Source organism: Cydia amplana, chromosome Z (assembly GCF_948474715.1).
Source record: "Cydia amplana chromosome Z, ilCydAmpl1.1, whole genome shotgun sequence".
NCBI lineage: Eukaryota > Metazoa > Arthropoda > Insecta > Lepidoptera > Tortricidae > Cydia > Cydia amplana.
This window is the reverse complement of record NC_086096.1, coordinates 33,770,798-34,014,590: the sequence shown is the minus strand read 5'-3', so window position 1 is coordinate 34,014,590 and position 243,793 is coordinate 33,770,798. Positions and strand designations below refer to the sequence as shown.

General features: G+C 40.3%; 10 protein-coding genes across 14 annotated transcripts; 2 read left to right on the top strand and 8 right to left on the bottom strand.

The window, feature by feature from the left end:
• Nucleotides 1-2,191: 2,191 nt before the first annotated feature.
• Nucleotides 2,192-19,318, bottom strand: LOC134660686 (uncharacterized). The gene is made up of 20 exons (XM_063516466.1): nucleotides 19,163-19,318; nucleotides 18,250-18,445; nucleotides 17,433-17,554; nucleotides 16,182-16,306; nucleotides 15,688-15,763; nucleotides 14,942-15,162; nucleotides 14,473-14,651; nucleotides 13,370-13,523; nucleotides 8,272-8,369; nucleotides 7,652-7,761; nucleotides 7,215-7,431; nucleotides 7,031-7,146; nucleotides 6,843-6,992; nucleotides 6,466-6,615; nucleotides 6,278-6,427; nucleotides 6,090-6,239; nucleotides 5,902-6,051; nucleotides 4,367-4,509; nucleotides 2,893-3,082; nucleotides 2,192-2,584 (listed from the first exon to the last, which is right to left on the bottom strand). Exons 1-20 carry the CDS (start codon nucleotides 19,203-19,205, stop codon nucleotides 2,196-2,198), a joined length of 3,129 nt encoding a protein of 1,042 aa, XP_063372536.1. The 5' UTR covers nucleotides 19,206-19,318; the 3' UTR covers nucleotides 2,192-2,195.
• A 1,265-nt stretch (nucleotides 19,319-20,583) lies between these two features.
• LOC134661242 (probable E3 ubiquitin-protein ligase HERC2) lies at nucleotides 20,584-103,918 on the top strand. The gene is made up of 90 exons (XM_063517229.1): nucleotides 20,584-21,024; nucleotides 26,116-26,290; nucleotides 27,491-27,635; nucleotides 37,407-37,553; nucleotides 38,685-38,948; nucleotides 39,726-39,881; nucleotides 40,113-40,241; nucleotides 40,705-40,825; nucleotides 41,132-41,300; nucleotides 41,792-42,002; nucleotides 42,968-43,116; nucleotides 44,349-44,508; nucleotides 46,428-46,525; nucleotides 47,009-47,164; nucleotides 47,921-48,026; nucleotides 48,621-48,738; nucleotides 49,424-49,643; nucleotides 50,842-50,986; nucleotides 51,606-51,688; nucleotides 51,804-51,874; nucleotides 51,976-52,109; nucleotides 52,827-53,023; nucleotides 53,427-53,643; nucleotides 53,739-53,976; nucleotides 55,560-55,730; nucleotides 55,905-56,093; nucleotides 56,581-56,743; nucleotides 57,107-57,225; nucleotides 57,844-58,016; nucleotides 58,603-59,162; nucleotides 59,472-59,596; nucleotides 59,669-60,036; nucleotides 60,285-60,451; nucleotides 60,568-60,710; nucleotides 61,049-61,232; nucleotides 61,460-61,687; nucleotides 61,796-61,914; nucleotides 61,991-62,174; nucleotides 62,526-62,677; nucleotides 65,584-65,677; nucleotides 66,091-66,242; nucleotides 67,201-67,342; nucleotides 67,838-67,960; nucleotides 68,589-68,753; nucleotides 69,559-69,669; nucleotides 69,750-69,851; nucleotides 69,990-70,222; nucleotides 70,364-70,432; nucleotides 70,987-71,158; nucleotides 71,698-71,793; nucleotides 72,135-72,289; nucleotides 72,658-72,879; nucleotides 73,357-73,476; nucleotides 73,744-73,845; nucleotides 74,246-74,401; nucleotides 74,963-75,124; nucleotides 75,557-75,787; nucleotides 75,910-76,033; nucleotides 78,126-78,244; nucleotides 78,650-78,805; nucleotides 79,443-79,671; nucleotides 80,692-80,831; nucleotides 81,339-81,491; nucleotides 82,083-82,202; nucleotides 82,450-82,585; nucleotides 82,829-82,981; nucleotides 83,425-83,592; nucleotides 83,840-83,937; nucleotides 84,152-84,308; nucleotides 85,057-85,238; nucleotides 85,574-85,863; nucleotides 86,656-86,805; nucleotides 87,329-87,549; nucleotides 88,086-88,180; nucleotides 88,894-89,000; nucleotides 89,468-89,645; nucleotides 90,740-90,863; nucleotides 91,797-91,926; nucleotides 92,451-92,557; nucleotides 92,728-92,855; nucleotides 94,040-94,189; nucleotides 94,865-94,987; nucleotides 95,414-95,621; nucleotides 97,065-97,259; nucleotides 98,499-98,671; nucleotides 99,915-100,045; nucleotides 101,138-101,301; nucleotides 101,753-101,907; nucleotides 102,896-103,008; nucleotides 103,441-103,918. Exons 1-90 carry the CDS (start codon nucleotides 20,788-20,790, stop codon nucleotides 103,607-103,609), a joined length of 14,544 nt encoding a protein of 4,847 aa, XP_063373299.1. The 5' UTR covers nucleotides 20,584-20,787; the 3' UTR covers nucleotides 103,610-103,918.
• Nucleotides 103,919-108,058: 4,140 nt separating this feature from the next.
• Nucleotides 108,059-109,613, bottom strand: LOC134660734 (uncharacterized). The gene is made up of 3 exons (XM_063516519.1): nucleotides 109,475-109,613; nucleotides 109,293-109,377; nucleotides 108,059-108,234 (listed from the first exon to the last, which is right to left on the bottom strand). Exons 2-3 carry the CDS (start codon nucleotides 109,374-109,376, stop codon nucleotides 108,163-108,165), a joined length of 156 nt encoding a protein of 51 aa, XP_063372589.1. The 5' UTR covers nucleotide 109,377; nucleotides 109,475-109,613; the 3' UTR covers nucleotides 108,059-108,162.
• Nucleotides 109,614-116,274: 6,661 nt separating this feature from the next.
• Nucleotides 116,275-128,439, bottom strand: LOC134661907 (leucine-rich repeat-containing protein 57). 2 transcript variants are annotated; one of them, XM_063518152.1, is made up of 4 exons: nucleotides 120,054-120,197; nucleotides 119,362-119,505; nucleotides 117,001-117,168; nucleotides 116,275-116,519 (listed from the first exon to the last, which is right to left on the bottom strand). In XM_063518152.1, exons 1-4 carry the CDS (start codon nucleotides 120,115-120,117, stop codon nucleotides 116,353-116,355), a joined length of 543 nt encoding a protein of 180 aa, XP_063374222.1. In that variant the 5' UTR covers nucleotides 120,118-120,197; the 3' UTR covers nucleotides 116,275-116,352. The 2 variants fall into 2 exon arrangements, with proteins under 2 accessions (XP_063374222.1, XP_063374221.1); XM_063518151.1 differs by lacking the exon at nucleotides 120,054-120,197 and adding an exon at nucleotides 128,138-128,439 and having other exon boundaries at nucleotides 116,278-116,519.
• A 3,673-nt stretch (nucleotides 128,440-132,112) lies between these two features.
• LOC134660685 (uncharacterized) lies at nucleotides 132,113-133,921 on the bottom strand. Its single transcript, XM_063516465.1, has one exon. It carries the CDS (start codon nucleotides 133,919-133,921, stop codon nucleotides 132,488-132,490), a length of 1,434 nt encoding a protein of 477 aa, XP_063372535.1. The 3' UTR covers nucleotides 132,113-132,487.
• Nucleotides 133,922-150,261: 16,340 nt separating this feature from the next.
• Nucleotides 150,262-187,252, bottom strand: LOC134661719 (PDZ domain-containing protein 8). 4 transcript variants are annotated; one of them, XM_063517892.1, is made up of 16 exons: nucleotides 186,834-186,872; nucleotides 186,668-186,691; nucleotides 180,012-180,182; nucleotides 170,903-171,085; nucleotides 168,469-168,661; nucleotides 167,889-168,099; nucleotides 167,437-167,602; nucleotides 166,531-166,731; nucleotides 164,798-165,004; nucleotides 163,112-163,701; nucleotides 161,091-161,307; nucleotides 159,362-159,470; nucleotides 155,343-155,465; nucleotides 152,837-152,960; nucleotides 150,706-150,898; nucleotides 150,262-150,425 (listed from the first exon to the last, which is right to left on the bottom strand). In XM_063517892.1, exons 3-16 carry the CDS (start codon nucleotides 180,162-180,164, stop codon nucleotides 150,285-150,287), a joined length of 2,811 nt encoding a protein of 936 aa, XP_063373962.1. In that variant the 5' UTR covers nucleotides 180,165-180,182; nucleotides 186,668-186,691; nucleotides 186,834-186,872; the 3' UTR covers nucleotides 150,262-150,284. The 4 variants fall into 4 exon arrangements, with proteins under 4 accessions (XP_063373962.1, XP_063373963.1, XP_063373964.1 ...); XM_063517893.1 differs by having other exon boundaries at nucleotides 150,706-150,911; nucleotides 186,668-187,252; XM_063517894.1 differs by lacking the exons at nucleotides 150,262-150,425; nucleotides 150,706-150,898 and adding an exon at nucleotides 151,157-151,324 and having other exon boundaries at nucleotides 186,668-187,252.
• A 2,342-nt stretch (nucleotides 187,253-189,594) lies between these two features.
• On the bottom strand, nucleotides 189,595-202,828 carry LOC134661551 (phosphoglycerate kinase). Its single transcript, XM_063517680.1, has 10 exons — nucleotides 202,653-202,828; nucleotides 202,374-202,577; nucleotides 202,016-202,242; nucleotides 201,551-201,668; nucleotides 200,446-200,584; nucleotides 199,364-199,498; nucleotides 198,386-198,507; nucleotides 197,626-197,726; nucleotides 190,811-190,909; nucleotides 189,595-189,814 (listed from the first exon to the last, which is right to left on the bottom strand). Exons 1-10 carry the CDS (start codon nucleotides 202,712-202,714, stop codon nucleotides 189,774-189,776), a joined length of 1,248 nt encoding a protein of 415 aa, XP_063373750.1. The 5' UTR covers nucleotides 202,715-202,828; the 3' UTR covers nucleotides 189,595-189,773.
• Nucleotides 202,829-203,198: 370 nt separating this feature from the next.
• LOC134661682 (WD repeat-containing protein 5) lies at nucleotides 203,199-212,913 on the top strand. Its single transcript, XM_063517839.1, has 8 exons — nucleotides 203,199-203,565; nucleotides 203,694-203,790; nucleotides 205,089-205,234; nucleotides 207,492-207,636; nucleotides 209,061-209,163; nucleotides 210,826-211,057; nucleotides 211,781-211,984; nucleotides 212,580-212,913. Exons 1-7 carry the CDS (start codon nucleotides 203,437-203,439, stop codon nucleotides 211,967-211,969), a joined length of 1,041 nt encoding a protein of 346 aa, XP_063373909.1. The 5' UTR covers nucleotides 203,199-203,436; the 3' UTR covers nucleotides 211,970-211,984; nucleotides 212,580-212,913.
• A 6,112-nt stretch (nucleotides 212,914-219,025) lies between these two features.
• Nucleotides 219,026-220,865, bottom strand: LOC134660761 (sodium-dependent noradrenaline transporter-like). The gene has a single exon (XM_063516549.1). The coding sequence runs from the start codon at nucleotides 220,826-220,828 to the stop codon at nucleotides 219,041-219,043; it is 1,788 nt and encodes a 595-aa protein (XP_063372619.1). The 5' UTR covers nucleotides 220,829-220,865; the 3' UTR covers nucleotides 219,026-219,040.
• An 11,896-nt stretch (nucleotides 220,866-232,761) lies between these two features.
• LOC134660684 (potassium voltage-gated channel subfamily H member 2-like) lies at nucleotides 232,762-239,625 on the bottom strand. Its single transcript, XM_063516464.1, has 10 exons — nucleotides 239,407-239,625; nucleotides 238,819-239,049; nucleotides 238,126-238,300; nucleotides 236,851-237,004; nucleotides 236,311-236,384; nucleotides 235,392-235,563; nucleotides 233,765-233,883; nucleotides 233,344-233,448; nucleotides 233,027-233,154; nucleotides 232,762-232,888 (listed from the first exon to the last, which is right to left on the bottom strand). Exons 1-10 carry the CDS (start codon nucleotides 239,592-239,594, stop codon nucleotides 232,762-232,764), a joined length of 1,473 nt encoding a protein of 490 aa, XP_063372534.1. The 5' UTR covers nucleotides 239,595-239,625.
• Between the last annotated feature and the right edge of the window lie 4,168 nt (nucleotides 239,626-243,793).

Below are 243,793 nucleotides of genomic sequence, written 5' to 3'. Positions count from 1 at the left end.
GAGAGCCAAGAACGCTTAGAAGTGTTAAGGTTACGCTATTAAAGTCTATTTTTTTATTCGGTAGACTAAAATGACATTTCATAGTATGAAATGACATTTTATGTTCATACTATGAAATGTCATTTTAGTCTATCGAATAAAAAAATAGACTTTAGGTACAATATAGGTAATCCACATTGGCTCGCCTGTGCCATCGACGTTGGAGTGTCTATTCCATTTTTGCATTTAACCAAATATCAAAGGTTCAAATATTACTTATACTTTATCTTTACACCGACTTGGCTGCGACAGTGTGACAGCACCATTATAAAGGCCTGTGCACACCGGATGCGTGTGCGTAGACGTGCACTTGCAGGTACGCGTTGTAATATACAAATCCTTATAAGAGACGGCACACAGCTTGCGTGACCTGTGCTTTTACCTACAGCTTCAAAATTTTAGCGTCTACGTACACCTACGTCATATTTGCAGGTCCCTTCATGTCTACAATACACACAAATTGTAATTATTGTCTAACTGCTAACAGTGCAAGTATCAGTTGCCATTTTGCATTAGTCAGTATACATAAAAACTTATACACATTAAACATACTATGCTGAGATCGGTAATATATCCTACAAGGTTATGGGATCAATACTGCTAGCAAGCTAGCATGTAATGAGAGGGTGTTTTAAAGTTTGTTACATAAGAAGTAAGTTAACCTAGCCGGTTTTAAAGTAAACTCTTTTCGTACGTTCACTAATTTCACTATTGAACCAAAAACAGCAAACTGGAGACGCCATATAAAAAAGATTCAGCCATTTAATGTTAACCGATTATCTAATCTATGACTCTAGCCCAGTGGTTCCTAACCTTTTCAGTCCGGTCACCCCTATGACTAACTAGGGAACCTGATTTTACCCCTCCTCCCAATGGTAATAAAAAATAAAACGTGTACGTTTGTTGTATTGTTATATGTATTAGGTTAGCTTATTACCCCCGTAAAATACCAGTTTTACCCCCACGGGGGTAATTACCCCCAGGTTAGGAACCACTGCTCTAGCCAGTAGATTCAAACTGCACACGCCACGGGTGCTATAAATATATTTTCTCTGCAGTTTTTTTGCCTCTGGTTTGCGAATTGCAATACAACAATGAAGGAACAGAGTTTGGAAAGAAACTTTCTCAGTATACCTCATGCCATCCTCCGTGATATCGCCTTAGCTGAAATGCTGTTTCATAAATTTATTGATATTTATAATAACTATATGTGCATCTAAATAATATACATACATGATGAAATGAACCCATCAATTTTTCAATTTTAGTAAATTTTGTCGATTTTCCTAAGAACTAGGTTTATAAGTCTTGTACAGTATCATTCCAAATAGTAAATGTATCGCCTTCTAAACCGCAAATAAGGTGTACACTTAAGTCGATTAATTCGGTAAACCAATAATCATACAATAATACGCCTGTGTTAAACTGATATTGATCATAATTATATACGTATATAAAAACCCAACACGATACACCCATGGAAGTATTTCAAACCACAGTATAATATTAAGATTGGTGGCCGTGTAAAATACTAGTCAATTGTAAATAACATAATTATTTTAAGACCAAAAAATAGGTATTGCAACAATCACAACATGGTAATAGCAGTACCGTAAACCTGGGTGAATAGGGACAAACCTTAAAATGCATCATTCGATTGAAAATAATAGTAGATTTTGTATGGTATAATTTGTGTGGGTATTTTTTAATAAATTGTCAGGTCAATCACGTCTTAACTTTTGTCATTATTCACCCCTGCCGTCTCTATTCACCCCGTTTGACGGTATATATTAATTAACAAATAACTATTGATAACAAAGAAAGGAAGGTATCCGGAAGAATTATATACTCTTATTATCGTGACACTACTAAATGTACAAAACTAAATAAGTACCTACCGTGGATTTGGACTTGTCAACATGTGAAAGCTTTACAGCCTTATTACTCTTATTAGTTATTTAATGTCCTTATTATCTGGACAGATATTAAAACATGTTAATTAGGGCAGTGTTAACGAATAAATAGTACATTTTGCAACGAGGGGGGTAATGACAATTTTGCTAACGAGGTCTATACGGTATATGCACGACAGCCGCAGACTGGCGTAGAAGAGAGAGAGAACAACGTTTTTCTGTCACTACGACCCTTAAAAAAAATCAGACAGCACCTGTCTTCTGTGTTTCATCTTTCTCTGTTCTACTACTATTGGTCTGTTTCGTATCACCTTTAGTTTCTTCGTATTTTGATAATAAATATTGGGCGAAGAAATCGTCCTTGCTTAAATCTAAGTTTTTATCACGGTCCTGGTTTACTGGGTAGTTGGATACATTATTGCTTATGTTGTGGAGTGCATCGACATTATCCGGCATTCTCTTGTTGTATAAAAGTTTCTTGTCAGGCTTGGAAGGGTAGACGGCGGGTTTTACCTGATCGTTTTTCGCTCTTATGCTCTTGGGTAGGGCTTCGGACTTTAGTTGGACGAGGGTAGTGTTCACAACGGAGCAATCGATCTGCATTAGTGTTACGTGGTCGGTCATCGTGGAATCTGGAAAAGATGAATGAAGTATTTAGTCATTAATGTTTAGAAAGTACAGGCAGAGTGTTTTTTGATGTTTGCTCGGATTTTATCGTTCTTCGCATCGTGTCTCTGAAAAGTGAAATTTCATACGGCAGATGTTCTCTCTAGGCTACGTAGTACAGCTGTGGGTCTACACTAACGGCCTGGCGGATTCGGCTAAGGCGACAACCATAGATGGGAAGAAAAGGTCCGACCGCTGTGTCTCGCTCCAACCTATGGCGACTTAGCCGAAGCCAGTCGCGCAATGTCATGGCTAAGGCGCAATGTGGACTCACCGTTCCCGGTCTTAGCGGGCAGTATGAGCGCCATCTTGGGCGGCGTGGTGACGTTGTGCGAGACGGCGGGCAACAGCAGGTGTTCTCCCTTGCCCACGCCGACCACGTAGAACGTGTCGTCGCGGCGGTGTAGCGCGCGGAGCAACGCGTTCCACTCGCCGAACTCACCGTATTCGTAGTCGGGCGTCACCTTTGAACGATATTAGAAATGTGTTATTCATATTCAGATACCCATACCCACTGTGTTCCAACTTACAAGTATTAACTGTTATTGGCCATCTGTTATGTGAGCATTCATATGTAAAACTTTTATTTACGGCTGTTGTTGTCCTAAATATCAATTAAACAGTGTAAATAACTGGTTTAGTTTGACGTAAATAAATGTATTTTCTTTCTAAATCGATGATGTCATAACCATAGAGAAATATAATAAGACAAAAGAGTGCTCACTCCATACATCAGTTTTGGTACCAAAAAGACTATTATTTTCACAGTCTATACAATACATCTAGCATATATAATGCTCAACAACATAAGACTTTCCGGTCGGTGCTACATCTATTGTCAAGTAGCAGTACTGGTAATTCCGCTACTCGATGCTAGATGTAGACTGTGAAAATAATAGTCTTTTTGGCACCAAAACTGATGTGTGGAGTGAGCAATCTATGTATTTTTTCCTCTATGCCATAACTATTTTCAGTTTTCATAACGTGGAAAAAAAATTAAGAGTAAAACGAAGAAAGAAAAAAACGTAAAGAAAGAAAATCAAATACGTCTTGTTCGAATGTTATCTCATTAACCGTCATCCGCCACCGTCAGGATATCGCGTCGTCAGAGACGTTGCCTTGGTCCCAAGTCACAATATATGATAAAGTTAGCATTAGAGGTTTTTAACATTTCGATGGGAGTGGAAGGGTTAATCAACTAATATAGATTCAATTACCGACAAAATCAACAATTGGCTACATTCCTACTAGTAATCAGGTTCTTTTTTAGAACTGTCAAAACGATTTGCTAATCTAATCTAATACCTTTAAACGAGCAATTCTTGTTTATTTATTTATTTATATATATATATATATTTCGGGGATCTCGAAAACGGCTCTAACGATTTCGATGAAATTTGCTATACGGGGGTTTTTGGGGGCGAAAAATCGATCTAGCTAGGTCTTATCTCTGGGAAAACGCACATTTTCGAGTTTTTATATATTTTCCGAGCGAAGCTCGGTCACCCAGATATTATGGAATGGAATTTATATGAAAACGTGTGTAGTGACGTCACAGTCAACTCACCTACTTTTTATATTTCCATCCGATTTATTAAATAGAAATCGTGTTTAAAAATAACTGGTATCTATGTTTTTCTAATAATTCTCTGGTGCTTTATTTCGTGCATGGTGTGAAATAATTTATTTTAAGTATAGGAAAGTACCCAATTGGTAGGATATTACAAACGTTTCTAAAATAAATTCACCTTCGGGTAAATAGTTTCGTAGTCCATCATAGCTGTTCCGAACTCGAGCTCCTTCCCCCGCCTCACGCGGCGGAGGCGCGGCTTCTCGTAGAAATTACCTTCTAGGTTCAACTTGTTGTAAAGCTTGTATGACCCGAAGAGACCTGAAATACATTAAGAAATCATAAAGGCATGGGCCTTATTCAATTAAAGCCATCATCATCTTGTCTGCGAGTTATGATTTTCTTCTGAATGATAGGCCCATGACTTTCAAAAAGTATACACAGACCATATTTAGGCTCCACTATCGATTTTATTATCAGTAAAATACTGACAAGGCCCCTTCTTATATTTTTTCAGACGTCAAATGATACCCATGAATAAGTTTTATAATATACTTAAAAGCTTTTTTAATACAATTGCTCAAAAAGTTTAGTTTATGTAGCTGCAAATCGTGCGTAAAGTTTGTTTTTTCACACTAGTGCTAAAAAGTAATCTAATTGATACTTTTTAAATAAATGAGTATTATTCGAGACCCGCTTATAAATGACCCACCTGAACAAGGCGCGATTGGGCATAAAGGAGTATTATTCGAGACCCAATAGTATTACTTGAACAATGCGCGATTGAATGAAGCTGTCTTTCGTACACTGCACTTAAGAATATAAATGTAATTAATTAGATATATATATATAAATATAAAGAAATAAAAATAGATTCATGTTTTTTTACATAATTTTATGTTCTGAAATAATAATACAATTTCTCTTTAATTGGCATAATGCTGACAACAGAATCCACATTGAAAAAAAAATGGCAATTAAAACTTTTTTATTCCCTTCCCGCCATTTTTATTCAACATTTAAGTGATTTATGTTTGTAATTGCCACGAACGTATCATAAGTTATAAAATAAAAATGAGTGATTCAGACGATTTTGGAGTTAATTTAACGGCACCAGATATCAAAGCAAAGGCATCCGTTGCAAGTGACAGTATAATATATTACCGGAAAAATCGAAAGCATTATACATTGCTGCCTATGAACATTTCGTCAACTGGAAACGAGAAAAGCAAACTGTATCATTCTCGGAAAACGTATTGTTGGCGTACTTTCTTGAATTATCTGAAAAATATCAGGCACCAACTATGTGGTCAAAATACTCAATGTTAAAAACAATGGTAAAAAATAAATAAAACTGTGTTTTTTATTTCATTGTAGTTTTTTCGCAATTGTATTAAAAAACGTTGTTCGACACACGTGCGGAAGTGTCATTTTCACTCGTCCCAAACCTCGGTACTCGTGCAAAATGACATACTTCTCGCACTTGTATCGAAAACTACTATTATTCATTGCAGTTACATTTACGTACTTATTTATATGATCCAAAAGTTGTCTACTTTCGTTTTAGTACGGTCCTTAATGTTCCCCTGCACCCTGTCTTTCAACCAGTGTTCGCTGTATATTTAGACCTCACCATTATTTTATTATAAGAAAAGTACCGACTGGGCCTCTTCTTCAGTTAATTGTTGGTCCAGTTGAAGTCTTACAACTTACCAGTAACTTTATTATCAGCGAAGTACCGGCTAGTCCTCCTCTTCGCCTTGGCTTCATTGTTCGTCCAGTTGAGCGTGGTGCCGCGTCCGATCCACCGCTTCAGCTCGACTGCGAGTCTAATGCTCTCGTTCTGATTGATGTGCCCCGTGTCTTTCGACAAGTGTTCACGATGTATACTTATAACTCACCGGTAACTTTATTATCAGCGAAGTACCGACTAGTCCTCCTCTTTTCCTTGGCTTCATTGTTCGTCCAGTTGAGCGTGGTGCCGCGTCCGATCCACCGCTTCAGCTCACCAGCGAGTCTAATGCTCTCGTTCTGATTGATGTGCCCCGTGTCTTTCGACAAGTGTTCACGATGTATACTTATAACTCACCGGTAACTTTATTATCAGCGAAGTACCGACTAGTCCTCCTCTTTTCCTTGGCTTCATTGTTCGTCCAGTTGAGCGTGGTGCCGCGTCCGATCCACCGCTTCAGCTCGCCAGCGAGTCTAATGCTCTCGTTCTGATTGATGTGCCCCGTGTCTTTCGACAAGTGTTCACGATGTATACTTATAACTCACCGGTAACTTTATTATCAGCGAAGTACCGACTAGTCCTCCTCTTTGCCCTGGCTTCATTGTTCGTCCAGTTGAGCGTGGTGCCGCGTCCGATCCACCGCTTCAGCTCGCCAGCGAGTCTAATGCTCTCGTTCTGATTGATGTGCCCCGTGTCTTTCGACAAGTGTTCACGATGTATACTTATAACTCACCGGTAACTTTATTATCAGCGAAGTACCGACTAGTCCTCCTCTTTGCCTTGGCTTCATTGTTCGTCCAGTTGAGCGTGGTGCCGCGTCCGATCCACCGCTTCAGCTCGCCAGCGAGTCTAAATGCTCTCGTTCTGATTGACGCGTCCTATGCCTTTCAACAAGAGTTCACGGTGTATACTTATAACTTACCGGTAACTTTATTATCAGCGAAGTACCGACTAGTCCTCCTCTTTGCCTTGGCTTCATTGTTCGTCCAGTTGAGCGTGGTGCCGCGTCCGATCCACCGCTTCAGCTCGACTGCGAGTCTAATGCTCTCATTCTGATTGATGTGCCCCGTGTCTTTCAACAAGTGTTCACGGTGTATACTTATAACTCACCGGTAACTTTATTATCAGCGAAGTACCGACTAGTCCTCCTCTTTGCCTTGGCTTCATTGTTCGTCCAGTTGAGCGTGGTGCCGCGTCCGATCGACCGCTTCAGCTCGCCAGCGAGTCTAATGCTCTCGTTCTGATTGACGAGTCCTATGCCTTTCAACAAGAGTTCACGGTGTATACTTATAACTTACCGGTAACTTTATTATCAGCGAAGTACCGACTAGTCCTCCTCTTTGCCTTGGCTTCATTGTTCGTCCAGTTGAGCGTGGTGCCGCGTCCGATCCACCGCTTCAGCTCGCCAGCGAGTCTAATGCTCTCATTCTGATTTATGTGACCCGCGTCTTTCACTGTTACGTTCTGACAGTCGGCGCTGTACGCGCTCTGGTTTGAGGCGTCTTGGAATTCTGAAATGTTGATTGAAATTGAATTGTGTAATGTGTTACTGGTTGATTGTAGACCGGAACCGAGTAATAGAGACTTTACTGCCTCGTGTGCTATTCGGTAACTCTGGTTGCCACTATACGCAAGTATCAAGTAGCAAATGCATGAACTCTCAATAAAAACTAATCAACATATAAACAAGTCCCAATGTAAAGAGCAGTCACACCCGTTTCCCACACTTACCTCTATCGACTTGACTTGGCTCGGGGACCTCTTTGATACCCTCTGACCACAATAAGTGTCTGGTGCCGACGTGAGTGCCAGAAGGCCCCACCAGTGGTTTAGAACCCCACCTGAGACCAAACATTTAGATTTTTAGTAAGTCGAAAATAGGAGCAAAATAGCATAAAACGGCAATAATTTCCGAGAAACTAAACCTATTTACACCGTGGTTACCTTTTACTTTGTGATTGATAAGTACATGATTTTTATGTATTGGATTTTAGATGTCGATTGTAAGTATTCCGCCCGATGTGTACAAAGTATTGATTTTATTATATTTGTGTTAAGGAAGTAAACCAAATGTATACAATCCATATCTAAACAGATTTTTTTCCGTAAGACCAAACGCAGGAAGGAGAAAGTGCCACGAAATGGTTTCATCTCATCATGATGCTATCGACTCCCAGTGCTGATCTTCCGATGAGACCATCTGGTGAAGTGCTCACGGAAGGAAAAAAATATAATCAAACGAAAAAGAAAAAAAAACTTAGAATAGACGGTTTTTTTTTACAAATAATGAATCTTAAACCAGTAAACATACCCGGTCTAAACGAAATAAGGAATATATAAAAGCTACTCACCCTAAAATGTTGAAGTTGACCGACACCATGAACACCATAGCGCACAACACGGCGATGTTCTTCTTAGGTATCAACACCCTCCCGTCCAAACGCGGGATCTGTGGTGATAAATATTATATTGCTCAAAAATCGTTTGAATTTGTCGCTGGTGATAAATCCGTGAAAGAATGAGGTAACATCGATAATCTAATTTGTACAGCAAGTCGGGAGTCGTGCCCGGCCTGAGTTGATTGAAAAACTGGGTTGATTCCTAATGGCAAAATACGAGTTTTTGCGAACAGTGCAGTATACTACTACTTATTGTATGAGTGCCTGGCGGCTTCGGCCTCGGTGTCCCTACCTGGGACAGGGAGCTGGCTCCGTAGCTCGGTGTTCTCTGTGCTATACTGCTGCGAGCATCAGACAGAGCCACTGTGCTAGATGACACACAGACTGAATGGTGAAGTGGTGGGCTGGATTGTTCTGTCTAGTGGTTGAGATGGTCTGTGAGATACCGGTTCAGTATGCGTACCTTGCGGCCCCTCGGGGGGCAGAGAGCTAGCTGGCTCCGGAGCTCGGTGTTCTCTGTGCTATACTGCTGTGAGCATCAGACAGAGCCACTGTGCTCGTGTAGATGATACACAGACTGAATGGTGAAGTGGTGGGCTGGATTGTTCTGTCTAGTGGTTGAGGTGGTCAGTGAGATACCGGTTCAGTATGTACCTTGCGGCCCCTCGGGGGGCAGAGAGCTAGCTGGCTCCGGAGCTCGGTGTTCTCTGTGCTATACTGCTGTGAGCATCAGACAGAGCCACTGTGCTAGATGACACACAGACTGAATGGTGAAGTGGTGGGCTGGATTGTTCTGTCTAGTGGTTGAGATGGTCTGTGAGATACCGGTTCAGTATGCGTACCTTGCGGCCCCTCGGGGGGCAGAGAGCTAGCTGGCTCCGGAGCTCGGTGTTCTCTGTGCTATACTGCTGTGAGCATCAGACAGAGCCACTGTGCTCGTGTAGATGATACACAGACTGAATGGTGAAGTGGTGGGCTGGATTGTTCTGTCTAGTGGTTGAGGTGGTCAGTGAGATACCGGTTCAGTATGCGTACCTTGCAGCCCCTCGGGGGGCAGAGAGCTAGCTGGCTCCGCAGCTCGGTGTTCTCTGTGCTATACTGCTGTGAGCATCAGACAGAGCCACTGTGCTAGATGACACACAGACTGAATGGTGAAGTGGTGGGCTGGATTGTTCTGTCTAGTGGTTGAGATGGTCTGTGAGATACCGGTTCAGTATGCGTACCTTGCGGCCCCTCGGGGGGCAGAGAGCTAGCTGGCTCCGGAGCTCGGTGTTCTCTGTGCTATACTGCTGTGAGCATCAGACAGAGCCACTGTGCTCGTGTAGATGATACACAGACTGAATGGTGAAGTGGTGGGCTGGATTGTTCTGTCTAGTGGTTGAGGTGGTCAGTGAGATACCGGTTCAGTATGCGTACCTTGCGGCCCCTCGGGGGGCAGAGAGCTAGCTGGCTCCGCAGCTCGGTGTTCTCTGTGCTATACTGCTGTGAGCATCAGACAGAGCCACTGAGCTCATGTAGATGACACACAGACTGAATGGTGAAGTGGTGGGCTGGATTGTTCTGTCTAGTGGTTGAGGTGGTCAGTGAGATACCGGTTCAGTATGTACCTTGCGGCCCCTCGGGGGGCAAAGAGCTAGCTGGCTCCGGAGCTCGGTGTTCTCTGTGCTATACTGCTGTGAGCATCAGACAGAGCCACTGTGCTAGATGACACACAGACTGAATGGTGAAGTGGTGGGCTGGATTGTTCTGTCTAGTGGTTGAGATGGTCTGTGAGATACCGGTTCAGTATGCGTACCTTGCGGCCCCTAGGGGGGCAGAGAGCTAGCTGGCTCCGGAGCTCGGTGTTCTCTGTGCTATACTGCTGTGAGCATCAGACAGAGCCACTGTGCTCGTGTAGATGATACACAGACTGAATGGTGAAGTGGTGGGCTGGATTGTTCTGTCTAGTGGTTGAGGTGGTCAGTGAGATACCGGTTCAGTATGCGTACCTTGCGGCCCCTCGGGGGGCAGAGAGCTAGCTGGCTCCGGAGCTCGGTGTTCTCTGTGCTATACTGCTGCGAGCATTAGACAGAGCCACTGTGCTCGTGTAGATGACACACAGACTGAATGGTGAAGTGGTGGGCTGGATTGTTCTGTCTAGTGGTTGAGGTGGTCAGTGAGATACCGGTTCAGTATGCGTACCTTGCGGCCCCTCGGGGGGCAGAGAGCTAGCTGGCTCCGGAGCTCGGTGTTCTCTGTGCTATACTGCTGCGAGCATTAGACAGAGCCACTGTGCTCGTGTAGATGACACACAGACTGAATGGTGAAGTGGTGGGCTGGATTGTTCTGTCTAGTGGTTGAGATGGTCTGTGAGATACCGGTTCAGTATGCGTACCTTGCGGCCCCTCGGGGGGCAGAGAGCTAGCTGGCTCCGGAGCTCGGTGTTCTCTGTGCTATACTGCTGTGAGCATCAGACAGAGCCACTGTGCTCGTGTAGATGATACACAGACTGAATGGTGAAGTGGTGGGCTGGATTGTTCTGTCTAGTGGTTGAGGTGGTCAGTGAGATACCGGTTCAGTATGCGTACCTTGCGGCCCCTCGGGGGGCAGAGAGCTAGCTGGCTCCGCAGCTCGGTGTTCTCTGTGCTATACTGCTGTGAGCATCAGACAGAGCCACTGAGCTCATGTAGATGACACACAGACTGAATGGTGAAGTGGTGGGCTGGATTGTTCTGTCTAGTGGTTGAGGTGGTCAGTGAGATACCGGTTCAGTATGTACCTTGCGGCCCCTCGGGGGGCAAAGAGCTAGCTGGCTCCGGAGCTCGGTGTTCTCTGTGCTATACTGCTGTGAGCATCAGACAGAGCCACTGTGCTAGATGACACACAGACTGAATGGTGAAGTGGTGGGCTGGATTGTTCTGTCTAGTGGTTGAGATGGTCTGTGAGATACCGGTTCAGTATGCGTACCTTGCGGCCCCTAGGGGGGCAGAGAGCTAGCTGGCTCCGGAGCTCGGTGTTCTCTGTGCTATACTGCTGTGAGCATCAGACAGAGCCACTGTGCTCGTGTAGATGATACACAGACTGAATGGTGAAGTGGTGGGCTGGATTGTTCTGTCTAGTGGTTGAGGTGGTCAGTGAGATACCGGTTCAGTATGCGTACCTTGCGGCCCCTCGGGGGGCAGAGAGCTAGCTGGCTCCGGAGCTCGGTGTTCTCTGTGCTATACTGCTGCGAGCATTAGACAGAGCCACTGTGCTCGTGTAGATGACACACAGACTGAATGGTGAAGTGGTGAGCTGGATTGTTCTGTCTAGTGGTTGAGGTGGTCAGTGAGATACCGGTTCAGTATGCGTACCTTGCGGCCCCTCGGGGGGCAGAGAGCTAGCTGGCTCCGGAGCTCGGTGTTCTCTGTGCTATACTGCTGCGAGCATTAGACAGAGCCACTGTGCTCGTGTAGATGACACACAGACTGAATGGTGAAGTGGTGGGCTGGATTGTTGTGTCTAGTGGTTGAGGTGGTCTGTGTGATACCGGTTCAGTATGTACCTTGCGGCCCCTCGGGGGGCAGAGAGCTAGCTGGCTCCGGAGCTCGGTGTTCTCTGTGCTATACTGCTGTGAGCATCAGACAGAGCCACTGTGCTAAATGACACCCAGACTGAATGGTGAAGTGGTGGGCTGGATTGTTGTGTCTAGTGGTTGAGGTGGTCAGTGAGATACCGGTTCAGTATGCGTACCTTGCGGCCCCTCGGGGGGCAGAGAGCTAGCTGGCTCCGGAGCTCGGTGTTCTCTGTGCTATACTGCTGTGAGCATCAGACAGAGCCACTGTGCTCGTGTAGATGATACACAGACTGAATGGTGAAGTGGTGGGCTGGATTGTTCTGTCTAGTGGTTGAGGTGGTCAGTGAGATACCGGTTCAGTATGCGTACCTTGCAGCCCCTCGGGGGGCAGAGAGCTAGCTGGCTCCGCAGCTCGGTGTTCTCTGTGCTATACTGCTGTGAGCATCAGACAGAGCCACTGTGCTAGATGACACACAGACTGAATGGTGAAGTGGTGGGCTGGATTGTTCTGTCTAGTGGTTGAGATGGTCTGTGAGATACCGGTTCAGTATGCGTACCTTGCGGCCCCTCGGGGGGCAGAGAGCTAGCTGGCTCCGGAGCTCGGTGTTCTCTGTGCTATACTGCTGTGAGCATCAGACAGAGCCACTGTGCTCGTGTAGATGATACACAGACTGAATGGTGAAGTGGTGGGCTGGATTGTTCTGTCTAGTGGTTGAGGTGGTCAGTGAGATACCGGTTCAGTATGCGTACCTTGCGGCCCCTCGGGGGGCAGAGAGCTAGCTGGCTCCGCAGCTCGGTGTTCTCTGTGCTATACTGCTGTGAGCATCAGACAGAGCCACTGAGCTCATGTAGATGACACACAGACTGAATGGTGAAGTGGTGGGCTGGATTGTTCTGTCTAGTGGTTGAGGTGGTCAGTGAGATACCGGTTCAGTATGTACCTTGCGGCCCCTCGGGGGGCAAAGAGCTAGCTGGCTCCGGAGCTCGGTGTTCTCTGTGCTATACTGCTGTGAGCATCAGACAGAGCCACTGTGCTAGATGACACACAGACTGAATGGTGAAGTGGTGGGCTGGATTGTTCTGTCTAGTGGTTGAGATGGTCTGTGAGATACCGGTTCAGTATGCGTACCTTGCGGCCCCTCGGGGGGCAGAGAGCTAGCTGGCTCCGGAGCTCGGTGTTCTCTGTGCTATACTGCTGTGAGCATCAGACAGAGCCACTGTGCTCGTGTAGATGACACACAGACTGAATGGTGACGTGGTGGGCTGGATTGTTATGTCTAGTGGTTGAGGTGGTCAGTGAGATACCGGTTCAGTATGCGTACCTTGCGGCCCCTCGGGGGGCAGAGAGCTAGCTGGCTCCGGAGCTCGGTGTTCTCTGTGCTATACTGCTGTGAGCATCAGACAGAGCCACTGTGCTCGTGTAGATGACACACAGACTGAATGGTGACGTGGTGGGCTGGATTGTTATGTCTAGTGGTTGAGGTGGTCAGTGAGATACCGGTTCAGTATGCGTACCTTGCGGCCCCTCGGGGGGCAGAGAGCTAGCTGGCTCCGGAGCTCGGTGTTCTCTCGTCTCAGCTGCGCGATCTCGTTATGAGCTTCCATCAGTTGGTGCTGGAGGGAGAGTACATAGTCTTTCTTCTTCTGACGCGATTGGCACGCTGATTCACTGTTATATTAGAAAAAGACATGCTTCTAAATTAGACGTCGTGATTGTAAAGTCTATTTTTTTATTCGGTAGACTAAAATGACATTTCATAGTATGGAATGACACATGATGTTCATACTATGAAATGTCATTTTAGTCTACCGAATAAAAAAATAGACTATAAGTCCGCGTAAAATTGAAATAGTAGTTTGTGTTACAAGGGATCAAAATTATATATTTCCGTCAAGGGCGTACATTGAATCCTGAATGAAGCGATGGATCCTCACTACGTTCGGGATTCTAAGGTAGAATTCTGAGCGTAATGAGGGATTCAAGTGTTAACGCCCAAGACGAAATAATTTTGATACCGTGTGACACACACTTACTACTTTTCACATCAACTATGAGGAAAAAAAAATTAGTGTTGACGCAATCTGATGCTTAAACAGATTATTTAAGGCTTAAATAAATAATTATTTTTTTAGCTTAAATTTTAAGCTAAAAAAATAATGTGGAAATAAAATGTAAAAATAGTGTGCAGAACAGAAAAGTGCCACTTTGATCCCTCCTAGCAGGGAAGAAAAGTTCTTTTCTGAATAGGTGTGAAAACTACATTCATATGTAATGGCGGCAAGTAAATGCTGAACTGTGACTATCGACATGTGCGAAGTACGTCAAAGTTAAGTGAACAATTGTCACAGACGAGAGAAATATCGAAGCAATATTTGGTTTTATTTCTGTTGGGGCGGCGTTTCTATCGGCGTTCTGATTGATGGATATATTCCTCGCACCCACCTCCACTTCATTTCTCGTGAACGTTTACCCTAAGAGTCCTCTTTATCTTTTTACCATGTTACAGTGTGTGATCCTTATAGACACTTATGATTCACTATTGCTTTAGAAACCTAAATGCATTGGCATAAGGTGCAAGTTAGCTTGATACCGGAATGGTACTTTTTTTAATACTTACCGATTCTTTATCATCCTTTGTTGTTTCTTCAACGCTTTGATTTCTTCTTCAGTTAAATTAGATAAGTCTACAGAGCTTAGGGAGTTATCGTCTGTGGTGATTGGTTTTTGTACTCCTCCATTTGAACTGGCGTTCGGTACCGCGGGCAACAATACTATATTGTTTCGAGGCGGCGACACCTGAAATATGTAACATTCATGATTAACCTTTTAACCGCCGTAGTCTGATATATAAGACATACAATATCCAGCTCATTTCGCCAATAAGCAAGACAAAACTACGTGTAACTTCGTACGGACGGGGAACACGCTCGATGAATAATTCTAAGCGGAAAGAAATATAGATAGTTTTTTTTTCCTAGACATCTAGGGGCGCCCTGATTGCACCCCTAGACTCGGTGCACGGCGTTGCACACACCCGCTTTCTCAGCTCAAAAATGCACGGAGCTAGAACTTTAAATTTCACTTACCTTTCTTTGGTAGTTGACTTTATGAGGTAAAGGAGATATGGCGATCTTGCCCCCTATCGTGCTTTCCGGAATGTTAGCTTGATCCAACAGCAAACTGGGCACTTTTTTCTGATCGACCACCAGCTTAATTTGTTTGTTCACAACTTGGTCTTTGACTGTGGGTGAGCTGTGCTCATTGACTACTTTGAAATAATTTGGTCTGTTTGGTAGGCGGCCATTGACTACAAGTAGAAAAGAGAGATTATTCACAATAATAATGTTTATTTAAGCAGCAAATATTTTGTATTATTTAGTTTTTGTTGCTAGTAATTAATTATACACATGATAGATAGTTTTCAGTGACCTCTAATAATATAATAAAATAAGGGTGACAGCTGGCAACTAGAGTTGCCAAAAGCTTGTGAGTGGATAATACAAAGAAAGAGTGAGAAAAAGTTTTATATGCAAAACTTCTACTCACTCAATTTTCAGAATTTTAGCAACAATAACTAGTACCAGACATAAATATACTCGTATGTTACGTAAATATTCATGACAAGTTTCATGTCATTTATGCAAGTCGTTTTAAAATGAGAGCGTAACTTCGATATGGGAGCGGCTTTTAGGCAACAGGTTCGTGTGACCCTTTAAATTTTAAAAAAAATTCCATGCTGACTTTTTTACATTGCAAAAGTAGCAGCTTCACACAGCTGGAATGCCAATATTTGTTATAGAATAATGGAGATTTTCTGCCATTAGCTACATACCTTGACAAGCATCCTTATCCACGGGTTGGGTTTTCGTGAAGTTTTGATTTATGGTTGTACTTTCATATTTGATTCCCTGAAACAATTTTTTTTAAGGAGAATCCCTTCAATTGGAGGAAGTAAATACATATACATATAATCACGCGGTAGGCAGAGGCCACGGATTTCCACTTGCTATGATCCAGACATACCTCTTTCGCTTCCTTCACTTTCATAACATTCCTCATACACGCTCGCCGGTTTAGCTGACCGGCAGGCTCAGCACGGTTCCATTTTTATCAACTATCACTATGCCTGTCACTTTCGCACTTACATACTTGTTAGAACGTGACAGGCATGGTGATAAACTATAAAAATGCGACCGTGCTACTAGGGCTGGCCTTTCTTCAGGATTTCCCCGACCTGATCAGAGAAAGTCCGCCAAGGTCTACCTCTTCCAACTCCCTCTTCTTTTTCTTCTTATGGAGAAAGTAGATATAGCAAAGGTCATTCACCTCTATTTTGATGACTCCATTCTCGATGGCGACCACCGGCCTGTGGTGCGGCCGGGCCTGTGTATGTTCCGGCGGCCTGACATTTGGCGGCTGTACAGTCAACGATGGAACGGCGTTGGAGGAATCTGTTACACGTGAAAGGGATGAAAATATCTGTTCTGTGCTAACTATGTGATATTTTATCTTCACACACCAACCGCTTCAATATCAACAATTTATTTTGGAATTTGGATCATGCCCTTTATAGCTTGAGCACAGGATAATAGGGATGATGACACATGTTGAATTTTATAACAAAATCTAGTAAAATAGATAGCAAACGAGCAATTTATCACAATAATGTGGATATTAAAATAAAATATTGAAAAATTACAAAATTGCAGGACCTGAAAGTTTCAAAATTTAAGTTTTTTTTAACTTCCAAAAACGATAAAAGTAAGGGTACCATTCGATTCCTTACGTTTCATCCAAAAAAATATTGTATAGCAACTATATACATAAACGCAATATTTCACCGACAAAAACGCAATTTTCTTGTTTTGTCCATACTACAAGATGGGCGATGACGTCACGGCCTCTGGCCGTTTTGTATAGGGCGTTTCGCGAGTGAAGTGCGACTGTCGGACTTTGACTACAATTTCTGACATTTGTGTTACTTTAGTGCAATGGGTCCCATATAGACATTTGATCCTAAAAACAAACCCGATCGATTGATACCATAAAAAAAAAAATAGTCATGTAGCCTATTGAACGAGTTTTCTTTTTAGGCTGCGGACTGCATGCACACAGCGCGCGTCTAGGTGAGCACGTCGGGGTGCGGTGACCGCCGCGGCCGCCGCTGTCGCCCAAAACAGATTCATTCAAGTCTATACATATATAGCTGGTCAAGCAGATCTTGTCAGTAGAAAAAGGCGGCAAATTTGAAAAATGTAGGCGCGAAGGTATATCAACCCATAGAAAATTTTAAATTCGCGTTTTGATCGTTTTTGTGTGGTTGCAGTCTGCGGCCTTACAGACATATATTATTTATTGCTTTATTAATCAATATCTGGGTGACCGAGCTTCGCTCGGAAAACATATAATGACTCGGAAATGCGCGTTTTCCCAGAGATAAGACCTAGCTAGATCGATTTTTAGCCCCCGAAAACCCCTATATACCAAATTTCATCGAAATCGTTAGAGAAGATAAATAAATAAACAAGAATTGCTCGTTTAAAGGTATTAGATAATATGACAAAATTTTAAGCATACCACATTTCTGTAGGAACTGTTCTATATCTTCTAAATTCAAATTATTTGCAGGTTCATCTTCAAAACTGGAGATCCAATCAAATGGTGACACAGAAGAATCTCTGGGGGTATTTGAGGAGCTGCTGCAATTACAAATAAATGTATTAATGATGCTTCAAATGAATAAACTCTATAGGTGGGATTGGCGTTGGCGAGATGACCTTGACGCCTTTGACAGGAACTGGTGGGAGATGGGTCAAGACCGGGATACGTGGAAAGGGAGGTCTTTGCCCAGCAGTGGGGCACTCTAGGCTCATATAAATATAAATAAAATAATAGGTGGGATTGGTTAAGTTAGGTGTGTTTTATGGTTAGTAGTTATACCAACGAGATTCATCAGTAATTTGCTCAATTCCTTTCTTTTTTACAGAATAAATCTAGGGGACAACTGCTTTCACCTTGTAATTAAGGCACACATTCCTACCCATATTACTAATTACTTCAATGTAATTTAAATTAGACCATTATAAATCAAATTGGAACAGAGTTGCACTTCTTTCATTTAGTTTTATTAATAAAAAAGATATTCAACCATATATTTCCTTCACTATTGATTACAATTTTAAATTGCATTTTTTTTGTATAGTGTGCCTTAGGAGGATAAAACAACAAAATAAAATGCAGAAATCAAGAGGATAAACAACAGGTCTTATCACTTGAAAGCGATCTCTTCCAGACAACCTTTAGGTAGCAGAATTTAATAAATTCATGTCATGCATACAAAATATAACAAGAAGAAGAAATATATAAGAAGTTTCCTATGCTAAAATGTACATACTTTTTGGAGTCATCATCACTGCTCGAGTCTGAATTGCTACTATCATTGGAAGACGATTTGATGCTCTGTATTGGTGAAACTGGCGGAATAAGGAATGAAGCGGCATCTGCTAATATCTCACTTGGAGATGCATTAGTTGCATCCAACACTGAGGACCATTGGTAGTCTTTTGTTAACTGCTCAAGAAAATCATCACCTGAAATTTAAAAGGTCTATTGAGATTTTGAAAGTATAAATAAAGTAAAATCAATAAAATTAGGTAAGTTTGAAGCACCTTATTCTAGGTGGAAAAAAACACCAAATCTCAATTTGGCACAAATGTAATTTTCTGTTGAGTTACAAAAACTCCATGTTTTCATTAAAATAGAATCACAAAACAATTGTGGGAAATATATTGCCACTGCCTTATAATGGTTTAAATCAGAGTAATGCAATAAAGTTAGGGAGGGACTAATGTACAAGGCTTAATTTGCTTAAACTTGAGGCCCTGAGTCATAGATTAGTATAATAACCACTTCAAGTATTTACTACGAATTTAATAAAGAGAGAACCAACAATATTCAGTAACGCCGCATTTATATTACTACAAAAATAAAGATAGTAATGATGATAAGGCAATCAGAAGGTTTCACTTATATACTGTTTATAAATACAATTTCAGCAGGTGCAGGCATGCGTGTAAAAAGAGTGTTCAAGGTCAAATAACGCGTAAAAACCACGTATGTAGCGGATATTGTATTTAAAGTATGTATTGCGATAGTTTGTTGGTAATAACGTTACACATTAAAATGTTGTGCAGTCAGCACAGAAAACAATAGAGCGTGAGAAGACATAACAATATAAGCGCATTGTTATTATAGTAAACGAAACAAAGCCGGAAAAACGATGGGTGTAATAATAAGATTATATTTACCATACAAGTATTCTTTATTGTCAAGCAAAATATCAACATCCATTAGGCTGTCCTAAATTTGCTTGGCTGTAAACACAAATAATTATTTCTATATCATTAGCTTATTTTTATAATTCAACAATTCCAGTGATAAATAATGGAAAATAATGAGAAACACGCTAAATATGATCTATGAATGATCGGTACACGAAATGTCATAAAGACCCACAGAACCATCACAGCAGACTCCACAGAGTATATAATAATATATAGCTGGTCAAGCATATCTTGTCAGTAAAAAAGGCGCAAAATTCAAAGTTTCTAGTATGGGACGATATTCCTTCGCGCCTACATTTTTCAAATTTGCCGCCTATTTCTATTGAAAAGATTTGCTTGACCAGCAATGTGATATTGACAATCAAAGAGTAAGTATATTAGAGATCTGTTTCTCGCTCTCAAGCCATTACACACTACCGCACCGCACCAAGGTCACGGTGCGCCGCACCTATAAGTGAGAGCGAGAAAGAGATATCTGTTTCTGCGGTGCGTGGGTTACCATATAAAGTTCGCATCATATATACTTGGTCAACCAGATCTTGACAGTAGAAAAAGGCGGCAAAATTGAAAAATGTAGGCGCGAAGGGATATCGTCCCATACAAAATTTGAATTTTGCGCCTTTTTTTACTGACAAGATTTGGTTGACCAGCTATAATACAAGGCCCCAACGTGTTTGTTCTCTTTGACGGCGCAGGAACTAGTATCACTTCTCTCTCCTCCCTCTTGTGAAAATGCCACTTGTCAAAAAAGGACAACTATATTGTTGACAAGACGAACTTCAAATCCAGTTGTTGCCGTTTTGGTGGTTACAAAGCTGTGTATTTGTGCGTAAAAATGTCTATGTGTGCATTTTTACGGACGTGAAAAGTCGATTTTAATCATGTTGTATATCGATAAACGCTACACAGCGGAACGGAAAAGCGATTAATAAAGCTTCAATTTCTTCGTTAAAAATAAACAAAATTGAAATTCTAATGGATTATGAATATATTATAATTTAATAAAATGATTCAATTATTGCGGAACACATATTTTAGTACGTATTTATGTATTGTAATTAAAAATCTGAACTTTCCCTTCGTTCCTGCTGTGGCGTGACGATAAAATCGTGATGGTCAAGCAATCTTGTCAGTAGAAAAAGGTGCGAAATTCAAATTTTCTATGGGACGATATCCCTTCGCCCCTACATTTTTCAAATTTACCGCAATTTTCTACTGACAAGATCTGCTTGACCAGCTATATATTAACCAAACTATTAACGCATGAACAATGCATGAACATGAATATAACATGTGTGACAACCCTACAAGTATGACATGACAGCCATTTAGGTTTTATCGATTACCTAGGTACTATACTACTGTACAAACCACTGTACTACCCAGATTTTCACAAGAGTAGTTAAAGTACATACCTACTCAATCTGCTAAAAATTTACAATCTAGTTCGAGTAATGTGAGCAATTGAGCAAGTTTCGCGAGTGAAGAGTGGGAGTGATCAAGTATCCATTGTGGATAGCGCATTCTCGACCCGGTTGCGATGCAATCATAATAATATGTGTTTCGGGTAGCAAGTACCGGTTGCGATAATGTCTGGCGCCGAGGACACGGACGAGTTCATCTTTCGTCCGCAGCAGCATTTCGACGCTAAATGGCTGAATCCGGACCTGCAAGGAGCGGTACAATGTCCGCAAATACTGGCCAACCATTACAACACCATTATTCAGGATAGTGAAGTGATTCTAGATGCCACTGCAGGGTTGCTCAACAAAGCTGGTATCACTGCCAAGCTCGGAGACAATGGCAAATACTATTGTGGATTGAGGGTGAGTGCAAAATACAAATAATTTTTTAATGTTTTTTTTTGACCTACTTAGGCTTTGGAGTGTACCAAGGTCGTTTATTAGAAACTGTTTTAATAGATAGAGTGAATCATTGATAACTGCAAGCCAACTTCTATTATGAGTGAAGTTAGGATATCAAATATCAATATTATATGTAAGGTCACAGATATGCAACAGTTGGTATTTGGATCAAACCATTATAATATGTTTAGGTACATTTACAATCTATTAATTACACAATTCACTCAGATATTATTGCGAGTGAGTCATTGTATAAATAATGGAGTTGATTGTAACAAAACAGCTTTTATTTAAGAGAAGATGCATCATGGTGTATCTTGGTGAAGAATGGAAGAGAATTGAAATAATATAATTCCAAATTTGGTAACACAATGCCTGAACTGAACACGGATCTACACTAGTAGGAGGAATTTAGCTCACATTAATAATTACATTCAATAATTACCACACGGAATCATGTGAGTGTATGTGTGCGGCTGAGAGGTAAAATTGTATAATGACTTCTACTCAGATTATAATTATATCTTTCATGTTTCTAATATACTCTTACATTATAAGGACAGGTGAATGGAACAAATGAATGCATTTAAGTAATTCCATTCAAATAAATGTATTTGTGTAGTTTTAAATTCTCATAATAATTAATCGTTAAAAAAAACAAGTGCAGTGATATACACGCATCAGCTTTCAGCTGCTAGTGTATTAAACAATATAATAATAATAATAAGTCAGTCAGTCGTGTTTTTGTAAAATCTCTTAAGATATTTTCTAGATTTTGTATTTACATGTTGCTTTCTACATTAATTTTGCAAAAAATATAGCCCCAGACTGCTACATACTATTATGTATATATACGGGTTATAATCGACCATGGAAAATAATGTTCAACATGTATGACAAAACTCCCTAAACGAAAATGCAAACGAGAAGCAAAACACGAGCTCAACTAGCGTCTCCACGAAACGCACGCCCACCACCCTCGTCCGCATCATCATCCGTCTCCTCGCAATCGGGCGATGATTTCGCCACTGCGCCCGATACCAGCACCAGCGAGTCGAGCGACGAGTGCGGGCCGCCGCCGCCGCCGCCACGACCACCTGCGCGACGAGGGCGGCCACCGCTGCCGGCACGCTTGGGGCCTGCGGGACATCCTGCCCCGCCCACGGCTCCCGCTGCCGGTGGTATAGTGCGACGCATGAGATGGACTCGACAAATGAACGAGAACGTCATGCGCGCCTATTATGGGGCTACAGAGGGGGGAACACAACTATCCGCCTATCGTTCAAGAATACTGCCTCTGTTTCAGGCTCTTGAACCCACCATCACCGTGTCGGAGCAGCGACTATCGGATCAGGTGCGCGTCATTCAGCGGCTAAAGCGGCTGGATGACACGACACTTGATCGGCTTCGCCTGGAGGCTCTCTCTGCTTGCGCGGCCTCCACCTCGGCGCGGGACCCGCCCGCGACGTCGCCGAATCCGGTGCCCGCACCCGACCGGGCACCGAGGGTACCGCGGGTGGATCTCAACGCCGACGAGGAGGAGATCGCGCAGAGTGTGAGTAGTACAGCCAATGAGCAACTGAGGAGGACTCTGGATGAGGCGATTACGCAGTATCGCTCCACTCCCAACACTAGGCCACGATTACCACGTTTGCCTATGAATAGACGCAATCTAGCGCTAATGGGAGCCCTAAATGCTTTACTAGAGCCATATCTACGGACTAGTAAAGATTTAGATGATACGCACGCGATCATGTATTGCGGAGCCATCGCGGCGTGCCGTGTTGCACGAGTCAAGTTTCCGGACTCTGAACGTGCACCTAGGACTGCCGGAGGTGCCCCCGCATGGCAAATACGGATCGAGCGACGTATCAGCTCCTTTAGGACTCTTATCGCAAAGCTGATCTGCTTCAGGGGGGGCAACAATCGCCCCCGAATAATGCGCTTTGTAAACCAGGCGTTCGCGGGGACGGATATCAGGCCCCGCGACTACATGGCCAACGTTATGGAGCGCATCGACTTTCTAAAGCAGAAAGTCTATGCATGGGCAAACCGTATTCGCCGCTACAGAGAGCGTGTGGATCGATTCCAGCAGAATCGTCTTTTCCAGAGTGACCAAAGGAAGGTGTACCGAAAGTGGGAGGAAACCAACCTTCGTGAGCCCGACACGCAGCCGCCGGATCCTACTGTCATGACTGACTTCTGGCGTAGCATCTGGTCGGTGCCTGTCGGACACACCGAGGGGGGTTGGATGAATGTTGTCGAGCGTGAGTGCGAGTCCATCGAACCTATGGGGGTAGTCACTATCACCCCCGATGACGTAAGTTGTGCCATCCGCACGGCCCAGAACTGGAAAAGTCCTGGGCCGGATGGATTGCACAACTTTTGGCTAAAATGGTTCCGATGCTCGCACTCGTGCTTGGCAGCACAATTTCAACAAGCCCTCGAGCTTGGTTCTCTCCCACCTTCCTTAACAACTGGTGTCACCTTCCTGCTCTATAAGTCCGGTAGTACCACGGAAGCGAAGAATTACAGACCCATCACGTGCTTACCTACACTCTATAAGCTCCTTACATCCATTTTGAGAACAAAAATCAACGCGCATATTGTCGCTAACAATATTTTGGCCCCTGCTCAAAATGGATGTAGGGTTGGGTCCCGTGGTACTAAAGAGCTCCTCCTCATAGACATGACCATCTGCCAACAAATCCGGCGGAACAGAGGTGCCCTCTCAGCCGCTTGGATTGACTATAAGAAGGCCTATGATTCGGTGCCTCATTCATGGCTGGGGAGGGTCTTAGAGCTGTATAAAGTTGATGCAGCTTTGAGAGCCTTCCTAAGCGCGTGTATGAGGCAGTGGACCACAGTCCTTCGTCAACCAGGAGGCGGGGATGACCGGCCTGGCCCGCAGGATTTTATAAGGATTGAGCGAGGAATATTTCAGGGTGATAGTCTGAGTCCCCTATGGTTCTGCCTAGCTCTGAATCCCCTCAGCACCCTGCTGAAGGATTTGGGACTAGGTTGTCGGCTTCGGAGAGAGGGTGAAGTCATTTCTCACCTTCTGTACATGGATGACCTCAAATTATTTGCACCAAATAACCAAGACTTGAAGGAGCTACTGAAAACCACCGAAGTCTTCAGTAGTGCCATCAACATGGAGTTTGGTGTCGATAAATGTGCGGTTATGCATGTACAGCGGGGGAGGGTTGTAAATTCAACAAATTTACAACCTTCTGAGACAATGTCTTTCAGATCTATCTCTGAATCAGAAACCTATAAATACCTTGGTATGTCACAGTCGTTGGGTATTGAGGACGAGGGTATTAGACGGTCGGTGAAGGAGCGCTTTTTCGGTCGGCTCACAAAAGTTCTTAACAGTCTTTTGTCAGGAGGCAACAAAGTGCGCGCCTTCAACGCCTGGGTAATGCCCCTACTCACATACTCCTTTGGCATACTAAGGTGGACTCAGACCGAGCTGGACGCCCTGGATCGGAGGGTCCGATCACTGCTCACCGCACATCGCATGCTACACCCACGCTCGTCAGTTATGAGATTGTACATCCCACGGAAATGTGGAGGCCGAGGCTTCCTAAACGCCAAGGATCTCCACAACCGCGAGGTGTACAATCTCAGGAATTATTTCCTTAACAACGAGTGTGGGATGCATCGTGATGTGGTGGCAGTAGACAGGAACCTCACGCCGCTCTCCTTGGCAAACGAGAACTGGCGCAAACCTGTGGTACTAAGTACTGCGGATCGCAAGGCGGCATGGGAGAGTAAGGTGCTACACGGGCGGTTCTACAAGGCCCTCACGGGACCCGATGTGGACCTGATCGCGTCGGTGAACTGGTTACGATTCGGGGACCTCTTCGGAGAAACCGATGGTTTTGCCTGTGCAATTGCGGACGAAGTAATGATGACGAACAACTATCGGAAATATATCCTGAAGGACGGTACGGTCGACATTTGTCGGGCATGCCGCCGTCCCGGAGAGTCACTCAGGCATATTATTTCCGGTTGCTCTCATCTTGCTAACGGCGAGTACTTGCACAGACATAATCTCGTAGCCAGGATTATTCACCAGCAGCTTGCTCTTCTATACGGCCTTGTGGACCGCGAAGTACCGTACTATAAGTATTCACCTGCGCCAGTTCTCGAGAATGGTCGTGCCACGCTCTATTGGGATCGATCTATCATCACTGACAGGACTATTGTAGCCAATAAGCCTGACATTGTGATAATAGATCGATCGCAACGCCGGGCCGTGCTCGTTGACATCACCATCCCCCATGATGAGAATCTCGTGAAAGCCGAGAAGGACAAGTCCAGTAAGTACCTAGACTTGGCTCACGAGATAACCGCCATGTGGGATGTTGATTCGACGATCATTGTCCCGATAGTTGTTTCAGCGAACGGTCTAATAGCGAAGAGTCTCGACCAACATCTTGAGAGACTCTCGCTAGGTGGTTGGGTCAAGGGCCAGATGCAGAAGGCGGTCATCTTGGACACGGCGCGGATAGTCCGCCGGTTCCTCTCTCTGCAGCCCTGACCACCGGCAGCTTGGGTCTTGCCCCGCTGCTGGCGGCACCCTAGGTTAGGTTTTTTATAATATGTTTATAAGTATTTTGTATTGTTTTTGTAAGTGTTTTTGTATTTTATTTTTATATCCATATTGTAAAAAACCAACCTAAGAAGAGAAATAAATAAAAGAATAATAATAATAAGTGAAGTGTCAAATTCTTAATGAGAATAAAGAATCTTAAACCTAAAGGTTACAAAAGTATCAAAATGTGAATTTTACATTTAAGATAGCAGATATTCATATTTTATAGGTACATATTGTTGTATCAAGAGTAAAAAATCAGACAAACCCGTTTACAATGACAAATCTGGCACAACAACAAAATTTGCCTTGGCGGAACATGCATATAAGGCTGGATATAGCCGATATAGGGAATTTATCAGTCCCTTCAATTCTATTATAAACTGCTTTGACTGCATAAGAATTACAGTTGTAACTTTTGAAGTGGCTTCATTAATGAATGATTGTAGATATTAACATGCACCTGTTGCGATGGACTCTGTGGGCCACACTCGGGCTGCGCTTGCGGACCCTGCTCGACACTCTCCGCAGAAGAAGAACTCCGCATTGCCATGCTTACGAAGTTTCCCATCCCGCAGCCCTCTGTCCAGGTCATGGATGAGCTCAAGTGGAAATTAGATCCAGGTACCTAGTTTTTTTTTTTCAAATTTATTATTTGATAATTGTGCATCTTTTGTTTATAGTTTTTTATTATAGTTTAGTATATAGTTATCCTATAGTTTATAGTTAGCCTAGTTTTATATTTTTATGGGTATAAGTATAACTTTGTAAAGCTTATGATCCTACCTACAAGTACTTATTAATTTTAATAAAATCTAAATTATTTTTAATCTGAATTGAGCTGCAATTTCTTTTTTTTTCGTAAATTTATTAAATAAAGCTAAATCCTACATCTTTTTAGGGTTCCGTAGCCAAATGGCAAAAAACGGAAACCTTATGGATTCGTCATGTCTGTCTGTCTGTCTGTCCGTCCGTATGTCACATCCACTTTTTTCCGAAACTATAAGAACTATACTGTTGAACCTTGGTAAGTAGATGTATTCTGTAAACCGCATTAAGATTTTCATACAAATGTAGAAAAAAAAAACAATAAGTTTTGGGGGTTCCCATACTTAGAAACTGAATTTTTTTTTTCATCAAACCCATACGTGTGGGGTATCTATGGATAGGTCTTCAAAAATGATATTGAGGTTTCTAATATCATTTTTTTCTAAACTGAACAGTTTGCGCGAGAGACACTTCCAAAGTGGTAAAATGTGCCCCCCCCCCCCCCCTGTAACTTCTAAAATAAGAGAATGATAAAACTAAAAAAAATATATGATGTACAGTGGATGTACATTACCATGCAAACTTCCACCGAAAATTTGGTTGAACGAGATCTAGTAATTAGTTTTTTTTTAAATACATACGTCATAAATCCCCTAAATACGGAACCCTTCATGGGCGAGTCCGACTCGCACTTGGCCAGTTTTTTTTATTTGGTGGCCCTAGGATGTTAGGAATTGGATTGGCATCCAAATAGTCATGTGAATGGTGACTTTTCATAGCATCTGTCATCCTGATACATTTTTTTTTCGTTTGGTGACATGTCTATGCACAATTATCACTTTTCTAGGCCCCTGTTCATCTTAAACCAGGTAGGTAATGCATAGCTCATTATATGCATGCTTAATCAGAAAATACAGACAAGTACTTACAGTATAACACAGTTCATACATCCCAGATGCTAAGGTAAAGTAATATTACAGAAATAAATATTGGTTAAAAATTCAGAGCAAATCTATGATAAGGCACCTCACTCAAGCCAAACAATTTAAATTCCAGGTCCAGAATGCCTCAAAAGTCTATTAGAGGCCTTGATATGGGAGCAGCGGCAACGGGCCATGCACACGGCAGTGACTGTCCCCTACGTCTCACAAATACGACGGCTGATAGTACTCTGCAAGAGACACCTCGTGGCTGTAATAAGGTAACATACGGTATGCCGATTGACTTAGTAAGCTTGCCCAGAGCTATACAGAATTAGCCATATCATCAAGGGTAGTTGAAGACCGGATGCCGAAAAATATGATTCATAAACGCCAATTAGCGCTAATCAGTGAAACAAGTATTTTGCAAAAGCTTGAAAAGTTAGCGAACCTAGAGTTTACCAAGTCAGTGATGCTGTAGTTAAGTGTGCCAGAACAAGCATTTAGTCTAATTTGTGATGCCATAGATATTGGTTGGTATTGAGTATATTAGACCAAAGTTTTTGCCTAGTTGCCCGGGCAACTATATATAGTTATCATCAGGCATCGGAGTTTTTGTCGCATGGTAAGACTAATAGCAAGCTATGGAGTCGACATTTGCCATAAATGTAAACTCTTATTCATACTCATACTCATGATTAATTTTATTTAATATGAGAACAGATTACGTTATTATTTCGTTTGATGAAGAATACTGTTGATATATTTTAAAATACATGTATGTATGTTTCAATTGGGTGAGTTGTACTTCACAACTCAAGCACACTATAGCAGATTTTTCATAGTCATATTGTAAATCGTTGTATGGCTCTATCCATGCCAAATTTGCAGCTATTTCTGGGTTAGGCATAATAATGAATTATGGAATATTCCACAACGTATTTACCACTTACAGATATAAATAACTACTATGTTTTAATCACCAGTGATTGACACATGACAAATACTAATCAATTTTATCAGCGGTCAATACCTACATGACATTAGGTCTTTCGCAGCGATGTAGTTTGTATAGTTGTATGTTAAAATAGTTGAAGTTATGAATTCATAATGTAATAGAAAAATATTTTTTTATATAATTCGACTAAGATAATATACACGACCGACCGCTCGAAAGGCATTTTAAGATAAATTAAATAAATGAGTATGAGTATGAATAAGAGTTTACATTTGTGGCAAATGTCGACTCCATAGCTTGCTATTAGTCTTACCATGCGACAAAAACTCCGATGCCTGGTTATCATCGATTTTAATAGAGATCACTGCCGCTGAGTTTGATACTCTCCAGTAAGTATAAGATAAGATAAAATTACTTAAAGAACCTGTGTTCTTGTGCTCCTGTGAGCATCGTTTGTATGATTTTAAAATGCCGAATTATTGTTTGTATGTATGTATGAATATAAAATCATCTCAGCCAATGGATGAGTATTGAGTTTTAAGCCAAAGTAGGCTGGAGTTCACAAACATGAGTCAGAAATATTGGTCATAAATTATTGATTGAATGAGGTAAAAATCGAAGCATGATTTTACATCATTTCTTATCTCTTTTTCATCATGTGACGACCTGAATCCCTTCTTACGAATAAATCAATTTATTATGTTATTAAACGAATCTTCGTAGAAGGAATGCTAATTTAATAGTTAAAAATATCTATATCTAAACAACTCTCTAACAGCGCTTAAAGGCAAAATCACAGAAGAAATATTTGAATTTTTTACAATATTTACCCAATGTAGATCAGGAACAACATAGGTAACCTTAGATCCTATTTTTTGCCCCATCAGAATCATTAGGGTTCAAGGAGGGGTAAACCCACTACTTTGGCTATTTTATGCTAGATAAAGGGTCAAGTTAATTTGTATGTATGTATGTATTTAAGGGCTTATATTACCACAATATTCCAACTCCTAAATAGTAGTTAAGTGCTGATCATGAAGTGGTGCATGAGCGGACTCCTTATGAGTATCAGTGAACAGTAAATACTTTAGTTGAATTTAATATTGTGTACAGAGGTGAAAACTAATCTGTCTCTAGGAATGGATATACATATGCGCCCGTCTTAGGTGATTTCACCATGTCTGTCTGTCTGACCGTCTGCATCTTAGCTTAGTAATAATTTTATTACATTGCCTTAATTTGACATGGATAAAAAAAAATATGACGACGGATCGGTAAAATGAGTTCGTTCAGGTGGTATCCTAGATTTATGTACAATTATTATACCATATTTTTTACAACTACTAGCTTGATATTTATCAATGAACTCTATTTCCTAGGTAATAAGGGTGACGGCTGATAACTACAACAGTAGTCTAGTGTTTTCCTCCCTTTTCAATACCAACTAAATTGTAGTTACTGGATATGTAATAGTACATATAAGCCACATAACAAAAGGAAAACTCTCAGTAAGTATGTCATGTACTCATGTATGTATACTGCATTCGATCTCGAGTCATATGAGATCAACACGTTTACACCTACTGAAAATTGTCATCTATAAATCGCTTACGAGGGGTGAGTGATATCCAATATAGAAAGACGTGAACTGACCCGCGCGGCTACAGTTCAGTATCAATCTTTGTGTATGCCGACTAAGTTCACGATGATGCACCTAACGCTATGGGCGTGGCGTTCAAAGGGTTAATACATATTTTAGGGGTATTCCAAATACCATACCGCAGAATACCCTCTGACTCGTTTTGCTTCTAAACGGCTTGACAGATTTTAACGTATGTGTTAGATGTTGTTTGAATCGTTTCGGTCGTAAAGGTGTATGGGAGACTTAAATATTACAAAACCCTTGTAATTTTAGCAGTCCATGTAGATACCTACATCATACGATTAGGTCATGTTTTTCACCGTTGCGTCGTATGACGATATTTGATGAATAAGTGGTGGCTCGGGATACATACTACTCGTAATTTAGGTTAAATTTTTACAAGGAAGAGATGTAATCGTAGGTATGTGATGACATATTTTTAACTTATGAAAACCATGTCGTGTCGAAGAAAAAGTAGTATGAATTACTTGATTCTGAACCATGCCTAGAATGATAAATACAAATTGTTTGGACATCATCCTATATTTGATTGTTGCATAGGTGTTATACTCAGTACGCTTTGGTTAAACCAAGTATAACAATTGACATAAATTATTTATTTAAATAATAAATAATTGTAAAAATATTACAAAATAAAATAAGAATTAAAACGTTTGATCTTATACAGAATTTGCATAACATTACATTCAGGTGTAAGTATAAAAAAATCTACTCAGAGGCCTTTTAGAAAACATAAAAATAAACACTATTAGAAGTTCTATATTGAAGACGAAAGTCTAAAAGTACTTATTTTATTTACACACACACAAACATTCAGTGCAAGTAAATAACACAAAGTAGAATATAAGCTACCTAATTTCATAGACAAGTGACACTAAACATTTAATAAATTCTTAATTGAGACACTTTGAGAAAATATAAGACAACCTACTATTATCGTTAACAAAACTATATTGCTTTGCGAAATATTTGCAGATGCAAATGCAGTGCTTAATGCGCTTTGGGAGCTAACCTAACGGTGCCAACAACCCAGGGCGGATTGCTATTGTCATGCGAAATTATAATCCAATGTGCTAGTTTTAAGAAGTGCAGTGCTATGGACTCTAAGATGAAGCGCTGTGCTGTGGGGGTAACTTAGTGTTGTGATTATTTTATGAATAATACAACAATACGGTGTCCTAACGGTGTCAACAACTCACAGTACAGGTGCCCAGTGTGCTAGTTTTAAGAAGTGCAGTGCTAGAGACTAAGGTCACGCACTGGACTGTGGGAGTAACTTAATGTTGTGTTATACTTAATTATGGCACAACATTACAGTATCCTAACGGTGTCAACAACTCACTTTGCAGTTGCGTCGAGTGTTGTGCAGTGCGAAGGACTTTAACGCGCCCTGTGCTTTGGTCGGTGTCTGTCAATCAAAGTACTGGGTTTTGCGATGTGCTAGTGCCGCGTGTGACTACGCACCGCGCTGTCGGAGTAACCTAGCGTTGTATTTATCCCGTGATAAATGCAACACTATGTATCCTCACGGTGTCAACGACTTACAGCTGCGGGTTGCGTACAGTGCAGTGCTATTGACTTTGCTGTGCACTGTGCTGTGGGGGTAACCTAGTGTTGTGTTGTTCGCAAGAGCGGCACAACACTACGGTGTCCTAACGGTGTCAACAACTCACAGTGCAGGTTGCGTCAGTGTTAGTGCAGTGTTAGTCTAAGACCGCAGAACCTTTGCTTTGGTCGGTGGCTGCCAATCAAAGTAATGAGTTTTGCGTAGTGCCAGAGACTCTAAGACGGTACAAACGGCTATGCGAATTCTTACCAAAATAAGAAATAAAAGCCTTTTTTGGCTGATTATGAACAGCAAACACGCATTAAGAACACGAAACATACAACATGATTTTATGTAGGCACATTTTACATATAAACATAAATACTTACATAGAGTGAGGTTCAAAAACAGTATTACTATATACTTCCATATTAATTAAAAAATCATACACATGCATGTCATATGCAAACTAGTAACTAAGTACACTAAAAAGTTTGACTAAGAAGTTTGAGTTATTAAATATTTTTGACAAAAAAGAAAGGGGTATAGGAGTTGTGTGCAACTATTAAACTTATGATAAACTTTTGACTATTCTAACACGTTATTTATCGATCACTATTGGCATGGTTTACAATCAAGTAAGATATGCTTATTATAGGATTTATACGTCATTTGATTTATGTGGGTTTCTCATTGTGAATCTCAACTCTGTCCGTCTGTCAGTCACCTCTTCAAGTTTCAACCGCTGCACCGATTTAGATATTTTTGTTAAGGAGATAGTTTGAGTCAGGTTATGGCGGGGGAAAAGCTTCCCTAATTATTTTTGTTACTAACTAACGATGACACAAATTGAAGTCAGTTATTAGAATTCTTACGCACTGGATTATAATGATATCTGATATAATGGTGAACCTAAAAATAAATTATAAAAGAAGTGAAATTAAAGATTTATAAAATATGTAATTCTGAATCTAACGACTGTACAACACACATGTTAAAATCTGTTAGGCTTTAAGGTTCAGAGCCGGTTCGAAATAAACAGCGGCATATATATTTACGATAGTATATCAAAAACCATTATTCTTTTTTCCCGGCTGTGTTCTAGTGCTACGTACACTAATTCGCTCTTTCAATGATACTGGTAACATGTGAAGATTTATGCTTAGGCTTAGATGTTATGTTGACAGTCACCCTTTCAAGTAAGGTCTATATTTGCTAGCTTTTACTAATAAGTTGACTTGTACGTGATGTTTTTTAATGTAGCTAATGACGGTCAAATGGTTCAGGACATTAGTTTGACCATATTCTAGTGGTAAAATCGTTGGAAAGTTTTACATTTGTCGCTAACGGTCCCATATGTGTATGTAAACACATATTACTTTTTTTCATATTTAGTGTTCCGTAGACAAAATAACAAAAACGGCACCCTCATAGTTTCATAAAGTCCGTCTGTCAATACGTTATTCTGTCCATCTGTCTATCTATGAAATATATGTCACAGTAATTTTTCTCAAACTATGTGATGCAGGTATATAAATGGAATTTAGATCATTGATGTATAAGTTTGTAAACCACTACATTAGTTTTGTAGTTAAAATAATAAAAAGGTACTTTAGGGGGACATGTCCTACAGGTAACTTCATATCATAATTAGACTAAGTTTTTCAACTGTCAGAACTTTAAAAATAACATAAAGGGTTTTAAAAACGTTTTCGATGCTCTTAATGCGTAATTTTTTTTAATTAGGTGCGGAGAATTGCGGAGTGGTACGTAAGACAGAGACATCGTAGACAAGACAAGTTTCAATAAATGTACTTACTGATACAAAAATTGCTTACCAACTCTAGCACCTTGTCACGTCACGTTTTGTGATTGTATCAGTTTATATTGTGGTAGTACCACAGTGGTACATTTGGAAATAGTTCTATAATCAAACAACATATTTTGTAAAATATTGGCATTCCTTCTACTTAGTGATTTGCTTTTTTTGGTGGCAACTGATGAGATTTTCTGGTTTGCATATTAAGTTTTATAAAGTATTAATTTGACTACTCCTCTATTTAATATGGCTATGGTATCTTATTTTATAAATTTAAGTAAAGTCACTGAGAACCTGAGTCAACCGTCTGTCTGTCTATCAAAAGTCCCCTTTCATAGTGATTGGAGCAATAAGTCAGAAATACCAACTAACTTATACATTTTAGGTCGCATATATACTGTACTGGTTCTATCTCACTTTATATATGGCATTTATTATGGGTTCTATTGTAGGAATGTTTAGGTATCATTTGAAATATCATATGACCGGCTGTGGCAAGTAAGTTTGGGTTCGAATCCCAGCTAATTTGGCAAGTGGCATTTATTTTATAAGTTACAAAAGGGTTGGTTAATTATATTGCTGCCCCGCCGATGATAATAGCGGTCTACTGTGCGAACGAGATAGGAAAATGGTGTTTATGTACGACATTTTTCGTGCTTAGCGTCTACTTTAGCTAACTAGATTGGTATTGATTACGCTTATTTGGCAAGTACTATCGATTTATCGGGTTCCATTCCTGTCACATGTATAGTAATACAACCTGGAAAATGTGACACTATCAGGGATCGGAACCGGTTTTTTGCAAAAACTTAGAAATAACCATATTTTTCGAATTATTTTATACTCGAAATGTAGGACACAGTTGTGGTATTAGGTTACGACTTCGTATTATTAGATTGCTCAATTACAAATGAAGTAATTAGCAAAGAACGAAAGAATACCGTTTCCGTTCCCATACAAAAAATACCGGTATCCGATCCCTGGACACTATATTATTGGACTCAATTACTTTTTATTTCTGTTTATTTGGCAAGAACTGTCGATTTGTCGGGTTCGAATCCCGGCTAGTTTACTAAGTTATGTCGTGTCTGCTTCCTGTCTAATATGGCTAGGTAAAATGATATCGATTCCTTGCTTGTTTGGCAAGTGCTATCGATTTGTCGGGTTCCAATCCTGGCTAGTTTTACAAGTTATATCGTATTCGATTCCTAACTTACTTGGCAACCTACATAGAAGATCGACTTGTTTGGCAAGTACTATCGATTTGTCGGGTTTGATCCCCGGCTAGTTTTACAAATTATAAAGTGTTTGGTTCCGGTCTTTGGGCAAGCTAGATTAGTATCGAATACCGGCTTATTTAGCAAGTAATATCGATTTGTGGGGTTGGAATCACGACTAATTTTATAAGTTATGTCGTGTCTGCTTCCTGGCTAACTTGGCTAACTGTATTGGTATCGATTCCTTGCTTGTTTGGCAAGTGCTATCGATTTTCGGGTTCGAATCCTGGCTAGTTTTACAAATTATATCGTATTCGATTCCTAACTTATTTGGCAAGCTACATAGAAGACCGGCTTGTTTGGCAAGTGCTATCGATTTGTTGGGTTCGAATCCCGGGTAGTTTTCCAAATTATTATCGTGTTTGCGTCCTGGCTAACTTGGCAAGCTATTGGTATCGGCTCCTAGTTTATTAGGCAAGTACTATCGATTTGTCGGGTTCGAATCCCGCCTTGTTTTCTAAGTAATATCGTTACTCCTTCCTGGCCTACTTGACTAGCTAGATTGATATTGATTCCTAGCTTGTTTGGCAAGTGCTATCGATTGGTCGGGTTCGAATCCCGCCTAGTTTTCTAAATTATCTCGTGATTGCTACCTGGCTAACTTAGCAAGCTGGATTAGTATTTATTCCTAGTTTATTTGGCAAGACTATCGATTTGTCGGGTTCGAATCCCGGCTAGTTTTCTAAGTAATATCGTTACTCCTTCCTGGCCTAATTGACCAGCTAGATTGGTATCGATTGCTAACTTGTTTGGCAAGTGCTATCGATTGGTTGGGTTCGAATCCCGTCTAGTTTTCTAAATTATCTCGTGATTGCTTCCTGGCTAACTTAGCAAGCTGGATTCGTATTTATTCCTAGTTTATTTGGCAAGAACGATCGATTTGTCGGGTTCGAATCCCGGTTAGTTTTCCCAGTTATGTCGTGTTAAGTTCCCGGCTTATTGGGCAAGCTACTTTAGTATCTAAGACCGGTTTGTTTGGCAAGCAATATCGATTTGTCGGGTTCGAATCCTGGCTATAAGTAATATCGTTACTCCTTCCTGGTCTACTTGACTAGCTAGATTGGTATCGATTGCTAACTTGTTTGGCAAGTGCTATCGATTGATCGGGTTCGAATCCCGCCTAGTTTTCTAAATTATTTCGTGATTGCTTCCTGGCTAACTTAGCAAGCTGGATTAGTATTTATTCCTAGTTTATTTGGCAAGAACTATCGATTTGTCGGGTTCGAATCCCGGCTAGTTTTCTAAGTAACATCGCTACTCCTTCCTGGCCTACTTGACTAGCTAGATTGGTATCGATTGCTAGCTTGTTTGGCAAGTGCTATCGATTGATTGGGTTCGAATCCCGTCTACTTTTCTAAATTATCTCGTGATTGGTTCCTGGCTAACTTAGCAAGCTGGATTAGTATTTATTCCTAGTTTATTTAGCAAAAAACTATCAATTTGTCGGGTTCGAATCCCGGCTAGTTTTCCCAGTTATATCGTGTTAAGTTCTCGGCTTATTGGGCAAGCTACTTTAGTATCGAAGACCGGTTTGTTTGGCAAGCAATATGGATTTGTCGGGTTCGAATCCTGGCTAGTGTTATATCGTATTCGATTCCTAATTGGGCAAGTTAAATTGGTACCGATTTCTAGCTTGTTTGGCAAGCAATATCGATTTGTCGGGTTCAAATCCTGGCTAGTGTTATATAGTATTCGATTCCTAACTTATTTGGCAAGTTAGATTGGTACCGATTTCTAGCTTGTTTGGCAAGTTCTATCGATTTGTCGGGTTCGATTCCCAACTAGTTAGTTCTATTCCTGTCTTATTAAGCATTTGGGATTTCAATTTAGACTTATTATACAAATGATATTGAGCTCAATCCCCTGTTTGCCGAATAAGATTTGTCAGGTTCGAATCCTGGCATGTTTTCTTTGTCGTCAGGTTAAATTTCTGGCTTTGTTGGCAAGCTAGTTTGGGTTCGATTCCCAGCTTGTTTAAAGAGTAATATCGGAATATGATTTCCGAATGATTACTATCTAAGATTATATTTAATTCCCGGCTTATAAGGTAAGTAAAAGCGGTTTTCCCGATTTACTTGACAAGTACTATCGGGTAAATTCTTGGTTGCTTTAGAAAGCGATATTGGGTTCGATTCCCGATTTATTCGGTATCATTATTGGTATGTTATGACCCTTCCAGGGCACTATGTCCAAAGGTCAAAACTTCCAAGGAGTCAGATAGGTGACAAGTGTAATAAACACCTATTGTCGCGAAGAAAATAATTAACCCTTCGTATGTATTCGTGCGCACTGATCAGTGCTTAGACATACGAAGGGTTAAGAATTATTTGTAAATCAAAAATAACTGCAATGAATTAAGATTTTCATGTGCTAAATTAACTTTTTATCTGTTCATTTGGAAGAAATTCAAGATACGACTGCAAACACGACGACATTCGTTTCTGCTTCTAGCCCTGCTTTAGCTAAAGCTTAACCACGTAAGACATAATTATCAAGTTTTGTGTGTCTGTCTGTTTTCACTTGGTACAGACCACTGTGTGTTTGACGGGTGGTTAACAAGAATTGGCGTTTGTTGTGTATTGTCAAGACCAATACGAACTAGACACGCAGCACGGTGTCGGCTCCCTGCGTTGGAACGACCAGCGGGGCGTGCGGCGCGGCGTCCATGTTAAACCAATGTAAACGAGGGGCTGAGGCCCCTACGCCGCGCTTCACGCCCCGCTGGACGGTGCCACTGAGGCCGCACAGAGGCCACAAACACTGTATCATTAAGAGTTCCATGTTTTCAGAGAGTACTATTTCAGTGGAAGAACGAACGGTATCAAGTTAGACAAAAAGACGGCCGCTGCCGACGACAGGCCAGTTGGCCTGTTGAATAAAACTTATGACCTTGATACCCATGACGATCGCGAAGAGCAAGGCGCCGATTCTGAGAGGTATTTCTTTTTGAAGTAGCTAGTTCAGCTGCTATGCGAATTTCAATCTTAAATGCACGTGAGTAAGGTTGACTTTCCAATGGAATGTATTTTTACCCCATCGATGGTATTGTTAAAATTAATGATTGAAATTTGTCCAAATATCCAATTATTTGATGATAAATTATAAGATATTTGGACACATTTTATTTGGCGTTAAAAGGAGAAATTATGTAGGGTGGAGATTCATAAAATCAAACTTTCAGAAAAAAAATCAAGGGGTTAGTTAGTTTATCAACTGAAATAACATCGAAATAAACACGCAACTGCCTCATATAGGCTCCTTTCTGACTTTTCGGTGCGAAATAAGTATGGCGTGCCACCTGCATCCGCGCCGATTAGTAGGTAATACTGTTGTAGTGTTGGCGTATTGATTCCTTGATTCTAAACAAAACACGAAGGGCCTTAGTTTAGGAGGTAGAGTTGAGTCAAGTTATGCATATACATTGTATAAAAAAATGCAAGATGAACCGTGTAAGTATTAAATTATTAGAATGATGTCTACGCATCTGCTACAGAATGGCTTTGCATATTCATGCGGTCCTCATGCAAGCCTAAAGTTTTTACCGACGAAGAAGGATATTGTCTGTTAAGTTTGTACTGTAATGTAATGTTCATCAGAGTGCTTAAGGTATAATGGAACTGATTATGGAACTGAAATTTCTGCTAGTCATCGAACAGGAAACATTTGGACCCGTCATCATCAATTCAATCATCGCAAACGGTGTGAGAACCTATCATAGTCGACCTGGGACCTGGGGCAGTTGCATAACAATGGAGCGGGCATTAATGTCAATTTAATTGTCGAATTCCCCACAAAATATACCATCGTCGAAAGCGCCATCTACAGTTCGTCCGGCTGTCAAAAAAAACCTTCGTCGAGAGTATCACCGACGATAAGCTTTTACCGGCTTTCCATATTTATTACTTATATTACGATCGATAGGTAGGCCTTTTCTTTCCTGTCATTAGAAAGCTAGTTTGTAATTGGTTGTGAATCGTTATGCAACTGGCCCCCTATCTTCGAGATGCAATGCGAATTGTACTTTACTACCAAGGAACTATTTATTTGACACTTTTATCAACTCGCAGCGCGCTAGGGCTTGCCCGAGTCGGCGCGCGCGCCGCGCTCCGTCTCGCTCTCTCCTTAGTCCGTCGCGCGTGGCGTTGCGGCGAGGACGCCGATGTGTGTTCGGCGCTGTTGCGTGACGCGCTCGAAGCCGTTCGGGCGCTGCCCGATGCAGCCCTGTTCGCGGGAGCGGGCGCCGACCCCGCGCAGCAGGTGCCGCGCTCGCAGAAAATATGGGCCGAGGTTGTTGGCAGCGCCGCCGAGTTTCTACACCAGGTGGTTACCAAGTGAGTATTTAAGGTCTCTGCCCACTACACCGTATCATATAATCATACCATGGCCGTGCTATGAACGTATCAGGCACGGAATGTAACGCGACACGGACTACTATGCACACTACTATACTATCCACATTGTTTCATATCCGTACATAACGGGTTTAGTACCCGTAGTAACTGCGTATCATCCCCATAGCATCCGCCTATAATCCCCGTAGCATCCGCGTTTCATCCCCTTAGTACCCGCGTTTTATTCGCGAGAGCCAGACTCGTCAGAAAGAGCCAGCGAATGGTTATCATACTGGCAAGAGCGAGCAACAGATACGGCAACGCGTTTATAACGGGCTTAGAACGGTCACCATAGGCTGTTATAACCCGTATGCTCACCGTTTCGCCGCCTGCACGCACCGTTCTGGCAACGTTGCGTGCCATGCGCGGAACGTTTCGGCACCGGCAAAATATCCTCGCCGACAATTTTTGACGGTCCGTGCATGTGGCACGCTACGGGTATGGTCGGTGACGGAACGGGCTAGTGGGCATAGTCTCATACTTTTTAATACAAAGATATATTTTTTGCCTGACACGTTCATAGCACGGTCATGGTATGATACGGTGTAGTGGGCAGAGACCTTTATGCTACAATCCCAAACACTGTGTCGATATGACGTCTCTCGGATGTCTATATAGTAGGTAAGGTCTAAGATAGCTGAGCGTCAACACAGTGTTTTACGTTTAAAGTCATCGAAAACGCTTTGCTTACACCTAATAATATGTATGTGTTTGTAGCGAGGTGGGCTGCAACGCGCCACTCGGCGACTGGCGCACGTCTCTCTGCGTGTGGGTGGAGCTGTGCGCGCGGCGCGCGGAGCTCCCGGCGCTGCTGAAGGCCGCCGACGTGCTGGTCACACTGCCGCCGCAACATAAGCGTCAGCCGGACAACAGGTACGTCAATGTAGCGAGGAATGCGACCGGCGCACGTCTCTCCGTGTGCGTGAAGCTGTGTGCGCGGCGCGTGGAGTGTACAACAGTTATTTTTTCTTCATCATAATTCCTTTCGAAACTGGTCTAATTCAGAATTAGACTGCTTGCTTACATGGCCACATAAAGATTTTATCTTAATCTGAAAATTGTGTAGATGCAAAAATTATTTGAAATAAAACACTGTTATTTCAGCACCACACCAGAGGAATGTACGGCTCCTCTCGGGCCCTTCCTACGGCGCATGGCGAAAGTTGCTGCGCCGAACCCTGTGGTTATAACCGAGCCGAACACCGAAGCCAACCCTACTGTAACGTACCTGAGGTAAGTAAAGATAAACATGTATCAAATGACAATAGGGAATATTACGCGAAAGTAGGGGGCGCCATTCCAACAACAAGTAAACAATCTAAGAGTCTACCGCAAACGAGAGAGTCGACATTTTGTTATCTAACCTATAACACTTGCATATTCGAGCGATAAAGAGGCAGATAGCTGAGTTTAGATTTCGAGTTTCCCGGTAGGCTCTTTGTAAGCAAACCGCCTTGATGTATCAGTGTCATATTTGATTGTCTATGAAAACTTGTTAAAACACAGTTTAAGGTACAGTATGTATAAGTTACTCTATGGTATACTTAAGTCACTAGTGCTGCACTCTGGCGGAAAAACATTGCAGTAATACTCCCTATTGACAACTGTCGGACAGATGCCTAACAATTTCCTAGTAGCGAGTATCGTCACGAGCCTCTTCGCTTTGAGACCGATTTGACGTTTTCTTGTATTACAGGGACCTCAGTATACCCAACGGAGATGGTCTGATGGGGGTCCGGAAGGCTGGTATAGCTCTGATGTGCCACTTAAACAGGCTCGGTGAACCGCTACTGCCACCAATAAAAGGATTCGTTACTGTAAGTTATTACTGATTAGTGATCAAATTAAAAAAAAATCTCAACTGTTACCATAACAACTATATTAAAGGAGAATTGAAGTTTCGTACACGAAAATGCACACACAAAAACACGCATGGATACACCCATCCAGCAAACCTTACGGGGAAAAAATAAAGTTTAAGATTAGTCAGTTAAGTCGCTCTATACACGACCAAGCATCACTGTTAAAAGTTATCCTCCTACTAAAAACCATTGTTTTCCACTAGGAGACATATTGATTCGTTCACTATTATTTTGACAATAATCTTTTTTTAATTATTACAGTGCACAGAGTCGGCTCAAGAGCTATATTCCGTTGGCTACGGTCCGCTCTGCTTCAGCGGTCTGCGATTCAGACAGATCGCGTGTGCGGAGAAGCTAGCACTAATGCTGACGTGCGACGGCGATGTGTACACTATGTACTACGATACCATGGCGCCTCATTTAGTACAAGGTGAGTGATCGTACTAACTGCCCTATTTAAGATTTTTGCAGGCATTTTTTAAGTCCGTGAATGAGGTGGACGCGGAAATAACGCTCCATTGTAGCCATGCATCTCTGTGAACAAATGTATCACAGTTGGCGTCGGACGATCGAATCGCTCGGAGCGTTTTTTGAGGTCGTGATATAATACTGACTTGCGACGTTAATATCTGATTTCACATACAAAATAGATAGTAATTACGACGGGCGGCTGAAAAGTTCGCGGCCTTAGATTAAAGTAAAATGTTTCTTATTAATCGTTAATAATCGTTAGTAATGGCGGCAATATTTAAACTACCAAAGAGGCGAGGAAAAAAGTAGCATACTTTTTTTTTCTAGCTTAGGCCGCGAAATTTTCAGCCTCTCGTATTGTAATTAAATATCAATGCATTTACGTTCGTTCGTCGTCAGCTCTGCTGGATGTAAAGAAACGTTGAACATATTAATATTATCCTTTCTCAGGATTCGAAAACAAAATAATCGTCCAAGTGGCGTGCCACCCGGCCGGGCGGCACTACCTCTGCGTGTCAGCCGACGGCGGCGTCTGGTCGTGGGGCTCCGGAGAGGACGGCCGGCTCGGGCACGGCGACACGGCGCCGCGGGAGGTGCCCGCGCAGATCAACCACCTCGCGCACCACGAGGTCGTGCGGGCTGTAGCGGGGCCCACTAGCAGGTCAGTGTATACAGGGTGGCGCATTCAGATCGGTCAGTATGGGAAAATCTGAAACTATAAGACATACAACGATCTCTTCTTAGGAACCATGTCATCGATTTTAGTAACAAGAAAAACTGCATTCATACATTTAAAAAAAATGTGTACTCAGCTCGGGAATCGAACCCGGACGTTTTGAAAAAAAAAATCTAAAATTATTTCTATTTAGATATCGATTGTGTAGGTCTTAAGCAGTAAATGTTACTATGAAACATGATGTCTGAAATGAATAAAATGCATTGTTTTCATATCCTTTAATTTATTTTAGTATGTTTTCGAAATGGCCACCATTTTTTTCAATACATTTTACATAAAAAAAATTTAAATGTATGAATGCAGTTTTTCTTGTTACTAAAATCGATGACATGGTTCCTAAGAAGAGATCGTCGTATGTCTTATAGTTTCAGATTTTCCCATACTGACCGATCTAAATGCGCCACCCTGTATATTACGGTAAATTTAGGATATCTAATTCCGGCTGCACGCACTCGTCGAGACACCACGAGACAGGGCAAGAACGAGTGTGAACAGTCGCCATTAGATATATCGGAGTGGCCAAAGTGTTCCCAAATGTCGGAACACGCAATCTAAGGCATTGACAATACAGGCGTGTGTAGATATTTGTGACCACCTTGGCCGGTCCGATATATCCGATGGCGACTGTACATACTGCTCCCTGCTCGTCTCGCCCTTCTCCGATTGGGTCGGATTTTTGCCGAGACTCGACGAGTGTGTAGAGCATAATGTCGCTTTTGCAATGCATTAAATTGTTGTCAAATAAAGAATTGTTTTTTTTTTGACACTCATTGTTGAGGTTAACGTGCAAATTAATCACCCAAGCTTCTACCGATCTCTTTAAGCGAAGTATGTTTTTAAACAAAACATGTTGCAAAAATTAACTTTGTTGTATGTTCAATTGTTTACAGTGCTGTGATAACGTCCCGTGGTGCCCTCTACACGTGGGGGCGTGCGAACCACGGTCGCCTCTGCCACGGCACGCTCGAGGCCTACCTCACGCCGATGGCCGTCACCTTCCACGTGCACAGCATGGAGCGCATCGTCGACATCGCCTTCGGTGAGTGACACTTCTAAGTAAGGCCTGAGGGGACGCTCGAGTTGGGTGTGCAGCGGGGCAGGGCGTGCATGTTAAACAAATGCAATCGTATAGGAGTGGCAAACAAACAAAATTGGAGCATCCTGTACTCAGGCGAGTGCAGTCCGGTCCGGCCAGAGCGGCCGGTCGGCAGAATAATAGGATAAGGAAAAATGTTATTTATTTAGCGCTCAGTGCGGTGGTGTCGGTTGTTGTAATTTAAATGATTAAATTGAGCATGTTATTAATGTAAGTAGTTTCTTAAGTCGTTAAAGGGGTCAATCAACTATTTCTTGTTGTTATTCTGTCCCATCAGCGAGGAGACAATAGGAGCATAGATTGTTAGAAGAACTGCTTTACCATGTTCTACTAACATGCTCAGTAGATGTCCAATTATGGAAAGGTCTTATAAGTACCATAAAATGCAAGTTTGGATCATTTAAATACGAAAAACCTAGAATTTTAAGAGCGACTCAGGAGACCATAACCATAGCAACGTGTGACAAGAAAAAGTTGATTAACCCAAAGATATTCTATTGTTGTATAAAATCTACCGCGGATGAAGTATCGAAACAAACCTTACTGGTTTACCGATACTTTTGTAATTAAGTTTAGATATTGTGTTGTAATTACCTGAATAATAAATAATAAATAAAATTGCACGCTGCTCAGATCACTTGTGAATCAGAATTTGACCCCGAAAACTATACATAAGATTGACACGTTTGTCGGTCGTGCGCAGGCAGGGGGGTGTCACTCCGCAGTTTAGGTACATTTGGCCGGCGCGCCCATCAGACAGGCGTATAGCAGTGGGCTGCCGCTCGGCGTGCACGATAGTCGTGTCACGTGGCGCTCGCGCAAAATTGAAAATACACAATGGCTTCGAAACTTACTCCGCGAGAATCAGACATGCTATTTTCGGATAAAACATGTATGTTTACATAATCAACGTTTGTAATTCCTACATATTTATCTTAAAAACCATAAATCAGTGGGTATAGGTATAAAAACTTGTCAAGTGATAACCCCGTGCCGACACTCACAGCTCGGTCATAAAACTGCGGCGCGCAAAGGAGATTCACGGTTCGTGCGCGGTTATAAGTTTCAATTTTGCTTGCAGGCGGCGATATAGGTGTAATTTTATACCTAAACCTGACTTTTGTGAAGGGGTGAATTTTCTGTACGGTAGTACTATTAGTTATTCTGTGGCGCAGGTTGGGGAGAGAGCTACACGCTATGCTGCACCGTGGAGGGCACCGTGTACACGTTCGGCGAGACCGACGGCGGGCAGCCGCGCGCCGTCGCCGCGCTCGCCACCATCAAGATTGTGCGCGTGTACACCGGCGAGAACTACTCCGCCGTGCTCACTGAACAGTTAGTTTTACATATAATAAGAAAAAAACCGGCCAAGTGCGAGTCGGACTCGCGCACGGAGGGTTCCGCACCATCAACAAAAAATAGAGCGAAACAAGCAAAAAAACGGTCACCCATCCAAGTACTGACCCCGCCCGACGTTGCTTAACTTCGGTCAAAAATCACGTTTGTTGTATGGGAGCCCCACTTAAATCTTTATTTTATTGTTTTTAGTATTTGTTGTTATAGCGGCAACAGAAATGCATCATCTGTGAAAATTTCAACTGTCTAGCTATCACGGTTCGTGAGATACAGCCTGGTGACAGACGGACGGACGGACGGACAGCGGAGTCTTAGTAATAGGGTCCCGTTTTTACCCTTTGGGTACGGAACCCTAACAAGAGTGCTCACTCCATACATCATCCAAACTATTAATTTCAGTGTCTACATCTAGCATCAAGTAGCGGAACTATCAGTACTGCTACTTGACAATAGATGTAGCACCGACCGGAAAGTCTTATCTCAACAGCATAAGACTTTCCGGTCGGTGCTACATCTATTGTCAAGTAGCAGTACTGATAGTTCCGCTACTCGATGCTAGATGCTAATAGTCTTCTTTATTCTATTCTATTCTTAGTACCAAAACTGATGTATGGAGTAAGCAATCTATGTATTTTTTTCTCTATGATTTTACTGAAAATTTAAACTTTTATTAACATCTAAAGTTATAGCTAAGCACAAAGAATTTCGCACATTAACACGCCTGTGTAATCTTATTGCTGTCCCGCCCGCACAGTGGCATTGACCGCCGGCATTATCGGCAGTACAGCAATGTCACAAATTTTCGCACTTAAGCTTTGGATTCCTCCGAAAACGGTGCCGTCTATGACGGCCGTCATATAGCGGCAGCAAAAGACGGCCGTCTTTACGGTGGCGACATGTGGAAAGTACCATGGCGTCATAACACACCGTCATCCACCAAGGTCAAAGCGGCAAATTTGAAAAATGTAGGCGCGATGGGATAACGTCCCATAGAAAATTTGAATTTCGCGCCTTTTCCTACTGACAAGATTTGCTTGATCATCTATAATTTACTTGGAGGATGAAATATCATCAGAAGAGGAAAATAATCGTAGTACGGAATTATTTATTCAAATCTCGTGTCATTTATTCCAAAATGGCGTCACCGCTATCTAATAAAACGTTCACGAAACTATCGACAAGGTCATGACGGCCGTCATCTTACGTTACGTTGACAATCAACGTAACGTAACGCCGTCTAGGAAACCGCGCCATCTTGTTTACATAGACAACGTTCTAGTGACGTCAGTCAACGCTATATAGCGGCCGTAATATGACGGCACCGTTTTCGGAGGAATCCAAAGCTTTAGCGTCCTTACTTTACCCAGAATTAGCTACTTTCCTACTAGTCAAATCAGCTTCTTTTTTTGAACTGTCAAAACGATTTTCTAATATGGAATTTATAGAAACGTTTGAAAACGTGTATAGTGACGTCACGGTCAACTCACCTACTTTTTATGTTGAATCCAATTTATTAAATAGAAATAGTATCTAAAATTACTGTTATCTATATTTTTCTAATAATTATCTGGTGCTTTATTTCGTGCACGGTATGAAATAATTTATTGTAAGTAGAGGAAAGTACCCAATTGTGCACAGGATAGGTAGAATAGACATAATGTAAACGCCCCCTTGCTCTTGGTTCTGCAGCTGCCCGAGGTAAGTAACGACGTAAGTCATATCTCCCCCAGCCCGGCTAGCACATGATTGGCACGACTGTATCTCGCGGCGACAGCTATATAGAAAAAGTCGGGTAGTCTATCTCGCCGCGAGATACTGTCGCGCCAATCATGTGCAAGGCCTACAAGTTATATTTTTTGCAATTTCAAATTATTTTAGCAAATGTTATCGTGTTTCAGAGGTGTTCTGTACACCTGGGGCAAAGGGGAAGGCTACCGTCTCGGCCACGGCAACGCCGAGAACGTGAATTTCCCGAAACCAATCGAAGCTCTCAAAGGTAATTTTCGAACGAAATTATAAATTTATTTTATACAATTCCACGACAGGCTCCGCCTGGCAAGAAGGACTCAGTGCGTCATTTTCTTGACCCCGCGGTGATGTGACTCAGCCCGACTTTGCCTATTCTTAGTAAACTAGTGTGTCTTTACAATTATTAAGTAACAATGATTTTGACATCAATATTTTCACAAACGCAGATTACCTCCTAGAGAAGACCTAGAGAAGCTCCGCTCGGCAATTGTTAATCTTCTAAGGCCAAATGTGCATTACAATGTACAACTCCGTTTCAATCTAATAAGAACCTTTCATGAACCAAATAAAGTAGCATTTCTTATGTGTTATTCCTTTCTTAAACAAATGATCATTCATCCCAATTTACTATTCAACCAGGTGGAAATTAAAAATAGGAAAATTTTGTATGGGAACCCACATTTTGTTCAAAATGAAACCATTTATAATCAACACAATGTGTTTATTCCAGGCAAACGGGTGATCGACGTGTCGCTGGGCACGTCGTGTGGCGTCGCGTTGCTCGCCGACGGCCAGCTATACTCGTGGGGTACACACGAGAGAGCACATCTGTTCTCTTCGACGCCAGTCAAAGTTAACGTTCTGACGTCGCCTTTTAGAGCTAATGGTAAGTCAGAGAAAATGTAAAAGGGTGATCGGTCTTTTAGGCCTTGGTTTCCAGTTGACGCCGTACGCTGCGTATAGCGTCACATTGTAAACAATTTAAGGCAGTAAGTACGTGACACTACGCAGCCCGGACACCAAGGCCTTACCAAAGAGAATTTGAAATAGAGCCGGATTGTCAAAGTAAATTATGAAGCCACTGTAAATTTACTGCCATCTTTCGACAGAAGATTAAAACTGTTAGAATGCCATTTAACAAATTGACACATATCAGTGAAAGAATAAGGATCAAAGTCAAATGGCGTTCTAACAGTTTAAATCTTCTGTCGAAAGATGGTAGTGAATGTACTGTGGCTACTTACATAATTTACCATGACAGTAACTCTCTATACACTCTTTGGCCTTACTAGGATTCGTCAAATAGTCAGTGAAACCATTGAGAAATATAGTAAGACAAGAGTGCTCACTCCATACATCAGTTCAGACTATTAATTTCAGTGTCTACCTCTAGCATCGAGTAGCGGAACTATCAGTACTGCTACTTGACAATAGATGTAGCACCGAACGGAAAGTCTTATCTCAACAACATAAGACTTTCCGGTCGGTGTTACATCTATTGTCAAGTAGCAGTACTGATAGTTCCGCTACTCGATGCTAGATGCTAATAGTCTTTTTGGTACTAAAACTGATGTATGGAGTGAGCACTCTATGTATTTTTTTCTCTATGGTGAAACTACTTATAGTTGTTTATTGTTTTCAGGCGTCACAGTGGGACTCATCAAGATGTTTGTGTGGAGCGAGGAGACGGCCCGCGATCTACCCGCTTCTCTGCCGTTCGTCATCGACCTTTCCGACAGTACATTCGAGTAAGTGAAATATATAAAGCGGAGTCCAGACAGGATGATCAGATCGACCGATTTGATAAGAAAAGAAATTGGCGTCGATCTCCAATTTAATGGTCGTAGAAAAATATTGTATACAACGTTGTTTAACTGAGTCAAAAAATACTCGTGCCGTCTTTATTAAAAATTTTCGGCTTCGCCTCAAATTATTACGCCACTCGCCTTTTTTGACCTCTCTTAAACAACGGTTGCATAATGTACTATTAACATTCTAACATTTTATGCTTAACGTATTTTACATCATAGTTCAATAAAACATTTTGGCTATTACTCTCCGGACTTTTAACTACCACCGTAAGCTCGCATCCTCGATACCAATATTACCGATATAATTAAATTGAAATGATTATGAAATCGGCGATCGAAATCAGCGAGCCAAATTGGCGTTTGCGTGCACGGCTTGATTTGATCGGACAATTTCATCAGATTGGCGAAAAATTGTCGTTGTCTGGACAGGCCTTAACATTACAGGTGGAATATCACCCTAATCTATGAGTTGTAATGTCACCCTAATCCTTTGTTAATTCAACAATATTTCATAATAATGTATATTTTCAGATTACTAGAGAAACTGCTCAGGCTAGTAGTGGAGCATAGCAATGGCGCAGCGAGCAAAGAGATTATGCATGAAGATGAATGTCTCGCCGTTTCGTGTCTCAATCTGTTGAGGCTTCAGGTAACTTTTCTATTGATAAAGATTCATTCGTTGCTTTGATTCTGCTTGATATTTTACAGTTGTTTAACTTGGCACGAGCCTTGGAACCCTCGCCACACTCAAGATTTCACTTTTCGAATCGCTCGCTACGCTTGTGGTCCAATTACGGAATTGGTTCTTACTCGGGTATCAATATCAATATTGGCACGAGCGGCTAAACAACAACTTAGCCCCCTTGTAAAACAAATGATTATATTGTCAGTTTTAATGATCCGGGTGTCATATTTAACTGGATACCAAAAAGAAAAATGTTTCTTGAAAAAAATCCGTAGTCCTTACATTGTTTTTATCAAAAGTTTTACTTGTTACCAAGTTAACCCTTGTCATAGAGAAATATAGTAAGACAAGAGTGCTCACTCCATACATCAGTTCAGACTATTAATTTCAGTGTCTTGCAACATCTTGCATCGAGTAGCGCAACTATCAGTACTACTACTTGACAATAGATGTAGCACCGACCGGAAAGTCTTATCTCAACAGCATAAGACTTTCCGGTCGGTGCTACATCTATTGTCAAGTAGTAGTACTGATAGTTCCGCTACTCGATGCTAGATGCTAATAGTCTTTTTGGTACTAAAACTGATGTATGGAGTGAGCACTCTATGTATTTTTTTCTCTATGCCCTTGTACAATGGTATGCCCTTAGGTCCAAGCTTGGCAATGTACCCGCGGCCCCATCTGCGAGGACGCCAACGAAGTCCGGCCCTGGTGCGCCGGGCTGCACAGCGCACTAGTGGCGCTGGTGGAGGGCCGAGCGGGCCCCGCGGCCGCGGCGGCGGCGCGGCGCGCGCTCGCCGCCGCGTGGCCGCTGCTGCTGCCGACGCCGCAGGTGCGGGCGCAGCACCTTATAGAGTTGCTGCCGCAAGGTTGGTCATTTATGTACAGTCACATGTTTCAATTTCTGACCCATTTTTAGGGTTCCGTAGCCAAATGACAAAAAACGGAACCCTTATAGATTCGTCATGTCTGTCTGTCTGTCCGTCTGTCCGTGTATGTCACAGTCACTTTTCTCCGAAACTATAAGAACTATACTGTTGAAACTTGGTAAGTAGATGTATTCTGTGAACCGCATTAAGATTTTCACACAAAAATAGACAAAAAAAACAATAAATTTTTGGGGTTCCCTATACTTAGAACTGAAACTCAATTTTTTTTTTCATCAAACCTATACGTGTGGGGTATCTATGGATAGGTCTTCAAAAATGATATTGAGGTTTCTAATATCATTTTTTTCTAAACTGAATAGTTTGCGCGAGAGACACTTCCAAAGTGGTAAAATGTGTGCCCCCCCCCCCCCCCCCCTGTAACTTCTAAAATAACAGAATGATAAAACAAAAAAAAATATATGATGTACATTACCGTATAAACTTCCACCGAAAATTGGTTTGAACGAGATCTAGTAAGTAGTTTTTTTTTAATACGTCATAAATCGCCTAAATACGGAACCCTTCATGGGCGAGTCCGACTCGCACTTGGCCGCTTTTTTGTACCTTGTCACAGTGACAATAGCATGAAGTCTCTAGCTACTTTCATATTGATTATCACTGTGACAAGGTACGAAAATGGGTCATAAATTAAAACATGTGACTGTACAATTTACGTTAAATAGCTGGAATTAAGAAATTGATGGTATTATGGAACGTGGCCACTCGGGTTTGCGAGCTTGTGTAATAATGTGTAAGGCCTAATCAAGGCCCGAATGGGTCCCGCTACTGTGACTGATAATTTATATCTAAAGTGAAATGATATCTAGGATACCGATTTACTTTTCGTAGCCTTGAGGCTAGAAGATCCCCATTTCTTTCCCTCATAATTAGGTCTCACACTACTTTAATATAATTCACACAGACTATGTCACCAGAATAGGACATTGTAAGACATTAGGACAAAGATGCAAAATACACACTTTCACTCTATATAATACCCGCAAGTCATAAAGGGGTTATTACATTAAACCTGTCGCTGGACTCATTTTAGGACTATTTTTTGTTAATTCACGCAATATTGGAATGTGATCTGTTAAGACGATGCTTTTACTTTACATAACTTTTCTTATTTTTGCAGGCACAAGTTCGATCAGCGCCGGTGCGCACTTTATGACGGAGCTACTGGTCTGGTCTCTGCTCGGCGGCGGCGGGCTTAGCGACGCCCTACAAAGCGTCCTTCAAGAGCACACTGCTGATGAATACGCGCATCTCACACTATACGAGTAAGCATATTACAGCTACTGTCAGACAGTTACTCTCTAGTGGACTCCATGACACAATCGAGGAAATATCAATATCTCATTATGAACGTCATATTTTCCACACTTTATCATTGCAAATGCCATGCAGAGTTAGTTTGGTTCGACTCTAGGTTGCATATTGTCAAAGTGACTCGTCATCTCCACAAATATGTACTTATGCCTTTAGCCATTCCTTCCAGCAATCAGTGAGATAAATTGTGTTCGTAAATTTGACAACTGAGGTATAGGCACCGTGCGCATTGGTGGGTCTGCCATCTTGTGGCCTGTATCAGAAACGTAAACATGTACATTGCCAAAGCAAGTATACCATTCTTGTAAGTGTTCTTGTGCACATTAGGTTCTGCCATCTTGTGGGCTACGTCGGAAGCATAAACTTCACATTTACGCCTCGCGCCAAAAAAACTGACGGCTCCTGTGCTGCCCCTATGCACGCATGGCTATAACTTTATGCGGTAATAAGGTTGTCAAGCTCTGGCATTTGTTATCCAGCTACCACAAAATGCTTCTTAGTATTAATTTGTCTATCTTTTAAGTCCAGACACTGTTATTGATGTCCATAAATGTTATCTAATGTTTACAGAGGTTACGATCAAATCGACATCACAACCGGGCACCGTGGGAATGGGGTCTCGCCTTGCTGCACCGAAACCGAATGTTGCGTAGGTGCGTTTAAAAATACGTATGTATGTAACTCACTACAATCGAGTTTTCAAACCACTGTTATGCGTCGTGAGACAGCATAGAGGAAGAAATGTAACATGATGAGTTTTTGTTTCAGTATCCGAGCAGTTTCAGCCCAATAAGAAATCAGCTTCAGAAAAGGCTGCAGCAGTCCCATTGATGCATTTAGTAAGTATCGAAATGCCTACATTCTTTTCGATCTTGTTTTTAATCGGTCTCTAGATATGTGTGTGGTCATCATTCTAAATGATTTATGTTATCTATCATAGGTAAAACATCTCGTCCACAACACGAGCGCTCAGACGCAGATATATTTTAAAGCCGTGCTCAGCGGGGACCCTGTCGACTCAAACCGGCAGGATACAGTCAGCCCTAGCTGCGAACTGCTTATTAGGTTCCAAAGGTACGTAGGTCCATTCGACAAATGGCAAATATATATATCATAAGTGTTACTTGAACGCGTCAAAATTCGATGATTTTGAGTCCTTATCAACACTGCCAATACGTGCAGTAAGTTGCTACGGTTGATGACGAAGCGCCTCGATGTCCTTATGGCCTATTTTCGGAATATTAAACTGACTTACGGCCATAATCGAACTTTAAGATACGTCAAATACTAGAGATTGAAACGATATTGTTTTGCTATTTTGTTTTTATGTAAATTTATAAAAATTATAGAATAGATTTGTTGATAGGTATGTAATTTTTTAAATGATGAATTTTGCGGATTATTTTTATTTATAAGTTTTTATCCAGATTACTATACAAATACGATGTTTTAAATATGGCATTTTTAAGATTGTGCGTAATTATATAATATGCTAGTGTAAATATACTATGTACATACATCCTTGCTTTGCCCTAACAGGGCCCATGTGAAACTGTTTATAATAATATTGTGTAACATCTATATTACCATGGTCGCAATAAAGTATTATGATTATGATTATGATATGGAATGAATATGACAGTGTCAAACAAGTGTCAAAAGTGACGTTTCTTCAAACAAACGCGTCACTTTTGACACTTGTTTGGCACTGACATATCCAATCCATATCGTTTCAATCTCTAGTATTTGACGTATCTTAAAGTTCGAATATGGCCGTTACTGTCCTTCCAGACTTCTTTTCTGCGAAGCGATGTGGCTACGCGGCGGGCGGAGCAACCGCGGTGGCGTCCGCGCAATCGTCACCGAATACATAGAGATGCTGGCCGACCAGGTGCAAGTGACGCTCGGCGAGTTCACTCGAGCCGTGTACAAGGCTGACAGCGCGCAGTTGGAGAAGCTCACGGAGATTCTGGCTTCTGACATCGTTGGTAAGTTTGGCAGCAATCACAACCAATCAAAGCAAAGGAAGTACTTGAGCTTATACTCGGTTATGTCTTACAAACGGCGCTCGCTCGTTAAATATGTTTCCAAATAACACCTTTAGGGCCACCCCACATCTAGCGTCTTTCGAGCGTCGGCGTCTGGTCAGCGCTATGGAAAATGACGTTGCGTCGACGTTCGGCCATAGAATTGTAAACGCCGACGCTCGAAAGACGCTAGATGTGGGGTGGCCCTTAGGCGTACATATACAGGGCGCCGGAGAATCAGTGAGGAGAGGTGGCCAGATTGCCTTTATACAAGGTTCCATTTGTAGTTAAACTTGACTTTGTTTATTTAGAAGGATACTGATTCTAGTTAGCTTTATTTCAGAATCGCATTTTTATTTATCAGGGCGAGTTGTAAGCGAGCTATCAACATGGGTGGCGACATGCGTGGGCCGCTCGCCGAACATCCTCGCGCACGCCGCCGACGCGCTCATTCGCATAGCGCGCGCCTGTGACGACGCGGCACAAATACTACCATCCGCCGCCAGCTTGGAGATGGACCAGCTCGGCTGGCCTGGGCTCGTCACCAAGCTGAACCAGCATAACAACAATGTTATACGAAAGTAAGTACTTAGGTATTGCTAAAGCCTAGGGAAGTGGCTACTTACCACTTTTAAAGGCTATAAAAATTCCATCTACATATTTTTTATCTTTACAGGTGTGATCTTTTAAACCATACGAAGGAAGGCGGCTCCTGGATAATAGTCCGAGGCCACGTGTACGACGTGGAAAACTTCGAGTGCGACAACCCCAGTACGAACGAGTTGGTGCGCAAACTGCGCGGCTGCGACGCTACGGCGGCGCTCAGCGTCGAGCCGCATGCGTTGTATTTGTCGCTGATCACGGACAAATGCGTGGGCATGGATGCCGATCAGATACACACGCACAAAATCGAGGTTAGTTGAGTATCTTATCATCAGCCCCTAAACTGAATGTGATGATCACTGAGTTGGTGCGCAAATTGCGCGGCTGCGACGCTACGGCGGCGCTCAGCGTCAAGCTGCATGCGTTGTACCTGTCGTTGATCACGGACAAATGCGTAGGCATGGATGCCGGATCAGATACACACACACAAACTCGAGGTTAGTTGAATATCTTATCATCAGCAAACTAAGTGTCGGTTGCACCAAACTGTTTGTCATCGTTAAAGAGTTCGCTAAATTTTATTGTATGGAAAGTTTCATAATATAGTACGGCTCTTCTGAGGTGAACTTTTCGCTTCAGACCGTAATCTTTCAAACAAAGGCCATTGTCTCTATTATCGCAAAAGCGCTTGCTCCCGACTTGGCACGTGCCAGTACAACATTCATATTGAAAAACAACCGGTATCGTCATAGTATTAAGGTTCAAATTTAATGTCACTGATATTCTAGATATTACGTTTTGGTAGTGTAGGACGATAAACCGCCCCGAAGCGATACGGCGCTCATATTATTTTAATACTTAGTGTGGTGTTAAAAATGAAACGCGGTTATTTATTATATTGTTTTATTTAAATTATTAGCTTGCGGTGGTAAATGTAATAATTTACAAAGGTGCAGCTGCAAGCATTGTTATTTTTTCTTATCTTTAAAATAACGATACTGTGAAATTAGCACCTCTGATGTGATGCCGACGCATAGTAACAATAAAAACACTGATAAGGCAAACGTGGAGCTTTGAAGCGTACAGCTTTTCTAACAAAACGTCACGTGTCAACGGTCAGAAGAAAGGTCGGTTATAATATAAGAAAGAAATTGATTATATCTGATTTTTTATGACACGATTTTATCTAGTAGTACGTATAACTGTTTATATACCTATACGGAAAAATTTTGATTATACCTATGTTAAACTTATTAATCTTAAATTTACATTGTTACCTTAGATTTTGTTATATAAGATTTTGTTGTATATTACAACGCTTTATCATAAAATAACCGTGTTTCATTTTTAACACCACACTAAGTATCAAAATAATATGAGTGCCGTATCGCTTCGGGGCGGTCTATCGTCCTACACTACCAAAACGTAATATATAGAATATCAGTGACATTAAATTTGAACCTTAATACTATGACGATACCGGTTGTTTTTCAATATGAATGTTGTACTGGCACGTGCCAAGTCGGGAGCAAGCGCTTTTGCGATAATAGAGACAATGGCCTTTGTTTGAAAGATTACGGTTTGAAGCGAAAAGTTCACCTCAGAAGAGCCGTACTATAAACCGCCGCGGCTCGCCGGCTGATTTTGATTCTGTCAGGTGTGGAGGGTGGGTGTTTTGCTCTTGCATCTGGCCGATTAGAAGCCATTCTATATTTTGATGTCTATTATCTTGCTTACCCAGTAGCAAACGAGGATGAATCAATGGTCTAAAATTCAATAGATTATATTAATCACTATTTTGTTTTTGCTTAGTAGAAAATGAGGGTGAACTAATGATCTAAACACAGTTAGTAGATTCTTATCATAATTCATCACTATTCTGCTATTCTTCCAGGAAAGCACGTCATCCCTCCGAGTTCACCACCTGATGACGTCAGCAGCGTTCCACATAGCGCTCAGCGTGTCGCAGTGCGGGGTGCAGCTGGCGCGCTCGCTGCCGCAGCAGCGCGCCGAGCGCGAGGCGGGGAGCTTCGCCGCGCAAGTGATACTGCGGGGCGGACTGCAAGTTAGTCACTTATCTTACTTTAATCCATTACATTACACTTTTTACCTGACTACAGCTAATCAAAAGGAGGCTTATGGTTATGACCGTTCGTTGACCGTTTATGTAGGTAGTTTGATAGGTACTTATTATCTTAGCATACCGTCATCATTAATAAAGGGTCCATTATAATTCTAGGATGCCAACCCGCCGAACCCGTTCGAAGAAGAAAAGGCCGAGGCTCGAAGCGGCTCATCTACTGGTGGCAACAGTCCCGCGGGCGACACCCCGCCCCCCGCGTATACCCCGCGCGTGCCGCGCTCCGGGCCTGGCGCGGGGACTAAAGCCGATGCGTTGCTACTTGCTCTTGGAGAGCCTAAACTACATGTAAGTTTTCTGATGCTTGCCATCCTGGTTAAACCTATTTGAAGAAATGTACTTATCTGATCTGGCATTAGCGCCGCTCGCGGGCTATTTACGAATTTATCCCTTAGCACGCGTCGTACTATCACCAAAGAATTTCCGAGTGGTAAAACTTTTTAATTTTTTTATTAGCCTATATGAGTGTCCCACTGCTGGGCAAAGGCCTCTCCCCTTGATTTCCACGACTCCCGATTTGGTGTTTCCTCCGGCCAGTTGTTCAGGAAGTTGTCCAGGTCATCCCGCCATCTCCGTTTGGGCCTGCCCCGTCCACGTCCCTCTACCGGCATCCACTTGGTGGCTAAGCTAGCCCACCTCTCCGGATGCATGCGGTAGACGTGACCTGCCTAGTCCCATTTGAGCCTAGCGGTTTCCCCGCCTACGTCAGCAATGCGGGTTTTAGAGAGCAGCGTGGTGTTTCTATGTGGTAAAACATGTGTGTGTTATTTTTCAGGACCCCCTAGCCCTCCACCTCTGGTGGGCGTGCGAGCGTCGCGAGGGCGCCACCCCCCACTTCCCCCCGGACCACCCGCTGGAGGAGTTCAGGCGGACGCTGCTCGCCGCGCTGCTGTACCACGCCGGGCTGAGTGAACACGCCCTCGCCATCGCTAGCGCCGGTCAGTTGTCACAGAGTATAGTTGACACGAGGAATGATCTCCTTCCCTGATTCTCCTTCCGGTCTTTACACCTTCGGTAGGTGAGGGGAGGAGACACTTCTCATTATTCGATTGAGCTGAAACTTCACATTTCACATACATATGTAAGTTGGATGACAATTCAATATTATGGTACGATCGAGCTGATGTGATAAAGGAGGTGGCCATTGGAACTCTGTGATAAAACAACGCAACCTAGTTATGATTGGGTTCGTTCGAATTGTCCCGATGACTGTTTAGCTGCTGAAAGAAGAATATCAGTCAAAAAAATTGTCCTAATTTGATTTGATTCATGTTTATTAAAATGTCTTATTTGGCGTACAGAAATGGACAAGGGTGAAGTGAAACTGTCTCCGGCGATGTCAGAAATAGTTAAGGTTGTACAACAGAGCAAGTGGACGCTCATGAGGACCAAGCAGCAGCAGTCACGTGGGTACAAAGAGGTAAGGCAACAGTGGTGAGGTGTGTTGAATAGAATAATAACAATTATTGGAACGAAATAATTAAAAACAGTTAAACACAGGTAAACCTAAGATATTCAGACACTAAAGAATAGGCATTGCTATTCAGACGTAATTAGATAGTTGGAGGGCCTCACAAAGACTAGTGATTCCACTATAGAAATTTGGACCTTATATTATGTAATTGTTTCAATTTTTAAAGACAGCTGCGATGGTGGACACGCTTCCACTTTAATGCGAACTATGGTAGTATCAGAAGAAACGAAAGTAGAAAGATCACATAATTATGCGACTGCGATAGTGCGTAACCTTAGTATAGTACCTATTTGTTTAGTATCATGTCACTATCTGTGAGTTCCTATAATTAATTGGCTTCCTGTATCTACTATAATCTTTATCTTAATGTCACACCTGTTGGATCTCCAAATAAAACAAAATAAATAAGGAATAAACTTTTCTTCAGAGCGAAAATCGAATTTAAACTCTTGTGAGACATACTAACATTGAATAATTTTACGGTTTAGACTCACTTGTTTTAAGTCACTCGCGCGACATGTTCTCTTATGAGGCTTACATTACGGTCGTGTTTCCCTTGCCCAGGTGTGCGCTGTGCCCCTGGAGCGCGCTCGTTTCCTCCTCCACGAGGTCCGAGCAGCGATATCGCCCGCCGTGGCCGCGCTGGAAAAGCGGCCCCCGTCCCGCCGCGAGCCCAGCGCCAAGAGGATATTCCAGAAGGTCATGAGGCTCGTCAAGTCTGGCTGCTTCAACAAATGGTAACAAGACATCTGTGTGAAGTATGATAGTTGTTAACTCGCATTTACATACTTATACTCGATACTCGTTCACACCTGAGGATACCGAAGACCGGGCGAAGTGGAGAAGACTGAGCAGGAAAGCGGACCCTGGCGCTAGGCCGGGAAAACGCTAGGTTGAAGAAGATACTCGTGAATCGTATATAAATAAGTAACTTGCTCGAGTTACTGGGCTGCTCGCTTCCTTTTAGGCGAAAGCTACATGCTCCTTGTTCAAGCACCACAAGTGATGTCATAATTTAGGTTGTATATTTTCCATAGAATTAAGTTATATGCAAACATGGGTCTTATAGCTTGAATCGAAACAAAATAAGATAATAATTCTTCTAATCGAAACAAAATAAAATAATCCTTATTTTTCACGGCTTGGTCACCTGCAAAACTCGTTCATGCAAGGGAGCGCAGATATTAAAATTTAAGTTTTGTAGCTTTCTTTTACTTACCTCACAACCATTTTACAGTCTTCGGTAATATGGAATAGATTTATTGAATCATCATTACTTGCCATCTCCAACACCCAAATTATAATGATATTGTTTTGTTTTAGTTTCGAAACAACGAAAGACCTGCGTAACAGGCAGAACAGCCTCAGCAAGAGCATGCTCAAAGCCACCGGCAGCCTACTACAAGGCGATGCCTTACTAATAAAATCATCCATAGCTGCTAACGCCACCAGCAAAACCCCAGACGATCTCACTCCTAGTATACTAGAGAATTCCAAATCTTCAGAAAAAGTTGAAAGCGCCAGCGACCCTAGCTCGAAAGAACTGGCCAATCAGCAAACCAAGACTAAAACTAAGAAAGTCTCCGATAAAGATGTGAAAAACGCCTCTAATTTCGACGGCCAACGCACGCAAAGTGACTGCAAGCTTTCAGAAAGAGAGGATGACGATAAAACGCCTACGAACGAGATCTCGATTAGTTCTATAAATGATACGGACAACTCGATCTTAAAGGAGTCGATGGAGAGCGGCAAGCAAGTGTTGTTGCTGGCTGACGATTTGAAGAATGATTTGATCATGGCCGACGAGGAGAAGGATGATGATACGTCGGAGAGGAACAAGTTTGTCAATGCTTGGGTGGCGAAGTTGGCTTGCGAAGAAAAAGGTACACTTACAAAACGCTATTATCCTTTTTAGGTTAAATTTATGCACATGCGTTGTGCTTGGTATTTGCCGCTAAGTATTGCTTATGAGATAAGGTCCTTGTGCAGTCAGCTATAGAACAAAAAATTGCATGGGAGTTTTTATGCAGAATGGATTATGTATCTCTGTAGCTGACTGTACATGACCTTCCTATGTTTAAATACGGCCTGGGTTACACAAAGCGATCATGTGGATAAACGCGGCCTTTTATCTCGTCTTATTTTTCGAAATGCTCAGAAAAAGACATGATAAAATCAATGACTTTCCACAGACTTATCATGGATGCTTGAAGAAGTGTCTGCAGAACAACAAAACATAACTGCAGCTATCGTTGACTTCGTTCTCTCAGAGACCCCTTGTGATATCGACACTCTAAAGAGGGCGCTGTATTGCCAGGTAATACTTAAACTTTGAATTTGTGTTTAAAAATATACCTCATTTCTATTCTAATACGGTTGTTTTTTCCAGATCAAGCGGGCCGACATAAGGCTAAGTGGCTACGTGATGATTAACAAGCTTCTATGCGCCGCTCAAACCATGTCAGAGACCGTCAAATACGCCAGTCTGACAGGCTTACTCGGGGGTTCAGTATCCGAAACTCCACCGTACTGTCCCCTCAGACCGCACCATCCCCTAAAGCCTCCTTTAGAAGGCATTGAATCTGTGATACCTTATACTAAATACATGGTGTTGTTTGAGAAATCGAAGCTGCTAGATTATATTTTGATAGAGTTAAAAGCGAAAGTGTTAGACGGTGAGCAGAATCAGCCGCTGCCGTTGAAAATGAGCGCAAATTATGGAGCGCATGCGTTACTGAACAGGCCGGCTAGAGCAAGGTGAGATATAAATAATAATTAATCGGAAACCTTTTTTATTATTATTTATTTTATCAGACGAATGATACCGCGATCTACCTTGGCTCGCTCTCCTCGGAGAGCGACAGATTTAATGATATAAGCACTTGCGCGATACAACACACAGATTTAAATGACGCTCGCTCGCTGTGGCGGATCGTGGCGCGATGTCAGCATGTGTATCACATAATATGTACTCGTGTACACCCAGAATAACTGTTATTTTTCAGATTCCTTCTAGCCTTCTTAACGTTACTCGTGGAGGGTTGCCAAGGCTCTGAAATGGAGCAACTAGTCAATGGGGGCGCGTTAAGCTCCTGCCTCACGCTCCTCAAGCAAATTGGCGGCGATACGCTGCAAGCGTCTTGTTTTGTGGTCAACGCAGTTAAGGGCAAAGGTGAGTGTTAGTATGTTATCATAACGTTCCTTGTGGCATCTACTTCTGCTGTTCATTTGGCGCTCGTCACGCGGTCATTATATTTTACACTAATAAGAAATAATTCTCATTTTCAGCCACAGAACGTCTACTAATATTCGAAGATGAGCGTCTAGGAGCCCGTGCTCGCGGCGCCTCTCTGACCGGGCCCGAGCTGGCGTCTCTCATGAAGATTGGAACTAGAGTCGTTCGCGGCAAGGACTGGAAATGGGGCGACCAGGTTAGTGTAACTTTCGGACTCTGTCGTCAGTATCAAGAAACAACTTGTTACATTAAATCAAAATCCTGGTCACGGCACCAATTGAGTCAATAGTATAGACCCAGTTTAAGCAACATACGTTATACAATCATTCTCAGAACGTCCGCTAACATTCAAAGAGAAGCGTAAAAGAGCACACAGTAAACAAGATTCCGTGTTTGACAGCAACCAGTTAATAGAATAATCGACAAAACAGTCTGAAGTGAGAAAACTTTTCATGCAAAAATGCAATTGAGTAGATGCCGTTCTCGTAGTGAACACATTTATGACCAGTATTTACCTGAAATATAATGTTTCAGGACGGAGTGCCCGGCTCCGAAGGTCGCGTAATAGGTGACCTCGGTGAAGACGGTTGGGTGCGCGTGGCGTGGGACGCGGGCGGCACCAACTCGTACCGCATGGGCAAAGAGGGCAAATACGATCTCAAACTGGCGCGGACTCCCTCGCCGCCGCCCTCCGATGACGAAACCGTCAATGAGGATAGTGAGTGTTTCCATATTCTCCCAGCATCTTTTTATTACTGAAAGTTGACAATCAGCTTAATAAAACGGAGGGCATCATAAAGCGACATCTACTTTAACTGTGAGATTTGCCCCAAAAATATTTTATCGTTACTTATTTTACTGTGCTTTGAGAACGTGAAACTACTAATAAGTTTTATAATATCAATTCACGGTTGAAGTGTGCTTAATATGTATTCTGATTTTTAGCGGACTATATCCTGGACTGGTGGCCCGTGGGCGAGGTCCGTTCAGCTTGCGCCGGCGCCGTCCGCCTGTTCTGCGCCGCCGCCGGCGAGCTGAGCGCCCACAGCGCCGTCGCGAGGCGAAACGTGGTCGCACTGCATCGTAGGCTATTAGCACTCGCTCACGCACATCACACGCCGTCGCCGACCGCGTTCAATGGTTACAATCATACCGCGCTGGCTTTACTGCGAGGTGAGTTAGTGTGATATACGTCGTATTAATACGACATAGTACGTGCGTCTATTCTCAATCGTTTATAATCATTGTATTATCTAAAGTAATGAAATATTTTGATTTCAGCGAGCGCACACAATCCGGAGATGAGAATATTATTCTGCACGGATTCGTGGTTTGAACTCTGCTACAGCATCATATCCGGAACTGAGAAACCTATCAACCAGGATCTCATTTACTCTCAGGTATAAATAAATACAGTATATTTATAACATTATTAACGAGTGGAATGATACAGGCGTAAACCATGTGTCTTTTCAGATCCAATGCATGTGGCTGCTCCGTCGAGTGCTAGCCGAGCACACGGGCGCCGAAGAGTGGCGGCACACGGTGTGCGCGCAGCTGATCGCGCTCACCGGCCGGCTGTGGCTGGAGACGCACCCGGCCGACCCGGCGCTGCGGCAGACGCTGGCCGCCCCGTACCCTTGCGACGAGGAGGAGATAGGTACGGCAAGGCTGATCACAGAGCCCCGGAGTCGATTGAGAGTTGCATCAACCCTAAAATTGGTAAATAGAAAAAAAAACAAGCGTCGTTTGCCCCTAACCTAAGTGGATAAGGAAAGCCAAGTTTAGGCTTAAGAAATTGGTCGATCGTAGTTTTTTAGTCTAAAATTGGGTGAGCTATGTAACCGTCTCCTGAACCAAGTTGCGAAGGTTGCAACTGCGGAGGTGCGCCCCGAAGCGAGACTTAACTTCCTCACATACTCACTTAACCACCAACTTACAGTATGAATGACGGCGCACCAAGGAGGTTGAATCACGAGTGCGAGTGACCTAATGACCATTGCTCTTCCAGATATCCGCTGGCGTGCTCCCGCTACAGCCAGCCACACGGGCGCGACGTGCGCCTCTCTAGTCCAACTGATACGTCAACTGCACGCCACGCCCCAGTGGCACGGGCCCATTACAGCGCTACTTCTTGATAAACTACAGCTCGCTGGCCAGATGGTACGGCAGACCCTTATGTGTAAACGTTCCAAGGGTCTAGCTGTCAAATGTAAACCAAACAGAAAAACCAACGACCTTGGTACACTTTTTGGGGATATGATGTACTTGCTAGGGCGATAGGTTGCATTGGAATGACACATCCGTGCGTTATTTTATCAAATTATCGTCAGTGATCGACGATTCGGTTGCTACGTCAGTAAAGCCGTAATATCGATTGAATTGTTCACAAAAACGCTATTTAAATAGTGTTGAAATACGTACACTTATTAAAATAAATAAAAACATCATCCCTAGTGGCAATCGAACAGCCGATCACTGATTTGCATAAAATTTTTGGTGCTCTAGCAATATTTTAGGTTTCTGCACCGACTTATGAAAAACAGAAAAATTGCCTGCAAAGTTAGTGTCGTAGAAACTATAAGTACTAAGAAGTACGTAGAAGCAAATCAGTACTTCTTATGTGACGCTGGTCCGGATTTCTAACATAGGTATGCTAAATAGACTTAAGAGGAGGCTGGGGATAAAAATACTTCAGGATAGAGAATTTGCTTCAGGGTTAGGGCAGGCCACCAATGTTTTTTAGATTGTTTCTTTCGAATGCGAGTCTCTGCTTTCTAAAGTATTTTTGATATTTTTAGAACCTTCAAACACTTAGGCTTATTCCGAAAGCACCAGGTTTAGCTCATGCAACCACACATACAAAAAAAAACCGAATCTTGCTACCCAATGAGGTACTTTTTGTCATTTTTATGCACCCTAAATGTTGTGTGCGGGGTAGAATGCTCCAGGTTTTTAAGATTGAACACCGAAAGTTGCTGTTGCAGCGAATGTTGCTACCCGAGCAGGTAGGGCTGCCAAGGGCCTCCTCTTAGTCTAAAATAGTTGCACTAAATAACACCAAAGAGAATTTGAAATTTGAACAATATTCTCTTTAACACCTAATAATACAATATCATTCATATGATATTTTGGTAAGTAGTAAGCTACGTAGTTAAACTGAGAAATGTCAGATGGCGCCTTATCCGTTGTTGGTTCATAAGTTTCACTAGATGGTACAGGGTTTGTTAGTTAACCAAATTGCCAATAGATAGCTCTTATCTCTCTACTTGAAGTACGTTTAACTTCATAGTTTAGACTTTATTGGATAGACAGAGCACATTTCTAGTTTATACATAACGCATAGCGAATGTTTTAGTCCTTCCTTTTGCTTTTTTGTTTATTCATTGTGGGATAGATGTAGTTTCTGTAAGTACGTATTACGAACGTTAGATGGCGAAAAAAACGATTTTCATCAGTTTAGCCACAACCGACAGATGGCGTTAAAATTAATTAGCATTAATTCGGCTTCAGCTGATAGATGGCGCTAAAACTAATTTTTATTAATTCAGCCACAGCCGATAGATGGCGTTAAAATAGATATTTTTATAATTTTAACCAATACCTATAGATGGCGTTGAACGTGTCGGCCTCTACCATATTTGACAACCGCGTTGTTCTTCCATCACTCGATAGATGTCGTGCGACGTGTGTAAATAATTTGTCAATTGCCTTACGTCCTAAGTTCAAGACACCTCTGACAGATGGCGCAAAAAATAGATTATTATTAGTTCAACTAAAGCGATAGATGGCATCGAACCCATTAGTATTCACCATAGGCGACAGATAGCGTGTGCGAATGCGAAGGATTATTTCGCCCTATAATCGATAGATGTCGCGTTGCTTATGGTTAATGTAAGTATTATGGTTTACGATAGATGGCGCAAATATTAGTGTAGGCCTAGTTCACTAACAACTGATAGATGGCACTAATACTACTAGTTTCTTCACATCCCGGTAGATGGTGTACAAATACATAGTTCCGTGAACGATCGGTAGATGTCGTACCGTATGTGGTGCGTAAATATAATCGTAGATGGCGCTGATATTAATAGTTTCAATATAACTGCATAGATGGCGCCGATCGGTGATTAGGGTAATGTTCACATAGTAGTTCCGTGAACAATCGGTAGATGTCGTACCGTATGTGATGCGTAAATGTAATCATAGATGGCGCTGATACTAATAGTTTCAATATAACTGCATAGATGGCGCTGGTCGGTGATTAGGGTAATGTTCAATAGATGGCGTTGTTATCAATATAGAATACAATCATAGATGGCGCCGATACTATTAGTTTCGAAGGCACTACATAGATGGCGCTGAGACTATTAGTTTCGATGGCACTACATAGATGGCGTTGGTCGGTGATTACGCTAATGTTAAATAGATGGCGTTGTTATCAATAGTGTATAGTTGGTAATTTATTTTATAGATGGCGCTAATTTCAATTTTAGTTATTTTAAAGTTTAATAGATGGCGTTGATGTAACTTAAACCGCAATGATTAGAAATTTATTTCTTAAAAAAATTGACATTATACGTCTCATATATTTAAAGAAAGACAAGAAGATGCAGCATTTTGTGCAATTTAGGATAACGATTAGGGACGAATTTCTTTTTTCTATTGTAGCGCCTGTTCACGAAGCATACAATAGAAGTATACTGTTGAAATACTTGTTAAACCGTACAAAAAGCTATGTCTATGGTTTATTTCTGCAATATAAATCAATATCTAAGAAAGTAATAGTCAAAATACTATAGAGGAAATAATACCGTTAACTATAGACTGAAATATGTATACATATAATGTGATGAGGCTTAACTTTTAGTCGAGATTGTATAAGTATTCCCGTATCATAAGACCCAGAACTATACTATCAGAAAATCCAACTGACAACCGAGGTACTCTTTCATACTCGCATCATCGTAGCAAAAATAACAATATAGCAATACGACCTCAGCCATTAGTTTGGTGTACAGATGATATAGGCCTAGAAAATCTTTTTAATCTACTATATTTCCTCGCAGGTGACGAGCGACTGGCACTGGTGGCCACACACCAACCAAGAACTGAAACGCACCACCAAACCCATACCGCCGAGCCTAGAAACTTGTCTTATAGGTATGATATAGATACATTTGATATTGCCATTTAAAGGCCATAATTGTCTGCTGTTTGATGAAGGCTTGTTACTTTTTATTTATACAAGCGGAAAGCTCTTTCTAATACAATCATTTTAAAAAGGTTAGGCAAAGGCAAATGCAACAGTAATAGTAGTACTAGCTTTCAGAAAAAGGGTCCTGTCCTAGGGGCCAATTTCGTATAATATTATTGCTTGTTTGACAACGAATGACTTCGCAGCAGCAGCTAAGGATGCAATTGGGATAAAGGAGCGTTTCACTGAGACTTAAACGTAGTTACTGCTTACATTATGAGGCTGTACAGTCCTATCTGCTTTAACTGTCAAAGTTGGCTATAATATTTGTATTAATTTGTTTCAAGTAGATACAAATTCAATTTTTTTTCGCCAACAGCGGGTGTACTAGGCGTGGCGGGAGGCGTAGAATGGCGCATCAGACTGGGACAGCGCGTAGCGGCAGGCGCTCCGTCCCGCAACGCCATCGTCACGCAAATATCGCCTCGCGCTAAAGTCACTCTAGTGTCTGACGATAATACATTTACGAGGGTGAGTGTAATACAGCCGGTAAAAGTAATAGAACGGCGGATCAGGCTTGAGAAGGACAGCACATAGAGGTGGGCAGTTCCGACACGCAACACCATCATTACGCAAATATCCCCTCGCGCTAAAGTCACTCTAGTGTCTGACGATAATACATTTACGAGGGTGAGTGTAATACAGCCGGTAAAAGTAATAGAACGGCGGATCAGGCTTGCGAAGGGCAGCACATAGAGGTGGGCAGTTCCGACACGCAACACCATCATTACGCAAATATCCCCTCGCGCTAAAGTCACTCTAGTGTCTGACGATAATACATTTACGAGGGTGAGTGTAATACAGCCGGTAAAAGTAATAGAACGGCGGATCAGGCTTGAGAAGGGCAGCACATAGAGGTAGGCAGTTCCGACACGCAACATCATCCTAACGCAAATATCGCCTCGCGCTAAAGTCACTCTGGTGTCTGACGATAATACCTTTACGAGGGTGAGTGCCATGCAGCCGGTAGAAGTAATAGAACGGCTAATCAGGCTTGTGAAGGGCAGCACATAGAGGTGGGCAGTTCCGACACACAACATCATCCTAACGCAAATATCGCCTCGCGCTAAAGTCACTCTAGTGTCGGACGATAATACCTTTACGAGGGTGAGTGCCATGCAGCCGGTAGAAGTAATAGAACGGCTAATCAGGCTTGTGAAGGGCAGCACATAGAGGTGGGCAGTTCCGACACGCAACACCATCCTTACGCAAATATCACCGCGAGCTAAAGTCACTAGGCAATAATACATTCATGAGAGTGAGTCACATACAGCGGGATGGACATTTCTCTCTCTCAAAGGAGCAAGCTATGCTCGGAGTTCTTTGAAATATAATTAGAAGATCATTGATATAAAGTTAATTTAAAAGCCAATTCGTCAAACATTCAGGATCCACTTGAGATTCTGCTAAGTATGCATATGTTCAACAGATGGAGCTAAGCGGTATCCAAAGCATAGAGAGCGAACGGTTGATCACCCCTCTGGGCGGCGGCGAAAGTGGTCTACGCGTGTGCGCTGCTCTACTCGGCGCAGGACCGCAGGCCACGCCTATGCATCCACATCATTTGCCAGGTATGTCGTTTACTAGGCCTTTGGTTCCCGATCCACCGACGATCAGAGGCGTCGAGGGGTTGTCTATGGAGCATTGGAAACCAGTACCTACGTTCATTTCGGCTGCAGATTATCTTCAGACCTCCACGAACATTAATTGAAAAGGAATCCACAACTTCCTTTTAAAACTATGTTTTATGGGTAGCACTACACAAATATTTGAAGATCTCTTCTCTAGTCCATTCCGTTCAGCTGATATTGGCGAAGCATATTATGTTTTTCCTACCTTGACATACTTTTATAAGTTATACAATAGGGCTGAGTATCGAGTCTTTCTTTGGATTCTAAACCGGAAACAAGGTAACAGGCCAATACTCTAACCCCGTCCTAAACGAAGGCGTAAATTCGTGCTAGTTGACGCCCAGCTTCCGTTAGGTATTGTGATTTGTGAGTCATTTGCAGTTGTTAACCCTATTATTAGTTTTGTCGAATTATATATTCTCTGTAATGTTTCAGCCGAACTAGACGTGTACGGTTTAAGGAAGCAGCAAATAGAACTGCTGACGCTATGTGCGGTACGCGGGCTGCTCACTACTCGCACGCGGCTCCGGAAGGTGCTCCTGCAGCCGCCCGACACCGGTGAGCGACTAACAACCTCCAAACATAAGCCTTAACCTGTCGAATCCCACGATATGACGTCACCATAAGCGTTCTGGCTCATATATGAGCCGTGGGAGCTGACAGATTAATGTCTTACACCCACTTGCGGTTGTAACCCAGGCGGCGCGCAACGGGTCACCTGCCACTTTGATTTTAGTATGCAAGCGCGACGTGTAGTACGGACTGGGGAACAGCATATCGAGAAGCTGTGGGAAGTGTGCGGTGCGAGTGCTGCTCACTACTCGCACGTGGCTCCGGAAGGTACTGCTGCAGCTGCCCGACTAAAGCCCTTGCTACACGGTCGCCGAGAAGCCCCTCAGACCGCGTGGCCTTGGTCTGGACGGACCGTGTAGACAGTTGTTTCCAACAAAATTTGACCAAAACTGACCAAGGTCAGACGGTTAGAAGGCTTGTCGGCGACCGTGTAGCAAGGGCTTAAACTACACATAAATTTCCCTAGGAAATGATCCGGACGTTGCATGTAATATTACAAAATAGCGCTGACAGTATCATATCTATAATTAACAAAGTGCGAAAGTAAGTTGTGTGCGTGGTCTCTATACCTCTCATAAAAATATTTATATGTTAATTTCTCATTAAAATCCAGCAGGTTCATCGGACGCGATCACCGGCACGGAAGGCACACTGTTCCGGCGCCTGCTCGCACTGGCGATGCGTCCGAGCCCCTTGGCCGCGTCGTACACGCCGCGCGAGCTCGCCTCCGCCGCGCTCACTATAGTGCAGCAGCTCGCCGCGCATGTACACGTCAACGGTGAGTGACACCATGTCCCAGTAAGCACAGTGACTACTGGTACTGAAGGCGCAATGTTCCGGCGCCTGCTCGCACTGGCGATGCGTCCGAGCCCCTTGGCCGCGTCGTACACACCGCGCGAGCTCGCCTCCGCCGCGCTCACTATAGTGCAGCAGCTCGCCGCGCATGTACACGTCAACGGTGAGTGACACCATGTCCCAGTAAGCACAGTGACTACTGGTACTGAAGGCGCAATGTTCCGGCGCCTGCTCGCACTGGCGATGCGTCCGAGCCCCTTGGCCGCGTCGTACACACCGCGCGAGCACGCCTACATGTCAACGATACGTGAAGAATTCAAGATAGCCATCGTGTTACTGCCTAGTTGCCCAATAATCTGTCGATGCCATTCACAGCAAATGTGTTTGAGATGAGCAGGAATATTTTTTTCTAAGGCTTGCAAGTATTTCTAGATGTAAACTATACTTTGCACAGATGCAATGTATTATGAGCAAATCCAAAAAGCAAGAACAATCATAATTACGAGTAAATTTTTAGTGTACCGCACAAACTTTGTTCGCGGTACACTTATGGAATCACATCGGTCTTGCAAATCAGTTAAATGTGTTTTTCTCAAAAACCTTTTGACGTAGATAGCTGAAATTTGGAACAGTTATAGCAACTACCACCACTAACATTATTAATAAGTCAAAATCGCTTACTTATTATTTTAGGGGAAAATTTGGGGGTTTAAAGGGGTCAGCTGAAATTATTCATCTAGAAAGCAAGTGTCAACTCCTGGATAAACCTATCGATTTTATTTTTGCAGGCGACGAGAAAGATCACGAATCACCCCCAGAGCTACCCGTAATAGATCGAAGCAACCTCATGCAAGCTTCCAACGGCCCCTCTACTAGTACGAGTAGCACGACTCCATTAGGTGTGTACTCACAACTTTGGACCTTATATTTATATATTTAGGGTATATTTTGAATTGATTGATTGATTATAATTTTTCAGCTCGCAAAGATCTCAACACATGGAGCAACTCGCCCCAAGTGAAACAAGTCGTGGAGATGGGGTTTTCGAGAAATGCTGTTTACTCGGCCATACAAGTTCTGGGTGAGATTATATTTCTTACTACTTAAGTTTTTATTGTAATATCCGATCTTGGTAGTTTCATTATTAATTAAGATTGTCCTAGTCCAACTTAAATACACCGTAATTCACTTTGTATGTATTTATGTACTTTAATTTCAGGCGGCAACACCGTGCCATCAGTTGAAACTCTAGTCGCATACCTCCTAGAACTGTCCCAGCACGGCATCGAAGAGTCCGTGTTCGAGGCGAAGCCGAACTCGTCCAAAACCGAGAAGAAACAGACACCTTACCGGTGGCGCAGTTGTTTCGCCTCAGAGGATGAGTACGCGCAGTATCTATCGGATGTCATCACGGCTGGCATGACCGTGCGGTGTTGCAAGGCATTTGAAGCGGTAAAACTCTTTTTTCATTCATCTATATTCTGTCCAGCCATATAATGTTATCGTTATCGCAATGCAAATAAAGGTTTTCCTGGATTTCATTCACAAATTCACAAAAAATCCTGGAAAATTCACAAATTTATTTAATTTCAGGTACAATTGGGAGACGTCGGACAAGTCCAAAAGGTTGAACGCGATATTAAGCAAAATGTATTCCTGCACGTAAGTATCAAGATTAATCTTTTTAGTTGGTAACAATTTTTAGTAACAAACTCGATCTTCGTAAAACCAAATATCTCATGCGTAGTAGAGAAAACAAGACTTCCCAACCGGCCTTTAGAATAGTATTTTATACAATCGTGATATAATGGAGAGCTTGATTATATCACTATTGTATACAATACTTTTTCTACGAGTCAACAAAAAATAGTTATTTTCGATACAAGTGCGAAAAAGAGGAAATTCAAAACGAGTGGCGATAAATTAAAACACGACCGAAGGGAGTGTTTTAAATCGACACGAGTTGCGAATTACCTATTCGCACGTGTATCGAACAACGTTTTACAGTACATATGGCACTTTAAAGTTTCGACATACGCACGAAAAGTGCTATTTTACGCACTAGTGCGGAAAAGTAGCCCCATATGTACTGTAATGAATATTATAGTTGAGTTGGGGTCCCATAGTGAAAATTACGCGATTTCACTTTGGTATACGAAGTCTTAATTCAAGCATTGCAGTCGACAAGTAGAAAAAAATTTTTGCGTGACAAAAAGGTGGAGTGGCGGGGCCTCGGCCGCGTCGCAGGCGTGCGCGCAGTAAACGCCGAAGTGGTCTCCGGCGGCGCGCCCTTCACGTCCGGCGACCGGGTGCGGGTCCGCTCGGCGGTCACGCAGCCGCGCTACAAGTGGGGCTGCGTGGACCACACCAGCGTCGGCACTGTCATTGGTGAGTCCCTTTCAATTGACTCTATGGACCACCTGCCAGAAATATATTTTTATGACCAAGATCATTACCATTATCATTATCAAAAACAAAATGGGAAATGTAGTAAATAAGTCATACTAGATTCGATGTTCCTTATATAGTTTCTATTGTCTAGGAGAGGACACTGACTTCTATAACACTTTACCTAGCTCAGAAGTCAGGGACTTCAAAACCCACTTAGTAACTTGTTCTTTGACAATAAAAATATTTTTTTTTTAATTATAACTCGTACTCGTAAGGGGAATAATAATGAAGCCTCGTAAATGTCAGTTGCTGCTCTGTTAGTTAGATTGACGAACGATAGCTACCCAAAAAAAATTACAGATAGCAATTTCGTACAAAAAAAAATAGGTCGCTGACTAAGAGTGATGTTTTATGGTGGCTGGTCAGGATTTTTTTCACGTTTCATGTTTCCACTTGGTCAACTATGACCAGTCAATATATCGAAGCATCACCTTCGCACATGATATTTAAGAATCCGAATTTCGTGTCATTTTCAGGTATCGCCCACAACGGCAGAGACTTGACGGTGGATTTCCCACAGCAGCCCGGTTGGACGGGGCAGGTCAGCGAAATGGAGCTCGTCACCGATCAATGTTAGTATTTTAGGGTATTCATAATCAGGCACAGCTTAGCAATATCAAAGAGTTCCAAGGGACACAACAAGACAAGACACAAGTCAAGTCATTGTAAGAGACAAGTCTCTGGCAATATGTAATTTTACAGTATTTGACAGAATTTTTCAATTGCAACTAGAAATTTATGATTCTAATGAATTCAACCTTGTTCTGTGTTGTTAGACGTTTCAACGACGTTGTTGAAAACTATAAAATATTCCACCGGATAAAACCTTCGACAAATGAATAGCGTTGAATACCTTCCTCATTTTGGTGTCAGCAAAAAAACTATATTACTTACTTACGTACTAAATTTACAGCGGAATGGGGCGAGACCGCCGGCGGTACCACGGTCAACTGGCGAGGAGCTATTCGAGTCTTACGCGTGTCGTCCTGCCGGCCGGGAGCGGGCGCACGAAGGTTGCTCGACGCTCAGCCGCACACTTACTGGCAAAGCGCTAGTGGGACGGGACAGGTGAGAATATTCACTCACTAGTTGACGACCGTACCACGGTGAATTGGCGAGAACATTCGAGTCATAATACGCGTATCTTTTTTTTATAGGTATATGAAATAGTGACAAGTTGAACTGATGTGAGAACATGTCCACCTTTATGATTTCTTTCCCAGGCCGGACGACCCGATAGTCGGGATCGTGGTACTACAGCTTTATATGACGAAATTTTAGGGGCCTGACGCGGATGTCTTGTTTTGCTGGGTGACAATGAATGTGTTAAATTACATTTTTAATATGGCTATTTCGTCCTACGTTTGAAACAAGTTCCTAAACTTTCTATTCGGACTTTTAAGTGACTCATTCATAAATTGTCCATCTTTTTCCAGCATTGGATCCGCATAGAGATGCGCAACGGCGTGGTAGTCCGCCGGCTAGGGCTCGGCGTCCCCGTGGGCAGCCACGGGCCGGCCGCGCTCGCGGTTCGCGCCGGCAGCAGTTTCGAGGACTCCGCGCTGACGCCGCTGGCAGCCGTGCCTTGTGCCCCGGCGTCTAGGGACAGACCGCTGCAGCATCTGGCGCAGATACAGTTGCTAGTCGACTGCAAGCAGGTTGGTGACTAATTGTTATAACAAAGATAGTAATTTAACTGGCGCCATAGACTGTAGGTACTGTCTGGCGCAAGTAGCAAGTACAGCTGCTGGTAGACTATAATAATTGTGTAGCAGCTTCGAGAATGCTGCGCAGACGCCGCTGGGTGCCGTGTCCTGTGCGCCGGCGTTTAGAGACCACCGAATACGTGACAGACGCTCGTATAAATAGAAAAGGGCAGCAAATTACCTACTATTCAAAGACGCTATGTCAGCTTCTCTCAGTATAGGTACTTATAGTTGTGAAAAAAAAAATTACAAAACCATAATATACTGTACAAAAATTATTATATTCATCGAACGTGAAATAGGTTTAATAAATAAATTATAAACATCCATAAACCTCTGTTAAAAATCCTTAACCGTAAAATTTGGATTTACTACTTTGTATAACCTGAAAATACACCATCACATAAAAATATAACGCTATGTTTTCAGCATTACACCTGCATAGAGATCAGCATCAAACAGAATCGCAACGTGAACGCGGACTGCCGCGTGCACGGGCTCTACATCACCGGGTTCAGGACGAATCCGCTTTACACCGACATTGTACAGGTAAGCGTCATAATTATACACAAAACAAACAATCAAAAAACATTACTTTTCATTTTTTGAAAGTCGATTAAAAGTGTAGTCAAGTTCACAAATCGCAAACATCTGAACACGCCTCTATTCTATTTTTAATTTTAAGGCTTTAGAGAGCATGATCAAATATTAATGAGTACCTTGGCTGATTCCATATATTTGATGGAGACTACACATTTTTGAAACATATTTTTAAAATTCGATTGCAGACTTTAATCTTATATCTTCTATTTTCAGGGCATGAATTTCATAGCAGACGATTGGATGGAGAAAGAAAATCCTACCGGAGCAGTGTCTGTTGATAACAATCCTCCTGTGATGCCTGCCGATTGCCCAAAAGTAACTCTTCCAAATTCTAAACTTAACATTAATCCCGAAAGCTCACTTAGATGGTGGGATAACTCGCATGCGAGTCAGTACATTGCGGGATTTGATCAATCGGTTGGATTGGTTGTAATAGTAGTCGGCAATGTAACTAAACTCGCATGCGAGTTCTCATACTTTCTATCTGAGCATTTGGAGTCTAAAGGCCAGTTGCACCAACCATAATTAGCAGACGCCATTCAGCAATGAACTATGAAACTTTCCATACGAAAAAATTTAGTGAAAGTTTTAATGGTGACAAACGGTTTGGTCCAACCGACCCTTAATCTATCGGACAGGGTAGATGCTGGATATTAGCATATCAGTTAAACCAGTGCCTAAACCCTCTGCTTATACAGTCTATTTTCCGTTGCAGGTATATGTGTGGGGCCTAAACGACAAAGACCAGTTGGGTGGCGTGAAAGGCTCCAAAGTGAAGGTGCCCGTGTTCTCCCCCGGCCTCAGCGCGCTCAAGCCTGTGCATATCGCTGGCGGCTCAAAAACGCTGTTTATCGTGTCGCACGATGGGAAAGTAAGTAGTGAGTAGGGTCTTGGTGCTGGCACACCATGGATTTAACTGGAGTAGATAAATACTTGGGGTTCTTACGCAAATATTTGTATTATGTAGTCTGTTACTTGCTACATGCGGGTTACTTGCGCGGGTGACTTGCGCCTATCACTCGAGTCCGCTAGATTTTTTATATATAATTTTATATCGTCTTGTCGTTCGAACTGAATAGTGAATGAGGAGTGAATGTCAAGTTAAAGTTTCTGATTTAAACAACATGAACAAGGGAGACTCACAAATACGCGAGTGAGCGTATGTGAATTATAGGGGGCAACACCTGCTTTGGCGTAAAATATCAATGGCAAGTTTAAGTTCCTATTCTAACCACAAGATGTCAGACCCACAAACTTCCATCCTATTCCTATCATTGCAAAGATAGCAACCATGGGCCTATTGCATAACATTTTACAACTCATAATACAAGCGGACGCCGCTTTTCATTCCCTTTTATTAGAAAGAGATTTCCGCAAGCATTATATGAGTTGTATAATGTTATGCAATAGGCCCCATGTTTCATGTTTCCAGCTGTACGCCTGCGGAGAGGGCACCAACGGCCGCCTCGGTCTCGGCCACAGCAACAACGTGTCCACACCGCGCGCCAACCCGCATCTCTCGCACGTGCTCGTACGTCGCGTCGCTGTCCACTCGGGGGGGAAGCACGCGCTCGCTCTCACCGCCGATGGCAAAGTAAGCCAGCAACTAGAATTTGAATATGACGAATAAAACATAACAAGTGATTTCTATAGACGTTGTCCTCTCTGGCAAGCATTGATGTAAGAAAAACAAGTGTATGCCTGTCGGTGTTATTAGCGTCAAATTGATAGATGAGGCGTAAGCATTTAATACCTCGGCAACCTTGTTTTGACGCGTCAACCCATCGCTGTTTAACTAGCGCCAGTGCTAAGCGAATTCACGCAAAGCGTTGCTGTATACTGTGTTATACCGTAGAAATTGCAGGGATAGTACCAACGACCAATATTTAATAGACTATCTAAAACCAAGGAGAGACCAATTCCTAAGAGTAGGCACCAATCATCATGCCAATGATAAGATAGCTTCAGCTTTGATGAGGCCAACTATATTCACCATAACAAAAATACTTACACAATTATTTTTCAGGTGTATTCCTGGGGCGAGGGCGAAGACGGCAAGCTCGGCCACGGCAACAAACAGACCCTAGAAGCTCCCAAACTGATAGAATCTCTAGCTGGCGAACGCGTGATATCGGTAGCATGCGGGTCCGCGCACAGCGCGTGCGTGACCGCGCGCGGGCACCTCTACACGTGGGGCATGGGCGAGTATGGCCGGCTGGGCCACGGAGACGACGCTACGCAACTGTCGCCAAAGTTGGTGAGTGTCAGAAACACGTCGGTCTGTCTAACGTCGAAGAATTAGTGACGTATTACCCCTGTCTTTAAGCCGCACCCAAATAGGGAGCGTCTGAGGCAATAGTTAATCTTATTTGTTGTCAGGTCGAAGCTCTCCAGAACGTGCGTGTGGTCCAAGTGGCGTGCGGGTCCCGCGACGCCCAGACGCTCGCCCTCACGGCCTGCGGCAAGGTGTTCTCGTGGGGGGACGGTGATTTCGGTAAATTAGGTAAATGTTCCATCCATTCTAGGCCCGTAATACACTGCGCGATTGGCTTTAGATGTTGCGTGACCGTATTTAATTGTCAATATGAAAGTAACGACTTCAGTATCAAATAAAAATACAAACGTTTTTTTTAAATTTGTTTGACATACGTTCCAAGTGTAGTACGGTTCTATGGCTGCAAAATACACCTTCATTTTTGAATGCACTGCTTTCGTTAAATTGCTACTGTACGTGGAAGCATAAGAATGATTTTTAACACATCACATATTTATCATAGGTACTTATAGTAGAGTTTTCTGTTTCTTCATTTCCGGTATCAATACCTCTCCTATGAGTTCGATATATTGTTCTTATGCTAAATATTTTAGTGAGTGATTTATTTTTCTATCATTTGATTGTTCGTGTTCACCGTCAGCTTTTTCGGTATATGTAAGTTAAGTGTTATTTAAGTGAGTGTTGACTAGAAGCGGCCAAAAATAACACTTGTTTATAGTATTCAGCAACTAACGTATTTAATAATAATTATAAAGTTTACATTACTAATTTGAACATGCATTAATTCTACGAGTCTTCACATAAGTTATCTTAATGCGGCAAAACCACTATAGTTCGTTTTTTTTAGCATTAGAAAGAAGGTAAGCGATCTTGACATGTCTATTAATTGAAAAACGCTTTTTAAAAATCAGTAACTTATACTTATGAAAGCAGAAGAATATAAATGATCGTATTAGATTCATATTTGTTACATATTTGCCGTGACTTATTTTTAAAACATGTTTTTCAATTAAAAGACACATCAAGATTGTTTACCTTTTTCCTAATGCTAAAAAAAATGAACTATAGTGGATGTTTTGGTAGCTTCTATGAAATATCATGTATTCTAGATAAAAGCTAAAAAAAAATGACACTTGGCCCAATTTGTGTTACATTTGAAGAGTCCAAGTGAAAAACGACGCCATACTTGTGGTTGACGATAACTTTTCATCGCTGTAACAAAAATCTATGAAATTTAGTAATTATCTTGGCAATATATTTATTCAGGATTATCCCTCCCAATTTTATTATTCCTTGTCAACGCTATAAAAAGTTAAACAGAAAATTCTCATGTCCAACCCCAAGTATGGCGTCGTTACACAGAGCGCTAAGTGTAAAGCTTTGGATTCCTCCGAAAACGGTGCCGTCATATGACGGCCGTCATATAGCGGCAGCAAAAGACGGCCGTCTTTACGGTGGCGACATGTGGAAAGTACCACGGCGTCATAACACACCGTCATCCACCAAGGTCAAAGCGGCAAATTTGAAAAATGTAGGCGCGATGGGATAACGTCCCATAGAAAATTTGAATTTCGCGCCTTTTCCTACTGACAAGATTTGCTTGATCATCTATAATTTACTTGGAGGATGAAATATCATCAGAAGAGGAAAATAATCGTAGTACGGAATCATTTATTCAAATCTCGTGTCATTTATTCAAAATGGCGTCACCGCTATCTAATAAAACGTTCACGAAACTATCGACAAGGTCATGACGGCCGTCATCTTACGTTAAGATCGGTTTTCCTAGGATAGCGGTGCCGTCATATAGCGGCCGTCTCCATACTAAATTATACGGCTAAATATGGATGTCGTAGTATTTGTATGGAGACGGCCGCTATATGACGGCACCGCTTTCGGAGGAAACCAAAGCTTTACGTTGACAATCAACGTAACGTAACGCCGTCTAGGAAACCGCGCCATCTTGTTTACATAGACAACGTTCTAGTGACGTCAGTCAACGCTATATAGCGGCCGTAATATGACGGCACCGTTTTCGGAGGAATCCAAAGCTTTAGGCCTGAGTGGACGCTCGAAGCGGAGCGTTCGGCGGGGCGTGCAGCGTGGCGTCGAGCTCCCAAGGGAAATGAGCAGCGTGCACTAAGGCCGCTCCTATATGCTTGCATTTGTTTAACATGCACACCGCACGCCCCGCCCCGCTGCACGCCCAACTCGAGCGTACACTCGGGCCTTACACTAATACTCATACGTATATTTTCTTGCTCCCTCATTTGTAGCAACTTGTCTGTGGTAAGAGTAGTTGAATGTTTCTCTGTTGTAGGCCGCGGCGGCTCGGATGGCTGCGCGTTGCCGATGAATATAGAGAGGCTAAACACGCTCGGAGTTATGCAAGTGGAATGCGGAGCTCAGTTCAGTCTCGCTTTGACTAGAGATGGAGAAGTAAGTAAACGTAGCCAGACTTTAAATAGTAAACATTGGTAACACCGTTTAAATTGTTTTATCGAGGGTCTACTGAATAGAACCTTAAAGATAATGCTGTAGGATAAATAAATATAATTAAAGATACGTTGATAAGACACTTTCATGCTTCGAATTTGACAGCTAAACAAGATGCCGCTGTACGTTTATTTCTTAGACTTTACTTCTATATTACGATCAATATTTGTTTGATATAATCTATATCCTACTATGTTACTTAATTATGACGTTGCGTGTGATGTCACGATCTATGCTAGAGATGTGTCTGTCTTCCCATCCAATATGAAACAACACACGGCGTCAGCCGGCGGCCGAGGCATAGACATAAGTCTTCGATCTAGCGTGTCTCATGTTTTTTCTACACAGGTGTGGACGTGGGGCAAAGGCGACTACTTCCGATTGGGCCACGGTTGTGACGTCCACGTGCGAAGGCCAACCATTGTAGAAGCGCTGCGCGGGCAAAGGGTTGTCCATGTGGCCGTCGGTGCTTTACACTGCCTTGCCGTCACTGCCGACAACCAGGTATGTCATATCCTGTTACTTTATAGGAAACTCTTTTGGATATAATGCAACTATTTCATCTGAAGTCTGAGAAGTTTGTTGAATAATAAAGAGAGCCTTTATGAAATGAAATGGAATCTTTATTTCAGGCAACTAGTGGCCCATACATAAATACCTTAAAACTAGCATACATATTATTATAAAAATATAACTAAACACTAAACAAACACATTATGATTGCGATGCGTTACGCAACCCCGCAGTGTCAGGGAACCGGCCGCGGAACCGCCGAAACTTGACACCCTTCGGCCAAAACTCCTCCTTAGTGATGGTCGCTAGATGGTGTAGTGTTTATGCACTGACAATCCAACCTCTAGACTGAGCTTAGGCCAATTCTTTCATGAAACCGATGCTGCCAAAAATACGGGGGTGCGGGGGGACGAGGTGAGCGAATCCCGTGCCGTGATTGGTCCGTTCAAAGACACGGACCAATCACGGTACGGGATTGACTCGAAGATGGAGTAACGCTACCCTATGTGTGGCAGAGGGGGTAGCGCGACTATGCTATGTCTAGAGGTTGGATTGTCTGTGTGTTTATGAGATGGTGTGGTGAAAAATAGTTGTAAAACAAATGACTTTCGGCTATTCGGTATTGCAGGTGTGGGCCTGGGGCGACAACGACCACGGGCAGCAGGGCAACGGCACGACATGCGTGAACCGGCGGCCGGCGCTCGTGGCCGGCGTGGAGGGCGTGCAGCGCGCCGCCGCCGGCTCCAGCCACTCGGCGGCGTGGTCGCTGCGGCCGCCCGTCACCGACCAGCGCGCGCCCGTGCAGGAGCCGCTCGTGTTCCCCGTGCTGCGGGACCCGCTGGGCGCCACCGCGCTAGGTCAGTACACCGACAATACGCGCGTCCATCCTCAATACTCCCTAGCCAAAGGGGAAGAAGAAAAATATTAAGTGTAAAGCTTTGGATTCCTCCGAAAACGGTGCCGTCATATAGCGGCAGCAAAAGACGGCCGTCTTTACGGTGGCGACATGTGGAAAGTACCACGGCGTCATAACACACCGTCATCCACCAAGGTCAAAGCGGCAAATTTGAAAAATGTAGGTGCGATGGGATAACGTCCCATAGAAAATTTGAATTTCGCGCCTTTTCCTACTGACAAGATTTGCTTGATCATCTATAATTTACTTGGAGGATGAAATATCATCAGAAGAGGAAAATAATCGTAGTACGGAATCATTTATTCAAATCTCGTGTCATTTATTCAAAATGGCGTCACCGCTATCTAATAAAACGTTCACGAAACTATCGACAAGGTCATGACGGCCGTCATCTTACGTTACGTTGACAATCAACGTAACGTAACGCCGTCTAGGAAACCGCGCCATCTTGTTTACATAGACAACGTTCTAGTGACGTCAGTCAACGCTATATAGCGGCCGTAATATGACGGCACCGTTTTCGGAGGAATCCAAAGCTTAAGGCCTGAGTGGACGCTCGAGTTGGGCGTGCAGCGGGGCGGGGCGTGCGGCATGCATGTTAAACAAATGCAAGCGTATAGGAGCGGCCTTAGTACACGCTGCTCAAATTACTTGTGAGCCCGACGCCACGCTGCACGCCCCGCCGAACGCTCCGCTCAGAGCGTCCAATCAGGCCTTACACTAACGCGTCATTGTGAACCTTATCGAAATGCACGAAGGTTGATATTAACCCCTCAACTGCCCCGTATACCTCTTAGACAAATTTGGACTGTAATTAACAGTTGAAAGGTTATTAACTAATTCAGTAGCAAATTTTTGACAACGGCGTTCGAGGGGTTAAGCTGTAGCCGCGCGCGTCATTCGACGTCCTTGGCGATCAAAGGGTTAAATATCAAACAAATGAAACCTTTCACCTTCACAGGTCTATATTCCGAAGAGACCATGGTAGAAGAACGTCAAGAGTCGATACCATCGTTAGCCGCGGCGGCTTTGGCGCTCGAACCTCCGGTGGCTGTTCAGCACGCGCTGTCCCTTATTTTACTGGGACTTCATATTACTCAGGTACGCTCTAAATTGTTATGAGAGAATTTGTTAATCGAGTCTAGTCCATTCAGTCAATCATTAGGATATAACTTACTGAATAATATTGCAATTTAATCAAATTAATGAATGGTACTTATTAAAGGAGTTAGTTACTAGTTCCTGGCAATCGGGACTACGGACTCATAACATAACATAATATTACAATTCAGCACCTTCCCTGGGTTATCTCGACTATTTTACTCGAATGATCTCCAAACCTTGAACTATAGCTGTACCACGAGTTGGCACTTGACGTTTACGTTCGCGATTTCGTAAACTCGATTCCACTCATGTATTAGTGCGATAGAGAGGGAATGCGATCGAGTGCACGCAGTAGCTAACGTAAATTTTAAATTCCAATTTATTGATTAGTCCGGCTTACGATTATTTCTTCACCCAAAAGCGACTGTTAATATCAGTCGATATTTCGTACATCCGGTTTGGAAGCCCACGGAAAGACTAATAACAACATGTCTGTGTTACTAGGCGCGCAGCTTGCTAGTGGAGGCTCTCCGCGCCCACGAAGCCTGCGCGACCGGCGCGCCCGTGGTCGCCGGAGTGGACGTCGAGGACGAGGACGCGGACGCCGACGCTCGCACGGGAGGGGGCGAGGCGCCCGCTGACCGCACTACTTTACAGGTGAGGTTATCCCTATTAACGCCGCACCTACCGTGCGCGGCGCGTCGTCGTGAACCTTATCAGAATGGCAGAAAGTTGATATTGGGTTGTATAGAGCTGGTCAACCAAATCTTGTCAGTAAAAAAAGGCGCGAAATTCAAATTTTCTATGGGACGATATCCCTTCGCGCCTACATTTTTCAAATTTGCCGCCCTTTTCAAGATCTGGTTGACCAAGTATAGCCGCGCGCGTCAGATGACGTCATTGGCAGCAAGGGGTTATACAACGCTCACAGACAGATGGGTAAATTCCAGCATCTAAATCAGTAGGTACGGTATGAAGACGGCTCCGAATCATAGATATTGAAGTTTTGAAGAAGTCACAAGAATAAAGGAAGTTTTTTCCCATTATGGAAAGTCTCGCTATATTGGACACTTCGTCGGAAAATTATCATGAACTAGACACACTATACGAAGACGATCTTAACTAGGTAACTTCTGTTGATAAAGAAGGAACTGAAAGAATGAAGCTACTCTCAGTAACAACACTACTATAGACAATCCAAATTGAGTCATCAATGTTTTACTAATATTTCTATCCCTGTCGTTACAGAGTGGTGCAAGCAGTCCGTTGAGCGGGTCGATATCGTCTCGACATTCCGCCGTTATGTCGTCGAGTGCGGTCTCGGTCGCCGCTGCCACTATGACGGTGCAACAGGCGGAGGCACCCAAGGTTAGACCATTACCCACAAATATAAATGATAACCTGTGTTTTCTAAAGAAACTGCGCACTGCGCGTTGATGGGTCTATCACCTTGTGCCTAAATTGGAAATTAAAACTTTACATTATCATTTTGCGTCAGTAAACGGAAGACTCGTATGCTACCCCCTATATTTAGCGCTAGATCTACATACTATCTTATTTCTAATTTGATGTTCTTCCTTCTTAAGCTTATGTAAAAAAACGGTGGTTATTTCAGATGGCACTGGACGATTTCACATCGCAACTGGGCGAAACCGACGCGCGAGCGCTCGTCGACCTGCTCAAGCTAGCATCTGCCGGGCGAATACCGGACGCCAATAACGCTGTCAAAACCATCACTGATGTGCTTATGGGTGTGTGATGATCATACTTATTATATAATGTGTTTACGGTGTGTTGTAGATAGCACTGGACTATTTCACGTCGAGGCTGGGCACGAGCTTATCAAGTAACCTTAAATATTTCCATTTCGTGAAATTTTCATCCATGAACTTTGGAACAACAAAATAACTAGCTACTTCGAATGGAATGGCCGCTTCACGCATACATAGACTATTGGCCGTATACATAAAATTAATCAATCTATTTTTCTTTAGCACTCTGCGCCCACAAGCCCGCCGTAGCGGACATGGTGATCGAGGTGTGCGTGTGTGAGCTGGAGGAGGCGTGCGCGGGCCCGCAGAAGCAGCTGCCGCGCGCCGTCACCGTGGAGAGCCCGCACCCGTACCCCGACGACACGGATATATCAGGTGACTTTGCTGTTGCTTTGGTGTTGCTTGCCTGTTGTTGGGAGGGGTGTTCGTTTAATAAGCGCGTCGGCGGTTCGTACGTAGAAGCAGTATCGTTTGAACCAGGCCCAGGGCGCCGCGTCGGAGCCGTGACATATTACGGTTCTCGAAATGACCTACTGACAGACAGACGGACGCACAGGGTTCGTTTGACCTTAGACAAGATATTCGCGTATTATCATCGGTGCTCGCCTTGTAGCACTAACATAAGCGATTGTCACGCGCTGAGCAAACCAAATTTGGCTTACTAACATTCTTATTAACGTTCGTGTTTACCATACATGCTAGGTAAAAACCGCCTTTTCTAGTAACAAATTAATTTACTAGACTATACTTGTCATATGAGTGTTCTAGTTTTATTTAAATTACATGGAAGTGCTGACGTTATACTATTTATGTACCAGGCGTGGTGAAGATACCAGGAGCTATATCGCTCCGCGTGATGTTCGAGCAAGGCTGCTCAACGGAAAGACGGAACGACCCGCTGACGATCTCGGACGCGGCCGGACGAGTCATAGCCACCCGTTCCGGACGGGACCCGTCCGATTGGGAAGATGAGATCATAGTACCTGGTGAGTGAGAACCTTTTCTGTTGTGTCACACTCATGATAGGGTAAAACGCAGAGAAGGCCACCATAACAGAGTATATCGGATACGCCAGTAGGAGTAAACAAAATTATTCACAACTACATAACTAAATTTTTTTTTTAATTTACCTTTATAAGTTATCACTATACTCTCACGTGTATTAATATATAATTTTAATTATGCAGTGGTTTATAAGTGTTGTAATGACTCATGTAATGTTATATTTTGCAGGTGACGAATTGAGGTGGCGGTTCAAAAGTGACGGCTCAGTAAACGGATGGGGTTGGAGGTTCTCCGCTTGCCCGACGATACCAAAGATAGCTCTATATGTTAGTATCTCATATGTATACATATAAATTTAAATAGATTAGCTAAGTACTTTTAAACACTTAAAGCCTTCTGAAGGCTGAGGAACTAAAATTACGACTCATTTTCATTAAACCGACATCTTAACTAAATCATAACTTTGATGTTCAGTGTCACTTGTCAATTTCAGACTTTAGTCTAACCGGTTTATTCGGTAACCGAATTTATTTGTTACAGGAAACCGGTTCAGACCGGTTTGTGCTCTCCCGACCGTCTGTAGAGCTAGCGTGGCGTCTGCTCGACGGGCCGCTGCTCGCGACCATCTCCAACGACCACCAGATGGCGCCGCGCCTGGCCGAGGCGCTAGCCACTTGTGCCCAGATGCCCACTCTATGTACGTATTACGTATACTATCTAAACCGGTTCAGACCGGTTCGTGCTCTCCCGTTCGTCGGTGGAGCTAGCGTGGCGGCTGCTGGACGGGCCGCTGCTCGCGACCATCCCCAACGACCACCAGATGGCGCCGCGCCTGGCCGAGGCGCTAGCCACTTGTGCTCAGATGCCCACTCTATGTACGTATTACGTATACTATCTAAACCGGTTCAGACCGGTTCGTGCTCTCCCGTTCGTCGGTGGAGCTAGCGTGGCGTCTGTTCGACGGGCCGCTGTTCGCGACCATCTCCAACGACCACCAGATGGCGCCGCGCCTGGCCGAGGCGCTAGCCACTTGTGCCCAGATGCCCACTCTATGTACGTATACTATCTAAACCGGTTCTGATCGGTTCGTGCTCTCCCGTCCGTCAGTAGAGCTAGCGTGGCGTCTGCTTGACGGGCCGCTGCTCGCGACCATCTCCAACGACCACCAGATGGCGCCGCGACTGGCCGAGGCCCTAGCCACTTGTGCTCAAATGCCCACTCTATGTACGTATACTAACTAAACCGGTTCGGACCGTGCTATACAACTTTCAGTTTTACATGTATGTATGTATTTCACAATCTAAACCGGTACAGACCGATTTGTACAGTCTAAATCTTGCAAAAATCTTAACCTTTCTGGGCGAGTAAATACTTTGCATTTCGTTCTACCCGAACTTTCTAATACATAATGTGGAACTTCATAACAGTGATATTTTTCTTCACAGCGTGGCGTGCTCGAGTGTGGTGCGTTCGACGCTTGCGCGGCGTGATCTGCGCCAACAACGAGCCTGTAGGCGCCACGCCGCCGGCCCTCAAAGACCTGCCAAGTCTACTCTTCGAACAGTACGACTTCGAAGAGACCGCTGTGCATTTAGGGGCGCATTTACTACACACGCAATACTTGAAGGTAGTTTAAAAAACACAAAGCTCCTAGTTTTGACCATGTAGTCCAATAGCTCTAAACTCTATAACTCGAAATATTTACTTTAAGACGAACAGGAAGCCATCAAAAACCTCTTTTAGTCGAAAGCCTCAATCTAAGACTCAAACTCGTTAACATTTCGGCGTTAATATTGGAACTGTTCTCACTGTCTGTGTATCAGTTGCATTAATTGCATGAGCCAGCTAATAGTCTCATTAAACTATTTTGCATTTATTAACGCTATAGGACGATTGCTTAAGCGCCATCATACTTCCTATTTTAAAGAATACACGGTTGTATAAAAAAAATCTTGTCCCCAGGAACTAGCATTGCTAGCCTGCGGCCTACGTCTCGACTCTCGCGTCTGTCACGGCTCCGACGCGGCGCGCTGGGCCTGGTTCAAACGATACTGCCTCTGCGTGCGAACCGCCGACGCGCTTATCAAACGAACACCCCTCCCAATGCCATTCCTAGCCGAAGTCAGGAAACGATTAGCGGATCTTGGCGTCTATAACCCGGAAGAGGGGAGCTTAGACCATTATTACCCGTGGGAAGACGATGTCAAATTAAGCAGGATTAGAGATGACCAGCTTACGACTTGGGTACCGAGGTAAGAGCTGAATAACTATGTAATAGCACACAAGAGCGCCGAAATACTTATTAGAAAAATTAGGGTTGCAGCTGTATGAAAGAGAAATACATATTATAGTAACAAAGTACTTCTAAAGCAACATTTTTTTCAACTCAAGCTGTAAAGTTTCTGGTGCCTGCTGGGTTCTATCGATACTGTATATGAGCGTTTTCCAAAAAAAGTGTACATTTCATACATGTCTTCAAAATATTGACTTCTTGGGCTCATTTTACTCAGAATCATTTGTACATTCACGCCTCATACATGAAAAAATGTGTCCCAAAATTTTGTATGAAAAATTTTTTTTCCAGTGCGTCACGTTCATACAAATAAAAAAAAATTCATACAAGAATGTGACGATCTGGAAAGGAAATCTTTGGACACATTTTTTTATGTATGAGGCGTGAATGTACAAATGATTCTGAGTAAAATGAGCCCAAGAAGTCAATATTTTGAAGACATGAATGAAATGTACACTTTTTTTGGAAAACGCTCATGTGCTTACGCACGGCCCGCCCGCTTGTCAAGACCGAACCGAACCGAACCGAACGCCCCTCTCAATGTCATTTCTGACCGAAGCCAGTAAATGCAGAAAGATTGTGAGATATCAGTACACTATCAGTATGATTATGAATTGTGTACCGAGGTAAAAGTAATTATTCCGTTTAATCTTAGGCCCCAATCACAAAGGCGTTTTATGTCAAAAATAAAAATTGCCGACCTGTACCAATCACACTAAACTGGCCCTAAATCATGTCCATTTTGTTTCAGAAAAGGCAATGAATCCGGAGAGCCGAGTCCCCGGCCCAGCCTCAACACAAAACCCGAGCCGAGCACCTCCACGCCGTTATACTACCCTTGGGAAGACAACACCAAGTTCACGCGGCAGCACGACGAACAGCTGTTACATTGGGTTAACAAGTAAGTTTTCCCTTGGATGAATGTTAACTATAGTTGGTCAAACCAATTTGTCAGTAAGAACCAGGAAAACTATACTCATCCTTTTCTTTTGGGTGCTAGTACTAGTGTAAGGCAAAGCTAGTATGATTCTCTCTATGTTTGAAATGAGACAGTCTAGGATGATGATGATGATGATGAGTCCTTTGACATACTATAGTAGGTACACTACCGGACAGGTCAACAGTACCGGAGAGAGCTTACTATAAATATAAATAAATAAATATAAATATTATAGGACATTATTACACAAATTGACTAAGCCCCACGGTAAGCTCAAGAAAGCTTGTGTTGTGGGTACTCAGAAAACAATACATATAATATACAAATACATAGAAAACAACCATGACTCAGGAACAAATATCTGTGCTCATCGCACAAATAAATGCCCTTACTGGGATTCGAACCCAGGACCGCGGCTTCACAGGCAGGGTCACTAACCACTAGGCCAGACCGGTCGTTTTTGTATTACCCCGATCATTTCCAGGCGGCCCGAAGACTGGACCGGCTGGTGGGTGGGCAACCCCCGCGGCTGCGTGGTCTACGGTTGGGGCCACAACCACCGCGGGCAGTTGGGCGGCGTCGACGGCGCTAAAGTGCGCGGGCCCAGCGCGTGCCACGCGCTCGCTCAGCTCAACCCCGTGCAGCTGGTGGGAGGAGAACAGACGCTGTTTGCTGTCACACCCGACGGGAAGGTTTATGCCACCGGTAAGAGATAGTCAACTGTTATTGTATTACTAGTAGTTTATGGCCACAACCAATACCGCCAGTTAGGCGCTAAAGTGCGCGATCCCAGCGCGTGCCACGCGCTCGCTCAGCTCAACCCCGTGCAGCTGGTGGGAGGAGAACAGACGCTGTTTGCTGTCACACCCGACGGGAAGGTTTATGCCACCGGTAAGAGATAGTCAACTGTCATTGTATTACCAGTGGTTTATGGCCACAACCAATAACGTCAGTTAGGCGCTAAAGTGAGCGATCCCAACGCGTGCCACGCAGTCACTCAGCTGAATCCCTGGTAAGGGAAAGTTGACTGGTCATCCTGAGCTATAGCGAATAAAATGGCAGAGCAATAAGTACTGGTAGGACGGAGGACGAACATTCAAAGAAATGCTGGATCAATGGCAGTAAGACTCAGCCTATTGATAAATATCATTATGTAATTTGACAAATCTGATGCAAATCTTTTCAATCAATCCTTTTGAGAGGCTTTGAATTATAATAATTATTGTAATCGTATGTTTCAGGGTACGGCGCCGGTGGCCGTTTAGGCATTGGCGGAATAGACTCCGTATCGACGCCGACGCTGTTGGCGTCCATTCAGCACGTATTCATAACAAAGGTAAGCCTTTTGCGCTTGAAATACATATTGATTGAAATACAAATACACGATAAACATCCCCAGTTGGTCTCCATAGTATGACATTACATATTATTGAGCCCTCTCTCACACTGGCGAAGCGTCAACCTTGAGCTGATTTATCAACTTTTTTTAACCTGTTGGAATCATGAGAAGGCTCTTGACAAATCGAAAATTGTTATCTGCCTCTCTATTGCTCTTTCATATTCGAATGATAGAGAAGCATAAAGGGAGCGTGCATGACCTGTAGGGGGGCAGCACAAGAGTTTATAAGCGCGAAATGTAAGTGTCACGCTTAAGTTTCTGATTGACGCCACAAGATAGCAGATAACCTATGTCCTATAACGGACAAGGTGCTTGAACTGTAGGGGGCAGCACTTGCTTTAAGATCGGTCTTCCTAGGATAGCGGTGCCGTCATATAGCGGCCCTCTCCATACTAAATAATACGGCTAAATATGGATGTCGTAGTATTTGTATGGAGACGGCCGCTATATAACGGCACCGCTTTCGGAGGAAACCAAAGCTTTAGCGTGAAGTGTCAATGTCAGGTTTAAGTTTCCGATTTGGGCCACAAGATGCCAGATCCTCCAACGCGCAACGGTTCCTATAGCGATTTTATATTTTTCGACGTTGGCAGTAGGCCCTCAAAAAATTTCTAGAGGGTCCTATTGTAATGTTGGTGAACATATTTCAGGTGGCCTGCAACTCGGGCGGGAAGCATTGCCTGGCTCTGTCCTCCGAGGGAGACGTGTACAGCTGGGGTGAAGGTGATGACGGCAAACTCGGACATGGAAATAGAGTGTACGTTTATTTTTTATATCTAGGGTTAAGGGGTTAGCCCTTATTTTATGATATGAAAGTGAATGAGGCGAAAGATGTGTAAGATCGGAGGAAATTGAACGTATGTGTTGGCGCAACATAAGTACTCGTGCGAGGACCGGTTGACGACACATGACGTCACACACATAGGTCACGGCTCCCCGTTCCGCGTACCTACATTTAGACTGCACCGTACAGCCGTTAAAAACATGACGTTTATATTCGTAATTACACACTTTGTTCAGTCAAAGTCGGTACAGATAGCTTAAACGAACTCTAACCAATAATTCATAAAACTAACCTCTGTTAAATTTCGCCTTTTTCTAACAAACACAAATGTCATTACGAGGGATAGGTACAAACGAATAACGCTACAAGTGTGATCTGAAAAAGTAAGAGAAGGTTCCATTGTCTCTTTTAAAACCATTGACTCAAACCTCGTTCTACAGGAGCTACGACCGCCCGCGCCTAATACCATCTCTCTCTGGTATGGAAGTCGTTCAGATTGCCTGCGGCGGCGCTCATTCGGCTTGCCTGACGGCGCGAGGACGTATATACACGTGGGGCAAGGGGCGCTACGGTCGGCTCGGACACGGCGACTCCGAGGATCAACTCGTACCGAAGATGGTTAGTGCTACCACTTTACAAGAACTTAATACAAAACATCCCGTTCTTATCTGAGGGGCCACCGAAAACCGAATTTTGCAAATTGCGGGGATCTTTCTCTTTTACTCCGATGAAGGCATAATTAGAGTGATAGAGAAAAATGCCCGCAATTTGCGTTATTCGGTTTTCGCGGTAGCTCCTCTGGTCCGCGGTACGTGCAACGTTACATGGGTTCCAAGAGATTTGAGCAGCGTGCACTGAGATCGCTCGCATATGTTTGTATTTGTTTATCATGGATGCTTTGTCGTGCGCCCCGCTGGCGGTCGCCCCGCTCGAGCGTCCACTCACTTTCCACAGTGGATCCCATATCATTGCTATGTGCGAAGTGCGTAGTTTAGTTCCCCGAAAACCATAATCGTGCTATTTCGTGAGGTCAAAATTCCACACTACACATTTATTATTATTTGGAGCCTGTCGTGTCACTGCTGGGCAAAGCCAACCCCCCCCCCCCCCTCCAATTCCTCCACTGATGTCTATTCAGCGCTCTTTGTTCAAGAAGGAGTCCGGTTCTTCCCGCCATCGAGAGGCGGGGTCTGCCAGATCCCCGATTTGAGGTTCATCATGTATTGTATATGATGGCATCTATAAAGTTTATAAATTATTAGTCAATGACAGATGCGACAAAATTTACATTCAAGACGTGAACTCTGCTTTGCTTGCTAAAAGTATTTTTGGGATGGCACCTAAAATATACAATAAGTTGCCAAGACATATAATAACAATAGATAATTTAATTGAATTTAAAAAATGCCTGTATGGATTTTTGGTACAAAAAGCATACTACTCGATAATGGAATATTTACTGGACACATTTTAATTTAGTTTTTTTTTTTAAGTATGTACACTCTTATTTTGCTTGACATTTAATATATTATTTTCGGTTGACATCATATTATAATTAGTGCATGATCCATCTCTTCTGATTTTATATTTGTATGCCAAATGGCAAAACATAGTGAAACATAATCTATTGTATAAGATCTTTATTTAACCTATGTTTACAAATAAATAAATTTTGATTTTGATTTTGATACTCAAATTACATCTGATTACAGGTGGAGTTCCTAGCCTCGTACCGCGTGATAGACGTCGCGTGCGGCTCGGGCGACGCGCAGACGCTCTGCATCACCGACGACGACAACGTGTGGTCTTGGGGCGACGGCGACTACGGGAAATTAGGTATAGTGATGTATACAAACAAATTCCACTACCCAAGGGTAGCCTGGGTGGGTCTGTACATTTAGAAACGTTTTTTTACCAACAAAATGTAAAAAGCGGCCAAATGCGAGTCGGACTCGCCCATGAAGGGTTCCGTATTTAAGCGATTTATGACGTTTAAAAAAAAACTACTTACTAGATCTCGTTCAAACCAATTTTTGGTGGAAGTTTACATGGTAATGTACACCATATATTTTATTTAGTTTTATTTTTCTCTTATTTTAGAAGTTACAGGGGGGGGGGGACACACATTTTACCACTTTGGAAGTGTCTCTCGCGCAAACTATTCAGTTTACAAAAAAATGATATTAGAAACCTCAATATCATTTTTGAAGACCTATCCATAGATACCCCACACGTATGGGTTTGATGAAAAAAATTTTTTTGAGTTTCAGTTCGAAGTATGGGGAACCCCAAAAATTTATTGTTTTTTTTTTCTATTTTTGTGTGAAAATCTTAATGCGGTTCACAGAATACATCTACTTACCAAGTTTCAACAGTATAGTTCTTATAGTTTCGGAGAAAAGTGGCTGTGACATACGGACGGACAGACAGACGGACAGACAGACAGACAGACAGACAGACATGACGAATCTATAAGGGTTCCGTTTTTTGCCATTTGGCTACGGAACCCTAAAAATCGGGATAAAAATGTAAGCACAAATTGAACTTGAATGCCATGGACCTAATATTTTGAAGATAATTCAGCTTTCCATAACGGTTTTAGATTCGACATTTTAGTGTACATTTATTTGGTGAGTTTAATAAATTATTAAGGAAGTTTTTCCAACTTTCCTTTAAACGCGTTGGTTATCCACGAATATGATTGATGACTTTGACTACACAGTTAGTAATAAAAGTATTCATTACATAATTTAATCTTATCTGTGACAGGGCGAGGAGGCTCCGAGGGTTGCAAACAACCAATGAAGATCGAATGCTTGAAAGGCCTGAGGGTCATAAAGGTCGAGTGTGGCTCCCAATTCTCCGTTGCACTCTGCCAGTGCGGTAGTGTTTACACGTGGTAAGCAAATTATAGCTATATAGAAAACTTTATCATACAATACACCGAAATATAATACATACATAAGAGTTAAGCTGACGGTCTTGTCATGTCATCGACCAGTGGCCGGGGCACCGGTAAACCATCAGAGCTTAAAACAACATTTCCGGCGTGTGTGGAGGGAGTGTGTATGCGTGTGGCATGCCACAGCCTCACCGCTATTAACACTTTATTGTACGTTTTTATAATTCACAATATGTAATCATTGAAGTCACAATATGTATAACCTTTATTAACTTCAGCTAATGCATTACTTACTCCTTTTGATACAATATTAGGTGAAGTGAAAACCTGTGAAGTGTCGATCATCTAAGTACAGTAATGTTAATATTTGTGTCGTTTCCAAGCGAAAACTCCCACATTGTCGCTTGCCATAAGGACGCTTTGACAGGTTATTCGTATAAAGATACAAGCAAATCTCGTCCTTATGGTAAGCGACAAATTGGGACCTTTAACTAGACTTCGACACATTTATGTTTTAACAGGGGTAAGGGTGACTACCACAGGCTCGGGCACGGGAGTTACGAGCATGTGCGGAGACCTATGCGCGTCACGGGCATGCAGGGCAAGATGATAGTGTCTATAGCTACTGGTGAGTATACATTTCAATCCATTTTAAACATAATAGTTTTTTTTATATGCCAAATGTACCAAAAAAGCGTGTGGAAAGCCCCATTGAGAAATACAGGTTCGTTCTGTGTTTTTTTTACACGCACACGTTGTGAAAAACAATAAATTAAAAAAACATTTGACTTTTTGTAGGGAGTCTCCACTGCGTCGCTTGCACGGACACTGGCGAGGTGTACACGTGGGGTGACAACGACGAAGGACAACTGGGAGACGGGACTACGTTGGCAGCGCAACGGCCAAGACTGCTTACTGCTTTGCAGGTACGTGACTTAACGTAGTTATCGTTAATAATATTGATTTGGTATCTGTATCAGACCATAGAGAAATATATTAAGACAAGAGTGCTCACTCCATACATCAGTTCAGACTATTAATTTCAGTGTCTACATCTAGCATCGAGTAGCGGAACTATCAGTACTGCTACTTGACAATAGATGTAGCACCGACCGGAAAGTCTTATCTCAACAGCATAAGACTTTCCGGTTGGTGCTACATCTATTGTCAAGTAGCAGTACTGATAGTTCCGCTAGTCGATGCTAGATGCTAATAGTCGTTTTGGTACTAAAACTGATGTATGGAGTGAGCACCCTATGTATTTTTTTCTCTATGATCAGACTATCAGACAGACATTTAGGTGCTGATTTTCCTATCTTGTTTCCTTAACTTGACTGGGAGCGGTTTATATCTACCAATCTAGCAACCCAACAATTACATCCATTGTCCTTAATTTTCCGACACAGTAGAAGCTCTTTTAAGCTTGCCAATGCTTTGAAAATAAATAGAAATAATAGTATAGTCAGTCGTACATATGTAGTACATAATCCTTTGCCATTGTATTATAACAGAAACGTACGAACGTTTCATGCTTGTATGGGCTGCTAGTGTCACATACACCAATTGTATTCTGTTGGTTGCTTGACATAATGATAACTCACAATATAGCCGAAATTAAACACTTTATTGATAACTAACTATAAAAGCGCGACATTGTGAATGATAGTGCAAATGAGGACACGCGTGATAGGTTCTAATGCTGAACGTGTACTGACTCGTATTATATTGCTTTACGCAATTGTAAGTAATTTCGCTGAGATGGCAATGTGCGGTATGTGGACCGTACAATGCTATTTCAGTCAGTCTCAGTACAAAAAGTACTGAAGTAGCATGACAAATACGAACGTTTCCGAGAAAATGCGATGGGAAAGGACTATGCACTATATCTGTAACACCATGTATACAAACATAAATAATAATAAATATTAGGGGACATATTACACAGATCAACCTAGCCCCAAACTAAGCAAAGCTTGTACTATGGGTGCTAGGCGACGATATACATACTTATATAGATAAATACATACTTATATACATAGAAAACACCCATGACTCAGGAACAAATATTAGTAACCATCGCTTTTTAATTACTTTTCTTGGTAATTTTCAGGGTAAACGCGTGACGAAAGTGGCGTGCGGCAGTGCTCACACTGTCGCTCTCTGCGTAGAGGCACCCCGCGCTCCGAGGCCCCCGCCGCCGCCGCCCCTCGAGTGCCATCTGCTGAGGGACCTTTCCCCACAGCTCATATGCAACCGATTGGTAAGTTTACCGCGGGATTCTCCATATACCTACGTAGGTGCACTAAAAGTTTCTAAAAGGCAGATTAGACTCTCGCGCGAGCCACGAGACGAGCCGCGAGCCGCGCCACGAGACGCGAGTCCACCGTTTACACTCGCGTTCGGCTTGTCATTCGGTTATAAACCTTATGCCGTGCCGTTAGTGTTTAAATTATATTAGCTCGACGAGCTTGCGAGCCACGAGACGAGCCGCGAGCCCACCGCTTACACTCGCGTCTCGTGGCGCGGCTCGCGGCTCGTCTCGTGGCTCGCGCGAGAGTCTAATCCGCCTATAAGATGTTAGGAAAGTTCTAAAGGGTTATACATGGCACGAGTCTCGTCTCGGTCATCCATGATATAATCGTAGACGAGATTTTTTTTCGAGAGTCGTATAAATGTAAACAGTCTATTAGGGCTCATTTAGACGCCGCGCGAACTCGTATACGATTTTAGTTGCATTGCTTACCATTGAGGTTACATCAATTCAGTCGACCGATCAAATAACGCAATGTAATGAAACTCGCATGCGAGTTCTCGCACCGTCTAAATGAGCCCTTACGATTTTGAATCGCACGAGATACTCGTACATATTATTATGTCGATGGGTCTTTATTATTACCGGCGTACATATAATTTAATCCTTACAATCGATTTCCAGGTACTCTTACATCAGTTCTCGGAGCTGGTGTGCCCTAATCTGACGCTGCTTATCATTGAGGGCAATCTGGACCAGCTGAGGAACTTGATGTTTTATTCTGTGAAAGAGGCCGCTTTTAGAAAGGTACGGTCCGAATTCAGCTGTCGTAAAGTTACATCCAATTCTTGAAGCTTGTATTTATAATGTTAAATATTGTTAGTTTCCTTCTTAACCCAACGCTAATATGCATCTCTTTGCGTGTCATTGCATCGGGATCTACACTCGATGCACGATGCGTTGCACGATGTCGACTGCCGTAAAATCGCTCATCTGTACAATATCAAGGACCCATCGTATATTAAGACATTGAACATCAAGTTTGAGTTTGATATGTGATATCAGTTTTGGTGATCGATATTTGTTATTGTATAACACAACTTTATGTTAACGTTTTAGAATAAGTAATAATCATATTGTATACATTCCACAGTGCCTTAGTGTCTCACTGTAATACTGTGTAATATGTTTGAATAAATAAAATAAAAATAAAAAATAAAAATATGTTATCAGGCGGTGATGGCAACGATGGTCCGCGAGCGTCAGCACGGTCCCGTCGTGGAGCTGTCCCGCGTGGGCGCGCGGCGCTCGCGGCGCGGCGGCGGGCTGGCCGGCCCGGCGGGCATGCGGTCCGTGTTCGGGCAGATGGTGGCGCGGCTGCCGGCTCTCACGCAGGAGGCTCTGGCCTTGCCGCACCGCGTGTGGAAGGTCAAGTTTGTAGGTCAGTGCACAGTCAATGGTCAACGCAGCACTATGGCGATGTAACTGCTGTATATACTCGGCGGGCATGCGGTCCGTGTTCGGGCAGATGGTGGCGCGGCTGCCGGCTCTCACGCAGGAGGCTCTGGCCTTGCCGCACCGCGTGTGGAAGGTCAAGTTTGTAGGTCAGTGCACAGTCAATGGTCAACGCAGCACTATGGCGATGTAACTGCTGTATATACTCGGCGGGCATGCGGTCCGTGTTCGGGCAGATGGTGGCGCGGCTGCCGGCTCTCACGCAGGAGGCTCTGGCCTTGCCGCACCGCGTGTGGAAGGTCAAGTTTGTAGGTCAGTGCACAGTCAATGGTCAACGCAGCACTATGGCGATGTTACTGCTGTATATACTCGGCGGGCATGCGGTCCGTGTTCGGGCAGATGGTGGCGCGGCTGCCGGCTCTCACGCAGGAGGCTCTGGCCTTGCCGCACCGCGTGTGGAAGGTCAAGTTTGTAGGTCAGTGCACAGTCAATGGTCAACGCAGCACTATGGCGATGTAACTGCTGTATATACTCGGCGGGCATGCGGTCCGTGTTCGGGCAGATGGTGGCGCGGCTGCCGGCTCTCACGCAGGAGGCTCTGGCCTTGCCGCACCGCGTGTGGAAGGTCAAGTTTGTAGGTCAGTGCACAGTCAATGGTCAACGCAGCACTATGGCGATGTTACTGCTGTATATACTCGGCGGGCATGCGGTCCGTGTTCGGGCAGATGGTGGCGCGGCTGCCGGCTCTCACGCAGGAGGCTCTGGCCTTGCCGCACCGCGTGTGGAAGGTCAAGTTTGTAGGTCAGTGCACAGTCAATGGTCAACGCAGCACTATGGCGATGTAACTGCTGTATATTCTCGTACCTATTTTAATCTTTTAAACGCCAAGAACGTCGAAAGTCGTCGTTACACAGCGCCAAGGACAACTATAAGTGTTATGGCGGACATCTAAGTGTTGACAGCGGTCAAAGTAACTTGACATTTAACTAAGGTTTATATTAGCTCGCTTGCGCCCGTTGCTTTGGCGAGTAAGCGTCGTTTTTCTTCAAAACGTACTCGTAAAGTGTTCAAAAGGTTAACAAGCTTTTATTTAACGTGCAGTGTTAGCGTATCTGTGTGTCAAATTTTGAAAGTATTATTTGAGTTTTTTGATTGCTTAGAAATTATGTATAGTTATGCAAAGCCAGTGATATGTTAGTAATATTACAATGATCCCATTAGGTTGATCCGATGATCTGACCAAAGGTAGCCGTAGAAACTCGGTGATAACTGAGACACCATGGCGCCACACCATGACAGTAATAAACCATGCCAACCTGCCAACACATTGAATTCGACAGTCTGCGATAAAAGATCTAATCCAACAATCAATCAAGAAGACCATAGCAAAAAAAAACTAGTAACGAAACATAATGTCGCACTATTTCAGGCGAGAGCGTCGACGACTGCGGCGGCGGCTACAGCGAGAGCATCGCCGAGATGTGCGAGGAGCTGCAGAACGGGTCGCTGCCGCTGCTGATGGCCACGCCCAACGGGCGCGGCGACGCGGGCGCCTCGCGGGACGCCTTCCTGCTCAACCCCACCGCCAACACGCCGCTCCATCTCAACTGCTTCCGGTTCCTGGGTACGTAACAGTTTTAACAAGTGTTGTGTGATGAAATCTTGAATATATTTAGAAGTGTTTCTCATGTTTAGTCATGAAAGGAAACAAAATATGATTACTTTTTATTTGGGACCTCCTGTTAGCTCTTTTATAATTATAAAAGGTTTACGACCCCTTACAATACACTGCCTAGGAGTAAAGCTGTGTAATTTTGAGATCATCGCTTCTTTGATTGGCACTGAGAGAAAGATTTCAAAACGTTTTAGCCATTATGTAAGCTTAGCGATAATTCTACTCATTTTCAACACTATTAATATGGACCGGGATGCCAAAATAAGTATACAGGGCCAATCGGTGACCCGCGGTCGACTACCCTCGGGTACTTGCGCACCCGCTACATCGGTTGTATCCGATATACCTAAGCTCGTCAACGTGAATTGTGCATTAGGGCTGATTTAGACGGCGCGCGAGCTCGCATGCGATTTTAGTTACACTGCGGACCACTGAGGTGACAACAATTCAGCCGACTGATCAAATGACGCAATGTAATTGTTATATATTTAGGTGCCGTAGGTGGACGGTAATTAATTAATACACATCACTACACTTCCAAACACTTGAATATATTTTATTTCAATTAAACTATCGCTACTACATGTTATTAGCTAAACAGAGATGACGGAAGAGAGTGAGTCAGAGAACGAACATCTTAACGAAGGCGCGAATATTTAAATCAAGAATACTGAATGTACTACAGTAATGAAACTCGCATGCGTGTTCTCGCACCGTCTAAACGAGCCCTAAAGCTTTGGATTCCTCCGAAAACGGTGCCGTCATATTACGGCCGCTATATAGCGTTGACTGACGTCACTAGAACGTTGTCTATGTAAACAAGATGGCGCGGTTTCCTAGACGGCGTTACGTTACGTTGATTGTCAACGTAAAGCTTTGGTTTCCTCCGATAGCGGTGCCGTCATATAGCGGCCGTCTCCATACTAAATAATACGGCTAAATATGGGTGTCGTAGTATTTGTATGGAGACGGCCGCTATATGACGGCACCGCTATCGGAGGAAACCAAAGCATTACATTTTTCAAATTTGCCGCTTTGACCTTGGTGGATGACGGTGTGTTATGACGCCGTGGTACTTTCCACATGTCGCCACCGTAAAGACGGCCGTCTTTTGCTGCCGCTATATGACGGCCGTCATATGACGGCACCGTTTTCGGAGGAATCCAAAGCTTTACGCTTGTTTGACAGGCGTACTGATGGGCATCGCGATCCGCACCGGGTCCCCGCTGTCTCTCTCGCTGGCCGAGGGCGTGTGGCGGCAGCTGGCCGGGCAGCCGCTGCGGCCGCGCGACCTGGCCGAGGTGGACCGCGACTTCCTGCCCGCGCTGCTGTGCATCCGGGACATGTCGCCCGCCAACAAGGTTAGACACGGCCGACCACGTTCAATTTGCACCAAATTGGCAGTGACAACACTTATATAGCTGGTCAACCAAATCTTGCCAGTAAAAAAACGCTCGAAATTCAAATTTTCTATGGGACGAGATCCCTTCGCGCCTACATTTTTCAAATTTGCCGCCTTTTTCTACTGTCAAGATCTGGTTGACCAAGTAAAAACACATGAAACATAACTTAGCATGAAACTTAGCGTGGTCGAACTCTAAAGAGTGGGTGAATAAGGCTATCTTGCACATTACGAGTACATATTGTTATCCTGGAACGCATTGCGGTGTTACAGCAAATATTAAAATATCACGCTATGATATCAGTGTAAAGACATTTTAAATTGTGTTAGACTGGCTACGCAACCCCTCCCATGGAACCCGGCAACAATTGAACTACTGAGTCGATATAATTAAATGATCGATATGATCTACTTGCCATTTTGAAATGCGAGTGTGAGGCAGGGTAATGACACCGACAGACGGAATCACACAGACTGCGCGCCTCGCACACAGTTTCGTTTGTTAAACAGAAAAAATAAGAAGCTGCATTACACTAGGGTCGGTTGCACCAAATTGTTTGTCTACGTTAAAGAGTTCGCTAAATTTTATTGTATGGAGAGTTTCATATTAAACCGCCGCGGCACGCCGGGTGACGTTGATGGGTCTGCCAAGTATGGATGGTGCTACTGGCACTAAATCTACATAACCACAAAATAGATACAGTACAGAAGTCAATCACATGTATGTACTTCACTTTTCATACCTACGCGCGGCGGTCGCTCTAGGGTTGTCAACTATGATTTATGCACAAAAAACTATCGTGGTAGTGGCACTCGTATCTAGTAGTGGCCGGGCGGGGTGCTTACCTACCTACCTAACTGTTCTGTTTAACGTTAAAACGAACCATCGAAATACAAGCAGATACCTACTTACCTCTCTGAAACCACTGATAGCTTAAAAAACAACAATTCACCGTTTAATGTTGAATTTAAACAACCATAACTGAACAGTTATAATAACTTTTTTTTTTGTTTCTCCATAATTGCACAAAAAAGTTCACAGACGCGTGTCTCAAGCGGTTGACACTCGCGCTCGCACTGGTCCCAACCGGTTCGAGATATCGTGTCTGTGAGGAGTTTCTATGTGTGCGTTGCTCGAGCGCACTTTGTATGTAGATTGATTTCTGTACTGTATCTGTTTTGTGACATAACTTTGTTCTCAGGAACTCCAAAACTTGGAACTTCCATTCTCCATACCGTCAGCGGCGGGGCACGAGGTGCCGCTGTCCACGCGGCACAAGCGCGTCACGCCCGAGAACAAGGACGAATACGTGCAGCTCGCTCTCTACTACAGGTAACACACACTACACACTTTTGTGCTTACTTAGCTGTTTACACTGGCTTCATGTTATCCATACTATTATTAATATTTCTAAATGTGAGTGTTACTTCTTCACGCTTAAACCGTTAAACCAATTTCGTCGAAATTTGGTATACAGATCGAGTCCCAGGGATAGTTTTTATCCCGGAAGTCATCCCTTAAGAGGGTGAAAAGCGGGGTGGAATAAAGTAGCCTGCACAAAATTACAGGACGCCGAAAATGGCCTGAATGGAAAGAAAAGGATGGTACGGCCGTGCCTCTTTGTTTTGCTCGACTTGGCGGGGGCACTGCCGTGCCCCCAGATTTGAGATAATTGCGATGCTAATGCTCAAATTGAATGATTACCATTATTTAGTATCTAGGCGTTATAGTTGTCTCTCAAATAAGGAAGTTAGTATGGGGCATCAATAAAAAGCAGATTTGATGAAAAATAATCTGCCCAAATGACTATTACCAAGCAGACAAAGTCGCGGGCAATAGTTAGTGTGTTATAATTGTGACATCTTAATGAGCTAACTCCGATGAACCTTTACCGCTCGCTTAAATCCCAAAAAGAGACGGTATTGATACAATTATTGACTTTATAATAGGCTACATGACTAATTTTTTTTTATGGTATCAATCGATCTGGTTTGTTTTTAGGATCAAATGTCTATATGGGACCCATTGCATTAAAGTAACACAAAAGTCAGAAATTGTAGTCAAAGGCCGACAGTCGCACTTCACTCGCGAAACGCCCTGTACAAAACGGCCAAGGGCCGTGACGTCATCGCTCATCTTGTAGTATGGACAAAACAAGAAAATTGCGTTTTTGTCGGTGAAATATTGCGTTTATGTATATAGTTGGTATACAATATTTTATTGCATGAAATGTAAGGAATCGAATGGTACCCTTACTTTTATCGTTTTTGGAAGTTAAAAAAAACTTAAATTTTGAAACTTTCAGGTCCTGTATTTTTGTACTTTTATTTTAATATCCACATTATTGTGATAAATTGCTCGTTTGCTATCTATTTTACTAGATTTAGTTATAAAATTCAACTTGTGTCATCATCCGTATTGCAGGCTGCACGAGTTTGAAGAGCAAGTGCGAGCGGTGCGCGACGGCACGTCCCGCGTGGTGCCGGCGCCGCTGCTCGCGCTGTTCACTGCGGCGGAGCTGGAGGCGCTCGTGTGCGGCTCGCCCGACATACCCGTGCACGCGCTGCGAGCCTCCGCCACCTACAAAGGTCAGTAGGCAATCGGCTTGATTGGCGCGACGGTATCTCGCGGTGAGATAGACTACCCGTCTTTTTCTGTTAATAAAAGAGGTGCTAGCCCGGCAGTAGACAGAACAATTGGAAACGATCGCAGCGCCTCTTCTCGCTGTCAGGGTGGCGAAGCGTGAAGAGTCAATGTCAAGTTTCCGATCAGCCCACTAGATGGCAGACCCTCCAATGTGTACAATCCCTATAAGGGCTATAAGTAGTGTGCATGAACTGTAGACGGCAGCTGAGAAACCCCCTATTCATTGGCACGAAGCATTATTGTAGTTTCCAGTTTTAGATTTAAGCCATTGGATGTCAGATCCTACTATGCGAAATAGAGCCAGCGTGAATAGTTTTCGCTTTCGATTCAGGTCACGAGAGGGCAGACCCTCGCACAGTTGCTATAGACACATGTTGATTATCTGTTTTGCAGGCATCGAGCCCAACTCCCCCCTGGTGCACTGGTTCTGGGAGGTGATGGAGGAGCTGTCAGGCTCGGAGCGCGCGCTGTTCCTGCGCTTCGTGTGGGGCCGCACGCGGCTGCCGCGCGCGCCGCAGGACCCCCGCCAGCGGGACTTCGTGCTGCAGGTATTGTATGGGCTGCTAGTAGGGTTGCCAGATGGAAAGGCGCTATTATCGGGGAAAAATATCAAATTTTCGGGATTTTGAGACTTGAGTCGGGAAAAAAAATCAAATTAAAGTAATTGTATTAAAAACAACGATATTTTACATTATTGGCACTACGTCAGCTGCTCTGCCCATAGACGTTTTTATAACGCTGACGCGCTCGACACGGGTCGCTTGCTCGCTAGACGACAGTTCGGAACTTGAAATTATTGTTTTAGAAATAACGTGCAGCTGTTTTTCGGGACAGTTTCCACTTTGTCGGGAATCGGGAACACATACTAAAAATCGGGAGAATCCCGCCAAATCCCGACCATCTGGCAACCCTAGCTGCTAGTGTCACATACACCAATTGTATTCTGTTGGTTGCTTGACATAATGATAACTCACAATATAGCCGAAATTAAACACTTTATTGATAACTAACTATAAAAGCGCGACATTATGAATGATAGTGCAAATGAGGACACGCGTGATAGGTTCTAATGCTGAACGTGTACTGACTCGTATTATATTGCTTTACGCAATTGTAAGTAATTTCGCTGAGATGGCAATGTGCGGTATGTGGACCGTACAGATATGTTTTAGGTCTTTGATCCAGGAATAGGGTATTTGACTGTATTTAAAATAAATTATTTTACACGATGCAAGAAATAAAGCACCAGAAGAGTAATAGAGAAATGTAGACAACTGTTATTTTTAGACACAATTTATATTTTAAAACCCGTATAAAACTATAAAGAGACAACCTCAAAAAACCTCGCGTGATGTGTGCACAAGCCCTAAACAAGGCTTAAAAAATTGTGTGAATGAGAACGGTATGATCCTTGACAACTGTGTACATTTTAAATGGTTCAACGATATCGATGTTTGCGTCTACAATATTTTATAATTTTTATACCACTTAACGCTTCTTAGCATTGTTAACTTAATTCCAATCGAAATGTTTTAGGTGTTGGACAAATACCAGCCACCGGACCATTTCCTGCCGGAGAGCTACACGTGTTTCTTCCTCCTAAAGATGCCGAGGTATTCCTGCAAGGCAGTGCTCCGGGAGAAACTCAGGTAAATAAGACTCTTAAATTATGAGTGTTTAAAATGAAAAAATCTGACGCGTTTTTCACGTACTGCACTAAACCATAGTTTAGTGCAGTACGTGAAAAACGCGTCAGATTTTTCTCGTGGCATACCACGAGATTACATACTACAAATGTCTTCCGAGCCTACTCCGATCCGGCGTTTATTAATATCTATGAAGTTCCTAGTAGTTCGTTAAAATTTACTTGTAGGAAGACGGCACTCCAAGGATCGGTTGCACCAAACCGTCTGTCACCGTTAAAGTGTTCGCTAAATTTTATTGTATGTTCAGTTTCATAGTTCACTGCTGAGCGACGGTGATCAATCCGTCAACTGGATGGAAGGCCAGCTGGTACTACCATATTTAACGTCGTTGATTGTGCGTGGTGATAACCTCTCTAACTCGACCTGCTGTTACAGATACGCGATCCACTTCTGCAAGAGCATAGACACGGACGAGTACGCGCGCGTGGCGCTCAGCGCGGCCGAGCGCGTGTCGTCCGAAGAGTCCGATTCGGACGGCGAGACCTCGCCTCCCGTCGCCGCGCCGCCGGCACTGTACTCCCTCGCCAGACCACCTAGGAACTAGACATTATGAACAACAATAATGTTATTATAAGCCAATTAGGTTCTACTACTGAACAACAGCGTACTCCCCTCTTAACAAAACTTATAAAAAACTGTATATTTGTCAGTACAGAGGGCACTTCGGAGATCAGACGGACGCCGGGGGCGGAACGTGAAGTTTATACAAATGTTTGTTATATTTATAAGCCAAGCAAAGGTGTCTTCCCTTCTTAACACCATAGGTAGGGTTAAAAACTGTCAATTGGTCACTGTAGAGGGCGCTTTGCAGAATAATGTGACAGGTTATGGGTAACCTTTCGAAAGCCGAGAATTAAAACTTCGTGAGGCCCGTAGCGCCAATAATGATTTGAGTAATGGCGTACACGGTCAAAGTGACCTTTATACTTTCTAATATGGTTCATATGTGCTAAACGATGATGGCGTGCATGTGACATTTTGGATATGGAGAATGACTGTCAAAAGATCAATACAAAATAGAAAGATTATGAAAAGGTAACATGTTTTGTTTGTTACCCAACTTTTTAACTATTGTTGCCACTCTATGTCTCGACGATGTATACATTATTTTTACCCATCTGCTCTTGATACAACAACGAGCAAAACAAAACATCAATACGGTATACAGAGTACTACCTAAACTTCATAACGACATACTTGAGCGTGTAAAATGTGTTTAAAACTCAAGGAGTCTAAAAAAGTATCTTAATTGAATATTACAAGATCTGGACTGACGGAACTAACAAAGTTTACGAGACCGCTACGAAAATTTCTAATTGAAATATTAGCATCATTTTCAACACTATTTTCAATCATTTAAGTATTCCTCATTATTGACAACAAGAGTCATGTGTCTGAAACAATGCTTTGAGTTTTGTAAATGCATCTAAGAATTACTAAGAAACTAGGTATAAGGATAATATGTTCCATTAAGCTTCACATGACATATTTTTTTGTAGAGACAGACACAGGAATCAAGAGAAAAATCCGTTCCGTCATGCTCGGATACATTTACCTACACATATAGGTATTTTTTTAAATTATAATATAATTCATATCAAAAATGTTATTAAAAAAAAAAAAAAAGTTTTATTTGCCAAAAAGTTTACAGGTTTTACTTAACCTATGACTGCCACACTAGGCTACGCCTGTATTGTGTAGTCAGATTGAAAACATTATTACTACATTGAGTTACCTACATCCTACGCTGAAGTTTTATTTTCTAATAAGCATCTAGTACTAACTAATATGTTTAATTTCATCCTGTATTGTATGAAAACTAAGCTCTATTATTACTTAGGTATTCCCAGCTTTGTTGAGTTCAGTGGTTGTTATGTCTTCACACTAAACCACTTGAGCGGCTTACATCATATTAAAATAGTTGCCCATATGCTACAGCCATAATATTAAAATTAGGATTATTGCTTTATCGCAGCTTTTCCAATATTGCATTCCATCCAGAAGTATTTCTAACGTGGTAGCTATTAAAGACCAATGCGTTTAAAATTATTTCCCGTTAGTGCTACCACCCAGCTACATTCCATGTCTAAATGTTCTAGCTTGCAACGTTTTCCTAGTTTCCTGACATCATGATGGTATGGTACTCTAAACTTGCCCGTTGTGCCATTGCCATTACGTTTGCTTTAAATGTTACTCGTTAGATATTTAAACACATTACAATGTATCGATTCGATGTCAAAATATATATAGCGTAATTCTGAGCCTATTGCATGTACTAGTAAATAATCGCCGTTTTCAGTATTTTTGTTTTGATTTATATTGGTGCAGTATACTGTCATAGTTAATATAGACTATATTTCTGTTGACATTTTAGAAGATTTCTATCTACTCATGTAAGCATCTGTTTGTAGCTCATTATGTAGTTTCAGTTGTGCTGAAATTATACGAGTGCTCCAAATAATTATTAGGCCATTTTCATGAATCTTCAATGTAATTATTCCCATACTACTTACCCAAATCAAAGGAATCTGGCATGTTTTCACGAATATGCTCTTGACTTCAAACGAAACTAAAAAAATACTTAGTATCTTGGTCTTAGACTATTACGAGTATTATGTGTAAGATCAATATCAGTGGATACATATTACATAAGAGTACAGTTTTAATAGTGTGGCCGACTATCTCTACTTTGAACTGTATTTTAAATGTTCATGAATGAATGAGTTTGTGATGGGCGTGCGTGCCATGGATGTGAGGGCCGGTGGCGTGAGTGAGTATTCTCGTTTAGGTATTTATTAGTTTAATTTGCTTATTGCGTTAGTTGAAGTCGGTCGGTGCGGCGCGACGAGCCACCGGCGCGCGAGTCCGCCCTGCGATCGAGGGCTGAGCTTGATGAACTGTGATGTGACGCAGACGGAGAGATCTGTACGGCCTTGATATTAGGTAGGATTTGAAAAGAATTGCATTTTAAAATGGAAAACATGAAGATACTAGTCATGTTGATATTAAGACATCATATTATAGAGCGGTATTTAGGGCGTTCCTGTACGTTATTTATTGACGCGTAATGATTCGAACACGTGTGTAGTCTAGCCGCAACTGTCACCCTAAAGGTTCTAGATCTCATTACTGTTACATTGATAATCTCATATCATTCTGACAGTGGCGTATGTTCTATAAAGAATCTCCATTAAAATTGCCTATGATACCGATTACGAAACACCATCAAAATTATACGAGATTACTGCTGTGTTCATTACGCTACTGTTTCATTATTTATTGGTGCTTTGAGGTTAGTATTACATTTAATATTTAATGTTCGTTTAAAATATTTATGCACAAACGGAGATCAAACACTGGCATGTGTTAGAACGTTATTGATATTATTACCATGTTGCTTTTCAAACTTTGGACTGTTAATTTTGATTTACCTTTTATATTTTTGCTGATATTAGGATGATGATTATATGGGCATTTTTATTATATTTCTGTACCTACTTACATTTAAAGGCCGAGAAGCACTTTTCACAAAAAAGAAAGTTAGATGTCACTTTAAGGGCTGGTACAGGCGGACTGCAACGTGTATGGGAACTGCAACGTAGGCGTGCAGTTCCCATTGCAGATCCGTCTGTATTGGCCCTAACACCTAAGTCCAACTTTAAAGTTAAAATCAAAATGCCCTTATTATTCCAAATGGTAATTTAAAATGATTAGACCAAAGATGATTTTAAAAGTTCTATTTTCCTAAGACTGTCACTAGTAATCTTAAGATCTGAAATTATTGTATTTATTTTTTCTGGTGCATTCAACAATTATTTTCTATCTATGTACACCTACCCTATGAATGTGTATCTTAATAAATAAAGTGTATAAATTACTATTGTTTTATTCATGAACGCGGACAACATTAACCTTTTGGACGCCAATGACCGATATATCCGCACCGTAGGTTCAACGCCAAAGACCGATTAATCGGTCACAGACCACAGAGCAACATACGTGCATATGCATAAAGTTCAATTTCAGTTTTGACACTTCGGTGACGTGGCGTCAGCGTGACAGCTTTTGTTTGACACGGCGTCGAAAAGGTTAATAATCAGTGGCCGTGCTACTTATAAATTAATACCTACTCAAATAATTAAGTCCAATTCTAACCTACATATTAAATGGCATAAGAACTCCCTCCTCAGCAGAACCTAGCAGGGGCGTATTCCAGTGACGAGTGTACAATTATTTAAATTAATATTTCACACTTATTGCTTAGAATTGAAATTAGAAGTAAACAGGTACTTTTAATGAACGAGATGGACCGATATAATAAAGTACTATTTAAATGGAATACACTCAAAAGCCATGTCGGAACGAGATATCTAAATTAAAATTAGAATTGAAATTAATAATTAAGGTCTTGTTTCGACGAATGTTGTAATACTAGATTAATTAATAGGTTATAACCTTATAGGGTGGTATTCTACCTGTCCAATTTCTTTGTCCTATGTAGTGATGGGTAGGACATCAATTTAAAATGAGTTTGTATGAGTACCTCATTTTCTAAAATGAGGTGTTACAATGTCTTACTTCAAATGAGGTGAGGTACTAGCATATTTTCAGCGTCGACTATTCCATTAATTCCAACGGCGACAAAAATATTTAATGTATATACATATTTACGTATTCATCACTTCCTTTATAAATAAATAAATAGTAACATTTAATTGGAGTGCAATTCTGGAGGTTAAGAATAGGTAGAACGTTTAGGAGAAAGATAATTTTAGAATCAAGTAAAATGAATAGAGGAGTGAAGTAAGACATTTTTGCGGTACGAAGTACTGCGACAAATTAACAAAATGAGTGGTACAAATGAGGTGCCTCACGAGTGAGCGACTCAACACTAGTCCTATGTGTTTTGTCTCACATTTTGCTTGAGAGAGAGAGAGAGTGAGACGCCATGACATTGGACAGATGGAATACCACACTCAGGTAAAGAAAAACATTTTCAATGACTTACATGATTTTACTTCTCACTAAATGAATGTATATTTTACTTAACAAACCATGGCTAGTTAACATAAAATTAAAGAATTATGAAGTGTGTATTTACTTTGACTTAGGTTTAAGCATGTTGTAAAGGATCACTACACCGAAGAATGCATATGTCGCCTTGGCCACCTGAAAAAAAAGGTATTATGAATAAATCATGTCTTTGTCATAGTAGGATCTCAGTTCTGTTCCTAACCTACACCATCTGCATCTAATGTTGTATCTTGGCAACTTAATAAATAGACAGAAATAGTTTTAGTACTATGCCATATGAAATGCTAACTTATGGCTTGTTTTTTTTTTAATGATAGGAGGCAAATTAGCAGGCAAATCACTTGATGGTAAGCAATTACCGTCGACCATGGACACCTGTAACCAGAGGGATTGCAAGTGTGTTGCCGGCTTTTGAGATGGGAGTAAACTCTTTGCTTAAAGGTTTTATTGGTTCAGAAATATCTCAAGCAACATCTTATTCCATAGTTCAGCGTGTTGGTAAACATCACTGATCACAGTAAGTGAGAATGACTACATTGCTGTTAAAAATAAAAACTTAACAAGAACCAGATATAAGAATAAACACATATTGCTTATATAAATTATCAACTCTGTAATCTGTCAATGTCTCTATGAATACAGCTGCTATCACCATATTAGCTGATGCCGGAAAAAGTGTTCTAAAACCCGGAATATTTGAGTTTGCCTCAATGTTTTCACACAGCAAAAAAATTGAGGATACCCAGACAAATGGCAGGCCTATCTAAACTATCTAGAGTGAGCATTTCGCAAATCAACAAGAACGCTATTAGTTCATGGGACCATGCCCATGTATTGGGTGAATTTGTTCTGCCTATTACTATTTTACTTACTAAATGATTCAATAATATTTTCAGTCATTTATAACAAACATGACATACGCGCTAATTCCAATTAGTTAATAAGAGCTCCAAGACCCCTAGTAGCACGGTCGCATTTTTATCGTTTATCATCATGCCTGTCACGTTCTAACAAGTATGTAAGTGCGAAAGTGACGGGCATAGTGATAGTCGATAAAAATGGAACCGTGCTGAGCCCGAAGACATTGTCATTCCGTGACATGATGATACTTCGCCAAGCCAAGTGCGCATTAGAATGTTCGTCAAAGACATCAGAGTGGAAGTAACGGAATAAAACCATGAAGAAATACTAACGTTTGCTCTGCCGCTGTATGTCTGGCTGTTGAAGTACTTGGACAAGCCTTTCAGCTGGGCTCCGTCGGCGTTATCTCCGGCCATTCTGTAGGCGATGAAACAAAATATCAACTGTAAATAACTAATAGATCCTCCATATACACACACTATAATATATAGGAAGGGGAAAAACAGTAATTTACCTGAAATTTATGTAATTTAGGCTTCTTATGTAATTACGGACTCCAGCAGGTTAGAATAGAGTGAGAGATTACGATACTGCAAAAAGGACAGAAACAAACGCCACAGATTAGGTAATAATGCGTTCCATTTTCATGTGTATTGTGTAGAGTCTGGCTAATGACAGTTGAGCCTGAGATAACGCGGGAATTTTTGGGGAATTTCAATAAAAACCGCACCTGGCAATAAAATTAAATTAAATTAAATGACAGCTTGAAACTGACAGCTTATTTAATAGGAAAAAAAGTTGCCATATAAAAAGTTTTAAATAAATCTCAGGCTCAACTTTCATTAGCCAGACTCTACTCTCACAGAATAATTGATACCCATTTGATACCCAACAATGGTTTTACACTTTTGTTACATTTTATTTAAAATATTTATAATTTCAAATTAACTTTACTTTTCCATGCGTATAAACAGTTGAAGTGAATCACAGTTTTAAAGCCCTAACACACTACCGCCACGTGACCTAGGCGCGGTGCGGTAGTGTGTTCTGCCTATAAGAAAGCAAAAAAAAAATCAACGTCAATGTGACCTACATCTGACTGGCGCGAAAATTCAATGTTCTGGCAAACATTTTTTTTGTGGAAACAATTTTGGCATAGTCTAACTATCTCCATCTTCAATAGTTTCGGATTTGCCAATACTTTTCTACTAAAACACTATACTTGCACAGCATATACGAAGTATACTTAATACTTACACAAGCAGATAATGCAAATTGTAAATGAATCATGAACATTGCATTTACTTTTTATTATTAGGCTTAGGCTTAGGCTTCATTTTACTGTACACGTAATATATGGCAAGCAACGTATAAGTCACTTTCGTTACCTGGAAAAATGTTGAAAGTACTGAATTAGAATATTTCTAATCACAATTAACGAATGGCACAACATCACATGTATTTAATAATACGTGGTAACAAGAGCCGGATACTTCGTTTTGGACGTGAAAGCGATTGTTAGGTATAGTGTGTCAAAGGTCTGTTTGATTTCAAACATAGACAGAGAGAATCATACTATCTTTTTCTAACACTAGTACTAGCAACCAAAAGAAAAGGATGAGTAGGGGAAACTGGGGAGGGTTGATCACCCCTTTTGTTTTTAGCATACATTTTCTTAACTATTTGTAGTATTGAAAAACTTTATAGACCATACGACTCAGAATTTATCTCTTCATTAATAGTTTGAATTAGAACAGATTTGTGCAATAAATTAGATCATTATTTAATGAAAACCCATACTGTTGACTTTTACCATGTGTCCCCTATGTAAGGGAGACTTGTTTACCCCTGGTCGGGAGCCTTGATCCTAGGGGGATCAAGTGACCCTGGTTCTTGGGACACATGGTAAACATATTTTTACCATGTCTCCCCATACCAGATTCTCATTGATTATATAACTCGGATCGCTATTAGCAATGCATCTATAATTTGTAAAATACACAGCAAACATATATATATTGCATCTTCCATGCTTTGAAGTTGTATTTCCGGTAATCAGATGTCTAAGCCGAAGGGATCAAGTCTTCCAGATTTGGGGACACTTGGTAAAAAGATTTTAAGTGGCAATGTCATATTTCGAGGGTAGTATCTACATTAATTTATTCACTTTATCTACAGAAAATTAATATATGAAGATATCAAACACATATTAATCCATAATCTTATACTTTAAAAAAACAATGTAATCGTATTATCCATAAAACAACATAAAATAGGGAATGAATTTTTGTACCAAAAAAAAAGTTAAAAAAAAAAACAAAAATCTAAGTTATTAACATAAAATTTCTTGTAAAAAGCTATTTTTTATAAAGTTCTTATGAAGGTATTTTTAGCGTCAGATACCTACAGCAATTTTAATTTTTTTACCCATCACTGGTCGTTATTGTTTACTATAATAAATAAGTTTAGAAATTTACTGCTCACGTTTCGAGGACGGTGTTTGAGCTGCATAATCCTAAAATCCTTTCTATGGACCGTCGGTTCTATAGTACATAAGGTCGGAAAGCCATTGAAATAGCATTTCATCCATAAAAACAAATATCGCCAGTTGAAAACCATATATCGTTATTATAAGTGTTTTTTGTCGACCGAGTAACATCCCCTGTGTGTAAAACGTTTAACTTGATAAAAAAGACCAAGTACGGGTAGTTCGTAAAATGTTGATGTCAACTTTAGTCAGTTTTTTCAAAGGCCACGGAAGGATAATTCCGTTTTCGGAGTCGGTTGTATAATTAAAAACTGAATTATACGCCATTAAATTCCGTTTTAATAAACAATAATGAGTCAAAAACCTTGAAAGTTTAAATCAGTGTTTCTCTGGTCGTACTTTCGCGGCATGATTTACTAAAGAAAAGAAAATATTTATGATAGCTCTATGAATCATTTTGTAAGTAAATTTATCACAATGTATACTTGATCGCTTTGGGGGTGACATGATCCCGGAATCATATCTCCCCTGAAGAAAAAGACAAGGTCTCCCCATACATAGTAAGATTATAAAACGTGCCGTACTCGAAACATGTGTTCGCGTATATCAATGTAATCCAAGTTAATCATCACTTCAATAAACAACAAATAAAATAAGCACACTTACTAACATCATTTCCATCTCATATTATAAAATAAATCCAGTTAAAGCTTACCGAAAATTGAATATAGTACGCAGAAAATCTTTCACCGTCCGCCATTTTTGAACCACTGACTTTTCCGATACAGTGCCATGACAGAACGTGAAGTTAGGAACGAATGAATGAGTGTTGCCAGCGCAAAAAATTGTATCTCGTTTGGTTTGATTAAAAATGAAGTTTACCAAGTGTCCCCTAGGGATCGACCCTCCCCACCCTCACCTATAGTTTTTTTTGTTCCTATTTACTGACAAGATTTGGTTGACCCAGTATCAGTGTTGGCCGAACGTTAATGCCAATTACCATTAAAAATTAACCATTGAAAAGGTTAATTAGAAATAACCATTGAAGGAAAATGAATTATCAATTCGCATTAACATCAATTTGTATTAATATTAATTTATTTCGAACCATTAATAATTAAAAAGAATTAATGGTTAATGCTTTACAAACCATTAAAAATTAAATCAATTTTTAATGACAATTAAAAATATTATTGATAATTATCAATTCACAATAATATATCGTAATTTTATAAAGGCACCCGTAATTTTTGTATAGCTAGTGGAACTCAGGTTTGGTGCAACATAGAAACACGCCGTTTGGTCATACGACTCGTCTTGATGAGCACTTGGGAGACCGGTACCCAAGATAGAGCTGATGCTGTACCCTGGCTGTACCTAGTGGAACTCAGGTTTGGTGCAACATAGAAACACGCCGTTTTGGTCATCCGACTCGTCTTGATGAGCACTTGGGAGACCAGTACCCAAGATAGAGCTGATGCTGAACCCTGGCTGTACTTAGTGGAACTCAGGTTTGGTGCAACATAGACACATGCCGTTTTAGTCATCCGACTCGTCTTGATGAGCACTTGGGAGAGCAGTACCCAAGATAGAGCTGATGCTGAACCCTGGCTGTACCTAGTGGAACTCAGGTTTGGTGCAACATAGACACACGCCGTTTTGGTCATCCGACTTGTATTGATGAGCACTTGGGAGAGCAGTACCCAAGTTAAAGCTGATGCTGAACCCTGTCTGTACTTAGTGGAACTCAGGTTTGGTGCAACATAGACACACGCCGTTTTGGTCATCCGACTCGTCTTGATGAGCACTTGGGAGAGCAGTACCCAAGATAGAGCTGATGCTGAACCCTGGCTGTACCTAGTGGAACTCAGGTTTGGTGCAACATAGACACACGTCGTTTTGGTCATCCGACTTGTCCATTCCTCATCAATTCCGCAACATGGCGCACCCTCAATAGATCCTGGTTCACCTATACTGCCAGGTTTCAGGGTCATTTTGTTGTCTCATTTTAAAATATCACGACCTGATAATTCACTGAAGCTTGTATTCATATGCTTATTTTTAATTTTAATACAACTCCAAGTTTCTAAGCAATAGTAACATTAATTATTAGTTTATGAAAAAATGTATTTAATTGCATTAAACGTTAATTTAGATTGACACACAATGTAATTAAACGTCTCAAAATTCAATTCTAATTAACTTTAATTAAACTGATGCGTAATGCAATTGATTAATTGCGGATTTAATGGTTAATGGAAATGATTAATTGTTAATTAGAATTACACATTACGGCCAACACTGCCCAGTATAGCATAATGTACGAGGCCGATTAATAAGCCAATTCACCTAAAATTCTGAACACTTACATTTGCTCTCCCTCTTATTGTAGAGCTGTTAAAGTAACGAGTAAGACCCTTCAGGTTTGGATCATCTTCGACACCGTGGCCTGCCATATCGTAAGAAATTTTCAATTAAAATGATTCATTTACGTAGGTATAATATGGTGAAAAGCGGTTATTTATAAATTTGTCATTTTTTTATAACTTCACCTTGACACTCGAAAAGGAGGTAAAAATCCGACTTACCATAGAGTTAGGATCTTGCGCTAACAATAAAGTTTTTATAGTGCGTCAAAGGTCTGTTTGATTTCTAACATAGACAGAGAGAGTCATACTATCTTTGTCTAACACTAGTACTAGCATCCAAGAGAAAAGGATGAGTATAGTTTTTTTGTTCCTATTTACTGACAAGATTTGGTTGACCCAGTATAGCACTTCCTACTAGAATGACGTAGTGATTATATTCTCTTTGCTAGAATGTATAGGGTCCTATACATTCTAGCCTCCGTTATTAGAGTCTGTGCGGAAGGAGAAGAGTCTTGGAATGTATGGGGCCCAATATATTCCACGAGTTTTCTCTTTCCGCACAGGTTCTAGAGTCAGACCAAGAAAAGTCTGCAGGGGATTTGATAGCTCACGCAGTGCAAGTGTTATTTTAAACGTCAAACTTCTATGAAATTATGACGTATAAACAACACTTGCACTGCATGGCTATCAAATCCGCTGCAGACTTTTTTTGGTCCGACTCTAGTTATTTATTGATATTTTGATGTGTGAACGTTGTGTAACAGGCAAAGAATTAAATAAAACACTCAATTTGTTTTATATATATTACAAGTATTACATCATAGTACCAATACTTTTATAAAACACTATAAATCTAAAAATTTCAGAAAATACAATTTTAGAAAATAACGTTGGTTTTTATATAGTAATATATACATATCCATATCTCTTTAAATTCAATGAAATCATCATCTTCAGTCAAAACAATCTTTGGGCAATTTTGATGATATTTTACAAATCGATTAAAATGCGTAAAACAAACAAAAACCGTTAAGAAGCACAATATTTCTTAATAAAAATATGTTAAAAATAATAAACTGCCACTTCATCTTATATACAAGGATGCCTTTAGCATCAAATTAGAGTTTTCTCTAAATTTTCTTATTCATAAAGTACATTGTTATCTAAATGAATGGACTAGTATTCAATATAAAAACTTATTATAATTAAGCCAGTCAGCAGGCGTATTATAGATATCAATTTCATAAATCTGTATGTACTATAATTCAGAGAGTGATCGCATAATATATATACTTAATCCTTATTAAGTTATTAACAATATAATCATTGAATGTTATCTCTTTATAGAAAAATTACCAGTATCACTGGTGTTATATAAACAATGCCTACCTCATTTAAGTCATACATATACCGTAGACTATGCCTACTTTGCTCCCCACTGGGTAATTGTGTTCTAACAGTTTTTATACATATATGATAATTATCACAATTTCATACCTGTCCACTCCCACGGCTCATATATATGAGCCGCAACGCTTATGGTGACGTCACATCGTGGGAATTGACAGGAAGTGTTACAACATGAGAGTAGTGATGGTCTACTTTAAATCGGCATAGTCATAAATTATATCACATACTTTAAATTTCGAATTCTCGAGTAAAATTTGGAGCAAATTAGACACATTTTACGGTACCTTCAGTTCAGTTCAGTATCGTTTGAACAAAACTTACCATCAATATAGATTCAAAAAAATTATAAACTTCACCCTGGCTTACCACTATCTAATATACTTAAGTACACATCTCCTTGAGCACAATAAAGTAATTCTTTAAAAATCCGTTACAGCACTCAACCCCTGAGAACTCACTGGAAACATATTGCACAAACCCATATCTTTAAAAATACTACATACTGTCTCTAGGTCCTATCATTCATCTTTGGTTGAACCAAAATAATTTATACTTTGAAACAACGCTAGTAATAATAAATTAGGACCAGAATAATGTAAGCACTTGATAGATCCTGCATTTTAATAATAAAATAACTACATCTGTGCAAACCATGATTTCGACATGGGCGTTGCAGTTAACGGAATCCACATTTACTCTTAGGTACTACATAAAACAATATACAATACTTACACAATTTATAGTGTCATCTTCTCATAGACAGATCACAGGTAGGTTAGGGCCAGTATCACAGCGTAGGTACGAGCTTTACAAATAATAAGTACAATTAGAACATGCTAGTTACTTTTTATGAAAAATACCTACTTCATCTATTTCACAGGTATAAATTAAATTTGTATTTAGTATTTGATTTGGTTTATATAGGCTTCGTTACATACAAATCGCAGCCTGACTATATAGAGCCTTTAGTTGGTAATCTATTTATCAATATATGTAAATATGTCAGATATAAAAAGTCTCTTGTACTTATTATAAAAAAACGGACGCTCACAACTACAATGACTATAATCGAGTATCACAAGCCCGTATGAATGTCAGCTCTGGCCCCAAACGCGAGTTGGCCTCCTAGAGGAGCAGGTCCTCCTCCCAGTCCTCCTTGACGCGCTCGGACACGGCCACGGAAGGCCGCGAGAGCTGCTTGATCTCGTCGTGCACGCGCGGGGGGAGGGGGTTGTCGCTCAGGTCCACGTACTCGAGGGCGCGCGACCGCCCCAACCGGTCCACGTCTACCTCTGGAAAATATAAATAAATGTTCAGACATAAGTGGAGTCTCTTTGGCTCTACTAGATGAACTAAAGGGATTAGGCGAATGCTATTTCTGGTCGCTATCTTGTTTCGTCTGCCAAAAAGAAATACTGAAACTTATTTTACTAGCATGCTTACACCAAATCTTAATGAACCAGTAAGGTTTGGTGTATTAAATGCAATAAAATATGGTTTAAAAGAGTGACGGACGAGATGTAAACGTAATCTAACAAATGACAAGTTGATCAACTCATGTTATTTCAATGTAGTGTAAGTCCTTTTTGGTATTGCCACATTACGTCAATCGAATTAAAAATAAAGCCGCCAAAATTGACAGTGATTGATTTGTTATACATTCAGTACTGTTATTTTAACAATATTATATAATTTATCAGCAAAATATGATACTGGTGCGCAACAAACTTGTTCTAATCATGAAGTGAGTGCAAAGCAAATAGTGTAACTTACCAATGATCTGATTGTGGTGTGCGTGTAATGTGTGGAGACTGGGACACTGGCAGGCGATGGCCGGGAGGGCCACGAAGCTGTTATGGGAGATGTCCAGCCGCTCCAGGCAAGCCAGTGTGCACAGCTCGTCTGGCAATCTGGCCATCTGATTGTTTGAGAGGTTCAAATCTGAAATGATCACAAAATAAATTGTTAATAAGTTTATAATTCCGCGGTGTTTGGTGGGACCCCATTCAGGTATCACCACAATGGTGGGGCTATTAACTTTAAGGTCAAAGTGGGGAAGACAACCTATAAGGAAGGCTCTTTCGCCTGTTCTGTGTTTGTGCATATCGGTCGGTAAGCAAAAGTACCGAAGCTCTACCATTCTGCCAGCATCTGAGCAAAGTCCATATATACATATACGAGAGTTGTTGCCCCATGATAGTTTTCCCAACCAAAAATGTCATATGACGGCCATCCCCACATTGATCTTATGTTTATTTCTATCTGTATGTTCCTCAGTACGTCCAGAGTATTTCCTTAATAACATAACTCAAGTTTAGCAAATTGATTTGCTTATTTTTAATCATGACACTGACCTTGCCAATATTTGCTAGATAAGTCGTATTTGATTCATAAAACTAATTTTCAGAAAAGGAGTCAATGTCAAGGCTACACCTAATTGGTAAGGTGAGTAATGAACAATATAATATTGAACCATACTAGCAATATTTACATTAACCTGTTAGATCTCTAATGACGCCCAAGCTCCATTACTTGTACTAAAGATTTAGTAATAATACTAAATTACTAAAATAAGTACTGTGAGCGTTATTGGATGGTTCAAGATGATGGCAAGTAATTTTTGTTTAGATTAAATGGTACTAACAGTTCTTTAAGCAATTGTAATTTATAGCAACCAGAAAATAATAGCTTTCTTACAAAAGGCATTGCACAAAACAGTATTTATATTTGTACTAGGTTTTGCCTGCAACTTCGCCTGCGTGGAATAATGATGATTGATCATTGATATAGTATAAAGAACTGGATACCCAATCAGCCGCCAAAAATGGCCCCACAAAAGTGATGTCAAAACAGATCATGCATTACTTTTTCGTTTAGTCTTGTTTGAAACGCTCAAATGTGAAGTTGTCAACAATTACGAAATGTGCCGTTAAAATATGTAAAAATAACAATGATAAAGCAAGGAAAAAGAATGGAATGTATTTCTTTCGGTTAGTTCTTTGGATAGCATTACATAATTTATGTAATCTGGTGGTAATTTTATGGTTTTGAATAAATTAATTTGTTAGTACCAAAGAAGGGATGTCAAGGAACAAAATTCTAATGAGTCGATGTGAGGTCAATATTTTTTTTTATTTTTATATGGAATTCATAAGAAATAATATTATGTTTAAATTGAAGATTTCCAAGAAAACCTATGCGACGTGCAAAGTGGACTGCTATTTAATTATAGCAAGAGATAGGGGTGATGCAGTTTTAAACAAGGCAAAACGGCACTTGTGTGTTCGGCCCATTTCCCTGTTTCCGACATATACACCACCAATAAGGGCTTATATCGACTAACTGTAAATGCTAAACCTGTCGGAACACAGTGACAACCACAGGATTTTTTTTTATAAAGTATAGGTAGACTTTATAAAAAAAATCCAATCAGTATCTAAATTTCCCCGTGCACCCGTGCTATGAGTAAATGTAGATCTTAAATACACAGTTATTTAATAAGTAGAATTTATTTCAAGGAAATTAGTATTTAAAGACGTATACTTACGAATTAAAAATTTAATTTGTTTGAATTTGAACCACGAATTAATTTTATTTGAGCTCCCGATTAAATTAAATTTGTTTTATTTATTACTTCAATTGGTTTTCCTGTACAGTAATACATATTAAAGTGTACCAAAGTGACTCCATTCGTTCATTATTCTCGTTTGACGTTGTTTGACATAAATACGTTACGTTTAGTGCCATCGGACTAAATTTTTTAACAGTGTTGGTACTTATGTTTGCAAATTTGATACTTAATGCTTACGACATTAAGCTCTTTTCTGTACGAAACATTTATCTTGACTCAAAATTTACGTAAGCGTTTTTATCATCAATGCAAATGGTGCGAAACGTCATTGGGATCCACATTTCTTGACGTTTTTGTTCTGCTTTGTGTGTCTATTTCTTTTATATTAAGTCAGTGTGATTGATAAAAACTATGCTATGTCCTTTCCCGGGTCTAAAACTATTTCTAAACCAAATTTCATCTAAATCGGATTAGCGGTTTGAGCATGAAGAGATAACAGACTTTTGCATTTATAACATTTTAGTAGGGATTAGGAAAATTAAAAACAACATGAAAATACAGACCTGTGATCAAACTGAACTTGACCGCAAACTTGGGAGGTATCTTGGTGATGACATTGCCACTGAGATCACAGCTCTTAAGCTCCGTGTGTCGCATGAGGTGGTACACTGCATCTGGGACTTGCATCAGCTGGCATTCTGACAGGTCTGCAAAGATTGGAATAAATGGTGTTAGACATTTGAAGCAATATAGATGGTTTGTCTATAAACTGTAAGGGCCAAAATCATCTCTTAAACAAGGTAGGTAGGTTTAGGCCTGGTACTGTTTTTGATACTCTAGCAGAACCGGGATAAGAAGTTCCTGGTTCTCTCCATGGGAAATCACAGCTGATATTATTGTTCCATCAGATAACCTCTCTTAACTCTTTGAAAAATGATTGCAATTTCTCCTAAGTTTCACGAAAAATAGGTTCCATCATAACATAGAAGTTAAAAAAAATTATTTAAGCACTATATGGTACCTAAATGATAATTTAAACTAAAAATATAACAGAACATTTGTTTACAACATAAATATTAAGAGTTCTTTAACACAATGAACCTATAGCATTTTATTCATGTTTAATATAATTCAAGGTTTGTAACATGACTGAAGTTAATAAAACAATAAATAGTTATAAAATACCCAAGTACAAAGACGTTACATCACTTGTAATTGATCTGCGCCTATAATTAGATCAAACTAACCACGTTACCTAGGGCTTGAGATTCCTGGGCATCTTCACACCTAAGAACAACACGAGTCACCGCTAGGGCCATGTTTCACACTTATCCAAATCGATAGAAAACTCCACGAAAGTCCAGCCAGCTCCAGATAAATTTAACAGTACAAGAGCAGCGTTAGAGAAGTAGTTCTAGTCGGCTGACCTATTTATAAGTTTTATGAGTGCGCACATCACTCGCTTTAGGTATACTCCAGAAATTGCGTTGAATTGGAACTAAATCTAGATTCTATACAATTTCGCTTTTATATAACGTTTTGGGATAGTATTTAATATAAAATTTAAGATTTTTGGTAATAGCGCAATGTTGATATTTCGGGAGTTTTATTTTTGACATTGACATTCGAATGACAGAAACCAAACAACCGGTACAGCTGAAACAGGATGCGTTCATAATTTCGTAGCGGGCCTATAATGTCCGCCACAGCGAGATATGAATTCAGAACCTGATTATTGGGACATTTGGGACTGATCTTGGAGGATATAATCAAACGGAGACGCCATGTCTGTAATTTTCTGTACAAAACAGTCTGCCGATTTTTGCGGGGGAGGGGAACGTCAAATGTATGCGTAACGTAAAAATAGCCATGTCAGATAAACGTCAGTCCATACATTGTGTATGACCGTTGGCCGCCTATTTTCGACAGAGGGGAAAGCCTGTTAATGGCTACTCCGTTTAGTTGTATCCTCCAAGGGGACTGATACAGCCAGATCCAAAATCCTGCAACTTTTTATTTAATCCTTAAATCAAACCTATAAGATCTATCAGACATGTACTAGGACGATATTATGTTCTAATATCTAACAACTTTCTAGTTCGAAAAATGTTCAAAATTATCACTACCGGTAAATCAGTTTGAAATATTTTTACTATAAATACGCAATTTTGTGACTTCATATCATCATATTGAATCTGAGATCCCTAATACATACTTAGGTAGTGAAAATGAGGATAAGTACCTACTGCTTTGTTTGATTACAAGGTCTACTAAATTTCTATAACGATTCAAACCTGTTCGTTAATTACGACACACAGCCTAATTATTGGCAGTGAGTCATACGCGGCACATTCACATCTATAGCAAGGAAGTACAACGAACAGTGACCTTTTCTCGCCCGGTTTACCTTTATGGAATAAATTGTTCTGCTAAGGCCAACATGTGCTGGAGAGTCATGTTTGTAAATCACTGTGTGAGATGTTCTAAATCGATCGTGAGCGCGCCATGTCAGCGACCGGCATCGACAGCACGCACCGCACTGAGTCTAACGTGCATGTCTTCCGCATGTTAGCGAATTCATAGTATACTTATTGTTGTCTTCCGCAAGCCTATATGGATGTAGTTAAGAACGAGGAAAACAGTAAAATCACTTCGGTTTTGCCGTCTGTTTAATGTGGCCTTCCGCAATACGACGTTTTATTCATAGATAAAAATGATTAGCTCTTTGTAATTATTATTAGGTTAATTACAACGAACTAATATTTTTTATAGGTACGTAGGTACTTAATAATCGTTAGTAATGGCGGCAATATTTAAATTGCCAAAGAGGCGGGGAAACAGTAGCACCATTTTTATTTTTCGTTTTTTTCTAGCTTAGGCCGCGAATATTTCAGCCTCCCCTCGTATGTAGTGATTATGTAGATGTTAGGGACCTACTTTTTGTATTTTATTAGTACCTATTCTAAATAAGTTATTACTGCACCAATTGGTAAATTAAATAGAAACAATGGCTAGGTACTAGGTAGAGCACGTAGGTACCTCTTAGTTAGTTGAGTAGCGAAGTACAACTGCGCAGAACGTTTCCTTTTCCAAAATAACATTCTAATATTAGGAATTGCGACTAACAGCTACGGCTAGAGTCACACTCCGTTCGTCTGTATACTACTATTCCAATACAAATACAGTCCCAGAGACCCAGATTGACACAAAAATTGCGTTATTAATAGTATGACGACAGGTAGTTATAATCTATAACGAATAAGTACCTAAAGTTAAACATAATCGTGCTTTAAAGTGTTCGACCCGATTAACTCATCCAAAAATTACCTTACTGAGGGAAGTACTAATTCCTAATATCAGAAATACAAGTAGGTATACAAGTACATATATCTATTGGTCCGATATAGGCAATTTTTAACGCGCAGCATAATAGGTAATAAGTACTTAATAAATCTCATCTCAAAGGCCGGCAACGCACTTACAACCCCTCTGTTGCGAGTCGTCTGCTCGTTTGCTCATGTCATAAAATGAACACTTTCGTCGTACTACTCGTACAATTTGTAAAATCATAAAATAATGCATTTTACCTAAGATGTCATTCGTAAATCGCATGACTTATTAAGATAATCAAAAAATACTCCTTTAGTAAATTAGGTACTTCCTACCCTGGTCCACCATAGCTCCGCAAAAGAAACGCGTAGAAATAATTTATTTTGTAGTTAGAAACAACGTGCATGTTAAGAGTGGCCAGCTCACATATATACTTTGATAAGTGAATTAATTAATATGATATTAAGAAATGAATCACCGCCGCTACGAAGCGAGCGTCTCGACCCGGCCTTGGACAATTTCACAATTTTTACACGATATCTTCGTTAGGTTTACGAAAGCTTGCTATACCAACACCTTAGAACAGTTAGATTTGCGTTGCGTAAACAAAGTTATGTACCGCGTAATTATTCACTATGTCTCAAGCGATTATACACTCTGAATCAGCGAAGTAGAATTATTTTTCGTTCAATCCAGGTTTCAACGACAAAGGAAAAATGTGCGGATTCCAGCCAAGATTCTTGCGGTTATTACGGCGGTTTAGGTGGAATAGTTACTAAGTAGTATGCCGCGAACAATAACGACAGTTACGTCAATAATAATTACCTACTAATAATTATGTGATTGAAAGTGTAGTTCCTAATCAGTGATCTGTGTCTGTCTGTCATTTCTATAGTAAGTAAATATGAGTGCCTACATCTTTCTCTCACAATGAAATCTTCGGTAAGTATCTATTTTACATCAATTTCTTGATAGACCCCGTTCTAATTAATACAGGTTTTAGGAATTTACCTGTATAAAAAACATATGGATATACCTACCTTATATTAACCCTTCGGGTGGCAGCACCTCCGGTTGCACGGTAGGAGAAATGGCGCGGCCATTTTTTTTAATATGCCTCTGCGTGGCAGAGGTCGCGACGTGGACACTCCCCTAATTGGCGGCGGTCGCGAGAAGGTTCGGTCATAACAAAGCCCGTAATTGGCAGAGACCGTCTCGCGGCCTCTGTGCGACGCTGCATTTCCCGCCTAAAATAAAACCGTTAAAACTATGCCTAGCTTGCTCACTCTTGTAAGATGCATTTGTCAATAAACAAGGATGCTATTCCCTAACGGTCGAATTCCCGCGTAAAACAAAGTTTGTTAGAAATGGCGTGATGTTCCCGCCCCACCTCACCTCACCTCACCCACCTTCATACATTTTTTTGGGAAATGGTCATATTTCTAACACGCGCCAAATTCGCGATGATCACCCGTTGAGGCCCCGCCACTTGACGTATATTTTTCCAAAATGGCTGCGCCACTCAACCCATCGTTCAATCTGAGGTGCCGCCATTCAACGACTTGTTAATGTCTGTCCGTCTCGCGGCCCCCGCCACTTACCGAAGAGACCTCGAGGAGGACAATGCCACTCGAAGGGTTAATCGACCCCCTAAGTAGTTAATAAATGACTAGAGTAGGCAATTACCCGACTGCACCCGACTCTCTCCAAGAAGATTCGCAAATGCTCCAACAAGGTCTTAAGTCTAGTCGTAAGACTGAACTAGACACGTAATCCCTCGAATCAGAAACCACACGAAACCGTATCCATAACCATAATTCACGTAATACTCGACGGGTCACAATTTGTAACAGTATTCATGATATGTTCCAATAAATAAACAGCCGTGAACTGGAAATTGGGCAGTGCGGTAACCGCCTGAGAAATAATTGGGAAACTCGAGTAGCGGGTTTCGATAGGTGCTGCCAAGGTTGCACATCTTCAAATAATATTTTGTGTTACCGCAGAACCTCCACAATACTCGCATTGTGCGAGTCTGATATAAGTATACAACGTGTATTTACTACATGTCCATAATTAAGTCAAATTTATTTATTTGCTCTACGAGAACTCTACAATTAATGAAATTTACTTTTTCAACGAATTTAAGCTTTAAGCCCAATATAGGTATGTATATATTTAATATTTTATAATTTAGGTAAAGCATAATATTGTGGTTGCCGCGTTTTATATTCATAGGCAAAGCAATTAAACAGTATATATTAGGTAGCGAAAACCGACAACGGAATGTGTGAGTCGTTAATTAGTGCTAACTTGTTTAATGTACGGCAATAATAGTGGTTTGCGAGAATTTTACGTAATTAGGTATCTCCTCAATTCTTTTTCTTCACCAACGGAGCATGTAAGGTCATCAAACAATGGAAGGACACACACTTTTACTACAAAGATCTGTAATGGTACCTCTACATGCAACGTTGAGGTAGAGACGTATAAATATATAAAACGGTTGCCTTCATTTCATGCTAGTATATAAAACGGGTCACTAAATGAAAAGCGAGAGGTAACTAAGTCAAACATAGATAGAAAAACATAAACAATTATGGATACTGGAACGTTATTTCTGGTTTGTCATACAATCACCTAAACTGCTCTCGACGTAGTTTTGATGAGTAACACCATTATCGCGAATGTTTTAACTTTTGGTCACGATGAAAGTTTTGGCCACCCTATAAACCCCATTTACCTAGAAGCAATTAGAAAAGGTAGCTATTATCTTTGTGACTCCTTATCCTTGACGACTACACCCAGTAGTTACAACACGCTTAGTTACACTTGTGCAGCAACCATGCATACTTAATTATCATCTGGACATATTGCTATGACATGCCTTGTTAACATCGAAGCCGACTTTCAGTGCTAATAAGTGCTTGTAAATCTACAAATATGAGTAGAACGTCAATTTGGGTTCTCTAATTCTGAATTTCACTGTAGACAGTAAGTAATCAAGTGTTAAGGTTAAGGTAGTCACAAAACATAATATTATACATTTTAATTTTCGCTTAGCATTTCGTCAGGTGACAAGCAAAACTCACTAAGTACCACCACAAGTTCATAGCCACAGTGAACCATATTAGTACGAAAAGAAGGTTGATTTTTGTTTACATATTTTATAGTAATTAGTGACTTTTGCTTGTCACCTGATGATTTATCAGATTAGGAATAGGTATTTAAATTTAGTCCATATGTCACTAGATACTAGATTAACATAACTCATACAAAATGTAAGAAAATATAAGGTCATAAGCATCGGACAGGGTAAGCATAAGAATAGTGCAGTTTGCAAACAAAATCTGTACGTGAACAAGTATGAAGTGTCCAAAGAGAATTAAATCACTACGTTTTAGATGTGCCTATATATAAATGGACGAGTCGAGGAGCGGTTAAGTTATCCATTAAGTAGGTAAGTCCTGCTATGACCGACGAATACGATGTATTCGGAGCTTCATATCATTCTGAATACCTACCTCGCCCGCTTAGCTACTTCTCATGCTGACTGAAAATTATGAGATGCCCTCAATCTCCTGTCATTGGAAATACACCTTAGGTACTAGATTAATTACACATGGGAAAGACATTCGCTAGCGACCGACTGGCATCATAAATATGTGGCGTTTTCAGCAAAAGGTATCGTTGACAAGGTCGATTTGTAATGTAATTTTTATAGCTGTAGCGCCGTAGTTACTACCGACCATTGTGGTACCCATTTGCTTGAAAAGGGCACATGTATTTGTTGTTAGAGATTATTCAGATATATACTTATATGAAGTTGATATACGCAATTATGGTAAACATATGTTATGATATAGATAACAATGATTGTAATGACTGTAATTGTTTGAATTCTGTTTTTTTAACTTTTGTTTATTTTGATGACTCGGTTTAAATTTATTTTTAAATAGCTCTTACGAATCCTCTCTAATAGGTTCGTAATGTTTCTTGGTAAATAAACGATTTAGCTAGGTGCCGTGTTTATTTAGTTTAGATCTTTGCATATCAGAGAGTCCTCTATGAACGAAATTTTGTAACACATAATTAATATAATTATACCTACCAACTATTTTCGCCCTCAATTCTTGACATTCATAACAATAAATAGATTCAATTAGGTGTTCCGACAACGCAATATGCTGATAAGATTACATGTCTACGCAATTTAAATAATTATATTATAGCTCGTCTTTTGTCTTCTAGTAGAGTATGATAAATTAGTACCGTAAAACGGGGTGAGTAGGTTTCGCGGGGAGAGGTGGGTTATGAATGGGGAGAGGTTTGAGAGGGGGATAAGAAGGGATTTTAAGGCTATTGCTACAAAAATAATGTATTCAATTTAAAATGGGGCTATAGTAATACGCATAATAAAAAAAATCGATCCAACAATCTTCCAGAATCACCTTTGTATGAAAACCCCTCTCACCCCAAATACGAGGCACTACGGGGTGAGGTGGGTTTTCCTCTTTATCGTCAAAGTTATGAAATGGAACTACCCAAAATAAAATAAAAACTAAAATACAAACGTCCGGAACACTTATTATATACACCATTCAGTTTTCATATGTAAAAATAAAAAGTTATCGAGGTTTGAATTTCAGTTTTGACCCTACTCACCCCATTTTACGGTACCTAATAGGTAGTCTACTACTACGAACATTTAGGAAATCCTTTTAGATGTTCTAATTTGACGTTGATGGTTTCAATTCCACACTCTTATAAATATATACTGGTTTATTTAGTAGGTATGTCGCGAGTTTCTTGACCTGTCTCGTTTTTCTAACAGATTACCACTTAACGCGAATTTGAGTTGACATAAAATTTCAGTTCACATCTATTTACAAAAACATGATCATAGTATATAGGTAGGTAGTGTGTATTATTCCCATCAGCCATTGTTATTGTTATTGCCGAGATTATTATTTAACTTGATTATATTGACGACATAATACTATGTTTTGTTTTTATTGTACGTAATTAACATTTGAAAACGTATTATTTTTTGGTATACTTATGCTAGTAATGCGACTTAAATCTTAGGGCCGGTACATCATTATCCTGAGCCTAAGGGTCGATACAAATGGTCTGCAACCCAACTGCAACGTCGTGCAGTTCCCATACAAATTGCAGTCGGTTTGCAGTCCTTTTGTATCGGCCCTTACCAGTGCCCTTACACTCAGGGTAATGATAATTACAAAAAAATGAAACTTATTAATCGATGTATCTAGATTAATTACTGCCCAACAGTGTTAATGCTTGATAATCACTCCAATTATTGTAGCACAATTTCAAGTAGGTACTTATCCGATTCTACTTTTATTTTGAGGTAGACCAGTTTTAAACATTGTCTGTTTGTTTGTCTGTCAAGCCTTTTAAGCTTTTAGATGTGCCTGTAATAAGCTCCCTTTAGGGGCTTTATGAGAGATGTAGAAATTTTGATTTCGCGCCATTTTCTGACGACTAGGTAACCATTAGTTATGCAGACTAAGGTAGTTATGTATTACTACACACACATGTAAAGAAGTGAATATAAAATATGAAAGGCTGATCTTAGTACCATACACCAACCATACACTGAGTCACTGACCAATCACAGATCATTAATGAACATAGGTAGGTAAGGTAGGTACATATTGTTTGTTTTGGTACGCCTCGCGCAAGTGCAGTTTAGGTACATCGCAGTCTTATCGACTATTGTGATATATGATGCATTGCCAGATATTGACGTACGAAATCTATTTCTAACGCCGAACTGTATCAAAAATAGGACCGTCGGCCAACTTTCAAGTTCGTATGTTTTAAACTGGTTCTTATATTCAGGCTTGCATAGCTGACGTAGTCGATCATAACTACTGTTTAAAAATTGCACATGATAACAGTTTATGCTTAAGCATTGGTGGACCTTATCTCGTCGTAGTAAGGTTCAGTTAAGTAACCAGGCTAATCAACGATGGTACTGACCAAGCTGGCTGTTTTCTTGGGCATCCTCGCAGCGTCCGACGACGCGAATGATGGCGCGGCCAGCGAGCCGGGCGCAGATCATCATCGCCGGCGCCCGCGGGTCCACCTCCTCGGCTTCCGTCGGCACCCGCGCTCCCCCCTCATATTCCGTAGGCGGCCTCATCACTGATCACTGCACAAAAGTCACTGGCCGAAAACACAGATTTTTTAAAAAGTTTTTTAAGTTGAACTGCTGCCGCTTCGAAACGCGGAACGCCTCTTACTCGGCTGCACTCTGTACCTAATATTCGAGCGGCGTGTTCGCGCCGAGCCTTTATATCATCGCCAAAACAAAGAAGCGTGGTGTGCGAGCGGGAACGCGAAACAACAAAGCGCTCTCGCTCTGTCTGCTGTGTGGAAGACGCACGCGCGGAAGACAATTTGAGGACATTTTCGCTAAAAGTAGTTGTAATATTTAAATGTTGGAGCTTTTAGGTGACAAAGATAACAACCTAGCTTTTTTTTTTTTTTTTTTTTCAATTTATTATTTAACAGGACCTTCATACATTTGTATATATCGGCCCTATGGTCCGCTTCCTATGAGTACTTCCAAAAATTACAAAATTCAGTGAATATTTAAAATAAAACAAATCTACCTATTTATTCAGTATAATTCCAGCCAATCTAAAAACCATTTGTGCCGTGTCTGATGATGGTTGACTGAGTATGTGTATGAAAGCACCAATGTCATATGGCATTAGATTGGCTGAAGTTATGAGCGCCTCCCTAAGGGCACGATTTTTACTACACTCTATAAGAATGTGATAGACATCTTCTACTGATCCACAGATGTCGCAGTTAGGAGAGTCGATCTGCTTCATTAGAAACCTAAATTTATTGAGGGGCACGTGACCAGTTCGTAATCTATGCGCTGTTACGACAGTCTTTCGACCCACGTCAGTATTAAGGCACCATGGAATCCGCGGAGGCTCACTTGCAATGGCCTTGTACCAAATCCCTTTTTCTTTAGAGCGTTCGTTGAAGTATTCCTTCCATAGTAAGTGGATTGTGCTCCTATAGCGACTAAAAGCTTCTAAATAACTCGGTCTGATGACCGTTTCATTTCCGTCTACTGCTGCCCGTTTAGCTAGCTGATCAGCTTTCTCATTACCCGTTAATCCTATATGAGAAGGAACCCATTGCAGTCGTACTACACTATTATTTTGTGTTAAAAGAAGGATCTTTTCAAGAATTTCATAGACAGTCGGTACCCCTCTGTGTCCACGAATCGATCGTGAAATATGTTGTAAAGCACTCTTACTATCTGTACAAATTACTACTTTTCTAATTCGCCTGTTAGAGATATAGGAAAGTGCTTGCGAGATTGCGACCAGTTCTACTGTCATCACACAAACATCTCCTACAACCTTAAACATGTTATCCTGGACACATAAAGGATTACGTGTGTCATAAAAAGCGGCTCCCTTTCCAAGCGGACTCTTAGACCCATCTGTGTATAAAATTTGCCAATCCTTATACTTTTGACGTAACTCCTCTAAGACAATATATTTAAGACAGTTATATTCATAAGTATTTTTAGAGTCACTTATACAGTCTAAATTGGAGGTAACCAGATTGTTCACATTTATATTTGATACCCACGTGTTAAGAGAAAACATTTGTAGGCGGTCAGATGAGAATATGGTTTCATCTGCAACATCCCTACCAGCGGTGACTAGAAGAGGCGGTTTTTTATTCACCCAGTACCTATTCTGATTGAGCAAAGTTAAATTGTGTAGCAGGGAGTTGGTTTCGTTATTTGAAGTGGAAAGAGCTTTCAGCCGGTACTTAATTGCAAGAAATCGCCTCCTGACAAATAAAGGTGGAATGCAAATTTCACTTTCCATACTATGGATGGGGGTGGTTCGTATGAAGCCGCCTACAATCCTCAGCGCCTTGTTTTGTGTTTTATCTAGCTTATATGTATTGCATTTTGCACTGTTGTCGTATAAAAAACTAGCATAATCGATTCGGCTCCTAATTAGCGCGATGTATATTCTACGTAAGTGCTTAGGATGTAGGCCCCATGATTTACCAGCTAAGACTTGTAAGACATTAAGGTTTCTTTGTACTTTCTCTGTAATTTCATTGATATGCTTGCCCCAACGGAGTGACCTATCAAGCCAAAGGCCTAAGTATTTATAAGATGTGACCGAAGCTAAAGGCATATTGTTTACTGTTAACTCTACCTGTTGTCGTTTATGCCCTCTGCTGAAAATACAAAATTTTGATTTTTGTTCTGATATCTGTAAACCTAAAGTACCTAAGGTAGTTACAAAATAATCTAATGCTTCCTGAATAGCATTGCGACTAAGGGCGATATTTTTATTACTTTTATATAATATAAAATCATCTGCATACTGACACATATGTACGTTTGTGATGTCACGGCACAATTTCGATGTAGCTATATTAAAAAGGAGCGGGGAAAGTGGATCGCCTTGTGCTAGGCCTTTGCTGGTATGTCTTATTACTGTTTCTTGGCTGTTGACAGTATCTTTAACTATAAGAATCCTATTACTCAGAAAATTCCACAGGTATTTGCATATCCGCTTACCAACTCCTAGGTCATCTAAAATGTTCATTAATTGATCAATTAGGACATTATTATAAGCGCCTTCAATATCCAGGAAGCAAGCGAGTGTGGGAACATTTGTGGTGAAACCGATTTGTATGTGAGAGACAACTCTAGTCAGACAGTCCAGCGATGACTGGCCTCGTCTAAAACCTGTCGTGCACGGAGATAGAAAATGATTTGATTCTATGTACCATTCAAGTCTTTTAACTAGTAAGAGGTGGAGAGTCTTACATAAACATGATATTAGTGAAATAGGTCTAATCTTAGGAGGTAAGTTTGGATTATTGTCTGGTTTAGGTATGGGAACTACTTTAATCTCTCGCCACTGAGAAGGCAGCTCGCCGGAACTTAGAATAAGATTGTATATATGTAACAAATATTTTTTTGCTGAGTCTGGTAGATAGTATATCATAGAGTAAGTGACTTCATCATCTCCTGGTGCTGTGTCTTTTTTTTTTAAACAGTTATTTAGCTCATGAATAGAAAAATTGATGTCTAAAATAGGGTTGTTCGAAAAGCACACGGGAGCTTGTGGAAGAACAAAGTCTGGGGCCAGGCTGCTTAGCATGTTTGACTTTTCTTCATGTGAAAAGTTGTAACTAGATTTTTTAAAACCTTTGATCCATCTCATTCGCTGCCACATTTCTGAGGAACTTGTAGATTCATCTACACTACTACAGTAATTTTGCCAACTCTCTCTCTTTGCATGTAGTATAGCCTTCTTTGCTTCAGCCGATTTTTGTTCTAAAATATCTAAATTGTGAGGTGTGGGGTTTCTCCTAAAAGTGCTCAACGCGAGCCTGCGGTTTGCTACCAATGCCGATAAAGAAGGGTTCCAATAAGGTTTCGGTCTAAATTTTGAATTTGGATACGGGCATAATTTAACAAAAGGAATACTTTCCTCTGTCGCTAGATTGATTTGTGTAGTAAGGTTATCATACATTTCTTGTACATTACGGTCTCCTTCTAGGAGACGTAATGTTCGTTCTAAATGCTCTCTATATAAATCCCAATTAGCTAGTTTATAATTTCGTTTTTTATGCATTACTCTGAGTTCCTGATATATAATCTTTAATTTAATAAATAAGTGGTCACTGCCCAGATTTTCGCTAATAACATTCCATGTAAAATTACCTGCGACATCTGAGGACACGAAAGATATATCTGGTGAAGTTTGTTGAAGTATACCGTTCACCGATTTGACTCTAGTGGCTTGACCATTATTAATTGACACAAACCCAGCTTCTAGTGAAGCGTCAAGAATTTGGGAGCCCCTTATTTCTGTTCTGTAAGACCAATTCGTGTGGTGGGCGTTAAAATCTCCTGCAATTAAACATTTCCTTGGAAAAAGTGTGAAAATGTAGTCCCAATCAGATTGAGTGGTTCTAACTCTCGGTGGACAGTATACTATAACAACGTTATGTAATATATTACAGTTTAAAAGTTTTATACTTATACATTCAATTTCGGTATTTGGTAAATTAATATTCTGTAACTGAGCTTTTATCGATTTGTGAGTAATTACGCAGACTCCCCCATGTAAGTCATCCCTGTCTTTGCGAAAAATATTATAGCCGCTTATGTTTAATGCCGAGCCAGGCTCAAGCCACGTTTCAGATATTAATGCAATATGAACCTTCTCCTGTGTCAAAAAAAGGTCCAATTCTGTTAATTTGGGTCTTAGACTTTGTGAATTCCATTGGACTAAGTTTAAAGTATAATCTTTGCGGCTATTATCCATAATTAAATATAGATAACATATTTAACAAGTCGCCGCCCTTCACGATGTCTAAGACAAATGACACTACTTGTTCAATCAAAAAACTAACTACAGCCTTAACTTTACATTCCAATGTCTGTCTTGATAGACAGATCTCTTTAAGTTTTTGAAGTATCTCTCGAAATCTCGTACTATTTCTCCTCTTCTCTTTCTCATCTTCACCCTCTTGTTTACCTTGATTTGCCGATGGTAGAGCCGGTTGTTGAAGGTCACATTTAGGTTCCTCTCTGCGCTTCCTTGCCTTGATTTTTTGCCTTGGCTGTTTGTTCACTGGAGAAGAAGGTCCGGCTAAGGGAAGAACCTCTTTCAGTTTGTCCTCTTCCTTTCTAATATCTGGTGTAAAGACTACTGCACTAGACTTTTGCGAAGTTAAGGCATCCCGATACGACGTATTCGTACTTAACTGGGTGTTATCAATCGCATCGCTTGGTGACTCTGTAGAGGTGCTTTCTTGCTCATAGTAAAGTTCCATAGCTTTCTTATATGTGCAGAAGTGTTTGCTCATAATCATTCTTAGTCTCTTTTCTTTCAAGAACACTGGACATGTTTTATCCAGTGCCATGTGTGCGCCTTGACAATTGATACACGTCATTACTGTAGTATTGCAGTTCTCGTGGTTTTTTCCACACTTAGGGCACACGATTTTTTTGGTCGGACATGTACGTGCTCGGTGGCCAAATTTCCAGCACCCTGAGCATTGTGATACTGGAAATATATACGGCTCTACTTTAAAGCGACAATCATACGCGTACACATAAGACGGGAGGGAAGTCGCTTTGAAGCAGATACGTATGGCTTCACTTTTAACCCATTGGCCGTCTTCATTAAGTCGATTTAGGCGACGAATTGCCAAGACTACCTGCGAGACATTAAATTCTTTCAGCAGTTCCTCATCCTCTATATCTAGGTCAATATTTCTAATCAAACCAAAACAGTACTCAGCTTGGTTTGACCACTGGCAACTCATCTTCTCATTATTAAAGGTCGAACAGCTTATTAATTTTTCAGCTTGCGTACTAAGAGAAAATTGTATAAGTACCTTGTACGCGCCTTTGAACTTTACTCTCAAAATGCCACTTATGTTTTCTGCTCGTAGCAATTTTGCCATAGCAATTTGTTTGGGTAACGGTTCTTTTGACGTAAGGGATACCTCAAACTCTTCTTTTATACCTTCAGACTCGACATTACCTTGTGTTGAGTGCTGAAGTATACCTGTCCGCAATCGTCTGCGTAGTCGCTTAGCTACCACGGTTGTATAACTGCCTTCGCTATCATCACCTTCGCTGTCAGGGCCCTGGTCACTACAGCTGCGTTTTTCAGCTAGACGCGCATTCTTTCGTATCGCCCTTTCAGGAAGGCTTCGTAAACTTGCGCGATCCCAATCCATGTTCCCACTTACATCATCGAAGAGGATTCCACTTTTTACGCTCATAGAGCGAGACCCTCGACTACATTCACTCATCCAGACAGACAGTTGAACCGAAATTGGATCAAAAAACCTAAATATTTAATTAAAATTTTATGCGAGAAAAATTTCGACAGCCGCTTGACGTGACAGCAACTTGACGTGTGAACCTAGCTTTGTTTTCAGGAAGTAACTAAGGACGTGGAAAGACATCTAAGTACAGTTAGCATAAATAGTAACGGATAGATCAACGTGCCAAAAGTATTTGTCTCCCCCTAGTACTTTTACACATGGAGCTACAATAATATCTCTGACAATTGGTGTTTAAAAGTGTATTTCATACTCTAATTGTTTCATCTTTGTGTAAAGTTATTAGAGAACGGTAAATACTATTTTACCTAGCCCAGTTATTTGCTACTAATATTGACACCTATTGATGCTGACTGTAGGTAAATACTTTAAATAAGATTAAAATGTGGGTACCTACTCGTATTGTCAGGAGCGTTAGCGAAAGTCACCGTTTCAGCTTGGGCAAAAATGTTTTCGTACCTAGGTATGTCCGGATCCTCCTCTGCAGGTTGCATTTATCAACCGATTTTACAGAAATTTTGTGAGCACGGTTCGATAGTTAGATAGAAATTTTCCGTCCTTTCTTTTTTCAGAAATTGTTCATAATGGTGGAAACTGGTATAGTATGACTTTTTAAGCGCCAGTAGGGTCTATTGGCGCTTAAGACTATTATGAGTCTTCTATGGTAATGATATTGATTCAATTCATCTATACTGGGTAAATAGGAACAAAAAAAACTATACTCATCCTTTTCTTTTGGGTGCTAGTACTAGTGTAAGACAAATATATAGCTGGTCAAGCAAATGTCGTCAGTAAAAAAAGGCGCGAAATTCAAATTTTCTATGGGACAATATCCCTTTGCGCCTACATTTTTCAAATTTGCCGCCTTTTTCTACTGACAAGATCTGCTTGACCAGCTATAGTATGATTCTCTTTGTCTATGTTTGAAATCAAACAGACCTTTGACACCATTGATATAGAATAAAGAACTGGATACCCAATCAGCCGCAAAAAATGGCCCCACAAAAGTAACGTTGAAACAGATCACGCGTTACTTTTTCGTTTAGTCTTGTTTGAAACGCTCAAATGTGAAGTTGTCAACAATTACGAAATGTGCCGTTAAAATATGTAAAAATAACAATGATAAAACAAGGAAAAAGGATGGAATGTATTTCTTTCGGTTAGTTCTTTGGATAGCATTACATAATTTATGTAATCTGGTGGTAATTTTATGGTTTTGAATAAATTAATTTGTTAGTACCAAAGAAGGGATGTCAAGGAACAAAAATCTAATGAGTCGATGTGAGGTCAATATTTATTTTTATTTTTATATGGAATTCGTAAGGAATAATATTATGTTTAAATTCAAGATTTCCAAGAAAACCTATGCGACGTGCAAAGTGGACTGCTATTTAATTATAGCAAGAGATAGGGGTGATGCAGTTTTAAACAAAGCAAAACGGCACTTGTGTGATCGGCCCATTTCCCTGTTTCCGACAACCAATAAGGGCTTATATCGACTAACTGTAAATGCTAAACCTGTCTGAACACAGTGACAACCACAGGATTTTTTTGGGTTATTTCCACCAACTCGCTTTGGTGGTAACTAGTGGGAATTATTTTTCCCAGTAGTTACCAGTGGTAAAAGGTGGGAAAAAAAAATCCTAGTAGTTACCACTGATATCAACTTGGTGGTAACTAGTGGGAAAAACCCGATTTTTTTTATAAAGTATGGACTTTATAAAAAAAATCCAATCAGTACCTAAATGTCCCCGTGCACCCGTGCGATGAGTAAATGTAGATCTAAAATACACAGTTATTGTATTTAATAAGTTGAATTTATTTCAAGGAAATTAGTATTTAAAGACGTATACTTACTTATTAAAAATTTAATTTGTTTGAATTTGAACCACGAATTAATTTTATTTAAACTCCCGATTAAATTAAATTTGTTTTATTTATTACTTCAATTGGTTTTTCTGTACAGTAATACCTATTCAAGTGTACCAAAGTGACTCCATTCGTTCATTATTCTCGTTTGACGTTGCTTGACGTAAATACGTTACGTTTAGTGCCATCGGACTAAATTTTTTAACAGTGTTGGTACTTATGTATGCAAATTTCACACTTAATGCTTACGACATTAAGCTCTTTTCTGTACGAAACATTTATCTTGACTCAAAATTTACGTAAGCGTTTTTATCATCAATGCAAATGGTGCGAAACGTCATTGGGATCCACATTTCTTGACGTTTTTGTTCTGCTTTGTGTGTCTATTTCTTTTATATTAAGTCAGTGTTTGACACACTATAAGTGAATATTTATTATAGCTGGTCAACCAAAACTTGTCAGTAAAAAAAGTCGCGAAATTCAAATTTTCTATGGGACGATATCCCTTCGCGCCTACATTTTTCAAATTTGCCGCCTTTTTCTACTGTCAAGATCTGGTTGACCAAGTATATTTTGATTTTTAACAAGCTTTTATTAGGTCGACCTGTGTGTAACTATGTAATGAAATCTAAGGTAACTAATTTAACCATCTTCCAAGGATCGTAGCGTCATGAAAATTGGCAGCTGTATGTAGTTCTGATGACAATAGAATAATATGGTACTGTCGAACTGATCTGATGATGGAGACAGGAGGTGGCCATAGGAACTCTGTGATGAAACAATGCAACCTAATTGTGTTAGGGGTTTTTAGAATTGTCTCGATGAGTATTAGTTGTCTGTCGTAAGAAAAGTACAGTCAGCGATAAAAGCTTGTACTTACCAAAAATTTAATTTTTGCCAAAGACTTATTTTAAGCTTATCTCGAAGTCTACAGACCCAATAGTTTTACTAATTACTTCTTTTACACAATTACAAATACTGCAAAATGTATTAACTTTAATTAATGAAAATAATAAAAACTAATAGAGTTAAATGTCAGTCAGTAGTGTATTTAATCTTAGGTAGACGTTGAATGAAATACATTGTAAATATCTACATTTATTTACAACAACACAAACTCCCAAAATACGCATTTCATAGAATTCACTCAATAAATAAACTCGACGAAGTCCCGACTATATCTCGTTTGCTTTGTTTTCGTTCAATATTTGACGTCTTTTGTTATCACTGTCCCATAGCCGCAATAACCAATTTACTGCTTTAAAAATTGTACCAACTCTGTCAAATACATCCAATAGTTACAAAGACTAGCGAAGCGAAAAGCACAAGCAATTTTCCTTTGCAAGGCAGATTGTGTTGTACTTAAACCTAGTATTCACTGCCCTACTTGCAGTCCTACGATTAGAGTCAGACCAAGCTAAGTTGGCAGCGATTTTTATAGCACAGACTGTGGTAGTGTTATTATTAATTATGACGTTTACGTTTAACCCTTGCACAGTCTGTGCTATCAAAATCGCTGCCAACTTACCTTGGGTCTGACTCTAGATCAGGACGTAGCTGATTAAGTGATGTTCCTTGCTGAACCTTTACGTGATTTTTAACCTTTTACCGCGCTTTTGACAACCGCAACACATGCCTATGCTTAAGTTCCTTAATAAAATATTATGATTTATGTTATAATTAAAGTATAAAACTTAAGGAACTAAAAAGTACAGGATACCGGCAATAATAATAAACTATTTCCCTTGGGTTTTCACTAAACTTGGACCTTTGAATGAGGACCGTGAGTACTAGGTCTTAGCGCACGGGCTTTGCAGCTCGTCCCGTGGACCCTAATTGCACCGTGTCGCGTATTCTCTTTGAGGTCGATGAAACGTATTTCCTGGGCTATTCCCGTAATTCTAAAATATACTTACTGAGGGTCGAAATGATGAAACTAGGAATTGGTCGTGTTTTCTTTTTACAAGGCAGTTAATAGGAGGATTTAATTGATATTTATTACAGCTACGCTATAATTGAACGCAGTTAACGTTGCGACACATGAAGTTCAAGTAGATAGGTACCTACCTACCTATAATAAAACGTGGTGAGTGTTTATGTCCTCAAATTTTGCATCAGTATGACACCTACCTACTACTTTTATTTTAACTTGAAAAATTAAAAACTACCTAATCTTGAAAAATAATGTATGTCGTGAAATATTTTGCTAGGATTTCTGATATCCTAACGGAAAATATGAAAAATTTAGTAGTTTGTTCCAAACATTCCAGAATTTTTGAGACCTTACCCAACTTTCGGCTCTAGCACCAGGAAAAGGTTATTAATTTTACTACACAGTGCGTAATAACAAATTTTATCGGCCTTGAATTAAGTATTCAAATTAGGAAGCAGAGTTCGTGATCCGAGAAACCGGGGCCGTGATGAAAGCCTCATTAGATCAAGGCCCCGCACTTCGTCAGATTAACTGGTCCAAATTAATATTTATCTTCCTCGTACCTAATTGGGGCATCATGCTATTTTGCCTTTTTGTGCGGAAAATAAGGTGGTTAAGTGCTCGACATGCTAATGCCCAATAGATGGAACCCTGCTGTCACCTCTATTGACAATTCCTTAAGTTTCAAGATGACATGTACTGGGACCGCGTCGAGCACCAGTACGTTCACCTTACACGGTTAAATTTAATGCGCGATCAGGAGTTGAAAAATATTAAACCTAAATAGAATTCAATACGCCAAATCTCACGCAATTTACTTTACCATCTAATTAATTTTAATTACAGTTAATGGTATCGTTAAAATAAATAACCGTTGGATACATGAATATGAATATGAATGAATACTTTTATTGAAGGGAAGTATGTCAAATGTTTAGTTGGTACAGCACTGGGGTTATAATTTGTCAAAATGTCAACCGTTTGGCTTTGTGAAATTATTATAGATCGTCACGCCGTGAAGAACACCAAATATCAGTTTTTTTAATGAACAATTACTATAATGTTATTTTCTTCAAAATGTTAAGTACGTGTGTGCTGGCAGCGATGGCCAACGAGTCAAGCTGCCAGCGTGTCGTTGCCTATATATTAGCAGACATAAGCATTTCCTTTAGAAATTCGATTTCATAATACTCAACTAATAATGAGATGGGACGAACGCAAATCTCCTATAGGTAGCTAAATTGCGTCAATCACCAACCTTGAACGTCTATGTGTCGTCCGTTGAACGCACCGCCCGCCATTTGCCAAAGAGAGACGCAAATTTTCATACGCAGAACCTTGAAAATTTGCCAAATGATATTCCCAAGTCCCGTGTTCCATCCGTATTTTCGTTAGGCAAGTGTTTACTAAAACAATATAATTATAAATGTATAAACGTTTCCCGGTTGATTCTCTAAATTGACCGCGTCAAAACAAGTGAGAGTAAAAACAGAACGCGAACCGGAATTGATTTGCAAATGGGTCGAGACTCACACTCACCGTCCGACTATAAATTCAGATTATATTTACCTTAATTTCGCATTTTTCAGCGTCGAACATGAAATGATACAAAATAATTAGGGCGAGCGAAGCGAGCCCTATCACTATTCGACAAACTATGCATTCTTGTGGTACACTTTACGGAAAAACTACTGCACTGTTAGGTTTGAGATTTAACATAGTAATTTAAATTCATGTCTAGATGTGTTATCAAACATAAAAATATCATTTTATAAACCTAAAAAAATTAAATAATGTAATAACACTTTGTATTACTACTAGCGCCATCTGTTGGCAAAATAATGAATTAACATTCGTGCTAATGTTAATTATTTATTTCTCTAACAGATGGCGTTAGTAGTAAAAAAATAAATATTGGACGTCGTAATACAAATTGACTAAGCCCCAGAAAAGCTCAAGAAGGTTTGTGTTGTGGGTACTCGGACAACGATACCTATGTGGTGTTTTCAATTTCATGTCGATGGTGCTTATACGCCATTAACAACGATGAATACAAAAATGGGTTAAAATTTTGGAATCAGACCCACCTCGCTTCGCTTGGTTTGATTCCCAATTTAGCATAGAGTTTGTGCGGAAAGAGAAGAGTCGTGGATTGTATTGGGCCCCATACATTCCACGACTCTTCTCTTTTCGCACAGACTCTATAAGTTTTTGTGAATACCTACTAGAACAATCAATCTTGCTGTATATTCACTGCGGAGGTCAATTTACTCATATGTTTTGTGACGCTGATGAACTGATCAGTCATGTTAAGTTAACAAACGTAAATCGGGTATTTTTAGTTCGAGAAACAGTTTTGGCGCCATTCATTTATTACGTAAGATGATTTTGGGGCGGAGGGGGGGTCGCAATTTTTTCTTACTAGGGGGAGGGAGAGGGTTTTTATAGTTCTTACGTAAGTAAGATCACAAAGATGCGTTTTTTTTAATTTCTACGAAATTATGACGTTTAAAATAATAATAATACTTCCACACTCTATGCTATAAAACACGGTGCAGAGTTAGCTTAAACGAGCTCAAGTACCTTTGTCCTGTACAAACGTACGTACAAATAAATATTCATAAAAATATTTTTTTTGAATAATAAACACTAAAACAAACCAAACGTGTACTCATGTTTTCCTTAAGATTCTAACGTAATATATGCTAATATAGGAGTGAGAGGGGGGGTCAGCCTATTTTTATTATTTTTTTACATATAGGGAAGGGGGTCAAAAACTGGCCAAAATGGTCTTACGTAATCAATGAATGGCGCCTTTAGTGTTACTATTGCTTGGAACAGCTAAAATTATAAATTATAAATAAAGATCAAATTATAATACACACTTCAGCGGCTTAGGGCCGATATACACCACTGCAACTTGTATGGGAACTACACGCCAACTGCACGCCAATTGCAACGTCGGCGTGCAGTTCAACAAAATGGCCAGAACCCTGGCAGTTCCTAGTGGAACTCAGATTTGGTGCAACACAGGCACACGCTGTCTTAATCAATCGACACGTCTTGATGAGCACTTATAGAGCTGATGCCGAACCTTAGCTGTACCGAGTGGAACTCAGGTTTGATGCAACATAGAGACACACGATGTTTTGGACATCCGACTCGTCATGATGAGCACTTGGGAGAGCAGTACCCAAGATAGAGCTGATGCTGAACCCTGGCACTACCTAGTGGAACTCAGGTTTGTTGCAACATAGGCACACGCTGTTTTGGCCATCCGACTCGTATCGATGAGCACTTAGGAGAGTAATACCCAAGATAAAGCTGATGCTGAACCCTGGCTGTACTTATTGCAACTCAGGTTTGGTGCAACATAGACACACGCTGTTTTGGACAACCAACTCATCATGATGAGCACTTCGGAGAGCAGTACCTACCCAAGATAGAGTTGATGCTGAACCCTGGCAGTACCTAGAGTGGAACTCAGGTTTGTTGCACTTAGGAGATTAAGTACCCAAGATAGGTTTGGTGCAACAGGCACACGCTGTTTTGGTCATCTGACACGTCTTAATGAGCACTTAGATAGAGCTGATGCTGAACCCTGGATGTACCTAGTGGAACTGTGTGTGTGTGTTTATGTGCGGAGCAGCGTGATTACCGCCAGTAGGTGTCCAGACGGGATAGTTTTTCGCTCAACTGTGTGGTGTGGACGCAAAAATTAAATTCAAGGACATTGGCTCGCTGACCCAACATTATGTAAGAATGCCAGTTGGCTTCCTTACAAAAAGTACTGGGCGACCGTGTAGGATGTAATAATAAGCGCTTATGAAATTGTATATTATATGTGGATGATATTGGCAATTTGATTTTGTCGTCTGGACACGTTTTTAATGGACAAAGTGAAAGCTGTAACAGACAGGCGTACCAGACAGCAACCGGGGTCCGGTTAGTATATTTCTTTCTTGCTCTCACTTATAGCTGCGTTCTTAACGGGCCCACTCGATCGATCATGGAACAAGCCTCGGACTGGATCAAAGTCGCGGTCCGGTACGTTTAGGTAGGAAAACTCCGCGAGCCCTTACAAAGCTCTGCTTTTTGCTAGTATTATTACCTATATAAGTTTCCTGCCTAGTAGCTGTTATTTGGTTACTCGTATGTTTAAATACAGCAAGTTAAAATTTTCTGATAGTTTTGAGCAAGCTGCGGTTGTATTTCGTATGTATCTTGACTGTTGTGAAACATATCCATTAATACATACTAGTAGTTCGCCCCGAACTGAGAACTCGCGGTTAACCAAAAATTATATAGCTAGAGACAAACCAAAGAAAGTCTGCAGCGCTAGATTAAAAGTAGTTTTTAAAAATCAGTATGCGACAACACCACAGAAAATGGATTAAATAGTCTTGATACTTGTGAAATTTCTACCATATTTACCGTCTATGAAAAAATTTAGCTGTATGCACAGCTTAATTTTTATGGTAAAATAAATTTCATTCCAACAATAGATGTCACTATTAATATGTAGACATATACTAATATTGATAAATAATATTGGGAGAATGTGACATTTGGCTTCATCAAAATTAATAAGCTTTTGTAATATCCGCGACGGCGGTAAATAGGTACAGAGGGCCTACCGCGAACACCGAAGTTCTCAATATGCGAGCATCTTTCTCTTTTACTCCCATTAAGGCGTAATTAGATTGACAGAGAAATTGCCCGCAATTTGCGAACTAAAGTTTTCGGAAAAACGAAATAAACCATTAAAACAATAAACATACAAGGTGTCCCAAGAAGTAGTGATATACTGAATGTTTTATTTTTCTAAGCGCCCTTGAAGTTGTGAACATACTGGGTAATTTTATCTTTCTTGGCATTAATTTTCTTTTAATTCCATTCAAAGATCTAACGATAGTAAATGTTACCATACTGAATTGGCCTATCTATCAGCTTAGCACACAAAAAAAATCAAGCATCTACCGCAATAATTCACGTCACCATAAATAAAAATCTCATCGTACTCGGCGATAGGTGAAAAATTAAAAAAAATCATAACTCCGAAAATACGAAAAATCGCGGAACATACATGGGGGTGATTCAGATAGCCCTCTAGGTCCTCTACCTCCCAGCTTCAGTATATCACTACTTCTTGGGACACCCTGTATATTAAAAATTAATTTTAGCTTTAACTAGTAGGTACCCATGCCGTGAGCATAAGCATGGAGGTTGTGGGTTCGAGCTCAAAACCCGGCTAGTACCAATGAGTTTCTCGAAATGTTAGAGGAAGTTCATAAGTATGCCTATACCTATTAGGTGTGTTCAATTTGCTGTGAAACCTTAGTCTAAACCAATATTATATTATCTAAGTAGGTACATATGGTGAAGTATTAAGATGTTTCATTCCACTTACCCGTCATCAACTCCAAATTTTGTAAACATTGTCGTTTTTCAGCTTGAATCGCCTCGTGCTGACTTTTTACAAGTGTAAAATTATTCGTCACGCGGAAAAGTAACTCCCGCACGCCGGTTTTGTAAGGTTTCACCATGTTTATTCCGTTCATCACAAAACACAATGAATATTTAAACGATTTTGACAAACATACCATAGTGCATGACGTTTACTGACTGCTTAAAAAACATTGCCATATGTAGTTTTTTAATTCGATGTCAAATTATTGCGCTGCAGACTTTCTTTGGTTTGTCTCTATTGACTTTGTTGAACCTACTTCTTTAGGTACTTGTATAGTGCGACATAAAATAATACAAAATAAATGAGGGCGCCACTTTCTACGTAACTGTCACATTTGTGACGTAAAATGCTTACACAAATACACATGGCAACAATTTAGTATGGACATTTTTGAGTTCCATTTTATTTAATTTCTACTATTTTATGTCGCTCTATAGGCGGCAATGGATCAAAGATGGATTTATTGCAAGGTCTGTGGAGCCTTTAACTGATTGATTTAAGAAAAGAGTAGTATGTATAATATAGTTGGCCAAGCAGATCTTGTCAGTAGAAAAAATGTAGGCGCGAAGGGATATGCTCTCATAGAAAATTTGAGTTTCGCGCCTTTTTCTACTGACAAGATTTGCTTTTTTGCATCAATTTTGAAGCGCCATTTACAAGTTTAGCGTTAAGTAATATAGATGGCGCTATTTTTTCGAATAAAGGGCTTCGTATACGGCTGCCCCTCCCCTGGATTTAAGTCACCACCATAGAGATTAAAATAAACTGTATCTGTGCTAAGCCGAAATATTTCCTGTCAAATGTCAAATACATATATTATGTTTATTCTATTTTATTTTTATGTTGCTAATTATTTCAAAATGGTAAATTTAAAAACGATATTATAAAAGTGTAAGTCGAGCACTTTCATTTGATACTAAACTCGACCATGTTTCTTGCAAAAAAATAACCAGAATAGCAAGACCTCTCACAAACAGCTTTTTGGCCTTCTAAGCTCTTCTAGCTCAATAACCTCTTGATCGGGCCTGCTCATAATTTAATGACTAAAATATAATGCCCTCGACTACACGTTTACCCAATTTCATTTAAATTAGAACAAATTTACTTAAGTTATTGAGTATCAAACTATCTTCTGACAGTTCAGCTTAAAAACATCGAAATGCCGAGACGTGCCGCTAGCCAGCCGCGTGTTTAAAGTCGAATGTAAGAACTTCGCTTCGCTTCGCTCGCTCGTTCGATAAGTAATTTAGTTACCTATAGGTAAGTATACCTAAAAGAACCTTGACTGCAAATTCAGTACCGTCAATGACCTGTAGGTAGTAGGCTAATTTCGTATTTATTTGTCTGTGATCAGATGTGGATATTATTGGCAGATATACAATACTTCATACCTGTACGTAATACAGTAATCCCTCACACGAGAAACCTGATGACCTGAAAATGAAATTGAGAAATAATCCTTCCTCCTATGCCCTAAATAGTCCTTGGTCCTTGCATCCTATGCAAATCCTATGTGACTTAGTTGAAGGTGCGTATTAGTGTTTATATTTTACACTTTGTGATACATCAACATTACGGCGTTATTTCTATAGGTTTCTATTCTATACCACCTTAACTGCGTCACCAGCATCGCCACTGATAAATCCAGTGAACTACATATATATATTATATCACCTACTTTTCCACTACAAATTGCGCAGAAACATTGAAAAAATTCACAGACTTATAAAAATCATAAACAACCTTGTAAATTTTAACATTCTATTTACGATCGAAATAGTTTACCTACCAATTTTCCCGTGCTAAAATGCTTGTGTTGCTAAATTTAACACATGCGACCTCAATACTGGGATCTTTCACGTTCATGTACATAACCTACTTATAATAATTTAGAGATCACAAAATAAATTGCTATTCTAGTTTTCCTTGGATACATAGACATTTATGTCATGTCGAGCAGTGCAGAGTAATATTTGATGCGATGTGGTTGTTACCATTATACTTACCTTGACCATGTCTTGAGTGAGTCAGTTCTTCCTCTGCGGCAATTGGAAACGGTGTTGGCTAACTAGACCAATCTAACTAACCTGCACGATTTTGATAGCACAGACCACATGCACAGACTGTGCAAGTGTTATTTTAACGTTATAATTTCATAGAAGTTTGAAAGTTACAAAAAAAAAATACAAAAATACAAAATACAAAAATACAAAAATTTTATTTCGTTACCAGGCATATGAAACATATAGGATAATACAAATCAGATTCACTTAAAAATATTATTGTTATCGCATGTTTTAATATAACCTTTTACCTACGGGGTATTTTTACGCACCGCCGCTCCTAAATACCTTTTTATGGAGGGCGCTGGGATGAGTTGATTTTCGCGAAAATACCTATTTAAAATTTTCTTATTCTCTACTTATCACATTTAGAGCCAGCGCGAGCTACGCGCTACGACCGTAGCAGATGACACGGGAAAACCCGTATGTAGCGAAAAGTGCCTAGAGGGTCGCTGGCAGTGAATGTGTTACAGAGCGGGCGCGTAAAGCCAGGAAAAATATGGCGCGCCACCTGAAACTTGCGACGTAAGATATTACGATCGCGCAGGATTTCACGTTTTACCTCAATAACTCTGAATTATTCTGATTAAAATTTCGCTGTTCTTCGCAAATCTTTCGGCTATATCACTAGCTATTTTATACTAAAAATATTTTCAGTCCTTTGTATTATTAGTTCATTTGTGTATTGGGTAAAATTCTTTAAAATTAGGTACCTACACAGTAGCACACTCGAGGAAATTGCGTCGCTTAAAACAAAAACAGGCATTTTTTGTGTTCACTAAAGAACGTCTATTGTTTAAGTCGTGTATTCTTGTGAAATCGTTAATGATTCATTTAAAGACTGCGTGAATTTTGTATCATAGTTATATATAAATGGACCGTGAGCATGTAATAATGAGTGTGCCATAAAGTAGACAAGTGGAGTAGCGCGGAGATAACGCGCCAGACTACACGACTGCACTTCCGATTTGTAAATGTACACTTGAGGTTATTTTCCTGCCTGCATAATATAATGCTATATTTAAGTACTCCTTTCAAATCGATAGCGAGCATTGTTACTAGAGTCAGACTAAGCTAAGTTTTATAGCGCAAGTGTTATTTTAAACGTCAAACTTCTATGAAATTATGACGTTTATAACACTTGCACAGTCTGGGCTATCAAAATAGCTGCCAACTTAGCTTGGTCGAACTCTAGGTATAAGTATCTCGAAGATCCTAACAATACAACTGCGTTTACACGTCTTATACATGTGTGTCAACTTGAATCACTTTAGAACCCAAACTCCTTATTTGACTGTGCAATTAATGTAACTTCTTTATATTTACCCCACTATTACCGCTCCGCTTTACCAGTGCTTTAAATGCTGAGGCACTTCTAATAGGTACACAAACTGTAGTCTCTAACGAAGATATTAGCAATCCCGGTCAGCGATCCTGATCACTTTTGGCCGATTGCCAAAACTGCGGTCCTCCGATTAATACTGCTAATAAGCATGATCTGTTTTCGGTGCCAGGTATGTTGTTGCAGTGGTACCTATATCAAGATAATAGGTACATACAATACAATACAAAACTCTTTATTTCACACCTCACATACACGTAGTTTACAATAAATGTACAATAACATAAACAAAGACAATAGAGGTAACAACAGGCGGTCTTATCGCTTAAGAGCGATCTCTTCCAGACAACACTTGGGTATCGGAGACAAAAGAATACATACATAATAGGTATGCTAATTTTGACTTGATGAAGAATGTCTCTTTTTCATAACGGTATCATTGGAAACTATATGGATAATAGTACAGATTTACCGTAATTTTGTTCCAAGCGTTCGTCATTCATGATTACTTTTTATTTTAAGTATGTGATCAATGATCATGTAGAAGTCTTACTAGGTCTAACGTGTCTTATCGATGTTAAATTTTACAAATCAAAGCGGAAGTAGGCAATACATCATAGGTGTAATTAAAACTAGCACGAGGCGTGACCCTGGGAAGTAGGTACTTGGACTAAGAATTTCATTGCCATGTCACAGTACTAGATAAGAATGAAAGAGATTCAAGTACCTAAGATGTTATGATGATCTTTGTGATAACACTGATAACATATTGTGATCACTCCTGCCTGACCCGCTTGTAATTGTTTGGGCAATGAATAATTTTTATTTCAGCTCGCTAATTGATGAATGCAGAAAAAACAGTGCGCTTTTAGGTTATTTAAGTACTTTTGAAGTTAATTTTTCAGGTTAATAAATAATATAAGTATAGTCTAGCTATTTGCGTAGGTAGTGTAGGTACCGCAAAAGAATATCTAAAGCGAAAACCATTTTAACCTCCAAGTAAATAACCATTCGGACAGGTCAATTAAACTCGAGAACGTAACGTAACAGAAGATGCCAACATATATCTACCTAGCCCACATGGTAACCATATGTTATATGAAACCACTCTGTGGTAACGGTGTTAATACCTTTTCATTTGCATGCTTAGTTTTAACCAGCCTCCGTTTTGCGAGAGCTTTCGAGCCAGCGCGGTCAATGACGCGCCAAATTTTCCGCCCAACGCGACCACTGACATTCGGCGGAGTTTTTCACCGGCGCGAAACTTGAGGTCGATCCTTTGTGCTATTTCAGGACATCCTGGACTCGAGCCAGCACGTCCGACGCAGTAGCTTTGGTTCTTTGATCCCGGGTGTTTTCACACCAATTACATCTTTATCTACATTAAAAGAAGTTTTAAAATGTCTTGCGGTTTAATTGTACCTACTGGTTGAATTTTGTGTTTCCTTTGTTTTGATATTATCCAGGTCCAACTGGTGATTTCGGTGAGATATGAGGTTTTTCAATGCTGAGGTTATGGCCTGTGTGTAGTTTGCTCTGTATATGGTATTGTATTGCAGTCAGTGCTCTTTTCTAAAACGTGTATCCTCTTGTACAAGGAGTCAGCAAGGTTAGCGACTCTTGCCTACTTGCCTAGAACATTGAAAGCAATATTTCTGAATTGGCATAGCACCGATAATTTTTTACACGACTACGTCAAAGCCAGGAGTATATGTATAGGTAAGGGTTTATAGTTTTAGCAATCAATATTTGCACATATGTATTTATGTACGTAGCTATGTGTATATCATCATACTTACCGTTAAAACCAGATTTTGTTATTATTGCTTCTCAAAGAAGATGGAACGAAAACATCTTAATCCTAAATACCTTAATCTTACGTCTAATTTTTAGAAGTTTATAATCACAAAGGAAAAGTTTATCTCTGTTTAAAGCAAGTCTTGTAGGTATACATACATGAGAATCTCTGAACAGTATACAAGAAAAAAAATAGCACTTTAAAATGTAGAATTTTAGGACCGAGGGAATATATTGGACAATTTGCGCTCTATAATGTTTTTGTTTTGATTATTCTATTTTCCGCATTTAATTTGGTTCACAGCTGTTTACTATTCCGTCGCTTGGCGTTGTTGTGTATCTAATAATAGTCCTCCATTACATTCGTAACCGTCACGCATTTATCTTCCGGTTACTCTTTCAACATCGTATCTCTATTTTCATATTTTTAAATGTGAACCTTATTTTAAAACACCAAGGGATATTTTATATATTAATAATAAGTAAAGCTGACATCAGGAGAATTAGGAGATCTGTTTGACGCAGGTGTCCGAAACGGCAGGAACTAGTCCGACCTTGGAGCCTGTTCGAAGAGTATTGGGATACATATATTTTTCGACTCCATTCAGTACCTACTATGGAACCTCAGATTTCTAAAACGAAATATTTGATTTAATTGTTTTCTTATCCAGTTTAGCCCACACTGTTAACTGACAGTTCGTAAACCTCATTACAAAAGGCATAAAGTCCACCGATGGACAGTTCAGTGTTGCTGTTTGTACCTACATGAGACATTTGGGAGCGGTCAAGGTGCTCAAAATATCTTAACATTAATATCATTTGCTAATTCAGTAATAGAGCCTTTCATCATATATTTGTGAAACATTTGGCCGCTCTTTACCTAGGCATAGGTAAAGAGCGGCCCCTACCTTCTCTTGACATTAAGGTTAAAATTTAAATTGCTTTTTCTTCAAAAGCCGGAACCTACTGGCACGTGTGTTTTGACTAGATACGTACGCAGTATTGTACGGTATTGTATTTTTGCTAGTTTTTAGAAGCGATTCTTCGATCTTTATAAGTTTGATGATGAGCCGTGTCATAGAGAAATATAGTAAGACAAGAGTGCTAGACTTTCCGGTCGGTGCTATATTGTCAAGTAGCAGTACTGATAGTTCCGCTACTCGATGCTAGATGTAAACACTGAAAATAATAATCGTTTTGATACCAAAACTGATGTATGGAGTGAGCAATCTATGTATTTTTTTCTCTATGGCTGTGTCAAAAAAGCCGCGATAACGCGAGGAAGATGATGATGATAAGTTGGAATATATCACTGCATACACAATACATAAGCTAGGTACTTACTACTCGTAGGTATACTCATTGACAATTAAATTTAAATTTTTAGTTCATTTCATTGGTTAACCAAACTGTATCGAATGAAGAAAAGAGATCGTCAGTTCTCTTTTTACCCTACTACGGGTTATGATTTTAGCATTATGTGTACCTATAGATGTAGACTCCAACCACGCTAAGTTTGCACGGACTTGGCACTCAATAAGGTAAGATATGGCCGGTGCCATTCTTCATGTGCTTCCCAAAACTTAGCGTGGACGGACTTTATGTATATGTCGTGTGTCCACCGTAGCGTTTGTACCACTGAAATGATTGCGGTGGAAATTCATAGTTCGGCAAACGTTTCGCTTGTTTCATACGTTGTATTTCTCCTAGTTACTTTAAAGGCATGTTATTTCGGAGTGTTTAATAAAAGCGCTTAAAGCCATGTAATGATATATATTTGATTAGGTGGTAGGCGCAGCCTGGTCGTGCTGCGCCAGCTGCGCGGCCGCGCAGCAGTGCAGCATGAGCGCCGTGAGCGCGCAGGCGCGCGCGTCGCCGCCGCCGTCGCCGCCCGCCGTCAGCTCGGCGCGGACCGCGCTCAACTGCAACCATGCACATCACTAGAATCACTAGAAGTAAATTATCTTGGATAAAATAATGCTAAAACTCGATTGGAACAATTTAATATGATTATCGCTCTTTTATATCGAATCTGAAATACATAACTTTAACATCAACAGGGTTCGTAACCATTATTGCTTTCCAATCTTCCCATAGTAAGCTTTTTTTTGCCATGGGTTGAGCGCCTCGCGTTCATGCATTAATCGGATCGAGTACCCTCAGGAGCACCCGTATAGACCGGCCGGCAAGGCGAGTACCCACCATCTCGTGGATCTGCGGCGGCGTCAGCCTAGCGGCCAGCTCGGGCGCCGACTCCCTTGCCGCCGCGAGCAGCGCGTCCGGCGGCAGCGAGCTCCGCGTCGCCGGCGCCAGCATCGCGTCCACCCCGCCGCGCGCCAGCCACGCCGCGCCGCACCCGCTGAACGGGTTCACCGTCGCTTCCAGAGACTGCTTCCTGCGCGTCATGGCTGTACGTGAAAAATGAGGCCGCTTAAAGAATTCAAGCTGCGAAAGCGTTAAGCGTGACAGAACGAAAATAACACTCGTAAACTTTAGTGGCCTGCACATTCCCCGTAGCTCCTTGACGCTTCCGCATCGCCATAGCTGTGTGAAAATCAAGTGCCTACCTATTTAAAAGACCATCCCATTTGTTTCAGATGTAGACTTTTTATTACCGTTTTTTCAGTCAGTCTTACTGTTTCTCAAATCATGGAACAAATGGAAATGACCCTTCTAAAGGAATAAAGCTGCAAAAGCGTATAGCATGATTAAAATATAAAAACACTATTACAACATCTTGTGCCATTGCGACTGCCAAACAGATCTCCCGTCCCTTCCGGATGAATGCTTCTTGCGTGTCATGGTTGGATGAGACATTAAGCTGCGAAAAGCGTGAGATGCTAAACTCCCTTTAGAATATCGTTAAATGGCGGTATATATATACCCATACTCTTCAGATTCCCAAAAATATTTAATGTGTTATGGGCATATCTGGGGTTCTGGGTTCTAGTGTTTAGTTTTAAGTTTATAAAATACATATGTATGTTAGTCTGTAAAGTATTTGTAATATGGGCCTTGTTGCCTGATTTAAATTTCTAAATAAAATAAATAATAATATCAAGAAAATGACGCCTTATAAAGGAATCAAGTTACGAAAGCGTGAAATTCTGAACTCTGGAACTTACACCGCTTCAGGTGTAAATGGCTATATGAGAGAAATGAAAACGTCAAAGGGAGTACCTTTGCTGTGAAAAGCGTGAAAATGTACAATGTGCATTGCAATTAACAAACAGGTTTATTTGTAGTTTTAAAAATTCTTATTGTGCACCGTAGCGGCACATGAAAAATGAAGATACTTTAACAAAACAGACTAAACTTATATTTGCGCTTCCAAAAATTATTAACATAAACTTGTTAAATCACATGTAACAACTGTGAACAACTCTGAAGTGGAAAATCATAATGAAAGTAGATAAATATTTCATAAAAATCAAGTGTAGGCTACGAAAGTGTAGGTGGTTGATTCGACTAGACTAGTGGAACACTACCCATTTGTGCAATATACCTACGCCATTTGTCTCTAGAGACGTTATTATCAATACGCGCACATTCTTTTGTTAGCATCTGGCCCAGTTCAGAACTCGACTTTAGCGGGTTCCTGTTCTAGTTTCACGGAAGGCAGAACTTTGTTGAACAATAAATAAACTGCCTGCTTGTTTCTACATGTTGAATTATACAGGCTGATCAGGAAACTTTATATTGACTTTTAACCTTTTGGACGCCAATGACCGATATATCGGCACCGTAGGTGCAACGCCAAAGACCGATCAATCGGTCACAGACCACAGAGCGACATAGACCTACATGCATATGCATAAAGTTCAATTTCAGTTTTGACACTTCGGTGACGTGGCGTCAGCGTGACAGCTTTTGTGTTTGACACGGCGTCGAAAAGGTTAACTTCTTAGCGTTATTAGTAGACACAAAATTATAATGTAATGTAATACGTTGTTGCGTAACTATTCTAGGTATACACGATAGACAGCTACTTTTCTTTAATTTACTGCGCTGAGCTCAGAAGTAGCTATACCATATCTAAATTGAAAAATAATTATATTCTGTAGCAGCTACAGTGTAGCTTATTGTGTGAGGACGATAATTGAGTTCTTCAGCGACAGTGACCGCAAAGTAACAGTGGAAATGCTTAGCGCGGATACTACCTATCTACCTTACCTACCACTTCAAATGCACACCTTTTGCGTTAGAGATGAAATTAGCTGCGACGGATCCCATAAATAACTGTCAAACTCTTTTTTATAGGTTTCTTGCAACTGGCCCTTAATCTAAATTAACATGATGCGATCCACATGAGCCCATCTTTAAGCGTTGTCACCTGGGAGTGTGGCTTGGCGAGGGCGGCAGGGAGCGCGACGAGGCCGAGGGCTTCGGCGCGGTGAGCGAGTGCGCCGAGCCCGCGCGGCGGAGCCCCGCTACCAGCGCACTCATGGCCCCGCCACCTACAGACATAAGTATAGTTTGTAGCTTTCTAATAGATCCCGAAGGCTAATCCTATTGTCTATTGTTAAGAAAAACCGCTCGTGCCACGTGCCACAACCACCTGCATAAAAAATCGGTACTTCGGTTACTGAGTGCCGGCGAGTCGAACGCTACAGAACCAGTCTAAAATGTGTCATCGAGATGCGTAACAAAGGCGCGTTATCGGAGAGCGCACCTACACTGGTTTTTTGAGCGTTGGACTAGCCCGCGCTCAGGTGCCAAATAGAATAATTAGGATCCTTTTTTGCAGGTAAGTAGCACGTGCGGTTTTACTGAACAATAGACAATAGGATAAGCCTTCGGGGTCTACTAGAAAGCTACAAACTATACACCGGTGATAACTTCTGCTACAAACCTCTTCAGGTACAATATCAGGGCCATTATAACATAATGCACCATATACGTTAAAATTATTGGGTGTGTACTGTGTATACCTAGATATGGCCTAGATGATGAATCAAGTTAAGGTTAACCACGAAAGTTTCACTAGACCTATAAGTGCATTTTCTGGACCAGCCTAAGGTGCCCTGTCGGTAGTTAAAAGGTTATCCATTAAATACTAGGCACCCTGTATGTGGCAAAAGGTACTAAATTTGACTGGCCGAGTCGACCATAGATCAGTTAGATCACTGTGTGGCAGCATCCTAACGTCTACGGGGCTCTCGGTTGCTAATCGTTCGTTCGTTCGTAAGTATTATTGGACCTAAGGTTGTCGGGGCTTTCAATCAATGGAGAGTCCCTATTCATCCAGATTTCAAGGTATCAATAGATCTCTCATCAATAAGTTGTAGCCCTTTGTCGGTTGAATAATACCTATTTGAATATATACAGTCGCCATCAGTATATCGGAGCGGTCATAGGTGCTCACATATATCTGAACACAAACATCTATTGTCAAGGTGTTTCAATTGAAATCAATGAGCGATTGAACTAATGACTTGCATAACTTGATACAAATCAGATTAATGTGTTACGCAATTTATATAACAGTTAATTAGTAGATTTTCAATAAGTGCGTACATAAGAGAAATGTAGGTTAATTATTTACCTAATAGTCAGAGATGTGTACAGTTTGTGAAATGACCATATATGCACATAAATAAGATTGCAATCCTTGGAAACAATGTTAACCAGAGCGTTAATTTGGGACGATAATATGCAAGGATTTCTCAAGTCAATACACACAAGAATAAAGTTATGAATTGTATATCATTATATTATGGTGACTTGGAGTGGAATTAGTAATTAGTACAATAGGCACTGAAAAAACAAATGGAAAACTGAATGTAAGTACATATCAAAAACCGTGAGTCATACTGATATTCAAATGAAAATGTAGCTGTTTTAACTCACGTAGGTTTTGGAAGTTACAATTAGCGCGATATATTTCATAGAGCCTAACCCGAAAATAAAAATAAAAAATTATCTGACCCTCTATCATTCTTGCATATTCGAGCGATAGGAAGGTAGATTTGAGTTGTATCACGTTGGCCAGAATCATTGCATGCGGGGCGCGAAGCAAACGTGTGATGTTCCATCCTGTCAACTCCCGGAAGAAGATGCTCAATACACCATAAACATATCGCACTAAATGTGAATACCAAACCAATACATGAAGTTAAAATTGTATTTTATTTTAACAACAAAATATAACAATATTGGTATTATAATGACACTCCACAATAGATTATGTAAGGTACACTACAAGGTGTTAGGTAGCAGTCACACGACAAATCAAACGGCACGCACAAAGGGGTTTCGGAATAGGATGCCGCTCACAAACACGTCTGACACATAATATGTATAGAAACCTGTATGTGTGTTCGTAAGTGTTGGAAGAGTCCGGATCTGTTAAAATATGTGCCCCGTTCGTCAGCATTCGAATAATTCGTCTGTGCACAAAACAAATTAAAAATAAATCGCATTCTTATTGTGAATGAGAGTAAAGCCTACCATTTGTTCACTTAAGAGGGCACCTCAAAAATTTGGTGTTATGCCTTTATTTTAATCGTCAGCTGGCAGGTGTTTATAACATTGACATATATATATATATCAGGACTAGCCTTACGGGCAATAAGAATGGAGCATGAATGGGGCCAGTACAGCAGTGTGGAAACGCTGCAACCAATCGCGTTGATGAGTTCGCGTCATGCGCGCCCGGCCGCGCGATTGGTCGCAACTAGTTGCGTTAGACTACACGATTGGCTCGAATTCGTAAGTAACACCGCTGAACTAGTACCATTTTTAGTGCACGTAAGGCCAGTCCTGAGATATAGGTCAATGGTTTATAACAACTGAATGGAAGATGTGCCCTCGGCGTTCTACTTGTTGTGGTTACTGACCTTCTTCATGAACGTCGAGCGAGTCTTTTCTCTCCGGTTCGTCATCAGAGTCGAGGTCCACGTTAGAATCCGGTTCCGTCATGACGAGCTCCGGGGGCGCCATCGTTCCGCTTGTCAATGAATCTAGACAAAATGAGGCCGTGTCAATATAGTTTTGGTAAGTACGAGATACCTATGGCGATTAATCAAACTCTTAGCCTTGTTTTTTTATGTTAGGTAACGCGAAGGAATTCCTTGTATACAATTAAAGATTCGATTTTCAATATAATATAACAATATAATAAACTAGGTACCTGTTTTTTGAAGCAAAACATATAATGTGTATTCAGTAATTCCGAATGTCGAAAACCGTTTCGAAAAGGGAGTCTTAAAATATTATTATAAAATTTTGGGTCATTTGAAACAGATTTTCGGAATTATCCGACAAACAAAATGACCCGAATACACTTTAAATTACAGATCTGATAATAACAGAAATCTGTTTATCAGAACTTGCAACACCTGTATGACAATATAGGCTTTGCGTGCTAAATTCTGTCGCGTGCCCTGTGAAATTAGACAATTCTACTAAATAAATATGGATTGCAGGAAAATCTCACAACAAATATAGTTATAGTGGATCGTAAATCACATTAGCTAGTAAAAATAACATCACCTCGTAAAAATTGTAAACTGGAACGTATGACTAGCTTCCGCGTGCGTCGAATCACATTCGCAATTTTCACGCAATATCTGGCGACAGCGATGAATGAGTCAGCGGTGACATTTGGTGGAATAATCGAAAGCACTTTTTGATTTACTTACACATTAACATTACACATGAAATCATTACATGTGTAGGTAGTGTAAGTAGAGCAAGATAAATCTGCAACGATTTTGTTAGCACACGCAGTGCAAGTGTTAATTTAAACGCCAAACTTCTATGAAACATTTGCACTGCGTGTGCTATCAAAATTTCACCTGCTACCTGTCAAGAAAATTTTCCCCACGGATTCCTGTCTGATAATTACTTAGCAATGCTACATGTACTTGTGTTTACATAATTATAATAAATGACATTATGACATACATGTATTCAGTATTATGAGTTCACCTACTCGTAGCAGTGAACTTGCACTATTGCGACGGTATTATTCCGACGGACCGCGCTGTACTAATCTACGACTTTCACGTGTCCATATTTCGTAGGAGCGTTCGCCGTCATTATAAATGTAATGCGTTCTTTATTATTATGCACTTGAGAATAGATTGCATTGTACTCAAAATGTAATAAATCTCCGACAACGCAATACGTTTCGAGTGCGTGTTTTTAGCTAACAGAAAATAGTGAATTTTCAAAGAGCGCGGGAAATAAATTATTTACTCTAATAGCGAATTAGGTACGGAAATATTTATTTGTTTTACAAGGGGGCAAAGTTATTGTTTAACCCCTCGTGCCAATTGATAGCCAAGCAAGCATAATATTCCAAAATTAATCCACGAGCGTAGCGAGTGGTTCTAAAAGTAGAATCTTGAGCCTTGCGAGGGTATTAGGTATTCAGGTGTGAGAGTTAAAGAAACTTTGCTACCGAGTGAAAATCTTTCGTTTATGTTGCATAAAATATTTAGAAAATGAAGATTAATAAAGATAATCTGTTTTTCTGAAAAGTGTAATCGCTGCGTAAAAATATTGTTTTATCAAACATTACATTCTGACATTTACCGTAAAAATAACCACCCGATATGGATTAGGATAACGAGTAATCATTACAAAACTTAATTAAAATATATTTCAATAAAACAAATGTTTATACAAATTTAATGAATCTAGTATAATTCCGAAGTTCATCGCCATTTACATCGTTATATTTGGCAGCTGGCCCGATTTCAAACAAGATATTCCGATGAAATTCTTAAGGTCATACTCGGAACTATACATGTACCTACGGAAAACCTTGTTGCTTTAAAATACCAGCTGTAGCTTTCGGTAAAGTTTATTATACGTGTAACAACAAAGTACCTACGTACTTTCGAGGGTAAAAGTGTCCGAACTCCGTATTTTCGTACCTACGGCCGTTTTTGGCGCATAAATAAGCATAAACATAAAATATTTTATGCTCGGAAATTACCGTATTTAGGAAAAAGATATTTCTGGTGGAGATAACGACATTGGTGAAAGTCTCATCATTTCATCATTGGGTCGCTTATAAAATGGTACTGCAGAGTTCGTGACGACGCCACGAAAGTTTTTATTATAATGTACCTAAGGACTATTTTTAGACAATCCGCACAGATCCCCAACATACTTACCTTAATTTACCATTAAAAGAGAAATTAGAGCCAATTTTAGTCCAACCCAGCTCTTGTACTTATTAGTTGGGCGATCGTACGGGACTTTTCATTGTTTCTGTTTATAACAAAGGTCTGGTATAATAAATTACCAAAATAGACTAAGGTTTATTCGGGTAATTCAGGAAATCGGGTAATCCCGAAAATTATTGTAAATTCACTCATATTCCGTTGTAGTAAGAGTCAGCTTTCGGAATTATCCGCCACTATTCGTCACTCGGAAATACCCGAATACACCTTACACAAGTTTGTTTGAAATAGATAACTTTGTAACGTTGTTAAACCTATCAGAAACCGAGCTTACATACTCATGACCTTATTCAGAGGTCATAGGAGGATACACGCGCCAGGCGGGAGCATGACAAATCGTATTTTCAGGAAATCTATGCATAACCTTCGCATACTCACATTATACCCAGAAGCATCATGGAAAAGTAATCTTAATCACTTTAGATTAAGATCGACTTTCAAGTACACTAAAAGTGTTTCTGTCAGTTTTGGAAAATTATTGTTCGAAATGCAGTTTTCTCGCCTCGCTTGTGGAGCGTATATTTTTGCCAAGTGAATAAGAAAGAAATGGTGTCATCACAATTTTTGGTAAATTCGTCGGAAGAGGTTGACAGTGATCGACGGTAAATTTGAGCGACTCATCTTGTTCTTGGGATTAGTTATGTTTCCTGTTTTTTGGGTGGTTATTCCAGTTTTAAAAATAATTGTGGTTCACTGACTTAACCTCTCGTATACGTACGCTGAAACTTGCAGCCGTTCGGAGTTCAATACCTGTGGAACCACGTTTCGGCGTATACATTGTAAGTTAAAAGGACATGTTAGCGCTGAATACTCGCGATGAAGTAAGAAAAAAAACAGACTAATGTCCTCTTTGTCATTCGATTTCAACCTACTAAAGACGGTTGTAATCAAATCAAACCTGCCAGGAGTAGGTTTATTTTGTTAGGCGCTACTAAATTTAGAAGTTAAAATTAAATAAAAATACTAATTACTTACTAAATTAAAACTAAAACAAACTGCCGCAGTGAGATAGGTAATTAGATAGCTTCCTGCCATCTTAGTAATCGCAGCATCCTATGGATATCTCGTGACCCTTCTCACCACTAGGAACACAGGACTACATACCTAATTAGGTTGGAGTCTTATCCAGCTTTCCGTATATTCTGCTCCGCTAACCTTATGTTTTGGTACATTCAAGCGGCCGCTATGAAGCATAACATTGAATACGTTTTTAGGGTTCCGTACCCAAAGGGTAAAAACGGGACCCTATTACTAAGACTCTGCTGTCCGTCCGTCCGTCCGTCCGTCCGTCTGTCACCAGGCTGTATCTCACGAACCGTGATAGCTAGACAGTTGAAATTTTCACAGATGATGTATTTCTATTGCCGCTATAACAACAAATACTAAAAACAGAATAAAATAAAGATTTAAATGGGGCTCCCATACAACAAACGTGATTTTTGACCGAAGTTAAGCAACGTCGGGCGGGGTCAGTACTTGGATGGGTGACCGTTTTTTTTGCTTGTTTTGCTCTATTTTTTGTTGATGGTGCGGAACCCTCCGTGCGCGAGTCCGACTCGCACTTGGCCGGTTTTTTCATTAGTAGTCTGCCTCTCTTGCAGTCCCTTCCCATTAGCACACTTGGATAATCTTTAATTGTAATTGTACATCAGTGAACTTACCATGCCCTTGCTTCGGAACGCACGGCGAAGACTCCTGGCATTTGGTGACACACTTCTTGTGGCAGCACAGACCGCAGTTGCGGCATTGCATTGCGTCTTTGAGCCATATCTGCAAAGGGTGAAAGTTCATCATCTGGTTCTAAGCACCAGTACGTTTCTTTTTTGCTGTCAATGTTTGATTCTATTGCGAATATTATACCGTGGAAATTCAATACTTAAAGCTTTAGTAAAAAGTAAACCTTTTGTTAGATGTTACGAGGTAGGATTATGCCAATTAAGGAGCTTTATACGTAATACAATTTTCGAGTGCCCTTCCTTTTGTGGGGCGAAAAGGCTCAGCAGTTATCAACAATGGTTCTATAAATAATTCGACCCTTTGTAGGTGTATAATTAGTACATTGTACCCAGAAGAGGCCAGAAAATAAGAAAACAGATTCTAAAAAATTCATTCATCGTCGTTACATCCCGCATTGTATTTTTAGGGTTCCGTAGCCAAATGGCAAAAAACGGAACCCTTATAGATTCGTCATGTCTGTCTGTCTGTCCGTCTGTCCGTCTGTCCGTCTGTCCGTCTGTCTGTCCGTCCGTATGTCACAGCCACTTTTCTCCGAAACTATAAGAACTATACTGTTGAAACTTGGTAAGTAGATGTATTCTGTGAACCGCATTAAGATTTTCACACAAAAATAGAAAAAAAACAATAAATTTTTGGGGTTCCCCATACTTCGAACTGAAACTCAAAATTTTTTTTTTCATCAAACCCATACGTGTGGGGTATCTATGGATAGGTCTTCAAAAATGATATTGAGGTTTCTAATATCATTTTTTTCTAAACTGAATAGTTTGCGCGAGAGACACTTCCAAAGTGGTAAAATGTGTGTCCCCCCCCCTGTAACTTCTAAAATAAGAGAATGATAAAACTAAAAAAAATATATGATGTACATTACCATGTAAACTTCCACCGAAAATTGGTTTGAACGAGATCTAGTAAGTAGTTTTTTTTTTATACGTCTTAAATCGCCTAAATACGGAACCCTTCATGGGCGAGTCCGACTCGCACTTGGCCGCTTTTTTTTTAGTTAAAAAATAGCTAAAGGAGTTTGTATATTAGCTCTATAAATCTTTCTTATTTTTAAAAAGATAAAAAGCACTACCATGAACAATCTACTTATGAATTTGATGCGCTGAGATTGGTTGAATGTAAGCCAATCAGTCACTGACTTAATATATGCAATCAGTGAATGGAAAGTAGGTATACGTGTTGTACAACCTAGTACAAATTTTGGTTTAGTCTAGGTGTAGGTACAACTAAGCCCTACTTTCTGCTCAAGATTTAGACATTTCCGAGCAGGCGTGTTTTTAGGGTTCCGTACCCAAAGGGTAAAAACGGGACCCTATTACTAAGACTCCGCTGTCCGTCCGTCCGTCCGTCTGTCACCAGGCTGTATCTCACGAACCGTGATAGCTAGACAGTTGAAATTTTCACAGATGATGTATTTCTGTTGCCGCTATAACAACAAATACTAAAAGCAGAATAAAATAAAGATTTAAGTGGGGCTCCCATACAACAAACGTGATTTTTGACCGAAGTTAAGCAAAGTCGGGCGGGGACAGTACTTTTTTGCTTGTTTTGCTCTATTTTTGTCGATGGTGCGGAACCCTCGATGCGCGAGTCCGACTCGCACTTGGCCGGTTTTTTCTGACGGTTGTTATAACTTTGGTCTCTCACTTTTTTATTGCAGAAATCGCACTGCGTCGAGCGATGGAAGTGCGTGCGCACGAAGTCGTGCGCCGCACGCACGGGCCTGGGCGGCCGCGGCGGGTCGCGGGGCGCGCGCGGCGCGTGGCGCGCGCCGCCCGCGCCTTCCCACTCCCACCAGACCAGCGCGTCGCCGAAGCACAGGCACGGCTCGAAGCCGGCGTGAGATGACAACTTGTGGCTTTTGCTGGTGAATTAAATTGTGTTAACTGAATATAACAGCGTCTTCGAGGTTGTGTAGTCAAAAAGACAGATGTCATTACTTCTGCGTTTGTACCAGGGATGTTGCGGATGCCGATTTTTTGACATCCGCGGATGCGGATTTTTAAAGGCTCACATCCGCGGATGCGGATGTCAAGATAGTACCATAAAAAACGTCAAATATTACATTTTAGTAATTTTTATTTCAAAAACCGGCCAAGTGCGAGTCGGACTCGCGTTCCAAGGGTTTCGTACATTAAGTCCCACTCACGCTTGACTGCTCATTTCTAATAGGTTTTTATGGTTAATGACTAAATTACCTAGCAGTCTAGCACTTACGCCGATGCTAAGACGTTCCTGTACCCAGTGGCGTGCACTTCATAAAGGCACTGCCTACCCTACTATAATTCCGATATCTATCCTTTTAAACTACTTTAATTTATACTTGATCGTATCTGTAATCTATAAAACATTCTAAAAAATTAATAAGCGCTCCATCTACCGGTGTCCGTTGTCGTCATCTATAATTCTACGCAACGAAGTTTACACCACGCGGGCCACGCGGCACTAGCGCCGCTGCGCGCCTGCCGCCTTGCACGGCAAAGACAGAAAACATTTCGGCCTAAACCTTTCTATGTGTGCATGTCCGTGAGTCGTAGTTACGCGGTAACAGTGTAGTGGGCCTTCCTATAAATACGAGCACACAATGATACAAGTAATGCACACATTTAGACGCTGATAGGCAGCGCCTATCGTTCGAATCCTTAACGATGAAGGCCGAAGGTTTCCGAATAGTTCCGATGCGATGCATGATTACGTGACTATTTTAAAAAGTAGCATTTGTTATGGTAACTTAGTATAAAGACGAGACTACTTTTTTATTCGTTTAGTTTACTTATTTATTTACATTTTTTTTATTTTGTTTTGGTGAGATAACGATAACAGTTACCGGCAATTAGAATAATTGTGATTAGTGAAAATATGGATATTTTAAATTGTGAACGTTGTACGGTGTGTGTGTGTGTACCGACTATTAAAAATTATGCATACTCAAAGCTTTCTTTTAGCAAAAAAAAGTGATTGAAAAGGGCCGGTGAACATCGGAATTGCAGTTAACACAAACAAGTGGTAAAGTAAAATCAATCAGTTTTCGTATATTTGCCTTGGTTAATTACATACTTAATTACGTACGTCATTATTAACCGACTTGACAAGGATGTGAAACCATCACGGATTTTTGTTGGTAAGCTAGTAAGACTGTTAGTAGCTCTTATTTTAAGGGTTCCGTACCCAAAGGGTAAAAACGGGACCCTATTACTAAGACTCCGCTGTCCGTCCGTCCATCTGTCTGTCACCAGGCTTTATCTCATGAACCGTGATAGCTAGGCAGTTGAAATTTTCACAGATGATGTATTTCTGTTGCCGCTATAACAACAAATACTAAAAACAGAATATAATAAATATTTAAGTGGTGTTCACATACAACAAACGTGATTTTTTTGCAGTTTTTTGCGTAATGGTACGGAACGCTTCGTGCGCGAGTCCAACTCGCACTTGGCCGGTTTTTTTTGCCTACCCAGTCTCAAATCTCTGTGCACGCCACTGCCTGTACCGACCTGTTCCACATCCGCATCCGCATTAAATCCGCATCGATTTTATGCGGATGCGGATGCGGATGTTGAAAATAATGCGGAAGTTCCGCGGTTGCGGATGCGGATATTCGCAACATCCCTGGTTTGTACCACCAGGAGGAATTTTGATAGTTTTGTATAATATTAGCGTACTCTTACCTAAACTTTATATCGACGTCGGGCGGAAGAAATTGGTACCGCTTCATATGATGCGGAACAGTGGAGTCCTGGCACTCTGACAATAGCGCCGCCAAGGGAATGTTCAAATAGCCCAGTAGGACCTCGTCCTTTTCTCCCGCCATGGTCGCCCACACGTTTATATTGAGATACTTATGGTTCTCGTTTAACTTGAACTCCGTCTCTTCGTCGAACGGTATGATAGGTTTGAGAGGCACGCTCTTAGTCCAGAACATTTGGCATATCTCGACGTGTTCCGTGAGGCGGGGGCCTCCGGTTTCGAAGATCTGGTCTTCTTCGGCCTCGGTTTTGTCAGGCCTGCATTCGGAGGAGTCGGTGCGTATGATGGGTATCTCGTGTTTGGGTTTGGTGGACTGTTTGAGGGGGGTGCTGGCGCCGGAGGCGGGCGGGGTGGAGCCGGCCGAGCTGTCGGAAGACTTGTTCTCGACGGAGCACCGTCGCTTGCGCAGGCCGAAGTTGGAAGGCGAGGGGGTGTCGGACTTTGACAGTTGACGCACGGGCTCCTTTTTAACCTCGGTCTCAGCAGCGTCTGGAACTTTTGTTGTATCTTCCTGATAACAAAAATACTTAATCATAATATAATCAATATTTATTTTATTAATTTTGATTTAATATAAAAAATATGTAAAGATGTAATCTTATATTTTTGAGAAAGGGTCACCAACACGCTTGTAAGTTAGTGTTTTAAGAGTAGTTATATACTAATCGATCAGTCGTAAGTACACTCACATATTCCGACTATATACGAGTTACTTTTCCTTATTGTTTGGTTCATCGGTTCAGAGAAGATTTCGTAGTTGATTACTCCATTAACCTGCGTGCCGTGCTGTTTATTTTCTTTAGGCCCACTTGCACCATTCCACTAACCCGGGGTTAACCGGTCAAACCGTTAACCAAGTGTCAAATTATACTGGTAACCATGGTAACTCCAGGTCTAACCGGTTAACCCCGGGTTAGTGTAATGGCCCGGCAGCTTGAATATGTCATGCTCGCTTAAAAGTCTTTGCTTACGGTGGCGTTGTTGATCGGGTCGCCACTTTCCCGAATGAAGGTTGAGAGAGGCGATGGCTGAGATACGCGTCATACTCGTGAACGGGTGCTGTTTGTGGAGACTGGTCTATTTAAGCTAACACGAGCTATTATATTTAGTAACTTTATTTTTGAGTATAATTACATGGACACACCTCATTCGGTTCTCGTATGCTATTTTATTTTTACTATCATTTTCTTTAATTTAATGAATGTTTTAATTAGGTATACAGGATTTTGACTCTTGGAGACCCTATACATCTCTAAGGATAATTTGATTAACTACTATATATTGTAATCTTTTAGTTATGATGACACTTAGAGACATTTACATCTCTAAATAATTTTAGATTATAGTTTTTGTATCTTTGTGTTTTTTTTTCAATACTATTGCGTTGCGTTTTTTGTAATTCGACATTTAGAGGCTTTATACATCTCTATGTTAGTTTGATTTGATATTTACGGCTTAGTTGTATTTTATAATTATTGATGTGTTTTTTTTTGCTGTTAATTCCATATTGACGTGTAAAAGTGCCCTTGTGGCCTATTTGCTGAATAAATGTTGATATTTGATATTGATATTTGATATTTGGTGCAAGTAGGCCTTAGTGTAAGTACCGTGTGCAAGCTGGTCTTGGAGGCGGCGGCGCGCATGCCCTGCAGGCGCACGCCCTCCATGACCTCGGAGACGCGCCGGAAGCTGAAGTTGGTGCGCGCGCGGCGCCCGTCCGCCGGGTCCTCGCGCCGCACCGCCGGCGCGCCGCCGCCGCGCCGGAGCCGGATCGTCACCGCGCGCCGCTCGATCAGCCGCAAGAGCTTGCCCACCTATGCAAAACCATAGAGAAATATAATAAGACAAGTGTGCTCACTCCATACATCAGTTCAGACTATTAATTTCAGTGTCGACATCTAGCATCGATTAGCGGAACTATCAGTACTGCTACTTGACAATAGATGTAGCACCGACCGGAAAGTCTTATGCCGTTGAGATAAGACTTTCCTGTCGGTGCTACATCTATTGTCAAGTAGCAGTACTGATAGTTCCGCTACTCGATGCTAGATGCTAATAGTCTTTTTGGTACTAAAACTGATGTATGGAGTGAGCACTCTATGTATTTTTTTCTCTATGGCAAAACAAACAACACACATTTATGGGTTGCTAAATAAAACATGACATAATCGATACTAAACTTTTGTGAGACATATTTTAAACTGTTTAGACGACAACGAGCACTCGAGCCTGAAGAGGGACCCCCGAAGGGCCCGAAACATGTCGCCAATAGCGACTAAAAAATCAAGTCAGTAAAACCGTTGTCGTCTAAACAGTTTAAGACATGACATGGTATAAAAGTTGTATTTTTAACGTTAAGAAGCGTAATTTTCCAGCCTTGTGTATGAAATACTGATCACCGTACTAGCTCTCACGCACTTCAAAGTTTTAACCGTACTTTACGTACATAATCCAAGTAGCATCACAGAATAAATAATAGTACAGAAGACTCACTCTCTAACAAAACGCGTCTGTTACGATCAGCACAGATATGGCCGCTAGGTGGCGCAGCGCCACGCGCGGCTTATGGCTTTCCCCAAAATTGGGGCCGAACGGATGTACTTTTAGCTACCTGTAGCAAAGCGACGAAATCGCGGAGTGAGACACGCCTGGAAGCATGTTGTTCATGGAAAAATAGACAAACTGATGTTGTTCATGGAAAAATAGACAAACTGGGTAGTTTACATTGCTGATATTGATAAAAAAGTAATTAATTATTTAAGTGAAGTCTATATTATACATATAATTAAGTGCTAATTTATTACTGAAGTATTAGCTTCAAGGTACTCTTGAATACTGGAATACAAAGCGTATAATAATATGTTCACACAATCCAACGCCTACTTCAAATAAATGGCAACGTAGAGCAGATTTTCAAATCGACAGTCGAATTAATCTACTAGGCATAAGGCACACACTTCAAGCAGTAAAAACGAACTAAGATACTTAGGTAAACCATCAATGCCATATATAAAGTTCTACTTTTCTTAAAAGGGGCTTTTATTAAGATTCAGAGATTTTAGCACTATTTTATTGTCTACACCGTCCTGGTCGAGGTTGGTGCGGCACCCGGGTGTTATGTGCACCGGTGTTCACAAGCACGGCCACACTATGGGCCCATTTAGATTTCATTACATTGCGGGTCTTGATCGGTCGGTGAATTGGACGTAACCACAACAGTCCACAATGTAACTAAAATCGCATGCGAGTTCGCGCGCCGTCTAAATCAGCGCTATGGCAGCACACGAGCCACGACGGCCATTGCTGACAGTACTACCAGCATGAATACAGCGTTGCTAACCTGAGCCACGTTGCAGACCGGTTTGTTGTCGACAGCCAGCACCACGTCGTCCCGCCGCAGGTCGGCGCGGTACGCGGGGGACATGGGCACTACGGTGTCCACGAGCACGGCGCCCACGCCCTGGCAGCACACGAGGCCGAGGGCGCCCGTCATGGCCGGTAACAGCACGTCCAGCGTCAGCACTCCGCGCCGGAGGGACACCTGTACATGACATGGAGTGATAAACTACGAACTTGTTGCACCTTAATTGAAACATTCGAGAGCGATAATGACTTTTTAGTGAGCATTGAGATAAATTAGAAAGAAAGAAAGAAAGAAAATACATTTATTTATGAAAGAAGAAAGAAAGAAAGAAATACATTTATTTTAACGCCACAACATGAATACAAAGAAAAAATAAAAGCATGCAGACATAAAGGACATTTGGACGCTAAAATAGGATCCCCACTCAGCATAATGCCGCGGCAAACCGTGGCGCTGGTTTTCTGTGGGGACCTGACTTAATCTAAAAAAGTTGACGGCGACACGTACGCCAACGACACACAAATAATATGACAAACACAGATGACAAAAACTTGTTGACACATATACAATGTATATATTATATAAGATAAAGTGCAAATGCCATAAAAGGGTCACAACTCAGCATGTAGCTGGCAAAGCCAGCGCTGTTCTTCCGTTGTGACCCAGGTGTACGCCGTTCGACGACGAGGCGGCTATGAAATTAGTGAAACAAAATGAACTTAGGTAAGTTACGGTGGCGCGAAGGCCATACATAGGCGAACAGAGCCCACCACGCACCCTCCGTCACGCGCGGTTTTCGCCTTCGGCGTGTAGGAATCGGGCATACCTATTTCTTGAAAGAGAAGAACTTCTTGTAAGTACATGTAGATAGCGATGACATACCCAACCGTGCGAGTCGACGGCTAAAGCGGCGCGGACAGTGCCCGCACCTCCACTCCAGTGCAGCCTGGTCACCTCCACCAGGCGGACGGTCAGCCGGCCGTGCGGCGTCGGCCCGTCCTCGCCCTCCGCCCCGCCCGGCTCAGACTTCGGGAAGAATGGTTTGTAACTAACGGACAAACAATATTGTGAAATCAATAAATTTCAAGTGCGTATGAAGGTGATATTAAAAACCAGAAAGCCACACAAGTTTTCGGGGTGTACACAAAATGACTTCTGAGTATTTAAAAACAAAAACACGTTGATCATTTTCACGATGTTTAAGTAATGCTGTGTAGTGCGTACGATGACGATTCAAGCACTTAGTGTCATTCTTGAAAACAAAGCGACAGATTTCTAATAAGTCTAAGGCTCAGATGTTACCAAACATTGTAGATGAGGAGAAAATAACATACCGTATCTTATAATTAGGCAAAGTATGCCTCTGGGCCACCGCCCTCCTGATATGTGCAGCGACCAGCGATGCCAGTCTGGGTTTGAGCTGTCTCCCCTGGAAACGGCCTCGGACGCGGAGCTCAAGCTTGGGTGGGGACTCGAACGCCAGCGCCCAGTGGGTGTACGGGTTGCGGCGAAACATTACTCGAATGGTTCCGCTTAGGCTCTCGACTGTAAGGAAATCGGCGATTTGGATTACATTTAGAATGTAGTGGGCTTACCGAAAGGCAACGAAAAAAACGCTCAGTATCGATTCGCTTCACACTGAGGCTAGCAACGCGGATCGCGCTATATATTGCTTTAAAATAAATGTACCGGTCCGGCTACCAAATTACGCGGCGGTGACTTAGCGACAGCGGTGAGCAGTAAGTCGCTATAAGTGGGAACTAGAGATTGGATCGGGTCGCTATAATCCCACACATAGTAGGTAAATCGCTGCTTGCCACTGAGGTGCCGATTTTATGTCTGTGCCTTATGGCAGATGGCAGAGGAACTGCTAAAACGTCAGCATAAGTGAATTCGTTTAAAGCCTCCAACTACCTGTGATGGAGATGTTGGCGATTTTCCCGAGCAGCATGACAGCATCGACGTCGATCTTGAAGTTGCCGTCGTAGGCCAGGTTGCAGGCCAGGTCGAGAGAGCGCAGGCGTGCGCCATCCTCCTCAAGAGACCCGTTCAGCACGCGCAACGCCGTGATGCTGGGGAACTCGGTGCCCACTTCTAAGGAGCGGAGCTACGGGCAAATTGTTACCATTAGTTATTGTTACCATTAATTGTTACCATTATTAATAGAACCGTGCTGTAAAACCAGCCTCCGTCGGAATTATTTATGTAGTTAAACATTTTACTAAGCAATAATTTTTTTAAGTATATAGTGGCAACAAAAAATATAGAGATGCTACAGCCAGCAGTAGAAATAGGTAATCAATTGAGATGTTTGAAATGACCTGCACGCGCTCTTATGCTCTTCGAAATAAAATTGTGTTAAGATAATTTTGACCACCTCACCCGTTTAGCAGTGGAACTCAATGAGAATGAGGCACGAACACGAACCCATATACTTTCAATGTATTTAAACTATCTTTTTTTTATTTTATGTAATAGTCAGCAAACGAGCAGACGAGCCGCCTGATGGGAAGCGGTCATCGTCGCCCATAGACATAAGCAACATCACAGGAGCCACTTAAGCGTTGCCGACCCTTGAGAACCCTAAATACCCGCTTCTTGAAGAATCCCATGTCGTAGCGCAAAGGAAATATCTCAGGAGGCTATCTATTCCGTAGAAACGTCTCTGTCAGTTTTTGGGTTTGGGTGGTTTGTAAAACGCTTTTCAAATGCGTAGGTACTTATTTGTTACATGTGCCAGAATTCATATCGCTTACATTATAGTAGAAATATCACACATTAGAAATTAATTATCCCGCATTTCAAAGTTACCCTAGTACTATCGCCCACACTGTTAACTGACAGTTCGTAAACATTACGAGCCCACCGACGGACAGTTAAGAGTTTTGCTGTTTGTACCCACACCTTATACAATTAATTTCATTGAAAGCACTGAAGCCCAGCTACACTACAGCTTTCTAAGGATTCCGGTCGATTTCACCTAGCAATAGCAATGCTATTGTTTAAGTTCTATTTATTTATTTCAAGTCTGCATTTGAAGTGAATTTATAAAAGCCATCTGCGACTGAAATATGGATAGACCAGCTTCTATCCATATTTCAGTATAGTCTAAAAACGAACAAACATATTGGTTAGACTTTCAATTTCGGTTCGCATTGGTTTCAAGGCAAAATAGGAATAGGTACACAGGTATAGGTAGTGTGTGTACACCACACACCTCGTTGAGCACTCTATAGATTAGAGGCATGGGAATGGAAGCTCGATTGACGAGTTAGTTTGTAACTATCAAAATGGCCCCGAGCAAATGAAACCTCTCTTTAGGAACATGAAATTGGAAAGGCTTGTATTGACGGGCTATTTTGTTTATTTACGAGTACGAATTTCAAATTAGAAAACCATAGAATTGGAACTAAATTGAGTAGTTGTTCCGTAACTGGTATTGACTCGCAATTGTACTAGGGCAAATAAAAAAAACTGTGCAGTACATGGTTTGGTTCGCAATGTTTCTGAGTATTACCCAAAAGATACAATTTGGAAGGCAAAAAATTAAATCTATATGCCTACAGGTTATTTAGATTCTTATTTTCTTTTGCGTACATACTTCTTTAGTAAAGCCTCCCCGTCCCCTCGTTACGAATAAAACATTCAATAAAAATCGATTAGTCAGCACAGAATTGAACAAATATAGTTAACGACGAGGGTAACGACACGTCAAACCGTGTCCCGCCCACATTCGGTAAACGTTACGTTGTGTTTACTCAAGAGATTTGTATATACCACCTGCCTTGTCTCCACAGGGAGACGTAGTTTGCTCTCATAATACTCACAAAACTATGAAAATAAGAACATTTTGCATTAAAATAATAAATGAAAAATGTTTAGCGGACTGAGGCGTCCGATACATCATGTTATTTTCTATGACGGCTGATCGGTGATCACGTGGTGTTTTCTATAGAAAACAAAGCGCCGGAAGTTCCAGACCGGTCTAACGTGAGTCATCCTTTAAGCTCTATTACATATAATAGAACGGGAAAGCATGTCACAAATTAAGGATTAACTTTATAACTAAAAAGAAACTGTAATGGTTCATAATTACAACCTACACCTTGTCATCAATATCGAATCAAAGTACATGTGAACATACGTAATAATAACACATGCATGTCTACATATGTAAATCAAAACGACTATAACCCAATATTACGCTTCTTAGGTACCTGTGTAAATTATTATAATATCATATCAAACTAATAAAATGTAGTCTAAGGAAGTGCTGCGCTAAGAAGGTCAAAAAAAAAATAGCATGACGTTGATGGATGTTTAAGTCTTGAGCTACTCCCGCACTCACCGTGAGCGACTCGAAGATCTTCCCCGACGAGGTCTTGGCGAGCAGCTCGGCGAGCTCGGTGGCCATGCGCCGGCGCAGCCAGCGCGTGTCCGCCGTGCTCTGCTGGAAGATGAACTGCAGCATGGCGTTGAGCGCGCCCTCCGGCGTGCCGCCCGCGCCGCGCGTCAGTTCGCTGAGTACCTCCTAGGAGAATTAAACATAGTTAATGATGTTTCTTTTCATGAGGCATGCTGTTAAAGATTAGATGTTGAAAATGCATTAGCCATTGGCATAAAACTGCACCACCCCTACTACATCACCGCTTTTACATGGTGGATATACGGGGCGTGCTTGGAGCACGAAGTTTTTCAAAGCAAATAATGCAGGAACCAGGGACCTACTCGTAAATGTAGGTATGTTACTGTGAATGCGTATCAGTGATTACACATAGCATGTAAATTGCTCCCTCTATGATGTACGTCACGCTGCCGAATTACCAAACGTACCGAATGAAATGCGAGCATGCATATGAAGAATATCGCTGGGCTGCATAGTATCATTCGCCATGCATTCATTTAAAGTTAGTAAAGGTGATCACCGACGCCCGCTAGGACATAGTAGTAGAAGAAGAAGGGCAGTACTAGTAAGTATGAACTTTAAAACAATTCTCAGAATAGGTACGCATTGCACTTTAAAATAAAACATAACAGAAGGCAAGTAAACAAGAATAATTTTCATTGTCGGTTGAAATATAAAATATATAAATAGGCATTTTCTATGTGCGAACCACCGGTGACCGAGTTTCGTGGGACACAAGCAGCCTGCGGGGTGTTGCGGAGTTACGGGCCTAGGTCGTAATCACTGTGCCAATCAACGAGTAGACAGTGATGTTGCTACTCTAATAGCTTATCTGGAGCAGTATTCGATCTTAAGCATAGTATATTTAACTTTTGATCCTACTCCGGAATTATGTCAAAATATTTTCAATAATGTTAATATCCATGAGAGAAAAAAGAGGACTACTTTGTATGAAAAGGCGATTTCACGTGGGTCCTCCACTTTCCTCTTAGTTTTTAGTCACAATTTTACGTATAAATTTTCGATCACTTTAGTTTGACGCACTTTTAACCCGGTTTTAGGGCTCCGTACCAAAAATGTACAATATAGGAACCCTTATGGTGCGACTCTGTCCGTCTGTCTGTCTGTTACATCGCTATTTAATAAGGAGTAGGTCGTGAACTCCCTTTAGTAACCAATTGCAAAATAAGTAGGTATTTTCGGGAACCAAAAACTGCGATGTAAGGTCCTAAGTTAGGTAGTGCTAAGTAATGAGCCTGCCCGTATTGTAAGTACCTATAGGTAAACACTCACCCAGATAGCCTACGTATAATAACCTAACCAAAATTGAAAATTTAAAAAACTCGCTATACGACTATAAGATTATAAGAGCGGATGATCTTCAAACGGCTGAAAAGATTTTCATGAAACATGGCTAAGAACACTCGGGATATAATTATCTATGATTTAAAAAAACTAAACGAAAATCGGTTCATCCGTTTGTGAGCTACGATACCACAGACAGACACGTTAAACTTATAACACCCCTCTCTTTTTGCGTCGGGGGTTAAAAACAGACTTCGCACAGACAAGACAATCCTACTCTACCACAAAAAACATTACCCTTCCTTCTTCGTTGGTTATAAAAACCGTTTGGTATTTATCTTGATAAATAGGTTGTACTAACAGCAGCCTCACTGTACCTGTGATGCAATCGCAATGATCACTCTCCACCTTTCCATTTACCCGCGCTTAATTATTGACGGCAATATACGGTCTGTACGTCACAGCCGGCCGATCACGTAACGACCGCCGCTGCTCTGAATGCAGGGGATTTGTATAACTGATATAACTCCGACCTACGGACACGACGCTTTGTTATGAAAGGTATTTGTAAGACGACTAATAGCGAGTCGTATTTTGAACTGAATAGTCATTGTACCTCTTTTTATAGAAAAATGCGATCTTGTAATCAAATGCGATATTGCAAAATTTTAGATTTATGAATAATTAATAAATAATAATAATTCAGCCATTATACGTCCGACTGCTGGGCGCAGGGCTCCACTCATGCGCGAGAGGACTTGGGCTATAGTCCCCACGCTAGCCCAATACGGATTGGGGACTTCACATACACCTTTGAATTTCTTCGCAGATGTATGCAGGTTTCCTCACGATGTTTTCCTTCACCGAAAAGCTAGTGGTAAATATCAAATGATATTTCGTACATAAGTTCCGAAAAACTCATTGGTACGAGCCAGGATTAGAACCCGCGACCTCCGGATTGAAAGTCGGGCGTCATATCCACTCGGCCACCACCGCTTACCGCTTATAATAATTAATTATTATATTGTCAATTTGTAACTGATTTTAATGAAGCTGCGGGCGTTTCAAATTTTGCCTCATTGCCTAATTTGGATAGAATATATATACAGACATAAAAAAAGTTACATATTCTGTACATCAGTTGGTTCCGCATGATATTTTTAAGGGATTAACGATGTTTTACACACGAACAAATTAATTCTGACAGCCGCGACAATGCAACGTTCGAAGTTCACTGCTTCGAATCATAGCTCGGTCGATTGCACGAGGTGTAAGTAATAAGAAACAAGCGGTTTTGTTTTTTTTTAATTATATAGTAGGAGGGATAATATAAGAAACTAACAGACGAATCGACTGATGACGGACGCATGATTCTTCTAAAGCGAAATCACCTAACGTTTGAGACATTATTAGCAGTTTATCCATTTGCTTTCGCGTAATATTCCGACGAGGTTTGTAATTAAAGGGCCGCCCACCATGGGGGCGTCGAGCGAAAATAAACATTTGCAGAGGATGGGGTTCACTGAATACCGTTCGACAGGATGTTCGTTATGATGACGGATTTTTTCTTTTTTGTCTGAAACTAAGATTTGGCTTGGAACTGGAAAGAGAGAGAGATATATATATATGTATAATACATATAGTAAAGTAACATCAGTCTCAATAAGCTTATTCGGGCGGAAAATTGATGGGATGGGAATCCCACAAATGAGATGGGAATAGACCCATAATATACATGTTTGTAGCCATTGGATCGAGGCAAGGTAATATACTTAGGCACCGCTCGGGACGCCCTTTCTGCAGTAAGATCTTATACAACATAGTAAGTATGTGTAATGCCACTTACGTAATACGTAATTCATATTGGATATTGGCATTAGCAAAATATACACACAAAACATTTATATGTTGTAAATATTAAACAGCCGCTGGAACGTTTCTGAAGCCACTAATTTTTTTATGTGCTGATATATCAGAACAAATTGCTCAAGTAATAGTTGAGTTTCTATGCTAAACTTGGTAACAGGCTACCAGCCAAAAATACTTATTTGAACATTTATTTTTCACCTCAGCAGCTCGAACAAGGGTACTTTGCTACTTAAAAACAGTGAACAAAATCGCATTTTGCTCACTGAGTGAGACAAAATGAGCAAAATGCGATTTTGCTCACTGTTTTTAAGTAGCAAAGTACCCGTGTTCGAGCTGCTGAGGTGAAAATTTAATTGTTGGTATATCTTAAGAAAACATGAGTGAATAGAGGTAAGTGATAAAGAAGGAATACATTTTTCGGATTCTCTAATATGTTCTCACTGCTGAAGTGAAAAGTTTTGTGAACTACACGAGATCAAAGTTATTTACATCTCGTGCGCTTTTGAGTCCCTTACTACGCTCAAGATTCTAAATTAGATTCACTCGCTACGCTCGTGAATCTAGTATAGAATCTTTCGCTTGCATGGGACTCAAAATAAGCACTCGAAGAAATATCAAACTTTGATCTCTTGTTGTACAAATAACTATTATCCATTAGCTCAGTGCGGGACATGAAATAAATAAATTGGTTAATGTATGGGTAGTATATTATTGCCGAGGAGTGGAAATATATTGTTATATGTACCTATATCTAGTTAGCATTTCTTATATAGGTAGTAAATAAAGCATTTACATTCCTATATCGTAATTTTTTTAGAGCAGAGCAGATTGATACAAATGCTGGATTAAAAGTAAATCGCTTCAGCACTTAGCTTATTGTAATTTTAACGATTTTATACTGAGAAAACCGAATCCCGATGCAATTTTGTATTAAAAGGCAATTATGTTGTGCTTCTGTCGCTGACTTCCAATTATTTTTCCCCGGACCTCGATACAGCGCTTTCAGACTAAATAAACCTACATTTATTTGACACAGTTTTCATATGTAAATTTTATTTTAGAACCTATTAAATCGTATAAGTGTGCTCTATGCTTGCGCAATCTCGCTGCCAAGTTAGTCTAGTTCGCCTGAAAATTAGAATTATCACTTTCATCAGCATTTCTCAACAGGCATTTTACCTTAAAAACTATTTGATATTAATTTGAAATTACTTTCAAAGTAATGTCAAATTCAAAAAAAGATCCTTACAGCCCGAATGCCGCCTGAATACGTTCCGGTGTATATACACGAACATACATATGTAGTCGCTCACGGTTCAGCGCGTCTGTGACCGATATAAAGTTGATGAACACGAAATCCCAGATCCAATTTAATTGTAACACGAGACCTACGTTACTGATGTAGGTATACAGCGTATGTCCTAATAAACCAGTGGGATTTAACCACATGCTGAGCTGACTGTAGGTACAAATAGCAACAATCGTAACTGTACATCAGTGGGCCTTATTACAAAAGGCAAATCTACCGATGTACAGTTAACAGTGTGGGCGATGGTACGTATTCTAGGAATATCATTTTTAGGGCTGGCGAACGCCAGCCCACCACCCGCCTCCTTGTAATTAATACTCTTCTTAGCGACTTTGCGAGGTCGAGGCGAGGTGTGAAATAATTTCTTTTAAACACAGTCAACATCCCTATTAGATCTACATACATAGGTGGCTTTACTAAAATTATATTCCTAGAATACGTACCATCGCCCACACTGTTAACTGTACATCGGTGGACATCCCTCGTAAGGGAGGCGGTTTATTAATACTTAGTCTTACGGTACGTACGGTATCATCCGCGTCACAAAAGGCAAATAAATAATTTAAAAAAAAGTTCTTAAAACTCAATAACTCTAAATTTTAAGTTTTAATTGTCAGATCAAAAACTAAAAGACCATTAAGGAAAGCGCAAGCGAATTTGATAAAATTGATCTCAGGAGACCCATTTTAATATTTCAGTTGAAGAAATAAAACTGTTGGTATGAAAGCAACCCAAAATAATCGAATTTATTTATTAACTCTAAGGCTTGGGCTCGGGGTAATATTTGTATAAGTCCCGCGGGAGGTTGTGACCTCGCCAAATAATATATGACTTACAAAATATACGAGTACAGGTGCGAACTGCGGACATAAACAATACGCCTAAAAATAACTAAATCAGACCTGTTTGATAAGTTGCGATTTTTGTATCGTAGTTACAAATACATGTGGCTTTTATTCGAACTCATACTCGTACATTAATGACAATTTATTGACAATTCAATATTATTCGCCCTATCTAGCTCACATTTTACCTACATACATCGAATGCGTAGGTACAAGATGTCCAAAAATAGTAACGTAGCTATATTAAATCAATAACACATTTTCAATCTTCTAATGGCGCTTCTACCTATGCGTACTCGTAACCGCTGTCATTTCGATAATATTTCGATACTATTGAGATTGCACACTCGAGAATGCTACGCGCTACGGCTATGGCGTAGCATACGGGTCGATCTTTCAGTAAAAACGGCTCCTAATAGGAGTGGTACTCGTATTGAGATTAGGGGCCCGATTCGGATTTTGAAATAGACATCTACTAGATATCTTTTGGACATCACCAAGATACGATAGCGATATTTTTAAGATCTAACCTGTCAAATTTTACATTTCCGCGATTCTGGAGATACTCTTGAACGATTTCCATAAGATATGACTTAGAGATCCAATTCACATTTAGTAGATATCTAACTCTATCTAACGTAAAAGTGACATTGGTTGCCCGAATTGAGCTGCAAAAGAAAACTAGTTGAAATCTAAACTATAACGTATCTAGAATGGATCTAGTACGTGTCGTCTCTTGAGAATATCTTGAAGTACGAATACGGCAGTAGCAATTTGTTTATATATTTATATCGTTACGATACAACCTGGAAACGACCCGCAGTGCATCTCGAACATAACAATAAGTACGAGCGATCGCATCATATAAAATAGTTATTACAGTACATATGGGGCTACTTTTCCGCACTAGTGCGTAAAATAGCACTTTTCGTGCGTATGTCGAAACTTTAAAGTGCCATATGTACTGTAAAACGTTGTTCGATACACGTGCGAATAGGTAATTCGCAACTCGTGTCGATTTAAAACACTCTCTTCGGTCGTGTTTTAATTTATCGCCACTCGTTTCGAATTTCCTCTTTTTCGCACTTGCATCAAAAATAACTATTTACTATACGGCCTATGAAGATTCCCCAATCAAGTATTAACAACAGTATGGAAAATAGAGCAACTAATTAGAACAGTTTGGTTTGAACTTTGAAAGAGACACTTTGCCCTTCAACTGAAAGTAAGTAGTTGTATTAATAAAACTGACTATTAACTAAGTAGGTTGTTTTAAAATCAATAAAATTATGTAAAGCTCACCGTTTATAATTTATTTAATATGGGAACTGCTTTTGTGAATAACATATCAAAGTAGCTGCAATATCATGTCATGATATGAATTGACGGCCTCCGTAGCCTCATGGTAGTGACCCTCTCTATAAAACTGGAGGCACAGAATAGGTAATAATATGGAGGTCTCGAGTTCGAATTCCGGTAAGGGCATTTATTTGTGTGTTTATCACGAGTTTTTGTTCCTGAGAATCTCAGGCTGAGATATATGGATGTTCTCTATATCTAATATTTTTTTAATCTTCCTTCGTATCGTATCGAATAACATACTAAGCCGATTTATTGTCTCTGATTTTTGTTAAAATATAGAATGGTTCATGTTTAAATTCTGGATGATATTTTTTCCGAAAAATCGTTCACTTTATTCGTACTTGTCAGAATATCAGCCACCTAAATACCTAATCACTGAAATAAATTACTTCACAAGACTAATTAATTTAGCTGATCGAGTGTAAAATAACGAACATTAAATCAACATTTAGCGCAGTGGCCAGTAAACTACATCGTCGGCGATGGCGATGTGTATTTAATTAAACGTAATTACGTAAATTCTCTGAATATTCCATTGAATAACAAACCTGACCTGCGGGCTCAGCACGGTTGGAACCGTGCTGTTTATCGACTATCACTATGCCCGTCACTTTCGCACTTACATACTAGTTAGAACGTGACAGGCATGGTGACAAACGATAAAAACGGACACATCAACGTTGTCAATAACCACCCGCGTACCGTACCTGTATAGTTGTATACCCGCGTACCGTACCTGTATGCAATGATACGTAGCGTACGTATCAATAGTGGACATACGACTGCAAATTCATAACATGACTCAAAAATGTAAACAAGCTTTACAGGCAATGTTAAAGGCACACCGCGTGCGTGACGTGTGCGTGGGCTCCAACATATTAGCGCACGTGCACGTGCACGTGCACGTCTACGCACACTCAGCCGCAGTGTTGGCCGAAAGTTAATGCGAATTGAAAATGTTGGCCATTAACCATTATAAATTGAACCTTAAACCGTATCGGACGATTATAGTTTACGATTCAATTTATAATGGTTAATGGCCAGCATTTTCAATTTGCATTAACTTTCGGCCAACACTGCTCAGCCGGCTTACAAAAAGAATAGTATAAAAACAAGCAACAACGGTTGCACTCCGGGAGTGCCGATAGAAGTGAAAACTCACCTCACTATGTTACCGACGCCCGGTAACACGATACATACGTTTAGCGGAGGTATTCTATTTATTTATTATATATTATTATCATTCTCAAATAAGATCACACTTTTTCAACGACATGTTTATTTAAATACTGCCATGACAACGTCAAATTATTTGAACATAGGTAAAGAGTCTTGAAAAGGAGTCCGCAACATAAATGTCAAATAACATTGAGTTTTTCTTTATTGATTTAAATGCTATGTAAATTATGAGTGGCCATCTAAACCTTACGCCCCTTACGGTCATGTGATCGCCTTACGCTGTCTCGAGTTTAACATTTTTTCCCCACCTCAAAAAGTGCCCAGCGCCGCTAATGAAGTTTTCACTTCAAAAAACAAACCTTAAAGTTTTTATCAGTGTGATTCGCTTCATTGCCTCATTCTACCAGCTAACATCACATCCATATCTGCCTGTTTCAATCCACCAATTTGAATGTAAAATGGGGCTATGTCATTTCTCAATCGAATTGCATAAATATTATTTTCTTTGAAATTATATAGGTATGTATGCATACAGTTTGGTCCTATTTTTTGACAAAATTCAGTTCCTATGATGGAATCCATGAAGAATCGAGGACACTCCTCAAAAAACATTTTGCGTGGACAACAATTTTTCCCTCTGTTAGCTTCGGTATGTCACGTTTTTGACATTTACATATACCACGCAAACGAATGAGAGGATGAAAATTTAATTTTCACTCGGAATGACACGGAATCCACGACCAAAACAATACATCGGTGGCGCCCGCGAGGGCGGAACAATCAGGTTCGTTACATATGGTGAAATATTCTGTATGGGTACACACAAAAACAACGGGTGAATGCTTCCTATGGACCATATATTTCAGACTCTGCGTAATGAAGCTTTTACAAAGAGTTTGCTCCCTTTATTGTGTTTGTTTTTCGCCTAACTTTACTCTGAAAACCAGTGTTAGCCAAAATAGGTTACGTAAATTTTGCATAATAGTATTTTGTGAAAAAAAAAACCGGCCAAGTGCGTGCAACGCATAATGGAGAGTTCCGTACCTTCATACGATATGAAAAAGCAAAAGGACATGACGAAACTATGAACTTTGGGAAGTGATGATTTGGGAAGAATTCCTATACTTTTTTAATACTATCCTCTGATCTTATAAGCCAGGTAAAGAAGTTAAAGAAAACTTACTGCTGGTAAAGTAACCGGCCGCCTGGAGAGGTCATCGGCCGGAGGAGTCTTGTCGAACGGTCTCAGGAAGTACACTAGGATGGCGACGGGGATGGCCAGCGCCGACACCGCCCCGAACAGCGCCGCCCCCAGCAGCCAGATCCAATCTGGCATGATTGCTAGTCTTTTTATCTAGGGAAGATAAACACACAGATTTTAAAACAAATGCCACCACTGTGTCTCTGTTGAGGACTAAATTTTTAGTGTTCTTTACAGTACATGACTAATGATTATTCCGAATTTGATATTAATTCAAACAATTAAATTATGAATTTGTATAGAACTGATCCTAATAATAATTGTAAGATACTATGCTATAAGAATAATAATTATACATAATTGTATTCCTTTGCATGAACGTAATCTCTGACGATCATTATAGTAATGCGTTTTAGGTTTGATTTAAGGCAAATTTATAATGTATTTTATAATGAAATAAATGTATCTTATCTTATCTTATCTTTTACATACCCCGCCCCTAGGGTTGCCAGATCGAAAGGCGCTATTATCGGGAAAAAATATTAATTTTTCGGGAATTTGGGACTTAAGTCGGGAAAAAAAACCATCGCTCCCTCACCGCACAATCTCTCGCCACGCATGCCCCGCGCGCTCGCTCGACGATAGTTCGGAACTTGAAATGAAATCATTGTTTTATAACGTGAACCTGTTTTTCGGGACAATTTGCACTTGGTCGGGAATCGGGAACACATGCTAAAAATCGGGAGAATCCCGCCAAATCCCGACCATCTGGAAATCCTACCCGCCCCAGCTATGCCTCTCTGTTTGGCCTAAAGGTTGAATGGTAGAGAATGCCGTGTAGTATTAAGTCCGCCTTTTGTCACTGTATATTTTATTACTGTGCAATAAAGTTAAAAAAAATGCTTGTAATTTTTTTTGCGTGTACAAATGAGCGTTTTCCAAAAACAGTGTACATTTTATTCATGTCTTCAAAATATTGACTTCTTGGGCTCAATTTACTCAGAATCATTTGTACATTCACGCCTCATACATGAAAAAATGTGTCCCAAATTTTTGTATGAAATAATTTTTTTCCAGTGCGTCACGTTCATACAAATAAAAAAATATTTCATACAAGAATGTGACGATCTGGAAAGGAATTTTTTGGACACATTTTTTTATGTATGAGGCGTGAATGTACAAATGATTCTGAGTAAAATGAGCCCAAGAAGTCAATATTTTGAAGACATGAATGAAAAGTACACTTTTTTTGGAAAACGCTCAAATACAAACTAAGCGCATCATCTTAGGTATACTCGTACTGTTTCCGTTCTGTTGAATATAACTCATATAACCATCAGTCGATCATAAAGTTGATTTGAAAAGTATATCTATCCCAATTCGTTCCAAGGTTTTTAACTAACATTAATTTCATATCCATCTCAACTTGTCAAGCAAACAGCAAAAAAGCAGCCTTAAATGTACATTATTTACATTTGTTTGGGTTTCAAATAAATGAAATCTATTTCAAACTTCCATTAACGTTCGAGGACCGTGGAATTCATTAAGAAGCCTTAATTAAATAATACGAGTATCAATTTCTAGCCTAAGTGCTCCGAAACTGAGTAGGTAAACAAAGCTCATTGGGCAAAGTAGCTGCTAAGTAAGTGTTGGATTACTGGTGTTGACTTACTTTTGATGGTTTTACCAGTGGCGAAGTGTCATATAAATCCGGCAGCTACCATTTTTTTTTTTCAAATATATTGCTGCTAACATTAATAAAACACCTTAATTACTTTCAGATAATTTGTTTCACGCCGTAACTTCTTACTCTAAAGGAAGTTACAAAGAAGAACTGTTTGTCGTCAAATAGGCAAGCCGGTGGGGATACATACCTACAGTTGTTTGGGCGCCTTTTCACTGGTTTCTAGAAGACTAACAAAAAAAGTTCAAAACCTAACACCCGACTACTGAAAATTGCGCTAACGGTAAATTAAAGCGTATTGTTATATACAGTAAAAATGGTATACGTATTAGTTTTGCCTTTTCTTTGACATCTTATGTAAGGGATGTGATGGAGGTTCGCACCAATTAAAGGTACGAGTATAATAGCTGTTTATCCAAACAGAACGTAATGTTTTTGCTAAATAGATTATATGGTAGGTAGATATAATCATTTAGTTAGAAGCTTGAGCGCAGCGAGCACTTGTCTCGTAAAACATATAATAAAAAATATAAACTGGGCTTGCGATTGTATGGCAAACTAATACCAACTAAAAAAAATACGAAAATTGTTGCAGCGTAATTTGGTCTCTTTGAGAAATAAATTAAAACTTAGTTATAATTTATGTTGTTGTGCGGAACTCGCAAATCTCGCAATGCGCGACTTTATCTTGCACTTGGCCGAATGTTTAATAAATACTAAGCAGTGCCTCGGAAACGCGGTCAAGTTATTGGCCTGCCCTGTTAACGGGCATCTTGAGCCTGCTTGCTCAGTGCTCTCTAGACTAAAGCGTAGTCAGATGAGTCAAGTACCTCCGCCGAAGTTATTGTTCACAGCCTATATCTCAGGTACCTATTGGATGTTTGTTCAACCCTTATCCATATTTTGCTAGGTACCTATATAAGTAGGTAAGTTCAACAACTTAAATTTACTAGGTATGGGACTAACTCCGAAATCCCGAACGAAAATTAGCCGTTTCTTGTGTATAGATCTAATGAACTGGCTAAAATATAGCAATGTAAAACTTCAAATATTACAAGTATAGGTACTGCTAAGGGCATAAAACACCCGTACTGCTGGGCACATACCTACATTTTACTAATTGCGTGTTGGTCAATTCGTTTAAAAACAATTCTAACATTAAAAGGCCACTGTCAACCATGTTACCCTATTCCATATACATACATAGCTATCAAACCCTGAGCAGAGTGCTGCATAATGTTCGCGGTGTCCCGGTAATCCAATATTGGCTTAACCGTGTTAAAATATCGGAAATTCCAAGGAGGACCAAAGGATTTTAGTTATTAGATAATCCTGGTAATGGGTGTGTCATCATTGAAAATTGAAAGGATTAAATCAAAGCTTGCAAGATAGTGCTGATATTGAGTGTAAAATATTCAACTTGAACTTTGAATACTCATTGTAATCGTTATATTTATGTTGTTGCTTATACTAATGCTTTTTCTATATATAAGATACTCATTATAATTTAAAAAATATTAATACATATTTTACTGGAACTTGAACTGGGACCATAGTTGTAAGTTGTGGACTAAAGTTACGTGATTTTACGATATACTCGTATGTGTTTAATGGCATTATGAACGAGTCAGGAAAATATTGTAAAAATACAGTATAGTATACATAAGATAGGTAAAGAACGTGTATCGCATTCCTCCAAATTGGCCAAATAAACAACTATTTTCAGAGCCACCAGATGACATATTAAAGAAGAGGTTTCATGCTGCAACGGGAAACGTCTCCTTTCTAAGTTTCTACATCTCGAACAGCAGTTCGGAATCTTAAAACACATAGCTAAAGCTGATTTTACAATAACACAACTCAGTATGAGGTTGAAAAAGTAAACAGTGCTATTCCTAGATTTGGAATGCGAAATACCACTTTATTGCAACGATATAGCGTCGCAGTTACATTGAATCTTTATATTTGCTCGAATATGTTATTGCGGGGTGCACGTTCGCGGAATGAAAGCAATTAGTCTAGTCTAGTCGGTTACGAGTGCCACTGTGACTTTTTAAAGGCTTCTATCTTCGGGCCTTGCCGATACGAACCACACAAACGTAAAATATGATATATATAAATAAATAATGTTTAGTTATCCCTGGCGCTAGCAGTTTTTCTTTTTCATGCCTGCATATTTGTACCAGGGATGTTGCGAATATCCGCATCCGCAACCGCGGAACTTCCGCATTATTTTCAACATCCGCATCTGCATCCGCATTAAACCGATGCGGAGTTTAATGCGGATGCGGATGTGAAACAGGTTGGCACAAGAACGTCTTAGCATCGGCGTAAGTGCTAGGTAATTTAGTCATTAACCAAAAAAACCTATTAGAAATGAGCAGTCAAGCGTGAGTGGGACTTAATGTACGGAACCCTTGGAACGCGAGTCCGACTCGCACTTGGTCGGTTTTTTGAAATAAAAATTACTAAAATGTTTTGACGTTTTTTATGTTCCTATCTTGACATCCGCGGATGTGTGCCCATAAAAATCCACATCCGCATCCGCATCCGCGGATGTCAAAAAATCGGCATCCGCAACATCCCTGATTTGACGGGATACATAGCATAATGTACAAGTCGCAAAATGAGCACTAGTGCAAATCGCAGAAGGTGCAGGTAGTAAAACGAGCAGGTCGCAAAATGTGCAAGTCGTAAACAGTGCAGGTCGCAAAATGTGCAAATCGTAAGAAGTGCAGGTCGCATAATGTGCAAATCGTAAAAAGTGCAGGTCGCAATATGTGCAAATCGTAAAAAGTGCAGGTCGTGAAAGGTGCATATCGTTATATCGTTTGCTTTGTGTGTCGTCCATAGTTTAAGTGCATGGTTGAAAGGCCGACGGGCATATTTCAAAGCACTGCCTCATAAATTATTTACTCATAAAACAAGTTTACGATAAGGGATCAAAATAATAAAAAAAGATACCAGACTTGTTTCAAAATATTTTAAAATTCGGTAATCAACAGAAGCCTTTTTGGCAACGATGACGCTTTTTGGAACTGTAGTATCCGAGCTCTATTTCAAAATCTACACATTTTACGACCTGCTCATTATGAGAGTTGCTTGCACATTTTGAGATCTGCTCATTATGAGATCTGCTCATTATGAGATATGCACATTTTGCGATCTGCTCATTATGAGATATGCACATTTTGCGATCTGCTCATTATGAGATCTGCACATTTTGCGATCTGCTCATTATGAGATCTGCACATTTTGCGATCTGCTCATTTTACGTAGCCTGCACATTTTGCGACTTGGACATTATGCTATGTATCCTCTTAATTCTGTATATGTTGTATTCCTAAGTTGCAAGGCATATCACATGTCAAATCCGACTGTACTAGCATTCTTCCACCCGGCACATCATTTGGTCGTTTGTAATGTCGGCGCTGATTGTATTAATAAATTGAGAACGGAAGATGGATTGATCACAATTCAATATTGTTTGTGACAGTCCCATTAGTCAGATAATAACCGTGCGAAATTGTATCATCCCAAACAATATGGAGTAATAGATTACCTGATATTCATGAAATAATTATACATAGGAAGGATTATAATATGAGCGTAAGTTTAGCAGGAATACCCTGTTAAGTATAAGTAACATGTCAACAGGAAAGACGCATAACCTTAACTCATATTGAAAAAGATTTTGACCCAAGTATCTGATTAGATACTTAATGAGATGAAGGATGGACAGATATATGTAGAAGAGAAGAACATTACTGAGCTTACTCCAAATGAATGGGACAAAGCAAAGAGAATGATGACGATATGAAATAAAAAAGTAAAATCTACATAAAAGTTGAATGTACGACGCTTATTTTTATATGTGTAGTCAGGTATGCAGAATCAACAATAGTAGCGAATAAACCAACGCCGCAAAAGTTACTGCCACTCTATTATTTAGTTTTATAAACAGGCACAGCTCTACAATATGCGTTTCAATGTATCTGCCACGTTCGAATTGTTTTACATTTTTTCACGTCTCTTTTTATAAAGCTATTAGACAACTGTTGACATTTTTTGACACGTTATCTTATTTTCTATCTGCTACTTATGATGCTGACTGTACCTATATCTACGAATAATGCTATTATAATATTAATAATATTTATCTCCAAAATCAATGGCCGTAGCTGCAGTTTTCATAAAACGATTTTTTTTGTTTGTTATATAGTTTTTAATTATAAAAACAGCGGGCTCTAATTTTAAGTTAGTTTTTAAAAGAGGTATCAACGGTAAATCGTGAGATTACGACGAAGGAGAGAAATGTGCGGTTTGTGATTAATCAATGGCTGGAACAGTAGAAACTCACTAATCAGTTTGTACTTCGTCCTTATTTTATCTACGAAATTGAGGTAATAAATATAAGACGAACAAATATTTTTCTTGTTATTCTGTCCCGTCTGCCAGGATAATTGGAATAGATTTGAAAAGGTCTCAATCAAAATTACATGATGAATAATTGTGTAAATAAATATAGCCGTCATACGCATTTGGCTACAAATCTCGGCATATACGTCTAACTATAAGTCGTGAAAAAGTAACAACTATTTAAAAATAACTACTTAATTAAATATTTGTGTAAATTCTTAGTATGAGTCAATGATAGGAAATGTATTACCTATGCACAGTACACGTTTAATATGTACATAACATTCGCTAACGCATACGCATTTATTTATAAACAAACACACACAAAGGTCCTGCAACTGGAAGTACCCGCCAGGAACAGGAATCATCTGTTGCACAGAATAACAAACATAACATAACAAAAATAAGTAAATAATGTAAGAAATAATTAAAATTGATAACTAAGCGAACCAAAACCAATGTATAAATTGCACTTCATCGTGTAACTTAACTAATAAAATCAAAGCACAGTCATGCATAGTCTTTAACGACTCACCTTCTAAAAGATTTGCCTACCTACCTAAAACAACAAAAACTACCATAGAGACGATTGATTTTATACTAGACAACAATTGACGACAAACATTTAACTTTGTAATATTATAATGACTAGGTCCTCGTATGTGCGGAATAAACCGTGTTGAGAGAAAGACGATAGCTACATTTTTGAGGGCAAGCCGGGCCCCGGCACCGCTCGCAAGCCTCACATTACTGACACTGGCTCTGAAACTATCGCTGATAAAACACCTTGAATCCAGTGCGGGCATGCGCGCATCCACGCCAACTGGTCCACCCGTATCATTGGTGAGGACCGGAGCGGCCGGTGGACTGTCAATGCGTCCACTCCGCACGATCAACCTGTCGATCGCCGATACATAAAACAATCAAATTATAACCGATCCACGTTCACGAAAAACAAAAGTATACACGTTCAGTTGTTACACTAAAATTGATTATAGGGTGCGAAGTAATTTTAAAAATTGGCACTGAACGTTGCCAAGGACGCTTGCGCGTAGGGCCGATCGATAACCGCCATATTATCATTTTCTAACGGCGAAGGTATGCCCCGGCCACGTAGAAGCCATGGAATAAACTGGCTTCGCTCAAGTGCGTAGAGTTCAGATTGCAATGCGAACTAGGCAGTTTAACCTGGGTACAGGTCGACAATAGAACTACATAATTGTTTACTGGCAAATGTCAATCAAAGTTCATCTGTGTTTTGTAGACTGGTTGTAAATGACGTTTGTATTTACCCTAAGTTGTATTTTAACTAAAAGGTACAAGGTAAAGATTAATAGACTACAATAATCTGATATATCCTAGTCGGTAGTTACCCTGCCTACGAAGCCGGAGGTCCTGGGTTCTAATCCATTTAAAGACATTTATTTGTGCGTTTATCCCGATTTATCTATACCGATACGATTTAAATGTATAATATTAGTCCTATAAGTTATTTCTCCTAGGAGGGGTTAATAAATCATTTAAAGCCTTATGGTGGGAGGCACCCTGTATTAGTTATAACTAAGTGACAAGGGGGATGCATTGTGAGCAAGCAAGTCTTAGAATCGCAAACTCCGGAACTGAGTTTAATCGGGTTACTCGGTGTACCAAAAGCTTTAATACAAACATAAGGAACGAAAAGCTTACTATCCTTGCAAGGGTCCGTTTCGTCGAAGATTATTTGACTGTCTAAAAAAACCGGCCAAGTGCGAGTCGGACTCGCGCACGGCGGGTTCCGCACCATCAACAAAAAATAGAGCAAAAAAGTCGTGTTTTTTGTATGGGAGCCCCCCTTAAATATTTATTTTATTTTATTTTTAGTATTTGTTGTTATAGCCCTTAAATATTTATTTTATTTTATTTTTAGTATTTGTTGTTAGTTATATAAAAACGTGTCTTTAATTTAAGGAGGTAAGGAGATCAATAGAGGAATAGGTAAGGAGATCACTTGCAAACCTTAATCTGACAGCGCTTCAAAAGTGTCGGGTTAGCCGCGACTTAATTGCCAGGAGATCGAGTTACAGGATATTGCATCAGCCGGCGCTGAGGTGCAATTTAAACTTGGAAATATTTCAGACTTAGGACGCAGTTATTTATTTATTAAGTTTAGTTAAATATAATAAGGACGCAGTAAATAATGTGGGGTTGAATTTGTGGGGCGACTTTTTTTGTTACGTCATTACAACATCGTAGAGGTTGTATAACAATCCTCTATAGTTTTGGATTCTTAACTGAGGGATAGACATTGCAATAATAAAATATAATCAATTAATCATACCTAACTACTAACAGCGTGAGTGTGAGATCTAAGCTCTATATGAGTTTGCCATCTGAAGCTAATTTTATACTGAATTTCAGAACAAAAGGACATTGGTAACTGGGTTTTTTTTTCTTCAAACATATGATCTAAAAAATTAACTTATCGCTTTCAAGTTTAATAAATAAAAGCTTGTCGACATGGAACTAAGTTTATAAAACTACTGTACATTTTGAACATTCTATTAAAAACGACTATACATATTTAAAGAGCATAAATATGCAAATATAAGTCAGATTCAGAACAAACGTTCCAAGTAAGGAATAAGCCGGTGGAAGGCTTCATAAAGATGCAAACACATAAAGAAACAGCAAATATTTAAAATAGCTGTCTCACTCAAACGAGGTTTACTCAAAAGACAGTTTATCTCAAAGGAGATGGTATTCTAACACACAGTTTTTTTTTTCATGTTAGGTAGGTACCCATGTTATGCCGAGCTTCAGCCATGTCACTGAATAAATAATACAGATGATTCACTCCCTATCACAACGCGTCTATTACAACATTATATGACCGCTAGGTGGCCCAAGCGCGAGCAGACGTCCGTTGCGTAGCGGAGCGCGGTAACTACTATGGCTAGACACCAAGTACACCAACATTGGTGTGGGCCGCGTGTGCTTGTAGGTACTTGTACCGACGCGAAGAAATCGCGGAGTGAGCCACGCCTGGCCAGTACAATAAGTAATATTCTTTATTTCAACCATGGTATTACGGTATTCATACAATTATTATAAATAAAGTTGCAGTATCTCATGGACCCTGATTAGGGCATAGCCAATCACATATTTTCATATACATAATAATCACAAGTACCGAGAAATTCCCCGCTTGTCCCTTTATCACATTTTTTTTTACTTCACTACTGCGTGTACGACAAAGCAAACGGAATGTAGCCTGACCTGTTTTTTTGTAAAAAAAACTACTAGTTAGTATTGTCTTCGGTTAACGCGATAGTTACTCATAAAATAATACAACGTAAACGGATTAATGAATGTTACACACAATTTTAAATATATTACACTAGTACGTGATATAATCTGTTTTATTGTGTTAGCTTGTTAAGTATTTAATCCTACTGGTGTGGGGCATAATATTAAAAATTATAATAATTTGTAATGGAACTTTATTTCTCAAGGTAACATATTATGCTTTACAAACATGGCCTGCTATCACTTTTACATAACATACAATTGATACAATCAACAACTACTATAAACTTACATATATAATTTCAAAGCGATTACATTGTAACATTACATTAAATAATAAATAATTGTAAACAAATTTATGCGTCGGAGAGAGCGGCTACGCCCGGCAGTATTTTACCTGCAATCATGGAATGAGTAAGTTAACTACACAATGCACGACAGTTCTATTATAATGGTGTAATACGGACAACCACTGGGGCTGCAACACAGTGTAAACTAACGCAGTCTCCAGGGCTCCAACTTCATTTATGTAGCATGTATGTTTTGAACAATAAAGATTTATTATTATTATTATTTGTTTCAATTTGTTTTTCTCTCCAGTCGGAGGTGATTTTACTTCCATATTCGCGGGCTTTTGGCCAAACGAATATAGAAGGATATGTAATACCCTAATTTTCTAAAGCTAAGAATTTGCGTACTATCCGACATGTGTTCAATATAACAGCTTTCTGAGCAAGAATGTAGGTGAGTGGGTGTATATCGAGGGTTTTTAGACTGGTATGCAGAGTGCGAGGGATTATTATTTATGTTTTAAATTGTTATTATCTCTCCTTTCGGAGGTTGATTTACTTCTAAACTCGCGAGCTTTTGGCCAAACGAGCATAGAAGGTACTATAAGTATTATACCTATTGTTCTAGGGTAAGAAATTTACGCACTATGCGGCATGTATTCATAATGGCAGCTTTTTGTAGAAGTATGTATGTGCGTGGCTGAATGTCTAATGTTTTGAGACTGGTGTGCAGAGTGCGGGGGATTATTATTATTATTCCGACAGCCGCCATATATGATAGATATAGATAGAAAGATATATATCAGGGGACATCTTACACAGATCAACCTAGCCCCAAACTAAGCAAAGCTTGTACTATGGCTGCTAGGCGACAATATACATAATTGTATAGATAAATAAATATTTATATAAATAGAAAACACATATATATAAAGAAACAAGAAATATTTGTGTCCATCTCACAAATAAATGCCCTTACCGGGATTCGAACCCAAGACCATCGGCTTCACAGGCAGGGTCACTACCCACTAGGCCAGACCGGTTGTCGAACATGAGGCGAATTATGCATATGGACAGATGGGAATACATGTACAAGAACGTACCCTCAAGCAGCTCCAGCGAAGCACCGCCGCCCGTAGACACGTGAGAGACTTTGTCCTCCGTTCCCCACTTGGCGCAGCAGGTCGCCGTGTCACCTCCACCTTTGAACAAAACAGTTTTATTTATAAAAAAACATGACAATAATGAAAAATTTATAAGCCTATAAGTACCGAAGAGGCTTAATCGAGTTGTCCAATTTTGATGAGTGGAAAAAAGCTTTAAGCATTAAATTGGAAACTTTTAGGAACTCTCTTATTTTGGATTAAGTGCCTAAGTTTAACACCGCGAAATGTGACGAGTGGTATATATATGTACATTTTTTCATTTCAATGTAGCACTTACTCAATTATTCAACAAGCTAGGCGTGTCATCATCAAGTTGTTATACAATAATCGATTCCCAGAGTATGCAACAAGGTCAGTTTAGTTACAATAATTTATCATAACGTGCACAGTTAGGTATATTTATCCTCAATGTAGGAAGAATGGAGGCTGATTGTGTAACAGAATAAAGGACAAATAATCTCGTAAATCTTAACTATTTTTAGGGTTCCGTGCCAAATACGTAAAAAGAAACCCCAATGGTGTGACTCTGTCTATCACATCGCTAAATATCTCGGGAACTATTTAATATGCGTACCCCACCACAGCACCGACCAAGCTCATTTAAATAGTCGATACTCGATAGTCGATAGTACTTTTGCCGTGTTTTTGTGCGTTGTCTAAAAGATTACCTACTTTAAATACAGTAGGTGATCTGGAGAGGTGCACACAATTTCACCTCTCTCTCTACCTTAGTCTCTTTAGGCCTCAGGTCTCTTTCTACCTTAATTATCAAAATAGCTGAGCCATTTTCTACGAAGCATAAGTAAACAACTGCAAGCGGCCAGGTGTTACTCAGTTGGCTAATATGCACATTTATTATGCAGCTAAAGTTCGTAACTAAGTTACAGGGACAGAACTACGAGTAGCCTATTCTCTCATTCATAAAACATTTTGTCTTCACTGTAAGTTTTATTTTAGTAATATTTAATACTTTGGCAACAACATGAATAGGTACCAGTTGAAAAGTATGGTGCACATGCTTTGTGCTCGACAGGTGACAAAAAGATTTCGTGAAGTTTTTAAAATTAGGGGAGACTAACAACTATGAGATTAAGCATTTTTTTTTGTTTTCTAATATAATTTTCATAAAAAAAATTTGACGTGTATATGAAAAGCTATTTACAGATAGATAGATAGATAGATAGTCCATTTATTTGTTTGCCACAATACACACAAGATATTCAAAGTTACAACAATGACAGTATACAAAAAACAATCCAGAGAAAAATGGAAAATTACAAAGACAGATAATATATAGTCACACAGATTTACGCAAAAAAGAGAAAGAAAGAAAACATACATAAAAACACTTTTCATACAAGTAAATGCAGTGTGCATCGCAGCAAAACAAAAGGGTTCTGGCTCAGTATTACGCTTCACCCATTGGGAGAAGCACTGGTATTCTGCCAGGACCAAGATCACGTCAACAAAAATCAGTGAAAAAGATGAAATAGTGAAAAGTTGGTACTTACCTAATTACCAATAGTAACACAATCTAGAGTGACTTTTAATGTGTGCACATAGTTGTGACATAGAAGTGTCAGTGTGGTTAGCATGTAAGTTGTGTCCAAATGTGATTTAGAGAAAATCTTTATTTTTTATTTTTTAAGCTGGATTACTAAGGCTAAATCCGGTAATCAGCAACCAGGTATCCGTGAGGGATTCCCAAACTCTGCTTCTCTAAAAGGTACTTTTTGAAATGAAATTTGAAACTACGCTTAGTTTGCATAACACGAATAGGTGGAGGAATATTGTTCCAACACCTGGTTGCGAGATACCGGAAGCAGCCTGTAAAGGCAACAGTTTTGTGAGGATGCACTTCCAGGAGACATCGTCTGGTAGAACGAGTACCGTGTCGTTTATGGAAAGAGGATATACGTATTTTGTTAAACAAGTATTCGGGCTTTTTGTCATTTAAAACGCCAAATAGCAGACTTGCTAGATGTAGGTGTCTACGAGAGGACATGTTTAATATGGACGCTTTGTTTAAGTAGGGTGTAATGTGTGATCTCGGCGGGATTGAACAACAAAAACGGAAGCAAGCATTTTGGACTCTTTGGATAAGACGGCGAGTTTTTTCCAATAGTCGTGGTCCATACACAATATCTGCGTAATTCAATTTAGAGAGAACCAACGATTCACACAGTAACTTACGTATATCCTCGCTTAGAAGGTTTCGAATTTGGTACAAAACCTTCAAGCGATAAAAACACGACTTTACTAATTCCCCTACATGCTTCTCAAACCTTAGCTGGCTGTCCATGACTAACCCCAGGTTTCTTGCCTCATCTACGCGTTCGATCAGTGATCCCCTTATACTGATCTTTGGTTCATTATTTAAAATCCTAGATATGTGCACCTTAGATCCCAATATCATAAACTTTGATTTTAGTGGATTCAGAAGTAACCCGTTATTATCTGCCCAAGTGGAGATATCTTCCAGGTCTTCACTTATTTTAACTAGTGCTTCGTCGAACTCACATGGTCGGGCTGAGTAGTAAAGTTGGACGTCATCTGCGTATAGGTGGTAATTGCAGTGCTTGATAATTTGTGTAATACAGATTCCCCGGATGGGGTGAGTGTTCAGAGTGTTGTGAGTATTTCGTTAGTTTTGACTAGGTAAGTAGAAGGGACGTAATAGGTTGTTAGCAACCGTGTTAGTCAACTGGTAGCCGTATTTTGCCCATTTCAATTTATTATTACAATCGCGCTATCTAGTAGGTACATTGAAACCTATCTAAGATACATAGCTCATTTGAAAACCGCGTAGGAAAACAGATAAACATATTAAACGTATAATGCCGATTCCTAAAAGCCGCTGGATAAACAAGTGACAAGCTTTCATAAAACGGGCCTAATTATCAGGTTCAGAATTACTTTTACACTTCAACACTTTTGCGAAACATTCATTTCCACCCCTAAAGTCTAATATTTTTTTGACATTTTATAGTATGAAATGACATTTTATGTTCATACTATGAAAATGAAATTTGAAACTACGCTTAGTTTGCATAACACGAATAGGTGGAGGAATATTGTTCCAACACCTGGTTGCGAGATACCGGAAGCAGCCTGTAAAGGCAACAGTTTTGTGAGGATGCACTTCCAGGAGACATCGTCTGGTAGAACGAGTACCGTGTCGTTTATGGAAAGAGGATATACGTATTTTGCTTTCATAAAACGGGCCTAATTATCAGGTTCAGAATTACTTTTACACTTCAACACTTTTGCGAAACATTCATTTCCACCCCTAAAGTCTAATATTTTTTTATTCGGTAGACTAAAATGACATTTTATAGTATGAAATGACATTTTATGTTCATACTATGAACTGTCATTTCAGTCTACAGAATAAAAAAATAGACTTTAACTACCTGGCTCTTACCAAAGGCTACGTTTAACCTTCAGGTACCTGTTGAACGGGAAATGAGCGCGCATTTTTCTAACTCGCCGAGACTTTCCACTAACTAAGTTGTGAAAAACAGTTTTAAAAATAAATTCCAACTAAAATTTACCGCAGGCGGAAAGGAGACGGTAGGTATATATGTACAAAGAGTACTCTTTGTTTGCATATGTGTATGCGAATATCAGCAATTATCTCCAAAACGGATAAAACCATTTACTCGCGGTTTTCTGTAAAAAGATCATATTAGGCTTAGCACAGGAGCGCCGCGACAGTAATGTAATGTAAATGTAACCGCCCGGATAATTTAAAATACAGCTAAAGTGCCAGCTCATATGAACATCAACGTCTTCGTAGTATTTTAATTCTAAATTTGTGGTCGGGGAGGTTTTTACGAGCGCTGTAGATAGCCAGTTAAAATAAAACATCGCCTGACGTGACCGGCATTTATTACCTGACGGGGTAAGATCCGAGAAGTTACAAGTAGGTATTTATGTGTCCCTAAACACACGTGGAAATTTAAAAGCAAAGAAAAAAGAACTTGGTAACAAGTAAATAACTCAACTTGCAGCACTTCGAACTATTATAAACCGTAACTGTTAGGGGTTTTTGATTTTACATACATTTTCTATGAAATCGCGTGACAGGATATCGTGTCGAAAGGAGTTACCCTTTTTGTAACCATTGGTGAGTGATTAAAAAGTTCTATCCGTTGATGATACTGATGATACTCGTAACTCAAAACATACTGGAGCGCTTTTGTTCATATAACTATTACTATATTTAATGTTTGTTATTTTCTCCATTTTGAGTTCAATAGAGACAACTTAACACACGCCTTATTGATTTTACTGTGGGACTAGGGCGATCTGTGTAGAATTATTTAATATTCATATTTATTTATGTATTTATGTATTTTAGGTCAGGATATTCGAAAAAATAAAGAATATCAATCACATATGCGTCATAAACATAACCCTGTATACGCTGCGAGAATATTTGGTCTTTTAAGTTGAGACAACGGCGAAGGAAACAAATGGTGAACGTTCGAAATCATACTAATAAAATAAACAGTATAGGTACCTAATATATTACTTCGACATAGTCATGCATGTGTGAGGCCTGTCTCCAGAGGGCCTATCGCGAACCATGTCGTTCGATCGTCTATTTGCCTCCCTGTCGCTCGAATAGACAAGAGTGATACAGAAACGGTAAAGAAATTTCGATTTTCAATTTTCACAGTACGCCCGCCCTTAGGGCTCAATGTCAGGACACTCAGGACTACAGGGTAAAATCAGATTGTGTAGCAAAAATCACTGCAGTTTCCTCTTAACTCGCCTGACAAGCTAATAACATAGAATTAACTTCGGAAGAGGAGCGCGCGCGATGTTATGCCTCTATAACGATGTTACGAACTAATGTAATATTGGACACGACGTGATCGGAATTTAAAATTTCCTGCGAATCGGTAAACATTATGACAAGATTATCGAATCAGAACTGAAATATTGTGTGGAAGAAAAATTTTTGACGAGAGCGAAATAAGAACCAGACATTTAAGGTTTCATGAGTGTTACAAGTCGCCTCAGCGCGTCAGCCGCTTAAATTAAAATTTTATAACATAATACACCTACAGGATGGTCCAAACATAGACGTCCAAAAAATTTTTTTTACTATTGGACTTTTTAAATGTTTTTTTTTGTAACATAATCCTTTACAAACGGCGCAGTTGCTTAAAAAAATCAGCATCCTAACTTCAGCTAAGTTGGAAAAAAAGAAGTCAAAGTTTCACGTTCAAGCATGACAAATTAATGACTATTAAGTGTCACGTTTTTGACCATTAAAAAAAGTTTAGGGTCTAGCAGTTTCTAACATAACCAAAAGACCTTGAAATCGCTTGTATTTTTTTAGGTAAGCGCAAAATCTAAACTTGACATGCTTGAACGTAAAACTTTGACTTTTGTCTTTTTTTTCCAACTTGCAGTCAAGTGAGGATGCTGATATTTTTAGCAACTTGGCCGTTTGTAAAGGATTGTGTTACAAAAAGAAACATTCAAAAAAGTTCAATAGTTTTTTTTAATAAATTAATTGGTTCATCCCGGAATTTCTTCACAAATTTAAAAGTTCATTTATAACTCGAAAAATCGGCTAACATACATGGGGTATATTCTGATAGCCCACGATGTAAGGAATCTAAAAAAAAATTTGGACGTCTTGTTTGGACCACCCTGTATATCTAGAATAACAATTCTCATTTATACCATAGACGAACCTGACACCGGTTAAATTAAATATTAAATAAGCAAGGCAGTAAATATTCCTTAAATTTTAGGGCTCCACACCTCAAAAGGAAAGAACGGAACCCTTATAGGATCACTTTGTGGTCCGTCCAACTTTACTGTCTGTCAAGACCCTTTATCTCGGGAAGGCGTAGAGGTATCGAGTTGAAATTAAAACCATTTAGGTAATCAGCTCTACAGTCCCCTAAAGCTATGAAAAAATCAATAAGGGCGTTTATGCCGCAAAAATAGTAGTTTATGTGACTGCTACATAATGAGAGGCATTAAAATACGAGTGTGGGTTTAAGAAACGAACGTTAGTGAGTTTCTTAAAAGGATCACACGAGTGTTTTAATGCCTAATTATGTACAGTTACATACACTACTTTATCTAAACACATACTTAAAACTAACTAAAAGATAAACTGTACGTCAAATGGCGGTGAATGAAAACTTTTTTCACGCATCCGTATCCGCATCCGTAGTTTTTTTAAATTCCTAGACAAAAGAATGAAGTCCCTATTCTCATGTCACTCGAGATCAAATATCGTGCGGTTTATATTAAAAAAAACATACTAAATTGACGTTTCGTATCGATAACTGTTTTAATATCTATGGATACTAGAATAGAGACCCACTTGAGTTTTGACTGCTGTTCCAAATTTAAACTCATAACCTTACAAAAATCTATAACGTTATGTACATTAAAGTACAAATTTTCCCACTACCACAGATAAGAAAGTTCTCATAGTAAAATTGGTTGTAATAAAGCTTGTCATTTCCTACGGTTTCTGAACGCATTATAGAGCACTAATGACATGTGTGTAGATAAACGTATATTTCGACATCTTTCCGATCCTTATACAATAAGGGTCATTTTATTAAATACCCGCTCGCAAATGTCAGTTAGATTTACAAAGGTATCCTACTGCAACAATTTTTAAAGTAAAAAGATTAGGATACCTAATGTTACTAAAGAAATGTTTATGAATAGGTAACGAATGTACTTATCTATTTCATGACGGTACTTACCAATGATGGTGGTGGCGCCATTGACGGTGGCGTTCACCACGCCGTCCATGAGGGCTTTGGTGCCCCCGGCGAACTTCTCGAACTCGAACACGCCCGCGGGCCTGGCAACAAGTGTCCAAGTTCATTATCATTGCAAAAGTCGTTCACTCATGGCGAGCAGGCCCCGTAGACAACATGCCAATCGCTAACGCTACGTAGCGAACGAAACGCAACTGTCACTGTCACACTAATATGGAAGAGTGATAGAGAGACACAAAGCGATTCGATAGCGAAGCGATCGTCTTGCCTAGGCCGCCAGTACAGGTCGTTTCACAAAAGCTGGCACGAAAGGAATCAACGAAACTTTCATTGTATATATGGTTGACACATGTATAGTCAGAGCCGCCATTTATTTGGGTATGTGTTGTCTGTGTAAGACTGTAAGCTCTATTGCGTAGTAAGCTAGCGATCTGCGGCTACCATATACCCCCCACGCAAATAATAAAGACTAAAAATTCCTCATTATTTGTAGATGGCGTATTTTATCGAGGTCTCAGTTTCATCCTTTGGTACTCGTATAATATAATTCATGCTCCTAAGAGAAATATGTATATGGTGACTCACCCGTTCCACACCATGACTTTGTCCCTAGCAATAGGCCCGGCGATTAGCTTCCGGGCTTGCAAGCCCACATCGAGACCCATTCAGCCGCCAGGAAAACCTGATTCTACAGTGGTTGTGCTAACCTAAGTAGATATATAACAAATATATAGCAACTGACCCGTTCCACACGATGACCTTGGCCCTAGCGATGGGCCCAGCGAAGAGCTCCCGGGACTGCGGGCCCACGTCCAGGCCCATCCAGCCGTCGGGAATACCTGACTCTACCGTGGCTGTACCAACCTAAGGATAAAATAACAGGTTAAATCGGGAGCAATAACCACGCCCCATAAAAGCAGGAAAGTCACTGGCATTATTACAGGTATTGTGGTACAGGTCAGTTGACAAGAACTGGCATGAATGGAATGAATGAGGGAATGAAAATATCTAAGGAGTGTACAGGTTTTTAAAAAAAGGTCGGCAACGCGCATGTAACACCTCTGGAGTTACAGGCGTCCATAGGCTACGGTGACTGCTTACCATCAGGCGGCCCGTATGCTTGTTTGCCACCTATGTGGTATAAAAAAATCTATGTGTGTATACATTACAATGGTGGCCCTGACTGTATACCGACAAGTGTCACTCATGCAATGAAATTTTCGTTCATTCCATTCATGCTAGCTTTCGTGAATCAACCTCGACAATCACTAGCGCTACGACAACGAAACGCTTTATGTCTCTCTATCACTCTTCCATATTAGTGCGACAGTGAAAGTTACGTTTCGATCGCTACGGAGCGTAAGCGATTGGCATGTTGGCTACGCGGCCTGTTCCTACAACCTACAGTTAAGCTTTGGTTTCCTCCGAAAGCGGTGCCGTCATATAGCGGCCGTCTCCATACAAATACTACTACATCCATATTTAGCCGTATTATTTAGTATGGAGACGGCCGCTATATGACGGCACCGCTATCCTAGGAAAACCGATCTTTAGCCTCAATAATTTCTTGCACTACAATTTGCGCAGTCTATAATAATAATCACCAATAAGAGCGTATATCGCAGAGTAGGCATGCAACGTGTATATGCGGAATTAGGCAACATACTTTTGCACTCGGCTGCATTTTGTGATGACATAATAAAATAGAGCAACCACATACCTGGGCATTTTCGTCAAATTTGTCGGCAGTAATGAAGTCGACCGGCAGGTGCACTTGCACGTTGTTCTTGGCGGCCTTCTCTAAGAGCTTGACCACAATTTTCGCACCCTCGGCGTCGTACAGGGAATTTCCGATCTAAAAACAATTTAGTATGAGGTGAAAATTGCATTACGTTGGTGCAAAAAAAACCAACAGTAACACATGACACTTAGACTGGTAAAGAAAGACTGCACTCGAATGTAAAGGCGTGTCCAAAAATGCAAACTTGAATCTAATTCAATTATCAAAGTAACGAGTTTGTACCTAATAGCTCAATACGATTGTGTACCTTCTCTTATTATATCTCTACTGTTTATTTACATTTAGGCATTACTATTTATGAAAGTGACAGAATTTAGATAAAATCTGACAAACATGGGGCATTATTGTTGTACTTACCGTGTGGTAGGTAGTTCATAAAAGTTCTATATGCAATGATAATATTATACTTATACCATGTATTACTCTATCCACAGCCTCAAAGACACATGAATCTCATGATCTTCCTAGGATTGTCCCAGCTTTATAACATCCAGCAGGCTTATGGAAACCTTGGGATCTGCATGGCAACGAATTCTAAGAATTGGCAGTAATTTTTACGAAAACGACTGCCATCTGACCTTCCTATTTCAACCCAGAGGCACTCTGGCAGAGGGAATAGGCCTCATTTTATTACCACAAGAACAGCATCGAAAAGACTATAATTATGATTTACGAGTATGAATATGCTTGGCGACAAAGCAAGTGCTAACTGTACTTACACTTAGTGTAAGGCCTGAGTGGACGCTCGATTTGGGCGTGCAGCGGGGCGGGGCGTGCGGCGTGCATGATAAACAAATGCAAGCGTATAGGAGCGGCCTTAGTGCACGCTGCTCAAATTACTTGTGAGCCCGACGCCACGCTGCACGCCCCGCCGAACGCTCCGCTTCGAGCGTCCACTCAGGCCTTACACTAAGATGATTAATACTTCTTGGCAGCTGCTATTGCTACTATGATATCCTTAAGAATTACAAGTTTTTATATACATCTGTGCGTATACTTACAGTCATACCCTTGCTCTCCTTGAGGAAAGTGTAAGCCATGCCTCCACCAATGATCATCTCGTTGACTTTGTCCAGCAGGTTCTCAATGAGCTGAATCTTGTCAGCGACTTTAGCTCCGCCGAGGATAGCGAGGAAAGGCCTTAATTAAAAATACTTTCATTAGTATTTATGGACAAAACAGAGACTAAGTGTACATGTTCATTTGGCTACATACAGTTGTTGATAATTTAAATTAGATGACGTACATCTTCAGAAAATATTTTAATTTTTTTTTATATCAAGTAGACACACTATAAATTATAAACTTCAAATAAAAAATTTCATAAATTATTTATTTAAATTTTAATTTTATTTAAACTTTATAATTTATATAGTAGTGTGTCTACTTGATATAAAAAAAAAACAAATTAAAATATTTTCTGAAAATAATTTAACTTGTTCTAATACATTGATTGGCAGCGCCATCTCTCTCGCTAACTCGGTATCACCTGAGATGATTCAGTTAGAAGGTCGAACCATACTGTTCTACCTTAGAGGTGGCCAGGGGGCGCCATAAGCCTTCAGTAAGAAGTGCATATACTTGGAAAAATTCGACCTATGCCGCTGTGGCCCAGTGGCCGAATGGCACCTGCCGCGATAGCAGAGGACGCTGATTCGATTCCAGCCTGGGGCACTGGAGGCCTTGGTCACTTTTTCTTAGTATATGACATTTATTTAAAGACGTACATCTTGTTGTAATGACAATTAAGATTATTAGAGCAGTGACAAAGTACAAACAAGGACTGAATTTTAATTGTTTCACTGTGCCTTTACCGGGGCTGGCATTCATCACAAAGCTGACTATCAATGTCAAAGATATATGTCACGTCACAAAACTGAGTATAGCATGAATAAATAAATAAATAAATATATATTATAGGACATTATTACACAAATTGACTTGATTGATTGATTGAATTGATGAATAAAAATGTAGTAAAAGTCTTATAATTGGATGGTCCTGATAGAATTTTAAGCCTTAAAACTAATAATGGGTATTTTTTTGTATAACAAGTTCAATAAATTAAATTATGAATATATTATTGGTACATAATTGAAGAATTACCTCTCAGGGTTGTCAAGAGCTTTAGCAAAGTATTGCAGCTCCTTCTTTAGAAGGAATCCAGATGCGCGCTGTTCAAAACCTTCTCCCATCATGGAGCTGTGAGCTCGGTGAGCGGTTCCTGTTGGAAATAATGAGCATATAAATTGATTGGAAAATAATAGACGACAGAAGATAATAACATTCTTTGTAGATCACAACTTCCAATGATCAAAGGCATTCATTCTTACATATGAAGCATAGGAAAGAAGATAATTCTGTATGCTTTCGGTGGAGATTTTTATGCGGCATATAGGTTTTCAATCAATACCATTTGGAAAACACATTGCTACAAAAAAAATGTGCTGTCCGATTTGCAGCTGCACAGTTTTACTTTACATACTTATTCTATTCCTATTAAAAATCAAGTATTTTTTAAATTCTGAAATGTTTTCCAGGCTATACAGCTGTCAGGTTTTTAGTACTCACCAAATGCATCATTGACATAGACATCACCCAGCTTCCTCAAGCTAGCCCGGAACGCTTTGACCTTCTCAGGGTCAGCCTTAGCCTTCGCCCCACTAGCGTCCACACCCTTGCCCTCCTCCTCAATGTGGAACCGGAGATTTTCTAGCAAGATAACAGAGCCTGGTGCTGGGTCAGCACAGACATTCTCCACCTCAGGTCCCACACAGTCTGGGAGAAATGTGATTTCCCTATAGCATAGTAAATGTTAATAACAAATTATGTAAAAGGCGATAGAAGCTTTTAGCCCAGGAGCAACACACCAATGAGATTTGTAAATATACAATTTAAGATAAGTTTTATTTCAATAATGAATGTTTACCTGTTTAATAGCTTTTTAAGCTCCTCTGCTACCGGTTTCAGTGTGTATTTGAGGTTGGCCTGTCCATCCGGTCGACCCAAGTGTGACATAAGAACCACGGACTTAGAGCCCTTATCGAGAGCATATTTGACTGTATCTAAGGCAGCTACAATGCGCTGATTATTGGTGATTACACCCTCCTTTAGCGGCACGTTGAAATCAACCCTAAAATTTTAATTTTATGGAGTACTTTTCAAGAAACTAGCCGAATTAGAATACATTGAGGAAATTAATAAATACCTGATCAAAACTCGCTTCCCCGCCAAATCGAGAGCATCAATACTAAGTTTCTTTAACGACATGATTTATGTGTACTATTTTATAGCGGGATATTATAAATAATAGTTAATTCTTTTACTTTTCGGTGACTTCCACTAACAAATTGTAACCTTCAATAATGTCAAAGAGGTCAAACCTGTCAAATCGCCTTCAAATCGCAGATGAAGCGTTTTTCAATAATCAAAATCATTGTGAACTTCGGTGCTACGCTACTTACATATATATATATATTATACTACTCTTTGGCTACTTAGCTTGCTTAAAAACATAGGCTACATGGTTTTCACTTAGAAATAAGCAGAGCAAATCCATCAAATGTGCAGTATAATTACGATAATTTAACTAGTTGTTAAGTAAACATTAGAGCCATTTAATAAAAAAATATTATAACCATGTTTTCTTCTTTATATTTTTCCCACATATCCCACTCTAGAATAATCTTTCTGGTACGTGTATACCTTGCCTTACGCGTCCCACGCACTAGCAGACGTACGTAGACATTTTGAATTTTATTAAGTTGGCACTACTGTTCGCTATTCGCGAAATGAACGCATTGAGACGCTCAGATATACAATTTTCTTTAAAAACTGGCGTGGAAAGAATTATTAAATTGCGATTCGGTAGGCAGCTAAATCGTGTACGTTTTCATAATTTCAAATTTCGTGGTAATTCAGTGTTTAACAGTGATTGCATTGGGTGTCGAACAAAGAAAATTGTAGTGCGTTGAAAGTCAAGTCGTTGAAACATGGTGCCGCTAGGACCCGGGCCGGGGCATCCAGCTGCACATCAAGCCCACGGAGGGCCCTCCGCTAATCTTTCCGGTCCTAATTCGCTCTCGCAGAGCGCTCCACAGTCCAACAAGTCATCGGTAGCAGTAAGTTTATCGCATTTCTTTGATTATTTCACGGCTTTGCGTCAGTTGCCGCTTGCACATGTTTATGTAACTCAACTTTTGTATCTGAGCACGTGCGATTTGGCGCTCATTTGTCCATCGGTTTTCAGAAGCCGAACTACACGCTCAAATTTACTCTCGCTGGACACACGAAGGCGGTGTCGTCTGTTAAATTCAGTCCAAATGGCGAATGGTTAGCCAGTTCTTGTAAGTATAATACATACCTATTATCTCGGCATCCGTTACGACTTTTTGTTGGAAAATTTATCGAGCACTAAAGCATTTTGTTAACATTTATTTTGTTAATTACTGTTCTCAATTTACTTATTCCTGCATTGTTTATGTTTCTTAGGGTCACAGAACTAATGTTATCTCAAGTAATCCTATGCGTCCTAGTTTCTGATAAGACATTTTGCTAAAACAACAATTTTTGCAAATTAACATTAAAAACCATTTATGGCTAATTGTTAAGTTACCCACCGAACATTTAAAATTTTTGAAATGTGTACTACATATTTATTTGAATAATTCACACATTGAAACCAAATAGAATAGTAATGGGTTAGGAAAACCAACATTTTGTAACATGGCATTGACATGAAGTGTTCATCCAAGACTGGCCTTGGCTACAGTTTTTTTAACTAAACCTTCAATTAGCATAGATTCATTGTGAGTAATTGTAGTAAATTACCCCTTATGATTGTTTATTCATTTAATTAATAAAATTTATTTAATTTAATCAATTAAATAAATTATTTGTATTTTTGATCTTTTTTTTTCTTTTTGTACCTGATTTGCCATGAACATGTATGCGTTTGCAATGTTCTTAAAATATTTCAGTATTAATAGGGCTGTATAATTGAATACCTAGTTTGTTTTTAGTGTCTACCATGCCACACACTGCATCTACTACAAAACACATACCTATATATTTTTAAATATGGTATTTTAGCAATTCTGTGTATGTGGGTATCTGACAAAATTGTATTTTACTGAAGCAGATTCAACTTTACATGTTGCTTTTACACAAATTTAGTGCTAACACATTATTTAAAAGAACAGTAATTGATAATATTAGTTCACTCTGTTATGAATCTTATAGTGCTCAATAAATGTACCGTCGGTTTGTTTTTTCTAGTGAAATTTAATGTCGAGTTACATTAAACATTTACTTTGTCTCCTATACTAAATGATCATTTATGTATACTCAAGGTGTCAGCAACAGGTGATCAGACTGATCAGACTGACAACCCCCTTGATCACTAAATAAAAATTCAAAATTCGTTTATTTTTTTTTATTTTAGAAAGGATGCTAAGCATGAAGAATTTTGTACATTGACCCGTTTGGTCCTATCTCTATCGCACGCAAATAGTATAGTACTATTGAGCTTACTATGGGACATAGTCAATTTGGGTGATAAAGTCCAACAATATTTATTTATTTATCAATGACGATTGTCTTAATTTATTTATTTCATGGTGTCTTCTGTACTTGTACTTTCCAGCTGCCGATAAAGTAATTAAAGTGTGGGGTGCCTACGATGGCAAGTTCGAGAAGACCATTTCTGGCCACAAGATGGGCATTAGTGATGTGGCGTGGTCCTCGGACAGCCGGCTCATCGTCAGTGCAAGTGATGACAAGACGCTGAAGGTAAACTTAAATCTACTTTAGAAACTTGGGGTCAGCATCCACCAAATATGAGCAAAGTAGAGGCAGTGTGTGAAAAAAAAACCACCAATAGAATAGAACCCCTAATTCAAATTTGCATTTAACATTCTGCTATCTCACCAGATAAGTGAGATGGATAAGTGTTGGATACTCGCCCTTAAAGGCTGCTTTTCAACTGTTTGACGGTCACCATCTAGTTCTCGTCTGAAGTAGATTAAAGTGTATTATATTTAAAAAAAACTGATTGTGATTATTTAAACTAAAAAAATACTTGGTGTGTAAATGTATACATATTTTCACTGATAGACATTTATCTCGTTTTTACTTAAGGCGCCGTGAGTTCAGGTCCTTATCTGAACGCAGCTCGCTGAGCAGACGGCCGGCCGTTGTTGTTTTTAAATCGTGTGCTTGTGTGCTAAAATAGTTTAAAAAAGCGGCCAAGTGCGAGTCGGACTCGCCCATGAAGGGTTCCGTATTTAGGCGATTTATGACGTATTAAAAAAAACTACTTACTAGATCTCGTTCAAACCAATTTTCGGTGGAAGTTTACACGGTAATGTACATCATATATTTTTTTTAGTTTTATCATTCTGTTATTTTAGAAGTTACAGGGGGGGGGGGGGACACACATTTTACCACTTTGGAAGTGTCTCTCGCGCAAACTATTCAGTTTAGAAAAAAATGATATTAGAAACCTCAATATCATTTTTGAAGACCTATCCATAGATACCCCACACGTATAGGTTTGATAAAAAAAAGATATTTGAATTTCAGTTCTAAGTATAGGGAACCCCAAAAATTTATTGTTTTTTTCTATTTTTGTGTGAAAATCTTAATGCGGTTCACAGAATACATCTACTTACCAAGTTTCAACAGTATAGTTCTTATAGTTTCGGAGAAAAGTGACTGTGACATACACGGACAGACGGACAGACAGACAGACAGACATGACGAATCTATAAGGGTTCCGTTTTTTGCCATTTGGCTACGGAACCCTAAAAACGTATGGTGCATGATTTTTTCTAATTCTATCAAGGAAAAGTTGTTTAATCAGGTTTTGAATCGATTTATACATATCACTAGAGAAATATATGCCTTCAGATTGCTATTATTATGATCAGTAAAGCACTACGATTTTTGAAAATACTTTGCTGGCTGTATTCACTGCACCTTAAATCAGCATCTAAGGTTTTGCTATTCGCTAGGTGCACGACTGGTGGCAGCCCTCATTTTGGCAGACTTTCTACGTTAAATCTTATGGAGTAAAATTAGTTCAAGCGGCTGCCGCTAGTACTAATGGCGGACATTCTATAAGATTACCTGTGTTTGTGACGATCAGCGCCACTTCCCCCTCCACCGACTTCGCACCTTGCCAATATCAAAGTAACATGGGCATGAAATAAGTTCTAAAATTACGGACGGTGATAAGAAGTTAAGGGAGATGGGAGATAAGGCGATTCTCACGGTTGTCGACCTTTTATTATCACTTCTAAGATAACATTCCATTTTACTTAAAATATAATAATACCAGTCCTTAAGCTTAGGTTCAAACAGTATGCTTTGACGATACCTATTTCAATTTATAAGTTCTAAACATTGTAATGTAATCAATCAGTACTATAATTTTCAATTACTTTTGTTAAAGAGTTCGGCTATACTAATCTTATGTAATTTACAAAAAGTAAAAAGTCTAACCGCCGATGCAGACGGACTGCAATCCGACTGCAGTTTGTATGGGATCTGTACGCTAACTGCAACGTCGGCGTGCAGTTCCCATACAAGTTGCAGTCGAGTTGAAGTCCGACTGTACGGGCCCTAATTAATAACTTGCTTATGCGAGAATAAATAGACCCACCCACCTCACACTACGATATGCAGGACCCCACGCAACTAAAAATAACTAAGTTTTTTGCGCTCACCACTGTATTGACAACTTTGAACGATCGAAAAAATGTGTTACACACACCAAAAGGATTTTTTTGTCAACTTTCGATAGGATTTTGTTACGCATGAGGCGAGTCAAAAATTAATAAAAGTAGTGCCTAAAATTTTTATAAAATTTGTCGTTTTCAATCGAAAGGTTAAACTTATTTTTGGCGTACCTACGTATTAACTAGTAAGATACAGTTCTTATCGAAAACTTACAAATGCCTAAAAACAGCGCGTTAGTTAAAAATAACATTATGGTTAAGAATGGTAGTTGGTTTAAATAACTACTTCCACGTTAATAACTTTGCAGGTGTGGGAGCTAAGTTCGGGTAAATGCCTTAAAACCCTGAAGGGCCACAGCAACTACGTGTTCTGCTGTAACTTCAACCCACAGAGCAATCTCATCGTGTCCGGCAGCTTCGACGAGAGCGTGCGGATATGGGACGTCAGGACGGGTGAGTGCAATTTTATTCAAGATTATATATTATTTGGCTTATAGTGTTAGGTAATATGGTCCTTACCCCTCCAGTACCATCGGTCCATTTTCCCAATCTGTCTACTTTACCAAACGGTCTACTTTCCCGATCTGCCTAATTGCTTTTCTCAATCCGTCTAATTACCTATCGGTCCACTTTCCCGATCCGTCTAATTACCGATCGGTCCACTTTCTTCATTGGTCTACTTGACCAAATGGTCCGCTTTTCCGATCCCATGAAAAACATTTCATGTAAAAGGCTCTGACTGTCAACAAGATATCTGATAACTTTTTAACAGTCCGACCGAGCCTTGTGGTTTCGTCTTGGCAACATTTTACATGAAATGTTTTTCATGGGATATTGTTTACTGGAATGATCCCAGACATTTGGTTCGTTGTAGTCACAAAACAGTAATTTGCTGCAACGCAATCAGTTATATTTGATTTAATACTGTCAGAACAATGACGGTGTCTCACTCGCACCTGTTACAATACTGATATGTCGGTCCTCTGTGGTTGACACATATTGACTTGGCATTATGCTGGCACTAAGCGTTTTTGGTATTCTGAGAAACTGGTGGTTTGCGTGTATAAAAAATACATTTCGCGAATCGCCAAATGAAAGTTCGTACTATGCTACGAAACGAGTGAACCAATGGCGAAAGTAGACAACGTGCTCAAGTAGACAGATTGGGAAAGTGGACCGTTTGGCAAAGTAGACAGACCGGGAAAGTGGACCGATGGTAAAGTGGACACATCGCGAAAGTGGACCGTTTGGTAAAGTACACAGATCGCGAAAATGGACCCTTTGGTAAAGTAGACAGATTGGGAAATTGAACCGATAGTACTGGAGGGGTCCTTACGATACCCTATTCGTTACCACTTTCAGAAACTCACTTTACCTAATCAGAACATTACACTGTTTGCAAAAACAAAGTATTTACCTATTCAAGAAGTGTTAAGGTGGAAACATCAACAATCAAATGCACGCTCACGACATAGGGCGCTAACTGCTTAATGTGTTACCAAAAAGATGTGTACTTACCAGAGCTCACCCCCGCCGAGCTCTGGTACTTACACAGCCTAAGGCACACTATCTGCACTTTAAAAATTTACAAATACAATTGTTTGCAAGTTTCATACAAAAAATAAAACAAACTGCTCCATTGATAGAGTTAGACCAAGAAAACTCTGCAACGATTTTGATAGCACACGCATTGCAAGTGTTATTTTAAACGTCAAATGCTCTGAAATTGTGATGTATAAATAACACCTCTACTGCGTATGCTATCAAAATCGCTGCTGACTTTTTTCTTGGTCTAACTCTATGAGAAAAACCTTGTGTACTTGTAAGTTTGTCAACTTTGACTGGTGCTTGATTAATTAGTGTGATGTTTGTCAAAGGTAAATGCTTGAAGACGCTCCCAGCTCACTCGGACCCCGTCTCAGCAGTGCATTTCAACAGGGACGGCAGTCTCATTGTCTCCTCCAGCTACGACGGGCTATGGTGAGTTTCTTATGAGTCAAATACATCTTTTTTAACCTGTCCGATCCCAAGGGCCTAAACATGTAGCGTAAATAAACTTATTTTCGGGTCGTGGGATCGGACAGGACAGAACAAGATACCTACGAGTTTTTTTCAAAGTAGTGCTGACATGCTCTTTATTGAATAAAAACATCGTGAGAAACCAGACCGATTCCAATATTGCCTTGTTTCACTCTTTTGGTTGGAAGGTCAGATGGTAATCGTTTATCAGAAAAAATGGTGCTTACGCCACTTGGGATAGGATTAGGTTTATAAATGAGTGAATTCAAACTGAAAAGCGCTAAAATGAGAAGCTAACGATACTTACCATGATACCTATTAGTTGTGATATAATGTTATATTATATATGTTAATATATTCTATTCTATTTCCCTATTGTCACGAAACATATGATGCAAATACTGTCAAGTGTATAATCTTGGAAACATTAACTTGACGCGTAAATTGAACTTCCATGTACGAGTAAGCGTAGGAGAAGATCTGCCTACGCGATCTCATGCTACGCTTATTCCGACATCTTAATCAATGCCATCACAATCAATCACATCTGGGGACTAGTTGGAAATAGAAACCTATTTTCAGACGTGACGTGACGTAACAAATTACTAATGATACTAATGATATTTAGAGATTAGTTAGTATAGGTGTGTTTTGGAAGTGCAGTGAAAATTTGATGTTGCTTTGTGAATTAGGGGTACCTGGGCCTAACAAATTTATATTATCTCGTCCATATTTTTTACATGCTACCTATATGTTAGCAGTTTATGAATTATACTGGTGTTTTTGGGTCCTGTGTTCCGCTGTAATATCAAAATACTAATCAATTCCAGTAAATGAGATGTTCGTCTTTATGAGGAAGGGTGACATACGCTACATTTTTAATATACTTTGATAGATGAGGTACTTTTACGAAAAACCGGCAAAGCGGGTTTTTCGTAAAACCCGCTACGCGCTACTTCACTTAGGGTCGGTTGCACCAAACTGATTGTGTCGTTAAAGAGTTCGCTAAATTTTATTGTATGGAAAGTTTCATAGTAAACAGCCGCGGCGCACCGGGTGACGTGATCAGTCTGGCAAGTGCGGATGGTGCAACTGGCACTTAAAACGTGTTTGAGTGTGGCATTGAGCAGGTGCTCCCAAAGCTGTTGCATTACTTTTATAAGTGTAGCTAAAATCCAGAGATAAATAAGCGGACGAAGTGAGCATACCGGTTCCCGACGCCCCCACTACATTTTTAATATACTTTGATAGATGAGGTACTTTTACGAAAAACCGGCAAAGCGGGTTTTTCGTAAAACCCGCTACGCGCTACTTCACTTAGGGTCGGTTGCACCAAACTGATTGTGTCGTTAAAGAGTTCGCTAAATTTTATTGTATGGAAAGTTTCATAGTAAACAGCCGCGGCGCACCGGGTGACGTGATCAGTCTGGCAAGTGCGGATGGTGCAACTGGCACTTAAAACGTGTTTGAGTGTGGCATTGAGCAGGTGCTCCCAAAGCTGTTGCATTACTTTTATAAGTGTAGCTAAAATCCAGAGATAAATAAGCGGACGAAGTGAGCATACCGGTTCCCGACGCCCCCATGGCATATACATTCTAATCTGTCTTTTAACTTTGTTTCCAGTCGGATCTGGGACACCGCTTCTGGCCAGTGCCTCAAGACCCTGATCGATGACGACAACCCGCCGGTGTCGTTCGTCAAGTTCTCACCCAACGGGAAGTATATTCTGGCCGCGACGCTCGACAACACGCTCAAACTGTGGGACTACAGCCGGGGCAAGTGTCTCAAGACCTACACCGGACACAAGAACGAGAAGTACTGCATCTTTGCCAACTTCAGTGTTACCGGCGGAAAGGTGAGATCTGTTTTATATATAGCCCATGGCCCAGGACTGTCGCATTTCAAACATAGACAGAGAGAATCAATAATTACATTACACACTGAAGCCGTATCGTTTACGTGCTTGCCTCGTACTCGAGGCTCTCGTGTAAGTTGACAATCACATCTTAGTGTAAGGCCTGAGTGGACGCTCGGAGCGGAGCGTTCGGCGGGGCGTGCAGCGTGGCGTCGGGCTCCCAAGTGATTCGAGCAGCGTGCACTAAGGCCGCTCCTATACGTTTGCATTTGTTTAACATGCACGCCGCACGCCCCGCCCCGCCGCCCGTCCGACTCGAGCGTCCACTCAGGCCTTACACTTAGGCTCATTTGAAAGGTCTCCAGAAGTACTTCAGAGACATGCAAAGGATAGAAACTATAGTCGTCAATAAAAGTGTGATCTAAAAATAGTTTTGACGGTTACTTGTTTTTGACTGTCTTCTACCCCATTTTGACGAATGACCCCATCAAAGAAAGCTAGTGTGCAAACAATCTTAATAGCTGAATTTCATTTTTTTTGGTACTATAATTTAGCTCTTTGTTCAGGCTTAATTCTGTTCACAATTTATCGTATTTCTTCATGCATTGTATGTCGCATTATGGGATGTAGACAAATTAACATTATTAGATACCGCAAAGCGTATAATATATGAAGATATATGCAAAAGTAACATACTATCACACGTATCATTTTCTTCCCCAGTGGATAGTATCCGGCTCAGAGGACAACCTAGTTTACATTTGGAATCTGCAATCCAAGGAGATCGTGCAGCGGCTCTCCGGCCACACGGACACGGTGCTCTGCACGACTTGCCACCCGACCGAGAACATCATCGCCTCCGCCGCGCTCGAGAACGACAAGACTATCAAGTTGTGGAAGAGTGATACTTAGATGCTTCCATTTTCGGTGAGTGGGACAAACAACTGTATCAGATACGCACCGGAAAGCGTATTTTATGTTTACCATCCAATAAGTTGCCTGCGCCTAAGCGTGTTACCACACCAATCGATCGATGGCATGACTGTTCCATGTCGACGTCGATCGATGCCATCGATCGATTGGTGTGGTAACACTTAATTATGCCCATCCATGTATGAGTGTGCACAATCATCCCCTGTGCGTTGCCGTCGCTTAAGATCGGTTTTCCTAGGATAGCCGTGCCGTCAAATAGCGGCCGTCTCCATACTAAATAATACGGCTAAATATGGATGTCGTAGTATTTGTATGGAAACGGCGCCGCTATATGACGGCCCCGCTTTCGGAGGAAACCAAAGCTTTATATTTTCCCCCAACTACTTCGCACAGAACCTAGAGTCCGTTCGGAAAGAGAAGAGTCATGGAATGTATTGGCCCCCATACATCCCATGACCTCTCTTTCCACACAGACTATATGGGGACATTTTAGTTGGATTTTTTTTATTTTCTTATAAATTGTTTGTGCCTGTATGATCCATTTACAGTTGTATGTATGTAGTAACAGATTATTTTTTTTTGTTCTCAGGCCAAATCGTCAATCAGCAGACAGTGATCTGTGCATCCGCGGCTTCGTGTGGTGATCAGGGCCGCGGACTTGTGAATAAATTACATAATAAGATACCGACAGTTTGAGAGTACCTTTTACGTTACGCCGTATTTCGTTTTAGTACTAAGCAATCACAGTTGATATGTGCATTTTCGATCATACTAAGATTTTTATTATACATATTTTTTTAAATCTGAAATGCATGCGTATGAATTGTTTTAGTGATTATTTAAAATTAAGGATTGAGTTTTTATAGGATTCCGCTTAAGAATAACTTGTTAGATGCGATTAAAATTAATTCTAGTTTTACGAATCATTTGTTTTATTGTTTTTGAATGTAAGACATCCACTACCTACCTACCTTTTATGTATAGTCCACGTCAGTGTTTATATTTTTGGCTTATTATATTACAAAGGAGTAAGGTTCAAAACTTTAATCATATCTTTGACCTCGACTGTACCGATTGCGCCGCAAATCGTGCATTAAAATATAGCACAACTACGTTTTTGCGTTATCGCAAAAACGTAGTTGTGCTCGTTATGCGTATTTAATTTAATTTACAGTTGATTTTCTGCACTTTAAATCTTGATGTTTAGGTAGGATTCGTTTATATGAGCAAAATTAAAAATAATGACCTTTTTCTCTTCCTGGTGTGGAGTGTCATCGGATAGGTATAGTTGGTCAAACCAATTTGTCAGTAAATAAGAACAAAAACTATACTCATCCTTTTCTTTTGAGTGCTAGTACTAGTGTAAGACAAAGATAGTATGATTCCCTCTGTCTATGTTTGGAATGAGACGGTCGTCCTTTGACAAACTATATAATACTAGCGACCCGCCCCGGCTTCGCACGGGTTAAACAAATTATACATAAACCGTCCCCTTGAATCACTATTAAAAAAACCCCATCATAATACGTTACGTAGTTTTAAAGATCTAGGCATGCATACAGACAGGGAAGCGACTTTGTTTTATACTATGTAGTGATATGTGGCAACAGCTCGTAAAACAAAAAGGGATCCATTGTACACCATTTTCCCCTAACTCTTTGCACCTTACTCCACAAAATAATAAGGAAGTAAACGTATACATATTTTTGACGTCTACTGTGCCTATAGTAATTGCATTGTTCCTTTTCAACGTTTATGAAGCATTTGTGCGAAGTGCGCGCAGTTTTTACTTGAACCGTTAGCAAGCTGCTTTGAGTAAAGGAAAGCAGTTCACTGCCATTAAATACGCTGAATACAAAGGTTTAACGCTTAACATCCTATCCGTAGGTAAGTAATGCATACTCTTTGAAGTAATGCCAGCAAAACCTAAACAGATTAGCAAGACCGAAGTGATCCCATAAGTGTTCCGTGAAAAAGTTTTGTACGGAACACTAAAAATCGGAGTAAAGCATTGTAGCGAGACGCCTCATTTTTTGCATTTACAATGTTTCCATATTCCGGGAAAGTAGCTGTTATATTGTGAATACCCGTTAAACCCGTTTGAAGTATTATCGCTACAGTACACAAAGGGCCTATCGCAAAGTCCGAAATCCTTTTCGTACAGCCATAGAGAAATATAATAAGACTTTTGTATTTTTTTTCTCTATGGTACAGCTATAAAAAGGATCTTATTTAGGACTGTACCTGCCTGGGCTTATTTGAGTACCTACTTATTAAGGCTTTACAATCAATTGGTACAGAGTGGGTCTCAACTCAAATGACCATAAGTGCCATAGACCTACCTTTCCGTATGCTGGAAAGCGGCTTGCTGGATTCGTCTGCGTTCGATACAATAAAAATGTTTAGTTCCCTAGTTATAGAGTAAAAAATTTGCCGTATCAGTATCATAAGTGTAAGGCCTTAGTGGACGCTCGAGTTGGGCGTGCAGCGGGGCGGGGCGTGCAGCGTGCATGTTAAACAAATGCAAGCGTATAGTAGCGGCCTTAGTGCACGCTGCTCGTGCTCAAATCACTTGTGAGCCCGACGCCACGCTGCACTCCCCGCCGAACGCTCCGCTTCGAGCGTCCACTCTGGTCTTACACTAAGCCCGCATTAATGTCTGCGGGAACTATTCCAACTTAATATTTGCCATTAACGCGCTCCGGAATACTCCTCAACTTTATGCCAACAGCTCAGGATTCTCTAACTAATTTTAAATTAACTTTATACATCATACTCGTCGAGGCAAAGGAAGGGAAAAAATCCGTCACTATAGTTTATAAGTTGCCGGAGACTTGATTTTATAGTCTCTTAAAAACTTTTTTATTCTGAACGTTAGCCCTTTGAGGCGCCAAAGCAAAAAGAAGATATAGACGACAAACAACACGTTCACAATCTACTCAAAATCAGAGTAAGCTCAAAGGCATCCATTAAAATGTGGCTACACAAAGAAACTAAAATTATTTATTTATTAGAAGAGTTTGGCTGATGGACCTGATGGTTAATGCCTATAAAGATGTATATTTATCCATACATTACCGCAACTGCATTTGTTCCGTCATATCATTTAGCTTGCAGCTCGTGGGCAAAGTAAGTATATGCATGGTGTGGCGCTTGTGTCCTCTGTGAAAATAAATCGAAATTTTGACTCGCGCTGCCTAAGAGACAGCAAATTAACGAGGTTCCGCGTGAATACCACATTTGTAAAAATCCGGCGCCTGATTCTGCTATCTATCGTCATTCGCTACACATGAGCACAGAATAAGTAATAGTATTATCATACAGAACCATAGAGAAAAAAATACATAGAGTGCTCACTCCATACATCAGTTTTAGTACCAAAAAGACTATTAGCATCTAGCATCAAGTAGCGGAACTATCAGTACTGCTACTTGACAATAGATGTAGCACCGACAGGAAAGTCTTATCTCAACAGCATAAGACTTTCCGGTCGGTGCTACATCTATTGTCAAGTAGCAGTACTGATAGTTCCGCTAATCGATGCTAGATGTCGACACTGAAATTAATAGTCTGAACTGATGTATGGAGTGAGCACTCTTGTCTTATTATATTTCTCTATGACAGAACGGACACGCACCGCCCCGCCCCGACTCGGATTACCTCGCCCGTGACTGGCCGCGACATGAATGTGTGCGTAAGTCGCTCTACTGAGATTCCGTCAGAAACTCAATGACGCGTGTACAGATGTGCCGCGCACACATATAAACGCAAATCATTTTTGATGTATGGCGTGTCCGCCCTGTGACATGAGCTCTTCGCTAGTGTACCTACCTATTTTGATCTCGAGATCCACAACGACAATGATGCATAAATGGAAATCAAAACAACGTTTTGCTATGCAGCTTCGCGCGCCGTATTTTAATTAGATCGCTATAGATGCACTCTGATACACAATATGCACATCCTATATGGCGTTAAAGCAATCAGGCGGCGACGCTATTAGGTCTCGTCTCTCGTCTTGTGTCAAACGAGAGAGAATTTATTCTGAGGCGGGATATAATAATATTATCATCGTTTATTTGGTTAGAGCCGATGTACCTACTCTGTCTATCAAAAAGTACGTGAAAAGCTTAAATAAAGGCAGGGACACACTTATCCCACGTACGCAACGTATGCAATGCATTATGACAATCTGAACCCTGAAATTTGTATGCTTGGAAACATACTTGTCATGCGTTGCGTTAGAAACTAGAATTTAAAATGATGGTACCTATCGGTAAAGTTCAATTTGTAGGTACCTATTGAAATTTTGAAAGGAGATAAGTTGTTACAAGAATAACGATAGTAGGTAGGTATCTGCAACAGTTTAATAAAAATATCGGGCAGACCGAGATTTGCTCGGAAAATATATAAAAACTCAAATGTGCGCGTTTTTCCAGATATAAGACCTAGCTAGATCGATTTATCGCCCCCGAAAACCCCCATATAGCAAATTTCATCGAAATCGTTAGAGCCGTTTCCGAGATCCCCGATATATATAAATAAATAAATAAATATAGGTACACATAAATGAATAAACAAGAATTGCTCGTTTAAAGGTATTAGATAGATAAAACAGTTTAAGTAATAAATACATAGGTACATAATAAAGCTACCAGGGAATGGTAAATACTTTTGACGCATAGAAGTATCGGGATACCCTGGTTTGCTAAATCAATGACTCGCCTATGTAATTAGAATACAAGCCCGGTCGTTACTCGGAAACTGCACATGGCAAAACAATATCGCAGAGTCAAAGGAAAAGCGAACTGACCTGTTTGAAGCAGACATCCTTTTAATATTCCTTTGGAACAAAGAGATTTTCAGATTTACCTGCAATAACTAGAGTTGGCGCCAAGTGATAAGGCCGCAACATTCCTTCTCAGTCTATTATGGTAGGTAGTGAAAAATTCTAAGAATAATTCCCAATTTGTACCTATCTAAGATATTAGTGCCGTATTATGGTCAGGGCCGGATTAAGCATGTCGGGGCCCCTAGGCAGTGCAATGCTCGGGGCCCCCTTACAGTCAATTCTACATACTTACATAATGTTCAGTTGTTCAGTACAAGGATGTAAGTTTGCGATTTTAATTTCAACCTTCAGGTGTCAGTTGAGCCGATCTGAACATGCCAAGCGATGTCTTTTTCGCTCTTATTGCGTGGACATAAAGCTTTTTTCTATCAGTTTTTGCCGATTCCTTTTTGCGTCAAGTGTGGGGAGAGCCCTTTTTTTCTCAATAGGTAGTTAAATATTTTGCCAGGCTGAACAGCGATTGTCCGACCATAAAACCATACGCCGAGCCACATGATTAAAATTGACTTAATAATTGTAGCCGCCGTGCAGGTCAGGAGCTCGACGACTCAAATAAAAAGCTTCAATTCTTATAGTGAACTGATATAATTTTCCAAGTACTGGTTTACAAGGGTTCTTGCCAAAACGGTTAAATGTAGAAGTGGTGGATATTGTATGAAGGCTGATGAGAGAGTGATTTGCATAATTTCAATAGTACAAAAGGTGGTTTAAATTTAGGTGCCTCTAATTGGCCGCGATACATAGTATGTGGAGCGCTCCTATTGGTGCTTAAGAAAAAGCTGCCGAATACTAGCCGAGCCCGACGGCCGCGTTTAGCTACTGCATTAGGAATATAGGTATTGAGATTTTATACAAATAAAGGTTGCGTTCGCAACAATAATATAGACTTTCCATGTATAAATGAAACTTCATTCACCAGTCAAGCTAGCATGTAGGTACAGAGTGAACCTGAAAAGCAGCAAAAAACGCGAGCGCAGCGAGCGCGAAATTTTTTGTGACATAATTGTGAAAGCGTGTTAAAAAGGCCGGGCCGGGCCTAAAAATCCGAAGTTCCCCAGTGAGGCGTGCTTTCATGCGAGTTCAAAGCCGTGTTTCAGGATAAGCTCAGCTAGAGCACAGACGCTAACCAATGTCCATTGTATTAAAAAGCGAGGCCGCAGGCCGAGCTTGGCGCAGCGAGGCCAAAGGCTAAGCTGAAGAAGAGGAAATTTGGAAGACAAACCAAAAATTGAGGTAAAAAGTGAGGCTGAAAGTCGAGCTCAGCAATCTCCACATTTTCTTTCATTTTCATTGACTTTCCATTGATGAGGTTTTAGGCCCTCGAGAGCCTGAAATTCGGGCTCGACATTAAAGATTTTAAAAGCTATAAAATAACATAATTTAGGTTCATAATCATCTAATGTTTCTGTGTCTGAGAAACTGATATTGGACATTAGGTATGAGTAGGTACCATACAATTTTTTTTTATGAATTTTGGTTATTTGGAAGAAAAAAATTTTTTACGAGCGCGGGGCCGCCGGGGCCCCCTAGCCGAGGCGGGGCCCATATGCAGTTGCCTACTCTGCCTTAGGGTTAATCCGGCCCTGATTATGGTCAGCAAATTCGTCTATATTGGTTACTGAATGAAGTATACTACTACCTATCTCTATAGGGCCCATCGTCAAATTATACTTGTCGCGTCGAATGATGATAAATATATAGATATGACAGTTTGAGTTTTATTCAAAATATAATTTAAGTATAGTTATTTTCGATACAAGTGCGAAAAAGAGGAAATTCGAAACGAGTGGCGATAAATTAAAACACGACCGAAGGGAGTGTTTTAAATCGACACGAGTTGCGAATTACCTATTCGCACGTGTATCGAACAACGTTTTACAGTATACATATGGCACTTTAAAGTTTCGACATACGCACGAAAAGTGCTATTTTACGCACTAGTGCGGAAAAGTAGCCGCACTATATGTAATGTAAATGTCTTTTTACCGCATTTATTTACTTATTAGTTATAGTCAGACCAAGATAAGTGCAACAATAAGCTTGGTAAACAAACACATAATATGACTTTCATGAAAATGTATAATCTCTTTTAAACATTATGTTTCATAATTTACGACATATTTGAAACAAAAGTAAAAAATGTTTAAAGCGTTTATACATATTGAAATATAAACATATTAAAATATTATTTTCAGCTCTCAAATTTCAGTGTTAACAATACGTGTCCGGTTGGCTCTCTGCTGGCGAGCGAGGATGCCTGCCTGCAGATGGTACTGGCGGTAGAGGTACTCCTTGGTCATGGCCTGCGCAGTGAACATGGCGCGGCTGCGCTGCAGCAGCTCGCTCCGCGGCCGCCACGCCGCGCTCAGCCGCAGCGTCGCACCCGGCTGCTTCCTACACCACCCCACCAACACATTAACCGCCGCCAGCCCCACTCCGTATAAAGCCACCACACCAAATATCGACACCCCTACAATAAACTCCACCGAATTAGCATCACATACAAGATCACGCAGTTCGTGGAAGCAAACGTATAATAACAGGATACTTGACACGACCCATGATACCTTCATCCAATTACTAGGGCGAAAGCCTTGCATAAAATGCACATCCTCGCAAAATCTTTCTAAACCGTAGCATATAATAAAAACAAAACATTCAATTACAACAACTAGCATAGGTACCAGCTGAATGCAACGCCTGTATGGTCTAGACATAAATATTTTTAACATGTTACCTAAAAAAGGCATCGTTACAAGAAATAAAATAACACAAGCACCAAATGTCACTATGCCGGGGTACTTTGCAGCATTGGAGATTTTTTTACTCAAAACTTCTAATAAGTTATAGTAAATTACGATTGAGGTCCTTAATGCCAAACAAGCGTAGGAACTGAACGTTATGATCGTCCAAAAAGAATTATGGTCGTATTCCCGGAGCATTGCCGGGATTCGTTCAAATATATGTGCTAGTCGAAGGTTTGCTGTTCGCTCCGGAGTCATGGCATGTGCAAAAGAGTAAGGGCAGAGCATCATAGCCGTCGTCAGCACTATAACTAAGTGAAAGGCGATATTTGCGGCCATGGTGATGATCGCATTCGAGTAGCAGGGGGCGCGAAAAGAGCAGCTCGCACCAACGTTCACAACCAGCCCCGTTCCCAACGACATGGTGTAGATCATCATTGGTAGGATATCAATAAAGTTAAATTTAGAGTAAAACTGTTCAAAACTTATGTCCATAGCAACTTCATAGTGTAAAAGAATACCCTTCTGCAACATGGAGCCCAGCATGAGTAATACGAAACTAAATCCAGGGTAAAATGTAAGAACTCCTAAAAACCATTGCATAGAATATCTTCTCTTGAAACAGCTAAAGTATATCAATAAGCAGGATATCGCAGACGGCAGGCACAGGCGCCAGTCCATGCGGAGTTGGTGTAGTTCGGATCCAACAATTTTTACGTAATACTGAGTTTCCGGAAACGTCTTATACAGGTCTTCACAATAGCCATATTTGGGGCCCGATCTTATGCAATCTTGATTGATCGTGAAGTTGGTAACCGTGATGCCGCAGCTGCGGTTCGCCCACGGCCCGCAGGTGTAGTACGGCTTAGGATTTTCAAAAGACAATAACAAATAGTGAATTACGAATGTGCAAGTCATGTGGTTAGTAATTAAAATCAATATTTGCCAAAATATGACTATGTGTCCCATGTGAGAGAGAAACGGTCGAACCTTCCATATCTCGAGTGAGTTAAGAGCCGTGAATTGGCCGATGATCAATTCCATGCAAAGCAAAGGTATCCCCAGTACTACGCAGGTGAGCACATGGCAGATCGCGCTGCCCAATGGGCCGCATTTTATAGCGTACTTTGGAATAACCGATGCCGTTGATAAACCAATACTTTGACTTATTAGTATCATTAAATGAAAGTTTCGTGATTGAAAGTTGGGTTTTTCTTGGGATTCAATTGACATTTTTATCATTAAGTTTTAATGAAAGTCAAAATTTGTCAAGTCACGACCATACTGATTACGTAAATCTGCGCAATGCTCGGTAAGTTCGATATGGTTCGATTCAGAGTGTAAGAGTATAATATGTACTTAATATTATATTAAGTACCTACTCCAGTGTTTATTAATAACATCACCATTAATCTTGCTTTTGAAGACTTTTTAAAATCTTTTTTTTATAACACATATGTTAAACCTGGGTTTGAATTAGTAAGTAGTAATACATTAATTCAGGGATCGGATACCGGTATTTTTTGTATGGGAACGGAAACGGTATTTTTTCGTTCTTTGCTAATTACTTCATTTCTAATTGGGCAATCTAATAATACGAAGTCTTTACCTAAACACACAACTGAGTTAGGACTCAGTTAGGAAATGTAGGCATTTCGAGTATAAAATAATTATAAAAATATGATTATTTCGAAGCTTTTGCAAAAAAACCGGTTCCGATCCCTGCATTAATTGTCTCCAAAAAGGAGGAGGTCCTTAATTTGTGGAAAGCTTTTTTTATGTAGGTTGGACCGATAAATGTGGCGCATGTCTCATTTTGGGTCACTGAGCCAAGGAAGTAGGTACCTACCAGTGTGACTGGTCGTATGCCTATTACATACCTAGTATTAACCTAATTTGTTCATTACAAAACACACAAACTAGAAAGAAATACCTTGAATACTAAAATCCCTTTCAGTCGCGTATTTCATGCATGATTCCAATGAATAATGTCACAATTACAACTTGAAGTGCACGTTTCGTATTTCACCACTTGTGGTTTCATTAAATATATAACCCACTATAATTTTTTTGCTATTTAGATTAATAACTTGCGTAAAATAACCATCACAAGTTGAAACTAACCCAAATATGTGAACTTTTGGCATTAGAATGACAGTGACATTGACAGCGTGACGTTCGGTCGTATTGAAGTCTGAACTCCTAGTACAGAGTTAATACAAACAGTCCAAAACGCCTAAGATTTTAAACTTCCCGCTATGTTTTGAGTATGTTTGCTACTGGTGAACGTAAAATACTTCCACACAGGAGTGTTTTTCGGAAAGAGGCTGAAAGTATCTCAAAGTAAAATAACACTTGCAGGTTCGTGCGTGTAGAGGGGCCATAAAGCGTTCCCTTTTATTATAATTTAGTCTACTCAAACTGACTACCCGACTATTGCCTGTGAATGTGTGCGTAGACGTCATTGAGAATATCTCCGTCTTTCTCTAAGACGCAAGCGTGAAAGGGATAGATCTTGGTAGCATCGAACTTTACGACTTTTGACCTCTTCCTCCGTTATGGTAGCCTGGTACTTTTGGTAAACATTTGTCATAATAAATCACTGGTCGTCGGTTGCACATCGCTAATAGGTACGGGGCAAATGACCTCTTCCTCAGTCATGGTATCCTGGTACTTTCTGATTAATGTTTGTCTCATTATGTCGCCAGTATGTCGCCAGTATGTCGCCAGTATGTCGCCAGTATGTCGCCAGTATGTCGCCAGTATGTCGCCAGTATGTCGCCATTATGTCGCCATTGTGTCGCCAGTATGTCGCCATTATGTCGCCGTTGTGTCGCCGTTGTGTCGCCATTGTGTCGCCAGTATGTCGCCATTATGTCGCCGTTATGTCGCCAGTATGTCGCCGTTGTGTCGCCATTATGTCGCCTGTATGTCGCCAATATGTCGCCGTTATGTCGCCATTATGTCGCCAATATGTCGCCAGTATGTCGCCGTTATGGCGCCATTATGTCGCCGTTATGTCGCCATTATGTCGCCGTTATGTCGCCGTTATGTCGCCGTTATGTCCCCATTATGTCGCCGTTATGTCGCCATTATGTCGCCAGTCGCCAGTATGTCGCCAGTATGTCGCCAGTCGCCAGTATGTCGCCAGTATGTCGCCATTATGTAGCCAGTATGTCGCCGTTATGTCGCCATTGTGTCGCCAGTATGTCGCCATTATGTCGCCAGTGTGTCGCCATTATGTCGCCAGTGTGTCGCCATTATGTCGCCATTATGTCGCCGTTATGTCGCCATTGTGTCGCCATTATGTCGCCAGTCGCCGTTATGTCGCCATTATGTCGCCGTTATGTCGCCATTATGTCGCCAGTCGCCAGTATGTCGCCATTATGTCGCCAGTCGCCAGTATGTCGCCAGTATGTCGCCGTTATGTCGCCATTGTGTCGCCATTATGTCGCCATTGTGTCGCCATTATGTCGCCATTATGTCGCCAGTATGTCGCCAGTATGTCGCCGTTATGTCGCCATTATGTCGCCAGTATGTCGCCGTTATGTCGCCGTTATGTCGCCGTTATGTCGCCGTTATGTCGCCAGTATGTCGCCAGTAAAAGAGTATAAAAGGCAGGTGCGGACCGCCGGTATTCATTCATTCTTCAACCATCGGCTAGCAGTGACTCTGGTTCTCGGGCGTTTAAATATTCGGTGAGCAAAGTTCCTCTACTACTGTTACTATGTTTGTTTTTGCCGGGAATTATCCTGGTGAATTTAAACGTGGAAATGGTGTCTGTGTTTGGTTTTACGGGGACAATATCGTCGTAAAGCTGATCTTAGACTTTTGTGGAGATTCTTTGTTACCGTGTACGGGATTTAAATATAGTGAAGTTTCCTACGCAGTGTTTTTCTAAGTGCCGCCACGTTATGCAGGGACAATATCGTTGCATAACAGGGGCTTGGAAAGCGTGTCTGTGTTTAGTTTTACGGGGACAATATCGTCGTAAAACTGAACTTGGGCTGTTGCGGGGATTCTTTGCTACTGTGTGGTGTTATAGTGAAGTTTTCTACACTGTGTTTTCTAAGTGCCGTCACGTTATGCAGGGACAATATCGTTGCATAACAGGGGCTTGGAAAGCGTGTCTGTGTTTGGTTTTGTGGGGACAATATCGTCATAAAACTGAACTTAGATAGCGGTGTTTAAGGAAATTTCACTTCTGTGTTTAGTTAGCTTGATTTTGTGAGTAGTTTGGTTCGTAAAATTGAACCTAGTTATTTTAGTGTTTTACTATGGGGTCTTTTGCTATATAGTTTAAAACCAGATCATTGTTTGGACTGACTGTTTGTCCGACTGGACCGCTCACCCCTTGCGGTGTTAAATGTGAGCTGTCTAGGAGTCTTTTTGCTCCAAGATGAGGGTTATCTTGGCACCTTCTCTTTACCAACATAGAAGGTGAAAAACGTCTCCCTCCTTAGCTCTCCAATGTCCAGCTGTTAGATGAATAATGGGGATGTCACGTGCGCATCATCCGGAGTAATCTGGGCCCATTTGAAATCTACAGTATTTGGAGGCTTCGTATATTAAATATATTTATTTATACCACTTATATACATAATAGGGCCCTGTCTTACCCATGTTGCCACCCTGCCTTTGTGCAACCCGCCATGGGGGGAGACAAGTCCACGAGCTGTTAGGTTGCATTCTCGGAATCGCTCGCCGAACTCTTACAGCTTCTTAGTAGGGATACACTTTCGTATATTCCAAAGTACCAGGTCGATGGTAAGTACGAACTGTGCTTTGGTTATACTAGAGTAGGGACAAGGGTAGGTTTAGGGTAAATTCACACACTAATTATTCAAAATTTAGGGTTCGTTTTAGCCTTGGTCTATAAATCTGATATATTTCTTCTTTTAAGGGACTTCAACTATGGTTTCGCTATACTGAAATTGGTTTCATTTGGTTAAATCTTCCAATCTTTTAATTTATTTGGGGAAAATAATTAATGTCAAATCTTATCTCTATTTTCATTTACGAAATTCTGGTTTTCTGGTGTAAAGACGAGGTACTGAGTATTAAAATCATGTTTCTAAGGTATTTACACAATTAAATCTTAAATATCAAGTTGGGATTAGGAACACAGTCTATTCGGAGATAGAAAATCGACGTCTAGCTGTTTTAGGGAACCTTTGGCAGGCAAGAGTAATCCAAAGGATGATTTGAGTGAAATAATGCTCATCTTGATATTTCAGTCTCATAAAATTTAGTATATAGTTTAACAAATAAACTTAGTACTTCGTTTATACTTCTAAAAGACTAGAAATACAGTTTATATTTTAGTTCTGGGCAATGGAAATGGGATTCGCATCCCTAGCTTTTGAAATAAAAAAGAATAGTAATTTTGATGACTGATGGATACTTTGACACTTCTCTTCATAGTCATCTAGGCACGCATAGGTTCCGAAGTGTTGGTCATAGCCCGTCTGGCTAAAGAGTAGGGTAGGAGTTCCAATTGACCTTGCTGATTGGACTAGGAGCCCCCAATCCTGCATCGAGCGTATGGGTAGCATATTTCGAATAGAAGCTGGTAGATAATAATATTAAATGCTAGGGTGTAAATGGGCATACCCCAGGAGTGCTACTCATATGTTATCCCGGAGGCTTAATAGATTGTAGCAGGCTTTTACCAACCCCATTTTTAAACTCATTTTACCAAACATATTTCTTTTATATTCATATTATCATATATGCTGCATTTACCTAAATAACATTATTTGAAGTAAAATATAACAACATTTACATTACAATAATAAATTCTGGTAACTTTCAGTACTATTTCTGTATTTTAATAAATTATTCTAGTAAGTTACTCGTTAACATCATAATAAATGTGCTTCCAATTTCATAATATATTTTTCCCAAAGTCCAGGTCATTGTAAATAAAATCAGAGTCCAAAATTTAGCTGATACTCATTAAAGAACTTAGGGTACCGCGGTTCACTTCGAGGGGTCCTAACGCTAGACTAGACGATCACGACTAATCACGAGGCCATTTGTTAGAGATTTAAGTATTAGGATATTTAGTTTATGGGTTATGGGTAGCGAGAGTTACATTTTGGTAAGCCGGTGACGCAGGATGTAGTTTACCTGGTTTACTATGGTTTTTTAGGATATATGTATGTAAAAGTAGCCTTTACGGCACACCAGTAATAGTAGATATGTTTTCCGGTTTTTTATTTTTATTTCAAGAACACACCTGGCGGTCTAGCATGACTTGCGATCTCGCACGCGAGTCCATACTTGAAGTCGCGCTAGATGTATGGATTCTGCTAGACCGCCAGTACCTACTTCAAAGTTGGTGCAATTGCCAAGACATTGGGACCTGAATATTCTTCGGCGTCCTGGAGAAACCAAGGAAAATCGTGAAATATTATAGGCATAAATATTTGGGTAGGTACTTATATTTTACAGTAACTCGAGCATTGCTCTCTACTATAGGTACCTAGTACATGTAGGTAGATTCCTTGGATATTGATCGACAAGAATATTCATCCGATAGATATTCGTGATATATTATGGGACGATATTTACTGTTTACCACTGGACGTAGACCGTTAGTTAATAACGACATGACCATTAGTCATAAAACGTGGCACTATAATAATGTAGACCAGGCAAAACAAATCATAGCAGCAACGCTCGTAAACGAAACACCATCGCCATAATTATGTACTACGGCACGTCATACGATATATATAGGTACCTATAAGTATTACATATGAGTAAATATGTGACGCGGGAACGGTTTATCCTCGCAGCGAGAAAAGGCGCCTGCGTTGAAAATGCGTCCAGAGAGGACGGGCCATTTACCTTCTTTCTATGACTATGACACATGATCTGAATTTTTAGAAATTTAGAACCTGAATCATTATGGTCACAGACACAGTATACAAATTATTCAAGAGCTACAAAAAGGGCTATGAATCAGAAAAAAGATTCGTTGCATAAATCGCTGCATGGTTTCAGCGAATTTCCAGGAAATATTGGGTGCGTTGTTACCAAATTGACTATTATATTAGACTATAGCGTTTACACTCTTCTTCTTTGTTGACCCCTCATTACTGAGGATCGTGACCCCTTGGTTTTGCAGCTCCTGTGATTTGTCTCCAACGGTCTTGATGTCCCGTAGCCCTCACCGCTTGATGGAATTTGGCTGAGGTGAACTTGGTCAGATCTAGTTGTTGGGGGCCACGAGGTGTGAGTGAGGTGGTGGTGAGGTAAGGTGAGGAGGTGGAGGTGAGGTGTAATGAATACTTAATGCATAATACACTAGTAGGTACGTAGTTCGCCCCATAAAGACCACACATAGATACTGCAATTTGACCCCGCAACTCTAACCCTAGCCTAACTAAACAACAAACATGAAAAATGCACCCCTGGTTGTTTTGAAAACCTCAATTTCGGTCGAAAAGACTATAAAACAGTTTGATACTAAGATTGTAACCATTTATGACCAAAAACTTGCCCAAACGCTTTATCAATGTTTTAAATCCAGTAAAAAAAGGAAATCACTAAAGTTATAAAGAGACTGTCCTCTCTGACCTGTTGCGAAACAAAGTGCTTGAGGTTTTTATTGTACTATATACCCCAGATACATATACGAGTGTAACACTTAACGGCAATTAACAACGATAAGTATGATTAATATACGAGTACGTCTGCAATCTTAAATATCAATGTCGCAGGGAAATGACTATAAAACCGGAATGAAACTGCATACGTATTGCCAAGAATACCAAGATGGATCTGGATGAACGGACAGACGGTAGAACCTGCATAATCCCTAAAAATACGTTACCTATGCTCTATTTAAAAGGTAGGTACCTAATTCAAAACTTTTCGGCATCGTCATGACCTGTTGCGTTACATTACGAATGCATATTATACTTAGACTTTAAAAAGCAATTAATCCTTCTAGTTGTTTTGTTAATCTCGTTCTTATCAATGTTATATCATACTCGCTACGCTCGTGAATCTACTATACAATCTTTCGCTTGCACGGGACTCAAAATAAGCACTCGAAGAAATATCAAACTTTGATCTCTTGTTGTACACAAATAACTATATACAGGGACTACAGGGAGCTTATCCTGATACCCTAATATGTAACCGAAAAACCTTTTAGGAGTCGGCTTAAAATTATCAAAAGCAGTTTCATGCAAAAAAGAGTGAATCGTGGTCAAACTCCCATCGACAGCAGTCATTAATCATGGAGTAATCCGGAGCCCCACCTGGGGCCGAGTTCTGACAGAGAAAAGTGTGTTGTAAAGACAGTTAATCTTCATAGAAAGTTTTGAATAAATTGTAAGAAGTGCACCGTAGACCATGAGGGACGGCCACGATTATGATGTGCTCTGGCGCGAGTTTCTGCGGCAAGGCATACATCGTGTCGCCGGGGTTGTCGCGCTCTGAATTCTAAGACCACTACATACTTATACGACATCTATCCGCCATTAGCGCCTCGCAGAGTCAAACCCGGTGTCAATCGAAGTTTTCCGATTAAATACCCATCGTAATAAAATGAGACACTCGTTTTCAAAAAGGTAATAGCATTGGAAACTTGTACTCCAAACTCAACTTTATGTTGATATTAATAACGTTCACTTCAAGAAACTTCAAAATGATGTATAAGCTTTTTGGGAACGATGAGTCACAAATGGAAAATGGTCGGCACGCCCGGTGTGCGTCGTGTTGGCGACTAGTGTTGTGATGAGCATTGGGGGTCATTTCACGTACTGGAATTTTAGTGGAGGTGAAGGGAACGGCACACATTATTTATTAACTAAGTGAGAGTGTAGTATATGAATTATCGAGGCATAATAATTATTGAGTACCTATACATTTTGTAGTAGAGTAGGTATGTATATATAAGAGGCCAACAAGCATTTACTATGTGTTGTTATATAAGTCGATATACCTTTTTTTTAAATGCAGGTACCTGAAGGTTTGACTAATGTTTTCACTCCGTTCTCGAACGTATTAATCACTATGGTGAAAAATATAGATAAAAATTGAAGCGCTCATAAGAACGAATTAAGAAGGAGGTGCCTATCAAAAACAATTACATGTTTTTGCTGTTTCTTTATTAATCTAAGTAAGGATAGAATTTGATGTCTGAAAGCTGTTGCTCTGGCGGCCTAGCCAAGGTGACAATCGCTATCGCTTCGCCATCGAATCGCTTTGTGTCTATTAGTGTGACAGTGACAGTTGCGTTTCGTTCGCCACGGAGCGTTAGCGATTGGCATGTTGTCTACGGGGCCTGCTCGCCGCGGCCATCAGTGGACCTCATACATATTATCCCTACTAATACTATAAATGCCAAAGTAAAACGGTCTGTCTGACTGTAACCTTTTCACGCCTAAACAGCTGAACCGATTTAGATGAAATATGGTATGGAGATAGAAGCCTGGAAAAGGTTATAGGATATTTTGCATCAATCATCAACATCATTCCACGCAGACGAATTCGCGGGCAGAAAATAGTATGTAATATTTACCAGTGAACAGTATTAAGTACAAATGGCTAAGCGGACTACTGTTTAAAATATCTACACATGCTTACTGTCTTAAGAATAAAGTTGTGTCCATATTATTTTAAAAGTCTCGCGCTCTTATAGTTTTGCTGACTATATACTCACTTTAACTATGACCTATATTTTGTTTTATCGATACATCACAATATTGAGTGTTTTAAGGGGTCTGTTCGGATTTCGCTCTTCCCTGTCCCGACCGGATATGGCGACAGAATTGGGCCTGTCCACTAGCCGCTATTCGTATATTATGGCCAACTTTTTTTATCAACTGTCACTTGCCACCTAAGACACTATTATACCTACTTATTCTTTGCAAATACCTACATTAGTTCCCTGGAAAAAATTACAAAAAAAAGAAGATAATCCACTTTGCTTTAATATAATATCTGCTTAGTATTCACGTTTTTGTTTGTAAAGCACTTTGTATGTGTTCCGGACTTAATGTTAGTTTGGAAACGTTCGTCGAACGCTTGAATGTTGTTCCATGTACATTGTACGATAAAATACCATATTGAAGTAACATACGCTTAAGAAGATTCCAGTTTTGTCACTACTTCATGCAAGATAAGAAGGTATATACCTGGACATAGGACACAGGATCTTTGTATCTTGTATCGACAATTCAAATAAAATGTCTCGTTACTTTGTTTTCGTTAACTTGTTTTTATTTTATTTTTGAATTTACTTTTCTACATGTATTGATATATTATTATTAGATAACTAATTTATAACTAACTAATAACTAATTACAAAGTGTGGCAATGTCATCACTAATGCCAAATTCCTATGAAAAATGACGTTTATTATGATACATACTACCTCACTTTGTTCTATTTGAATCGGTGCAAAGTTAGCTTCGACAGACTCTACCGTAGCGCGTAGATACATCAACGTCATACAACACGCTTTTTGAACTTTGCTTAAAAGTAAGAAATCACTCTATTAATAATAAATAAGGCATGTCTAAACATAAAATCCATAGATCTATTTTTCATTAAGATTATGAGTGAATTGAATTCTTACTTCCAAAACTATTGCTTGCATATAATTTTAACTCTATAAAATTATAAGCTCCTAGCACTTAAAATATCAACACTTTATTTTTCACTATTTAGAACCGAGTAAGCCCGAGTGTATTGAGAGTCACGTCTTACATACCGTCGCGTCGTTCGGATGCCGTGGAAGGTTCCCAAAAGTACTCGAGCTTATGCAGCGGAGGTGTGATTATTTGATCAAGAGCGGGCCGAGGTGGGACGGCGGGGCCTTGGGATGCCCGTGGATGTGATGATGGCCAAAGATACCCCTTTGTGTACGTTGTGTCTGAATTGTCTGATCAGCAGGTCTCATAGAAGTATCTACAAGGGAAATACAAGTGTTCCACATAAATCTGTCTAAAGTGGAGTCCAGACGAGACAATTTTTCGCCAATCTGATGAAATTGTCCGATCGAATCAGGCCGTGCGGACGCAAATTTGATTCCCCGATCAAATCAGCAAGTGCGGAAACAAAAATGCCAATTTTCGAAGTTAGTATCTATGGAATGCAAATTGGTGATTAAATTGTGTACGTGTGGACGCTAGATGAGATTGGCGCCATTTTCCTGATCAGATAGGTCGATTTGCCTAGCTCGTATAATTAAATCAAATATGCTCTTTTTAAACTAGTAAACTACTATCATTTAACTTTTCTTAATTCATCATCATCATCATCATGACTTCTTAATTACCTATGTTAGTAAAATTAGTAAACAAATTTAAAAAAATTAGTAGATAGGTATATAATAATTAATTAATACATTTAAGAGTTTGATATTTAAATTTTAAAGCCTTAAATAGACACTAAAGGCTGGTCAAAGGTTCCCTGGCTGACCTTTGGTGCCTTTGATCTATGTGGATCGTACGTAATAAATAAATATTGCTATTGTATGGCTATCCCTATCACCACGAACTTAATTATTATGGTTCAGTTCTACTATTTGTGCACCACCATAAAACTCATTCCATGCCCCCGCAGCTTACTCACGGCCGATTACACTATAACCGTTTATCAAAGTCATCGTCATCCTTAAAATGTACTTGTGTGAAAAGTTTGACAGTTACGTATGACATGGGATGACAGCTGCCGCCGCCATATTTGCCGTTGACGGTTCATCAGTTCGTAGATTGTGCGTGTTGCAAATTTGCAATCCGCTTTTAGGAAATACATATTTAAAGTGTTAATGGATATAAATTATACCTACATATATGTTGTCCATGATTGTACATGGACCCTAACATTTTGTAATACCATATTAGTTGCAACGAATAAATGATTACGATTACATAAAAGTCGGTGTTTTTCATCTCTCTATTAACCGTTCTTTAATCTCGTTTCACATTAATGCATTATTTACTTAAAATATAATATTCAAATTTCATCTCAATTGAAAATACCTAATGTTAAGGATCGTTGTTTTTAATGATATGGATCCTTTCAATTTAAGGAATGGTCGGAGGCTGGACACCCAGATTTGTAGAAGGTAATCCGGATGGGACTCCCGGCTAATTGGTATTTATACACTCAATTGTACTAAATGTCAGGACTAGGGATTGTAATCCAGCACCTTTTCAATCCAGCTGGATTTACACATTATTAAATTATACAACGGGACTTAATCGCGTATCTAAGTTTTAAGATTTACCTCCGACGTTTCGAGGACGGCGTTGTCCCCGTGGTCTCGGAGAAGACTTAAGTTGACATCAGCATCGTCTAACCGCGCGAGTTTTTCGAACTACCCGCACTTGGTCTTGTTTATCCGCTTGAACGTTTTGCGCACTAGGGATGTCACTCTGTCGACACACAACACTAACGATATTCGATTTATCGACTGTCGATATTCGTTTACGCTTACATTTACTAATGACTGGATTCCATGTGGATGAGATCTTGAAACCCTCGTCCCGATTGAAATTACTATGTTCAGCTGGATTTATGCTGGATCGGACCGAATTCGTCTGGTTCCAGCGTGGATTCAACAGTCATCGTTTCGGTATATTTTTTTATGCACACACATTTAATTATGCACTAGATTATTTTTACCTAGAAAACATTGATATAGAATAAAGAACCTAGAAAAGGGTTAGAATCGGAGGTTTATGCACCATTATTTAACAAACATGCGGATCAGCAATGCTGGATCCAGTAATTGAAATCCCTAGTCAGGTCGCTCTTACAGCAGTTTATCCACTGCTATATGGGGATCGGGGTTAAAATTTCATCCCAACTTTACATGTAGAGGTCCATAGAAAATTTTCGTACAACTTCCCTTCCGCTAAAACAGTAATGATTTAAAAAAAATACTTTGACCAAAATGAAGAAATTCTTGTGTTCCCGTACAATAAGGTGAACATTTCCGAGCATATGCAGCAAAGGATATTTAATTTTCGTTGGATAAGCATAGGTACATTTGAGGAGAAGATATCACAAACCTTACTCGATCTGCGGGTCTTATTGGAGTCGTTTTTGCCTCAGTGCTCAAAACTAAGTGCTGATAACATATTACTAAATAACTAAGAACAATAAATTTGGCCGGTTTTGCAGTAGATAGGTACTTACTCGTCCTAATTATCCTCAGCGGGAGATCCTTCGATGAGGATTAGCTCGTCAATGTGCGTGATCTGTGAGAAACGTATGAACGTCTCTTTCTTGATACGGTCCAGCAACGCTGGGTTAAGCTTGGCTAGTTCTCTGAAATGTTGGAAACTATTAACTGCATTTCACACACGTACCAATAGCTATACTGGGTATATTACACATAAATGTTTTAAATAGACTCAAACTACCAATGAAACTATGAGCTATGAGCATTAGCATTTCAGTAATCACCTCAAATGATCGAAGCTCAGTCGATAGGTGTGCGTGATTTCAATGGCCACCAGTGTAGTAACGCGCCTGGCACTCAACGTCAGCAACGACACGCCGCCGACAAAGTCACCGTCTTCAAAGTGCATTGCCTACACGAATATAATAAGATAATAGATTAAGCTAACTGCACAAACTGCAGTGACAGAGGGTTGATGTTCCACCATTACAATCAAGTTCCTACGAAAGTATAACAAGCGGAGTTTTAGCTTCACTCTCTTCTTTGTCGGTCCCTATTACTGAGGATAATGTATGTATTAAGCATGTGCTCTTGAACTAACCTCAACCCCTTTCACGGTATAAAGAGCCAGGGTCCCCGTGCAAACAAAGTACACATGCTTGCATAAGTCTCCGACATGGAAGACAAGGTCGTCAGGTAAGAATATCTTTAAAAAAGACATAACATTCTATTAGCGATAGGTACACTTTGACATACTGTGGTAGTAAAACATGCGTCGGTAAATGCGGTGCGAGAGGGAAAATATACCAAGAAAGAGCATCCTCGAACCACTTGGTGACCTCGCTTTTGCTCTGATAGATGCATACTCTAGTCTAGAGACAAACTAAACAAAATGCACAAATGCCCCTTAGCCGACTCACGTCTCCTAAGAGCCTTAATGCTTCGCTAGGTAGATAAGTTCAACTGAAACGGTTTGTGTTTACGTTTACGTTTGTGGTACGGTGAGTGATTTGAGGACTTACATCGAGTTCAAGATAGCCCATGACTCTGCCCAAGAATGCCGGCGGCAGATTCTGAAGGACCGCCACTTTGTCCGCCAAGATCTGGTAAGTATTGAGACGTATCTCATCCCGAAGTTGTGCTGGAATTAAATTTTTGGTTAAGTTTTAGACAAATTAATCGTTTCTGCTACAAGTTTCTAATGCCGACATTGTTAACTGAACATTCTTAAACCTTGTTGCTATCACATATGGTCTACCAAAGATAAGCTAATTGAAGTAGTAGAATGTGCGTGGTACGGAAACTAAAAGCGATGATCATACTCAACGCGACTAAAATAATCGAATTTACCACAACTATGAACTTTCCACAAATGTACAATGACACTTATTACACGCGTAAAGATAATTGAAGTGTGCAAAAGGGAAGCCATCGTGTATATATGAACATTTCATGAGTGCGAAAGAGGCAGACTACAAAAGAAAAACGTTACCACTTTAAAGTTGCGTAGTGGCCGCTAAAAGCCACTTGAATGTACCAAAACGTAAGGTTTGTGGAGTGAATAATACGAAAACCCGAATTTAGGAGGTACAATAAGTGATTGTATCTTGATCTATGACATTTGACATGATTCCGATTGTTATTTTAGATTGACAGGCAATCTTTAACATAGTACATAGAGTCTGGCTACTGAAATATTACACACACATTTGGCGGGAAATTCAAAAAAATCTTGGGCTGGTCACACGTTGTGTAGTAGGAATTATAGTTTTGATACTAGAAAATATTTTAGATTTTCTGTGCACACATAAAGTAGCTAAGGAAATAAGTTAAATATACGTTGACGTGCACTCAAAGTCAGCTCACATAATTCTACCACTATTTTGTACAGTCAACGATAATTCAATTAAATTTCAATTATTTATTTATTTCAAATCCATACGATCCATAATTGTTAGTACAACAACAAATAAATCTTAAAATTAATTAAGGTTAGTGATAATTAAAATACAAAATAATAATAATAAATCTACAAGTAAGTAAGTACTGACAATAAATATAACTATATAACTAGGCAACCTAAATGCACCACTTCTCAGCATCTGAAAGTGTCATATGTTTACACTTTCTCACCATATACCATTGTAACAAGGCGAAAAATGAAATGTAGGGTAAATAGACCTAGCTCGATAATACCGTAATATTAATCCATCATCAAAAAATTTACATAAGTACTATGCCAAATATGCTAAATGCTAAGTATCAAAATATTTATAGAGCACCGACCTCCTAATTTGTTTACATTTGTTTAGGACTTGTAAACATTGCAGTTTTTCGTTATACAACGCTACACGTCGACTTCGCATATTGTCGTAATTATTTACCAGCTTAAATAATAGTTTGCGGACCTCACTGAGTATAGACATTATTAATATTATTTAAAATAAACCCTTTATAAACCGCAAACAATTTGTATGAATGACAAATTAACAACTGACTTTTAGCTTTTTTTTAAATCATAGACAATTGGTGATACAACAAGGAGAAATCTGTCAACAATTTTTGCTAGCCAGACTCTAACAATGGTTGCGGCCGGTACTGTAGCATACATACAATCAAATATCAATATGCAGAATGAACAACTGTAACTAAGTGAACGCTTGTAAAAAGGACATATTGTACGATCAGTAACTACGGACGCACCTGAGAGGTAGCCGAGAGCTACTGATTCCTTATAATAGTGCTCCTGGAAGCGATATTCGTAGTAGTCACGCAAACGCCTCATTAATGGCCCGGGAAACTGGTGGTGACTCATGAATTTCTGTACAAAATAGTCTAGTTATTACAATAATTGTACCTACACATTTTTCTTGCTCTTCGTATACGAGTAGGTATACATACATGGCTGGTTAGGGTCTTACATATATTTTTATGTTATTGAAAGCGTATTCTATAAATACATACTATAAATAATAAATAAATATTGGGAGACATCTTACACAGATCAACCTAGCCCCAAACTAAGCAAAGCTTGTACTATGGGTACTAGGCGACGATATACATACTTATATAGATAAAATACATACTTATATATATAGAAAACATCCATGACTCCGGAACAAATATTAGTGTTCATCAAACAAATAAATGCCCTTACCGGGATTCGAACCCAGGACCATCGGCTTAGCAGGCAGGGTCACTAGTGTCACTACCCACTAGGCCAGACCGGTCGTCTAAATACGACTAAGCTAATTGGTTGGCTAACTCACCTAGCCGTAATTATATTTTACGTCATTCACCTTCATAATGTATTGGGTTTTTCACTTTATCTACTTTTTAATGTACAACATTATCCCCACACATTATCCGACGTGAAATTATGTTTTTGAACATTCGCGGGACATCCCGTGAGCAAACCCAACTGCAACTACTAATTAAAAACACTGAACAACTATTTATTTAATTAGATTTACATTTATCGCCTCTCATATTATAACAGTTGAACAGTGAACACTATCTGCTATTGACCGATTAGCAGATGTTTTAAGTGTTTCGTTTTTGGACTAACCTCAACTTGATCCAATAACTCCTGGTACCGTAAAGTCGAGTTGTACACGGTCATGTACGTTTGCAGCCAGTACACTACAAAAACATTATATATTTGTATCAGCTTTACTAGTCAGTCGACTATACTTGGCGAGAACTAACGCAGTACTTTAACTAAAACTGAGTTTTTTTTACAGTAACCGTAGTCACTGGCTACTGCGTAAATTCACTTGCAATCCGTATAGATAATTCGTTCCAATTTATCAGTAAAAGTTACATGACATGCATGCTGTTACTGCTCGTAAGCACTACCACGGTTCGTATTCGTAAGTACAGTCAGCAGCAGAAATTGCTAAACGGTTACTAAGTTTTTTATCAGGTAAAACCATTGTGACAGAACTTATGAGAGACTTGAAGTCGCGCAAGATGTATGGAGTAGCGCGCGAAAACGTAACTCATGCTAGACCGCCTGTTAGTATTATTATGGTACCGGCACAGGAAAAATAAGTGAATAAGTGCCGCCTAAAATAAGTGATAGGACAAAGCAGTAACGTCATTTTACCAACTGAGTACATCTTGAACATGGTTCCCAATAACATTATAAATGAGTTGACTACTATCTCGGACCCATGATAAGTCTTGAACATGCTGAATCCAGTACCTGTAGACGAAATTAGTTTCATAGTCTCAAGTAGGTACTTTAAGGACTGAGCATACTGGCAAAGAGTGGCAGGCGTGAAACCAGATTTTGGTTCAGGATTTATAAGTGTGTCGGCCGTACGGTCGGAGACGCATTATAATTGTTTTATTTACTCATATAAGTACCTAGGTATGCTCAGTTTGCCTCTACCTTAAATTAACACCGAAAATTTGTTTCAAACATTATTTTTCTCAACAAACATGAAACAATTAGTAACAAAGGCTTGTAAAAATGAACTTACTAAAAAACGCAGAGGCGGCTACAAACATGGCTTTTATGTAGCGTTCCTTGCTCGACGCTTCATAGAAAACACGAGAAACGTTTTGTGTATCGAGGAAACCCGTGTATCCCTGTGGAACTCTCCCATTCACTGTCAAGAATGTGTAAATCACTATACATTTAAAAATGCCTCTTGTTGCTTGGTAACCAAGGATGTCATTAAATAACACCTTACCATAAAGTTTGAAACACGAGGGTATATAGAAAAAACAGGTAAAGCAATGTATGGCAAATATAACAAGAAGTACGTGCCGGATAACTCGGTACCAGAGGTGCGAAGTAGTCACTGTCTGCCAAAGAAACACAGTTTAATTACCTAAAATCATTCTGAATCACAGACTTTTGAGATAATTCGCCAAAAGTGGCGTTGGCGTGAGCAAGTGAGTAAAATAAGGCATACATATTATAATTTACTTCATTCAATTGGCAAAAAATACTGGAAAATAAATAGTGTTACTTGATTTGTAAAAAAAACTATTAGTTAATACCAAAACATTGTTAGTAGGAAGAGAATTTGAAATAGAGGCGGATTGTCAAAGTATAAATTATGTAGCCACAGTAAATTCACTGCCATCTTTTGACATAAGATTAAAACTGTTAGAACGCATTTGACTTTGACCCTTATTGTTTCACTGATATGTGTTAATTTGTTAAATATTGAAATTAACGTCATCTACCTAAGACTAGGCCAAAGGTATGGTGCAATATTTTCGAGCGATGGCGCAATAGCCTGTAACTGTAAACTGTAACTGTCATAATTTACCATTTAGGCCTTTGTTAGGTAACAACTGACAATTATTTGACTTATTTAAGAACAATACTGCTCGAATTAGACACATATTGACCTTTATAGCGAACCTGTAAGAGAGTCTTCAGGTCATCCAGAATAGTGACTATCCGTACGCCGCGAAAAAAAGGCAGGAGGTCCGGGATCAACATGTCCTTGCGACTCCTTTCTCTTATCATAAGCAAAATGAAGGAAACCGGAGTCGCCGATATCAGATCTGGTATGAAGTAGCTCAAAAGGTATGCCCTGTGAAATACAATAGCGGTCAGTGCACGTATCCAGATGAATGCTGATACTATTAAGACGAAAGTGTAGGACCCGCGCAAAATCGCCTTTTCATGGGTACAAACGTAGTCCTCATTTTCCTCTCTGGATATTAACATTATTTAAAATATTTTGACACAATTTCTTGTCTATCACCCACAGCTATGCTCCTACATTTGATTTTTTTAAATATTTCATTATTATAATATTTTGTTAAAAATATTTTCCATAATGTCGATATCCAGAGCGGAAAATGGGGTCTACATCTGTATGGAGAAGCGGCCGTCCCTTTTCCTCTTAACTAGCAGGTACGCACGTTAAGAGGGGGCTAACGCAAAATTGCAATTGATGTTATTAATCTTGGCTCGAGTTTTCGTGTCATACCTACTTTCTAGCGGCGAAATAGTGTTTCCACTAACGATTCCCCTAACGAGGGCGCCACTGGACAGTCGACGCAGTCTTAACAACATTAACTATGTATTAAGTAAGTAAAATCCCACCTTGCAATTCTTCTACGATCAAGTACTATCAACGCTGATTCGCTCTTCAAAATACCAATGTTAAAACATATTATTATATCGATAAGGCATATAACTTGGATAATCGCGAGAATGATGTCGCAATCTTCAATATATAACATGTTGAAAGGCTCTGTTATAATACAAAATCGCAGGGTCGACGCTACTAAATGACCAAGGTTAACGAATATCATTAAGCTTTTCCAAAACAGACTGCAATGAAAAACAGCGACATTATAATTAAAGATTTTTGAGTAGTAATAAAATAGCATATAGGTATTATATTTCTAAATATAAATAAAATATTGACAGACAATGCACAGCCTAAACGGTTGAAGCTTGCACCGCTACCAAAGGTTTAAAAAACCGCTACCAAAGTAAAGTTTATCCCTTGGAGGGTGGAAATGGGGTTAAAGTTTAATTCGCGAGCGGAGGCCAGTACAGTGTATAGTCACCTGCAATAATATGTTACACAACGAAGGCCGCAAAAATATCTGCCACGATCGTAATTGTAGAAACATAAGCGTGTCAAATATTTTTGCGGCCTTCGAAGAGTAACTACTTCCAAACCTGAACATGCTAAGCGGATGAATGACACTCCTGCCTTCCAGAAAGTACCGCCGACGCTCTTCCACCAGAGCGAGGTAGCTCCGTAAATAATCGAAGATGAGAGGGTGGCGTTCGGATATCAAAAACTGCTTGTGAACCTCTCTGCACACGCGACTACACCAGCTCGCGTTCGGTTGTTTGATAAGCATACTCTCGGACCCTGAATGTAATTTCAACTACAATTACGTAAAAGGTGCCAAACTATTTTTGTACTTTTATTAGATCCTTAAATAATTAATCTTACCGAGCCCTAAGGCGCACTTGTGATTTCTTTTCAAAGCCATATTTGCTAGAAAAAAATAGACCCGTTTTTCATGAAAAGCTTTTTGGATGAATCATATGGGAATCATGGACTAATGTACCTCTACATGACCTCTACACTCCATAGACCAATGTAACAAAATGTCAAGTAACGTCAAATATTTTTGCAATATTGTTAACAGCACGCCAAAATACGTAAAGTATTATATTCTCTTTGGTCAAAAGCAAGTCCATGGCAAGCATAAATAGTTTGTCAAAGGACTGTCTCATTTCAAACATAGCAGAGATAATCATACTATCTTTGTCTTACACTAGTACTAGCACCCAAAAGAAAAGGATGAGTATAGGTTTTTTTGTTCGTATTTACTGAGAATTTGGCTTGACCACTATAGAGTATAGATGGCATAAGTACTACCTATGCTTGGAAATATGGTAGCAAGCAAAGAATAAAAGTCTATACTATACTACTCTTTGGTTATGTGCTTGGCTTAAAGGACTCGCATCCAGGTCAATAATGAAAAATAAACTCTATGCGCACGTGTCAGGCAAGTGTCAGGGAGTCCCTTAGAGCCCGAGCTTAGAGCCCACATTATAAGGAATACTCGACGAGTAGGTAAATGGGCTTTTTCTAAAATAAATATCGAAAACCTGATTCTTTCAGATCTGGACATTCTTGGGCTCATTCTACTCAGAATCGACAGCATTCTCCATCCCGCCATTAAAAAAAAATGTCCCAAAATGTCCATTCCATTACGTCACGTTATAGTATGAGAAAATATTTTACTTGTATGGACGTGACGTAGTGGAATGTACAATTTTCATACAAATTTTTGGGACATTTTTTTTTATCATCAGGATTGAATATGCTAGTGATTCTGAATTGAAAGAACCCAAAAACACCAGGATCTGTGAGAATCAGGTTTTCAATATTTATTTTAGAAAACGCCTAAATACCTACGTTTGGTGCGAAGTGTCATACGTATAATACAGAAGTAATACTCCTTCTCACCTCCTCACCTCGGGCTTATCGCATGCAATAAGTAAATGGAATTTTGAAATCTTTTTTGTAGCGCACAGATTATTTATACATTAGCGCAACTAAATCTCAGAATAAATGTGTGTACACACACATGACAATTATTTTACATGTCGTGAACAGGAGCACCTACGTATGGGCACCGTGAGTTGTTATACTCGTATACACCCAGTAGTTGACATCCATAACACCATGGTATACCGTGTACATATATATATGGAACTCGCGTGAGAAAGCGCATTAGCTATGGTAATTGGTGCCTACGATATGATCTGAATGATGATTGATTTTTACATTTATTTTTGCTATGCTCGTAACATGCGTCGCGTATAGGTTCTTGAATTTGCCGAATACTGTAAATATTGTGTAACGGTCAGACCTTGCATTTGAATGCGCACTTAATTTTTTTTTATTGGTGAAATTCGTTTCATGCTTCGGCATTAGAGCACAATCTCACCTGATGGTAAGTGCCGATGCAGTCCAGGATGGAACATGCTTACCAAAAATATGTCTATTCACTCTTGATTTAAGTATAAAAAACTAAGTTATAGTGGAGTGGGAATAGATTTGCAGGAAGTGAATTCCACTCTTTAGCCGTTCGCATGATAAAGCATGCATAGCGTTTAGTGTGAATCAGTGGCAGAGTAACGACGTAAGCGTGAAAAGCAAGTTCGCGTCTAGTCCCACGGTGGCAGAACGGAGATGGGGAGATTAGATTATGTAATCCCATCGCACGTTCCCCGAAATTTTAATCAGAGTGTGTCTTTAACCCGTGGAGCGCCCTAACAAGACACCAAGACACGTGTGCTAGTAACTAGTATAGGAGTTCCATACTACGGTAATTCTGGGGCGCTCCAGGGGTTAAGAGCGAGCAATCGTATCAGAACAATATCAAAACAAAACCTTAACAGATATGAAATCTGAATACCGCTCCATAGCAGGTGTACTGGACATGGCAGGACATGTCACGGAGCTCCCTAGGGCCTATATAATTCAGCGAGATTCAGCTTTGATCACACGAACTCAAAGCCAGCTGCTGGATTATCTCAGATGAAACGTTGCAATTCCCATGTTGCATATTACATTGCAATATGCTTGGGTTGGTCAAAGGCTTAAAGCTTAATCAAATATTAATTAGTAAATTGGATATTGCAACAAAAGTACTGACACTAAACGTGGCTATTTATATATCGCGCATGTATTATGTTTATTTTAGAGACGTGGGGTCCTTATATTCGAGATTTACATAACATTAACATAATCAAAAATATCGGATGAAAAATCAGCTCCTCTATCTTGTAATTATTGTCTTACTTACTTTAAAAAGGAGGATGTTTTTTGATGGGTTTAACTAGCTAGCCTTGGCTATGTAACGCTAAAAAAGGTCCGATTCCTGCAATAACAATGAGGCCGGCAAATGTTAATTTTATAGGTGTCATTTATTCGGAGTTTGTAATTGTAACGACGGCGCCCATTATAGAAGTTGGCAGCCGGTAGACTATGGGCCCGATTCGGATTTTGTAACAGACATTAATTAGATATCTCTTAGACATCGCCAAGATACGATAACGATATGTTTAAGATCTAACCTGTCAAATTTGACATTTCCGCGATTCTGGAGATACTCTTGAACGATTGCCACAAGATATTACGTAGAGATCTAATTCACATCTAATACATATCTAACACGATCTATCGTAAAAGTGACATTGGTTGCCCGAATTGCGCTGCAAAAGAGAACTAGTTGAAATCTAAACTATAACGTATCTAGAATGGATCTAGTACGTGTCGTCTCTTGTGAATATCTTGAAGTTCGAATACGGCGGCTCACCTACTTGGTTGATTGGCTGGCGCACGCCATCGATGCACAGATTACCTACTTTACTCATTCAATTGTCGCTTTTTTATACCACGTCATTGGTAAACAAACAAACGGCCCCCCCTGATGATAAGCAATCACCTTAGCCTACGGCCGCCTGCAATTCCAGGGGGTGTTATATACGCGTTGTCGACCATTTAAAAACCTGTACACTCCTTTTTTGAAGAGCTTCATACTGTAGTCCCACCTCGACATCCCTATCTCATTTCACACCGCACAGTGCGCAACCATTTAGGTTCTAGGGTGTGAGAGTAATAACGTAGAAATCCTGGTATACTCGTATGTATGACAAGTTATAAACTTAAACCATCCCCAAGAATCACTCTATTGATAGATGAAAATCGCATGAAAATCCGTTCAGTAGTTTTCGAGTTTATCGTGAACATACATACAAACAAATAGACAAACGCGGCGGGGGACATTGTTTTATAAGGTGTAGAGATACGCCCGATCCTGATCGGACTGAGTTGTATTGCATTTGGTCGTTGACATTTTGAGAAACTGCATTAGTGTACGTCTTTCGGCAGGTATGAGATTAGACTAAACTTAGTATACCGTGTACCTAATACTCAATTAGTCCCTACAGGAAAATTTCGTGAGCATTTGACCACGAGGGCCTGCGTGAGCTTTATACAGTGGAACTCGTAGACTTAAGTAGAGGATATGTGATGAGTGAAGTATCTTCTCTATTATCAACTAATCTATGCTAGAGTGTTGTGATTTCTGTAGTCATAAAAAGTGTTTAATTTTGAGTGAAAGAGAATGTAATGTTTCGGTCCGACTTTAATTAATAATATAAAGTCTTGTGCGTAAGTTAAGGGATTTCTTCCAGTTAACTTTTAAGAAATTGATTGGTGTAAGCGTCATTAAATGTGTAGCTGGCTCCCTTCGGGCGTTACTCCTAAAAACGAGTATAAATCCTCTTTTTTAGATTAAGACAAAAATTACACGAAATCAGAAATCGAGTTAATTTTAAAGGCACGTCGATCGAACTTTTTAAAAGTTTTAAACAACGCGAAGAAAGGGAAAGTGAGGGCGAAGTTATCAGTAGATGGTGCTAATGATCGGAGCGAGCCCACACGCAAGGGCTAGATTAGAATCGCCCCCTCTTGGGGTGCAATTTCCGCCCCATAGCCGATACTGACTTTTCACCTAGCGACGGTAAAGTTAAA

What these genes read in the sequence shown, in the direction of transcription:
- LOC134660686 (XM_063516466.1), bottom strand. Translation starts at nt 19,205, where the DNA reads ATGGATGTTGATATTTTGCTTGACAATAAAGAATACTTGTATG. An exon ending in CGCTGATAATAAAGTTACCG is followed by an intron (nt 6,428 to 6,465) that starts GTGAGTTATAAG and finishes ACTTGTCGAAAG; the next exon opens with ACACGGGGCACATCAATCAG. An exon ending in ACGAAACTATTTACCCGAAG is followed by an intron (nt 3,083 to 4,366) that starts GTGAATTTATTT and finishes TATCGTTCAAAG; the next exon opens with GTGACGCCCGACTACGAATA.
- LOC134661242 (XM_063517229.1), top strand. Translation starts at nt 20,788, where the DNA reads ATGTCTGGCGCCGAGGACACGGACGAGTTCATCTTTCGTCCGCAGCAG. An exon ending in AAGCGTCAGCCGGACAACAG is followed by an intron (nt 39,882 to 40,112) that starts GTACGTCAATGT and finishes CTGTTATTTCAG; the next exon opens with CACCACACCAGAGGAATGTA. An exon ending in TACACACGCAATACTTGAAG is followed by an intron (nt 85,239 to 85,573) that starts GTAGTTTAAAAA and finishes TCTTGTCCCCAG; the next exon opens with GAACTAGCATTGCTAGCCTG.
- LOC134660734 (XM_063516519.1), bottom strand. Translation starts at nt 109,376, where the DNA reads ATGGCCGGAGATAACGCCGACGGAGCCCAGCTGAAAGGCTTGTCCAAG. An exon ending in CATACAGCGGCAGAGCAAAC is followed by an intron (nt 108,235 to 109,292) that starts GTTAGTATTTCT and finishes CTTTTTTTTCAG; the next exon opens with GTGGCCAAGGCGACATATGC.
- LOC134661907 (XM_063518151.1), bottom strand. Translation starts at nt 128,300, where the DNA reads ATGAGGCCGCCTACGGAATATGAGGGGGGAGCGCGGGTGCCGACGGAA. An exon ending in CCAAGAAAACAGCCAGCTTG is followed by an intron (nt 119,506 to 128,137) that starts GTCAGTACCATC and finishes CAATCTTTGCAG; the next exon opens with ACCTGTCAGAATGCCAGCTG. An exon ending in ACACCACAATCAGATCATTG is followed by an intron (nt 116,520 to 117,000) that starts GTAAGTTACACT and finishes TATATTTTCCAG; the next exon opens with AGGTAGACGTGGACCGGTTG.
- LOC134660685 (XM_063516465.1), bottom strand. Translation starts at nt 133,921, where the DNA reads ATGGATTGGGATCGCGCAAGTTTACGAAGCCTTCCTGAAAGGGCGATA.
- LOC134661719 (XM_063517892.1), bottom strand. Translation starts at nt 180,164, where the DNA reads ATGCCAGATTGGATCTGGCTGCTGGGGGCGGCGCTGTTCGGGGCGGTG. An exon ending in GGCCGGTTACTTTACCAGCA is followed by an intron (nt 171,086 to 180,011) that starts GTAAGTTTTCTT and finishes TAATTCTCCTAG; the next exon opens with GAGGTACTCAGCGAACTGAC. An exon ending in GCGATTTCTGCAATAAAAAA is followed by an intron (nt 159,471 to 161,090) that starts GTGAGAGACCAA and finishes CACCCTTTGCAG; the next exon opens with ATATGGCTCAAAGACGCAAT.
- LOC134661551 (XM_063517680.1), bottom strand. Translation starts at nt 202,714, where the DNA reads ATGTCGTTAAAGAAACTTAGTATTGATGCTCTCGATTTGGCGGGGAAG. An exon ending in AGGAGAGCAAGGGTATGACT is followed by an intron (nt 199,499 to 200,445) that starts GTAAGTATACGC and finishes AATTGTTTTTAG; the next exon opens with ATCGGAAATTCCCTGTACGA. An exon ending in AATTTGACGAAAATGCCCAG is followed by an intron (nt 198,508 to 199,363) that starts GTATGTGGTTGC and finishes TTTTATCCTTAG; the next exon opens with GTTGGTACAGCCACGGTAGA.
- LOC134661682 (XM_063517839.1), top strand. Translation starts at nt 203,437, where the DNA reads ATGGTGCCGCTAGGACCCGGGCCGGGGCATCCAGCTGCACATCAAGCC. An exon ending in GATATGGGACGTCAGGACGG is followed by an intron (nt 207,637 to 209,060) that starts GTGAGTGCAATT and finishes TGTTTGTCAAAG; the next exon opens with GTAAATGCTTGAAGACGCTC. An exon ending in TCCAGCTACGACGGGCTATG is followed by an intron (nt 209,164 to 210,825) that starts GTGAGTTTCTTA and finishes CTTTGTTTCCAG; the next exon opens with TCGGATCTGGGACACCGCTT.
- LOC134660761 (XM_063516549.1), bottom strand. Translation starts at nt 220,828, where the DNA reads ATGATAAAAATGTCAATTGAATCCCAAGAAAAACCCAACTTTCAATCA.
- LOC134660684 (XM_063516464.1), bottom strand. Translation starts at nt 239,594, where the DNA reads ATGCTTATCAAACAACCGAACGCGAGCTGGTGTAGTCGCGTGTGCAGA. An exon ending in GATCGTAGAAGAATTGCAAG is followed by an intron (nt 238,301 to 238,818) that starts GTGGGATTTTAC and finishes TGTATTTCACAG; the next exon opens with GGCATACCTTTTGAGCTACT. An exon ending in CTGAGCTTCGATCATTTGAG is followed by an intron (nt 232,889 to 233,026) that starts GTGATTACTGAA and finishes CCAACATTTCAG; the next exon opens with AGAACTAGCCAAGCTTAACC.